Source organism: Cupressus sempervirens, chromosome 9 (assembly GCF_028749045.1).
Source record: "Cupressus sempervirens isolate cs-2001-9-10 chromosome 9, ASM2874904v1, whole genome shotgun sequence".
NCBI classification, from domain to species: domain Eukaryota; kingdom Viridiplantae; phylum Streptophyta; class Pinopsida; order Cupressales; family Cupressaceae; genus Cupressus; species Cupressus sempervirens.
In genome coordinates, this window is record NC_143126.1 from 273,841,239 (window position 1) to 274,129,596 (window position 288,358).

Consider the following 288,358-nt stretch of genomic DNA (forward strand, 5'->3'; position numbering starts at 1 on the left):
TTGGCATTAGTGATGGATGTGACAATGAGAGACACAATGATGGTGACAGAAACAAACTCGACGATGGACATTAACTTGATGTCAGTGATAGGCACGATGGTGAAAGACGCAATAATGGTGACAGACATGATGACAGGCATGGTGATGGTGATGAAAACATACACAACTATGGTGATAGAGATGGTAACAGACACAAACTCAACGATGGACATGGACTCGACGTCAGTGATGGACATGACAGTGACAAACACAATGATGATAAAGGACATGACAACGAGCACCGTGATGGTGATGAAAACATACACAACTATGGTGACAAACACAACGATGGTGATGACAATAAACACGACTATGGTGATAGATACAACTATAGTGACAAATAAAACTATAGTGACAAACATACAACATCAACAACAAACCAAACCATGATGATGGACATAGCTTCGGCAATAGACACACAACCTCAACAACTGATAGAACTTCCTCGACAGATAGTGCCTTTGTGACCACCACAACCTTAGGCACAACTTCAGTGATAGGCACAACTTGATCTGTCTATGTCTTCACAAGATCCATGCAAGAAACATCTTTTTTTTTGGTGTTCTCCCCATGGTGTAGTCGAAAGATTCAGAAAATCCTCCTGAAGCAGCTCGGTAATCATGTCTGCATTCTCCTCACGTAAAGCATCACCCTTAGCATTGTCATCCATTTTCTTCCACTTGTGCAAATGAGATATTAGTTTTTCTTCACAATGCTTGAAAACATTGCTGACCAATCTATATGCTGCTATAGAGGGGATACATTCTAGATTACAAACAACCCATAACCTATATGTGATGGGTTAGGATATTTCATCCATCACTTCAATGCACGAGAACCATAAGGCTCTCTATAGCAACTTAAATATTATTATCATGATCTTCCTTAATAGTGACCAAGAAGTGATGAAACATATCATAGACCAAATTTTGCAATTCAAGATCTATGAGGAGGTTACTTACTTTGACATTTGCACAATTCCCCAATATTGTAGATCTCCTATAAAAAGGCTCACTATTGAAGTCATCAAGACTCTGGAAGTTGTCAACTATCAAATGCAATATCTCTATCATGGTGTTATTATCATATAGTGCTTTAGGAGCCGAAATTCTCAACACCTCACTAAGACATGTTGTAACTACCAATCTTTTATCCTTGTCATGGTGTTTCAAAAACTCGGGTTGACTTAAGACATTCTTAATCAGCGAGAGGATTCTCTATATAAATCTTGAAATTAATTGGTTCACCTGACACAAACTAACCTCCAATATATCTAATGGAAGATCAACACCCTTGTTGAGCTCTTTACCAATCCTTTGTAGTGTCTTCAACCACCACTCTTCATCATTGTTTGAAGCCATAGTGTAATCCAAATACCAAAGTCTCTCAATCATCCTAGCAGGTTGGCAAGATCACCAGCTCTAATACCACTGTAATGTTCCCGATGACACACCTGAGAGTAAGTACTTGATGGAAACCACCCAAGGGAAAACCACCCAAGGGACAAGTGCTTGAGGGAAACCACTTTAGGGACAAGTGCTTGAGGAAAAAAAGTCGTGTGGGAGGGAGCCTGAGGTTGTGCCAAAGAGAGCTCAAGGTTGCATCGGAGGGAGCCAAGGTCGTGCTGGAGGGAGCTTGAGGCTGTGTCGGAGGGAGTTGAGGCCATGCTAGAGGGAGCCTGAGGCCCTACCAGAGGGAGTCAAGGCTACACCGGAGGGAGCTCGAGGCTACATTAGAGGGAATTGAGGCCGCGCAGGAGGGAGCTCAAGGCCGTGCTAGAGGGAGCCCAAGGTCGCATCAGAGGGAGTCGAGGCCATGCCAGAGGGAGCCCAAAGCTGCACCAGAGGGAGCTCGAGGCCACATCAGAGGGAGCTGAAGACGAAGGAAAGGGAGGTGAAGGCTACGGGTAAAGTAGCTACTTAATGCCATATATTCACCAAATACCAAAAGTAAGCCACATACACAGATGTAATAAATTGTAGACAACTCTCAATATTGTATTGCAGATAAAGATGACACTCAGACTTGCTAGATCCAAACAAGTAGTATAGAGAATAGAATAGGGTGGGGTTGAATACCACTAAAACTGTAAAAGCCAAAAAAGGAAGATCTTTCACTTTTGAAATGGCGAACAATAGAGAATCCCAATAAGAATTCACAATACAAAAGAAATAATCCAAATCACATACCAACTACTACCTACATGCTGTGCTTAAATACCCTTTGGAGGAACTTCTCGAGGGTTTACAAAGATAGCAGATGGCTACATCTATGGAATAATTAAATAAAAATGGGTCCGAGATATACTAAATCAATTGAAACCACAAATACAAATATTATTAACTTGGGCCCCATATTAATTAATTAAAGTAACTAATTAAATGTCCTTTTAATATATTATTTAAATTATGAGACCAATTATTTAATTAATTTAATTAAATTATTCCATTAAAGTTTGAGGACATGACAAATCCTCGCTGCCCAAAGATTGCTTGTCCTCAAGCAATCCATCATCAGACGAAACACCAACAGCTCTAGGGTCCCAAATCAAATACATAGGCAAGACAAGTGAAATGACATCAATCCTCTGTAACACCATATTGTCATCAAGCTTTTGCTGTGCCACTTTGATATAAATATTGTTGTATCCTGAATCACCAGGATCCCAAACTAAATATGCAGGTGAAATGAGTGAATTGTCATCAAACCTCCCTTGCACCACATTGTCGTTAAGCATCCACTACGCCACTCTGATATAAACATTATTGTAATCTTCATTAGGATCTCAATGACACAAATTGATGAAATCTTTCACATCATTATGTTAAAAAATCTCTTTGAGTATAGTCATGCACACAGGCTATAAATATAATATGTATCAATATTTTTAAATTTTCAATATTAATAAATAATGAAGTAAAAATAATATTTTAAAGAAATATTAAAAGTTTAATCAATTATTTATTGTTTACATATTTGCTTATTATTATTATTTTCAAATCAAATTATAAGACATTTTGAAATCTTGACTTTCAAAAAGATTATAAAAAATATTAGAAATCTACAAACATTTTTTTAATTTTTGGAGGTGAAAACATAAGCAACTAATAATTAGAATTTGAGATAAAACTAAATAGAGAGGACTAATAATTAAAATAACTAAATTTAAATTTTCATTCACTATGAGAAATCAAAGATTTTGAGATTTCATTTAAAAAATAAAAAATAAAATTCAACAAGTTTTCTAATGTTTTTCAATATAAAAAAAAAGTTTTTATGAAAACAGATCTAGAAACTTTTTATTATATTCTACTTCTGCATAATTTAATCGAGAAAACGAGGAAACTGGTCGATACTTATTGCAAGGATACCACGCAGATGGGACCGCCTTACAATTTCATCACATTGGATTTCATGAGACCAAGAACAATCCAATAATCTGCCACTCAAATGTCAATTATTTTGCTCGTTTATTCTCACTGAACATTAAGCGATCAAGGTTTTCATAATCACGAAGCAACTCCAATTCTGCACTGCCCACAGATCTCACAAGCTGCTACCTAGGAGAAGAACAGAATAATTGCAAAAACATTGGTTAGTGACTTTGGTTATCGAGCATATTTTCCGGTTGAGTTTTTTTTTTTGAATGAATTTTTTCTTTTCTCCTCATTCAAAATCATTTTAATCGTTCATATCTTCATCATCTCCCCCCAATTTTCCTGATTTAGATTCAATTATGCTTTAATATATTTGGCGGTGAGTTATCTGAGCTTGAATTTTAATTCTCTGGACTCTTTATCGACACTCAGTATTTAAACACGACCCAATTCGAGTTCTTACCTGCGTCTCACGCACAAAAAATAAGTTAGGGGTGTGTAATTTAAGGCAGCGATTGTTCTGAGACCTTTTTTTCGCTGTCGTTATTTAGACAGACATCAAAATGTAAGCAATTTCGAAACCTTGATTAGGCCGTATGGAAACAATTTTTGCACTTCTATGCGAGGCTTGCATATAAAATAGAAACATATTTTGCTCTCGTTTTTGTACCCCGAAGTCCTTTTCTAAATTATTGTCAATGTGGGGTAAATTCACACACTCATTGAAAGATTGAAAACCAACACTCTTTAGGTTTAAAAAGTGCTGGTAATGGTTATCTTAGTAGGATGCCTAGTTGTTCTTATGTTTTTGATGTGCTAAGCTGGGTAGGGGGTGTTTCTGTTGGTTTGATAATCTGCTAGCTGTCGGCCAGCTTGACTTTTTGTAAGGGCCAGCCCCCATGTTTTGGCTGCTTAATATTTCAAAAACCTCTAAGATGTTGTCCCTAATTAATTAAGTAATTATTTTGATAAACAAAATAATTCCTTAATACAAAATACTCAATTACATATCTTTTTCCCTATTCTGTCTGCTCAATATTGCCACTGTAAAACCGAAATATCTGTCTGTATTGTGCGTACAGAGCTGCCCTCTTGCACACATCATCCTTACATGTACTACTTCCATGTAAGTGCGCACGTGCTGATCTGCTCTCAGTGAAGTTCGCCAACCAAAATTATTCTTTTGCTGACAGGAAAACTGAATGATACTTGGACAATTTTCTAAGTTAACATCCCAAAACTTTATCCTTAAGATCTGCTCACTTCATATTGAATACATGTTGCCATAAATGACAACATCATACTGAGTAACCTAGCCAAATTGCCAACATAGCCTCCAAGGAAAAACTATGAAAAAGCTATTTTATTCTTTTTGTTGACAAAACTTGACTCCCAAGTCTTGATAGAAAGTTGTCAAATAAGTTTTTTAATCTTTTGATTTCAGCCTCTTAAAAGTAGGATAAAGCAATGGCACCAAATAATTAATAAAAATAATTATTAAGGTGATGACTCAAAGGTTGAGATACCTTAATCCCAACATTCTCCCACTTGTTGAAGTCTTGTTAAAGTTCACTTGAAGCGTCAAGATTTGCATTGCTAAGCGCCACTTGATAAAAAAAACACATCATCACTTCCATCCATGAAATCACAGAGATCCCAAAATATGCTCTTGTGTTCCATCAAGACACTTGAAACAACATCCAAGATGTCCAGCATCTCATGCAACAATCCCTATCATCCTCCAACATGCCACCTGTGGAAGAAAGGAAATAAGCGAAGGTGTTATGTGCCACTCCATAGAACACAGGCATAAGATCCGAGTGACATAAAAGCTACATGATACTACCACCACTCCCCTATGCTCATGAGCTATACAAAAGCTTCAACAACATCATCTTCAAAGCTTGTACCAAAACACAAGTGTGAAGTAATCCTCTAGAAACAAAATAAAACACCAGTTGGAACAACAATCAAAACTGACTGCTCCCATCCAACTGATAGACCCACATGAGTGAAAATTACATCCATAACAAATATTAATGTATCCAATCACTCATACTTTGAAGGTATACAACATCAACAAACTCACACCACCAATATAACCAACCCATAAAGTCTAACCTTTAGCTCCATGTGCAAACCGATTGATGAAGCACAAACACATATAGGAACTCTCACTGCATGGGTAATGTCGAATCTGAGAGAAAAGTCATACCAAGTTTACCAATCACAACAAATTGAAAATTTAGCCATGTAATACCAAGGACTGTGCACAAAGATGCACAAATCCTACAACAGACTGCTGCAAGAAACTTCTCTCTCAACTAATCTCCACATCTCTCCCATGTTCTCCACATTTGACAAAAGAATATGGGAACATCCATGCAGCACCACACAGAACCTTACATTCAATGTCAAGTGAATCCAAACATATAAAAAGATCACTCCAACTAAAGAGAGAAACCACAAACCATAAACATGAAGCACATCCTTTTACAAATACTTCTAAATGTTAGCTGTGCCAAGAATGATCCCCTTAACAATTCCAAGAGAAAATCCACAACAAAATCCAAATTTGTTCAACCCTAAGAGATCAAACTTAACATAATATGTATCTACATGGATGTAAGTCTTTAAAAGAAGATTGAACTACTCCATTTTCCATTTCAATAAATCAGCTCAATACCATCTCCTATGATCATCATAAATGAAAATACTCTTGAAGCAGATGACCATGCTATCCATCTCTCACAATGAATCCCTCTAGAACCATCTGACTATAGCTCAAGATCCTTGAATATGAAAGAAACACATAAAGCAATTGTAAATGATGGGCAATATCTCTCAAGTGATAAACTGCCGAGTAGACCAAGAGTGGGAATGAGAATGCTCCTCCAAGATATGCAATTCATTATGACTCATCGAAGAGCAATCTCCTTGGAGGTCTTGGTTGAACTCATGTACTACCAAGGTGTAGGCTCCTCGAACTTCCCTCTGAAATCTCATCAAGAGTAACCATCTTAACAACATGTATCTCATCTCAAGAGAATTCCACCCTCACGTAAGTCTTTATGTATCCATTCATGCCAAACTCCAAATGCATCACTACACTCCCACGAAGCTTCTTAGCCATATGACCAAAGAACTCAATACAAGGAGAACTCACTTGACCAAAGCTCCAATGAATTGAATTAGGAATCTGTTGTGACATCATTTTTCATCCATCCCTTACTAGGAGATCACATGCTCCAAGTGAAGATACCATGGTCTCAAGAGCAATGTAGCATGCCAAAACTCTAATGCACAATCAAGAGCATGCCATGACATAACACCAACATGCCTTGAACCAATATCACTTGTCAAGTACCACCAACAACTCAGCTGAGGAATCTGAGAGTCCTTTATGGCTCTACGATGTTACCTATGCTCCACGGAGTTTCCAGGATGGGGACGTTTTAGGGGACGGGGACATGTTTCCAATATGGGTACGGGTCGAAGCCAAAATTTAGGGGACGGAACCTCACGAGACGACAATTAAAAACATAGGGGATTTTTTTATATATAGAGACAAAATTCAAATATGCATACCATAACATTGATAAACCATAAAAAAAAAATTATCAAATGACAAATACTAAGTACTTAAATTATCAAATGACAAACCATAAACCATAAACCATTCACCATAGATATTTTAGAAGATCAAAACATGGAAAATTATCAAATGACAAATACTAAGTACTTAAATTATAACAATATCACATACATATAGAACAAAAATCAAAATGCCTAAAGGTTCCAAGTATTATGCAAAAATCATAATAAAATAAAGAGAAGTCCAACTAAAATAGTAAGTAGTAAATACTAAATACAATCTTTCTTCATTGTTGTTGCTGCTTTATGCTTTTTTCCTTCCTCTTAGCAAGTATGTCAAATCTAAAAAGGAGTAGAAGATTAACTTGAACAAATTTCCACAATCATTCGTAGTAGGATGCATATTCTAGATTCGATTGTGTGCCATGTTTTTGCATCAACGTTTCGGATCACACTCAGTGATCCGAAATCAAGATGAGAAGAGTTAGAGGAGAGAAATGATCAGCTGTAGACCAATAAGAACAAAAAACAAAAATTGAGAAAACTGGGGTGTGGGCAGAAAAGGGGGCACAAGGATCAAGGCATCAAGGTCAACTAAGATAAAGAAAGTGACAGGTATCAAGTTTTTTAATATTAAAAGAAGTATAAACATATTAGTATGAGTATGCATCCAAAATATGCATCCTACTATGAATAGAAGAGTTAGTGTTTTAGTGGACTAAATATGGTTTGCATATTTTGTTGTCTTTAAGACAACTAGGGGTCCGCAGGGGTAGCAAATTCTTTTTAAAATTGATTTTTTGAGGGTGTTTTGCCTTTACTTGATTGGCTGGAAAAAGGGGACGAACAGCAGTTTTGGGGATGTTTCCGAATTTGGCAAAAAAGGGACGGCTCTAGGGATGGCAAAAAAAGTTGTTCCCGCGTCCTCGTTTCATCCTCGGGACGAGTACAACCCTAAAATCATAGGGGACACGTCCCCGTGGAACACAGGATGTTACACATTCTCAAATAGTGTACATGCAAAGGTGAAGGAACCCTTTTGCAACAATAGGATCTAACGATGCTTCCAACCATCAGATGATGAAAATCATCCATCACTACGTGATGAATATGTAATCATCACTAAAGCTCCCACTAAATTGTGATATCAAGCTCTTAGAGCACATTACACACCATCTCCCTATTGGATTAACTGCCAGTGTTCCCCTTCGGGATTCGTGACATAGCTTAACTGCCTCCTATGTTCTATAAGACTAGTGGTTGTATTAGGCATTGACAAGTCGATCTTTTGGTGCAACGAAAACCTTAGCTTGCAACAAGTGGTATCAGAGTTTGGTCACAGGTTTGAATCTCCCTGGGTAATGTTGAGGAGGGGATTGTTGGACTAACCACCAATGTTCCCCTTTGCGATTCGTGAAATGGCTTAACCGCGTTCTGTGTTCTATAAGCTAGTGGTTTAATTGGACATTGATAGGTCAACCTTTTGGTGCAAAAACAATCCTAGCTTGTAACACTCCTAAACTTGAAAATCATCTAGGTCCATGCACATATAAGATTATTGCTAATTACACCAAGTGAAACCAAGATTCCAAACCAAGGAAATGCACCATGCCATAGTACCACATAACCATACAAGTACTCACTCATCATCCATCCTCTCATCTCAAAGCAACCACACCAATGCACAAGTGACCACAAACAAGACCAGCTAACAAGTCTGCGCCAACATTGAATCAAATCTTGTGGATATGGCAATCCACATTTGAGTCATCGCACTGCAACTGAATAGGTGATCAATCCACACAATTGCATACCTTGTAGATCCAAACATTGCAACATGCAAACCCACTACGACATCAGTGACCAGCAAAGTGAGATCTTAAAGTGAACAGTTATGCAGACAAGATGACTTGAGCACCAGATAAGATAAGATAATAGTATTAATGTTCAACAAAAGGCCACAAAAGGTTTATGACACTGAGAGCTTACTACAAAAACAAGATCAAGCATAGATCTAATTTACCAATCAAGTCCACATTGAGCACCATAGTACAAGAATTCATCAAGCATTGCCGCAGAAATATTGAGTGACTGATCATGTACCAACATCCCCATTCAAAGAAAGCATCACACCTCCTCTCACCAAGCACAAAACATGTATACAGAATTACAACTATCTCCTATTGTGATGCAGGAGCATCTAGTGGTGTAAGGGCAATCCTGTATCACCCAAAAATATGCTTAGTGTTAGTTTCTGTATAAAGTGTTTTCATTTCTGGATACCCATTGGGGTCAAATAAAGATTCCAACTCTCATAGTTCCACTATTGGTTTTCTGGGTTAGAGTTTTTGAGCACCTTGGGATACGTGTCAATGTAGAAAATGGGTTATTTTGTAATTGAGCCATAATTATGATGAGTTAGAGGGTGTAAGTTGGAGGGATGATTATATTTATAATTTAAAACACTCCAAAAAAAGAATCAGGTCAAAAGGCTTTACTGTTTGAAAGTTATTGCAGTTTTAAGTTGCTTGGAGACCTCTTAAGAGTGCTTCCAAGTCAGATTTGAGGCATTAAACAACCTCGTACGGGCCTGATAAAATGGGGGACGAGCAAAGCTGGTCCATAGGGCTATAGAGCGCTTTAAGAGCTTTTCGAAAATGTAAACGGTTTGTCAATCGGAGTCCTGGATCAAAAGTTATGCCTCTCGAAAGTTGGACTATCATTTTTGGATTCTTCTAATTTTACACTGGCTTCTAATGTGATTTTTAGAACCTTCTCTTTTGGCAATGGATTCCAAATGGCATATTCTAGAATGTATTCCTAACCCAAAACCTAATTGGGGTTTATTTAAGAGCATTTTTGGCATTGTAAAGGCAGTTCTTGGTGGAGTTTGAGAGAAGGTACTGTGAGGAGGATTTTTCTCCAGGATCTGACCATTGTAATCCCATAGGGCATGTATTTGGGTCTGTTTACATGTACTAAATGTAGTAGCATATTTTACTGATAATAGTATTCCCCTTTTCCCCTGTTGCATTCATTCTGGTTGTGGTTTGTGTCTTAATCAAGTGGTATCAAAGCAGGTTTTCCTGAGTGTGTAGACAGAGTGCCGACTGTGAGGTAGTTTGCACTAGGACTGTGTGGTTGTGGGTTTGAGACAAGAAGATGCCTCCATGAAGGGAGCGTGGTGGAAGGGCCGGAGTTATTACTCCTGAGGTTAGAGCCCTCCAAAGACAAGTCCAAGCATTGCAGGAGGAGATTCGTAGAGGGATGAATGTTGCCGCAGGCGATGAAAGTGAGGAAGAAAATGAAGAAGGAAATATTAGGCCAGAAGGGGAAGGAGACGGAGAAGTCCTAAACCAGACAGAGGAGAGGCTTTTTAGGGCCATTGCTAAGCTTGGAAAAAGACCTAAAATTGATGTGGGTATGTTTCTGGAAAGTCCAAACCTGGATGAGATGATCGACTGGATCAATGAACTAGAGGAATATTTTGAGTATGAGGATATCGGGGACCCAGATAGGGTTTAGTTTGCGAAGGCCAGAATGAAAGCCCATGCCAAAATCTGGTGGCAAGGGGTTAAGCTAGAAAGAAATAGAAGAGGAAAGGAGAAAATCACAAGATGGGATCGCATGGTGGACAAACTAAAGAAGCAGTGCATTCTTGTTGATTATGAGCTTGATTTGTTCAAGAAAATGCAAGGGTCAAAGCAAGTAGGAAAATTTGTCCAGGAATATACAGAGGAATTTTATCGAGTTCTTATTAGGGCAGGGCATGCAGAAGCAAACAAGGAGAAGGTTGCCCATTACCTTAGTGGGTTAAGACCTAGCATTCAGGAGGAGTTAAGTTTGGTTAGAATGACTAACATTGAAGAGGCATACCAGTTTGCCCTGCGAGTTGAGGAGAAGCTAAACAAAAGGTTTGATGGAAGGCAAAGAGGGCACGGTCAAGGCGGAAGGGGTAGTGGCAGGTCATTCGGAGGTCGAAATGAGAACCAGAGGAAAAATGAAGATGTGGGTACTAGCTGAAACCAGAGGAACGAGGGTTTCAACTGCTCTTGTGATCAGAACTTTGGAGATCAGAGAGGAAGAGGTAGAGGACGTGGACAAGGTTCCAGAAGAGGAGGCTTCCGTGGTACCTGTTTTCATTGCAACAAAGAAGGTCATCGTGCCTTTGAATACCCTCAACGCCAAGGAAGGACAGATAGGAGAGCTGATGGACAAGCAAGAGTTGCTAATGTGGATGAGGATGCATAGTCTTTAGATTTAGAGGATGCAAAAAGAGGAGAGGTTCTAGTAAATGAAAGAGTCTTACTAAGCGGTGAGACTAAACTTGGACAAAGGAGGAGTTTGTTTTGTACCAGGTGCAAGTGTGAGGGTAAATGTTGTGATGTGATTGTTGATGGTGGAGCACTGACAACTTGGTGTCAGAAGAAATGGTTTCAAAGCTAAAGCTCAAGAGGGAGAAACACCTCCAACCCTATCGGATTGCTTGGTTGAGGAATGATCATAAGGTTCTGGTTAGTAAACAATGTCTGGTGAAGTTCAAGATTGGGAGTTACCATGATGAGGTTCTCTATGACATCATTCCAATGGATGTCTGCCATTTATTGTTGGGAAGGCTGTGGCAGTTTGATAGGCATGCTATACATAATGGTCATGCAAATACATACTCTCTGACAAAGGATGGAGTTCACCACAAACTGAAGCCCTTGATAAAGGAAGGTGAAAAGGTATGCAGTAGTGCTAGGGTATGTCTTGTTGATGGAAGAATTTTTTTGGATGGCATGAAACATCAACGTATGTGTTATGCTTTGATTCCTAAAAAAGATAAGGAAGGAAGTAGTGAAATTCCACTTGAAGTTTTAGGCCTATTGAGTATGGAGATGTCATCTCTGATAATGTTCTAGAAGGGTTGCCACCAGTAAGGCAAATCAGTCATCAAATAGATTTAATTCTTGGAGTTAGTTTGCCTAACAAGGCTGCTCATAGGATGACTCCTACTGAAACTGAGGAGCTAAATAGACAAGTTCAAGAGCTGTTGAGGAAAGATTTGATTCGGGAGAGCCTGAGTCCATGTGCAGTACTTGCAGTGCTGGCACCAAAGAAGGATGGAGAGTGGAGAATGTGTACAGACTCTCGGGCTATAAATAGAATAACCATCAAGTATCAGTTCCCTTTGCCAAGAATGGATGATCTTATGGATTGTTTGAGTGGAGTTCAGTACTTCACAAAGATAGATCTCAAGAGTGGCTATCGCCAGATACGGATACGAGAGGGAGATGAGTGGAAGACTGCATTCAAGACCAAGGAGGGTCTATATGAGTGGTTAGTCATGCCCTTTGGACTGACCAACGTGCCAAGCACCTTCATGCGGCTTATGAATGAGGTACTAAAGAAATTCTTGGGAAATTTTTTTATTGTCTATCTAGATGATATTTTAATTTTCAGCAAGTCTTTGGATGAACATTTATTGCACATTCGTAGTGTCCTTGAAAGGTTGAAGGAAGAGAAATTGTTGATTAATTTGAAGAAGTGTAGCTTCATCAAAAAGGAGTTAGTCTATTTGGAGTTTGTTGTATCAGCTGAGGGTCTCAAAATGGATCTAGAGAAGGTAAAGGCCATCCTGGAATGGCCTACTCCAAGTTCTGCTACTGAGGTGAGGTCATTCCATGGTCTGGTTAGTTTTTACAGGAGGTTCATTAGAAATTTCAGCGGCATATGTGCACCCTTGATTGAAACAATGAGGGGGGATAGAAGAGAGTTCAAGTGGACTACAGGAGCTGCAAGGAGTTTTGAATTGTTGAAGAAGAAGGTAACAGAGCAACCTATGTTGGCACTTCCTGATTTCAATAAAGTGTTCCAAGTGGATTGCGATGCTAGTGGCAGTGTTATTAGGGCTGTATTGAGCCAAGAAGGTAAGCCTATTGCCTATTTTAGTGAAAAACTGAATGATGCAAAGAAGTATTTTGTTTATGATTAGAAGTTCTATGCAATAGTTCAAGCCTTAAAGAAATGGAGGCATTATTTATTCCCAAAAGAATTTGTCTTGTATACTGATCATCAGGCATTGCAGTACCTAAATAGCCAGGGTAAATTGAATCAGAGACATTTGAAATGCGTAGAGTTCATGCAAAGCTATAAATTTGTGTTGAAACATAGAAGTGGAAGGTCTAATAGGGTAGCAGATGCATTGAGTAGGAGACATTTGTTCTTGACAGTAATGCAGGTTGAAGTGGTTGGGTTTGATGAACTCAAGAATTTGTACCCTGAGGATCTTGATTTTGCTGAAGCATGGAAGGTTTGTAAAGAACCTGTTACTCTAGACAGGACCAGGTGGCTAGATTATTTGATTTAGGATGGTATGTTGTTCAAGGGCATTCAATTATGTATTTCAAGGAGTTCAATGAGGGAGAACTTGATCAAGGAGAAACACAGTGGAGGAATGGCAAGACACTTTGGTCAGGATAAGACTTGCCATTATTAGAGAACATTATTTTTGGCCTCAATTGTCACAGGATGTGAAGAAGTTTGTGCAGAGTTGTCAAGTATGTCAAGCAGCCAAAGTATTTAGTCACAATACTGGACTTTATCAGCCATTGCCTGTTCTATCGAAGCCTTGGGAGGACATAAGTATGGATTTTGTTGGATTGCCGAGGACACAAAGGGGTAATGACTCAGTATTTGTGGTGGTTGATAGGTTCTCCAAGATGGCGCATTTCATTCCATGCCACAAGACTCATGATGCAGTACATATTGCAGATTTGTTTTCCAGAGAAGTGGTGAGACTACATGGTCTCCCAAAGAGTATTGTTTCTGATAGAGATACTAAATTTGTGGGGTATTTCTGGAGGAGTTTGTGGAAGAAATTGAGGACGAAATTGAAGTTTAGTTCTACGCATCATCCCCAGACTGACGGACAAACAGATGTGGTGAATAGAAGTCTGGGCAATTTGCTGAGGTGTTTAGTGGGAGATAAGCCCAAGGGATGGGATTTAATTCTACCACAAGCAGAATTTGCTTACAATAATTCTGTAAACAGGAGTACTGGTAGATCACCATTCCAAATTGTGTATGGGAATAGTCCAAGGACTGCACCTGAGCTGAGAAAGATGGAGCAAGGGTAGAGGACAAGTGTTGAGGCAGAAGAATTTGCTGAACATGTCAAGAATCTACATGAGGAGGTACATGCACATATTACCAAGATGAACCAATAGTATAAGGCTAGGGCAGATCAAAAGAGGAGACATAAAGAGTTCTAAGTAGGGGATCTGGTTATGGTATACTTGAGGAAGGAATGCTTTCAAGTGGGTACCTACAACAAGCTCAAGATGAAGAAATTTGGTCTCTGCAAAATTTTGAAGAAACATGACTCAGGAAATGCATATGAGGTGGAGTTGCCAAATGGGATTCATATTTCTCCTATCTTCAATATTGCATACTTAACAGAATATCATGATGATGGTACAGATGACGGGTTGATGTTGGAGCCATATCTAATTCCTACTTCGATGAAGGAAGAGATTGAAGACATTGTGGATAGTTGTGTGGGTCGGAGTACTAGAAACAGGCAGTATGAAGAATACCTAGTGAAGTGGAAAGGACGACCAATAGAAGACTCAACTTGGATATCCGCAACGGAGGTTGCCCATTTGGGTTTTCCTCTACCAGCTATAAAGTGACAGGGTCACTTTTCAACCTACCTTGGGTGTCTGATGCAAGAGCATCCAGTGGTGTAAGGGCAATCCTGTATCACCCAAAAATATGCTTAGTGTTAGTTTCTGCTTAAAGTGTTCTCATTTCTGGATACCCATTTGGGTTAAATAAAGATTCCAACTCTCATAGTTCCACTATTGGTTTTCTGGGTTAGAGTTTCTAACCACCTTGGGATATGTGTCAATGCAGAAAATGGGTTATTTTGTAATTGAGCCATAATTATGATGAGTTAGAGGGTGTAAGTTGGAGGGATGATTATATTTGTAATTTAAAACACTCCAGAAATAGAATCAGGTTAAAAGGCTTTACAGTTTGAAAGTTATTGTAGTTTTAAGTTGCTTGGAGACCTCCTAAGAGTGCTTCCGAGTCAGATTTGAGGCATTAAACGACCTCGTACGGGCCCGAAAAATGGAAGACGAGCGAAGCTGGTGCATAGGGCTATAGAACGCTTCGAGAGCTTTCCAAAAATGTAAACGGTTCGTCAATCGGAGTCCAGGATCAAAAGTTATGCCTCCCGGAAGTTGGACTATCATTTCTGGATTCTTCTATTTTACACCGGCTTCTAACGTGATTTCTAGAACCTTCTATTTTGGCGGTGGATTCCAAATGGCATATTCTAGAATGTATTCCTAACCCTAAACCTAATTGTGGTTTATTTAAGAACATTTCTGGCATTGTAAACGCAGTTCTTGGTGGAGTTTGAGAGAAGGTACTGTGAGGAGGATTTTTCTCTAGGATCTGACCATTGTAATCCCATAGGGCATGTATTTGGGTCTATTTACGTGTACCGAATGTAGTAGCATATTTTATTGATAATAATATTTCCCTTTTCCTCTGTTGCATTCATTCTGGTTGTGGTTTGTGTCTTCATCATATTGATACCCTAAAAGAACTAGGATCTAGAAAATAGCTTTTCAGCAAATCCACAAAACTGCAAGCTGATTTTTGTCAACCATGCAAATTTGGCAAAATAACTTTGTTGAAGAATGCTCATGCACATCCATGCCCACTTCTCATCCAGAAGACTCGAAAGGTCAACCATGCAAATTTGGCAAAATCACTTTGTTGAAGAATGCCCATGCACAGCCATGCCCACTTCTCATCCAGAAGACTCAAAAGTTTGAAAAAAAACACCAAACAACTTAACCCAAAACAATGGATTGTCATAATGAGCATTACGATAGATTTTTAAGGAAAATCTATAAACCCCTCAGATATAACGAACATGAATCCAATCCATGCAAGTACATTCTTCCATAAGGAAAAGGAAGTTGAGGAAGTCTAGGCCCACTTGTAGAGAAACTTCACAACCACCATTTTATAGATGTATCTGAGGGAGACAAACTAGTCCAGAAGCTTCCAAATCATCTAATGATCAACTCAATAGCCTGCATGCATTTAGGATAACAAAAGCAACGCCTTCCAATGCATAAAAAAATCTAGCACCCAACATGGGCACATCATTTCATAATTGAAAGGAAACACAGACTTCTCCTTATTACTAGGGATCCTTTCAGAGACACTCCATATGAAAACTTTGTTGCATGCAACCACAAAGCATAAAAAGTACACCCCGTGCACCAGGATTTATTCAATTGTCAAAGAGGAGCTTTCAGATCAACATCATTTCAACATAATCAACTCCATTTTCGTTATCTTCACTACCCATCAAACTGTGTGCTGTCCTGAAACTTGAACAACTGCCAAAATTCCACTTGTTAAAAGGATCAGTCTTCTTCAACTGATTCCTTTAGATTCCCTAAAGATTGCCAAGCTAAGAAATCTCCACCAAAGGAATATCCAGAATTTGAAACACCAAGAAATCTTACATGCATTGACATGCAAGCAACCTGCAAATTTCGGAATAGAGCTCTGATACCAAATGAAGGAAATTTGGACATCACAAGAAAAAATCCAAGATCAGTATGTGCATAAGTACCTATTGTTTCTTCACTAACAAATGACAATATGCTGATATAAATACATACTACTATGCCATAAAGTGGAATCATGCACAATTTGTTTCCCACAATTAAAACCTTAGAAGAAAGTGCTTGCAAAAACAATTTCAATAGCATGCAAAAATTAAGATTCAACAATAAAGAATCATTAAACAAGAAGAACGAGACAAAATATAGAGGAACCCTAAATGTACGTGGGGAAAACCCTTTCAGATAGAAAACCCACACTCCAAAGACAGGGAGCCATTGTATTATTCAGTAACAGAATACAGTTGCCATGAATCTTTAGGCTCTAAGCCTTTACATGGAAATTTCCATCCTGCTCCATTCTGGAGAAAATCTGGCAGTACAACCCCTGTAAAAAGAACTCTCTCTCATATAGAGCTTTTCTAGCAATACTTGTATTTATAGAGCTTACAATGCACTATTTCAAACTTTACAATCTAAGATATCAAAGAAAGCAGTCTCCATTTTTAACAATGCAATACACCTGGAGAAAGCAGTTCATTAATGATTCCAACTTTATCTCCATAAAAAATAAATTCTTTCATGTGCATAAATCTCTAAAGAAAACAAATCCTTCCCTAGCCTAGCCTCCAAATAAAGACAGCCAAAAGACTGGTTTATTCTTTTTGTTCACAAAACTTGACTCCCAAGTGTTACAAAAAGTTGTCAAATCAGTTTTTTAAATATTCTGATTTTAACCTTCTAAAAGTAGGGCAAGTCAGTATGCACCGAATAAATAATTAATGTGAGTACTTAAAGGTTGAGACACCTTAATCCCAAAATATATGGGCTTCAATGTCATTGTTACTCAATTTTCACACTCGTCAAAATTCAGTTCTATACAATGTTCATGAGAAGATAAGTTGCATATTTAATGACATTCAGCACATGACTAAGTGATAGATCAATATTTCATTTTGAATAAGAAAGCATGATATGATTGTCCTTTGTATTATACATCATGACATAGGATCGATATTTACAAACTGAATGATAATGAAATGCTGAAAGTAAAATATCTCTCACACAAGTTGACCGTGAGAGTAGTCCCTATCTACTGATATATATTCCTACTCTACCAAGAGAAATAACATGAAACAAGTATAAAGAGAGGAATGGTCATGGGCACTAGTCATTGCATGACTGATTGAGTTGCATCCAAGCGCTTCCATCCATTCGCTGTCCCAAACTGTGTCCCTTCCATGCATCCAACCCCTGCATTCACGGAAAAATGTTGTTAGATCCAATGGATCTAAGCAATGCCAGCACCTCACTTCGCCTCATATTCACTTTCCTAACATGCTACTTGTTTACTGTATGGGGTAAATAGTTTAATGCATGTAGACAACAGACAAGAATATATGGGGTAAATAGTTTAATGCATGCAGACAACAGACAAGAATATGTAACACAACAGTACTCCTTTTATTATTTGCATAAATGCCGAAGAGATTACATAGTGCTTCCAATGATGATTACAATGATGATCAAAGTCCATTTCGGACAGTGTACATATACCTCCCTGAAGGGCTCGTCGGCTACATGCCAGTCACACAATAATTACCGACTACATGCTAATCTACCGGTCGACTACACAATATTTACCAACGACATTAACCCGTCGGCTACACAATATTTACCGACGACATCATCCCCCCCAAAAGAAAAAAAGTCATCTCCGGACAACAATTACAAAATATCCGAGACAGATTAACAAAACAGAATACATTAATTGACTAATTACAACAAGATAGATCTGTTTCCGTCACACCACTTTCACATACGTCCCGTGCCTGCACCAAACTGGTCTCCAAACCACGTTGCATCTGTAGCCTTTGCCAACACAATACTGTCTCCTTAGTCAAGTTGACCTTGATAGCCACCCGTGTCGCTTTCTCTGCTTCCAACTCCTTGGTATACTGAGCCAAGTGTTGCTCTACTGCCTTCAACTGGATGATCAGCTCCTTCCGAGCTCTCTATGCGTCCACTAAGACAGCCTCATGTCCAACACCTACTCCAAGTGCCTCAAAGTGTATCACCCCTCTCAAAAGGCTTGCTCTTTTGATCTCTCCACCTCTGGCACACTATGCCTATAGAAGCTCCAGGTCTCATCAATTGGTCAAGTGCCTCAAAGTGTATCACCCCTCTCGAAAGGCTTGCTCTGTTGATCTCTCCACCTCTGGCACACTATGCTTGCAGCAGTTCCAAGTCTCATCAATTGGTCACACTTCCCAGGTCTTCCTCTATTTCTTTCTGTGTACTCGAATTTAGTCTCAGTTGCCTATTATTTAATCATACTATCCGAAAACAAAGCCGCAACGATAAATTCCTCTTACGAAAAATTGGTCTCAACTATATCTATCTATCCTTGATATTCATCCAAACGCTACGTTAGCCTGAACTACCCCTTATGTTAGCTGAAAGAATAAGCAACACACAATGACAAACTCCTCCTTTGTTAACCCTGTTCCTTTTCCTGAGGTTTCGGCGGCAGTGATTGGATTCGAACATGGATCATGATCATTTCCGATCCGCGTCACGACATCTCTTCCTCCTCCTGCCACTTGCACACCCCAAAGCCTTGGTTTACACACAAAATGTTTGACAAAATGCTTGAACGAAATGCAATACTTCGCCGCAGAAGAGTAACACCACCCGCGGAGGAATCTACTTGCCGCTTGTGAAAAACACCTGCTTGTTTGCGGAAAGAAATGGGATGCCTGTGGAAACAACTTGCATGTCCGCAGAAGAATGCATGCCCGCCGAAGTAAGATGGTCGCTTGTGGAAGCAAGTAGAATGCTCGTGAAGATAGAACCAAGGTTACACATCCACAGGAGAAATTATGTATCCACTGGAGGGAATAGGGAGTTTGCGGAGGAATAGAAGTTCCCTGCGCAAGGAAGATCATGCGTAAGGTGAGGGAAACCATGTTTGCGGAACACCTGCCCGCGGGGTATGTGTCCGTGGGAATCTTTGCGTCCGTGGAAAGTCTCTTTTTCCTTTTTTTTTCTTTTTTTTTTTAAATTTAAAATTTATATATATATATATTTTATCTCTCCCTCCAAGCTTTGTCATTCTTCATTGACGAGGGAGTCGTTCTCGCATGGTATATCATTAACTTTGAAACATTGACTGCTTTTGGTATTTCTTTCCTGTGCAATGTCCCTAGCTTGATTGCTCCGTTATTGCCTACTTCCTGTATTTGGTACGGTCCGACCCATTTGACTTTAAACTTCCTTAGTTTGATTTCATTTCGTTCGCTATACTTCAACACCAGCTGTCCCAGTTGGAACTTGTTTAGTTTGAGGTGTTTATCATGCCATGCTTTGCGCCTGTTCTGTGTCACCTCCGTGGCCCATTGTGCCAATAGTCGCTTCTCCTCGAGTTTGTTCAGATTATGCAACCTTTCCCTCAGGCTTTCCATATCTCCAAGCTTGTTTTTGAGACTCAATACCATGAATTTCGTCGGCTACCACTCCTTGCCGTCAATAGTTGTATTTTTGATTTTAGAACCTTCACTTTGTACTGCTGAAGTTTTTATTAAGCCCTTCCTCTTTGTTTCCTATGCAGACTGTACGATGTGTTTTCCTTGCTGTTGGCACCTTTCTACTAATTTCATGGTGTTGTGTAACCTTTTCTTTCCGCGCAGCCCGTTCACCATGTACCGGATGGTGGAATCTTTTCTTTTGTTGCCTTTAGCTTCAGCCGTAATTGCCTTTGTTTTTTCCACTTCTCTGTATACCTTCGAACATTCATTTTCCTCTCCCTTTTCATCAACCCTTAACATATTACAGCTCGGAAAGAGTTCGTAATCCTCCATTTGCCAATGGAAAAGGCCGTTCATCGAGTCTAGGTTGTCCTCATTTGATCCTCCTTCTAATCTCAATATTCCTTGGTTCGGTTCCATTCTCTTCTTTCCTTCATCGTCACTCTTGCCCTTACCTTCTGAGTTTGACGACCCTGCCTCCTCACCTAGCATTTGTGTGTGCAGGTCAATTATGAATCTTCTGCCTCCATGCTCCATTGATAGGGTATTTCGTTTCCAATCATGTTTTATTTTTGCTTGCACTAACCAATTCTATCTCAAAATAACATTATATCCTTTTCTTTTCAATGGGATGATCACGAAGTCCAATAAAAATGGCTACGTTCTAATAGTTAGCGGTTGTGCCATCAAAGTTCCCAATAGTTTGATCTCGTGCTGGTCTGCCGTGAGCAACTGGAATGTTGGTGGCCACAACGTTGGTTGTCCTAACTTTTTCCATACATCTTCTGGTAACACATTCACGCCTGACCCTCCGTCCACAATTGTGTCTGTCAGAATAGTTCCCAGAATGCCCATCTCGACTACTGCCGGATGTCTTTCCGTTGTGAGTGCCAGAAGCATTGGGTTTGTTGCTGTCGTTCCACTACCGTCCCTTCTTGTTTCCTTCGTCCCTTTCGAAAACGGTGTCATATTCAGAATGGCCGTCCGTAACTGGGGCATTGTGAGGTCACTTAATTTGATCGAGACTTCCATTTGCATCACCTGCCTTATTATATTTTGCTTAGCACAGTTCCTCGTTGAGGTACCATTAGTGTCCTTCAATTGTGATTTCTCTGCCTGCATTGCTTTCTCAATTTTTGCCCGCGCTTCTTCCAATCTCTTCTTTTTTTCCGTCGAGTCGGGGTACAGTTTTGCTTGTTTATGGGTGATTGCCAAGACTTCTTCGTCGGTGCTGATGTTGATCAGATTCACTCCTGATTTCGGGCACTTGGCATCTTGGCATCTTCATGATCTCCAGTCGGCATAATAACTTTGGTGTATTCACTGATGTACAGTTTTGTGCAAAGTGGCCCCACAAATTGCATGCTCGGCATTGAACCATTGGGCAGCGATTCGCATTGTACTGAATTCGGCTGCGGCCCCCATTATTATTGTTGGTATTATTGCTGGTATTGTTGTTTTGCCCTCTTCTATTATTTCTGTACCCACCCGAAGTGGCACCATCATTGTTGGTGTTTCCACTCCCTCATGAGGCGGAAGCCTCTTGTGTTAAGAGCACTTGTTGATGTCCTCTTGTTTTCATATTGAAGGGGCATTCTTTTGTGGAATGTTCCATAATTTGGCAGATCTCACAAAACTGGTTCTTCGGACAGTATCCCTTCGTGTGACCTGTCTTGCATTCTGTGCACCATAGCTCATTTCCCTTTGTCTCTTTCTGCATATTCTTAAATTCCTTCATCATTCTGATCATACTTGTTGTGAGGTTTTCACACCATTGCCCCAAAATTTTTGGGGACCCCCTTTTTTTTAGTCGCCTTGGCGAATTTTTTGATTGTCCAACAATTTTCGATTTTTTTGAGATTTTTGAGCCTTGGACACTTTCAGGCCAGTGGAGAGACTTAGCTTATTTTCACCTTGTTTTGCTTGATTTTCCAAAGCAACCAATTTCATCCTTAGGCCGGACAAAATTTCAACATGCAACGCTTGGTAAGATAAAATTGTAGATTTGTACTTAGATGTTTTCTTTTGAAAATCTGGATATAATTGTGTAAATTTGAATAATCTTTCAAAAGAAGAAATTTTGTTACACTTGAGTTTTGGAAAATCTTAAATTTTTCTTTGGTGAAAATTTTAATTTTGTAGAAATGAGGCTAAATTGCAAAAATCGATTTTTGACCCTAGAGGCAATTTTATTTTGTTTTGGTAAAAAAAAAATTCTAAATAGCCTAGCAAAATCGATTTGGAGGAAAATTGCAAAAAATTGGCTTTAATAAATTAAAATTGCCTTGAAAACTTTTGCCTTTAATGAAATTGGTAATTTAATATTGAAAAATGACTTTTGGTTAGCCAAAATCCAATTTTAATGATGTATTAATTACTAAATCCTCATTAAATAGAAATATTTAAACATCCCAAGGCACCATTTAATTTCTTTTTGCAATTTAGAACTAATTGGCAATTTTGAAAGACAATTTTACTTTGGGCAAAATTAAATTTTAGCTAAGTATTTAATTGTGGGCCATAATTTTGCATTAATTATTGTTTTTCTTGCTCCCAGGGTCCAATTCGGTCAGCTTGGAGGGAGTAAGAAAGTTGGGTATAAGAGGAGGCCTCTCTCCCATTTCCTCCTCACTTCTCACTTCTCCTTCTCAAGGTGTTGGCGATTTTGCAAGAGTAGATCTGCACTCTTCTTGATTGGCAAATTTTGTGGGAGCCGAAATTTGTGGAAGATAAAATTTTGATTTTCAAGACGGGCTGCAATTTTTGGCCTAGGTTGGGTAATTTTATTTGGAGGTGAATTACATGATAAATTTCTGATTTGCAAGTGGATTTGAGGTTCTTGAGGTCTAGCCCTAATTCCGAAAAGTCGTATGATTATTGGTTAAGGTGAATTTTAATCATTTAGAGTTGAAAGGGGTCCTTAAGCTAACATCCTTCTTTCGTTCTAGTCTAAGGATTGCTTCTTTTGGTTCTACTTGCTTTCTGGTCCACCACTCTACCATCCCGTAATAGGGCAACGAGTATGGAGGATGTTAGTGCAAGTAAGAATCTCAAGTGGACAAACACTAAGAAAGACAAAGAGGATATGATGCCCAAAGCACCCTTCTTCTCGAAAATGAAGCGAATAACCGACACCAATATTAGTGCAGTGGACATGATATGGATGAAGGACAGACTAAAGGAAGGACAATCCCCCTTGGCAAAGAGGATATCAATGAGACAGATTTTGGATCGAGGTTGGATGAGTTAGGAAAGGTGACTATCAAGGAAGCATCTAAACACCCTTTCCTCCCTAAATGCTTTTATTGGATTTGTGAAAAAATATGAGAAGGATCATGAAAAGATGCTACAAGCAGCAAGCAACGTGGTGAAGTCAGCGGAACTCAGGGCGAAGCACACACCTTGTCCTTTTATGGAAGAAGTTAATGAAAGGCTAGCTAAGTTCATTGCCTTAGCTAAAAAAATGAAAGAAAAGTGAAGATTTATATTAGAAGATCATTTGATGTAAGCCCAAGTGGCAATTTCTCTTTTTTCTAGAATAAGACAAGTATCTATTTCTAATTGGCCACCATTTTGGTGCCTTCTCATTGGTTGTCACTTTTTGCACTTTTTTCATTGGTCCATTGACGAGGTGGTAGCTTCTCATTGGCTGATGGGGTGGCAACCCCAATTAGGGTTTTGAGGATCCAATCTGGATCATTGATCTTGTTTTGATCTTCACTGTCCGTTGTATTTTTCTCCCCTATATAAGGCCATTTGCTCTCATTTGTAAAGTGTTGGAGAAATTGTTGCTAAAATAATACCAAAATCGCTCTCTTTTTCATTGTTGTGACTTGCATGGTGATTAAAAACATTGGGTGTTATTGCATGTTTTCTACTTCCACATAGTTAGATTTCTTTCCAAGTTGTTTAAGTGAAGTTAAAGTAGATGGATTGTTGCATGGTAGCATTAGTAGATGTTTCATAGGGATCAATACTAGACCACTAGCATCCTAGCGGCTGGTTGGGAAGCCTTGCATGGTAAACTAGTTCATTTTCCTTTGAATCATTGCATCTATGGAGGTGGGGCCATTGGTTAGCCTTCATTAGATTCGATCCCCATCCATTTGCTAACTTTCCATTCATAGTAGTAGGAGTAGAATAGTGAGTAGCTGAGTAGTCGAAGTTTAGAGAAGGAAGTTAGAGAAGTAAGTCAAGTATCAGAGCACACCCATTCACCCTCCACTACCATCGCTTTCCCATCAACATCATCATTGGCAGACACATCCTCCATCATCACCACCATCAACATTATCTGCCGCTTGCATATTTCACAAACCCATCATTATCTCCATCATTCCACCAAAGTCCAAGTCACCCTTGAATGAACAACGTAAGGCCGCCTACGTGATTACTAGCAGATCACATCGATAAACTGAGCGAGTATCCAACGGTGTAAGGAACATTGGAGTTATACTCATGTTTCATGAGCATTAACTTTTCAAGAGAGGAGTTGCATGTTTGATATCGCATATCAGATATCCAATTACTAATATGTTATGTAAGTGATACAAAACTCGCATCAACAATATCCTTTTGGAGAGCTTGGACCTTGTTGCCCTTTTTGTCATCTGCTATCTTCTTCCGAAGATGCGTCATCTGAGTTGGATGAGCTACTTTTCTTTTTCTTTTTCGTTTTTTGTTCACTCTCTAAGTCCATCGCTCGATTGTATGCTTGGTGTATGATAATGGCGGCACAATCTTCATTTTCTTCCTTAACTCCTGGCGTAGTCCTTCAATGAACCATCGCTTTTTCAGCCCATCTGCTGGCTTACTTTCCATTTTATTTATTAATTCTTTTAGTTTTCTGGCATATACATGGACTGTTTCATTTTTCTCTTGCTTTGTGGTGTAGATTTCTGCTACGATCTCATTGTTGTCTCGCAGCAATTGAAATTCGGTGATAAACTTCTTTTTAACTCCCGCCCATGTAGTTAATTTTTGGGGATCGGCGTCGACAAACCAATCAACTGCTACACCCCTTAGGGTTGCTGGCAATTGTCGGACCCATTTATCTCTGTCGGTTATGCCATTTGCTATTCAAATTGTTTCGCATGTCTTCTAGTGTCTGATTGGATCGGCCGTTCCATCACCATCAAACTTTGGCAACTTCTCCTTTGGTCCTTCCATTATTACTTGATTTTGTGTACGGGTGCTATTCAGTACTACGACATCGGCGTTGTTCAGCACTGAAACACTGGTGCTATTTTGCACTTCGACACCAGCGCTCTGCACTTCAACACCTGCGCTCTGTACTCCAACATTGGCACTATTTTGAACAGTTTCTTATTTCCAAAAGCTGCGTTCTTTGGTGAAAAAGGGTCTTCGTTAAGCAAAGTTGTCCATTCCGGAAGTGTATTGCAGACGAAGAGCTCACTCCACGCTCGTGCTCCCTCAACACTCCGAGCCGTGCAAGTTAATTCCCTTTCGTCTGGATTCTCTTCCCTCGGCGTATACAAGTTGAGAAATTCCTCCCTTGCTTCTTCCACCAAATCCAACCGCTGTCAAGTTTCTTCCAACAATTCTTCAGTGCTTCGGTGTTCGTCGGCAATCTGCTGAAACCTCCGTCTGCACTCGGCCTATTGTGCCAAAATTAAATTCTCTTGTGCTATGCGTATTTCATCTTTTTCCTTTAGCTTATTCTTATTTTTGTTCAGCTGATTCGGCATTAGTCTTCATTCCATTGCCTTCGTTTCAAGTCCATGGGGCAACGACGCCAAATGTTTACCGTATGGGGTAAATAGTTTAATGCATGCAGACAACAGACAAGAATATGTTACACAACAGTACTCCTTTTATTATTCACATAAATGCCAAAGAGATTACATAGTGCTTCCAATGATGATTACAATGATAATCAAAGTCCATTTCGGACGGTGTACATATACCTCCCCGAAGGGCTTGTCGGCTACATGCTAGCCACACAATAATTACTGACTACATGCTAATCTACCCGTCGGCTACACAATATTTACCGACGACATCAATCCGTCGGCTACACAATATTTACTGACGACACTACTCATCTCAGCAAAATAAAAACGTAAATTAGCAGAAAAAGAAAAACAATCACGACAAATACTTTATTACTAACATGTTTGTTTCCTGTGCAACACAATCACTACAAAAAGAAGTATCAAAGGGATGTATTAATTTATGAAACCTTTTGCTTCTATGACAGAGAAATTATCTATTTCAGCTTGTGTTCAAAGTCAGAATAAGAAAAGTAAAATATTAAAGGGACAATTCTTTTTTTGAAACCTTTTGTTTTAGGAAAACACATGTTTCAGCTGGAGGTATTCAACAAATACAAGTATGCTAAATGAGAAATTGAAGATCAATAGGGTGAGAGAGTGCAACAATGATAGATTCCCACAAGGGTGACATGGAAATCAAAGTGTATGAAATTAAACAATGTTTAAGCAAACAAGCATCAGGACCATCAGAAGGTATTCCAATTATTTCATGGTGCATCTTTCAAAAGATAAACATAGAGTGAACACGGTGATGTAAGGTGAAAACAATAGCTATCTAATTCATAGATAAGAACTCAAAAGAAATTGGATTACTTTTCACATAAATCTACCAGAGTCTGAAAGCTCTATAAAAGCATGGTTCATGTTGCAAAACAAGAGAGCATCAACTACAACAAACCCAAATTTTTTCAGACTCACGACATTTGATCTTAAAAGTAATGGTGAATCAAATGTGGCAAGACAAAGCCATGTCTTAAGCTTATTTAAATATTCCAATGAAAAATAACTTAAAGCTCTATGGAGGATTGGCCACAACACCATAGATTGCTCATGGCTACAGCTGGAACCCAAAGCCATAAGCAAACACCCAGAAGGAGATAATCAACAAAATCCAGTATCAGCTTCAGCATCTTCAGAAAATCATAGAAAAGAGCCACGGTGTCTCCAGGAGTCATGCCATAATAGCAGCAAAGACAAAGAGCCGTAACTAGGCATGACATCAACCAGAAGAGAACACCCAAGATGCTAAGGAGCAAAAAACCACAATAGCTGATGAGACGTCAAACAATAGCAGACTGATAGATAGAATAGCCATCACACATAGCATATAGAGGAGCAAAAAATGTGCAAAGAACCCAGACCAGTAACAAAATCATGGCTTACCCAATCCAGAATGGTGGCTGCAATGTTAATCTAAAACAACCAGAGGTAAGCCAAAAAAGCCGCAATAACAGAGACGAAAAAAATCATGTTGCGATGAGTAAGAGACACTAGGGCTGAGAAGACCTCTATAACCATGATTCATCATTACAAGCAGCCATGAACAAAAAATGACATTACAAACAACAAGAAGATCCTAGTCGCGACTACCAACTCCTACAAGGGCGTTAGAAAATCACCAAAACTCAAAGAGCAGGTTTCATAACAGAGGAAGACATTAATGGCATAAGGAAAGCCATATTCAAGCCTGAAAAAAACTTCTATATTTCTTCCTGCAACTAGGGTTTCAACCCTTCTCATTTTTAGACAAAGCTATTGGATGAGCTAGATGTTTTAATTTTGCCTTTATCTTTCCCTTAAGCCGATTGAAATAAGCTTTCGGGTTCACACTTGTTCGGTCTAGGAAAGGGGTGTATTATTAATTAAAATAATGATATAGGAAATGTTTGAAGTCCATATTATTATTTTAATTAATAATTTATCATTATTATTATTATTGCATTTTTGTTTAAATGTAAATGTTATTGTTTTTATTTGATCAATTATAAATCAACTACTTAATAATAATTATTTTTAAATGCAATAAATAATGGTCAAGGGTAAGTTTAAATTCAAAAAAGAAAGAAAGGAGTTAGTCTTTTATTAGACTAAGTGTCAAAAAGAGAGAGTTAGCATTCTTAAATGCCTAAATTTGAGGAGGTCTCAGTTACTATTTTTAGACTCTCAGATCTGACTTAGGACTTTGGAGTTATTTATGGAGCGATTTTCTATCAATAAAAAGAAAGGTGATTAATTAACCATGGCATGTTCACTACGAAAAAATACTTTTGTATCTAATGATTTGTTAAGTAAAATCGATAATCTAAACATGATTAAAGAGAAGAAGATAATAGTAACCTGGGCTTGTAGATTTGCCATTGTACCTGCAATGATTGGTCATACCATTGCTATTCATAATGGAAAGGTACATTTACCCATTTTTATAACAAATGGTATGATAAACCACAAATTAGGAGAATTTGCACCTACTTCCATTTTCCAGAGACATGCGAAAAAGGATAAAAAAGCGAAAAATGAAAAAAAAGAAGAGGAAAAAAGAAAAAGAAAAATAAACATGCACAAAAAAGAGAGAGAAATGATAAATAAAAAAGTCTCATTGTAAATAGTATACATTAATTCATTATAGAGGATGAAGATGAAATTGATATTTCAAAATAGGGATTTAGATTTAAATTCAACTATAAGAATACGAGCTGTAGCTAAACATGTACGTATGTCTTCTAATAAAGCACGTAGAGTAGCCCATTTTTTTTGTAATTCTACCTATATACAGGCACTTGCGATATTGACTTTAATGTATTATAGACCATGTGAGCCTATATTCAAAGTACTTGTTTCTGCAGCCAAAAATGCATGTTCATTTATGGGTATACATAAGTGCTATTTAGCTGTCCTTGCGGCTGAAGTGAACGAAGGTCCTACTTTGAAAAGATTTCAACCTAGAGCTCAGGGTTGTGGTTATCCAATACAAAAATCCACTTGTCATATAAGTAATACATTATTTTACGATACATCATTGGATTTCTGTAATTCAACTCACGATTATATAACAGTACGATGAAACATTAAGTAGAATCAAAATATCCAAATAGATGGAAGCATAATCCATTTATGTTGCAAATATACTACTACTTAAAGTACTAAAAAAATATGTATGGGAAACAAAATAAATCCACTTGGTTTTAGACTTGGCTTTACTCAAAACCATTATTCCCTTTGGTTTGAAGAAAGGGATTATTCCGAAGATCTATGAGAAGATGAGAGAATATATAATTGCATTGAAAATTATGTAAAACATATCAAAAGTTCTATCAATTCTAGTTATGGAGGAATTACATGTATAGACGTTCTAAAACAGAATGAATTGATTTGTAAATATATATAAATATATATATTGCATTTGTCGATTTGTTTATTGAAAAAAAGCGCCAAGAAAAAAAGAAAAAATGAAGGAATTAAGAAAGGAAGTACAAAAAATGCTTGTACAAAGTATGCCTAATTTTGTAAACAAAGAACATGTGTACTCTTTGACTTGTCAACATGTGTATTTGATCAAGGCACAGTTTGAAGTGCATGTGGCATGTTTTTGGAGCTTTTAGACTATTTTTGTAAGCGGTTTTCTCTAATTTTCGACCCTCACTTCCTTATTTTGTGGGAAGGTGGTGTTGATTCATTGTTGTTATATACCCCTCTTCTTGATGGAGAAGGGGTTCAGATTTTGAGAAGAGAGAGGTGCCCATGTGATTTTTTTTGTCTTTGGCATTTTTTTCTTGAATTTTCTAAGCTATTATGCAAATGTAGTGTTCTTTGGGCCTTTGATCGTAATACAGTTTTCATGGATTCAGCTTTTCAGAGTAATAGATTTGGCTGTATGCTTTTTTATTATCGATGTTATCTAGTTGTGTTTTATTCATAAATCTTTTGGGTAATGTCTTGTTTTGCATCTTGCATTTCTGATATCTGTTATTCATAGGTTTTGAGTTGTGTTTATTTGGTGATATATTTGATTGTGATTTATTTCCTTTTGTATATTCATCTTTTAACCTTCTCTTAAAATATTTATGTGGATTAATAGTTCCTTCAAGGTGTGTTTGTGGTTATCTGTTGAAAGCATTCATTGTGCTACGTAATATAATAGTAATTTGTATTATTATTTCTGGTGTATCACCTTAGTTTTCGTCATTTAGGTTTTCCATTTTCAAGTTTACCTCTTTACCCTTTTCCATACAAACTTCACGTCTTTTATTACTATAGGTGAGATATCAGATATATCAGATAGGAACTGGCCTAGAATCCGGAGGTTCAATTAGGTCATAGGTTACCCACAACCTCTAATTGATCCAATGTTTCTCTAAAATTGCTGAGAGTTTTAGGACTTAAGCATTAGGGTGCAAATAAATCATATAGTACAAAGAGCGAACAATAATCATTGAAATATAATTGATCGACAATAGCAAGTAGCGCCAAAGGTTCAAAGACATCACTCTTGTGTATAAGGAGAAGAGCCTAGTTACGCTACAGGCAAATCACAGGAAGACCCGATTCCATTAACAGGAAAAACCAAAACTTAAACACCTGGTGATAGGGTTAATAACACAGAGATAGTAACGAACAAAGTTAGAGGATAATAAAATAGAATAGGAACCACAAGTCAATTAGTCATTATAGTCCACGTGGAAAGATAAGCAATTTGAATCAATAACGCAAGCCATCAGAGGAGACAAGGTAGACAATAATATAAGGAAGCATAGACATTATTCAGACGTACTAAGTGCAAGCGGTCCATAACAAGAGGACATTGAGTGCCAACATTTGGGAGCAATCCTAAACTATATAAGAGTGATAGCAATAATATATATCCATCACAGCCAATACTTCCTAAGTCGCTAGTGATAAACTTGGATAACCAACTGAATTCAAATATTACTAATATTACTAACTATAATATCCCTTTGACCCAGCGTTACAATGTTTGAACCAACGAACTCATACTAACCAAGGGAGATAAACCAGTTGTGGGGATAGCCACATATATAGGCATACCAAATAGCTACACATGCACTTAGAATAGAAATACTTGACTCAACAGAAGATCACAAAGATGCGACAATAGAAAGAATATACGACTTAAGATTCATCATCACTGATTGCTTTTATTTGATGGTTAAAACAGGGAAGTTATCTTATAGTTCGACCAGTTTTATGTTGCATACCATAGATTGATGTAATCCCTAATATCTTCAATTAGCTTTGGACCTTTCTCAAATGTTAATAACATATTGGAGCAAAGAGAAACAACATAATATTCTAAAATATATTAACTCAATTGTCATCACCCGAAGAGCAAGGGGAAGATAAGGAGAAGAGTGAGTAACAAATTAGACCAATTATTATAATAACTAATATATGGTAGAGATATAAACCTTATAAACTAAGGACCGTCCATTTAATGATCAAAGTAATAAGAAACAACAACTGAGACAATATTGTCATATATAATTAAGTGAGAACTCATAGTGTTAGAGACCAAGAAGATCTTGGTAGAGGGCATTCGTTATGAATGTCGAGATCTCTATAAGGGAACTCAGACTGGAGGGCATTCGTTGGGATTCCAAATTGGATTCTAGAGAGAGATTTGTAGAGAATCTCTTAGGGACATTTATATTGTAGTGGTCAAACATATGCATATGTTAGAGATAGAGACTTAGTTAGAGGTGGGATCTCTACCTAGTAGTGTTATGAAGTGCATAATTAGAGATCCCAAGAGGCCTGAGGAAGACGCTCTTCATATGATGATTGCCTAATCGAGATATAATTCTTACAAGAGGGTTAGGTGATTTGAGAAGAGTCCCTTCGGAGGGATAAGGAGGGCTTTAGCAAGGGTACTATTTAGACTAATGTCTAATTAATTCAATATTTCTAACATGTTTAATATACATTTTTTCTATGTTGTACTAACAAATTGTTGTAGGTTACAGCATTCGACCTTAAATCGGAAGAGGGGACATTACAAATTCCGAATTCCACTCTTATGCTGCGAAGCCTTACCATGCACCACTTGTGAATAACTCTTTTGCTGCTTCCTCTTCTTCTCCACCACATAGTGATGGTTTGCAACATCTTTCCACCAAGAAGCTGTCTTAGCCTGTTGCTGTTTGGAATATTGGGCTGCCCTGTGCCCAATTTGAAAGCACCTCCTACATTTAAAAGGAACCCCTTCGTAATCCAAAGGCTGTGTCCAACACCCATTCACGATTTTAAGCGAAATCTCTGCCGGAAGACCTTTAGAGATATCCATCTCCACCAAATTGCGGGCATAGGTAGAGTGGAGAAGATTTGAAGAGCCCTCATCAATCATTAAATTTTTTTCCAATTAATGTCCTATAACTTCAAGACAAGAACCAAACCAGTAATATAAAGGTAGATTCAGAACTCTCACCCATAGTGGAACCATGTCGAAAGTTTCTGTAGCTGGACATAAAATAGGGTGCCAAGGTTTCAACATCCACGGGTATTTTTGCTCCCAACTCCAAATGTTGTCTCACAGAACCTTTGTTTTGTCCTGTACATTTTGAAAAACCACAATAAAGAAACCTCTGACACAAGGGTAAATTTGAACATATCCCTCCAAAATGGGCTCCCAATTTTCTGAAATCTGTTTGTGAAGTTCACCGAGACTTGGCCAAAAACTTTTGAAACACCCCATCAACCCTAGTCCAGCAAAAACTTCAACACTTTGATTCACCTCTTCCTCCACATCATCTATTATGTCCAAGGTTACGGACTTATCCGTCTGGGGTTTGATTAAATCCCCCAAATTCTCCTGCTGCAAGCATTGCTGCTTTGATGCCCTAGGATCATCATGAGCATCCACCACACCACTCTGCCCTGTGTTGACAACCCCCACCGAAACCATCATTGCACACCTCTGTGGCTGAGACCCCACCTTGTACCAAGCATTTTCCATTTGATGCCCCTTTATGTGGACTGTCTGCATGAGCGATCCGCCAGATAACAGCGACACCCCCAGCTCGAAACCTCCACTAGTGGCTCCATTTCCCACACCCAAAATCTGCTCACCCGCGTTGCTCCGAAGCACCATCTGCACAGCCCCATCGCGGGTTCACAGTGATGGAGAAACCCTCAGTTCCAGCTTCTAACCTCTGCATGACTCGTTTGAAACTCCTTGTCCTGTGCTGTGCCCAGTGACCCATTCTCCTGCAATTTATTTTGACCCTCCTGCAAACTAACCTGCTTCCCAAAACCCTGCCGAACGGTTCGGCTATCACCATGAGCCTGCTGAAAAGATGAAACCCTAAATGCAGTTTTGGGAGCAGTCGGGAGTTTTTCCATTGCACGTTTAAGTCAAGGCAAATTTTTGTATGGCTGAATAGAATTACTTTTTAGCATGCAAATAGAATTAAATAATTGGTAAGGATTTTTAAAGCTTATATCCAAAGAGTTTCTATCGATGTATCTGTTTTAACAGTTCATGTTTATTATGGACCTCCATTTTCATCTTCCATTTTACGTTGTGCTGTGAAATTCGCTCATTGGAGATTTTCTTTCCATCTCTGTCATTGCATTTGTATTGGTTGGCACTGTGTGCGGGATGTTCTACTGTTTATGGATGCAAGAAAATTTAGTTTCTGCTTATTGCTAATACCACTATTTGTAGCAGGGTATATGAGGCAGAGACACGTCATGACAACATCCAGAGCACCAGAGCGTGGTGGAGGGATCATTGTTCCACTGTTTCTTTATTAGTATGAGCATCAGAGCTGCTTTTGCTGTGCCATTTTGCAGTTCTAGGAAATGAAAGGCCAGGATTTAATAAACTCCGTAATTCCAGATGAGATCATGATCATAGTGTTTAAGCATTTGGATGGACAAAAATTGGATAGGGATTCATGTGCTCTGGTCTGCCAGAGATGGTATCAACTGGAACGAGCAAGCCGACACACAATTCGAATAGGAGCTTCTGATGGTTCTGATGAGTGCATAAGTTTGCTTGTACAGTGCTTTACGGATCTGCGTTGTGTGTACATGGATGAAAGGCTACCAGTGTCTGCTCAACTACCTTCCAGTTTTCATCTTGGTTTTAGACTAGTGGGTAATCTCTAATGTAATTTTAAGAGAGTGACTCTAATCAACATCCTTTCTGCATTTCCTTTTGTATAGCCTTGGTCAATGCATTCACATGACAGCTTAATCCATGTTTATATTTGTGAATGCTTGTTGATTTATTATTTATCTCCATCTTAATCTGTCTAAAGTACATTTTGCATTTTACTATATACAAAACCTGTTTGCATTCAAATTATTAATTCATATTATTGCCATGCTAAATGATTTTTATCTTGCAGCTTTGGAATGCAAGAAGATCACATTCATATTATTGTTTTCTCTTTTGTCTGCACTTGTCTTTATACTTACAAAGCTCTGGCTAATACTAATTTAATTGAAACAGAAGTCAAACAGAGCTACTGCCACTGGAAGTTCGTCAACAAGGGGAGGTGTGAAGCGAAATTACTCAGTGGGGAGATATAGATTTGAAGAAGATGAACTGGACATGAGGACTCTTTCTGATCTTGGCTTGAATGTTCTCGGTAAAGGATGTCCAAGATTGGAAAAACTGAGTTTAGTATGGTGCTCTGCAGTAACCAATCTGGGCTTAGTGTCCATAGCCAAGTGTTGTATGTCCTTGAAGGCCTTAGATTTACAGGTTGGATTTGCTTATCCCTACTGTTGTGCTAGTTGTTAATTTATAAACAATAAAAGATGTACTTTTTTTTTGGGGCATTTTTTAATGGTCTTTTAATATTTTTTGTGGCACCATTATTATTTTAATGAAATTATGACTTTGCTAGAATGGCTTGGATATTTCCAAGCACATTTCTAAATGAGGATGGGATAAAGCAAGTTTTCCAATACACACACACACACACACATATATATATATATGTTTTTACATGTATAAACATATATATGTATAGACCAAGTCACAAGGTTCGAATTCGAATTCGAGTTCGTTGATCATAAAATTCGAATGAAATCCAGCAAGGGTAAAAGTTCGGAAAAAAAATTCAACATTAAAATTTAATTATATATATTTATATATTTTTCAATATTACTAATATATCCACAGAGTTGTTAAAATAGTTGAACATTGTTAAATAGTTTAACTAAATAACTTAATATCAGTTTAAAATTAAATAATATTATATTAAATTACAGTGTTATGTTAAAATTCATAAAATTTGGATGACATTCGGAAAGAGTTGAAATTCGCTGAAATTCGAATCAAAAGGATGAAATTTGGCAAATCCTGTGACTTAGTGTATAGACATCTATATATAATACACACACACACACGCATATAAAATATATACACATACATGCATATATATCAAATATATATACATACATACACACATATATGTATATATGTATAAACACACACCCACATATATGATTTTGGATAGACACTCTAGTGTAATGGTATGAAAGTTCGAGTTCTTATTTTCCATATATATATGTGTATGTCTACATATAAACTACAAGTATCCATCAATTCATTAATGTTATTGATTGCGTCGCTGTTGAAATGTTATATACATTAATATGTACTTTTTAATATTTCTCTATATTTACACAAAAAAATGATAATTTTTATATACTTTTGTAATTTTATTTATTTGTTAATGTCTTTGCTACCAGGTTTGATTGTTTTCATTTATGAACTTGTTGGGTCTTGTTCCAGTCTGGATATGGGGCCAGGATGGCCCTAGCCTCTAGGAATCAGACCTTAGGTTTGCTCAGGGTTTGTTGGCTCAAAGAAGTACACCATCGTATGGTTTACAACAGAAAACACTAGAATTTGCTGGAACTGTTGGGAGTATTCCAGGAGGTTGTGGCATCAAGTGTTTTCATGGTTGGAGGATGCAGCAGGGGTGGCATCTGTACATCATTTGAAAATCTTTGCACCTCTAAATGAAAAACGCTGGCATTTGAATATAGTCAGAAAACCCAGACGTGCATAATGAGTATAGAGGTGTCTGCAGATCTGGTTGCTCATTTTCTTTTGATTTTGGATAGGCATAGGCATAGGAGATATTCCAGCTCTTCTTGGTGAAATTGAGTATTTACTCATGCATAATTGAATTTCCTAAACATTCGACACATTTAACAATTGCTCCAAATCTAGTGAACCTTGAACTGAAAACTCCTTTATATTCTGTTTCAACTGCACCAAGAGCACATAAAAATATTATATATACAATATGCTGTTTGTCAGTTTTTTCATGTTTTTATTTGTATAATATATTTATTCAATATTTAATATTAATTAAAAACAAATTATTTATTAACTAATTAATCATATATTTATTCAATATAAAATATTAATTAAAAACAAAATTATTTAATAAGTAATTAATTATAGTTTATTGTTTAAAAATATAAATTATTTATTTATTTTTAATGTGTGTGCATGTGTGTTTATATATACTTTTGATATACAAGATGCTATCTTAGGGGATAACTCCCTTTACACAACCAAAGAAAAATACAAATATGTATTAATCATCCCTTTTCTGAACCAATTTTTAGGATATTTTTCACCAGTTCAATTAGTAAGACATTCTGTCCAACTGTTTGCATGCTATTAATTTGAGTGGTTTCTGTCTAGAAAATGATGGGTGTTATATGATGATTGATTGTATAAACAGATATATACATATATGCAAATAAGAGAAATCATAACAGAAATACAATAACACTTGTCAAGAGGGCTACCTTCCTTTTCCATTTAATCTCAGTTCCTAAAAAATTCAGAATAAATGACTCCTGACCTTTATATTTGTGGTATTTGACATTGATGAGAAGAATATATGTGATTGATCCACTCTATCCTTATTATAATGATGGTCAGGTTTGATATTGGAAATTCAAATCACCTAACATAATAGATGCTAAGATATATCTTCAGCAACCAAAACGAATATTGCTATAGATTCTCTGATATTTTATTCTACTTGCTTAGTGGAAGTAAAGGTCCATCATAAATGATTCTCTGCAGAGTTTGACCCAATAATTGATTGGTTGATAACAGAACATAATATCTGCAATAGTTGAACCTCACGGACCAAACACAGTCTACCCTAATTCAACACTAGTAATCACCTGCGCCTTCCTATGACTGGAAATGATTTGATATCATTTACAACAGTCTCAACCATAAAATCTGTTAAATATGGTAGCATCGGTCAGTATGGAAGGATGTAAAACTGATGACTGGATATGCATACACACAAAATTATATATATAAACTCAACATCTATTCCCTTCTATCAGCGATCTGACTGTAGATATTTTGCCAGGTATGAATCCCTCCATTATCTCTTGAAATCGGTCAAGCGTTGTTATTAACATACATTGCCTTATATATAGATTGATCTCCATTAATTATTCAAACTAACACTAAATGTGGTTGGTGTTAATTAGTTTTTTTTGCCAAGCTCCCGATTAGGATCGGGGCTGATAACTAATCAGATTGAAACGTCATGCCTCCTCTTTCTCAATAGACATGACCGGCCTTTCAAAGTGCTATATGTGTCGATATACTTGCAAGAGACAGAACCACTGAAAACAATAAACAGTTCTATATCCGCATTCGAATTTCAGAAGCAATAAAAGCATTAACTCCAGAATTAACTCCTCAAGTCTGAATATTAACTTTGGCATTGTGATTGCTTATACCTGCAAGAGAACAATAAGATCAATATTCTGAAAGTGAACAAATTACAGTCTGTGAATAAGTTTACCAGTGCATTTACATGGTATCAGAGCCAAGTTAGGAAGATCAAAGGTAAACTTGAGAAATCAGACTACCTACGTTGATAAAGTTCTGTCACACTTCCATCATTCAGAATGACAAATCCAATCAGATTTGAGGATTGCCTTGAGGGAGCCAACAACTTGGAAATTAAGAATCATGATGATACTAGATGAGCACAAAGTAGATTCATATGTAAAGGATAAACGGACAGAACCTGAGGATGAGCCAGAAAAATCCCAAATGGATTGAAAATAACAAGAAATCTAGGAAATTGGTAGTGGATTCTGTGAGAGACCACATAGTACCTATACTGGCAAAACAGACAATTGCATACCTCATGTTAAAATCTCTAGAGTCTCGAGAGCACCTTCAAGATAAATAATACAGGCAGAACCCTTGCACTCAAAACACAGCTGAATCATATAATAAGTATGAATAAAGGAGAATCTGTGACTGCCTACTTCATGAGAATAATAGAATTAAGGGATCAACTATCAAACATTGGGCATGAGATAGAAAGCAAGGAATTATCCTTAACTCTCTACCCAACTCATGGGAATCATTCAAACAAGGCATAAGTGCAAGTTCAAAACTCCCAAAGTTAGATCGCCTAAGGTCCGACTGTTGACAAGAAGAAGCTAGGCAATTACCTAGAGAAATCAAACAAAAATCCATTAATGAAGGCCTAGATGTTTCAAATGCCAAACATCAAATGAAAGGGAAGAAGAACTTCAAAAGGAAGAGAAATTTTCATGGAAAGGGCAAGGAAAGGAGAGATGCTTCACAAGTCCAATGGTTTAGACGTGATGAATATGGACATTATGCTGCCAAATGCCCTGACATACTTAAGAAAAAAACATCCTATGCTAAAGTCGGGAAAACAAATACGGAAGGGGATCTTGAGAAGTTCCTATTCTATTCAGCACTATCAAATCATGTATCAAATAAAGTCAATACCTAGGTACTTGATAGTGGGTCATCTAGACATATCACTGGATTCCGAGAACATGTTGTATATATAATTATTAAGGAAGATGCCATATTTTCTAAGCAAGCGGTTTTTAATGGAGTTAAAATTATTAGTGGTCGAGAGTGCCATGTCTTTATTCCAAACTTCAGCGTATTCTTTACTGCCCTTCTTCAACATATTCTTGATTTCCAAAAGATTGTTCCATACAAGGGATCCTCTAGGGAGGCTTGGATCGTAAATGAGCTGTCTTGACGGCTGGTTACTGAGGTATTTGGTCCTTATAATCTTGACCCAGTCCATAATACCTTCAATGATTTGCCAACCAATTTTAACAAGAGCCTATTAAACAATTTGATTCTTATTAAGCCCCCATGTTTCTTTGGCCTTCAGATCTTGTTCCGACTTACAAGAGCGATTTTTGATTTTTCTTCTATGCTTGTCCAAAGAATTTTCTTTGGTTTTTTTTTCAATTTTATCAGCAATGGCAGCCAGGAGTTTTAAGAGAGAGATAATTGTAATGTTCCTGAGCCCTATGTCACCTCTGGAGATGATCTTCTTTCGTCCATTGGGGAAAAGTTACACGGGATGGTGTTATTTCAGAGTACGGATGGGGTACTATACGATCACCAAGGAGAATGGAAGCCGTACGATGTGCAAGTAGCAGTACGGATGGGGTAATGTACAGTCATCAAGGAGGATGGAAGCCGTACGTTTGTAGAGTATGGTGAAGTAGGAGAGGATGTCGTACGGTATTGTGAATTGGCCGTGTGGTATCTAGGAAGGACTGTACGATGTCTAGGGAGGGCCATATTGTGGTCAAAGTTGGCCGTATGATGGAGATGGAGGGGTGGTGTATGGTGTATGGGCCAAGTAGGCCGTACAATAAGCCGTGCGATGGGTAGATGGAGGATGCAAGGGAAGTACGGGGGTGTGGGTGGATGGTGTGTGGAAGACAGAATGAAGGCCATACGGACAATGAGGTAGCAGTACGGGAATGTTCGGAAGCCGCACAGTTAGGTGTTTGAGCCGGGAATGGTAAACCACAACTGTGAAATGCAATCTTGTTCATACATAAACACAACAACTTCAGATGGAATCCAGACACTATAATAGAGACTTGAACACGAAAAATCCTTCAATTAATATATGCCGAAAGATGATGCTCCTATTTGCCATATCCGAGCGAAGTGTTACAGGCGATGGAATAGGGTGAGGATTAAATCCCATCAAAACTGGATAACCACATAGGGAAGGTCTTTCACTTCCGAAATGGCGAACAAAAGAGAACTACAACAAGAATTCGCAGTACAGAGAAAATAATCCAAATTGCATACCTAATGACTACCTATAAGCCGTGCTTAAATACCCGTTGAGGAAAACTTTCCAAGGGTGTACAAAGATAGCCGATGGCAACACAAACTACGGAAACAAAACAAAAATGGGTCCGAGATATATTGAATCAATCGGCCCATTAACACTAGTTCGATTAATGATTTATTTTATAATAGCAACATTACAGTCCTCCCGTCCCAAATTTTGCTTATCCTCAAACAAATGCAATGCTAGATGTTGAAGAATGTGCTCACCCTCCTACATCGCGTCATCCAATGGTAAGTGTTTCCAACGTACCAAATATTCCTTCACCGTGCGGTTCTGTAGGGTCTTCTCACGTACTTCGGTGATCTCAACTGGTTCCAATATGAGCTTTCCTTCTTCATTGAGCGGTGGAAGGTCTGTGGTTACGGTGACATTCTGTTCCATGGCTTTCTTCAAGAATGAAACATGAAAAATGTTATGAATACGACTCCCCTCCGAAAGTTCTAGCTCGTAAGCGACTTCACCGATGCGACGAACAACACGATAGGGGCCATAAAATCGTGGCTTCAGTTTTTCTTTTCCCTTTTTCTTCAATGGGGATTGTTGATATGGCTAGAGCTTGAGATAGACCAAGTCGCCTACTTCGAAACTCCTCTCTATTTGGTGTCTGTCAGCGTACATCTTTTGTTGATTTTGTGCCCGTTTTAAGTTTTCCTTTAGGCATCTTAGGATGTCCTCTCCCTCCTGAAGCCAATCCCTTGCCCTCGGTTCATGACTATCACCCAGAACTGTGTCGATGAAGGAAAGGGGTTCGTACTCATGTAGAGCTTTGAATGGTGCCATCTCGATGGACATGTGGTATGTGGTATTGTAACAATCTTCCCTTAGGTGTATCCATTTGACCGACGCCCCTTGCTGTGCCGAAACATAGTTCTGAAGGTAACCTTCGAGTCACTTATTCACAATCTCTGTTTGTCCATCTGTCTGAGGGTGGTAACTAGTACTTGGTGACAATTCTGTTCCTGCTAGTCGAAACAGTTCTGTCAAGAAGATATTGATAAAGCATCCATCCCGATCACTGACAATGTTTCGAGGTAACCTATGTAGATGAAAAACTTCTCTGAAAAATAGATCGGCTACCTGTGCGGCCTAAAAGTCTGAGGGGATGGCGAAGAAATGTGCATACTTCATCAGTCTATCAACCACCACGAAAATACAATCCTTTCCATTCACCTTGGGGAGTCCAGTAATGAAATCCATTGAGATACTTTCCCGCTTCTATTTTGGAATTGGTAGTGGTTGCAGTAACTTGGCAGGTAGAGTATGTTAAGATTTGTTCTGTTGGCAGACCGTACACTCTCTTACATACTACAATACGTCTCCGTTAAGACCTTTCCATGAAAACCTCTCCCTTAGACGTTTGTAAGTTTTGAGGAAGCCCGGGTGTCCTGCAAAGGGTGAGTCGTGTACCTCCTTCAAGATTTTTTGCTTCAATTTGGATTCCGCAACTAAAAATATCCGATTTTTATAGTAAATGATGTCATCTGCCACTTTGTACCGATCATCCTGGGTGTTGCCATCCATTAGCTCACAGACAAATGTGTTTTTGGAATATTCTACCAACAAATGCGCTTTCTAGTAAGCTGAAATCTGGGTTAGTAAGCAAATGGCGGGTTTCCTGGACAAAGCATCTGCAACCACATTGTTCTTTCTTTTCACATACTCAATGTCAATCAAAAGCCTGAACCTTGCTTACCCATTTTTGTTGCCTCTTGTTCAAGTCCCGTTGCTCTAGAAAATATCTCAAATTATTGTGATCCGTACGAACGACAAACTTGGCACCCACCAAATATTGCCAGAACTTGGTTAGTGCATGTACGATGGCCATCATATCTTTGTCATAGATGAAATATAAGTGTTCTGTTTGCGTAAGCTTCCTGCTCTCATAGGCTATGGGGTGTCTATCTTGCATCAGTACTGCGCCAATGCCTTCTCTAGATGCGTCGCACTCCATAATGAACGATCGAGTGAAATAAGGTAAAGCAAGCACGGGACAAATGCTCATTGCTTCCTTTAGCTTATCAAAAGTGAGTTGTGCATTTTCATTCCATTGGAAGGATCCCTTTCTTGTCAGATTTGTTAGTGGTGCACTGAGTTGAGAGAACCCTTTTACAAACCTTCGATAATTAACTACATAGTCCAAAAAATTCTCGCAACTCTATGAGTGATTTTGGGGGAGGCCAATCAAGGATAGCTTGAATCTTCTTCTGACAAACTTGAACGCTATATTTATTGACAACATGTCCCAAGTACAATATTTCTGTCATACTGAATTCACACTTGGATTGTGTTGTGAGGTTTTCACACCATCACCCCAAAATTTTTGGGGACCCCCTTTTTTCGATCGCCTTAGCAAATTTTTGAGTTGTCCAAAAAATTTTGATTCGATTTTTGAGAATTTTAAGTGATAGGAAACCTTCAGGGCCAGAGGGGAGAGGGTTAGATCTATTTTCACCCGGGTTTTAGTTTGATTTTCCAGAGTGGTCAATTTCATCCCTAGGCCGAATAAATTTCAAAGAGTAACACTTGGCAGGATAAAGTTGTAAAATTTGTACTTAGACGATTTCTTTTGAAAATTTGGATATAACTGTGTAAACTTGAATAATTTTCAAAAGGAAAATTTTGTTAGATTTGAGTTTTGGAAAATTTTAAATTTTTCTTTGGTGAAAAAAATTAATTTTGCGGAGATGAAGTCAAATTGCAAAATTGATTTTAGACTCTAGAAATGATTTTATTTTTGTCAAATTTTTTTAAATGGCATCGCAAAATCGATTTGGATAAAAATTGCAAAATTGGCTTTAACGGATTAAAATTGCCTTGACATTTTTTTTAAGCCTTTAATGAAATTGGCAATTTAATATTGAAAAATGGCTTTTGGTTAGCCAAAATCTGGTTTTAATGACATATTAATTACTAAATCCTCATTAAATGGGAATATTTAACATCTCCAAGGCATTATTTAATTTCTTTTTGCAATTTGGAACTAATTGACAATTTAAAAAAGGCAATTTTCATTTTGGCAAAGTTAATTTCGTGCTTAGCATTTAATTGGGGGCCATATCTTGTACACTAATTAATTTATTTTTGCTCCCAGGGTCCCAGTCGGCCAGCTTGGGAGGATGAACAAATTGGGTATAAGAGGAAACTTTTTTCTCCTCTCCTCATTTTTCATCTTCTCCTCTTTGGTGTTTGGCAATTTTTGGCAAGGGCAGTCTTCTCTTGTTTTGGGCGAATTTTGTCTTGAAGCAACTCTCCATTGTTAGGCGATTTTTCTTGCAAGTGCAGATTTCTCCTCCATAAGCGATTTTCCTAGGGCAGATTGGCTCTTTCTTTTGGGCGATTTTTGTTGGAAGGCAGATTTTCATGGTGTTAGGCGATTTTTTTTTGCAAATTCTGATTTTTGTTAAAGGAGCTGCGATTTCTGCCCTAAATTGGGCGACCTTATTTGAAAAATTATTGAGATCAAAGGTCTGAATTTTTGTGGACAAATGGTGGATAGTTTCAAGTGTTTAAATTTTTGATTTGCAAGAGGGTTTGAAATTCTAAAGGTCTGATCCTAAATTATAAAAGAGTCAAGATCTGGCTATTGGTAGAGGTGACTTTTAATCATTTAGAGTTGAAAGGGGTCCTTAAGTTGACTTTCTTCTTTCGTTCTAGTTTAAAGATTGCCTCCCTTGGTTTTGCTTGTCTAATTGTCCGCCACTTTACCATCCTGTAATAAGGTGACGAGATGGAGGATGTTAGTACAAGCAATAATCCTAAGGGGACAAACACTAAGAAAGACAGAGGATATGATGCCCAAAACACCTTTCTTCTTGAAAATGAGGCGAATAACCGATACCAATGTCGGTATTGTAAATATGCTACAGATAAAGGACAAACTAAAGGAAGGACAATCCCCCTTGGCAAAGAAGATACAGAAGGTGGTTGCACATCACAGCCCAAGCGTGGACACTTCCATTTCAACCATGATGAGCGACGTTGGGAGGACACTTAATTTTGAAGAAATCAAAGAAGACATTGGTGAGACGAGACTCGGATCAAGATTGGATGAGCTAGGAAGGGTTGCCATCAAGAAGAAATAGTTGAACACCCTTTCCTCCCTAAATGCTTTCATTGGATTCGCAAAGGAATATGAGATAGATCATGAGAAGACACTACAAACAGCAAACAACGTGATGAAATCGACAGAGCTCAAGATAAAACACACACCTTGTCCTCCTATAGAAGAAGTCAACGAAAGGCTAGCTAGGTTCATTGCCTTAGCTAAAAGAACGAAAGAAAAGGGGAGTCATATTAGAAGATAATTTAATGTAAGCCCAAGTGGCAATTTCTCTTTTTTCTAGAATAGGACAAGACTCTAATTCTGATTGGCCACCATTTTGGTGCCTTCTCATTAGTTGCCACTTTTTCACTTTTTTCATTGGTCCATTGACGAGGTGGCGTCTTCTCATTGGCCGATGGGGTGGTAACCCTATTTAGGGTTTCTAGGATTCAATCTAGATCATCAGTTTTTCCTTTGATCTCTATCGTCGGTTGTAATTTTGGCATCTATAAAAAGACCATTTGCTCTCATTTGTAAGGGCGGAGAAAATTGTTGCATAAGATAATACCAAAATTCGCTATTTCTTTCTCATTGTTGTGACTTGCATGGTGATTAAGGGCCTTTGGTATTATTGCATAGTTTCTACTTCCAGAAAGTTAGAGTAGATTTCTTTTCAAGTTGTTGAAGCAAATTTCATTTCAAGTTGCTAAGTTGGAGTAAAGTAGATGGATAGTTGTATGGTAGCATTAGTAGGTGTTTGATAGGGATCAATACTAGACCACTAGCATCCTAACGGCTTGTTGGGAAGCCTTGTGTGGCAAACTAGTTCATTTTTCCTTTGAATCATTGCACCTGTGGAAGTGAGGCCGCTGGTTAACTTTCATTATGTTCGATCCGCATCCATTTGCTAATCTTTCCATTCATAGGAGGAGGAGTAGGATAGTGAGTAGTTGAAGTAGTAGGAGTAGAATAGTGAGTAGTTGGGTAGTTGAATTTCACTCTAAGAAAGTTAGGAAGGTAGGAGTCATTAGAACCATTTTGCCTCCTCGCGCAATCAACATTATCCGGCGTTACATCCTCCACCATCAATATCACCTGGCACTGACACAAAATCATCACCATTTCACCAAAAACTTAAGTCATCTTTGAATGAATAGGGTAAGGCTGCCTACGTGATTACCAACAAATCACATCGATAAAACTGAGTATCCACAAGTGTAAGGAACATTGGAGTTATTCTCATATCCCATAAGCAATAACTTTTCAAGAGAGGAATTGTATGCCTGATACTCCGTATCGGATGTTCAATTACTAATATGTTATGTAGTGATACAAAAATCGCATCAATAGATTGCTTGGCGAACAAAGACTGATCCTTCATGATCCTTAGGACTTCATCCAGATGCTTCAAGTGCTCTACACACGTCCTGCTATAAATAAGAATGTCATAAAAAAAAACTAGTAACTACTTACGCAATTGCTTGTTGAAGATGTGATTCATGCATGATTGGAATGTAGCAGGTGCATTCGTTAATCCGAATGACATGACTAGGAACTCATAATGCCCGTAGAGACAACAAAAAGCCGTCTTTTCCACATCTTCCTCCCTCATGCGGATCTGATGGTATCCAGAATGGAGATCTATTTTCGAAAAATAGACTACACCATGTAATTCATCCAGCAACTCATCTATCCTTGGAATGGGATATCTATTTTTTATTGTTTTTTTATTCAACGCACGATAGTCCACACGTGCACATTGCACTACTGGGATGGATCCATCTTTTCTCTAGTAGTTCCTGAATCGTCCTTCCTATCTCATCTTTGAATTTCTTGGGATGGCAGTAGGGTGTCGTTATGACCGACTTGGCTCCTGCTTCCAACTCGATAGTGTGTTCAAACTCTCGATGAGGCGGTATGCTAGGAGGAATGTCTATAAAAACTCTCATGATCACTCAAAATAGTTTAGAGATCATCATCTTGAGAAGGTGTTCATTGCCCTTTTATAGGTTCTGCCGAGATAAAACAATGTGCAACCCAAGCAATGTCATCACGCTAAAAAATTGCCTCCATCCGATGTGCAAAAACTTCCTTCGAACCCCCATTTGCCATTCCGTGGAGAGCAACTTTCTTTCCATCGACAATAAAAGTGAAGTCCATCTGTTTGAAGCTTTGGGTGTACTCATCAAGTGTCTCCATCCACTATATGCCCAGAATAACCTCCATATCATCAAGGTCCACTATGAAGAAATCCTCGGTCACTATGTGATTTGCCATTGTGATACTTAGCTGAGAAACAAGGTGTGTGCAGGGCAGAAGAGTCCCTTCGGTAACGTTGACCAGAAATCCTGCGTGCATCTTCGTAGGTAGACCTCTTCGCTTCACTAGAGACGATTTTATGAAGTTTAGAGTGGCTCTGCTATCGAGCATCACCATAACCCGTTGTCCTTGAAGGGTTCCTTGCACACGAAATACCGTTTACCTCGGGCTACCGGCTAGGGCAATAGTTCCTCTGTGTCATACCAATGCTGCAATTCTTTCCATACGGTTCAAACTAACCATGTTGGTGTCGTCGTGATGTTGGTTGTCTTCAGAGGGTATTTCTTCTTGTTCGTCCTCATCATCGGACATGACCTCAATGTAGTGGATCTTTCCTTTTCTGACGTATCTGTGGTTAGGTTCCCAAGGTCCCTTGCAGTTGAAACATAGTTTCTTCCTTCGGGGCTCTTGTCTGGTAGTTTTGTCCAATGACGACTTCTTGGGCGGAGGTTTATTATGTTTGTCCCTCGAAAACACTGGCGGTTTGGAATGTGAGTAACTTCGTGAGGATGATGCCGATGATGATGCCATACTCCGTGCCTTCTTAATGGCTTCCGATAGGGTGGCAGGATTGAACTCCTTTACCGAACCTTTCAGTGGTTTTGTCAGTCCGTCTATGAAGAGCACTATCCGTCTTCTTTCAGAAATGTCCATGACCAAAACAAAGAGGTTTTGGAATTCCGCAATGTACTGGTTGACTGATTCAGTTTGCCTCAGCTGTGCCAAATCTTTGAAATTGAGTTTCGGATCTTTACCATCAAATTGATCTATCAATCTCCCAGTGAATTCTGCATAAGTATTTATTTGATCATCCCCCAGTGTGATGGTGCCGTGATGCCACCATTCATGCGCTACTCCCTTCAAGTGCAATGTTGCAAATTTAATTTCTTCTTCTTCTGGCAAGGGATTAAGTTGAAAGTATTTATTGGCCTTCATTACCCACGCTTGCTTAGATATGGATCCCGATTCGTCAAATGGAGATAAATTTACTTTACTCAACTTCCTCCTGAGATCATTGTTAAAATATCCCCTGTTTCCACCTCTCGAATATCTCATTCTCAAATCTGCATAATCTTTGTTGGATATATCTTCCTCAAAATTCACATTCTTCCAATCTTCTCTCAGCTGTTCTTGCATTTCTTCAAAGGTCGGCTACTTCCCTTCGGGTGGTGTCTCCGTTCATGGGGGAAAAGATGACATGGAAGGTCGAGAGTGTGCTGGATGAGGGTTTGCTTTACTTGACGCCGAGTCTACATTGTGACCATTTTGTTCTCCGGATATTTTATTGTCTGCCAACTTCTTGAGTCTCTTCCATGAGTCGCTGAGTATCATTGATCTGTGCCTAATTCCTCGCAAGTTCTCTCAGTAGTGCCACGAGTTCGGTAGCTGTGGGTTCTAGTTCGGCAGCCATTATATCAACGGAATGGGTTCTTCTTCTCTTCTAGCTATAAACTCTCATTCACTATCCATAGGCTGGTAGGATTGAAGCTCCGATACCACTGTAATGTTCCTGAGCCCTACGTCACCTTTGGAGATGATCTTCTTTCATCCGTTGGGGAAAGGCTACACAGGATGGTGTTATTTCAAAGGCTGTACGGTGTGCAAGTAGCAGTACGGATGGGGTACTATACGGTCACCAAGGAGGATGGACGCTGTACGGTTGCAGAGTACGGTGAAGCATGAGAGGATGTCGTACGGTATTGTGAATTGGCCATACGGTGTCTAGGAAGGGTATGGTGGTCAAAGCTGGTCGTATGATGGAGATGGAGGGGTGGTGTACGGTATGAGGGCCAAGTAGGCCGTACAGTAAGCCATACGGTGGGTAGATGGAGGATGCAAGGGAAGTATGGGGGTGTGGGTGGATGGTTTGTGGAAGACAAAATGAAGGCTGTACAGACAATGAGGTACTAGTACGGGAATGTTCGGAAGCCACACAGTTAGGTGTTTGAGCTGGGAATGGTAAACCACAACTGTGAAATGCAATCTTGTTCATACATAAACACAACAGATTCAGATGAAATCCAGTCACTATCATAGAGACTTGAACACGAAAAATCCTTCAATTAATATATGCCGGAAGATGATGCTTTGATTTGCCAGATCCGAGCGAAGTGTTATAGGTGATAGAATAGGGCGAGAGTTAAATCCCATTGAAATCGGATAACCAAATAGGGAAGGTCTTTCACTTCCGAAATGGCGAACAGAAGAAAACTCCAACAGGAATTCATAGTACAGAGAAAATAATCCAAATTGCATACCTAATGACTACCTACAAGCCTTCCTTAAATACCCGTCGAGGAAAACTTTTCAAGGGTGTACAAAGATAGCTGACGGCAACACAAAATACGGAAACAAAACAGAAATGGGTTCGAGATATATTAAATCAATTGGCCCATTAACACTAGTTCAATTAATGATTTATTTTATAACGGGAACATTACAATAATGCATAGGGATATTCTGTAAACATGATTTCAAGAGCTGCAGTTTTCCAGTTTGAGTCAACCACTTGCCCTTCGTAAGCAGATTTTTCTTGAAAATCTCTCAATAAGATCATTCTAGAAATTATTAGTAGGGAACTTGGTAGTTAGTGGAAAGCCCTAAGAAGGAATCAGGGAAAACAGCAGCACAATGCCCAAGTATATTTGTAACTTTGGCTTGAATCAATGTCTGAAGATTTTGCCAAACCCTAATAAAATGGCCAAATTTTCTCTCCAAAATGTAGTTATATGCGAAAATAGGGGTTTTGGTCTTCTACGCATAATAGTGAGGTGTATTTTGCCTCAAAGTGCATCCAACAAAAGTTCCCAGTTGATCATCTATCAAATTTACTAATGGACTCAAGCTCCCAAGATCACCTACAAAACCAAAAGTTGCCTTCCACATGAGAGTAGCAAGAGAAAAATATTGCTTGATTATGGTGCATTCAAGATGTAAAAAGTACATATGGTGCCTTGCTTTTAAAGGCAAGGTTGAGAGATATGACTAGACAAGATTGTAATAAACATCTTAATCCTATGGAATAAGACAAGTAGTGATAAGATTGGACAAGATCACATATCACAAGATATGACTAGATAAGATTGTTATAAACATCTTAATCCTATGCAACAAGACAACTCGTGATAAGATTGGATAAGATCACATAACAACCAGATACTTCTTGTAATGTCCTTGTTGCAATTTTTGATGTTATTCAATGGTGTCATTAGAGGCCCCTAGTTACTAGGTGGAGCTACAGTACCCTAGTTTGTAGTTATTATGTGATCTTCATTAGATTTGTGTTCATTGGCATAGTAAAGAAAGATGAAAGTATATGTGCATGTAAATGAGCCAAAATGAAGATACAAAGCTGTATAGAGAGGTACAACAGCATATGAGCAACCTTACCATGTATTTAATAGTAATAAGCAAATGAAATGCATCACAGGCTCACACAGGCTGTGAGCATAGCCAACAGTAATAAATGATTTAACAATGAGTACATATGTGAGCAATAGTAAAAGAAAGACATGGTACTAGACATTGCCTGAGGGAAATTTGTAGATGTTGATTTGCTGTTGTTGACTCCAACACGCTTCCCAACTCGCACCAGATCCTGCAAGGGTTGTCAGAAGGAAAGAAAACAAAGGGTGTTAGATCTAGAAGACCTATGCAATGTCTAATTCCCTATACATGCTCTTACCATTGTGCACATATGTATTCATCCCTAAAACATTAAACAGTGGAGCCTAGCTGGCTATGCTCAAGACGTGTGCAAGAAAACCAAAAGAAGGATGCAATGGAGTGAAGCACCATTTGTTTTATCTAACTTGCTTATTCCATGTGTCGACACAGGTAAGCTGAAGCTGGTGAAATAATTCTCAAATCCCATCTCAGTGCTAGCCATCAATCTTGTGAGGCAGGCTGGAAGCTCCATCATTAGGAGTTACCAGACCCACTCCAAGATTAAGAGGTATCACTGCTGAATCTAGAAGATCATATTGCTGGTCAAGGAACAAATACAAGGCAGAAAACGGGATGAGCAGATTTTGCAAAGGAATACATTAAATGTGAAAGCCCAGCGAAAGAGACAGTATGATGATCATAATCACATAAGGTGCAAAGATCAATGATGCAGATACATTCTTGTGTTCCCAGCAGCATCAATATTAAGGTATGCATGCAAGTATAAAACATGGAGATCAACACAACTGCCTTGTACATATAGACAAGCAAATCATGTGGACAGTTGCTGCTATTATGCTGTAGCAGAATACAGAGAATGGAACACAATCCAATGAAGCATGCAATAAAATGGAAGAACAGAGCATGGGGAAACCTAAAGCAACACGCGTTGTGTGCATTACAAAACATGAAAACAACCTCATCCAAGCCATAAAGAGCCCAATGGAGTATGGATAATTCTGTACATGCATACACATATGCATGCGTACATACGATGGGGAACAATACATATTCACATGTGCAGAGAATATCAAGCAACAATAAGAGGAAATCTGATTCAGCCGCCAATGGAGATGGCCTTCCAGAATTGACAACGTGCATCATGAATAAAGCTATGCAAGCGAATAGGGATAAAGACAACAAATGCATAAAGTAAATGTCCAGCCCCAGTATTGTCGGCCATTAAAGCTACAGCTTGCATGAAACCAAGCATGAAAGCATCAACTCGAAGCCACAATAGAAAAAGAAATGATTCCATCTGCAGTATCCCAGATTCATACTCCAAATTAGGCTAGCATAATCAAGCTAGAAACAAATAATGGCCACAAGGTTATGGAACTCTCTCTCCTTCTACTGCGTTCAGGAAAAAGGGCAATCAAGGGCACAAATAAATGCAAATGCAAACACAAACTGGAGATGTGATAGGGCTGTTCCTCTTCAACAAAGGGCAATTCCAAAAAATAAAGCATGCATAAATCTCATGGAAGCAAATAATGGCCATAGCCCTAATTCCAGTTTTCTTTCCAACAAAGTGCAAAGTGATCGAATGAAGTGCAAAAACTTACCTTATACATTCAAGGATGCTATTTCCAGTTTAAACTCAAGAAAAGCTGTCAGTTTCCATGCGCAACATGGAGGCCTTCCAAAAATACAGCCAGTTCAAACCCTCGTTGTTTTTCCAAAGCTGAGTGGGCATTCTTTCTATTTGAAATGCCTCAAATAATGTTGCGGCCCCTTTTGTTTCATACGATGGCAATTTTTACCTTTTAAAAATCATTATCAAAAGAAAGAGTGCAGGCTAGATGTCTTAATTATTTTCTACAATAATATGGCATATTCCCTATGTAGAAATGGGATTGCATCATAGGCTAGACACTTTTTAATGCAAGGGGGGTATTGTGTCTCTTTGTAAGGGGTGGTTATGTTCAATTATGAGTCTAGGGTATTGTTAAGTGATTAACAAGTTAGTTTTTGCATCCTATTGTAAATATTTAATAAAATGATATTTCTGTAAGTCATTTTATTTAAATATTATTTTGGAAAGAAATGCAAAAATTAAGGGATTATGAATGTAATAAAGGGAAGTTTTAGGGGGAAGGTATGATACTTTCTCTTTTCAGATAGGAGTCATCAGCTGATTATGTGGGCTACCTAGCACTCATTTTTGACAAGCACAATTCATGGAGTAAGGTATAGTTTCCTTACCCATTCCCGGATTTGATGGGAATGACAGTTATGATTCCAGATTACGGGCAGGGTGTGGTTGGAATTGGGAAGCTATATTTTCCTTTCTCCTTGGCATTAAAAAGTTAGTTCTTTCATCCTATCTCCAAGGAGAGATAGTGTTGCTTGTAGCTCACATAATATTGTGATGCAGATTTGAGTTTTGCTCCTCTAGAATAACATGCAACAGTGTTTTTTATGGCCTTGATTATTTTTGCTTGTCTCTCTTAGTTTTAATTTCCAAGTTATTGTGATCTCTAGGGGTCCTTTGCTTAATTATTAGATACTTTCAGGACATGTGAAAAGGAATTTCTTTGATAAAGTATTGCAACTTGTGTGTGTGATCAAGTTTCGGGGTTGTGAAAATCAATTTCTTCCTTTCAAACTTTCGCACCTCTTTGCATTACAAAGTCTCAAGGTTATCTCATGATAAAGAGTTGTGCGGTTTTCCAGCTGTGAGTTTTCCCTTCTTTCAATTCCGTGTCACCCTAGTCATATTGGTGGATCACCTTAGTTTTTTCAAGTTTAGTTTTGTGTTCGGTTCTTCTTCTATCTCTTTTCCTAGCAAGTCAGTCAGGATTCACTAAGTGATTCGAGGGAAGTCGACCCTTTGTACTGGAGACTGATCCTAATAATGGCATACCCATAGGTCTAGGATCATTCCATGTTTCACTAGATTGCTGGAAGTTACTTTTCAGCCTAAGGGTGCAATCTAGGTGATAACAGTCCCCTTCCTAGTTATGGTACACAAACAAGAGCTATTTAGCCTTTTCCACGCCTTGAGGCTAGAAAGTCAATTAAATAGTAAGGGAATAAGGGAATGATTAAATATTAGCCCAAAAAGCTAAAAGTTATTTGTAACATATTTAATTATTTTCTATGTTTAATGTTGGGGCCACAGTTAAGTTATAACTTGATGTTATAACATTATTATACGTAAAGGTGCCATGGGGGAGATTTTATTGATATAATTTGAGTATTAATTTGTAATATCCCCAAATGGGATGCTAAAAAGGAAACAATAATTTATGCAAACTGTTGGGTGGATATTTTGCAACTGATAGTTTTGGGTAAAAATCCAGTCGCAAAATAGGATGACCAGCCACAGTTTGAGAGAAAGAGTCTCTCCTACCTTTAAGGGAAGGTTCCCCCTTCTCAACATTCCTTGGATCAACTTAAAGTAAGCAAGAAGTCGAGAGATTTTATAAAATGGGTGTTACCAATATTCTTTCTTCTTATCTTTCAAGAAAGAATCCACTTACTCGTGGAGTGAGTAATGGGCAGGGTGAATCTATAACTACACTTCTATCAAGAGCTGGAAACAGTGATACCGATAAACCTTTACTAACTCAAAGGCTAGCTGAAAATGTACTGATTTGGCTCTAAGTCCAATCATACTTCTATATGGAAAAACTTTATAATTAGGGCACAAAGACTCTTAAAAGTAAGAATAACTCAACTATTTTGCGAATTAAGAGAGAAGTATAAGCTACAGACAAAGCTTCTAGCTATATATTTCAACAATTGCTCTTAGTCAAACCTGTGGCTCCAATTGCTTCTTAACTCTTTTATATTCAATTTACGAGATACAATTACCAAGAACACAAGATAACATGAATCAAAGCTAACTTAGATGAATTATAGAAAAAGCTTACAACTCATATAAGTAACAATCTCACTTAATCAAAGTTAAGTCTCAAATGCTCCTTTGTTTTCACTTTTCTCTCAAAATAGTGCTACACAAACAAAGTTTTGCTGACACAATTTCTCCAGAGCTCTCTTGCATAAAGATAAAGATGATTTTACAATGAAGGGACACTCCTTTATATAGACACATGAGTTGAGAAAAAGGTGGAGGAAAAAGTGGGAGCAACTCAACCAACTTTGACCTAGTCTAACTAAAAGAGAAATTATAGGGTTACATGCAACTACACATGCAACTTGCATTACATCTTTTTACATACATGTAACTCACATTACATGTAATTACACCTTTTCATGTAATGCATCCTTTTAAACCTACAAACATGTAATAAAAGAAAAACAACAATCTTAAAGATTGTTTCTCAGTGCCTTGAATTTGACGATAATATCATGCACTATGGGAAGATCAACTATTTCCATTGTCTTTGATATGGCTTCAATCCTCACTGCATCTACATACGCTGATTGCACAACTTTGGAATTTGCTACCATAGAATCTGATGGCGACACAACCCAAGAACAGAATAGACACAACAGAAAAGGGAAATTGTATTAACTGAAAAATAAGCTAGTACATTCAGTACAGAGAAAATAAACTTCAAAACATGCCCTAAGGGCTTACAATAGCATAAATGTGGAGATAATTTCTCCTTTCAATACCTCCTCTCAAACTCCACTCCCCACTGCCTTTTACAATGCCAGGAATCTCCTTAAATAGACCCCGGAGGGTTAACGACTAGGAGTACATTCTAGAAAGTGCTAGTAGGCATCCACCGACCAAATAGAAGGTTCCAAAAGCTGCGTTAGAAGTCGGTGCAAATCTAGAAGAATCCAAAAACGTTAACCAAACTTCCGGGAGGCATAACTTTTGAACCGTAGCTCTGATTGACGAACTGTTTACATTTTCGGAAAGCTTTCGAAGCGCTCTATAGCCCTATGGACGAGCTTCGCTCGTCTCCCATTTTTCGGCCCTTTTCGAGGTCATTTAATGCCCCTAACCTGACTTTGAAGCATTCTTAGGAGGTCTCCAAAACCCGAAAAACTGCAATAACTTTCAAACCGTGGGGCCTTTTGATCTGATTCTTTTTCTGGAATGCTCTAAATCACAATTACTTTCATCTGGCCAATTTACACCTCCTAGTTCACCAAAATGATGGCCCAATTACATGCTCTTATTTTTTTGGGATTTTCTAGCACACTAATAGTGGAACTGTGAGAGTTGGAACTTTTATTTGACCCAAATGGGCGTCCAAAAATGAAAACACATGAAACAGAAACTAAGTCTAAGTACATTTTTTTGGGTGACACAGGATTGCCCTTATACCTCTGGATGCTCCTGCATCAAACACCCAGGGTAGATTGAAAAGTGATCCTGTCACTTTATGAATGGTAGAGAAAATCCCAAATGGGAAACCTCAGCTGTTGAAATCCAAGTTGAGTCCTCGATCGGTCGTCCCTTCCATTTGACCAAATACTCTTCATACTGCCTATTTCTGGTACTCCTACCCACATGATGATCTAGAATGTCTTCTATCTCCTCCTTCTTAGAAGCAGGAATCAGACATGGCTCTAACACCAGCTCCTCATCTGCACCATCATCATGATACTCTGTTAAATCTGCAATGTTGAAAATGTGAGAAATGTGAATACCATCTGGCAACTCCACTTCATATGCATTTCCTGAGTCATGTTTCTTCAAAATTTTGCAGGGGCCAAATTTCTTCATTTTTAGCTTGTTGTAAGTACCGGCTGGAAATCCTTCTTTTCGTAAGTGTACCATGACTAGATCCCCTACTTGGAATTCCTTATGTCTTCTCCTTTGATCAGCCCTAGCTTTATACTCTTGATTCATCTTGGTAATGTGTGCTTGAACCTCCTCATGTAGACGCTTGATATGTTCAGCAAATTCTTCCGCTTCAACACTTGTCCTCTCCCCTTGCTCTATCTTCCTCAATTCTGGTGCAGTCCTTGGGCTATTCTCATATACAATTTGGAATGGTGATTTTCCAGTACTCCTATTTATAGAGTTATTGTAAGCAAACTCTGCTTGTGGTACAATCAAATCCCATCCCTTGGGCTTATCTCCAACTAAACATCTCAGCAAATTGCCCAGACTTTTGTTTACCACTTCTGTTTGGCCATCAGTTTGCGGGTGATGCATGGAATTGAATTTCAAGTCTGTTCTCAACTTTTTCCACAATGTCCTCCAGAAATACCCCACAAATTTAATATCTCTGTCAGAAACTATGCTCCTTGGAAGACCATGTAGTCTCACCACCTCTTTGAAAAACAAGTCTGCAATATGGATAGCATCATGAGTTTTGTGGCATGGAATGAAATGTGCCATTTTGGAGAACCTATCAACCACCACGAACACTGAGTCATTACCCTTTTGTGTCCTTGGCAATCCAAGAACAAAATCCATACTTATGTCCTCCCATGGCCTTGATGGAACAGGCAATGACTGATATAGGCCAGTATTGTGACTAAACCCCTTGGCAACTTGACAAACCTGACAACTCTGTACAAACTTCTTCACATCCTATGAAATTTGAGGCAAAAAATAATGTTCTCTAAGAATGGAAATGGTCTCATCTCAACCAAAATGTCTTGCCATCCCTCCACTATGTTTCTCCTTAATCAGATTTTCCCTCATGGAACTCCTTGGAATGCACAATTGATTACCCTTGAACAACATGCCATCCTGAATCAAATAGTCTAACCACTTGGTTCTATCTACAGCAACAGGTTCTTTACAAGCTTTCCATGCTTCAGCAAAATCAGGATCCTCGGGGTACAAATTCTTGAGTTCATCAAACCCAACTACTTCAACCTGCATTACTGTAAGCAACAACTGTCTCCTACTTAGTGCATCTGCAACCCTGTTAGATTTTTCACTTCTATGCTTCAACACAAATGTATAGCTTTGCAAGAACTCTACCCACTTCATATGCCTTTGATTCAATTTACCTTGGCTATTTAGGTACTGTAATGTCTGATGATCAGTATACAAAACAAATTCCTTTGGCAATAAATAATGCCTCCATTTCTTTAAGGCCTGAACTATTGCATAGAACTCTTGATCATAAACAGAATACTTCTTCTTTGCATCATTCAATTTTTCACTAAAATATGCAATAGACTTACCTTCTTGGCTTAATACAGCCCCAATAGCGCTGCCACTAGCATCACAATCCACCTGGAAAACCTTTCTAAAATCTGGAAGTGCCAACACGGGCTGTTCTGTCACCTTCTTCTTCAGCAATTCAAAACTTCTCGCAGCTGCTGCAGTCCATTTGAACTCTTTTCTATCCCCTCTTATTGTATCAGTTAGGGGTGCAAATATGCCACTGAAATTCTTAATAAACTTCCTGTAAAAACTAACCAGACCACGAAATGATCTTACCTCTGTAGCAGACCTTGGAGTAGGCTATTCCAAGATGGCTTTTACCTTCTCTGGATCCATTTTGAGACCTTCAGGTGATATAACAAACTCCAAATAGACTAACTCCCTTTTTGCAAAGATACACTTCTTCAGATTAATTAACAGTTTCTCTTCCCTTAGCCTTTCAAGGACACTACGAATATGCAGTAAATGTTCTTCCAAAACCTTGCTGAAAATTAAAATATCATCCAAATAGACAATAACAAATTTTCCCAAGAACTTCTTAAGTACCTCATTCATGAGCCGCATGAAGGTGCTTGGGGCGTTCGTCAATCCATAGGGCATGACTAACCACTCATAAAGACCCTCCTTGGTCTTGAAGGCTGTTTTCCACTCATCTCCTTCTCGAATCCGTATATGGTGATAACCACTCTTCAGATCTATCTTTGTGAAGTACTGAGCTCCACTCAAGCAGTCCATAAGATCATCCATCCTTGGCAAAGGAAACCGGTACTTGATGGTGATCCTATTTATAGCTCGAGAATCTGTACACATCCTCCACTCTCCATCCTTCTTTGGTGCGAGTACTGCAGGTACTGCACATGGACTCAGGCTTTCTCGAATCAAGCCCTTCCTCAACAGCTCCTGAACCTGTCTATTTAGCTGCTCTGTTTCAGTAGGAGTCATCCTGTGAGCAGCCTTGTTAGGTAAACTAGCTCCTGGAATAAGATCTATCTAATGACTGATTTGCCTTATTGGTGGCAATCCATCTGGAACATTATCAGAGATAATATCTCCAAACTCACCTAGTAAATCTGAAACTTCAAGTGGTATTTCACTACTACCTTCTTTATCTTTCCTAGGAATCAAAGCATAGCACATATGCTGATGTTTCATGCCATCTAAAAACTTCCTTTCATCAACAAGACAAATCCTAGCATTGCTACATACCTTTTCACCTTCCTTTTTCATGGGCTTCAATTTGTGGCGAACTCCATTCTTTGTCAGAGAGTATGTGTTTGCATGTCCATCATGTACTGCATGTCTATCAAACTGCCATGGTCTACCCAACAATAGATGGCAAACATCCATTGAAATAACATCACAGAGAACTTCATCATGGTAACTCCCAATTTTGAATTTCACTAAACATTGTTCACTTACCAGGAGCTTATGATCATCTTTTACCCAAGCAATCCGATAGGGCTGGGGATGTTTCTCCCTCTTGAGCTTCAGCTTAGAGACCATCTCTTTTGATACCAAGTTATCAATGCTACCACCATCAATGATCACGCCACAACATTTATCTTCACACTTGCATCTAGTACGGAACAAACTCCTCCGTTGTCCTGGTTCAATCTCGCCACTTAGTAGGACTCTTTCATTTACCAAGGTCTCTCCTCTTTCTGCATCCTCTGAATGTGATGATTGTGCATCTTCATCCACATGAGCAACCCTAGCTTGGCCCTCAGCTCTCCTATCTGTCCTTCCTTGTCGTTGAGGGCATTCAAAGGCACGATAACCTTCTTCATTGCAATGGAAACAGGTACCACGAAAGCCTCCTCTTCCTTGTCCACGTCCTCTACCTCTTCCTCTCTGATTTCCAAAGTCTTGATCATGGGAGCGGTTGAAACCCATATTCCTCTAGTTCCTACTAGTACCCACATCTTCATTTTTCTTTTGGGTTTCATTGCGGCCTCCAGATGATCTACCGCTTCCCCTTCCTCCTTGACCATGCCCTCTTTGTCTTCCTTCAAACCTTCTATTCAGCTTCTCTTCAACTCGTAGGGCAAACTGGTATGCCTCTTCAACGCTAGTCATTCTTACCAGACTTAATTCCTCCTGGATGCTAGGTCGCAACCCACTGATATAACGAGCAACCTTCTCCTTATTTGCTTCTGCATGCCCCCCTCTAATCAAGAGTCGGTAAAATTCCTCTGTATATTCTTGGACTGATCTTCCTGCTTGCTTTAACCCATGCATCTTCTTAAACAAATCAAGCTCGTAGTCCATAGGAATGAACTGCTTCTTCAATTTGTCCACCATGCGATCCCACCTTGTGATCTTCTCTTTTCCTCTTCTGTTTCTTTCCAATTGGACCTCTTGCCACCAGATTTTGGCATGGCCTTTCAGTTTGGCCTTTGCAAACTTAACCCTATCTGGGTCCCTGATATCCTCATACTCAAAGTATTCTTCCAGTTCATTGATCCAATCGATCAACTCATCTGGTTTCGGATTTCCTGAAAATACACCCACTTCAATTGTAGGTCTTTTCCCAAACTTAGTAATGGCCCTAAAAAGCCTTTCCTCTGCATGATTCAGAACTTCCCCGTCAAATTCCCCTTCTGGTCCAATTTCGTCTTCTTCGTTGTCATCTTCACTTTCATCACCTACGGCCACAATTGTTCCTCTATGGAGCTCCTCTTGCAATGCTTGTACCTGCCTTTGGAGGGTTCTAACCTCCTCAGGATTAATAGCTCTAGCCCTTCCGCCACGCTCTCTTCGTGGAGGCATCTTCTTAACTCAAACCCACAACCACATAGTCCTGGTGCAAACTGCCTCACAGTCGGCGCTCTGTCTACACACTCAGGAAAACCAGCTTTGATACCACTTGATGGGGACACAACCCAAGAATAGAATGGACACAACAGAAAAGGGAAATTGTATTAACTGAAAAATAAGCTAGTACATTTAGTACAGAGAAAATAAACTTCAAAACATGTCCTAAGGGCTTACAATAGCATAAATGTGGAGATAATTTCTCATTTCAGTACCTCCTCTCAAACTCCACTCCCCACTGCCTTTTACAATGCCAGGAATCTCCTTAAATAGACCCCGGAGGGTTAAGGACTAGGAGTACATTTTAGAAAGTGCTAGTAGGCATCCACCGACCAAATAGAAGGTTCCAGAAGCTGCGTTAGAAGTCGGTGCAAATCTAGAAGAAGCCAAAAACGTTAACCAAACTTCCGGGAGGCATAACTTTTGAACCGTAGCTCTGATTGACGAACCGTTTACATTTTCGGAAAGCTCTCGAAGCGCTCTATAGCCCTATGGACAAGCTTCACTCGTCCCCCATTTTTCGGCCCTTTTCGAGGTCATTTAATGCCCCTAACCTGACTTTGAAGCATTCTTAGGAGGTCTCCAAAACTCGAAAAACTGCAATAACTTTCAAACCGTGAGGCCTTTTGACCTGATTCTTTTTCTGGAATGCTCTAAATCACAATTACATTCATCTGGCCAATTCACACCTCCTAGTTCACCAAAATGATGGCCCAATTACATGCTCCTATTTTTTCGGGATTTTCTAGCACACTGATAGTGGAACTGTGAGAGTTGGAACCTTTATTTGACCCGAATGGGCGTCCAAAAATGAAAACACATGAAACAGAAACTAAGTCTAAGTACATTTTTTTGGGTGACACAAGATTGCCCTTATACCTCTGGATGCTCCTGCATCAGAATCTAACAAGTGTTTTGTTGAGGATTTATACAAGACAAACTTGTTCATTGTGTGCGAACCAAAGCCTTCAGACTCTATATCAGCATTGATCCTGATTGTATATTCCGAGCTTACCCTTTCAACTGCAATGAGATTACCAGATTCATCAATAACATGGTATCTCATATGTTCCAAATCACAAGTAACCCCTATTTCAACTGCTTGACAATCTTCTAGTGCTCCTTGCAACTTTGTGATCAACTTCCTCATCATTTCTTCTTTATAACCAATAAGTCCTTGAAATCTCAAGAACATTTCATATGGCGAAAGAATGTCACATGAGAGCAAGCCATCTAGGTTAAATCTTACCATTTCATCCCAATCATTGAGATCAAGTTTTGCTCTATTCCATTTATTTCTTTGACACGCCTAAGAATTGCAAATGTCTCTACGATGGCTCAGACTCCTTCAGAGTTGATTTCTCCGTTGATTTCTCCTATCCAAGACTTGGTGGCTTCAATCAGTTTTCTGTCCTTGGATGTCTAAGACATAGCAACAACACTTTGAGAAGATTGTTGGCAAATGACCTCATTCAGGCAAGAAACCTCCTGTTTCAATTGATTTTTCTTCTCCCATAGCTCATGATTGCTTTTTGATACATTAGCCAATGCATCTTGAGCATCCTGTAAACAACTCGGACGCGATTGCTTCCCGATTTCAACCTTAGTAAACTTGTAACCAGAACAGGTAACCTCTTCCGCAGGTTTGTCCACCAAGGCCTCAACAACTTCAGCAAATTTAGTTTTATTTGAATCAATCAAAATCATTGAAACAATCTTATCTTTCAAAAATTTGGATTTGGTCTTTTACATAGGGAGATTATCCAGAGGTACAACCACTTTTCTTCTCTTTGTTGTGATCCTACTCAACCATGTAGGCAAACTGGAACCTTCATATATAGAAGCAAATACAGTGGAGACCATTGGGATTGATCCAGATTGTATTTCCGTGGAAATGGAGCAAGATTTAGTCTACACAGTTGAAAGCATAGGAACATGCTGAAAGGACTTTGTCATGAAAAGCTCAAAACTCGTCAAAGATGTATCAAGTTGGAAAACTTGACCACTCGTAAGAGTTGGAAAATCTTCAAATACATTTGCCAAATGCTCATATTGTTCATTTGCAGGAACGAGAGGAGTAACACAAGAAATAGGAAGGGCCATTGTATTGACTTCTGAGACTGGAATAGGAGTGAAAACCGTAGAGAATGAATTCACATCGTCATCTACCTCATCTAGAAAAGGTGCTTCATGTATAGATGGTGCAAGAGTTTGTGCAAGTTTTGGGGGAGATATGATCATGATATTCCCCTTCTTCATCTGTATCTTCTTTATCTGATTTTGTCTCCAGTTCCTCTTCTGATTCTTCCTCTGATTCCTGAACTGGTTCAAACATCTGAGGTGACTTAGAGCCTTTTCCACCCTTTAATTTGAACTTGAGAGAACCCTTAGCATCAGAAGATGAGGCACCATCTTTCCCAGTAATCTCTAGCTGTGACTTCCTACTAGGAGGGCTAAAGCTTCCACAATCCAAGCCCATCTTAGGATTTACTCTTTTTAGGCCTTTATTTTTCAGCCATTTGTTAGTGTTTACCAAGATAAATTGAAATCTATCCATGATAGACATACCTTCCTTCTGTTGCCACTGAATAGGAAAAGGGCAATTCTTATCAAAGCTGGCTTTATGAAACTCTAGATCAAGAATGTTGTCGTCATCTTCAGATTTTCAACATGTTAAGATCGATTATCTGCTGCATGGTTAATCTGCAGTAGTCCATCTTCATGATGTCAAGCTCTGTTCTCACGTCAATTCAGATGACCTCGATGTGATGAACATGTGTGTAAGCTCTTTTCATTTGAGAATTCATCTCTCGGTAATCAAAGTCGAATCTAGCCTTGAACTTCTTCAAGGTGATCAACTGCAACTCTGCTTCCATATTCTTTGCTTTGGGCACATAATTGATTGAATAGTTGCCAATTGCCAAGGGTTTGGCTGAAGTAATGTTGAAACCAGGCCTATGTATAGCATGCTGATCACTTTGCACATCCATGAGCTATCTAGCTAGCTCCATCAAGATGATTCAATCTGTAGCATACCTAGGTAAGGTATGCGGCTCACCTTTGAAATACTCAACTCTTAAGTATGTAAAGTTGGAAACTGAATGAAAATACAACCATATTGATTCACCTTTTCCCATGCTGCATCAAATACCCTCTTGACGGATAATTGTTTATTAAATAAGCACCGGAGATGCCGAAAGAAGGCATCTTGGACTCATCTGTAATAAAATTTACTGTTTGCTAGAGTGATTTGGTCGTAGTAATCCCAAGCAGGAAGTTGAAGACGACCTCCGTTGGTTGAGAGACCAGAGAAAGATCCCATGGTAGTAGCAATGTAGACAAGATAGTAGGTCATGTAGAAGGGCGTTGAAGTTTTCACATTAAGTATCTGCTGGCAAACTGTAGTGCTGATCAGTTCTCCCCAAAAGATGTACTCTTTATTTTTGATGATTTGAAAGATAAACTTGTACATCTATGGCTTGAAATCGGTGGAATCTTTGAGGCTGCAAACTTTGCTGAGAAGGATGATGAGATCCTTGTACTCTTGTTTGAAGTTAGACGGATGAGCGGTCTTTGGCCATCTTGAGAAGTTGTTCCTTTTATTGTCTAACCAATATTGGTTGACATACTTCTGATAATCACCTTTCTTTTCATTCCAACATGCCAAAGATGATTCTTTGGTTAGATCTGCACACTTTGCTTTATGTGGTACTTTAAAGATCTGCTCAATGACCTCTAGTTCAAGGCTAATGACAACCTTGTTGTTAGCGTCCTTGATAGTCTTTGATTTTGGAGTAAAACGCCGTGCACATCCAAGAACAAAATTAGGTTCCATGGCTGCCATATGAAATGTAGACACCAAGTGAATGTTACTTCTTTTGATGCGCTTCATCTCATAATCGATAGGATTTTCAACTCTTCACAGAAAATCAGCCATGTCCACATGACCAATCATTGTGTCCATTACATTATCAAGAACAGATGCAACTGATGATGAAGTTGTATGAGCCAACTCTTTATCATATTTGTATTTCATTTTTCCTTTGGATTTTGATGATGAGGGCATCTCTTGTGTTTGTGCTGCAACACAAAAATTCCAACACATAAACACATCATGAAAAGGAATCGCCATACAAGTTGGTTTGCGATCAGCAACAAAGATTTGGAAACGGATTGGAGACTTTGTGGATTTGATGAAATGATCTCAAAAAGAAATCATATGCATATGTAGTGAATGAAGATGGAATGAATGGAATGTGGAATGAAGTGTTATGAAGGTGGAAAATGGAAGATGGAATGAAATCAAAATGTGTGAAGGTGAAACGAATGGGAATGTGTGCGAATGAAGATTGCTGATTTTCAAACGTGACTTAGGGTTTTCAAGACATTATTGCATGAAAAATGAGTACATGTAAGTGCAACATGTAACGGGAGATGAAAAGTGGGATGAGATGCGAATGTGGATGGAGGATAAGGTGCAAAGCATGGAAAGATGTGGAAACATGTATTTGCTCATGAAGACGCAAATGCATAGGGAGAGATGGAATGGAAAATGGAAGAGGGATAATGAGCTTTATAGTCATCTTGGGTGAAAAGGTAAACTCAAAATACATAGATGATGAAAATGACATCTTTTTGACTTTTCAAAAAGTGATTTTGAGTCAAAATTGGGGTTTTGAGATGCCATTACATATAAGGCTTTTCGTGTAATCGTGTCGTGTGAGTGAATACGGAAAGTGACATGAGTGAAAATGGAAGCGAAAAATGAGATTACATGCATGTGTGGATGGTGAATGAGATGGAAAACATGTAATCACATTTGTCGGATTAGATGCGAAGTGTTGTGACATGGAAGATGGAAGTGAAACGTGATGATGCTTTCGCATGAAATGAAAGAATAACAAGTTCTTGGGAAAGAACTTGTAACTTCTCTAAAGTGGAGAAAACCGGCAAGCAAGCACAAAACACAAAAACTCAAAGAAAAGCATACCTTTGCAAAGTGATTCAAACATGTCAAGATGCAATCCACTTCAATACACAAATTCGAATTTGGAAATTGGGGAAAAACCAAAAACAAGAAAATGAACAATTTCTTCATTTTTAAAAGAAAAATGCACTTTCCATGGCATTGATTTCAACAAGTGGCAATCATCAAGCAATAATGTGCATAAAATCAGCAAGATAAGCACAAATTAAATAACAAGAAAGAATAAGTCCACTTACATGAAGATTAAGTGCCAAAAATGAAGGAAAAAGATGCTCCAATGTTGAAAATGTCTTCAAAAACGTTTTGAATCTTTCAAACTCTTGCAAATTTGAATGGGAGAAGGCAGCAAACAAGGAGTATTTGGTGGAAGATGCCAAAACGTGCCCTATCAACGCTCCAAAATCCAACATTTTGCATGCACATGCTTATGGGATGTTTTTAGTGAAAAACATGTTTCACCGAAGAGCATGATCAACTCGATTTGGTGTTTAAACACCAAAACATGCATCAAGATGCAATGCAATGACCAAAACATGCAAAATTGATTCCGCCTTGTGTAAAAACATGGGCCAAAAATGGATCTATTTGGAGTTTTTTCCAAAAATGTACCCTAGGATAGAGCTTGAGAAAACGATTTTCAGCAAGATGAATCCATTTTTTGTGCTAGAAAATCCATTGCCAAGCAAAAATGACCCTATTGGAGAAGATCTCATGAAAAAACATCAAGTAAATCTCTCACAATGAGCAAAATCGGGTTCTTGGAGAGCAAATGCATTTGTTCTTCCAAAATTGGACCTTTTGGGAGGCACATGTTTTAAAATATGCTTCTAGTTAAAATCAGACCTTTTGGGATAACATGCATATTTAAAAAGTCTCAACAAGGTAAATTGGACCTTTTAGGGTGTATAACACATTTTAAAACATGCATTTGGTCAAAATTGCACCTTTTGGGGTGACATGCATATTTTAAGTTGTATCTCACATTTTTGGTGCAATGACATATAAAACTCACCTTTTGATGTAATGACACCAAAAAGGTCCACTTTTAATAATCTTATGCTTATAAGTTGAACTTCAAATGTAGTGACATGTAAAATGCCCACTTTTGATGGATTTTACATGTAATTGCATATAAAATGTCCACTTTTGATAACTTAAAGTCATTTAATAAACATATATCAATTTAATTTCCTTAAAATGTTACTTTAATGAGACATAAACCATATTTATATATCATATTAAAAATATACCACATAAATATCATTTAAAAAGTAACATTAAATGAGCATCTGATTTAAATATCAAAAATTAAACTGAAACTATATAGTTTATATAGTGAGTTTAAGTAAAAATCAAAAAGTAACTCAACTTAAAATTATAACATAAAGTGCACTATAGTTAATTTAAGTGAAAATTTAAATCATAAAGTAACTTAAAAACATAACATAAAGTGAATTTAAGTTATATTTTTCAAAAAGCTAATGTCAAATTAAAAATATAACATGATATTTATAATTTGTGGTGTTGCATAAAAAAGGTCCACTTTTGAGGCACTAAAACGACCATAACACTTGACTGACAACTCCGATTACGCTCTAGGTTAGACCAAATCGAAAGGAAAATCAAAAGCCATGACATGAGCAGAACCAAAGGACTAAAAATCAACTAACGCAAACTCAAAAGCAAAGAAAAGGATGATGAAGGCCTCAAAAATTAAGCAAAGGCTCGATAGAAAGCAAAACGAAAAAGACTTGACGAAAGCTTTCAGTAAAACAATTTGATATATGAATTGAAGTTGATTGATCGATCAACATTAAACAATTGAATATCAAATTCAACTTAGAGAAATGCGAAATTAGCTTGAAAGAGTTTCGTGCTGTTACCAACATTTTGTGGTGACAAAATGCAGAACAAGACAAACTAGGGCAAATCTGAGAAACAAAACTTTTACAAAGCAGCGCATAAATTTAGAAATTTATTTGCATATTAATATCTTGGTATCAAACCTAGAATTCTGGTCAATATTTCAAATCTGATTTTTGTAGCTAAACAAAATATAAATTTTAGATAATTTTTGAACTTAAGAGAACTCAATGAAAACCCTTACTGCTGCCCAGAATTTTCAGTACCATGAATTAGATATTTACATCAAACAATGTGTAGATAACAAGCCAAAGTAATCCAGATTTGGGCCATAATATTTTCTAACCCTAGCTGACCTTTCAAAAGTGGTAATAGGTTTCCAAATTGACCAACATTAAGTCTGAAATTGATGCTCTTTAACAGCCGTTCACAAAAATCTCAGAAATAGATGATTTGTAGTGGTACGTATTCCCAGATCCAAGTCTTCAACAGTAACACTAATATTGTCCTTAATTTGGCCTCTAAACCTGACGAATACTTGTAACCCAAAATTAGCAATGTGCTAGGGTTTCACAAAATGCAGTTGTTCCACAGAAACACACCCTTCTGACTAGGGAGATTCCATGTCTCACCAAAATCAAGGATACCAAAGGGTTTGAATCAGTGTTCCAGGACTCTACGAGTCCGAGGCAGAGGCGGCCTTTCCGAGGCAAATGGCCTCTGGACTCGGACTCGGCCGAGTCCACGTGGACTCGCCAAGTCTCGAGCCTAGGACTTGATTTTTATTTTAAATTAAAAAAAAAAAAAAAAAACAGATAGAGATTTTTAGAAGGTGTTTTTTTTTTTCTTTCAATGTATATTAATTCTGAAAATGATGTTGTGGGGCTCATTGCCAATATTGGTGACTATTTGGGTTTCATTATGAAGAAGTCGCTTTCAGCGTTGTAGAGTTCAGTAATGTTGTATAGATATTTTCAGATTTACATATATTTGTGTTAGAATTCTATAATGATGTATATGAGTTTTTTTTTTTTTTTAAGACTTACGTGTTCATGAATGTTAGAACTCTCTAGTGTTGTACATAAAGTTATGAACTTTCAAACTTACGTGTATATGTGTTTTTGGCTATGTCCTTGATCATTTTCTTGGCAAAAATTTATAAGCCAACTATAATTGTTATTAAAAGATTTTACCGTTAAAGGCTGTATTTCACCAAGCAAATTGATACACATACTTGAGAGCCCTGTTATCTACAATGCGCACATAAGTTGTAACAAACATATTTCTCAATATCTGAGTCTTCCATGACTTATCTTAGGCGTATTTGTAGGAGGGATAGGCTACTATGAACCTTAGTCTTCTACAATCCAGCTGATATTTTGATATATGTTTTCAACTTTTGATTTCATGGATTTCATATGTTGTAGACATTTGACAGTGACACTATGTTTAACTTTATATTATGTTATTCAGTTTTTTTCCTTCAGAAATTCATTCTTATACTTATGTAATCTATGCAAAATTGTGTATGTGTTAAGTAGCTTCTATTTATCTCAATTATTGTGTATTTGATGTTATTTGAATAAATGATGCATGAAAAAATCTTTAAATCCTTAGAAATCTTTGAATTTCATGGGTTTTTCAATTTTCCGAGTCCTTGCCAAGTCCTGGCCGAGTTTGAATCAGATCTTGACTTTCTGAGTTAGAGGTGAGTCCGAGTCCCGTAACTATGGTTTGAATCCTCAAGCTAAGTTGCAACAGTAATGAGCAGAAATCCTCATCACATAATGAGCTCTAAATGAGCCTTCTTAGGCTGTTTTAGAGCGATTTCCAAAAATATGAATCATTCTCCACCCTTGATATTCCACCTCTTAATCCAACACTCTAAAATAAAAACCCAAAGTGTGCACCAATGAATTTTTTTGAAGCTGGGGGTCCACCTTGCCTTTTTGTCATATCTTTTTATTAAGTCAATCAAGTACATAAAAGAGGGGACAACTTAAGTCCCTTGACTAGGCATCACTTAAAGACGTGCCCAACTTAAAAAATACATAAGTTCACTTAGAAATAACTTAGGTTCACTTAAGTTGCATCAAAAGATGTGTGCTCAACTTAAAATTAGAATTTAGAACAAGCCAAGGACTTTGTTTCTTACCCAATGGTGCTCTAAGTCCTCGTCTTCTCGGGTAATCCAAGGAAAGGACAATAAATTGCTATTGATTGTCTTGCTTTGAGCTGGGGACATTATAGTCCTTCCCACCCAAAGAATGATTTTCCTCAAGCATTTTATGACTGGGATGTTTGAGTATCTCCTCTCCCTCGCATGTTGCATCCTCCAAAGGCAATTTTTTTCCATTTGATAAGATATTCAGAAATTACCTTGTTCCTCAACCTTTTCTCCCTTGTGGAATTGTTTTTGGTATAAGTATCAATTTGCCCTCTTCATCCATGGGGGGTAACTCATTTGAAGGTGTCACATTCTGTCCAAGTGCCTTTTTGAGGCATGACACATGGAATACATTGTGAATCTTGCTAGTAGATGACAACTCTAGCTCAGATGCTATCTCACCAATCCTCTGTGTCACCTTGAAAAATTCATAAAATCTTGGTTTAAGCTTTTCAGCCCTACTCATCTTCAATGAGGACTGTCTATAAGGTTAAACACACACAAAAACCATGTCTCCTACCTCAAAATACCTCTATTTTGGAAAAATAGAGTGCTACATGTAGCTCATCCAACAACTCATCAATATGTGGAATAGGATACCTGTTCTTGATGTTCTTTTTATTATGTGCACAATAATCAATGCACATCCTCACAGGTCCATACTTCTTCTTTGCCAAGACAATAGAAGCAATAGATGAGCTACAACTGGTCCATATATGTCGTGCATCCAACAACATTTGAATTGTCCTTCAATCTCATCCTTGAATCATTTGAGATGACAATAAGGATCTGTGATAACTGGCTTGCTGTCCACAAGTTCATTGACATGCTCAAAATCACGATCTAGAGGTAAACCTGGGGTAAATCTCAAAACACCAAGCTATGCTTGTCAAATAAGACCTGTATGTCAACATTATATCCTTATTGTCCTGTATAGATGTGGATTTAATTTTACTAAAACATGACATTGCCCGCTCATCCTTTGAATGGGGAAAATTTCCCCTCATTCTTCTAGTTGAAACAACTCTAGTTGCATCTAAGGATAAATCCTATAATACTGCCCCTTTACCTTGCACTATAAAACTCAATTGCATAGTCTTAAAGTCCATTAGATATGGGCTTATAGTATGCAACCACTGAACACCCAAAACAACATTGGTCTCCTCAATGTTTATCACATAAAAGTCGTTCACATGGGTGTAATTATCCAATGCCATCCTCAATTGTGGAACAAGAGTTACACAATGCAATGTGTCATTTGCAGTCCTCACATGGAAACCCCCATGCTCCCTTACTTTCAAACCACACTTCTTTACATAAGATGCGTCAATGAAGTTATGGTTAGCCCCACTATCAATCGATATAACAACTTACGGTCGCTGCACAACATCCTTAACTCTAGAAGTACTATAATGAGGAGTGGTAGAGAGTTGCTATCACCTACTCCATGTCAAATTATCCCAATGCTCATCTGTGTTTGAATCTCCATCTGTTTGCTCTTGCTGCATCTTGAAAATTGTGTCTCCTCCAACTCATTATCATTAGGCGATTTTGTTCTGATCTTGCGATTTTGTTATATGGTCATATGTTGATTACTTTGCTTTGATTATTTGAGATCTTATGAGATGTTGTATCTTATCATGATGTATATTCTTTTAGCATTTCATACCCTGTGACTTGTACAGAGGATGATTATGCATGTTGGATTATGCCATGTGGCATTTGATGTACTTGTATATTATTTCATTTGCTTTCGTACTTATGGTTATCCTATGATGTGGATTTTGTTATGTATCAGATTTAATCTTTACAAAACTTATGTATGTGATTCAACGTCATGAAACCCTTAAGAGATGTAACTGTTAATGTATTGCTTATGTATGTATGTGAGTTATTGCTTTCGCTATGTTATCTCTTGTTGTTTTAATCTTGCAAAAACAAAATGTTTAGCAAACTAAGTGACTTAATAGGTTAATTTCTTTTGGGTTCCTTGGCGGGGTGTTACATGATCAAACATTTGATGCTAAGTAGTATGTTGTTGGTATTGGTGGAGCCAAAGTGTATTGGGAGTACCATGGTTGAAGTCCATTGGAAGACATATTTAGGATTTCAACAACATGGAACTTGAGTTTTCTCATGGAAGTAAAAAAATTGTTTGAAGGCAACCAAAAATGATAACTTAAAGGTTGTGGCAGCTAGGTGTATGCAAGCTCATCATGATGATGAAAATACCATTGGGAGGCATGGGGATAAATTAGATTACCCAAGTTTGACAACAATAATGTATCTCCTTATAGTCACGATATCATTGATATGGTAGCTTTGGCACATGATGTAATGTCATGCTTAACAATGGGATTTAATAGAGGTATACATTCTGACAATTCATTGGCAGCCAAAGAATTGCACCTTAATTTGATATCTGATTTTTGGAATACTCACGTGGGATCATGTATGGTTGTTGTTCTCAATGGAGAAGGGTCAGTAAATGCTAATATTGACCTGCAACTAGGTAATGATACTTGGGATGATGGTTTGCTTCTATGGACAAAGGATGTTTGGCCAAATTTAAGTGACTGGACAAGCTACTACTTCTTCACCCTATACGATGGGTTTCATATTGTGATGTGGGATTTGGGTGTTGAATTGTTGGATTCATTGTCACGCTTGCACCCTATTAAGTTGCTTCATGATTTGTAGTGTTTAGACAAGTATATTAGAGTGGAGCAGCAGATAGTTATGCGATTGCTAGAGGACTAACAATCCCAGGAAGGGGGGACTGTAATGTACCCTTCCGAATGATGTTTCACAGAGAAGAAATATGTAATAACCCTCAACAGGTGATAGCTTAATTACATCAATTTTTTCTTCACAAGATTAATGTTTTGACATTTTGTCGAACACTTTACATGAAATCTCTATCTCACTGTCTTTTATCTTCAGATTACTTCCGCTTGCTTGTAATGGTTCAAATTTAGTGTGGATGCATGCAAATGGTCATTAGATGTCCAAGCAAAGAAGTTGAAGTACAAATGCAATCTTTTTTCACCATTCAAATATATACATATGATTTCAGCATGTAAAATGTGCATCTACAGCCAGTAGACATTTCTACAAACACTTGGCATGCAATCTAATGATTGAAAGTGAAACACATAACTGCAATTTGACATTTTAACAAACAATTGTTGTGCAACCTTATAACTCCTTTTTTCAAGACCAAACTGTTTACAATGGACCACGGATAATAATGCCAATATGAAACTATTAATTTGCAATTATAGACTTGACAACTATTCCTACAACTCTAATTTTGCAATTAAATGAAGAACCTGTAGGTGACTGCTGTAGATGTCAATTTGCAACAAATTTGTAGGAGGAACCATGTACACCAGTATGCTCCCTCCAGCTTAAGTTAGATTGCAGCTAGCATGTAACAGACACTGCCCCAATAAAGAAAACATCAAACTCCTGCAACATTCACCAATTTCTAACCCCTGGATAGCAAAATAATAAATGCCTACAACAACAAATTTAAAGGGCATTCAAATCAGTAACCCAAATTGCTGAATTTCTTGAGCACCACAATATCTTCCTAGCCACAATTGAACAATAATAGAAGATGCAAATAAATTCTCTTCTCAGCCACAGTAGATACAATGGAGAAGTAATGGTAATTTTGCTATACTTCAGTAGCAAACTTGCAAAGACACCACTTAGAAATTAGACCCTTATACCTCAGCAAGGGCATGAAAAAATCAGATCTTTAAGAATGTCACAAAGACAATAAGCAAATAATCGGATGCCTTTCCCATCAAATGGCCTCATATTTATAATCTTCAAAATGACACAAGTTTTCCAAATGAACTTCACTTAAGAAGCTTCCTCCACACAACATTTAAATATAATAAAGTGTCGTAATATAACTTATCAATTGCTTTTGGCTTCAAAAATGATCTTTTCCACCATAACATAATATTTAGACACACAAGGCCACTATTTCATGTTCTTACGATTTATAATTTTTCATCCCGGTTTCAATGATCTATGATACTGAGGTGAGTAACATACAACACCAACAAAAATAGCAACCTCAACGTATTTAGATGAATAATAATAATAATTCACCCATTTTGTGAAAACAACTGAAGAAGCATTGAAAACTGACAAAACCAAAGTGATCCTGATGATGAAAGACAATGGATGAACCTGATAGGGTGACTTACTATAAATAGACGCTCCCTCCAAGATTTTTGGAGCCCAAACTAGAAGCCCGAAATAAAAACTGAGGGCATTACTCAACTCCTCTAACTCAAATGAGCTTATCAGAACCAACAGTTTGACTTACTATAAATAATAAGTCCCTTAAACAGAGCCAAAACATACTATAGGTTGCTACAGAGCCAAAACATACTATAGGTTGCTAGAAAGCCTATAACCCCACAACTGAGACCCTCAAATCCTATTGTCAACTCACGAGGGTAGTGATGGTGAACTGACCAAGTCAACTGCTGGAACCTGCTAGAAATGGGGACATTACAAAATATCCACCCTTTTCATTGCTTGAAGCTAGAAAATTAATTTAATAAAAAAGGAATGAGGGAATAATTAAATATAAGCCCAAAAAGCTAAAGTTATTTGCAATGTATTTTATCATTCATCTTTTTTTTAATGTTGGGGCCACACTTAAGGTATAACATTATAATGCTTAGTAAGTGCCACGGTGGAGATTTAATTAATATAAAGTGAGTGGTAATTAATGCCTAAGTCTAAAGGCTAGAAATAAAGAAGGGATTCAACTGATTTTTGTGGCTTATGATTTATTTATAAAATCATCAATGGAGAGGAAATGGATTCATTCATCCAGTTTATGGTTTTGGTTTCTCTGCTATCAAACTTCTGAGCTTTTTTCAGGATGTAGCCCATGGTAGCTGTAACCTGAATGAAACCCCAAGTTTCTCTTGGACACACAGCATTAATTCTGATCACAGATAAAGGATCTCATTATTCAGTCAATCAACCCAGGAGGAAGAGGTGGCTCCATTAAATTCTGAGGCAGCTAATTTTGATTTAAAATGTTAAGGTTTGATGCTAGGACTCCATTTTATAAACCCAGCTTCCAATAAGAATCGCAGCTCCTAAAGTTTACATTGGAAATCTCATGCATGGACAGCAACCAATTAGCTTTTTGGATGCAGCATCTCAGATTGTTGATGATGGTACTCATTCAAAATTATAATGTCCTACTATATGCTTATAGTCATCTCTTCAAAATCTAAGACACCAATAAAGGTCAGATATTCCCAGTTCTTAGTTAGACAAAATTTCTTGTATATATCGATAGTACATCTATATTGTGTTTCTATTGTAATAATCCAGCTCATATTTTTGTATGCACTCATTACTCATGTTCAAAATCAAATATTTGCAATCAATTAAACCAAATACAAAATCAAATTACTTTTAAGCTCTGGCAAGGATGATTTCACTTCTAGGATGATTCCTATGTCCCTCGTAATCTTAACATGTGAACATGTGTGAAAAGGGTATAACTAGCAACTAGTTAGATGATGTGCATTGTTCACACTACAAGGTGTGAAAGCAAATAGGTAAAACCCTTTTCACACCAATAGGATGGCGAGCCTAAGCCAAAGAATAGGCTGATGCACAAGTTAACATGGAAGTTAGAACGAATGGTGAATTCAACCAATGTTGTAGATTAAAATAGCACTCTCAAGGAAAGAGAAGGTAGAAGTTTCTTGTTAACTGCCCATTCAAAAGAAACTACCAACCTTGTTGGCTAAGTTGGGTTGTAGGGCATTATTTGAGCAATCTACTATGTGTGCTGCCATAGTTTGTAGTAGGTCTCTATTTCGATAGAGAATGTGTTTTTATGGAAGAAAATTGAATAACTTAAGAGAGCAATATTAGAGGTATCAAATTTGTTTAATTAGAGGAAACCAAACCAATGACATCAGGACAAAGAAATGGACCAGCTGGTATAAGTAACAAATAAAGGCAGCTTTAAGTCAATGAAGACAATATGTAATTGTGCATTGTCTAGACTCTAGGCCACATGAAATGTTGAGAATTTGGATGTATCCAATAATATTCAGAAGTAAGAGGGACATCTTAGACAATTCTCCTTGAGAAAGAGGATCCTACCAGTCAGCTGTGTCAAACCATCAACCAAAAATGGCAACTCTACAACCTAATCTGAATTCTAAGAAGAAAAATATGATAAACTATGAGTGACAGGTTGAAAGATCAAAATGTCGGAGCATATTTGCATAGGCTTAAAGGACTGTTTGGTAATTTGGAAAAGGAACCTACTAATGGTTTGAGAAAGCAATGACAAGTTTTGGAAACTCTACATACTTAGTAATGCATAATCTACAAATGCTAACTACACATAATTTGAGTATGTTGCTCAATTAATGTTTGTATAAATTCAATTACGGCATCCACATCCAGAAATTTTATTTATTGTGTGCTTGAAGTCTTTTTTAACTTATGAGATTTCAATATAGTTTACATTCTATGACATCCTCTGCAGATATGTTAATGGTGGGTTTAATCATGTGGTGCAGGCTTGCTATATAGGTGATCAAGGTCTTGTGGCTGTAGGAGAATATTGCAAGCAGCTTGAAGATCTTAATTTGAGGTTTTGTGAGGGAATGACTGACAGAGGTGTGATATCAGTAGCTATCGGCTGTGGGAGAACATTGAAATCCCTGGGTGTTGCAGCATGTGCAAGGATAACTGATGATACTCTCCAAGCTGTTGGGGCTCATTGCCATTCTCTAGAAAAATTAATCCTGGATTCCGAGTCTGTTAATGATGTGGGATTGTTGGCAGTAGCTCAAGGATGCTCTGTTTTAAAGTATTTACAATTACAGTGTGTAAATGTGACAGATGATGCATTACAAGCCGTGGGTGAAATGTGCCTGCCATTGAAGACACTGACGTTATGCAGCTTCCAAAAATTCACTGATAGGTGCACTTTCATGCACTTCTGCATTTAGTCTGTTTACAAATTAGTAAATTGTAAGAAGTTGTAAACTGTTGTGCACAGTGAAAATTGATTCATTGAGGTATGGTGACATACAGAGTGTGGAACATAAAACATAAAACACAGTATTTTTCTTAGAATGAAAGTCTCTCAATTTGAATATTGTAATATAACATTTTATTTTCGACACGTATTTTGATTTTCTTTACATGATTAAATGAGAGTTTTGATAAAGCTTGTGACATATTTCTGTGAAAGTGATTTCTTTCCTTACAGAGATATTGTTATGCACAGTACTAAATTTTGATTTCTTCATCATGTTGTAGGAGCCTCATGGCAATAGGGAATGGGTGCAAGGCACTACATGCTCTTTCTTTGAGTGATTGCTATTATTTAAACGACCAAAGTTTAGTTGCAATTGCAAGTGGTTGCAGTGATCTTACGCAACTTGAAGTTAATGGCTGTCACAATATTCACACTGCAGGCATTGAGGCTATTGGTCAATCGTGCCGGTACTCTTCTATGTTTCTCTTTCTATTCCCATCTTTTTGTAGCATAGGCATTTGAAATTTATAGATTTTAGTTTCTGCAATGTTTTGTTTGTTATAAGAACTAATGTTCTCCTCTAGAACATTTCAACCAAGAAGATTGACATGGTATTGAATCCATGCCTGCTCTTTGTTAAGAGAGGTGAGACTGGCAAAGGCAGGGGGAATTTTATTCAAAACTTATTGTTGGAGGTCCACTGTCAAGATGGAAATTTAGTGTCACAAGTTTGATTTTGCTTCCCTTGATATACTTTTTGTGTGCTTTGATTTTGCATTGGGTTGCAGTATGGATTTTAATGAAGAAGTGGCATTTTATATGTTTATTTTCTTCTTAATGTAGTTTTGGTTTGTCATAAAAATTATTAAGAAAATGAATATTTTTTTTTGATTTTTTTGATATGATTTGGTTCACTATAAAATTTCTTACAGCAATGGCATTAATTATAGTGTTTTTTGCAGTGGTTGTAATGGCACCACATTTTACATTGACAAACAGTGGTGTTGATTTCAGTCTTATGAGCTATATGTGTCATTTGACTTGCCCATAATTTTTTTTAATCCTCTCTCGGCAATGGTCTGTTACCTATCTTGCTGTTGTTTTGTCTAGCAATTTTTCTTTAATCATTTTGGAAAAGTATGCAAACCATCTTGAAGTATTACCTTTTCATTGCCAAGACCTTCTCTGGAAAGCAGAATTGTACTGATGCCTTTATATAAATGTGAGGTTTCATGTTATATTGGGATATAGTCAACATGGGTTCTAATAAGATCACTTGCACCCAGGGATCTTCTTATATCATCTTACAAATCTTTATCAGTACACATATGCTCTATAAGTGTGACAGGGTCATCAACAGATATATCAAACAACAAAATTAGATTGTAAAGTGCTTCTTATTAGTGAATAGAATAATGCATAATGTGCATAATTAGCCCTATTTAAATCTTACCTTTCATTGAAAAAAGTTTGTATAGATGTGAGATTTTATGTAATAGTGGACAATAGTCAACATGGATTCTAATTAACCCATCTGCACCCAGGGATCTTACTACCTGAATCTTGTCTAAATCTGTCAGGCTCATTAACAAATATAGCAAAACACAAGTAGTGTATTAAGCTACTTCTTAATAATCAACATGAATTCTAATAAACTCACATACATCCAGGGATCTTTCTTTGTCACCTTATAAGTCTCTCTTACAACCTGCATTTTGTAAGAATGTGTTAGGGTCATTAACCAGTGTAAAACACAAAAAAAAGTATTTTTCTGCTTCTATTCAGCGAATAGAATGATGCATAAGGTGAGCTTGAGACGGGCTCCCATACAACTGTCCTTTCAATGTCTATGTCACAGCACTCACATCTTATAGTCTAGCTCATAGTTGGAAAACTCGCAACTTGGCAGGGGCAAAATTCACCGATTAATTAGTGAGTTAACTCGGCAAGTAATCAGCAAGTTTTTAGCAAAAACTTGGTGAGTTTTGGGAAACCACTTTCCCATGCAGCAGTTCATTTTTGATACTAGTTTGCATTTGCAGTACTGTGTAGTCATTTTTGCAGCTCAAGGGCAGGAGGATTTATACAAATATAACATTAAAGCGTAAGTTGCTTTAAGTTATATTTGTATAAATACTGTTAGAATGTTTGAGATAGGTTTGAGCTTCATAGGAGTTAAAATGCAGATTCTAGATTTTGGGTGTTTTCAAAAAATTCCAAGCTTAACCAAATTTCAGGATCCAATAGGCCTTCAATAGTGTTATCTCCTACAACCTGTCCTGGCTATTTGAGGAAAAAATTAAAATTGAAGTTGGAACAATGACTTTCTAATGATTATAACTCATTTTCTCACAAATCACTTGGTTTCAATTCTATATTCCTGAGTCCTAACAGACTTGACTCAACCACTTGCTCACACCCAAGACAAGCATTACTTTCCAGTAGGCCAAAATTACTCAAACTCATGCTCACACTATTTTGTTATGATGTATTTACTTCTATTTTTAAAGAAACTATTTGCTTTGATGTATTTACTTCTAGTTTTATAGAAACTAACTACAATGATTTATTTACTTCTAGTTTTATAGAAACTATTTACTACGTTGCTTCTCGATGTCAGCATTCGACATGAGAATCCGATTCTGTGCTCACTTTGCATATATATATATATCTAAACTCTGCTTGTTTCTTTTGTGTTTTCATAAGTTAACTCATTGGATGCATCTTCTCATTGAATTTTGTAAAAAAAATGGTACTTCTAAAAAAAATTTAAGCTTTTTTTCCAAGTTTTTAAAAAAAAGCTGGCCGAATTTTTCCCGATTTTTTTTTGGGGCTTGGAGAGTTTTTGTCGAGTGAGAGTTTTCCATCTATGGACTAGCTACATGATCATGATAATTTTAAATTTTAATTACTTGGTAACCATTAATTTATCATTAACTGCCAATTCATTTATTTGGTCACATGTTAAATTTTTTTATCTTTGATTAATTAGTGTGAGATCTATAAGGGTCCTCTCCCATGCACAAGAAAAAGGATTGCAAAAGAAATTTACCAAAGGTCACAAAACAAAGAGCCAACCAGAAAATAAGTTACCAAAAGAGTGTAATGACCCTCTTTAAATCTGCTCTAAAAAATGCTAATGAAAGCTCAAGGAATTTCATCAAACAATTCACATGCAAGGGACGTATGACTGATATAGTATTTTAGCTAGTTTTAAATGACTCTTTCTTCAATTTGCATCAATGAGAATCTTGTGCTAGAAGACTCCAAATGGACTACACAATGACCTAACATGAGTGTGTTGTTAATTTTGACAATATTCAGTGCATATATATGTTCTAAGCATGAGAAATGAATACCTACAGCCAACTGACATTTTTACAAATAGTTGGTATGCAAACTAACTAGCTGATAAATAATGATATTGAATTGCTTAAATGACACCAGTAACTATTATCTTTTTAATTGCAATGAAATTTCAAATACAATGCTCATGAAATATGGCCAAGACTTTTGGCATTTACATGGATTACAAAATGATAATGCTGGTATAATGCACACTTACAGCTGAAACTTATAATATCCTAAAAACAATACTAACAAGGGAACCTGGTTGTAGATGGCTGTAATAATTTCTTTCAATGCTGCCCCTTTTGCTTTGCTTTTCCAATTTTCTTTTTCGAACTGTTTTTTCGGATCTGCTTTTTGAACTGTTTTTACGGACTGCTTTTCAGCCTGCTTTTCTGGTTCCGCTTTTTCGGACTGCTTTTACAGACTGCTTTTTTGGTTCCGCTTTTCCGGTTCCTCTTTTTCGGATTGTTTTTTCGTATCTGCTTTTTCAGACTGCTACCATGTTGAATCTCAAGACCATATCTTTCAATGGCGTCAAGATTTCCAGCTTGAAGGGATTTCGTCCTTCAAACTATTGAGACATAATCTCTAGAAAATTTTTCAATTTCTTTGATATTTCCAACCATACTAAAAAGCTCTTCCCTTTCTTTTATAGTGTTCTCACAAGAGCTCAATCTTTCGTTTTCTCAATGTGGAATAAAACATCACTCCCTTTATGTAACTTATGTTTCCAATGTATTATAAAATAAAGGGGACTCTTTTAATTTAAATATTTCTCACAAACTATAGTCTATGCATTAATAAAGTTAAATATTTAATTTTAACTTTGTAAAATAACTTTATCAACGCATAACAAATCTTATCAATGATAAACAAGTCTTCTTGTCGATTTTAAACAATTACCATCGACATACCGCTGCCACTAGATGTCCAACCATATTCAAGATGACTTACTATAAATAGTAAGTATGCCCAAGGTTGTCTCAAAACCCCTCAGAAAGACCTGCAACTGAAACTATCTAGGCCAAATGGCCTCTAAGTCCCTTTAATGTCCTAGTTAGCCTACGGGACCGTGGGGAAATAGGCTAACGAAAACATCATGCTATGAATGCTAAAAAAGGGGACATTACAAAGAGAAACACAACAAAACCCAACAATCCTATCAACCATTAGTAATAATTGATATGGTCCCCAACTACCCACAATAAAATTTGAGCATCCCATTTGGACACATCTTGTTCTAAGCTTCCACAACATGGTCAGCACCATTATCCATCCCATGTACATCCAGGGCTAGAAATTTGATTCCATGAAACACTGCTGCTTTCTTTATGTTCCTCACTAGTGAAACAGAGCCAAATGTGAGCATGTTGTAGGTACTTGAAACTTGCAAAATCCCCTACCACGAGTTTATGACCATTAGGTTGTGTACCACTCTACCCAGGTTAGAGCAGTAATTCTTCACCTCTGCAGTTCCCTATATACTGTGAAAGATTCCTTATGCTAGCCAGATCAACATGCATCATTGTTTCTGCAGAGGAAGGATCCCAATCTTATATTCATTTGCTTCAACTCCTCCAAAGCTAACTCAAATATCTGACAAGTTTTAAGGAAGAAGCAACTGCAATGATTACAATCTCAGTTTCGTTGAAGGCGCTATAGGTGCAGATTTTTAATAAAGGCCTCCTTAATGGAATCTTTTGAGCATGTAGGACTTGCATCATGCATCCAATCTTCACCTAAACTAGATTGTGTTATTTTTCAACTTTTAGGTGACTCTACAACACCCTGAGAATCAAATGAAAGACCAAGATATCTTTCAATTGCATTAAGATGCAATAATGATATCCTTGGCAACCCAAAGTGTGGTCTTGTTCTTGCAAAAGTTTGGTCCTTGTCATATTCTTGCAAAAGTCTGCCCGAATTCTGTCAAATGAACCTGACACAAACTTTGTCGTTTTTATGGCAAATTTGCAAATCTACAAATCTGCAGCAAGATAGGCCAAATTTGGCCAATTATATTTTTCTGGTCTATTTTAGTCAATCCAACCCTCAAAACATAGAAACCACCACTAGAAAGGCCAAAAAGGTGAACAATATTTCATTTGGACTAATAGATTAATTTATATGGTGGTGTATTTTTCTATGTTGCTTTACTATTAGTGTAAGAATTTGGTATAGCTCTGATACCATGTAAGAATTTTCCAAAGGCAATAATTCAATGCCAAGATCAAGAAGCTCAGTAGATAGCACAAGAGAGACAAATAGTGATCAAATAAGAATCTCAATAATGATAAAGATGATAATGGATATCAGATGATTGGATATCAGATAATTGGATATGAGATGAATACACACTAGAAGTGCCTTGTATATAAAGGCAACTAAAATGACTAGGAGTTAGCAAAGTGATAAGGATTACAACTTAGCACATGTCCACCAAAGGTGGATTATCCTCCATTGAGCATAGGAGTTTGTGCGATGATGAGAGGATAAGTTTACATAGGTGTATCTCATAAAGAGATGTTGTAGACACCATGTGCTCAAATAAGTTGCTAACTCCTGTGTTGTCAACAAGACAACTCATATGTCTATGCATATTCCTAAGTGTCTACATGACAACTAATATAAAAATGCATTAATCTAAGTAAACTTAAGTGTAATAATAACTAATTATTTACACTAGCGCCCCCGCCCCCCCGCCGCCCCCGCCCCCCCTTAAGTGCAATTTAGGGGAATGCATAAAAGCTCACAAAGCTAAATGCAAGATGCAATGTGGGTCCCGGCTATTGGGCCATGTTAGGTACCCATGTACAAATACAATGTTCTACATACAATGCAATGCAATTCCTTTGGAAATGGAGAAAGAGGGAAAACCTCCTCCAAAAAGAGAGATGAAAAAAGACAAGATGCATGCAAGGATGGAGTAATCAAGACCCCCCTAGTATGACATACATCATGCATGTACAAGCATATATCCCCCATAAGAAAAAATACATGATGCTACCCGCCCATATTGAATAATCTCCTGCAAGGATGTCATGAAGACAAAAAAGTATCCAATGCCTACAAACGACATTTCTCCCTTTAGGAAGAAGATACACCAAGTATAGGTGCAAGTATACTTCCCATTGTGGATAGGAAGATGAATGAGGAATCCATATGTAGTATGCTATGGATGTTGCCTCTGAAGTCTTCTCATATGTTGACAAGTCCTTGATGAATGTAGATGCCACAAGCCAGTTTGGTGGATGCCCAAATGGTGGCAAATAAGGTAACATGTCCATGCATGAAAGTGAATCAAACTCCAAAGACAAGGAATCATCCTTATAGGAAGATATGAGAAGAGAAGCAATGTAGCCTCCCCTCAATGATGAATGCACACCCATGAAAGAAGCTAATTCATGACTGAAGAAGCTGCACTATGGAAACTGAATGATGTTCCTCCTTGTAGGAAGAAGTGGTGTCGTAGGTGTAGTAGAGAATGCTCCCCAACTAGTAGGAAGAATCCTCAAAAGATATGATGTCTGAGAAAACTAGAATACAATCTCCAAAGACTGATATGTCTCCTTTGAAGTAAAAGAGTCCTCCTCCAACTGCTGAAAAGAAGTGTCCACAATCACGTCAGTCTGAAAAGAAAGATCAAGTGGTTGAGGGTCAGAGTGTTCCCTCACAACAAGTGAAGAAGAATTCTCCTCAACAAAGAGAAGATGGATGTCATCAATAATGTCTCCCACATCTTCAATGTAAAACTCCACAAACAACACTGCAATGTCTGGAAGGAAGTCATCCCATGAAGCTGAAATAGGAAGACATGGTGTTTCCTACTGCACTAAATCAAGAGCATCTGTGGTTGGAGTTGGATCAGTAGAAGCAACAAGAGCATTAGGAGGTATGATCTCAACTGGAGTTGTAGGTACCACAACTCGAGTGACTGGAGGTAGAATGTCCTTTGGTAATGGAGGGACTTGTGGATCTCCATATGCTTCCCAAAGACACATCCAAACGTAATTAGGACTACTTGCCTTACTAAGAGGAGCAAAAGATTCCTTACTCATACTGTTATACATAAAGCGAAGAAGAAGAGAAAGATGTCCCCAATTAGTATTAGGTGGAAATATCTTTGAATATAGATAAGGAAACACTTCCTTATGTTCTCTTAGATGATCAATCATCAAAGCACTCCATTTCTAATAGTTCCTTTTTGTCAACTTGAATCTTAAAACAAAGTGACACTTTTGACATGACTCCATGAGATCAAAGAATGTATGCACCCCCAAAATGCAAAAAAAAAAATCAAAGAAACCCCCCCTAATGCATGATTTGGCACTTTATATTTAGTGCGATTACAATGGCCACTTGCCAATTTAGGACCGAAGTGGACTTCTGATTTTGATGGTTACAACAAGCATATGAAGCTATATTAGACTCAACAAGATAAGACACAAGATCTCTCAAGGTTCTAATTAATTACAAGTACCAATAGGCCAAAATGAAACCAAAATTTGAAAGTACAATGTCTACTTAGAATTACTCCAAACTGATACCAGATTTGGAAAGTAGACAAAAAATTATGCTCTAAAAAAAAATAGCACTTGAATGTGTCTAGATGAGCCCGAACTAAGCCTCTGCAGTTGCAAAAATCGGGATTTGTGATTTGTAGAAAAATTCAGGAACAAAGATCTCAAACATCCTGCACCAATGTGTAGATCACAAAATTCTACCCCAAAACAAAAAAAATTGCTCAAAAAAGAAGTCCGTATGAGGGAGATATCGCTATTTGAAAATCACCTCTGTAATTATTTTTTTTGAATCGTTGCCGTCGCACTTCCAAAAATCAAATGACTCTAGATTTCACTTCAGATGTCCGATTTTGATGGAACACAAGTTGATTTGGGGGTTTTTTGACCTTCTAAATATGATGCCAACATCTAATTTGCACCACCAAGCTCCAATCTTGACTTGCAAAAAAAATCTCTCCAATGACTATGTGATGGAACTCTTATGACTCTGATACCAAGTAAGAATTTGATATAGCTCTGATACTATGTAAGAATTTGCCTAAGGCAATAATTCAACGCCAAGATCAAGAAGCTCAGTAGATAGCACAAGAGAGACAAATAGTGATCAAATGAGAATCTCAATAATGATCAAGATGATAATGGATATCAGATGATTGGATATCAAACAATTGGATATGAGATGAATACACACTAGAAGTGCCTTGAATATAAAGGCAACTAGAATGACTAGGAGTCAGCAAAGAGATAAGGATTACAACTCATCACATGTCTACCAAAGGTGGATTATCCTTCAATGAGCACAGGAGTTTGTGCGATGATGAGAGGATAAGTTTACATAGGTGTATCTCATAAAGAGATGGTGTAGACACCATGTGCTCAAATAAGTTGCTAACTCTTGTGTTGTCAACAAGACAACTCATATGTCTATGCATATTCCTAAGTGTCTACATGACAACTAATATAAAAATGCATTAATCTAAGTAAACTTAAGTAAAGTGTAATAATAATTAAAAATTTACACTAACAATTAGCATAGTGGTGTATGAACTTATTTGCTGCTGCATATACATGTACATATATCTATACCTATACCTATACAAACATGCACACATATTTTAAAGAAACATGTTTTTGTACAGATGAACCGAAAACGAATTCAAACCCCGCCCCCTCCTCCAAAAAAATTTGAAGTAATTTTGAACCCGAATCTTGAACCTGAGTTTGAACTTGAATCCAAATTGACGAATTAGGACAATTTAAATATATAAAATAGGTTTTCTTATATAGGCAACAATAAGAGACAATGATAAGGAGGAGATAAATTACCACTTACACAAGGTGGAATCACATCTCTACGAAAGGTGGATCATCCTTCATTATGCAATGAAGTATGTGGCATATGATAAGGATGATAATATGATATGTGCGCTAAGGGTGGATCTCACACATAAAGTGGAATGTGATAACAACTATCACCACCTAAAGTGATATTCTTTTATACCACATGCCTAATATAGGTGCAAACTCTTATGCATGTCATATGCAAACTACTATGCAATGCATTATCCTAAGTAAGCTTAAGTAATGCGTAGTTAGGAATATTTAATTACATCAATACTTCGCAAATCCAAGCATGATTGAATTATATAAATGAAAACTAGTTTTTAGAAGGTGTTTTGAAACCTTTCCATGTGAATGTAGGTTACAAGAATATGGCAGTGCACTATGTTATGCTATCGTACCCACCCTTGATTGGAGCCAATCACCAAAGCCCAAGTTTGTCACAACTTGTCTTAACTATTATTAGGCCTAATAGAAAAGCACTACGAATGTCACATACATTATCATTAAATGTTGAAGATTATAGCTGTGATAGAGATCTTTACCTCTAATACTTCTACATGTTGAAATTAAAAGAAATGCCTCTATATTGCGTCGGCAGCTAAAGAAGAGATTTATGATTATATTTCCAAGTGAGCACGACATGGCATCCAAGGTGTGCTAGGTATCTTACTCTATATATCTGACATTTTATTGAATAAAGAGATTTGTGTCATGTGAAGAGACATGCGTTTGAAAATATGAAGAGACTCGCATTTGGAAATTGAAGAGACTTTCAGTTATGATATGAAGTGGCTCTCAATTATATATATTTATGTATATGATTGCTTTGAATGATATATATTGTATTCAGTTAAAAAGTATTGTACTTGGACATTTATTATTTAATAAAAGACATTTTTCTAGTGTGGGTGGGTTTTCCTCTTCAAGTTGGAGGGTTTTCCTAGGATAAATTGTGTTAGTTGAAATATTTGTAAGTCACTAAAGACTATAATTAACAAAATTGTGAATTTAGCAACGGTGTAATGAGGTAAATCTCCCCTCTTAGCAATAGGGGAGTCTCCCTTCTTACTGTAGGTGGCTTTAATAGACACTTAATTGAATTTGACAAAGTAAGTTCTCTAAATTAACTCCTTTTTTATCAGGTGTTATATATGAAAAACAACTACTTGAAACTGTTACTTAATTTTAACACTTGTTAAAATTCAGTTTTAAATAATGATCAAACGAAAGTAAAGTACGCATTTTTATTGCATTCAACTCATGTTCTAATGGCTAAATCATATTTCATTCCGAGCAAAAAAAGGAAAAGAAAATGTCTTTTGTATTATTCATCATGATAGATACAATTGATATTTACAAAACTAAAATTAAATGAATGTTGAAAGTAAATACCTCTCACACAATTGACCATGAAAGTGGCCTCGAGAACTATTGATATATATTCTTACTCTATGAAAGTACACAGTGTAAAAAGAAAGAGCATAGAGTAAAGAGGGTCATAGAGCACCAATCATTGCTTGTAATGACTGGTTGCTTTGCATTTGTCCAATCCTGCCTTTTCGCTGCCTCGAAACATATTTCCTCCAAGTCTACGAGTCTTACATACATCAGAGAAAGTGTTAGATCTAGTGGATCTAAGCAATGTTGGAGCATCTCACCTCATGCAAAAAACATCTATGCCACTGTCATGCTGTGCACCTCCATAAAATACGAACATCTACCAACAGTAGAGGCAAACAATCATGCCAAAGAATTTATTACTAACATGTTTGTTTCTTGTGTAGTGTCCTGTATCTAATAAGTATGCGGATATAAGTGTAGGCTCCCACGAGGGTTATTGAGCCCGACATACCCATTGGAGACAGGACCTATGAAGCTGATTAGAACATGTACAAAAGTATTAAAGGGACAAGTCTTTTAGGCTTGAAACCTTTTATTTTAGATAGAACAGTAGAGCTGAAAGTGTTAAGTTACAAGAAGAACAGAAGAATCTGCAATTCAGCTACAGGGTCAAAGATGTATAACAAAACATAACAGAGCTGCTGATGAAACAAGTACAGTTACAAAATCATCAGTCAAAGTGATAGGAAGGTGTGATAAGTCCAAGCTACAGAGCTATTAAAATGAACAAGTTGTATTTCAGCATTCTAAAAGGGAAATGACTGTTTGTGTAAGAGAATTAAAGAACATATTTGTGTAAAATAATAGTTTTCAGACGTACAGAAATAGAGACAAATAGTTATGAGTATTTCAACAAAGCAAGATAGGAGTGATATTAATTGCTACAACTCCAAGAGGAAATGTTCTTATCTAAAAACTACATTATCTAATAGAGAAAAGTTGTAGCTAATGGAGAGATGATCACAAAGTTCTATGTCAAGAAAATGAACCAAGAAGAATAGCAACCAGGGATTGAACCAAGGAAAAGAACAAAGTTCTATGTCAAGAAGAATAGCAACCAGGGATTGAACCAAGGAAAAGAACTATAAGAAGCTTAAATGTTATTCAGTTTCTGGAAAAAAATTCATAGCAGCAGGCGAAGTTCTAAAGGAGTGTAGTGCTGCCCTGCAGGCAAACAAATAGAATAAACATCATCAAGGTAAAAACATAGAAAGCAATAAGGAAGAAGCCGTTTATTTCCAGAACATCTGACAACGGCAAAAAAGATGTATTTTTTAAAATGCTTATCAAAGTAACATAATGATGCAATATAGAAAAGAAATGGTGAGGGTTTTATTTGTATTTTTTAGTAAATACAAGTAAATCATGTCCTATGTACAGAAAGAATGGTGTGGAAAGAGCCATAAATCTGGCACGAGAGGCTATAAAATTAAAAGCCACATTTCTATTGGTTAAATGGTTTCATTCCATTTACTACAGTAAAGAGAACTCAAAGACTAGAAATAAGCTTCAAGTTTATTAGATTCAACTCATAGCTATAAGGAAAAAACCTTCACAAAGGCATTACAAAATTTCTTGTATGTATTTCATAAACCTAGAAGGAGATAAAGGAGATGATAAAATCCAAAAGCAAAAAATGTGAGATGCTTAAATCAAAATAATGGTAGTAGATTTTGAAGCAAAGAATAAGAAGCCGGATCCATATATTTTAAAAGCCAAGAAAGAAAAAATCAAAACAATGCATATATCTTCTGCCACTGTTTCAAATTTGCATGAAATTTGTTACTCTTGGCACAACATCAGGAAAACACATTTTTGTGCCAAATGTCAATAGAAGAAATGCATTTTTTTCCTCAAATGAGCAAAGTCAAAAGTGCATAATGGAAGCAACTTATAGGTGCAAAGAAAACCCCAGTCACAACATCAACTCAGTTTATTCTTGTCATCACGTCACATACAACAACAAAGAATGGCGCTAAAAAAAACCAGAAGGTAAGGCCACGTTTTGGTTACACATAACCCTGTAGCAGCTTCAAGATAGCATTTAAAATGCTAAGAACAAAGCTCACGTTTGCTCAAGGAAAAGGTCCTAGAATGGTGTGAAAATAATGCTTGAAATCAGACCCATGAATTGCAGTTGGCTTATTCCACATAGGGCCAATGCAATAGCAAATAGAAGGGGTCGTAAAAGACTCCATCCATGATAGAGGTGGACATGCAGAAAAACCTCTAGAACTTGTGAAAGGGTCAAAGCAAATCCCAGAAAAGTGTCTTAATCAAAGCACCAAATAGCGAATACAACAACATTATATAAAACTTCATAAGGCCATCACATAGAAAAGAAAAGAAAAATTCCAGACAAAGCACCATATCATTACTGCAAATAGCAAGAAGTACATAAATAGTCTTTAAAATGGCAAATTTGTTTACTCGAACACATACAAAAGATATGACAACAATGGAAGACTTGTAGTACAATAGTAAATACCGAAAACCAGGCACAAAATCGCAGCAAACTCCAGATCTTTCTTACAATGCGGCTAGTGTTTTCAAAACCTTTTAATTCCTTTTTTCTACGAAATTTCATCTTATTCGAATGACTAAAATGACATGTTTTCCTTTTATTTGTTTTCTCAATTGAATTGCAAAGTCATTTTGGGTCTGCACCTTGTTTTTGAAGGAAATGTTTTGTTTGTTTTTAAAAATAAGAATGTACAACTTGATCTTTTGAGTCTATGTTATTATTTTAATTATTTATTATTATTATTTTGTTGTATTCATGTTAAGTTGTAATTATTATTATTATTTTAGTTGATATTTTTATAAATCAACTAATTAATAGTAAATATTTAGATGCAACAAAATAAATAGTTAAGAGGGAGTTTGAATTTCATAAGGCTTGATGAGTCATTTGTTGACTGAGTGTTTCATGAAGTAGTGTCATTCTGATTGCCTACATTTGAGGTTTTGGAGTTCAATTCAAATTTGAAAAGTTGAAGTCTCCTTGTGTGAAGGGGTAGTGGTGGTGCTTTGTAATAGACATGTGTTATAAGAGCTGTATTAGATTTCAATTGGGTGATTTTGGAGTCATCTTGGAGTTGTCATCATGGATACTTGGTGGTGGAGGAGTTTGAGATTATGAGGACACCTTTTTGGAGTTCCCAGAGCCTTTTTAGGAGTAGTTTTCTTTGATATCCGACCTGCAACTCTCTTTTGGAGGGAAGTTTGTTGAGGAGTTTGATATATACTTCTCTTTCTGAGAGAGAGAGAGAGTTCAATGTTTGGCAAGGAAGAGCCTTTGTCATTGTTTAGGCATTATGTTTATCATCCTACTGTATCAGATTTGTAGCATGTGTTTTCAGAGACTGTAACAATTTTTATAGCATATTTGGATCTATTTCTGGAGTTGTATGTTTTAATGGTGATTGATGTCATTTTCTTGTTAGAAGCCTTAAAATCATGTCTCCTTCTGCATCTTTTATGATTTGAAGTACTATGCATAGGCCAGGGGTTATATCAAGTGTTTGAAGATATTAGTTGTGATTATTTCCTTTTAATATTTTTAGGATTCTGAATTTCCTGAAATACTTATGTGCAAAGTATATAAAGAGGAGTTGTATCTGTGTTTGGAATGCTGCAAGCTGCCAGATTGTGTTTGGAAAGATATTGGTTACGATCCAATTAATTGGTGTATCACCGTTTTTCTTTATTTTGGTAATATTTCAAGTCATTAGTACTTCTCTACCTCTTTCCCTCACAAGTTTTCCTTAGTTTTGGTAGTTAGGTGATTCATCATACAAAATCTGATAGGAGCCGGCCTAGAACCCAGAGGTTCAGTTAGGTCATAGGATATTGACAACCTTTGATTGATCCCATGTTGCTCCAAAATTGTTGAAGTTATAGGACATTAGCAATAGGGTGCGAAATTTTGGAGTTAATAGTTTTGGCATGCTTGCTGGGACACTTACCTTAATTTTTAAGGAGTAATTCTGCTTTTTTTAATATGCAAACAACAGGGTTTTAATTTTTTTGCTCAAGATATATTTAATCTGCAGATGTGGCGATTGTGTAGATTATAAAAGTGCAGATCAATGCTATTCATGAGAAAAGTATAGACTAGAAGCTCCAATGCTTTTGAATATCTATAGTTGGAAACACCAAAAAGGCGTGGAAGAACTCTTGCTAGGACAAAGCCAACTAAGAGGACTCAGTGGTCAGCACCTGATACTTGAGTTTATTAAAGAAGAAATCGTGATAGTGAGAGGAATATCAAACATACAAGAAGTCCAATCTGCAGAACCAAGCCTTTTGAACTTGAGATTTTTGTTGTTTTCATTGATATAATAGCAAGTTCAAGTTCTACAACAAATTTATTCAGTACTTGCTTTAGTTCCGGTACCACATTTTGCAATTTCACTACAATAAAAAAAAATTAGTTTTCAACCATCATTAATGGCAGCGCCAAGAGCATTCACATTTGTGCCCTTTAATCAAAGGAGTCCATTGAATGTGGCCCAGCATAATGACATTCCTTTGGCAGCCCTCAAAGGATTACCTAATTTCACTGGAGAAGGTCAAACTACAACCTCTTAGCATATCAGAGACATAGTATCTCTCTGTAATGTTCATCATATCACACGAGAATGTAGTAGTTAGATTATTAATAGCTTCATACAAAGGAAAAGCACTAGAGTGTTTTAGGAGTTTGCGAGAAGCTTCAATCAGTACATGGGATGAATTGGGTGATGCTTTCACCAATTTTTTTGAAGACAAATCTGACCATTTGTCGCTTATAGAGCAGCTGACAACTATCAAGAGGGCTCCACACGAACAAATGACTGATTTCAACTCACGTTTTCAAAAAATGCTTAATAGGATACCTGTTGTTGTAAGGCCAAGTGTTGATCATGCCTTTTTGTACTATTTGAAGAGTTTGAATAGCGACATAACTATCATGATTCAGTCTATGGGAGGTACCTCATTACCTCAAGCATTTTTTGTAGTTGTAAGGGCAGAAAATAGTCTTATTCTGGCGGTAAGATTGCTCCTAGGCCTCCTATGCTGGTTTTTCCCATTATAGAACCTAATATGCCTATGCAAATTCCATCGTTCAATCCATTGCCAGTTGTTTCCAGTCAAGAAATGACAACCTTGACAATTGCAGGACCTTCTTAGGAGCTGCAGGAGATAAAGAGCAACCAACAAAAGATTGAAAGTTTGATTCAAACTTTCGGAAATGAGCTTGTTAACCTCATAAAGAAAAAGTTCCAGCCTAGAGAGCCATTTCAAGCTCAAAATATCGCTGCAAATTAAGGATATCAACAACAAAATCAAGGATATCAGCAACAAAATCAAGGATATCAACAACAAATCAAGGCCAGTTTCAAAATAGACAAAGCTATGAAGGATTTAGTGCTGGAAATAAGCAGAATATAAATCAAAGGCCATATAGACCTTATAATCCAACACCTCTCAATGTTGCTAATCCCATTAAGGATATTTTACCCACTCAAAATAAACTAGCAGTAGATTATGAGTGGTGTTACCCATGTAATCAGCCCTACAATCAAGCTACTTGTTCTAATGGGGTTATAAATCAACCTTTGATGATTCAAAATGCTACGAGAACCTGAGGCTGAATATGAACAACAACAAGATGCATCTCCTATGGATGCTACCTTTTTGAATTGGCAAGGAGAAGATTTTTTGTGGTGTGAATGGTGTAATGATCCTCCAATTGTTGTTTATACTAGAAGTAAGAAAAGAGTACTTGACAATGAAAATGTCAACAAAGATGGTAATGCAAGTAATGCAACAATTGTTGGATCATCCATGCCTATTGATCAACAAGTTCCACAAAAGAATCTTCCAAATACCAGCAGGCAATAGAAGAATCAACAAGTATAGCTTGTTGTTGCTAAGGTTCAGCCTAAGGTACATGCAACTATACCATTCAACATTGTTGAGAATATGAAAAAAATGAATATTACAATGTCAATGTGGGATTTCTTGGCAATATCGGGTCAAACTGATATGTTGAAAGAAGCTTTATATGATGAAGCTATTCCAAAACAAGTTGCTCATGATCCTTGTAAGGTTGTATTAATAAATCAGGTTGCTGTTCCTAATAATAGTGATAAAAAGGAGATAAGATAAGATAGGATTATTAATATCCAACAAAAGACCACGAAGGGTCTATGGGACTGAGAGTTACAACCATGAAGCTGACAACAACAAGAACACTAAATGGTGTCTGAGAAAAGCTAAACAGAAGCAAGATAAGAGAGAGAGGCCAAGGCAAAGACTAGGAGTCCTTCCTTGGTAAAAAGAAGTCAGTCACAGAAGGATAAGACTGTGAATAGATAGGAGCCCTGGACCGTTGCAGTGAACTCATGGAAGAATGTTGCTGACGTAAATAATCGCTGTGGGGCTTGACAGATCTAGAATGGCCAATAGAACTGGTAGAACTAGACGACCTTTTCACACCTGCTAGAGGAGATAAGGGTGTGAAAAAGGTAGTAATTAACTGATCAGAGGTATGCCTGTGAGGAAGTAGTGACTGTAAAGTAGTAGCATGGAACAAAGTGGCCTCCTAAAGATAAAGAGCAAGACATTGCTGGTCACAATAAAGGAAGAAGGTTGAGAGAGAACAATAGTCACGAAACAAACAATAAAATCTCCCTCTGATCTCATAAAAGATAGGACACTGGAAGATAAAGTGAGTCTCTGTCTCAATCTCATTAAGAGTACACACCTTACAAATACGTTCCCCTCTGTCAATATAATGATCGGTCTAAGCACAAAGAAGGTGAGAATCAACTCTGAATGTCCCCAAAGAGATATGCAGGGCATGGCTCTACCATCAAGAAAGATAATTAGGACGAACAATAATCCCATCACTAATCTCTAGAAAATGCTCTGCATAGAAGGCCATCCTTGAACGTAAACCACCATGAGTGTTAGTCCAAGTAGTGGTAATATATTGTCTATAAATATCAAGTCTGACATGCTCGTTAAACTCCAGCCAAGATGGGAGGAGATGAGTAGGAGAATTCAATGAGAACTGATAAGGAGGAAGGCGATCAATATCAATTCCAATCGAGCTCAGTAGAGAAGATACCTGAGCATACCAGCAATGAGCCCGAGAGCTAGTATTAGAACTCGTAGTAGCAATAGAGGAGCAATATGCCAGGTAGGAGTATCTATCACGTTCACCAACTAAATCCACAAAACTATGTAGGCGATGAAGGAACCAAATCAGATCAAATATGGCTGCAAGATTGAAAGGATGTGCACCAAACTTAGCAAAAATAATATTATGAGTGAACCTGTGACATCTGATGATGCGCCGAAGAAGCAAAGTCTGAACCCGCTTGATCGAGGCCCAATCGGAACCAATGAGAGAAGGTCCCCAAACCACAAAACCATAAAGAATAGTTGGTCGAACAAGGGAGTCCAAGAGGGATAACTTGGACGAGGTGTCCTGGAAATGGTGTTTGAAACACTGTTTCTCAAGCATAGCAAGAGAACCCATACCCTTACTAACTCTGAATTGAATCCCTGGCCTCAAATTGAAGCGGGGCTCGAAAAACTTCACTCCAAAATACATATAAGATGAAGTGATCTCAATCTCTGGTCCCTGAAAAAAGAGTGAAGAGAGAAGTCTTCAAGCAATTAAAGACCATAACCCGAGTCTTACCTAGGTTAACTGCAAGCTGTCTCTGAACACAAAAAGAAGCCAAACCATCCAAAAGTCTCTGTGAACTCTTTGGAGAAGAAGCAAGAAGAATTACATCATCTGCAAAAAGAAGAATGGAGATCAAGACCTGGTGTAAGTAGCAACCGTCACCAGGGAGTGAAGATTTCAAAAGGAAATCCTCAAGTTCATCAATGTACAAACCGAACAAAGTTGGGGAGAGAGGACATCCTTGCTTAACTCCAATGGTGCTATGGATCGGAACTGAGAAACCCTCAAGAGTCTTGAATCTACCTACCACAGTTTTGTATAATCCCAATGATAACAGTTAGTAACATCTCAGAAATCCCAATCTCCCAAAGCCTCTAAAACAGAGCCATCCTAGAACAGAGTCAAAGGCCTTGCGAAAATCAACAAAGCAATAGTAAACTTTCTCCGATTTGTGTCTAGCCTCCTCAATAATAGCCCGTAAAGTGAAAATATGATCTATGGTCTGGTAATTAGCTTGGAAACCAGCCTGACTTCTAGCTCTGCAACCTTTCCTGTCAAGCTCTCTAGATAACATAGCATTGAGGGCTGTGGCATACAGTTTGGCAAATGTGTGTCCGATCATAATGGTCCTATAATTACTAGGGTCAAAAATAGAACCCGTCTTATGGATTGGGTAGATAAGATGTTTGGACCAGGAAACCGGAAACCCAGTACAAATCACCTTATTAAAGAGAATAGAGAGATAGGGGCCCGTAATGGAAGCACCAAACTTGAAGAGTTTAGCTTGGAAACCCTCCTCATCTGCCACTCTACTGCATCTCATAGATCTGATGACCTCATAAATGTGAGAAGGGGTGAACAAGTGAGAGAAAGGAGGCGGGATGGGATGAATAGAAGGCTGCCCAGGAATGTCATAAAGAGCCGTGGTGTGAGAGGTTAGGGAGCGAAAGTCAAGAATGGAAGATGGAGTACAGTGAGGGAAAAGGGTGCGCCAGAAAAGATGGGGATTGCAGATCGACATGGAGCAAAGGGATTTACACTGGGAAGCAGTAAAGGAACGTTTCTTGTAGCGAAGATGACGAAGATAAGACAACTGAAGGTGAGCAAAGTCAGGGGAGTGAGACTTAAAAGTGGCACGCAAAGAGCGACGAAAAGCTTTATAATCATCATCAAACCATTGGTTCATAGGAAAAGTGTTACGACGCTTGCAACGGAGGGAGAATGAAGGAGGACAAGGTATGGAAAGGATGGTGGATTTCCAAATGGCCAAAGCAAGCATATCAAATATGGAGGAGGCCTCACAGGAATTAGTAAAACACTCAGGAATGAGGAGTCTGGAAAGATGAAAGGAAAAAAGGTCACTATCGCCATCAAGGAAGTAGAAGCGAGTAGGGGGACAGGCAGTGGAGAAGAGATGAGGTGACTGAGGAGAAGGTGAAGAAAGCGAAGAAACACGAACATGAATACTAAGGAGAGCATGGTCGGCAAGAGGGAGGTGCAAGATGGTGAAGCTGTGAATGAAGGAGATGAAGGAGGGAGAGGTGAGGGCATAGTCAACAACACTAGCACCCCCACAATGAGGCCAGCAAGTAAAGAGCTCCGAACTAGGAAAACAAGAAAGACTGTTCAATATCGCAAGCCCAGAGGACTCACAAAGATGCAAAAGATGGCAACCATAACAGGAAACTGGTCCAAGAACATCCTCAGCAATACGCTAAAGACCCATAGCAGTCAAATCAATCTCAGTAGAATAGATGGAATCAGAGCCACGGTCATATATCGGAGTTTGGAGTTCTTTGGTCCTTGCATTGAAATCCCTGAGAATGATGATGTCACCTAAAGCAGTAAACTAAGAGATACTCTCACTGAGGTCAACAAAAGGGTCTCCATCCTCGGTACCATGGATAGCATAATGGGAGGAAGCTGGCAAGAAATAATAGACAACAATAAAGAAATCTCTTTGTCGATGACACTTATGATCAATATGGACCCACATGAACCTGGCAAACGTATCTGAGTGGACAATAGAAGTACAACTGAAAATAGAATCTCTGACCAAACATGCAACGCCACTAGACCCATGGACTCCACCAGAAGCACGTACTTCCTCTCTACAAGTAGATAACCACTGATACCTTGTAAACCCTAGAAGAGGACGCACAAGACTCTCATGGGTCTCAGTGATGACAAGTATATCAGTGGACCCCATCGCATCATGTAAAAGACCAGGTAATGACCATAAAGAACCATTACCATTCTAGCAGTTAACAAGAAGGGAGCAAGTGGGAGTCTCCCTCTTGTTTGGCTGCTGGCAAGACCATCATTTGGTCTTAGCTTGTCTCGCTTCGCAACCACTGGGGGGAGAATCCCAAACAATTTCCTTGAGATTCCTAATAATTGCCCATTTCCCAGCATGTCTAGCCTCCACAACAATACCACGAGCATATTTTAGCTCTGCCACTTGAGCTTTCGTGAGATCTTCATCTAGAAAGATCTTCAAAGGGAGAGAGAATAACTTCCTCTTTGCTTTGAGAGCACAAAGCCTATCCAAAGAATTGAGAAACCAAATGAAAAGGGTGTCACTGTAACCAATTCAGCATTTGTCCAAAGCAATGTCGGAGAGACCAAGCTGATCGGTAAGGAAAGAGCATCCAATAGAGAGAGGATCAGAAGTGAGACGTCAGACTCGTAGATTGAGCTCACAAGCACGTCTCACACGTTCATCCTCAATCTTCCCTTGAACAATCTTATTTAGATTCGGAGAAGGTGTAGTAATTACTGAGGCATTAGAGATAGAAGCCCAAGATTTAACTTTCTGTCCAGTTTCCGAAATGAGAGGAGTGTTTTGCTACCATTTCTAATTGCTGTATTTTGATTGTATCTAGCCCCTCAAATTGTTCTATAATGGATTCTAGATTCAATTTTAAACCTGCTATTTCAGAAGTGAAGGTATTAGAGAAATGCTTAATCTAAGAGGTATTTGATCCTATAACATGTTTGAGTTCAGTGATGGTCTCATTCACAGATAGAATTTGGTCTCTAAGCACCTGATTATCAGATTCCATCTTAGAAACCCAATTACAGAGCCTCTACTAGGTTAGAGGTTGTGGCTGTGACGTATCACTAGTTGTAGTCATCATCAGCAGTAGCAAAATGAGTGGAACTCGGAAAGAGCACAAAAGTGTGGAATCCGAATGCAGAAGACACTAGTCACATGAAATGATGTCTAACCACAAACTAGAAGCGCTCAAAGAAAATCCAAACACCTTAGTCATAGCAGAGAAGATTACCTGCAGACTGGAGACTGGTCGTAGTGGGATGCTTAATCTTTGGTTGCAACAAACTCTGGTCGTAGCAAACTCTGGTTGCAACAAACCCTGGAACAAAGAGAACCTAGCACTATCTTGAAAAGCACAGACAAAAACCTCAATAGATAGTAAACCCTAGGCCATCGATCGCAATAGTCATAAGCAATAGACAAAAAACCTGAGGACGTCACCCTCGTTAATACTTGGCACCCAAGGTAAGAGGTAAGGCAACCAAAAATCATGCAAAAGGAAACCTACGGCTGGAGAAAACCTGAGTGGAATACAATCATGATCACAACCACCCATGGAAGAAGAGGGCACACGGTCGCCAACAAGAGACACTTAGACACCAGCATAAGCGTAGCAGAGAAACTAGCGACGGTCATGGAAGCAGTCATCATGGGAAAGAGAGCACGAGAAAAATCGCGTGGGGAGAAAAGGTCACGGGTCGCGGGGGAGACATTGAGGAGAAGACAATATATGAACCTCCTCCTTTTTATGTTTCATTGATCATAGGGGATAAGATAAGATAAGATAAATAAGTTTGTTCATAATTGCATGGTAGATAGTGGGGCCACTAGTTTTGTCATGCCCAAAAATATTGTTGATCAGTTAGGACTGAAATATGAACCCCTGGAAAAGGGAGTAGTCTAGTTAGATGGTACAATAGTCAATACCATAGTTTTTGTCAAAAATGCTAACTTGACTCTACATGCTTGCCCAAATTTTTCCATTCCCCAAGACATTTATGTCATAGATTTACCTCTATACTTTGCTCTTTGTTTGTCACGAGATTTTATAGGTAAGATAGGTGGGTATCTGTTTAGTGATTGGTCACATATGTTGTTCCGAACTAGATATGGAACTAAGGGAACCATCAGATCGGAGCTTTTGGCTGAAAATTACATAGAACCTTGTGTTTCTAGTCCACTTAACACATAGTGTTATTTTTGATCAAGAAGAGCATGGTGATAATGCTGTTCAAAAACTCATGTTGAAGAGATTCTATACATCCTTTTGGATGAATAGGCTGCAAAAAATTTGTATGTTTGCCAGAACAATAGTATGCAAAATCCTGGTTTTGGTACTTATAATATGATTTTTGAACATGATGCTATTATGCCTAATTTGGTTAAAGATGTTATTCAGGATTTTGGACAACAGGATCAAGTTTGGGAATTGTTTTTTAATGGTTCAAAAAGAAAGAATGGAGCTGATGGAGGAGCTATGTTAGTTTCACCCCAAGGAGAGAAGTATTATGTTGCATTTCGTTTCTCATTTGCTTGTTCTAATAATATAGTAGAATATGAAGGTCTGATCCAAGGCCTTGAATGGGCACGTAAAAGGGGGATTGAATGTATCAAAGTGTTTGGTGATAGTGAGCTGGTTGTTAACCAGGCAAGAGGGCTGAGTGCAGTAAAAAATGATACTTTAAAGCTATATAAACATAGAGTATGGGATATTATAGAAGAATTTGATGCTTTTTACATGATATCCATACCTAGGAGCAATAATCGACATGCTGATAGGCTTGTGGTGGTTGGTGCACAGTTTAGTATTGTTGAAAATATGGCAAAGGAAAACATAAAACATCATATAAAAGTAGTTGTTAGACCCTCAGTCCTTGATAACAACATTAACTAGCAAGTTTTTGATTCTGATGGGTAAATTTTGAGATTTTTGTTAGAAGATGTATTTTCAGTTTCTAATCAGGATAAACTGAATCACTAATATGAAGGTTAGATTATTCAATTGAAGACTAACAAATTGCCTAAAGGTTTGGTTACTTTGGTGACCAGTTTTAGTCTTGATGATCAAGTAAAAAGAGATAAAACCAACATATTGGTCAAGGAGGAACACTATGAAGAGCTAGAAATCTTTGAAGGTAAACAACTTAAGGTTGGTAAGATTAATTCCCAGCAAGAAAGATGAGCTTTTGTTGAGTTGTTTCAAGAATTTAATGATGTTTTTGCGTGGGATTATTGTGATCTAAAAGGTTTTGACCCTAAGTTGACCCAACATACAATAGAGCTTGAGCTTAATGCAAAACCTATATGACATAAACAAAGACCTATAAATCCTAAGCTAGAACCTATGATGCTGAAAGAGTTGACTAAGCTTGTACTAGGTGGGATTGTTTTCCCTATCAAACACACTTATTGGGTTTCTAATCTAGTTTCTGTCAGGAAAAGGAATGGGGAAATATGACTATGTGTTGACATTAGGGACTTGAATAGAGCTTCATTGAAGAACAGACATCCCTTACCCTCCATGGAACAAATTCGGCAATATGTTTCAGGGTCTAAAAGGTTTTCTTTGTTAGATGGGTATTCCGGGTATAATAAGATTTTAGTGAAGGTTGAAGACCAATTCAAGACAGTTTTCACTACAACATAGGGTACCATGGCTTATAGGAGAATGCCTTTTGGATTATCAAATGCTAGGGCTACATTCTAGAAAATTATGGATAAGGCTTTTGGAAATTTGATGTATAAGATTATGCTGGTGTATTTAGATGACATAATTGTTTTCAGCAAAGAAGCTACTGATCATATTTTTCATTAGGTAGGTTTTGGAGAGATGCAGAGAATTTGGTATTTCTCTAAATCCTAAGAAATCCATCTTTGTTGTTCATGAAGGAAGACTTCTTGGTTATATAGTTTCAAATTGTGGTACTACCATAGATCCAAAGAGAGTGCAGTCTATTTTGGAGTTGCCATTGCCTAGTCATAAGAAAGGATTGCAAAATTTTCTTGGTAGAATTAACTTTGTAAGACGTTTTATCCCAGATATTGCAATTCTGTTGAAACCATCAACAACAATGCTAAAAAAAAATTTTGTTTTCAGTTAGACCAAGGAAGGGAAGCGCGGTTTTGAAGCAATTAAAGAGGCCTTATTATCTGCCCCTGCTTTGGTAAATCCTAACTTTTCTAAAGATTTCATTCTGTATGCATATGGAGGCCTAGATGTAATTTCTGTAGTACTGGTTCAGCAAAATTATCAAGGTTTGGAACAACTTATTGCATTCTTCAGTAAAGGTTTGGAGGGATATGAACAAAGGTACAATTTTGTAGAGAAACATGTACTTGCTGTTATAAAAAGTCTTAAGAAATTCAAACATTTGGTTTCTAATAGCAAGATACATCTGATAGTTGCTCATCCTAGTGTAAAGGAATTTCTACTAAGCAAAGATATGACTAAAAAGCGTGAAGGTTGGATTACTCATGTTATGGAATATGATGTAGATATACATTTTTCTAAACTTGTTCGGGGTAAAGGTTTATGTGAGCAGGTGGCTGATGAGACCATTCAAGAAGCAAAAAACAGTCAAGAAACATTGCTGGTTATTGATGAAGAAGCTGAAGATGAACAGTCAGCTAGCTGATTAACTGAAATGATTCATTATTTGTAAGCAAGCAAGTTCTTTTCAAGGTTGGATAAAGCCAAATGCAGGTATTTCGGTCTACAATCCATACCTTATGTTTTGATTGACAATATTTTATTCAGAAAGGACCATAGTCGTATGTTGTTGAGATGTATTGCCGCTGATTAGACCAGCAAGCTTCTAGAGCAATTTCATGATGCAAGGGGTCATTTTTAATTTTTTCCCAAAAGACAACAACTTACAAAATTATGAAATCAGGCTTCTATTGGCCTAATTTGTTTAAAGATGGCCATGCATGGGCAAGAAAATGTGAGAAATGTGCCTTATTTGTAGGAAAGCAAAAGCTGGCAGCCTTACTTTTGCAACCAATTTTGGTTGATCAACCATTTTTGAAATGGAGTATTGATTTTGTGGGCTTTATTAATCCAAGTTCCAGTGCTAGTCATAAGTAGATTTTGACAGCAGCTGATTATTTCACACGTTGGAGTGAAGTTGCAGCACTACGGGAGGCCAACAAATCTCCTTTATTAAGCTTTTATGATGATCTGATAACCAGGTTTGGTATCATTGATTCAATAATTTCTGATAATGCCTTAGCATTTGTAGGAGTAAGGTTAGTGAATGGGCTCTAAAGAATGACATCTATCTTAATACATCTTCTGATTATTATCCTCAAGTAAATGGCTTAGTTGAAAGTACTAACAAGAATTCGCTTTGGATAATTAAGAGGATATTTTTAAGAGAACAATTGGGAATGTCATTCAAAGCTGAAATCTGCCCTATGGGTGGATAGGATAACTCCTAAATAGATTATTGGTACATTCCCCTTAGATTTTGGTGTATGGCAAAGAGAATTTCTACTGAGTTTCCTTCCCTACAACTTGCAGATCAGTTGATGTTATTTGAAGAAAATGATCTCCCCTAAAGCTAAGTTTTTGGAATTAGAGGAAGAAAGGGGTAAAGCATTGCAAAAAATGGAATACTAGCATCTTCTAACCAAGAGAGCATTTGATAAAAAGGCCACTAATCGTATTTCAAGGAAGGAGACATGGTATTGAAATGGGATGTTTTGAGAACTTGGCCAGGTCAGCATGCAAAGTTCAATCATTTCTGGATAGGCCCGTTTTAGATAGTTGAATGCAAGGAGCACAACGCATTTCAGCTTGCAACTTTCAGAGGAGATATTTTACCTATTTCTGTGAATAGGATACACCTCAAGCAATGCTTTGGTGTATGATCTATGAGTTTCAATTTGTACAAATTAGGATAGGTTGCTTTGGGCTGTTGTTTAAGTTTAGAGGTTTTTGTTTTTCCCTAAGTGCTGATGCACAGTTAGTTGTTAGTTTGTTATTGACAGCCGTATATTCATTCATCCTAGAGTCAATCCATATCAAGGTTCTACACCACATATACAAGAGAATAGGTCATCCTACCATGTACTCCATTGACCTGCATACCTAATATTTAACCTTTACACATGCATTCACCCTAGCATACTTAAATAGGCGGTTGTCAATATTTTCGGTTTTCAAGTTTTGTTTTCCCTAAGTGTTTTGAACACATTCTATGCTTTTAAGGCTGCTAGTCAGGTTTAAATGTTGTGAAAAATCTGAAATTTGGAAAAGTCATGAATCAAAGCTTAAGTTATCACCATATGGATCAACCATAAAAATACAAACTAGTCTAGAGGTCATCACATCCAACAGACTCATTCTTAAGTTTATAACTGATCCACATAGTATAAAACAAAGATAAAGTTTGCATGTACTTGCTGATTGGATCACATATCTACATATCAACAAGCCCAATAACTGTCAAATCAATTAATCCCATTGAACCTGCTCATACACACCTACCTGATCCAATCAGCCAACACACAAATCATTTAGCTTGTTTTGCAGGTCCTAAAATGCATGTTTTCAAGGCTTTGTTGTGCAATGAATGTTAAAGGCTACTGGTTACATGTCTAGAAGGAAGACAATCACAAAGGTTGCCAAAAATGTTAATTTTTACACTTGTTATAATTCAGTTCCAAACAATGACCAAATAAAAGTAAAGTACACATTTTGATTGCATTCGACTCATGTTCTAACTGCTAAGTCATATTTCATTGAGAGCGAAAAAAATAGAAAAAAATGTCCTTTGTATTATTCATTGATAGATACAATTGATATTTACAAAACTGAAATGAAATGAATGCTGAAAGTAAATACCTCTCACACAATTGACCGTGAGAGTGGCCCCTAGAACTATTGATATATATTCCTACTCTATGAAAGTACATAGCATAAAAAGAAAGATTATAGAGTAAAGAGGGTCATAGGGCACCAGTCATTGCCGGTAATGACTGGTCGCTTTGCATTTGTCCAATCCTGCCTCTTCACTGCCTCGAACCATATTTCCTCCAAGTCTCCAAGTCCTGCATACATTAGAGAAAGTATTAGATCCAGCAGATCTAAGCATTGCATACATTAGAGAAAGTGTTAAATCCAACGGATCTAAGCAATGATGGAGCTTCTCACCTCATGCAAAAAACATCTATGCTACTGTCATGCTGTGCACTTCCATAATATACAAACATCTACCAATAGTAGAGGCAAACAATCATGCCAAAGAATGTTTTATTACTAACATGTTTGTTTCCTGTGCAACATATTGTATCTAATAAGTATGCAGATATAATTGTAGGCTCCCACGAGGGTTGTTGAGCCCAATGTACCCATTAGAGACAGGACCTATGAAGCTGATCAGAACAAGTACATAAGTATTAAAGGGACAAGTCTTTTAGGCTTGAAGCCTTTTGTTTCAGATGGAACAATAGAGCTGAAACTATTAAGTTACAGGGGGAACATAAGAATCTGCAATTCAGCTACAGGGTCAAAGATGTATAACAAAAAAGAACAGAGCTGCTGATGAAACAAGTACAATTACATAACCGTCAGTCAAAGTGATAGGAAGGTGTGATAAGTCCAAGCTACAAAGCTATCAAAATGAACAAGTTGTATTTCAGCATTCTAAAAGGAGAATGACTATTTGTGTAAGAGAATTAAATAACATTTTTGTGTAAAACAACAGTTTTCAGACGTATAGAAATAGAGACGCAAACAATTATGAGTATTTCAACAAAGCAAGATAGAAGTAACATTAACTGCTACAACTCCAAGAAGAAATGTTCTTATCTAAAAACTACATTATTTGACAGAGAAAAGTTGTAGCTAATGGGGAGATAATCACAACGTTCTATGTCAAGAAAATGATTCAACATTTCTGAGAAGAATAGCAACCAAGGATTGAACCAAGGGAAAGAGCTATAAGAAGCTAAAATGTTATTCAATTTTTGGAAAAAAATTCATAGCAGTAGACGAAGTTCTAAAGGAGTGTAGCACTACCCTGCTAGCAAATAAATAGAATAAACATCATCATGGTAAAAACTTAGAAAGCAATAAGGAAGAAGCCATTTTTTTTATAGAACATCTTACAATAGCAAAAAAGATGTATTTGCTAAAATGCTTATCAAAGTAACAAAATGTTGCAATATAGAAAAGAAATGGTGAGGGTTTGTTTTGTATTTGTAGTAAATACAAGAAGTAAATCACATCCTGTATCCAGAAAGAATTGTGTGGAAAACAGCCATAAATCTGGTACGAGAGGCTATAAAATTAAAAGCTACATTTCTATCAGTTAAATGGTTTCATTCCATTTATTACAGTAAAGAGAACTTAGAGAGCAGAAATAAGCTTCAAGTTTATCAGATTCAACTCATAGCTGTAAGGAAAAAACCTCCATAAAGGCATTAGAAAATTTCTTGTATGTATTTCAAAAACCCATAAGGAGATAAAGAAGAGGATCAAATTTAGAAGAAAAAAATGTGAGATTCTTTGTAATAACCCTAACTGGTTATAACTTCAAAATACATCAATTATTCAAATGTTTGACAATTCGTCAAACACTTGGCAAGTTAACTCGAAACTCAAGCAAATGAACTAGAGATGGATAGATGCACATAACTATATATAATACCAATATGAGAATTGATTCTCCACTCTTTCAATAATTTGATACATTCACAAATTGATTGGAAATTGATATCAGAATATTGGCAAACAATTAATGAAGAACTCCCCACTTTATTAAATGCCTTAGCACAATTTCATTTATTGGACACGACATAATAGTGTTGCAGGTAGACACAATAAATCTGGAAATGAAATATACAATAACTAACCAGCTTCCTCATCAAACGCAGCTTGGAATGTCATGCCAGGATGGATGCCAATCTCTTCAAATTCTAATCTTAGCACAGCCAAATGAATTGCAGCCTCCCAATTCTGCAAATCTGAAACTCATCTAACCAAACGCTGCCTGTAGACTTCAATAATCAGCCAATCCCTTTGAACAAAAAATGTAGGCTCAAATTTAATAATTTTTCCCAATGCCAGTGAAATTCTTCAACACAAGACTCTCCTTAGTTGTAGTAAAATAGTAGGAGAAATGGCCAATTGTATACCTCAACACAATTGCCAATGCCAACTCAGAACAAAATCTCAGATTTGAATCTACAATACTTCAGCTGTAGATCCAATGGAACAACTCAGAATTCAAACCCTTATACTTCAGCAAGGGCACAAAAATTAGAACTCAGAAAAGCCACAAAGACAACAAAAGTAAATAAATATTCAAACATGCTTTTCTCAACAAATGGGCTTGAATTTATAACCTCCAAATTCCCTTTTGTTGCCAAAATGTAACTTCACTCAAGAAGCTTCACCACACAACATTAATTAGAAGCTTCCTTTAGATTCTCTCACTTGACTTGGCTTAACTAATTATTAACTAATTAATAAATGACACTTTCCAATGATAACTCAACTCTTAAGTGAAATTATAACTTTATAATAAGCCATTGAATAATTAATAATAATTTGGCCACTAAAAATATAATAACTCTCAAAATACTCATCATTTAAATATGTCGTCTGAAATAGGAGTCATACCTATTATTTCTCCATGTGATCAAATGCACTTACCAAAAATAGAAATGGTCCATCTCAATCAACACCCGACTTACCACAAATAGTAAGACACAAAACTAAGCCCAAACGGAGTCCAATTTGAGCCAAACGAAGACCAACCGGTAGCTTACTGAATTGTAGAGAAGACAAGACCCTCCCAGCCAAGCCATTGCCACAGAAGACTCTATAATCACAATAATTAGCCTGCAAGGATCTCAATAATAGGGTAATCTCTCAAATTCCAATGCCAACAAAAATGGGGAAATTACATTCTAAATTCGAAATAACAGTAGCAGATTCTGAAGCAAAGAATAAGCAACTAAGTCCATATATTTTGAAAGCTCAGAAAGAAAAAATGAAAACAATGCATATATCTTTTGCCACTGTTTCAAATTTGCAAGAAATTTGTTACTCTTGGCACAAAAGACACATTTTTGTGCTAAAGATCAATAGAAGAAATGCGTTTTTTTCCTTAAACGAGCAAAGTCAGAAGTGCATAATGGAAACAACTTACAAGTGCAAAGGAAACCCCAGTCACGACATTAAGTTAGTAGATTCTAGTCATCACATCACATACAACAGCAACAAAGAATGACACTAAAAATAACCAGAAGGTAAGGCCACTATTTGGTTACACATAACCCTATAGTGGCTTCAAGATATCATTTAAAATGCTAAGAGCAAAGGTCACGTCTGCTCAAGGAAAATGTCCTAGAATGGCATGAAATAATGCTTGAAATCAGACCCATGAATTGCAATCGGCCAACCCCACATAGGGTTGATGCAGTAGTAGATAGAAGGGGCTGTGAAAGATTTCGGCTACAACAGAGGTGGAAATCCAGAAAAACCTGTAGAACTCACGACAGGACCAAAGAAAATCCCAGAAAAGTGTCATAATCAAAGCACCAAATAGTGGCTACAACAACATGATGTAAAACTCCATAAAACCATCACATACAAAAAAAATTTTGTTGACAAAGCACTAGATCATTACTCCAAATAGCAGAAAGTGCATAAATACTCTTCAAAATGGCAAATTCGTTCATCAGAAGACATCCAGAATACACGGCAACAATGGAAGACTCATGGTTCAACAATAAATACTGAAAACCAGGCACAAAATCGCAACAAGCTTCACATCTTTCTTAAAATGTGTGGATAGGGTTTTCAAAACCTTTTCAATTCCTTTTCTCTACCAGATTTCATCTTATTTGAATGACTAAAACGACTTGTCTTTTGCTTTTATTTGGTTCCTCAATTGAATTGCAAAGTCATTTCGGGTCTGCACCTTGTTTTTGAAGGAAATGTTTTGTTTGTTTATTAAAATAATAATGTATGACTTGATCTTTTGAGTCTATGTTATTATTTTAATGATTTTTAATTATTATTTTGTTGTATTCGTTTCAGGTTGTAATTGCTATTATTTTAGTTGATATTTTTATAAATCAACTAATTAATAGTAAATATTAAGATGCAACAAAATAAATAGTTAAGAGGGAGTTTGAATTTCATAGAGCTTGATGAGCCATTTGTTGATTGAGTGTTTCATGAAGTAGTGTCATTCTGATTGCCTACGTTTGAGGTTTTGGAGTTCAATTCAAATTTGAAAATTGAAGTCTCCTTGTGTGATGGGATAGTAGTGGTGCTTTGTAATTGACATGTGTCATAAGAGTTGTATTAGATTTTAACTCTTAAGTGATGACTTTTGAGTCATTCTAGGAGTGATTTCTTGTGATTTTGGAGTCATCTTGGGGTTGTCATCATGGATACTTGGTGAAGGAGTTTGAGATAATGAGGACACCTTTTTGGAGTTCCTAGAGCCTTTTTAGGAGTAGTTTTCTTTGATATCCGACTTCCAACTCTCTTTTGGGGGGGAAGTTTGTTGAGTTAGAGTTTGATATATACTTCTCTTTTTGAGAGAGAGAGTTTAGGTTTTGGTGAGATAGAGCCTTTTTCATTTTTAAGGCATTGTGTTTATCATCCTACTGTATCAGATTTGTAGCATGTATTTTTAGAGACTGTGATAATTTTTACAGCATATTTAGGATCTATTTTTGGAGTTGTATGCTTTAATAGTGATTGATGTCATTTTCTTGTGTTTCTTGTTAGAAGCCTTGAAATCATGTCTCATTCTGCATCTTTTATGATTTGAAGTACTATGCATAGGTCAGGGGTTATATCAAGTGTTTGAAGATATTAATTGTGATTATTTCCTTTTAATATTTTTAGGATTCTGAATTTTCCTTTGAAATACTTATGTTCAAAGTATATAACCAAGAGTTGTATCTGCGTTTGGAATGCTGCAAGCTGTCAGATTGTGCTTGCAAAGATATTGGTTATGGTCAAATTAATTGGTGTATCACCCTTTTTCTTCATTCTGGTAATATTTCAAGTCATTAGTACTTTTCTACCTCTTTCTCTCACAAGTCTTGCTTAGTTTTTTGTAGTTAGTCGATTCATCATACAAAATCTGATAGGAGCCGACTTAGAACCCATAGGTTCAATCAGGTCATAGGATAGCCATAACCTCTGATTGATCCCATGTTGCTCCAAAAGTACTGAAGTTATAGGACATTTGCAATAGGATGCGAAGTTTTGGAGATAACATAAACTTAACAAAAAGTATCTACTGCTATGGTAATATTGGTGGTTCGATGGTTGACCAAAGAACAACTCCTTAAACAAAAATTATGATCATATTTGGTAGATTAATAATAAGAGCCCAAAGTCCCTCACAATAAATCTGTTTTGATGAAAATCCAGAATAGTAGCAAAGTGCTTTTGGAATAAGCCCACAAAGCAATGAAAATCAACAATATTGAAAGCCAAAAAGATACAAGGGACACACAGAAATATTGTTGGAAAACCCTTCTAGAATGAAGAGAAAAACCCAGCGACACAACCAAAGATCACTTTATTTAAAAAAAAAAATGAAGTGTACAATGCCTTTTGCTTGAAGCGCTATATATATATATATATATATATATAGAGAGAGAGAGAGAGAGAGAGAGAGAGAGAGAGAGAGAGAGAGAGAGAGAGAGAGAGAGAGAGAGAGAGAGAGAGAGAGAGAGTATTTCCATTGAATATCACAATTTATCATAACTGTCCTTTTCAGCTGAAGGTGACCTTAACAACATTAACACCTTGAGATAAAGATCTCTACCTCGGCTACAATCTCCAACACTCCATCTTAGCGAGACAAAGATCTTTAGCTAAACAGTCACACAAGGCTGCAACCAAAATGTCAAATGATAAAATCTAATCATATAGATGTTGGAAAACCTTTCTAGAATGAAGAGAAAAATCCAGTGACACAACCAAATATCACTTTATTTATTAAAAAAAATGAAGTGTACAATGCCTTTTGCTTGAAGCGATATATATATATATATATATATATATATAGAGAGAGAGAGAGAGAGAGAGAGAGAGAGAGAGAGAGAGAGAGAGAGAGAGAGAGAGAGAGAGATAGATATAGATATAGATATATATATAGAGAGAGAGAGAGAGAGAGAGAGAGAGAGAGAGAGAGAGAGAGACAGAGAGAGAGAGAGAGAGAGAGAGAGAGAGAGAGAAATTGTATTTCCATTGAATATCACAATTTATCATAACTGTCCTTTTTAGCTGAAGGTGACCTTAACAACATTAACACCTTGAGATAAAGATCTCTACCTCGGCTACAATCTCCAACACTCCATCTTAGCGACACAAAGATCTTTAGCTAAATAGTCACACAAGGCTGCAACCAAAATGTCAAATGATAAAATCTAATCATATAGATGTCCACAAGACAAGGAATATGTGTGAAGTGCCTTCTTATCTTATCATTCAAGCCCCACTAGTCAAAGCAAGTTCTTGGCATGAACTTCGTCAAGATGATCCTTTGGAGTTTAAACTCCATATTCTTTGCTTTGGGCACCGTGTCCAATCAAAGGATTTCTTGAGGAAATCCCCTCCCCCGTTCTATGCAAAGTAGATTGATATGACTACACTGGCATGAGCTACCTTGCCAACTCCATTAGTATGATCTTATTGGTGGAGTACTTGGAGACTGTGTATGACTCACCTTTGAAGTATCCAACTTGCATGTAAGTGAAGTTGGGAAATTGAAGGAACAAGCAAACATACTCATTTACCCTGGTCCATGCCTCATCTTACACATGCTTCTTTGGGAATTTTTGCCAAATAGGCACATGTAATGCCCATAGATGGCATCTCACACCCTCCTATAGTGCATCTAGTTGGCCCTTAAGGGCAGCTAGTCATAGTTCTTCCAAACCGGAATAGACATCTGATCTGCTTTTGTAGATAAGCTTGAGAATGAGCCTAGGTCGGCAACAATGTATACGAGCTAGGAGTTCATGTGGAAAGTCCCAATAGTAGTAACCTAGGACAATTGCTCAGACAACACATCATTGATGATTCACCCCAAAAGATCTTTTGTTTGGATTGGCTGATGAGAGAAATGTATTGGTACATCTATGGCTCAAAGGTGCTGGATCCTTTGAGTCCACTTATGCAATTCCATAATGTAATGAGATCATTGATGTCCTCCTTAAAATTAGTGTGGTGCACTCTCTTGGGCCATCTGACAAGATTGGGCCTCTTGTTGATTAATCAATTGTCATTCACATACTTGATGCAATATGTGGTGTCATCTTTCCATTTGTTCAATGCCCTCTATTTTGAAATGTTGGTAACCACAAGAGTAGGGGGAACCTGGAAAATGCTATCAAGAGTCTTTAGGCCTAGAGTGATGATGGTGTTTCCATCTTGGCCTTTGATGGTCCTTGATGGGAGATCAAAATTCTTTGCACATGCATGCACAAACTCTAGTTCATGGGCAACTAATGGGAAAGTGGAGACAAGATGAGTATTGTTTTGTTTGACGTAGAACATGTCATCCTTGACAACATTGTCCACTCTTCTCAAGAAGTCTTCGATATCCATGCATGAGATATTGGTATCTTTGATGTCTTCATGGTATGAAGTAACCTGAAATGGTGGTACAAAGTTATGGGTATTGGTCGTACTGATACGTCATCATCTTCTTCTCTTTACCTTTACCTGGTAACTACATCTTGGGCCTAGGGTAGAGGATTGATTGGAAATGGATTCCTTACTAGGTACACCCCCTGATATGGATGGAAAGAGCCACATGATGGCCAAGAGGGATGACATCCACTCTTGGGCCTTGGTAAAATGATTTTTGAAGGCATTGTCATATACCCCTTATCCTAGCTCTACTTTGGTTTGGACTCCATCAATAAGTTAAATATTTCTTATTATTAAAATAAATGTTCCTAAGCCTTGTTAGAAAGATTTATATTTTTAATAAGTAAGATCTATTTTGTGGATTATAAATGATTTTCTAAGATGTAGGATCTCAGGAATGTACATGATTCTATCATATTTGTTCTACTTGGAATTTGTGATTTAGGGAAAAACCAAGGGCAATTACAAAAGATGATATTACACAGCATGATTAAATGAAACAAGATTCTCAATACAATGGTGACCACCCATATTTCTGAACACCCCTTGTAATATGTTGTGAAAAACCACAAGGATTGTGGCTTATGACCTAATAAGACCACTATCACTAAGACCATGTTGCTCAAAACGACTTTAACCAAATTAAGGACTTGGACAGAAGGGCTATAAAATATTTTCTTTACTTTATGGTCTGAGACATGTTGGTGTCAAAGTGCATCCCTAGAAACAAGAATACCATGGCCAATCATAAAAAAGACAGCTGTACCATGCTGCAAAAAGGCTAATCAATGCTCGACAAAAGGCTGCCAACCCAATACAATCATTAAAGGCCGTGACACTACCAGAAGTAACTCCTCATGATGGCAAGCATACACTTACATACATGAAATGAAAGCATGTCCCTTCAAAATAATGCTGGAAAGTTGGTAGCTTCAAATAACATTAATGAGTGCCAATGTCTCTGCCCCAAAGAATGGCAGGAAAATCATATAAAAAAGAAGAAGATAATCTTGCCTCATTCTTTTGATCATAAGAAAATGGTTTAGTCCATCTCAATCATGGACATCCTTGTTCTTGATTAGCTTTATATATGAATATCTCTATGGAGTAGGAAGTTAGCTGCAAAATTTTGTAGCCTAAAATGGTGACAAAACTTGACCTTTTTGAACCTTTTTTGTAATAACCCCAACCAATAACTTCAAAAAACACCAAATTCTTTTATAATTTAGTTTGACATTCTTTGCAAGCAAGCTCTGATACCACTTTAATAACCCAACTGACTCTCAAACAATCTGTGCTAAAGAATTGATTTCTTTTTTTTTTGGTTCTTGAGGTTTTGCAATTTTGATACAACATTATAGCAGCAAACTAGAAAATTTTGCAATAATAATTTCAACTCAAATATTTAGATATTACATAGGGAATATACAGCTGAAAAATATCAGATTTCAATATCAACTTAGATACTGAGTATTTTCACAAAATACCAACAACCCAGTTGATAAAATATCCCCTATTATCTAAATCAACAATACCCATAAAAATTAGAAGTTACAATCCATGAACTTACAGGTAAGACATGCCTTGAAACCCTCTAAAATGAAGACTAGCAGCAACAAAGAATTCTTTGACAAACAAATGCAACTGCAGATTTGGAAAATGCTGCTCCCAAAGTGCAGATAGAAAATAACACCCAACAATAGATATAAGTTGGCCTTCAACCAACTCCAAATTAACTAACACACAATTTGATATAACAATTCCAGTGAATCCCTTCACAAATTCCAGAAAAAACCTCCAGCAGCAAGAAAAATTAAACTTCTCCTTAGCAATAGTTAATACAGTAGGAGAAATAACAAATTGTATACCTTAGCACAATTTGCCAAGCAATCTCATAATTGAATCTACAATACTTAAGCTGTAGATCCCAAACCCTTATACTTCAGCAAGGGCACAAAATTTCAGAACTTCAGAAGTGTCACAAAGACAACAAAGAAAGATAAGATAATCAAATAATTGGATTCTTTTCTCATCAAATTTCCTCATATTTATAATCTCCAAATGACCCCAGTTACCCAAAAGAACTTCACTTAAGAAGCTTTCTCTACACAACATTAAAATATAATAAAGTGCCACTAATATAATTTATTAATTGCTTTTGGCTCGAAAAATGACCTTCTCCACCATAACTTAATATTCTGACATGCAAGGCTACTGTTTCTTGCTCCCATGATTTAAAACTTTTTCTCCTATTTCCAACGAGCTATGATATTGAGGTAACCGACCAACAATACCAACAAAAATAACAACCTCAGCGTATTTAGATGAATAATAATAATAATTCACCCATCTTGCAAAAACAATTGAAGAAGCATCAAAATCGAAATTTGACAACACCAAAGTGATCTTGATAATGAAAGATGATGAATGAACTTGATGGGGTGACTTACTATAAATTGACACTCCCTCCAAGATTCTTGGAGCTCAAACCGGAAACCTGAAATAAAAACTAAGGGCATCACCCAACTCTTCTAACTCAACTGAGCTCATTGGAACCAATAGATTGACTTACTATAAATAGTAAGTCCCTCAAACAGAGCCAAAACACATCATAGGCTGCTGGAAAGCCTATAACCACACAATTGAGACCCTCAAATCCTACTGTCAGCGCATGAGGGTTGCGATGGTGAATTGACCTGGCCAACTGCAGGCACTTGCTAAAAATGGGGACATTACCTTTTTATCCATAATTTTGTTTTATCAAGGTACAAATTCATCCTTCCATTTGGACTACATGCTTTTGTTAGAGCAGTGACAACAAATTGCGAGTCATATTCCACTTCCAACTGTTCGAAACCTTCATTATAGGCCAATATAAGACTAGATATTAGCAATTCCTATTCTTCATTATTGGATTTCAACACTAGCAGTGTAGAATCACCCATCATAAAATTACTGATGCCATCCCTTATTAAATATTGTGCACCTACAATGCCTAGCTTCCACCCATATTCAGTTTCACACCTTTCTTTGAAAACATTGCAGTACCACCCATTATAAAATCACCAATGCCATTCCTTATTAAATATCATGCACCTACAATGCTTGGATGCTCCTAGAAGCACCATCCATATTCAGTTTCACACCTTTCTTTGAAAACAGCCAATTTATAATTGTTTATCTTTCCTACTATCTCTTAAACCTTGAATGGGTTGACTGAAAGATATTTGGTCACAATTTTGAAGGAGATTCCAGAGGTTGAAAATGATATTGCATCTTGACATTTGCTTTGAATCCTAGTTGCCCTTAAAAGTTGATGTTATATGACTAGGCAGTTTTCTTTAAGGCCAAAACCGACTGGAATTCCAACTATACTGCTGCTGAAAACTTCTGTATTAAGCACATGAATATCAATTGATTGTCACTTCCATTGTTATATGGGAGTGTACAAAAAGAAACTCGAAACATGCCAAGGGAAACTTGAAGACATGCTATTTATGCCTTAGAAACCTTGCTGTTTTATCAAAATTTCTGCTCTTATTAGGAGGTGAAAGCTGCTGTTATGACTCACCAAAAATCCCTTTTGCCATGTATCTGTTTTGGGACAAACAACTCCTGTTTGGTGATGGAATTTTAGCAATTAGTAACTGCACCTATAAATTGAAGCCTAGAACCCCTAAATACTGTTTTTTAATTGTTTTAACTTTTAAAGATTAAAACCTTTTGTTTCCGGACTGTTATAAGAAAACTCAGCCAAAAGCAATGAAAATCCATTGTCGAAAGATATGCAGACCTTGAAACCTTCTTGTTAGGACCATCCTATTTCTCAAAATCTTTTGTATGAAGGTTTTATTTGTTCATGCTTGTAATTCATGAAAACTTTGCTAGCAAGCACAGGAAAAGTACCTGCAAGGATAATTGAGGAAGACAAGAGAAAAGTTGTTCCTTGACAATAGTGTAGAAACGTTGAAGTACCTAGCTGTCTTGAACTCCAAATTGCTTTGAACTGTGCTTCAGTGACATCCTCCCTTTGAGAGTACTTTGTGAAGCTGACAATATCAGGGAAGAAAAACTATAGATTCTGGGTGTTCTTTTCTATTTTAATTTTGCACTTTCTTCTTTTATCTGGGGCACCCCTCATTGTCTTCTATCAATGAGTAGAAGTTTCTTTTTGGCATTTCACTCTTCTTATTAAGTTAGCAGCTTGACACTTTATTGTCTAGGCATCTGGTATAAGTTTGGGATGCATTTGTTGTTATGTTTTTTCATTAGCATTTGATATCAACACCTTCTTGGGTGTCTTGTACAACCTTAGACATGTTTCTGGTCTAATTTTTCGTGACACTGATACAAGGTCTTATACACAATGCTTGGAAACACAATAGTACTGTCTGGTCTAGTTTCAGTTGGAGACACTATTATCATTTTCCCATAGACATTTTGACTCTTAAGTGCCTAAGCTTGTACCCAATGGGTGTAATGTCACTTGTTGCTTCTAATTTTCATTTGATATTTGACAATAACCGATTTTGGGCTCCTTTTGTCACTTTTTCATATTCACTTTGTGAAATTCGGTCTTTTAGTGAAAACTGCTTTTTGGGCCAAAGTGGTTCAGTTGACATTGAAAAGGGCTTTCTCTTTATCATTATAATCATTTCTTTCTTCAAACATGACATTTCCTTTCCTTGGAACCAGTTTTGGACCATTTGTGCCTCCATCTATGTCATTCCCTTCTCTCTTTGGCAAGCTTTGGACTACTTGTGTGCCCTTTCTGAACATACTAAGGGTACATCTTTTGCATCAAATGTGTCTCAAAAAACGTAACGACCATGTCTCTCCTATGACACTTCATTGCCTTTTTGTAAGCCCTGTAGCATTATTATCTTGAATTGACAATGACAACATTGACAATTGTAGAGAAGAAGCACCTAACATCAACTGATAAATGTGAAATGACTAAAATATAGCTTATAATTTGAGAATATGAATGTTTTTGTATGGTTTCAATAGACACTCATTGCTTAGATTTTGCAAAACTTTCAATTCAAAGGTTAATCAAATAGTGGTTTTCTGGGGTGTTTTTGAACTACTTTGGATGTGAAACTTGGGCTTGTGAATGTCGAATGTCTTGTACATTCCTCAGTAACTTCTTAGGATGCAGTCTTCAGGGTTTCTATGTTGTATTTTAAATGCATGGTTGATGTCACTTTTGGTGGGTGCCCATTTGTTTGTGTTCATCTAACAATCATGGCCCTCCTTTGAGGCATCATGATAAACCACATAATCATCAGATTTGACTTGTTCAATGCATTTGATAGTTTGTTAACACAACATTAACCATGCAAATGGAAAGTCAGACCATTCTTCCTGCGAACCCTCTAGTGATTGTTGGCACAACAAAGTTCCTTCTATTGAGAATCTGCACGCATCTAGGACTCTAATTTTTGCGCCATAAGTCATCGGGCTTAGTTGTTGATGCCTGCTCTACTCTCACTTAAACTGATATATGTCTTTTGAGATCATTTCTTGTGTGCTTATTTTGACAGGTTTCATATTTAACCGAGTTCTCCTACTAGGCCTATAAAGGGTTTCCATCTTTTCTCCTTCTTTCTAGCTCTTCTTTCTATCAGTTCACATTGGTACATTGCTTTGCATACCACTCGTATATTTTTGTTTGCTATGTGTCACACCGTGTTCCCATGATCTATGGGAAGCATCACAGAAATATGGTTTATTTTTTCAGCTGAAAGCACTTCTAGTAAAGAATTTTACCAACAAAAAAAGACGTGGCAGCACTCACTCTAGCTGCATGCATTTCTCACCATGCAACATCTACTTCACTTTTACCATTGTTATCACCATCATAGTTACGGATATAAAAAACATCACAGAGAATAAATAACATGAATAACAAATTATATTAAAAATAAAACATTAAGTTTTCGTTACAAATTCATTAAAGAACAGTACTGCATGCAAGAGGTGACAGAAGAAAAGAAATTTTAATAATAAATTATGTCATTTCTATTTATGGTACCCAATATTTATTCCAGTAATCATCTGGCAGCATAACTTTGTCAAGTAAACTTCTAGTAAACCACAATCTTGCTAGTATTTTTGCATTTTGTGGCCTTAAAGGCAGCAGCAATTACATTCTTAAATAGAAGGGATTGAATTCTTCATCAAAGGAAGGTTTCTGTCAATTTTGTTCGTACCTTTCTTTTCAAGCCAATCATGATGGTGGTCTGGAATATTTTTAAGCTTCTTGTTTAATTCAAGGTCAAAACAATCAACATAATCTTACTTCCTCATTCTTTGGGAAAGAATATTCTTTTATTTGTTTTGTTTCCTATTTTAGTCAAACTAATTCATTATTTTCATATGTTTTTAGTATATTATGCTGTTTGGTAGAGGAGCCCCAAACTGTTTTTGATCTTTTTGGAGATCAATTGTCGTTATTGACTTCATAGTTGTGATTTGCAGGAGACTCACTGAACTTGTCCTTAAGTATTGTCAAAATATTGGGGACAATGCCCTGTTTGAGGTTGGGAAAGGTTGTCAACATTTACAAGCTCTTCACTTGGTTGATTGCTCAAGCATTAGTGATGATGGCATCTACAACATAGCATCAGGTTGCAGGGACTTGAAAAAACTGCATGTGCGGAGGTGTTATAAGGTATTCTTACTTTCAGAATATCTACTAAATATGTGTTGATATACTAGAAAAAGAGCGTCTAGCATGTCTGTCGGTCATTGTTGTTGATAGGAAATACAAAAAGTTGTTGCTAGGAAATGCAGAAATATAAAATTCTATCATACTACTATAGGATTATGTACATTATTCGTACACATCTATCATTTCATCATCCTTGTTCTTCCAAACATGGTATGTGTTATTGCTGTTGCTTGATGATAATGTATTGCAAATTAATCCGTGATGTGTGCCAAGAGTTGTAAAAGATAGAAAACAGTCTTTCTATGTTCATGTTTCATAGAAAGTGATCATTGGTGTTGCCAAAATAACATAGTTCTTGCCTTGGTAGCCTGTGTTGGCCAAGCCTTACTTTAGATATACGTTCTAACCTCAATGCATTATAAGGGTAGAAGCCTTTAACCATTATTTTTTTTCCTCTTCTTCCGATCCTTGATGTTGTAAGGCAAAATTTATTCTCTAGGTTTCATCATGGACGTATTCTCCAGCTACTATTATTACAAGAATTGGAAGTTCTCAACAAACAATTTTTCTCTTGGATAATGTCCTTGTGATTATTATGATAATAGATAGTTTCTATTATCTTTGTTTAGTATCTAATGGTTATCTACTGTAATCTCCTGTAAATATTTGAATGTTTCTAATATTTAGTTTTTAGTTTCTAGAATAGAATGTTTCTATTCTTTACAATTGTTTACTAAGGAAACATCATTTAGTCTCTTGTATAAATTGATCTCTTGATCTCTATTAATATCAAGCAAGTATTTTACTAATTACTTCGTAATATGGTATTAGAGCCAATACTCTAAATTTTTTCAAAAATAATTATAATTTCTTGGTTGAAATTATTTGCCTTTTATTTTTGAAATTATTTTCATGCATATTTGCTTCCAAAACCTCTTGTTTGACTAGGGTTTTTTGCCAAAAAAAAAATTACGCCATTTTGTCTGTAACTCCCACGATTTTTTCTGGTCTGCATACTTGCCCCCTTCTATCTGCAACTAGCGCAATTGAATCTTCTAAAAATCAAGAGTTATTCTTTGTTGTTCACGTGGAGGTTTGTTGGGCGCCATTTCTCTGCAATTCATGCCCAGATTTTTCCGCCACTCACATCCAAATTTCTTTGAAAATCACGCATCTATTTTGTGGCCTTTTTTCCAGTTTTTAAATTAAAAAAGTGGTCACTTTTTGTCTATTTCGAGGTATCTAGATATTTTTACAAACCTTTGTTGTTTATTCGTTCCCAAATTTTGCAATTTTCTTTGCAAATCCGCCGTTTTTCTAAGCTTTTTTGTAACCAGGGCTGTTTTTGTTCGAAATCTTAAATTTTTGTACCCGATCGAAAGAACTTTTCATGGATTCTTGGTGGGTTTTTCAAGAGCTCAATTGGGTTATCATTCGTTTTTCTGGTTGCATTAATTTTTGAGCTAGCAAATCCAAAATCCGATAATATCTTCCTTTTGGGCTTTGTTGAGCTCTCTTCTGGATAGCTCTTCATTTTTTTTGGGTCTTATGTTTTTTCCTCGAAGTATGTGCCTTCATAGTTTTTCATACTTTTTCACTGAAAAATGTGCTATGACATCTTTGACTAATATTTTGCTCGAGGGAAATTAGAAAGTTCAACAGTCATAATTATGGCACGTGGAAATAGAAGATGCTGACCATCTTCAAATATTGCGACAGTGATAAGGTGGTTTTGGTTCACAACAGTCTTCTCAAAAGAGGTCCTCTGCTCCAACTTCAGAAGGCTCGAGGAAAACGAACATTCAATGCAACTATTGCCACAAGTATGTGCACATGAAGGTTGAATGTTGGAAGCGCTTAGCTACCCTATCTAAGCAATCTGGTTTGCATCCCACAGCTAACAGTGCTGAGCACTCTGAGCAGAGATAATTTGCCTTTTACGCTTTTTGACAACTTTGTTCTCTAGATGGATTAAGAATTAAGGGAGGGTATTACGATAATAGACAGTTTCTATTATCTCTGTTTAGTATCTATTGGTTATCTATTGTAATCTCCTGTAGACTGTAAATATTAGAATGTTTCTAATATTTAGTTTTATGTTTTTAGAATAGAATGTTTCTATTCTTTACGATTGTTTCCTATGGAAACATCGTTCAGTCTCTATAATTATCCTGCTCAATTCCGACATTAAAATGCTGATTGAAGGCTCGAAGAATTTTGTCAAACACTTTGCATACAAGGGGTCATATGACTGATATAACTTTTCAGATTGCTGCAATGACTTGTTTCGATTTGCATCCAAGAGAATGCTTACAAAAAAAACTCCAGATTGTCTAAACAATGACCTAACATGAATGTGCAACTAATTTTGACAATATTCAATACAAATATGAGACTTAACTACTTGCAATATGCAGCTACAGCAACTAGTGATATTGACAAATACTTTGGATGCAACCTAAGATGGCATTAATGCTCTTACAACCAAGTGTCATTAATATAAACACTTAGTATGCAAAATTATTATTTATGCCAAAAAGAGAACTTACAGCCAATTGACATTTTGTCAAACAATTGGCATGCAAACTAATAAGCTGATTATCAAACTCTAGGTTTGCAATATAGATAGTTTAAAAATTGCAATGCTCTTTCAATTGCAAAATCCTAGCCTTCCTTTGATACCAATAATGCCAAATGGCAAACAAAGACAAGTACAATGTGAAATAGTGAAGTGCTGAAGCCATATTTTGTACTCAGCTGAAAACCTACATTTCTCAAAAAATATGCCAAATGAGAAGTGAAGAACCTGATTGTAGATGCTGCAATAATTTTCTTCAATGCTGCCCCTTCTGCTTTGTTTTTTTTTCTGATCTGCTTTTTCCACTTGCTTTTTCCGGATTTTCTTTTTTCGTTTTGCTTTTTCGAATTGCTTTTTTTTTCAGAGCTGCTTTTAAAATGGCTTCCTATAATTTCAGACCTACTATAAATGACTTTCAATAATTTTGGCCCTGCTAAAAATGCCTCCTGAAATGCTGAAATGCTGAAAAATGGCTTTAGGCCCAATGATGCCTTAGCTGAAGTGACTGAAGTATCACCTCCAAATGTGCAACCCTTCAGAAGATATTTCACTTCCTCAGTTATGCAAATCCAAGGGAGTTTTCGTTCCCAAAGATCAACTGACTATCTGAAACCACTTGGCTCCACAATAGACTATGTGACTGAATCACAATTTGATATAAAGAGAGAAATAAACAACTGGATGATCAAAATGAAGCCCGGGGTGCCTATTTTTTTTTTTTTCTCCACTTTCTCCAAAAACTTCTAGAACATTATTTTATTTTATCTATTAAGTGACTTTATAAAATATTTTATAATTCAAGTCACTTTATTAAATTAATTAAATATAAAGTTACCTTTTAATATTTATTTATTTGATAAATTTATAAATAATTAACTTAATACCACTTATTTATTTAATTAAAATAATTAATTAGTCATCCTCATAAAATATTCATTATTTTGGACAACCTAATTAATTAAATTAATTAAATCAAATTGCCTCCAAAATGGGGACATGACAGTCTCTTGTATAAATTGATCTCTTTATCTTTGTTAATATCAAGCAAGTATTTTACCAATTAGTTTGTAATAGTGATGGCTAAATTTTGTTTGCATCAAAGCCTATTGAATTGATGCTTAATATTCCATCTTTTCTGAATTTGTTAGTATTTACTATTAAGTAATTTCCGTTAAGTGATCAAAGTTTATATATATGCTAGCACTAACTCGTGTTATCAGATATAGCATGAGTCCAATTGACTTGCTTGGTCTTAATGACCAACACCAGGATAATTGCCATTGTCTATTGACATTAATGGTCTTTTGACCTTCAAGGGATGGTGACCCTAGCAAGCAACCGCTACTAAGTAGTTAACTATCTTAACAATCAAAATGACCTTCTAGGGATAAAGCCCTTCCCAATAGACAACTTCTGTTCTTAATTAAAATTAGAATTGATTAAATTCTTTCTTTTCAATGAGAATAATTGACCTTTCTTGCATTTGCATGGTTACGGATTAATTTTCTTTCTTTCTATTTGTTGATGTGAGTTTTCTGATCAGTCCAACATGGAGAATAAAATACTAAGTATTCCATCCTCTTTTGAACAAGGAAATCTCATATGTTAAACAATATGGCATTTGCTTGATCAAATAAGGCAACACCAAGCTTTACATTGCAAACTGTTAAATTTGAACCAGAATATAGAAGCAAATAACAATAAATAAATCAACACAGAATATAGCAGCAAATAAGAATAAATAAATCAACACAGAATACACAAAAGGAAAACCCTCCTCCCGAGGGTGAAAAACCCAGCCCATGGACATATTGATCTTTATTTCTCTTTCAAGTTTACTACAAAGTTCACACTTATTCTTTCACAGATTAAGTAGTCGAATATCTAGAGTCAATACATATAACATAAATGTTCTGCTCCATACAAACTAAAATGATCTCAAATGATATAGAGTACTTGCAATGATAAATCACTTTGATATGCAAACAATCATTTTGATATGCTTGGCTCTGAGGAATCGAGCTTCAAGCTCAATCTCTGCGAAATACATATATATTGAAATATCCAGCATGATATGCATATGTGGTAAGATGAAGCGCAAGAAAAATGGAAATACTTCTTCAATCACAATGCTGAAGGCATCATACAATATGTTCTGCTGTGTATCAATATGTTCGAACATGAAAGTGTGAAATGATAATAAAGTTCAATGATTAAGAGAGGCAACAATAAAGTTTGTAACTGTAGTAATGTGAAGTGTCACCATGTGATGCTTCACATTACTTGGCATCACCTCCAAGTACCGTGAAGTGCCACACGGTCTTGGTGTTTCACAATGTCATTCTTAGGATGCTGCTGAGAACAAAAAAGGCTGTTCACAACAAATTTATGCTCGGTAATATGCCAGCCAAGGAGAGTTGCGGTGTCATCGGTGACTAAGCAACTGCTTAGTCATCGACGATGACTCACTTTATCCTTGATACAAAATAATTCCAGTTGCTTATTCTTATTACAAAATAGTTTCGTGTACAAGCCAAAATTAGTAGTGCCAATTATAGAGCACTAACCACACCAAAAAAAATATAATGTGATCTCTATCGCAGCTGCAATTCTCTTCACAACAAGTGCAAATAGCTACAAAATAGTCACAATTAGTTAATAAACTAAATATATCTCATATTACTGAAATTTTACGCAGAATATATTTTCACCCTAGCTGCATCTAGAAGGTGAAATATAACAACATAAAACAGTAGTATCTACAATGAGCATTTCATTCATCATAATTACTTCTAGTGAGTGAAATTAAGACTTATAGAAGAAGTCTCCAAGAGTTATTCATTATAGCTACCCCTAGATGAAAAACACAATCACAAAAATAAGCCATGCAATCACACACATCACTACCAGCATGGCTGCTCCCAGAGGGTGGATCAACACAAGTGACATCAAAACTTTTCCTTGAGAAGAATGTCAGATCACCTTGCCTACTCTCATAGGGTGATATACCTAATCGCAGAGGGCAGATTTGAGGATTTTCACCTCATACTTCTCCTAGAGAAGAATTTACTATCACCATGCCTGCTTGTAGAGGGTGATTTCACCATGCCTACTCAAAGAGGGTGCTTCCACCGTGCCTAATTGTAGAGGGTGGATCGAGAGCTTTCACCTCATTCCTCCTCGCAGAGAAGAACACCTTATATCAGAGATACTGGGACTATCTCAGCAAGAGCATTATTCTCCACAAGTCCCAATTTCTCTTTGAAGTAACAAAACTTCACTCGAGGAAGAGGCTTCGTGAGAATGTTTGCAATTTTCTCTTTTGTAGGAGTGGGCTTTAGTTCAACAACATTCTTTTGTACCATGTCCCTTAAGTAGTGAAACTTGATTTCCATGTGTTCAGACCTATCATGGAACACTGGATTAGGTGAAAGGTGAAAGTTTCACACAATTTTGATTATCACACATAATCGGAGTAGGCTCCAAAATTTATCCAAATAGCCTTGTAAGTAATTTACGAAGCCTTGCAGCTTCTCTTGCAGCCATACATTCTGCAATATACTTTGCCTCAGTTGTACTCTGAGATACTCAAGATTGTTTGCTGCTTTACCATGAAATCATGCCTGAGCCAATACTTAAGCAGCAACCATAAGTACTTTTCCTATTAGACACACATCTTGACCAATTAGAATCAGAGAACCCTTGTAATTTCAATTCGATAGAAGAAGAGTATTTCAATCCATATCCAACTATGCCATGAACATATCTTAGAATATGTTTGGCTGCAACAAAATAAAGCTATCTAGGCTCACACATAAATTGATCCAAGGTGTTAACTGCATAGCATATATCTGGTCTTGTGTTTACTAAATACATCAAGGACCCGATAAGCTGCCTACATGAAGTAGGATCAACTAAATCTGAATTAACTGCCTCATCATGTAATTTCTTCAAGTTAACTTCCATTGGAGTCATCATGGATTTGCAATTCAACATACCAAATCTTTTGAGAGCATCTATGGCATACTTGTCCTGGCTTAGAATATTTCCATCTGAATTTTTCCATACTTCAAGACCAAGGGAATAATGTAATAATCCAAGATCCTTCATGTCAAATTCTGAAGTTAAATCCTTTTTACAAGTAAGGATAAGATCATCATTTCCTGTAAGAAAGAGAACATCCACATATAATACTAATATCAGAAATTTATCATCAAATACCTTGCAGTAGAGGTTTGTATCTGCATCATTCTTGTTGAAACCTAGATCAATGAGATAGTGATCAATCCTCTCATACCAAGCATGAGGTGCTTGTTTTAATCCATATAATGCTTGCTTGAGTTTACATACATGAGAATCTTTGTCATGAATGATGAAACCCTTTGATTGTTCTATATAAACTTCCTCTTCAACTACACCATTAAGGAAAGCTGTTTTAACATTCATTTGATGTAATTTCCATTCCTTTATTGTAGCAATAACAATTGTTGTTCTGCATTTTGTCACCACAAAATGTTGGTAACAACACAAAACTTTTTCAAGCTAGTTTCGCATATCTCTAAGTTTGAATTTGATATCCAATTGTTTAATGTTGATTGATCAGTCGACTTCAATTCGTATATCAAATTGTTTTACTAAAGGCTTTCGTCAAGTCTTTTTCTTTTTTCTTTTTGTCGAGCCTTTGCCTGATTTTTAAGGCCTTCATCTTCATTTTCTTTACTTTTGAGTTTGCGTTTGTTGGTATTTAGTCCTGTGATTTTGCTCATGTCATGGCTTGCGGTTTTCCCTTTGTTTTGGTCTAACCTAGAGCGTAATTGGAGTTGTCAGTCAAGAGATATGGCCATTTTAGTGCCTCAAAAGTGGACCTTTTTGATGCAATTACACAAATTAAAAATACTAATGTTATTTTTTCAATGTGACATTCACTTTTTGAAAAATATAACTTAAATTCACTTTTTGTTATAAATTTAAGTTGAGTTACTCTTTGATTTTTCACTTAAAGTCACTATATAAACTATATAGCTTCAGTGTAATTTTTTATTTTAAAATCAAATGCTCATTTAAATGTTACTTGTTAAATGATATTTATGTGTTATATTTTTAATATGATATATAAATATTGTTTATGTCCCATTAAAGTAACATTTTAATGAAATTAAGTTGATATATGTTTATTAAATGACTTTAAGTCATCAAAAGTGGATATTTTATATGCAATTACATGTAAAATCCATCAAAAGTGGACATTTTACATGTCACTGCATATAAAGTTCAACTTAAAGCACAAGACTATCAAAAGTGGACCTTTTGGGTGTCATTACATCAAAAAGGTAAGTTTATATGTCATTGCATTAAAAAGGTGAGATACAACTTAAAATATATATTGCACTCCAAAAGTTGTGATTTTGACCATATGCATGTTTTAAAATGTGTTATGCACTCTAAAAGGTCTGATTTGCCTTGTTGCAAGTTTTTAAAATATGTATGTCACCCCAAAAGTTGTGATTTCAACTAAAGGCATATACTAAAACATGTGCCGTCTAAAAAGTCTGATTTTGCCAAGAACACATGCATTTGCTCACCAAGAACCCAATTTTGCTCATTGTGAGAGATTTGCTTGAGGTTTTTGCATGAGATCTTCTCCATCAAGGTTGGTTTTGCTTCACAATGGTTTTTCTAACATCAAGAATGAAATTTATCATGCTTAAAATCGTTTTTGGAAGCTCTATCTTAGGGCACATTTTTGGACATAACTCCAAATAGATCCATTTTTGACCCCACGTTTTTGCACATTGATGAATCAATTTGGTGTTTTATGGTGATTGCATTGTATATTGATGTGCGTTTTGACCTTTAATGATCAAAACGTTTTGATCATGCTTCTTGGTGAAACACGTTTTTCACCAAAAACATCCCACGAGCATGAGCATCCAAAAATGTTGGATCATGGAGCATAAATAGGGCACATTTTGGCATCTTTCAACAAGAACTCCTTGTTTTCTGCCCTCTCCCTTTTGAATTTGCAAAGTTGGAAAAAGTCTAAGTGTTCTTGAAGACATTTTCAGCATTGGAGCATCTTTTTCCTTCATTTTTGGCACTTAATCTTCATGTAAGTTAATTTATTCTTTCTTGCTATTTAATTTGTGCTTATCTTGCTGATTTTATGCACATTATTGCTTGATGATTGCTACCTGTTGAAATCAATGCCATGGAAAGTGCATTTTTCCTTAAAAAATGAAGAAATTGTTCATTTTCTTGTTTTTGGTTTTTTCCCAATTTCCAAATTCGAATTTGTGTGTTGAAGTGTATTGCATCTTGACATGTTTGAGTCACTTTCCAAAGATACGTTTTTCTTTTGAGTTTTTGTTTGCCGGTTTTCTTCACTTTGGAGAAGTCACAAGTACTTTTCCAAGAACTTGTTTCATTTCATGCGAAAGCATCATCACGTTTCACTTCCATCTTCCATGTCAAAACACTTCACATCTCATCCAACAAATGCGATTACATGTTTTCCATCTCATTCATCATCGCACATGCATGTAATCCCATTTCTTGTTTCCATTTCCACTCATCTCACTTTTTGCATCCATTTGCATGACACGATTACACGAAAAACTGTGTAATAGCATCTCAGAGGTTCAATTTTTACTAAAAGTCACTTTTTGAAAAGTCAAAAAGATGTCATTTTCATCTTCTATGTACTTTGACTTCACCTTTTCACCAAATGTGACTATAAAGCTCATTATCCCTCTTCTATTTTTCATTTCCATCTCTCCATATGCATTTGTGCCTTCATGAGAAAATACATGTTTCTACATCTTTCCATGCTTTCCATCTCATCCTCCATTTGCACTTGCATGTAAAGTGCATCTTCCATCCGCATTCATATCTCATCTCACCTTTCGTCTCCCATTACATGTTGCACTTACATGCACTCATTTTTCATGTAATAATGTCTTGAAAACCCTAAGTCACATTCAAAAATCAACAATCTTCATTCACACAGATTCTCATGCGTTCCACTTTCACACATTTTTATTTCATTTCATTTCATTCCATCTTTCATTTTCCACTTTTATAACACTTCATTCTTCATTCTGTTCATTTCATCTTCATTCACTGCATAGGCATGATGATTTCTTTTTGAGATTATTTCATCGGATTTACAAAGTCTCCAATCCATTTCCAAATCTTTGTTGCTGATCGCAAATCAACTTGTATGGCAATTCTTTCTGATGAGGTGTTTATGTGTTGGAATTTTTGTGTTGCAACGTGAACGCAAGAGATTTCCTCATCATCAAAATCCAAAGGAAAGATGAAATACCAATAGGATAAAGAGTTGGCTCATGCAACTCCATCATCAGTTGCATCTATTCTTGATAATGTAATAGAGACATTGATTGGTCATGTGGACATGGTTGATTTCTGTGGAGAGTTGAAAATCATGTTGGTCACGAGATGAAGCGTATCAAAAGAAGTAACATTCTCTTGGTGTTTGCATTTCGTATGGCAGCCATGGAACTTGATTTTGTTCTTGGATGTGCACAATGTTTTACTCCAAAATCAAAGACTATCAAGGACACTGACGGCAAGGTTGTCATTAGCCTTGATCCAGAGGTCATTGAGCAGATCTTTAAAGTACCACATAAAGCAGAGTGTGCAGATCTAACCAAAGAATCATCTTTGGCATGCTAGAATGGGTAGAAATAATAAAAGAAACAACTTCTTTAGATGGCCAGAGATCGTTCATCAGTCTAATTTCAAACAAGAGTACAAGGATCTCATCATCCTTCTCAGTAGAGTTTGTGGTCTTAAAGATTCTATTGATTTCAAGCCATGGATGTACAAGTTCATCTTTCAAATCATGAAAAACAAAAAACACATCTTTTGGGGAGAGCTGATCAGCATTGCACTTTGCCTGGAGATACTCAATGTGGGAACTTCAGTGCCCTTCTACATGAACTCTTACCTTGTCTACATTGTTGTTGTCATCGGATCTTCCTCTGTTCTCTCAACCAAAGGAGATCATCTTCAGGTTCTTGTTTGGGATTACTATGACCAAATCACTCTGACAAACAGTAAATTTCATTATATAAGAGTTCAAGATGCTTTCTTTGGGCATTTTCGGTGCTTGTTCAATAAGCAATTATCTGTCAAGAGAGTGTCTTATGCAGCATGAGAAAAGGTGAATCAATACGGCTGTATTTTCATACAATTTCCAACTTTTACATACTTAAGAGTTGGGTATTTCAAAGGAGAGTTGTGTACTTTACCTAGGTATGTTACAGAACGAATCATCTTGATGGAGCTAGCTAGACAACTCATGGACATGCAAAGTGATCAACATGCTATGCATAGGCCTTCTTTCGGCTTTACATCAGCCAAACCCTTAATGATTGGCAACTATTCAATCAATTCTATGCCCAAAGCAAAGAACATGGAAGCAGAGTTGCAGTTGATCACCTTGAAGAAGTTCAAGGTCAAATTTGACTTTGATTACCAAGAGATGAATTCTCAAATGAAAAGAGCTTACGAACATGTTCATTGCATCAAGAACATCTGGATTGATAGAAGAACAAAGCTTGACATCATGAAGATGGATTACTGTAGATTAACGTTGTAGTAGATAATCGATCTCAACATGTTGGAGATTCTTTTAGATTTCCAAGTTGAAGATGACGACAACATTCTTGATCTAGATTTTCATCAAGCCGACTTTGATAAGAAGTGCCCTTTTCCTATTTAGTGGCAATAGAAGGAAGGTACGTCCATCATGGATAGATTTCAATCCATCTTGGTAAACACTAACAAATGGCTGAAAAATAAAGGCCTAAAAAGGGTAAATCCTAACATGGGCTTGGATTGTGGAAGTTTTGGCCCTCCTAGCAGGAAGTCACAGCTAGAGATTACAGGGAAAGATGGTGTCTCATCTTCTGATGCTAAAGGTTCTCTCAAATTCAAATTGAAGGGTGGAAAAGGCTCTAAATCTTCTCAGATCTCTAAACTAGTTGAAGAGTTAGAGGAAGAATCAGAACAGGAACTGGAGATAGAATCAGATAAAGAAGATACAAATGAAGAAGGGGATGTCATGATCAAATCACCCCCAAAGCCTGCACAAACTCTATATATGAAGCACCTTTTTTGGATGAGGTAGATGACAATGTGGATTCATTCTGCACGGTTTTCACTCCTATTCCAGTCTCGAAAGTTAATACTATGGTCCTTCCTATTTCTTCTGTTGCTCCTCTCATTTCTGTAAATGAACAATATGAGCATTTGCCAAATGTTTTTGAGGATTTTCCAACTCTCACAAGTGGTCAAGTTTCCCAACTTGATGCCTCTTTGACAGGTTTTGAGCTTTTCATGATAGAATCTTCTCAACATGTTCCTATGCCTTCAACTGTGCAAACTGAATCTTACTCTGTTACAATGGAAATACAATTTGGATCAATGCCAATGGTCTCCACTGTATCTGCTTCTACAGATGAAGGCTTCAACTTGCTTGCATGGTTGAGCAAAATTAACAACAAAGAGAAGAAAAGTGGTTGTACCTTCGGATAATCTCCTTGTCAAGAAGACCAAATCCAAATCTTTGAAAGATAAGATTGTTTCAAGGATTTTGGTTTATTCAGATAAGACTAAATTTGTTGTAGTTGATGAGCCGTTGGTGGACAAACCTGTGGAAGAACTTACTTGTTCTGATTCCAAGTTTGCTAAGGTTGAAATTGGAAAGCAATCGCGTCTGAGTTGTTTACAAGATGCTCAAGATGCATTGGCTAATGTATCAAAAAGAAATCATGAGCTATGGGAGAAGAAAAATCAACTGAAATAGGAGGTTTCTCACCTAAACGAGGTCATTCGGCAACAATTTTCTCAAAGTGTTGTTGCTATGTCTCAGATATCCAAGGAAAAGAAAGCTGGTTGAAGCTGCGAAGTCTTGAATAGGAGAAATCATCTCTGAAAGAGTTCGTGCCATCACAGAGACATTTGCAGTTCTTAGGCATGTCAAAGAGATAAATGGAATAGAGCAAAACTTGATCTCTTCTTTGACTCGAGAAGCGAATGACTTAAAGGAAATCCTCAATGATTGGGATGAAATGACAAGATTTGATCTAGATGCTTTGGTTTCATGTGACATTCTTCCGTCATGTGAAATGTTCTTCAGATTCCAAGGACTTATTGGTTACAAAGAAGAAACATTGAGGAAGTTGATCACAAAGTTGGAGGCAACACTTGGAGATTGTCAAGCAGTTGAAACAAGTGTTACTTGTGATTTGGAACAAATGGAATGCCATGTTACTGATGAATCCAATAATCTCATTGCAGTTGAATGGGTAAGCTCGAAATATACAATCAGGATCAATGCTGATGTAGATTCTGAATACTTTGGTTCGCACACAATGAACAAGTTTTTTGTGTATAAATCTTTGACAAAACACTTGTTAACTTCTATGGCAGAAAATTCCAAAGTTGTTCAATCAGCGTATCCAGATGCAGTTAAGGATCGAAGCCATATCAAAGACTATGGAAATTGCTGATCTTCCCGCAGTGAGTGATATCATCATCAAATTCAAGGCACTAAGAAATAATCTTTAAGATTGTTGTTTTTGTTTTTATTTCATGTTTTTAGGTCTAAGAGAATGCATTACATCAAAAGATGTAATTACATGTAATGCGAGTTGTATGTGCAGTTGCATGTAACCCTATAATTTCTCTTCTTGTTAGACTAGGTGAAAGTTGGTTGAGTTGCTCCCACTTTTTCCTTCACTTTTTTCTTAACTCCTGTGCCTATATAAAGGAGTGCCCCCTCATTGTAAAAATCATCTTTATCTTTATGCAAGAGAGCTTTAGAGAAATTGTCCCAGCAGAACTTTATTTGTATAAGCACTATTTTGAGAGAAAGTGAATACAAAGGAGCATTTGAGACTTAACTTTGATTAAGTGAGATTGTTACTTGTATGAGTTATAAGCTTTGTCTTTAATTCATCTAAATTATCTTTGATTGATATTATCTTGTGAATTGAATATAAAAGGAGTTAAGAAGCAATTGGAGCTAGAGCTTTGACCAGGAGCAATTGTGGAAGTGTATAGCTAGAAGCTTTTTTTGTAGCTTATACTTCTTTCTTAATTCACAAAATAGTTAAGTTATTCTTACTTTTAGGAGTCTTTGTGCCCGAATTGTAAAGCTTTTCATATTGAAGTATGACCGGACTTAGAGCCAAACCAGTACATTTTCAGCTAGCCTTTGAGTTAGTGAAGGATTATTGGTATCACTGTTTCCAACTCTTGATAGAAGTGTAGTTAGAGATTCACCTTGCCCATTACTCGCTCCATGAGTAAATGGATTCTTTCTTGAAAGATAAGAAAAAAGGATATTGGTAACACCCATTTTATAAAATCTCTCGACTTCTTGCTTACCTTGAGTTGATCCAAGGAACGGTGAGAAGGGGGGGCCTTCCCTTTAAGGTAGGAGAGACTCTGTCTTACACGCTGTGGCTGGTCATCATATTTTGTGACTGGATTTTTACCCAAAAATGTCGGTTGCAAAATATCCACTCAATAGCAATGATAGACGTAAGGTATAATGAGCCATAGGAGCAAATGTTTCACCATGATCTATCCCTTCTTTCTTGTTGGGTTTTAACCCATAAATTAGATAAATAACAATAATGAATAACTAGAAAGGATGCAAGAGACACAAAAATATCGTGGGAAAACCCTTTGAGAATGAAGGGAAAATCCCAACCACACACAACAAAGATCATTTTATTGATAATGAAATTCAAGTGTAGAATGCCTTTGTTTGAAGCGATATATATATATAACATAAAGAGAGAGACTTCACATTCTAATATAAAGCCTCTTTAATTCCCCAAAACATAATTCTTTCCAAATACAACTCTTCGTATTTCCATGCCTCAAGACATGTTGAATGACACATGTCTTTATATTTAATATTACAATTTAATCATAATTGTCATTTTCAATTGAAGGTGACCATAACGGAATTGACGCCCAGAGATAAAGATTTCTATTGCAGCTATAAACTCTAACACTCCCTCGTAGTGAGAGAGAAATCTTTAGTTGAACAGTCACACACGATTGCAACCAAAATGTCAATGATAAAATCTAATCACATAGATCCTATAAAATTCATGAAATCACTCAACATGAAAACCCTACTAGAAACACAATCAACTTTCATTATAGACTTTGTCATGGAATCTCTCAAGATGACACTAAGAGATTCAATTTACTCATTGTTAATAATCATGGAATCACTCAACATGATAGACCTGTAACAATTACTCATAATCATGAAATCACTTAACATGATAGACTTATAACAATCAAAGCTAATCCTTTAATCACATACTCTCTCAACGTGAACTATCACGGAATCTCTCAATATGACATCCAACTCCCATCACGGAATCTCTCGACGTGATGTCATCATGGACTCTCTCAACATGATGTTCACTTCCCAGAGTGAAAGAGTTATCAATGTCGATTCTTACAATCTCATTTATTCACATAAGAGTAGGAATAGGCATAACAAATAAACAAGACTTAGTTCCAGTCAAGTCTCAAATTTTACTAATACCACAAGTATTACAAGCATAAATGAGAATGTTGGGGATTCCACAAGCACTCCCTTTGAAGCTAAAACACCTCCCTCTTAATCATTGCTTTTTTTGTTGCATCCTGCAACAAAGAGAGATTTAGTAAACCAATCTATCATATAAGGAGATGAATACCGAAAAGAAAACATTATTTCTAACTCTATAATTCATGCAAATTCACTCATGTTTTTCTTAGTAGGATCTACTTGTCCAAACAACTCTGTTTCACATGATCATAACCGGAAAATGAACAATTATGAATGATAGGCTCCTAAATAAAGCAGCTCCAATGTCAAAATCTGTCAAAATGCCTTCATTGAGAATTCACTAATTCAACATCTCCAAATCCTAAGTTAACTCCATGCCTTGCTAAGGAATGCACTGTATGAGCTGCATCACCACTAGAACAACACGATTTGATGCATAGCTGTGTGAATGCATTAAGGATAGTGTAAATGACATTTGCTCTAATGGCAGGTCAATTACTCTTGGAGGGACCCATAGGGAGAAGCGCAAGACGACTAGTGGGTAAAAATCTCTACCATGCAATTTGGTTTTTAGTAAGTGATGTAACTTTTAATATTAATCATGCTTATAACCTGTTCAGGTCCTTAACAATGTCTGCACCAAAATATTGGAATTCTGAGCGAAGATCTTGAACATTGACTTTTCATTTCCCATGACCCCATTGATACATCCAATCTGCAGGATCCACATTTGGAAGGTTGAACAAAAGTGTGGTACTTACTGCCATCTGCAGCAAAAGGCACGGACACAACTTAAATCGAATCTTGCAATCTTTAAATTTATATTTATAATGATCTAATCCCAAGTTGAAATTGTTTTTGTAGGACTATAGTGAGGTGCATCGACCAAATCACAAGAAGAAAATGTTGAATTGCTTGAGGACAAGCAATTTGAGGAAGGGTAGACTGTCATGTCCCCTATTTTTGCCCTTAGAATTTAATAATAAAGAACAAAATAAAGAGTTGATTTAATAATAAATTATTAAATGCAGTGTTAATATAATAAAATAAGAGAACATAAGAGGAATAAATAATATAATAATATGATATATTATTATATTATATTATATTATAATGTTAATAAAAGATTAAAAAAATAAATATCAAACTAAGAGGTATTATTAAGATTAGCCATATTATTAACAATACAATATCTTCTACATCCTTAAAGATATTTGAATGGAAGAATGACACATTAATCAATCAAAGTATTAATCAAATGATTAACAAACCATACTATCAAGAGACAACCATTGATGATACTTATCATGTATTAAAGGAAAGTAACATACTGGAAGGGGGTGAAGAGTATGGCATAGGAACTACCAAATGAACGAGGCATCAAAGAAAGAAATATATCTGTATTGTCTAGAAAATAAACAAGACACTTGCGAATAAGTCACGGGAGTAAGAGTCAAATTGAGGCCAGATTAAACGAAGTTCACAGAGCACTGACAAGTCTTATGCATACTAACCCAATACAATAGCGGAACCCATAGCGACGGGAGTGTGGAGCTGGCAATCGATGAAGACAAACTAAGACCGACGGTATAGAACATTGGAAATAGAATAAGACAAGGCATCTCCTCCAGCTTGGACAATCAAACTCCAGAGCAACCACCGTGTCATATTCTCTCCATTAGCAACATGAAAGGTCAGAAGAACATAAGACAAAGAAATAATAGTCACTTGAGGGGCAAGAGATCAACCGTAGGAGTATTCGAAGGAAGAACTGACATAACCAGAAGACATGCACATACAGAGATAATATTAGTTCATTAAATTATATCATTAAGAGAGGATTGGTTGATGTGGACGGAACCAATTCCCAACATTAAAAAGAGACAATGACTATAACATTGGAATAATAAAAATTCCTAGTGCACATTTAAGAACTGGATAGAAGTTCTAGCTGTCATTCCCTATACTAGAAGAGGGGATATTACATAACAACACCCAAGGCAAATTGGGTTTAGAAGATTCAAATGCATGCCAATTGAAGACCAAAATTGGGGTTATCTAGTTGGATTGCATGTTTAAAATATGCATTGGCAATGCATAAGTCCCAACTTTTCCCCCAAGAGCATAATCATGGATATCTAGTTAGATTGTTTATTTAAAATATGTATTGACAATGCATAAGTAGCAATGTTTTTCCTCCAAGAGAAAAATCAAGGTCTCCAAGGCCTTTTACATGTTATGTTGTTGCTCTTAGACCAAAATCGAGTTCTCTACATGCCATTACATGGAACGTTTATTTCATGCAAGTCTCAAATCGGGTTTAGCAAGAGCTTTTACATGTAATGAAATGCACATGTTTGACCAAAATTTCACCTCTTTGCAAAATTGGGGTTGGAGGAAGTGATCGCATGTTTTAAATATGCAATGCACTCACATGCATTTGGATGCCCAAGCGAAAATCGGGCTTAGAAAGGGTCATTGCATATTTTAGTGACTTGTATTTGCATGTATTTGAAATTCTTTGGCAAATCTTGGTTACAAGATGCCATTCCATGTAATGCATTTACATGCAAAGAGAAAAATCGGGTTGTAGTGGATGTAATACATGTATTTCATTTAAAAAATAACATTTAATGGAGTTGCATCAGTTAAGTGTTCTATTTAGCACATGTCTATTTGATTATATCACTTAAAGGGATCACATACATATTTACACTATATTTTACACGTGTAAATATGTTCAAAAAGTGATATTTCACTTAAACGTTTTAAAATCAAACATTAAAGTAAATCTCAACATCAAATTATAACATAAAGTGCATAAAGTCCAAATCGGGTTTAGAAGAGTAGTACATGCAACGATTTTGATGCAAATGCATTCGTCAGACTTTTTCTTAACAACACCCAAGGCAAATCGGGTTTAGAAGATGCAAATACATGCCAGTTGAAGACCAAAATTGGGGTTATCTAGCTGGATTGTATATTTAAAATATGCATTGGCAATGCATAAGTCCCATCTTTTTCCCCCAAGAGCATAATTAGGGTTATCTAGTTGGATTGCATATTTAAAATTTGCATTGGCAATGCATAAGTCCCAACATTTTTCCTCCAAGAGAAAAATCGGGGTCCCCATGGCCTTCCTACTTTTTATGTTGTTGCTCTTAGACCAAAATCAGGTTCTCTACATGCCATTACATGGAACATTTTTTCATGCAATGCTTAAATCGGGTTTAGCAAGATCTTTTACATGTAATGGAATGCACTTGTTTGACCAAAACTTCACCTCTTTGCAAAATCGGGGTTCGAAGAAGTGATTGCATGTTTTAAATATGTAATGCGCTCACATGCATTTGGACGCCCAAGCGAAAATCGGGCTTAGAAAGGGTCATTGCTTATTTTAATGACTTGCATTTGCATGTATTTGAAATTCTTTGGGAAATCTTGGTTACAAGATGCCATCACATGCTATAAGTTGCACAGGTACCTCTACCCCCCTTGAAAGAGGAAAAGTTTGAACCAGTTCATAGTTCTGGTCTAGTTCGAACTTGGTTCGATTCGGGTACTATTTTGCCTTGCGAGTTCGATCAGGTTTGAATTGGGATCGAACCTGGGTGAACCAACACCATAAAGTTCGAACTCAGGTCAAACCCGCAGCGAATTGGGCCCCGTGGATGGTTGGAAAGTGTTTTTTTAGGCAAAAATTAAATGTCTTTTGGCGTCCACAATCCTAAAAGTTGTTATGAATTGCTTTTGGTGGCCTCTCATTGTCATTTTATTTTTCCAAACAGGTTATTATGTCTTAAGGAAGAGCACATAAGTTTTTGAGCAAGCATCCGGTTGTGCAAGGAGTTTGAAGATTGATTTGTTGGTGTTCTTCAAGTGTTTGTGAATCATTCATATACATTTGCAAGCTTGTAATGGCTGGAAAAGATAAGATCTTATTCCATTTGCTATTGTTTTTGTTATAGTTTTTTTATTTTTCCATTTCTCTTTCAATCTTCATATTTTCTTTTCGATTTTTTCAGAATTTGTCATTTTCTTTGTCATGTCCCCTCCTTAGTTGGACTATCAGGGTCATGAGAATTAGCCTATCATGGGAGTCTTGTAGGCTAGCAGTGTTGGACAGAGACTCACATAGGATTTTCAGTGGTTGGACATGGCATTTCAGGCAGTTTTGGGCTAGTTTGGAGTAGTTTCTTGATTTTAGGAGGTTTCCCTAAAATTTAGGAGGATGTGGCAGCTTCCAGATATGTGGCTCCTTGGGACCAGTCCATGGTTTTAGTTTCAAGACAATTGGGTGAGTTCCCTAGTTTTTAGGAGCATCCCTAGATTTTAGGAACCGGACTGCCAGTTGACCAATCTTGTTCGATGTCAGTTACAGACAATTGACATGGTTAGTTTATGATTATCTGGTTGATTTGGGCTTTTGGAGGCATTGAGGGAAATCGGGGTCTCCAAGGCCTTTTACATGTTATGTTGTTGCTCTTAGACCAAAATTGGGTTCTCTACATGCCATTACATGGAATGTTTTTTTCATGCAAGGCCCAAATTGGGTTTAGCAAGAGCTTTTACATGTAATGAAATGCACGTGTTTCACAAAAAATTCACTTCTTTGCAAAATTGGGGTTGGAGGAAGTGATTGCATGTTTTAAATAAGCAATGCACTCACATGCATTTGGATGCCCAAGCAAAAATCGGGCTTAGAAAGGGTCATTGCATATTTTAATTACTTGCATTTGCATTTATTTGAAATTCTTTGGCAAATCTTGGTTGCAAGATGCCATTACATTTAATGCATTTATATGCAAAGAGGAAGATCTAGTACTAGTGGATGTATTACATGTATTTCATTTAAAAAATAACATGTAATGGAGTTGCATCAATTAAGTGTTCTATTTAGCACGTCTATTTGATTATATCACTTAAAGGGATCACATATATATTTACACTATATATTTTATACATGTGTAATATGTTTAAAAAGTGATATTTCACTTAAATGTTTTGAAATAAAACATTAAAGTAAATCTCAACATCAAATTATGACATAAAGTGCATAAAGTCGCTTAAGTGATAAATTAAAAAGCAACTTATAATGACTTTAATCACTTAAGTGATAAAGTAACTTAAAAATATAACATAAAGTCATTAGAATATAAGGCGAATATTTTAAATATGCAATCGAACTCAGAGAACCTAGTTTTTAGGCACTTAATCTTTAATATCTTTTGACTGACAACTCCGATTAAGTCCCAAGATATCTTGAATCGAAGGGAAAAACGAAAGCAAGAGATTCAAGGAAACAAAAAAACTAAAACAATCTAAACAAACAGTCAGAAATGCAAAAGGGAATTTGAAGGCCTCAAAAATCAAGTATAGGCTAACAAACTGAAAAAACGGAAAAGACTTGACAAGAGCCTTTAGTAAAAGGATTAATTATATGAATTGGGAATGATCGTTTGAGCAATTTTTGCCAATCAAATAATGAGTTATCTTAGAGAAATCTGAAACTCAATTGGAAAAGTTTTGTATTGTTACCTTTCACAAAATGGAGGACAACACAAGATAGAGCCCCAAACTACCTTTCTAGAATTGAGCCCGGAACACACCTTCATCCATGTATGTGTAGCATCAATAATTGTCCTAGAACATTCTAGTAAGTGAAACTTCCCCATTTTGGTGCTTAACAGTTCAATTTCCCACCTAAGTGATTTTTTTCTCTCTTCCCTTTTGTATTTTTACTTGAGTCTCAATGGTACAACTTCCAAAAGCCATAACTTGTGAACTATGCACCCAATTTTCTATTATAACCACTTTTTGGAAACCTCTCAAACCTTGTCATAGCAAGGAAGGCGTAACTTCATCTTGGACAAGTTTTGAACCCTTTTGGAGCCCCTCTAAGGCCTTGAAAATTAAGTTCAAAGTTTTCATATCACCCCGTTAAAAAAAAAAATTCAATATCTTCAAAGCTGGGCTTGATCTTGCCATAAAACTTTGTTGGCAGACTTATATATCCAAAATGAACCCATAGGGAAATAATTTTAACAATCTATGATCAAACAAAAAAAAAGCTATTAAAAAAAGTAAATTTGCCAAAAATAGAATCTTTTAAATTTGTTCTTGTTGAAAAATTGGACAATATTTTTTGGGTGATGCAAGATTGCTCTTACACCTTTGATGCTCCTGTATTAGGATGCAACAATTACATGGAAGGTTCATGGAGGCATATAACAATGGGTTGATAGGATTAGATTGACACGATTTGTTTGAGTGTTTTTTTATCCCTTCTTTAAAGCATTCAGGTTAGGTGTTCAAATTGAACTCAACTGATCTCCTAGTTCACAGTTGTTTGATGTTATTTGCCATCACTTGCATTGATCATTGTTGTTCATGTCATCCAAGTGCAATACTATTTCGGGTGCATTTTTATAAGGTGTTAAGATGGTTGGGAAAATTTGAAAGTGCTAATTTCATGCCCAAAGTGGAACTTAATTTATGTTTAAAGTTGCATTTGATTGGGTTTAGTTTGCTTCCTTGGCTACCATTTGAATCACCATTTCCAACCAGCTCAACTACCCAGAAAACATGATTGACTTATTTCACTGTCTTTTTAGAAGTCGATCCTATTTTTTGAGTTTGGTTCCATGGTGCTGAACAGGAATGATTATTTGACTTAAAAATAGTGGAACTCACATGTTTTCATTGAAATGCTTGGTTACAACTTGCTTAATTTTCTGCCATAGTTGCATTTTTCTTTACAATTTCCACATTTTCCACTATCACATGTTTATAGCACCATCACCAGATCTTAGAATTGGTAGTATCCATGAGAAAGTGTGATTGAGGTTTAACATACTCTAATGTTCATTGAATGACTCACTATGGTATGGAAGCAAGAGTTAAAAGCAAGGCAAAGGCTCCAAAAAGTCAAAACACCTGGTGTGTAAATGACACTCCCTCAAGGGAGCCCATTTTGCATGCAATATGCTACCTTGTTTGTCTGTTTTTTTCAAAGTTCGAAGAGAGAAGATAGAACATAATAGAATAGATTTATGTTGCAAAATAAGAATGGAGATAATATGCTGAAAACTTTAACTTATTCTGACAAAATCCGATACAAATGTAAAATGGAAGTAATATTGAAAACTGCGAATATGCAGATGATTAAATCAGATTGCAATCGCAAATTCAAACATACCCATTTGTAGAAATGACTATGAATGTCTGCAACAAATATGATCATTAAATGACAAATACAAAGGGTTTCAAACCCTAGCTTGCATTAATTCATTGAGAAAATGCTAGAGTTGGATCTGTTATGCAGCAAGATCAATACATATTGCAATGAGCACACTTGCCCAACTCCCAAACTTCCCACAATAACCACTATATATCAAATCTGCAATATTTTCCATTGAAGATTGAAGTGATAACTCCCAAGAAGCTCCTATGTGAATCCTGTAATGAAGCCTCTCTCAATCCTCCAGATTGTATCTCTCAACAACATGGAGAATGTCACTTGCAAGGGTCACCATCCTCACAAACCAGCAAGAGGAAGCACTATCTCATTCCAGAACCAAAGCATAAGCAATAAAAATATTCAACCAAGCATGAGAAATGAGCACCACAAAATTGCTTTTTATATTACTGCCAAGAAGTTTGATCCTCTTCACCAATGCATTTGGGACTAGATAAAACCATTTTTTACTCATCAACATTGTTTCTTTCTTTTGAAAAAGCACCCTTTCTCGCCTTTCCCCATTTTTGGGTGATTTTGCCTATTTCCCTATTTTTTCAGTAATGCTTTTCCTTTTCTTTAGGAACACCTTTTCCCTACTTTTTTTGCGAATACTTTTCTGCTATTTTTTCACAAATATATTTAGAGAGAGAGAGAGAGAGATGCATTTTTTATATTTATATGGTGCACCATGCAAATATTAAGATATATTTATGTACTTACAGAAATGTTTTCTTAAATTATACGAGACATCAACTTGGATTGGAACTAATTTGGGCATACACACTCCCCACCACATTTATTCATGTATACACGAACCTATATGTTGTATGTTTGTGTTTCTGAGTTCTGATTGTCCAACTTGCATGAGGTTGTTTAGTCAATTATATATGGATTGGATTACTCTTTTTTACCTTTTTATGCTTATTTGCGTAGGTTGGAGATAAAGGCATCATTGCTGTTGGAAGCAACTGTAGGAATCTCCATGACTTAAGTCTTCGGTTTTGTGACAGGTAGCTTTGATAACTGTTGCTTTCTTTAAGTTCAGCATGCATATTTTGTATTTAAATTTGTAATGAGTCACATATAATGTGAACACAAAAGAGGCTCCATGATTTTAATTTTCTGAACTCTTGAAGTAAATTGGAGAACTTGATCTTTTAGGTAGGCTATGGCTTATAAAAAGTGTATAGGAAGTTCTAGAAGGTTAGATTACTTTTGAATAACCTGTAAAATAGGAGTTAACAGGTTACTACTCCTGTAAAGTAGGAGTCAATAGGTTCTGCAGTTTTTTTGGTTGGCTTTTCAATTGTAGTTGTGTCAACTTTGTTAAGACATTTTAGGTGCTTTCTGTTTTTGCAAATATTTATGTTGCAAATTTTTTGAATGCTTTATAAATTTTCGATTGAATTGCCAACAACATGTAATATCCCTGTCAAAATAAGATCTATATAATTAAAACATAAATGAATAGATAAATAATAAATAAATAAAATAGTGATAATATAATATTAATAATGGCATAGTTATAATTTATTATAATAATATTATAATATTGCACAATATATGTTAAGTATGAAAATTAAATATTATTATATAAAACGAAAAAGATAATATTATATAATGATTAGATTAATAATCATAAAATATAAAATGAAGTGTATATATTAAAATTTATATTAATAATAAATAATTGAATTAATTGAATTAAAAGACACCTTTTCTCATATCAATGTATATAAAGAGATTTTAAACCCCAAAAAATATATAGAAAAGAAAATTAGATATATAGAATTGGGTCTGCAAAAGCTTAATGGAGAAATATGAAATTAATTATTTAAGATCCTAGAATGGGACATTACAAATAGTATCAGAGCTTGATCCTGCAGGGTAAAATAACATGATCAGAACATGATTCTGCAATCGAATTACTTGTATCTCAGAATTGCCAATTTGAGTGATCAAAGATATATCGAACTGGCCAAACTGGACTTCAACAGAATGCAGGCTTTACATCAAATGGAAAATCTAAGAAATTATCAGTAAAGATGATACAGGGGCTGCAGTTTTCTGAGCTTACATTTACTCGACATAGACAAGTGGAAATATACTCCAGCGCTGCAGTGGTGATGTTTTAACCAGAATACTCGGCTTGCAGAATTGCCTACACAAAAGCTGCCTCCCTCCTCATTATTCTGGATGACCTCCTTGATACTCACATTTCATTTGACCAAGTAAACCTATTTACTAAAACTGTGAAAAGATGGGAAAAGCACAGAGTAATTGTGGAGGAGATCAGAGAAAATTATAAGCAATAGGAAATGAATATACAAGCATCGAATAAGGAGGATAAAAGATACATTAAGAACAGTTTAAATTCAGTGACCAAAAACTTTATTTCTGGTGCTATGCAAACAAGGAAAATATGCCAGTCAAGAGAATCTTTCTGCAGACGTCTTGGGAAAGTATAATCATTAATAATAAAGTACACAAATCACAATGCTGGAGGAATACAATTGGTATCAGAAAAATATATAAAATAGGGCAGCCAATCAAAACAGTGATTAAGTGTGATAACCCCTCACTGCTAAGCCAGGAAGCTTTACATAAAAAACTATATTTCATTATTAATATAGTAAATCCAATTCTTTTAAAAATTATTCCAAGATGAAAGTATGTCTTTTATAAAATTAATTATTTCAATAATATATATATATATATATATATATATATATATATATATATATATATATATATATCAATATCAATATCATTATTGACGTAGTTAATCATTGTTAAAATCTCAAGGCCAAGATTATCCATAACCTAGGATAATCTCAATAACCAAATAATAAATAAATGATAAATATCTATATTTATATTTATAATTGCAATTACATTTAATTGTTAAATTATAAAGCACTCAACAATATAATTGTTACATAATGAAATCAAAGTATAACACAATTAAACAAATAATACATAACATAGGCGATTAAGGGAGGATGCGAAAAATTAAATCAATTAACCTAAAATCTGTCAAAGGTCACGATTGCTTGATGCGCTCAGGAAACATATAAGACTTCAATCGCATCAAATGAGGAAGGGAGAAAAAGATCAGGGCATTCAGAGAAAGTGAAGGTGGAAGTATTCAACGAGAAAAGGAAGTCTTCAGGCAGCGTAGGAAATTGCACCCTAGTGGAGGAATACGTGATAGAGGAATTATTCACTGCCAATCAAGATACTCCAGGATAGTCATCACAAGCATCTGACGCAGCAAATAGGAAGCAGATCATACCATGGTTCAATAGGAAGCGGATCATACCATGGTTCAATCAGAAATAAATAGAGATAACTAATGCGATCAGACAGTGTGGTGGATAAAAGAATAAATAATAATAAAATCCTCATCACCGCAAAACAACAGTGAGAGTTTTGATACGTAACACTAAACTCCAAGTGTGAATAACCAGGCCAACCATATAAGTTGAAAACGAACATATATCAGGAATTTCGAATTGCCATACCGAAAGGACAAACCTTGATCATTTAATATACTACACAAGGATAATCATTAACAGGTAGACAAGGAATAATCAGATGATTCATAACCTGATAGTCCTTATCTGAAATTAAGGCAGAGACCCACAGGTTCTCTGAAGGGCTTTAATAACTCTATCTCTATGAAGAGGAGAGATTGAAGCAAGGCAGAGATTTAAAAGCTCTGAAGGTCAGTATACTGAAAGGATTAATTCATATGCATATGAGAGGATGGATACACCATCGAGGTTATCCATTAGGCCTAGATGGCGTAAGCTTCTAGGAAGGATGGATGTCTCGGTAACGAACATCCATAAGGCTTAAAGAGGGGTCTTGTGTGAATAATACTTAGTGGAGAATTAGTTACAAATAGCTAAAATTCCCCATGAACAAAGTATCAGATCACAGCCCAGCTTTAAGAAAGGAAAATAATTAGATTAGACTATTAAGTTATTTATTTTAATAGGACTATATATATTTTTTCTAACTCATGAAGATACTAACCATCATGCAGGTGTAGAATCAGGAAATTAAAAAGAAGAATACAAATCAATCCATAAACTAGGGGACATTACATTAAGGAGTAGGAGTCGTACAACATCAAACAGGAATTTTATTCCATTCCCATTAAAGGGGTTCAAATCTATACCGAGCAATTAACATTTCAGGAGATTTATGCATCAACATTCCAGTCAGAAATTTGACTATTCCATAATCGCAGTCAGCAGACTTTATTAGGAAGAATATAAGTTTTAATAATCAAACTGAGCGATCACACCAGAGAGCATAAAGACAAGAAATGCATATAAACTGTACAACCAGCAAATATCATAAATAAAAGGCACAACTAATCATAGTTGGCATAATCGCCGAATAATCGGCGAGTTTTTACTAATCGCCGAGTTTTTGGGACTGGCGAGTTTTTCTCAGATTTAATCGCCAGAAAAAATCGCCGAGTTTTTGTGAAAAATCGCCGACTAATCACCGAGTTTTTGCAAAAAATCGGCGAGTTTTTCAGAAAATTTTTTTTTTTTTTTTTTTTTTTTTTCAAATTTTTTTTTTTTTTTTTTGGTTAAAAAAAAAGGCAAAAAGCCTATATATATTATGTAAGATAGAGAGTTACAATATGCTAGTAGAGCTAGGAAGAGGAAAATGTGATTGTAATGATGTTTTTACTTCTAGTTTGACACAAATTATTTACTATTATGCTTCCCACCATCAGCATTCAGCATGAGAATGTGATTTTGAACTCATTAGATGCATCTTCTCATTGAAATTTGCAAAAAAATGTATTTTGAATTAAATTTTAGCGGTTTTTTTAGGTTCCCGAGTTTTCCCGAGTTTTTTTTTAAAATGGCCGAGTTTTTCCCGATTAAACTTTTGGGGGGCTCGGCGAGTTTTTGGATTTGGCGAGTTTTCCAACTATGCAACTAATATTAGAGTAGTGCATAACAATAGTAAACAAAGACTTCAGTATAATAATCAGTAAGGGTATCTTAATCACAACTCTTGGCATATTGATGCTATGGGTATAGGGACCTGATTATAACTAATTTTCTCCTTATCTATTTTTGATCTGCATGGAGTGAGTACAGGCCAGATTGGTATAATCAGGTCACTAACAATGAAGTAAACACATTGATCAAATGCAGAAAATATATTATCAGTTCCAAAATAATGATCTAAGCTATCTATTCAAGGTAATTGGTCAAACAAGGTAATGTTCCCAAATTTGAAACTATTATAAAAAAGAGACATTACCATTATGATCAGTACAGAGGAGGAGATAAATGAAACTAATGTATACATATTTAAATGATGAGCATGCTAAATTGAACAGTAAATTTTGAAAGGAAACATCAAATGTATTTATGAAAATTATTCAATTATGGCCTGTGTGGAAGCCCATCATTGGTTTAGGAGTCTCCATGGTTCTTATATGTCACAATGGATATGTGTTTGCTTGTTGGGACCCTATCTACTATGCAATTAAGATTTTTGACTTTTTTTAATCTGGAAGGTTTTATACCTACTACCCCTTGTCATTCAGTTAAATGGAAGCAGTTATAACTGGGTTTGATTTAAAACAGACAAATCATATTAAACATTCCAATTGAATTCAAAGTTAGTGTGTGGATATAATTTGTTAATAAAAAAAAAATTCAAATTCGGGAATTACATGGTGACAAGAAAATAAAAAATAAGACAATTGAAAAAGAAACGGAAGCAGTTTCCTGAAAAGTGTCATATAGAATGAAAAGCTGAGAATTTGATAAGACTATCTTCTGCAGATTATACTGAGACAGGGGACATTACAATTGAATGTAATACTGTTGGTACCAATAGGAATCAGTGTTTAATTGAAAACTCAATCCTATCATCATCAAAACAACAATCAAAATTTTAGTGATAAATATATACACAGAAAAATATAGAAAGGTAGTAAAAGGAGGACATCGTCCAATCAGCAGTAAAAGTTGTTGAAAACATCAAAAATAAGATTTACAGTTAGCACCATATATCCACATCAAAATGGGAAGGGGAAAACCAAAGGTGACAATAAAAGACAAGTCACCTACTTGCAAGTTAGGTGAGTAGGCACAAGGAAAAATATTACAAAGAAGGTGCAAGACAAATAAACCAAAGTAAGGAATGCATTTGTTAGTCTTACTTTACTAGATAACCATTAATAGATTTAAATGGAAAGTATGCTTATTTATAAATTCATTTGATAATTACTCACATTAATGTAAGGATTATTCTATAAAAGAATAAGAGGTATGTAAGAGAACTTAGAATTCCTTTATGCTTATAATATTTATTCAAATATTTATAATTGAATAATTATTGAGAATAGAATTAATTCCCAATATTATTATTATGAATAATATTAAAAATAGAACTAATTTTCATTATTTGATTCATAAGGAATATATACAACACATGTATAAAGGATACATACATAGATATATGATAGCAAATCTTGACCGAAGACATTCAGATCATAAGACGAAGCTTATGTATGTATGGTACTAAACATACATGCTCAAGACTAGTTATTATTTCTAAGTTGGGAAGAAGAGCATATATGCAATAAGGGAGAGGCCTACGTAAATCCAACTACTTGGTCATTCCCAAGACAGCGTAAAGATCAGAAAACTTGAGTCCCTTGTAGACGTCCAATAAAGGCTTAAGGGCTTGGATCTATAAAACCTTGAGGGAAGCCATTGAGTTTGGTGTCTAAGTAACTTGTTGCATCTCAACATTCTCATTGACTGGAATAATAACTAGGATAACATGGTCTTCTTAATTCACATATAATTAATTACTAATTTACCTATAGGGGTAGTCTGAAAAGAGAGAACAAAGGTGTATTGAGGGAGAGGCTAGTGTAAATCCAGCCAATCGGTTATTCCGAGATAGGTTAGGGATCATTGACCCCAAGTTCCTTGCAGGTATGTCCCAAGAAAGGCTTAAGGGCTTGGATCTATAAACTTTAAGGAAAACCGTTAGAGTTTGGTGCCTAAGCAATCTATTTACATCTTAAGCATTCTTCTCAACTAGACTAATAATAAGAGCAAAACAAAGCAAGCATCTTGCAAAGTAGGACACGTGTGTGGATTCTTAAACACCTACCATCGAGGCCAAGGGGGCTAAATTTTTGCTCTTGGACTTAGTATGGGATAGGGTTGGAGTAATATATCATGACTCAACATACACATATGTACTAATGATCACTTGTATGTGCAGTATTTTATTGAAGAAGTAAATTTTGTAAATCATTTTCTTGACTCTAGCTCATTACCAATTGTAAATTGTAAGGCATTAATCAAGAATGCATGTATTATGTGTCTACATCGTGTCTACTTCGTGTTTTCATGCATTTATGTGTCTGCTTAGTGTTTTCATGTATTCATGTGTCTACTTCATGTTTTTATGCATTCATGTGTCTACTTCATGTTTTCATGCGTTCATGTGTCTACTTCGTGTTATCATGCATTCATGTCTACTTTGTGTTTTCATACATTAATTTGTGTTTACTTCGTTTATGCTTTGTGTTTTTCATGCATTATACTCCATGAATCCCTTATGTCTTCTTGCATTCAATTATATGCTTTGTATGTTGGCTCTACAAGAATAGTTATAAATGATTTTTGCTTGAGGACAAGCAAATTTGAGAGGGAGGATTGTAATATCCTCGTCAAAATAAGATCTATATAATTGGAAAATAAATGAATAGATAAATAATAAATAAATAAAGTAATAATAATAATAATGACATAGTTATAGTTTTTTATAATCATATTATAATATTGCATAATATATGTTAAGTATGAGAATTAAATATTATAATATAAAACGATAAAATATAATATTATATAATGATTAGATTAATAATAATATATAAAATGAAGTACATATATTGTTATCAATTTTTATAATAATAGTATTAATATTAATAACAAAAAATAATATTAATATTAATAAAAATGGCTTTACTCTCAAAATTGGCAAATTCGCATGCGATTGTTGATCAAGCATCGTTCTACAATATAATGAAATACTATCGCAGGATTCAACCCTTACCCATTGTAAACAAATTCAATATTCTAAGTGACCTTTCCCCGAAAAATTTGCTTCCTAGATCATCTCATCCCAAAATTACAGGGAAATGCAAAGATTAGAAAGCAAAATTGACTACTACCATTAAAAAAAAAGAGCTCTTTTCAATAGGACCAAGTATGCAAAGGGTAATTTCATGACCAATCAGCATGAAGAATCTGTGATTTTGGCAGTGCAATCAGATCCATCAATCTCACAATCAGTGAAAGCTTGTTTTTGCTCATCACGGAAAGAAAAATAGGAATCAAATCCAAAACCCTAAAATTTCAACAATTTGGTCCAACTATTTAGAAAGCAAATGGAAAACTGTAACAAATAGGAAGCATCGAACAAGGCAAATACCCATTGCTACATCTAATAAACTGCCCCCTTTCAATCAGCCAAATAGGGTTTCAGAAGCCAACAACATTCCATTAGGCAAGAAAGCTAGTAGTAATAAGAAAAATAAAACCCTAATTGTCTCATGGATAGGGGTTTTTAACATCTAAGACTCTCAAGCACCAAAGAATGCAAAATCTAGTAAGGATGTTAAAGCTGCGACACAACATGGTGGATACCAACTAGAAATATTAATATAAAGGGCAAAGAAGATTAGTGGGCAAATAATAATCATAAATTTGATGAAGACATTTTCATCATTAGTAATGCTAACAGTGAAGAATGTTGGTTTGAATGTGAAGTGCTCGGCCTATTTGCCTTCTGGAATGACCCTAGAGAAAAGTTATCAAACATGGCAGATTGGCTAAAAATGGCTTGCGAATTGTAGGTAAGTATCTCCAAGCTATCAAATTCTTTGTTATTTCTTGAATGTAAAAGTAGAGCAATTAGAGATGAATTAGTTGATGGACCTTTATGTTTTTATGAAGGATATAGCGTTAATTTTGTTAAATGGATCGCTAATTTCTGTGAACATAATGTCAAGCAATTATGCCCCCAACATGGATAGCAATTAAGCCCTTTCCAGATGAATTAGCACATACTCAAATATTGAAACACATAGGCAACTCAGTAGGGAAATTCTTAGGGTTTGAGTCTTGCTCTAAGAAGTTCAATGAAGTCAAGATCTTTGTAAACATTAGGTCAGATACTCAGGTATTCAAACCAGTTAAAGTCATCACTAACAGATCAATTTATAATCTACATATCACAAGATTTAATTGTCATATCTATTGTTCTGCATTTTGTTACCACAAAATGTTGATAACGGGACAACTTTTTCAAGCTAGTTTTGTGTCTCTCTAAGTTTAATTTAATATTCAATTGTTTAATGTTGATCGATCGATCAATTTCAATTCGTATATCAAATCGTTTTACTGAAGGCTTTCGTCAAGTCTTTTTCGTTTTGCTTTCTATCGAGCCTATGCTTGATTTTTGAGGCCTTCATCGTCCTTTTCTTTTCTTTTGAGTTTGTGTTTGTTGGTTTTTAGTCCTTTGGTTTTTCTCATGTCATGCCTTTCACTTTTCCCTTCGATTCAGTCTAACCTAGAGCTCAATCGGACTTGTAAGTCAAGAGTTATGGTCGTTTTAGTGTTTCAAAGGTGGACTTTTTTGGTGCAACAACACGAATTAAAAATATCATGTTATATTTTTAATTTGACTTTCACTTTTTGAAAAATATAACTTAAATTCACTTTTTGTTATGTTTTTAAGTTACTTTATCTATAAAATTTTCACTTAAATAACTATAGTGCACTTTATGTTATAATTTTAAGTTGGATTACTTTTTGATTTTTCACTTGAAGTGACCATATAAACTTTATAGTTCCAGTTTAATTTTTTATTTTTAAATCAAATGCTCATTTAAATATTACTTTTTAAACGATATTTATGTGTTGTATTTTTAAATATGATATATTAATATTGTTTATGTCCCATTTAGTAATATTTTTATGAAATTAAGTTGATTAAATGACTTTAAGTTATCAAAAGTGGACACTTTTGAAGTCATCGCTCCCAGAGAGTTTACAGAGGCTTCTTGATGGTTTGGCTTCCTTTTGTGATCAACGATAGGTTGCGGTTAGCCTGGGTAAGACTTGGGTTATGATCTTTAATTGCCTGAAGACTTGTCACCTACACTTATTTTTTTAGGGTCAGGAGATTGAGATCACTTCTTCATATATGTATTTGGGGGTGAAGGTTTCTGGGCCTCACTTCAATTTGAGACTAGCGATTCAGTCGAGAGTTAGCAGGGGTATGGGTTCTCTTGCTATGCTTGAGAAACAGTGTTTTAGACACCACTTTCAGGATATTAAAATAACCTTCATGTTTCTTTTTAATGCTCACTATTGTATCTTATTATATCTCTGTAAATATTAGAATGTTTCTAATATTTAGGTGTAGTCTAGAATAGAATGTTTCTATTCTATTCGACTCTCCTCTTTGTATATATAGATCAGTTTGATCTCTGATTAATTCATTCAAGTATTCCGCCATTTACATTTGTAACATGGTATTAGAGCTAGGGTTTAAACCCTCTGTGCAAATCGATTGAAAATTTGTCTTCAACTACTGGCATTCTTGGAAAATCGTGGATTTGTTTTCTGCCAATTTTTTTTCTTGGAAACCCGTGGCTTGGTTTGTAAATCACAAATTTGAAGGTCGTTTTTTTCAAATCTGGAGGTCGTTTTTTCCAATCTGTTCACACCCAGATCTCAAAAAGTGGGATTTTTTGGTTTTTTTTTCAAAAACGGGTCTGTCTATCCCTGTTGGATATTCTCCTCGCGTTTGTGCTGCTGGGTTTTGTTGTTTTTTTACTTGCAAACATCATTTTTCTGCCTTTTTGACCTCTTTGGCCGTCGACTGTTATTCTGCTCGAAACCCTAGTTTTTTGACTTCGAAAAAATTTTCTGATCACATATTCTTGGTGGGTTTTTTTAAAATCTCAAATGGGTCTTCATCAGATTTTTGCAGGTGCCTCGTTTTTTGTGCCTCGATTTTCGAGCCAACGGATCCAGATTCCGACATTATTTTATTTCTGGGTTTTTCGAGCTCTTTTCAAGGTACTCCAATTTTTTTGGGTCTTTCATTTTCTCACCTCGAAGTTTGTGCCATTTTAAATATTCACATATTATAAGCATCTGTATCAATAGCATCAGAAGTCAAACTCAATTAAACAGCAAGCCAATGCTGCCCAACACTCAAGAGCAGAAAGAATCTATCTACCATGCCTTTATGGCCAGCATTCCTGCAAATCATGTGAAATCTTCTGCGTGGTGCGTCGATTTTGGTGCCTCCTGACATTTCACTCATAATCGTGATTGGTTTGTTGAATTCACTCCCTATTCTGACTCAGTAATCTTTGGAGGCGGTGAAGAATACAATATTGTCGGCAAGGGCAATGTTCAGATTCAGTCCGGAGGAAGAAAACTCATGTTTCTCAATGTATGTTATGTTCCTGGCATGAAACACCATCTTCTGTCTGTTAGTTAGATTATGAAGCACTCTCCTTAGTTGGATGTCATTTTCAGTGGAAATAAGTGTTTGATTATTGATCGTGCTTCTCGCACGACCCTTGCTTTCGGTCTTGAGGATCATGGTATTTATAGGCTTGTAGATTCAGGTGATTCCCTTGAGCATGCCTTCATCGTCGAATCATCCGCTCTTAGCAGTCTCTGGCATCAGCGATACGGTCATCTGAACATTCAATATCTAGCACAACTTGCTCGGGATAATTTAGTCCATGGCCTACCTAATACTCAGACCTAGAACCATTGTGTTTGCGGAGCTTGCCAAGCAGGGAAGCAACATAGGACACCATTTAAGAATGGTGAATCATGGCGGGCATCCAGAGTACTCCAGCTAGTCCATGCTGATGTATGTGGTCCTATGAATACTCCTTCTATTACTGGGAACAAGTATTTTTTACTCTTTGTGGATGATTTCAGTCGCAAAATGTGGGTATATTTTCTTAAGAAAAAATCAAATGCCTTTCTTGTATTTCAGTAGTTTAAAGCTCTAGTAGAAAAAGAGTCTGGTTCCTCCATCTGTACTCTTAGGACCGATAATGGGGGGGAATTCTATTCTTCTGCTTTCTCTGCCTTCTGTACTGCTCATGGCATTAGACGTTAGTTCACCACACCTCACACCCCTCAGCAAAATGGTGTTGTAGAGCGTCGAAACCGTACCATCACAAAAATGGCTAGGGCTATGCTAGAACATAGAAATGTTCCCAGAAAATATTGGGCAGAAGCAGTATCCACAGCTGTCTACCTTCTTAACCGATCACCCACCCTTGCAGTTAATCATAAGACTCCCGAGGAAGCCTGGTCTGGTTGCAAACCTAGGATCAACCATTTGAAAGTTTTTGGCTCTGTAGCATATGTATGGATTCCTGATGCCAAACGCACTAAGTTGGATTCCAAAAGCCAGAAACTTATGTTTACAGGATACAGTCACACACATAAGGCCTACAAACTGATTGATGTAAATACCGATCGTTTAATCTTCAGTCGTGATGTTGTGTTTGATGAGGAACTTGGACCATTTCCGCTTTCTGACTCCCCACCACATTCCGAGATTCAGTCTTCAACAATCTCTGACTTGGGTTCTTCTATTTTATATGAGTCATCTGATGCTATTGATACACCACCTCAGTCACTTATTGATACACCACCTCAGTCACTTCTAGATAATACAACCCCTACTCCTGCTTCTCATCCAGCTATTCTGACAACATCTGATATTGGCTCCTCGACTCTTCAGCCAAAATGGTGGGCTCAAACGATTAGTGATCTTCATCCTGATGAACTCATTGAGGGTAGAATCTCTAGGAAATAAGATCCTTCAGCACAACACAGTCAATATAGCTCTTATGGCCAACATCCACAGTATCCCTGAGCCCCAGATATATGCAGAGGCCAAAGGAATTCTAGAATAGGAACAAGCAATGGATGTTGAGCTTCAGAGTCTTCAAAAGAACCACACCTGGGTTCTTTCAGATCTCCCTCCTGGGAAGAAACCCATTAGCTGTAAATGGGTCTATAAGGTCAAGTACCATGCAGATGGTACCTTGGACAAATACAAAGCTAGACTTGTTGCTCGAGGATTCACCCAGCGCGAAGGCATTGATTATGAGGAGACATTTGCTCCGACAGCCAAGATGAGCACTATTCGCATTCTTCTTGCAATTGCAGCTCAGTATGGTTGGAAAGTTCATCAAATGGATGTGAAGAGCGCCTTTCTCAATGGTGAATTACAAGAAGAAGTCTACATGACGCAGCCCCCAGGTTTTAAGATTGCCAGTTCAGAACACAAAGTATGTAAACTCCAGAAGGCCCTCTATGGTCTTTAACAGGCCCCTAGGGCTTGGTACATAAAGATTGATCATTACTTGGTTGCTCAAGGATTTCAGCGTAGTCCATCAGACAGTAATCTGTATAGTAAACACTCTGGTAATGATATTCTTTTTCTTGTTCTCTATGTGGATGATTTGATCATTACTGGAAATTCAGAACATTTGATTTTAGAAATCAAATAGGATCTATGCAGAAATTTTGATATGACAGATCTCGGATTGCTTCATTATTGTTTAGGTATTGAGGTTTGGTAGACTGACAACAATATTTTTTTGTCTCAGTCCAAGTATGCCAGAAGTTTGCTTGATAGGTTTCAAATGCAAGATTGCAAATCTGCCTCCACTCCTATGGAGACTGGTCTGAAATTGTCCGCACAATCTGTTTCTCCTCCTGTAGATGAAACACTCTTCAGGCAGCTAGTAGGTAGTCTCATCTACCTTACTACTACTAGACTTGATCTCAGTTTTGCAGTCAGCTACATCTCACGGTTCGTGACAAACCCCAAGACTGATCATTGGATTGCAGCGAAACGTCTGTTACGCTATGTACATGGTACTTCAGATTATGGTATTCTTTACACAAGGAGTACTACTCCTCAGATCAGTAGATTCACCGATTTCGATTGGGCCGACTCAGTTGACAATAGGAAATCTACTTCTGTCTATGTGTTTAGTATCGGATCTGCAGCAATAACTTGGACCAGTAAAAAGCAACAGGCACATGCACTCTCCTCTACAGAAGCAGAATATAGAGGAGCTGTCAAGGCAACTTGTGAAGCAGTTTGGCTCCGGCAGATGCTTGCAGATATGCATATTCCTCAAGCAGGTCCGACTTCTTTGTTTTCAGACAATCAGGGCGTACTCAAACTTGCCAAGAACCTAGTGTTTCATGAACGAACCAAGCACATAGAGCTTCATCGCCATTACATCCGACAATTAGTAGAAGATGGATCTATTCAGTTACGCTATGTCTCTACCTCAGAGCAATTAGCAGATATTTTCACAAAACCCCTTGGTCTTGACAAGTTTGTTAAATTCAGGGGATCTATTGGTGTAGTAAATAGATTGAGCATTAAGGGGGGGTATTAAAATAACCTTCATGTTTCTTTTTAATGCTCACTATTGTATCTTATTATATCTCTGTAAATATTAGAATGTTTCTAATATTTAGATGTAGTCTAGAATAGAATGTTTCTATTCTATTCGACTCTCCTCTTTCTATATATAGATCAGTTTGATCTCTGATTAATTCATTCAAGTATTCCACCATTTACATTTGTAACAGATACCTTGTCCAAGTTATCCCTTTTGGACTCTCTTGTTCGGCCGACGGTTCTTTATGGCTCTGTGGTTTGGGGTCGGTCTCTTCTTAGCTCAAACTGGGCTTCGATTGAGCAGGTTCAGACTCTTCTTTTGTGGCCCATGATTAGATGCCCCATATTCACCCCTCAGTATCGTTCTTGCTAAGTTCGGCGCTCATCCTTTCAGTCTTGCTGCCATTTTTTATCCGATTTGGTTCCTTCATTGTTTGTGTTGTTTTGTGGATTCAGCTTCTAATTGCGATAGATACTCCTACTTGGCTTATTGTTCTTTCGTCGCTATTGCGAGTTTTGATAAGTGTTCTCGTGCTCGTTGCTGGTATGCACAAGCATCCTCCCTGCTGACTTCGATTAGGATAGAGATTGATCGTCTCCCTCCCTATCAATTCTCGTTGAATGCTCCTGCTCATCTTCTCCCCTTCTGACAGGAGTTAAATGAGCATGTCAAACTTGATATTTACAGATAGTACATTATTACTACTTGGACTAATCCGCCGGGCGGGCTGCGACCAAGGATGTCCTTCTATGCGGAACACTTTTTGGAGATTAGTGATGGGATTATTGTCTATCCTAGTTACCTATCTTGACGGTGGTATCATGCTCTATGTTTTTCCCTGGGGTCCTTTAGAGTTGGTTCTCACTGTCTTCGTGCTTAGATAGACCATCATATTGATAGTGGTGAGCGGATTTGTAAGCTATGGACTTCAGTTGAGGTCGAGACGGAGACTCACTTTTTATTCCATTGCCCTATCTACTATGATATCAGAGGGAGATTTCACTGCTTGTTTCGAGATTGCTTTTCTCTTTCTGACTTCTTCAGTTACTGGGACCAACGATGTCTAGCTCTCTATCTTCAGGAGGCCACTCTGCTCTATGATAGCACTCTACAGGCACTTCTTCCTCACTGGCATTTTTCGACTCAACTCATTACTGCTTTTTTCACACCCTTATCTCCTTTGAATGGTGTGAAAAGACAGTCTAGTTTTTCTAGTTCTTTTGATCATTCCAAGTCTGTTAGACCCAGTACCGGTTTCTTACATTAGCGGCACTCCTGTACGAGCTCACAGTGACATACCAAAGCTTCTTTGCACTCACGGTCATATCCTTCCGTGACTGATTTCTTCTCGCCAACAAAGGAGTACTAGTCTTTGTCTTTTTCTTGGCATCTCTCTCTGCGTCTCGTTCTGTCTCTCTTCTTCTTCTGTTTTTTAGTTGTTTTCTTTTTATGGACACTGTTTGGTGCTCTTGTTGTTTTCAACTTCCTAATTGTAACCTTCCAGTCCCATAGACCTTTGATGGTCTTTCATTGGACATTAATACTATTATCTTATCTTATCTTATGCAATTACTTGTAAAATCTATCAAAAGTGGACATTTTACATGTCACTGCATATAAAGTTCAACTTGTAAACATAGGTGGACCTTTTTGATGTCATTACATCAAAAGGCTATCAAAAGTGGACCTTTTTTGATGTCATTACATCAAAAGGTAATTTTTTATGTCTTTGCATCCAGAATGTGAGATATGACTTAAAATGTGCATTGCCCTCCAAAAGGTGTGATTTTGATCACTTGTACATTTTAAAACATGTCATTGCCTTCAAAAGGTCCAATTTGCCTTGTTGAAAGTTTTTAAAACATGATATGCACCCAAAAAGGTCCAATTTTAACTAAAAGCATGTTCTAAAATGTGTTGTGCCCTCCAAAAGGTCCGATTTTGAAGAAATGCATGCATTTGCCTTCCAAGAACCGGATTTTGATCATTGAGAGAGATTTTTTTGGTGGATTTTCATGAAATCTTCTCCATTGAAGGCGTTTTTTCTTGGCAATGCGTTTTCTTGCATCAAGAATGGATTTATCATGCTGAAAATTATTTTTGGAAGCTCTATTCTAGGGCACGTTTTTGAAGAAAACTCCAAATACATCCATTTTTTATCAACATTTTTGCATGTAAATGAATTGATTTGGTGTTTTATGATGATTGCATTGCATTGTGATACAAATCTCCACCTTTAAACTCCAAATTGATTTGATCTTTCTCCTTGGTGAAAAATGTTTTTCGCTAAAAACATCCCATATCATGTGCATTCAAAAACGATGGATCTTAGAGCATTTTTAGGACACGTTTTGGCATCTAACACACAAAACGCCTTGTTTTCTGCCCTTTCCCATTCGAATTTGCAAAGTTGGAAAAAGTCAGCATTTTTGGAGAATTTTTCAACATTGGAGCATCTTTTTGCTTCATTTTTGGCACTTAATCTTCATGTGAGTGGACTTCTTCTTTCTTGCTATTTAATTTGTGCTTATCTTGCTGATTTTATGCACATAATTGCATGATGATTGCCACTTGTTGAAATCAATGCATGGAAAGTGTATTTTTCCTTTAAAAATAAAAAATTTGTCCATTTTCATGTTTTTGGTTCTTTCCCAAGTTCCAATTTCAAATTTGTGTGTTGAAGTGCTTTGCATCTTGGCATGTTTGAGTCACCTTTTTCTTTTGTGTTTTTGTGTTTTGTGCTTTCTTACCGGTTTTTCCCACTTTGGAGAAGTCACAAGTTCTTTCCCAAGAACTTGTTCTTGCTTCACTTCATGCGAAATCATCATCACGTTCCACATTCCATTTCCATGTGATAGCATCTCACATCTCATTCAACGAATGTGATTACATGTTTTTCATTTCATTCATCATCTGCATATGCATGTATTCTCATTTTCCACTTCCATTTTCACTCATCTCATTTTTTGCACTCATTTGCACGGTACAGTTACACGAAAAACTTTACATGTAATAGCATCCAAAAGGTCTGATTTTGATTAAAAGTCACTTTTTGAAAAGTCAAAAAGATGTTATTTTCATCTTCCATGTACTTTGACTTCTCCTTTTCACCAAAGATGACTGTAAAGTTCATTATCCATTTTCCATTTTCCATTTCCATCCCTCCATATGCATTCGCGCTTTTATGAGCAATTATATGTTTCTGCCATCCGTCATTCGCACTTACATGTAAAAGCTCATCTTGCATCCTCATTCGCATCTCATCTCATCTTTCATTCCGTGTTACATGTTGCACTTACATGTAATCCATTTTCCATGCAATAATGTCTTGAAAATCTAAGTCACACTTTTTAGAATCAGCAATCTTCATTCACACGCATTCCCATGCATTCCACTTTCATGTTTCAAAGCATTTCCATCCTTCCAAGCACTTTGCTTTAGAAAAAAAAAGTTAAAGGTGCTGATGGAAAGTTGTTTCAAGTTTACATCCGAACATCGTCAAGAAGGTTTTTGAAGTTTCAGAGAATCCAGAATGTGCCAATCTACAAAGGAGGATTCACGACAACTTGAGCGAAAAAAGCTGGATCACACCAAGCTTCTACATGACAATAGACAATTCATCAAAGTTAGAGGTTATCAAAAGATGCAACACCATAGTTATTAAGGTGAATGTAGCAGTACAAAGTACAGGAACTTCCGATCCTGTGATCATCCGTGATTGCATCGTCAAGTACAAGGCCCTTCAAAACAATCCCTACGATTATTTCCTTCTCTTCCATCTTCTTTCTTCTTCTTCCTTAATGCACATGCAGTTGCATGTAACCCTATAATTTCTCTTTTAGTTAGACTAGGTCAAAGTTGGTTGAGTTGCTTCCACTTTTTCCGCCACCAATTCCTGTGCCTATATAAAGGAGTATCCCCTCATTGTAAAATCATCTTTATCTTTATGCAAGAGAGCTCTAGAGAAATTGTGCTAGCAAAACTTTGTTTGTGTAGCACTATTTTGAGAGAAAAGTGAATACAAAGGAGCATTTGAGACTTAACTTTGATTAAGTGAGATTGTTATTTGTATGAGTTATAAGCTTTGTCTATAATTGATCTAAGTTATCTTTGATCTATGTTATCTTGTGTCCTTGGTAATTGTATCTCGTGAATTGAATATAAAAGAGTTAAGAAACAATTGGAGCTAGAGCTTTGACTAGGAGCAATTGTGGAAATATATAGCTAGAAGCTTTGTATGTAGTTTATACTTATTTCTTAATTAGCAAAATAGTTAAGTTGTTCTTACTTTTAGGAGTCTTTGTGCCCTAATTGTAAAGCTTTTTCATATAGAAGTACGACCGGACTTAGAGCCAAATTGGTACATTTTCTGCTAGCCTTTGAGTTAGTGAAGGTTTATCGGTATCACTGTTTCCAGCTCTTGATAGAAGTGTAGTTAGAGATTCACCCTGGCCACTACTCGCTCCATGAGTAAGTGGATTCTTTCTTGAAAGATAAGAAGAAAGGATATTGGTAACACCCATTTTATAAAATCTCTCGACTTCTTCTTTGTCTTGAGTTGATTGAAGGAACGGTGAGAAGGGGGAGCCTTCCTTTTAAGGTAGGAGAGACTCTGTTTCACGCACTGTGGCTGTTCATCCTATTTTGTGATTGGATTTTTACCCAAAATTGTCGGTTGCAAAATATCCACCCAAAGATATCCACAACATAGACCTTTTTGATTCTAAATCTAGGGATGATTATAATCTGGATTGTATTACATACGCTCAAGAGAACTTCAAACCTTTCTAAGCTATTTCCCCTAGCAACTAAGCACTATGTAGATAGAGAAGATCAATCAGGGAAGCAACCGACTCCACAGAATATCAAATCTATGGAAATCTTGGAAATAGCTAAGAAAAGTGGACTAAAACCCAGAATGGCTAGTATTATTTGCATTCCAAATAAGGAAATAGAAGAAGGGGAGATTGTGGAGGAAGAATTAGAGCTTAATCCTAGAGCAAGCTCTCCATATTTAAGTATAGAGAAAGAAGAAGAAGAGACGGAACAAATAACATTCATAGCTGAGGAGGTTATTAATATAATTAATTCTGCTAAAGATTCAGGCTATGAGAAAGATGGTAATAATTCGGAAGAGACTGTCAATAAAATAGATCAACTTGAGTTATGCAAACAACAGAACCTGTTCATCTAAGAGATAAAAGGAAATATTAGAATTTACAGTAATCTGATTAAGGATATCATTTTAATACATAATGATATAAGTGATCAATTAATGATTTGGTGGAATGCTCGCAATGATCACTTACAATCAGAAAATCAGCCTAACACCACATAATCAAGTTTGGATCACATAATGATGGATCCTTTCATTATTAATTCAGAAACAAAAAAGATGAGAGGCATTACATCACTGATCTAAAAAACAATGACACTAGGGAAATCAATTTAAACATAAGAATAACAAAAACACAAGGGAATGAAACAAATGATAGAGGTATGATAAATCCAAGAGATACAAAGATGGATAAGGTTATGAGGAACTCATTTCGACCCAACCAATACTTCATACAGTATGATAAGGAAGAAGGGAATTTTCAGATTTAGATAAGGAAGAAAATTACACTCTAAATTTCATCAACAACAGGGAAAAAAACTTCGAGGACAAACAAGGAAACTGAGGCAAACACAGATTATGGATCAAGCAAAGCCACATCTAAAAGGCCATTTGAAAAGTGGTCTAAAATCATTGAACTTGGAAAGGTTAAAGGGGCAAAATGATCAAAAAAGAAAAACAGGGAGTCAATTTTTAAGGCTCGACAAAACTCATCTCAGAACTACCAATTCTTAGTAGAAGACATTGAGCTAAATAAGGATACCTCCTTTCTAGATGAAGAAGAACAAATAGAAAAGGATCCAAATATGGATTCAAGGAAGGAAGATGCAAGTTTAGAGCAGCTTGAACAAATCTTTGTAGAGCAGCTACAAGGGCATTCAATTATGTATAACTGGAAGCTACAAGGGGGGATAAAAGATAATGGGGGATGGATCAGGAATTCAAACAGAAAATGACCATGACTACACAGGGTTAGAAGATAACAATACCAACCGCCAAGACATAAATCAGATTACTCACGAGGAGGTGAGGAACGAAGAAGACTCAGACAATGATATAAAAGACATAGAAACCTTCAATAGAGTAATGGAAAAAGCTTTGAGGGAGGGAGTGGAAGCTGAGGAGATATTGGAGGAAGACGTTCTTATTTCTACATAGAAGGCTAGTCTAGCGTGTATACTTGCTTTGGCTGCAACAAAAGATAGTTTAGCAAATGCAAGGGTGATAAAAAAATCAGAAGAAAAGGGGCAGAAAATCACTTGTGGAACTTAGATGCAAGGGTGGATATAATGAAAATCAAGCTGACTGATTTGTTTCGTGTAGAGAAGAGGACTTTCCTGTAATAACCCTTAGCTGGTTATAGTTCAACAATTAGCTTTAACACATTTATTTCCTTATCAAATCAGAAGTTTGGCATTTTGTCAAACAGTTGGCCAAGAACTCTCCAGCAGTGTTATTGAAAAAAAAAATATTTTTAATGTTCTTTGAAATTTTGTTATGAAAATAATGGAGAATTACAACAGTAGTATAACTGTAACAACTTTATCATTCTAATTTCAAATTGATTAAGATAATAACAATGACTGTTCAGCTACTGTTTTTCAGATTAATTAGAACAACAATTCACTGAAATATATATGAAATGCTACTGATTTTGTCAAATACCAAATTGGAACCTGATATAATTTGTTGCATCCAATATTGGTGCTGTAAGACACTTCTTGATAGTATTGCTGCAAGAAATAATGTCCGAATACATGTAATGATTGTACGTGACCCTTGGATAATGCTAGTTGGCTGCCTTATTGCTGAACGCAGCCCAGTACACCCAAATCACAGACCCTTAATGGAATACAATGAAACCGTAGGCCCAAATATAAATCGCAGATCAGAAATGAATAGATGCAGGCCTCTTCCAATACTCACACAACCCGTAATTTGTTACCAATTATTAGAATTGTAAATTGCAGGTCCAGTAATTATGCTGCCCAGTCTCCTAATGCAAATTGGAATCGAAGTTTACCACCAGGCATCTGTAATAATGGTGTTGCTGCCTCAAACATTGAATCAACAGCCTGTAGCATAGAAATCGTGGCCTGTAGCAATTAAATTCACAATCTTGAGCACTTAATAACTTCTCAATGATTACCTTAAGAAATTTGACCTCCAAGGCACAATATATACAGTAGGAGAACTAGACAATTGTATACTTCAGCACAATTGCCTGTGGCAACCTCAAATCTGAATCTCAGAGCTTCTAACAAATTTGGAAACCCTGATACTTCAGCAAGGGCACAAATTGAGAAACTGAAGAAAGCCACAATGGCAGCCAAAACAAGAGATAAACAATAAACAGATGCTTTACTCATCAAATGGGCTCATATTTATAATCTCCAAATGGCACAAAGTTTCCCAAATGAACTTCACTTGAGAAGCTTCCCACACTGTAATGTCCCCTTTTTGGGATATTAGAAATATTGAAGTCTTATTATATATAATGTTAAAATTGACTAGGAGAGCGTAGACTCAAATTATTAAAAGGTCAATTTAATGTTATAAAGAGGGCAAAAGGTCAAGGAGGAATAAGATGAAATGCCAAAGGGAAGTTGAAGAGTCACAAGGGAGTAGGATGAAAGCTAGAGGGGAGTCGAAGAGTCTTAGCTTGTGTATTAAAAAGGGAAAGAGACTCATTCCTAGGCATGTTTGATTTATTATTTCAGATTTTAGTTCTCTCTTGCAAGAGTATTTGGAAAGTTTCAGCTTTCCACTAGTATGAGGACGTAGCCCCTTGTGTCGGCAGACAGTGGACGCAAACCCATTGTCCGAGGAGACATCAGTTCAGGTGTTTCATATGCACTTACAGGTTCTTATTCTAGTATTGCAATCTAAATTTAAGATTGGATTTGTTAGTGCTGGTTATTGTATTGCTGTTGTATAATGCAATAACGTATTTTAAGGACTTATAAGAGTTTGCTGGTTTTTTATCTTACTAGTTTGTAACGCATTGTTATATGCTCGAATCTTGAATGTTATTTTGGAAATAACGAGTTATAATCTTGTGGAGAATCTTTTGGTTTATTTGTTGTATCGTATTACATTTGCCTATATTTGAGTTTGAATATTATATTCAAGAAGAAGTTGGTTAAATATCTGTTGGGATTTCTACTGGTTTCGATTGTGTTTGTAATACATCTGCATTGTTCAGTCCTGAATATACTGATAAAAGGGAAATCGAGTAAATATCCGGTTAGGGATATTTCAGTGGTATCAAAGCTTATCATCTTGCCAGCCTGTGAGGTTACTGGATTCTGAAGTTCATGCATCGAGAGCATTGAGTGACCTTTACTAGTATTATTGTGTGAAGTGATTGCAGAGATATGTTATCTACAAGTCATAGTCATTTTATTTGAGGATTTGGTACAAAGGATTGGAAATTTATTTATATATTTCCCTGAATTTTGAGATGATCATATATTTTGGTTTTGATGCTCCAAATCTTATATCTTTGCTAGAATAGGAGGCGACTTCTATGCATGGGTAGCCCTTACTTAGCAACAAACTGCACGAAATAAACTCTCTGCATTTCTAGAAACCAACGATGTTTCATTCCTTGTGCACGGTTTTTTGTTTGAAACTTTGGAGATCTTGATTTAGCGGCACATATACTTCTAAATAATCATGAAACAAAACCGACATGCTTACGTGTTGTGGGCAAAGGTTTGATTATGAGCAAAGACTAAAGTTTGAAAAAAAAAGAATTGGTGCAATAAATTTATTGAAGCGTGAATTATTATTGAATGCTTTTTTTGGCATCAAATATCACTATGGGAAATGTTCCAATTAAATTAATTAAAGAAGTCTGTAAGGAGAAGGGAGAAATAGCAACTCAGAGGACAGTGTGGGATTTCATTCCTGGAATTTTGCAATGGCACTACAAATATTCTAATTGCTACAGATGTGGCTTCACGAGCATAACGCCTCCTTGTCGATTTGTGGGGAGTTAAGACCCATTTGAAATTCAAAACTCCCGCCTAAACGTATTTCCTTTACCCGAGGGAATTTATTCTGGAGTCTCCACTGACAGGAATTTTTAGGAATGACAGGGCTGGAATAAGCTGCCAGAATTTCGTGGCGACACCTTCTTATCAGTGTAATGTCAATTTCTTTTCTTTTAATTTAGAGATGGCGGGTGTAGCTCAGAAGTAACAGGAGATGCTGTGAATATGAGACGAATGTTACATAATCACATAAAACAAAAAAAAAGAAAAAAAAAAAAAGAAAAAAAAAAAAAAAATATATATATATATATATATATATATATTTGTCATTTGCTATTTTGGCAAATATTCTAGGACTGTTGTGATTGTGGCTAGTAGAGTATCAGGGATAAGAATTCACCGAAATTAATTCGCACCTTGTTAAGAACCCAAACATGTATGCTCGTGAGGTAAAATGGTTCCTTGCCATTACTGTATCCACACAACTTCATGGTGATGAATTAGTTTTCACCGTTTATATTCAACAAACATCATAAATAACTTGCGAGCTGTAGTGCTTGACGGGAAGAGGGTGTTTTCCTTTTAAAAGGTGGTAGATTCATTTCATTTGCTGCATTTGGAACTGGTAGAGGTTTTTGAAGGACTTTTTTCTCATACTTTGCAATCGGAGGAAGTGACAGTGGTCTCCAGAAGTCTCCATGATGGTTTTGGTTCAAAACTCATGACCAACCATATCTCACCGTTTGAGGGAGATTAGAAAGTTAAACGACAACTGGAGTTCGGAATACCAACAACCGTTACTAAAATGAAAGTCCCTGACAACTTTATCAATCGTTTGAGTATTAGGCCGGAGAAGAGGAAAGTTGGAATAAAATTCTTATTGGGAGTTGGTTGCCAATTCATACAAATGTTAATTCAATCTGACGTGTTCTTTCTAGTTTGGGATTTCGACTATGAGGTGGGACCGTCAAATGTTTTTGGGAATACAGATTATGTTTTTGATAGCCAATGTTGTTTCGTGGGGTGCAAATCTTGAGGTGTCAGGATAATTATTGAGGAAATTTATTGCTCATATTGGGACTGCATCAAACAGGGATATTGGGAATTCAGGAGCCAGGGAAGGTGCTTGAAATTGATACTAAGTGACTCACAGGCAGATTGTGGGTGGTGGCATTTGTAGTACAGGATTTTTAACGACAGAACTAGACGAATAGAGGTGAAAGGACTGAAACACACTAGGTCTGTAACAATTGTGCCGAATAGATAACAAGCACCGTATAGCATAGAATAGGAGTTGTTGGAATATTAGATTGGAGATGGTGTTACCCTCCTTATGTATTTGTCCTTGTTGACAAGATGATACTCTAGCATCACTTCAGTTGATGTTTATCATTGGTGACAGGAGCAGATTTACATTCAGCTTGATATTCATAGGTGATTCATGTTATTCCTATAAAGCTCACAGGTATTGATTCGAGATTATAGCTCTCATATGCAAGAGGTTATGTATTTGGTTCTTGGACTATTGTGAGCAATGAGCAGTGAATCTTGCAGGGCAGTGTAATTGAATTGAGGATCAAACACCAAAATTTAGCCACTAGAGGATACTCCATGGTATCAAACTCAAATCTTGAGAACTATTTGCCCAGACTGCAGCTAAAGATAGCCAATAGAGAATCTAAAGATTTGTTAGACTAGTAGTAATTAGCCAAGGGGGGGAAATACGAGATTGGAAAATTATGAAAGGTACTATGAAGCTACAAAAGCAGTTAGCCCAGGATTTTGAATCCGATATAAGAATAGAAATACTCGACACTTATGGAGAGTATAAAGAACTTGCTACTTGAATTTAGAATGATCCATCATTCAATGATTACTTGGATTTTCATCTAGAGCAGCAAAATAAGACTGAGATGGCAAAGAGGAAGTATTCAGAATTGGTTTAGGATCTTCTTGCAAGGGTCCAGGGCAAAAATGTGTACGAGGAATTTCCAGAAAATCATGATCAACAAATAGAGGTTCTTGAAAAAAAAGATTAGTCAACTACCATTAGTTTATAGCCTTCCAATGACCATGTAGAAGATGTTATCCAGGGTGCAAGTTTTTATGTTGGTGAATTGGAGGTTAGTGTTGACAAATAGGTTGATGAGGACAGTTGCACATAAGGTAATAGCAGATTGGAATTTTTGTGTGATGAACCATATATTTTTTATGCCCATGACAGGAATTCAGAGGAACAAGCCAAGATGACACTACAAGACGATGAGCTGTATTAATATGATAATGAAATGCATGCATTTAGAAACCAGCTGAAGTTTAATGAAGAAATGGTTGTGGCATCTTTGGTACATTATGATAGCACTCACAAGATGATTGAGAATCTCTACAAGAAGGTTCATAAGGGAGTGGAAGAAGAATGACTTGTTTCTGATTTGCAAGTGATCAAAACAGCTCTTGAAGCTATGAAATCAGAATATTTGTATTTGCTTTCCGATAGGGATAACATTCTTAAGGTTGCTGAAACACATGTTGATCAGGTGAATAAAAAAGGAATGAGATTAAGGAGCTTAATAGAGAGCTCAAGGAAACATAGGAGGCATTAAATGATGCTCGGATTTCCCTTCAGGAAGCAGAAAATCAGATTAGGATATCGAATCACTCACAAGAACAAGAGGATAAAGAGAGGCAAATTTTTTTTCTAGAGGTAATTGATGAACTTGATGGCATTCAGTAGACGTATGCTTTGAATAGTTGCCCCAAGTGATCAAGTTCCAAAACTTCAGAACACATTCAGCTTATAGACAACCCTCTGTTTGAGGTAGATGCTGTTTGGATTTCCGATAACCCACTTTTTAAGGTAGAGGAAAGAGTTCCTCTTGGATTCCAGGAAGAGGATGATCTTGACTTAAGAGATTCGAATCAAGCTACAGTTCTTAACAGTGAAACCTGGTCATAGGATGGGAGTGGCGATTTGACTAAGGTTGTGCATCATTCGATTAGTCCACATAGGGTTCCTAATTTCACACCATACAGGAGTTGGTTGGATTTTTTACATCAACCTTTGGATAGTTTTTGGTGTAGTATTGAGGAGAGTTATGTGTTGATCATAGGGAATGCTCTTTCAGGCTCATTCTTATTCATAGTACCTATGTACTTGGAGGTTCTCTAGATTGATGATGATAGTATGGTATTTGTTGCACCCAGGGTGCTACCCTCAATATTTGAGCGGCTTGTTTATTACGTCATCTATTTAGGCTGGATTGTCACCATCTACTGGGTTATGCATAGTTCATGTATACATTTTTACCTTATCATATTGGCTGGTTATGACAACAGGGTTTGGGATCCAGGTGTTGATAGCATATATCTATGGCTTCTTGAGGATTTGGTTACAACTCTACTCAGTTTGAGATTGGATGCGAGGATAAGTAGAGTTGTATAGTTTACAGGTGCAATGATATTTCTTAGTTTTATATGGGACCTAGGAATTGGGTTGATGGATGGGTTGTAGAGTGAAACCTTGCTTCGAAGTGTGTCTGGATTTGCTTTCAGTTTGGGCTAAAGGTCTACTTGCCGATACATATGGGATCCTGGTACTAATTGCTTGAGGACAAGCAATTTTAAGGAGGGGAGATTTCTAATGTCCTCTTTTTGGGACATTAGAAATATTGAAGTCTTATTATATATAATGTTAAAATTGACTAGGAGAGCATAGACTCAAATTATTAAAAGGTCAATTTAATGTTATAAAGAGGGCAAAAGGTCAAGGAGGAATAAGATGAAATTCCAAAGGGAAGTTGAAGAGTTACAAGGGAATATGATGAAAGCTAGAGGGGAATTGAAGAGTCTTAGTTTGTGTATTAAAAAGGGAAAGAGGCTCAACATGCTTGATTTATTATTTCAGATTTCAATTCTCTCTTGCGAGAGTATTTGGAAAACTTCAGCTTTCAGCTAGTATGAGGACGTAGCCCCTTGTGCTGGTAGACAATGGATGCAAATCCATTGTCCGGGGAGACATCAGTTTAGGTGTTTCATATTCGCTTACAGGTTCTTATTCTAGTATTCCAATCTGATTGTTAATCTGTATTTAAGATTGGATTTGTTAGTGCTGGTTATTGTATTATTGTTGTATAATGCAATAACATATTTTAAGGACATGTAAGGGTTTGTTGGTCCTTTATCTTACTGGTTTGTAACGCATTGTTAAATGCTCGAATCTTGAATGTTATTTTGTAAATAAAGGGTTATAATCTTGTGGAGAATCTTTTGGTTTATTTGTTGTATCATATTACATTTGCCAATAGCTGAGTTTGAATATTATATTCAAGAAGTTGGTTAAATATCTGTTGGGATTTCTACTGGTTTCGATTGTGTTCATAATGCATCTGCAATATTCACTCTTGAGTATACTGATAAAAGGGAAATTGAGTAAATATCCGGTTAGGGATATTTCACACACACAACACTAAAACATAATAAAGTGCCATTATAAACTAATTAATTAATTGCTTTTGGCTCTGAAAATGACATTTTCCACCATAACTTGAAATTCTGACATGTAAGGCCACTGTTTCTTGTTCCCATTATTTAAAACTTTTTGTTCCAATTCCAACGAGCTATGATATTGAGGTGACCAACCAACAACACCAACAAAAATAGCAACCTTAGTGTATTTAGATGACTAATAATAATAATTCATCCATCTTGTGAAAACAACTGAAGAAGCATCAAAATTGAAATCTGACAAAACCAAAGTGATCTTGATGATGAAAGACGATGAATGAACCTGATTGGGTGACTTATTAGAAATAGACGCTCCCTCCAAGATTCTTGGAGCCCAAACTAGAAGCCCGAAATAAAAACTGAGAGCATCCTCCAACTCCTTTGACTCAACTGAGCTCATTGGAACCAATAGATTGACTTATGGAGCCAAAACACTCCATAGGCTACTGGAAAGCCTATAACCACACAACTGAGACCCTTAAATCCTACTGTCAGCTCACGAGGGTCGTGATGGTGAAGTGACCTAGCCAACTGCAAGAACCTGCTAAAAATGGGAACATTACATTTCCTTCCCAAGGCCCAACGAAACTCACAACTTGGAATGTTACGGGCATTGATGCCCCTAACAAACAAAGATTAATTAAAAGATATCTAATTTTTTTTAACTCATATAATTTTAGTTCAAGAATCTAAACTAAGTACAAAAGAAGCAACCAAATTTGGGAAAAAACTAGGCGCATGTTAGGCAGTATGGGTAGAGTCTTTAGGAGTGTCATGAGGCTTAGCGATAATTTGGAATCCTAGGAAATTACCCTCTAAACCTCTTGCCAAACATAATAATTGTGTATTAGGGAGACTTAAAACTATTAATTCCAATCTAACTTTTATATTGACTAATGTTTATGGACCAACTCAAAAATAGTCAAAAGATAGCATTATGGATAGATTTAAGCAACCATTTGTATTCGAACCTTCTAGAAAATCATATACTAGGAGGCAACTTTAATGCAATACTTAATATCAACGAAAATTCGGGGGTTCCTCTTTCAACCACAAGCTCAAAAAGATTTTACCCAATGGGTAAACAATAATAATCTGCTAGATATTAAGAACATCAATGGTAATTTCACATATAACAATAGAAGAGTAGGCTTCAACCGAATAGCTGAAAAATTCGATAGATTATTTTTTATAGGATATTTGGGAATCTTCAACCACTCTCTCAAATACGAAACATTAAATTTATTTGGTTTGGACCATTTCCTAGTTAGACAAGAAATTATGGAACCTAATGGAGCCACTCGAAGCCTTGTCATAATTGAAAACATGTGGTTTCATAATAAATATTTTATGGATTTAATTAGAAAGTGGTGGAATGAAGGCAAGTTTGATGGTTCCAAAATGTTTTTCTTTGTCTCAAAGCTAAAATTTATGAAGAACAAAATTATAAAGTGAAATAAAGAAACATTTGGTAACATTTTTGAAGAGAAGCTAAGTATAGAACAAGAACTTGTAGACCTAAACAATGTAGTAATCAATAAAGGTATGGATGCTGACAATTATTATAAAGAAAAACAGTTACTAGCCAAACGTCAGGATATCCTTGAGACCAAGGGTGTTATCATTAAAGAGGATAGTGGAAAGATGGTGAATAAGGAGGTCTTGCATGATAAGAATGATAGGAAGGAGAATAGTAATAATGACAAAGATGGGCTAATAAACCTGATTACCCATACATTGGATACAGAGTGTGCTGAGAACTCCCTTGTTAATGCTACCCTTTCCCTTGATCCAATGTCAACTAATGCTTCTTTGGCCAAATACGATCATGAAGATATTAATCTTGTTACAGACAAATACCCAAAACTAAGACTTTAAGGAAAAGCTGGAAAAAAAAAAATTCTAGAGAATGATGATTTTGAGGGTGATGATAATGTTCTGGAATTTTTGAATAAAGCCAAAGATAGAGCTAATATTGGGATGGCGATGGACAACTGGATGTATAATGAAATTAAAAAGCTTCACTTATCTGTTTCTTCCTTTTAGGAGAAGTCCCTAGTTTTACAGGTAAAGCTAGATGAAGAAAGTAAGAAGCGGAGGGAGTTGGAATCTCTAGTTGGGAACATCCCAACTAAACTTCAGGATTATGAAGCTTCCCTTAAAAAACTAATTAAGGACAGTGAGATGGGTATGCAGGGTGTTATCTTGTCCATTCTGCTTGCTGTTGCTTCTATTGGAAAACTTTCTCCGGATGAAGCTAACTCGACTGGTCATGCACCGGTGTTGGTTGGTGATTCAAGTAGAAGAACTAGACAAAGCACTAAAAAAGCAGACCTCTAGCTTCCTGCGAAGAATATTCAAGACTCTCTCAAAGAGGTTGTTGTTTTAGGCACATCTATTACTGGTGCTATTAAAGATTTGATCTAAGTTTTTATTTAGGTGTTTTTTGAAATTTTGGTCTCTGTTGTTTTGTTGATATATGTTGGTTGTTGGTCCTTGTAAAACCAACCTTTGAATTCTACTGTGATATTCTGGGTTGTTGGTCCCTGAAAAACCAACTTCTGACTTTGGTTCTTTTTTGTTTGGGGTTTCAGGTCCCCTTCAAACCTACTTTTACCTAATCAAAATGTCAGGATATCCTATCAAAAGAATAAATATTTTGGAAACAAAACTCTCATGAAACTAGGTAGGCGGAAGGTGATAGAAACACAAAATTCTTTCATAACAGTATGAAACAAAGGAGAAATATCAATAGAAACACCTAAATTAGAGGAACAAATAATAATTGGTTACAAGAACCAAAAGATATAGCCACAAAATTTGTTAATAATTTTGAAAATATATACAATGACACTAATGGATCCAATCTACATGATCAATAGGATATGTTATCAAGTATGCCCAAGCTAATATTAGATAAGGATAACAAATGGCTAAATAGTAAATTCACTTTCAAAGAAATAGAGGAGGCATTCTTTCAAATGCATCCGGATAAAGTGCCAGGCCCAAATGGGTTCAACACAATTTTTTTCTAGAAATGTTGGCAAATAATAGGTTAGGAGTTATATGAGGCCCTAGAAGCCACTCACAATTTAGGAACCTTGCTAACAGAAATTAATAACACATTTATCACACATATACCAAAAAAATCAAATTATTTTGAATTAGAGGTCTTTGGACCAATAGCCCTTTGTAATTTAATTTGCAAAATTCTATCTAAATCATTAGCCAATCGCCTAAAGTTATTGAAAATTATATAGATTGATATTGGTGTAGAATAACTAAATTGCATTTTCTGAATAATGTGACGATTAGAATAATGCCTAACTCAATTTCTGATATATTCCTTTATATATATCTTGTGCTAAAGACCAATAACCTTGTTCTGACGTATGCAAATTTCTTGTGTATTAACTGAAGGTATAAGGTAGATCAAAGGTTATAGCAGATATATATTTATGTTCAGATCATATGTTCTTGATTGAGATTCCTATTACCATTGTGATTGATCTTTATCTGTAGTCTTGAACTCGGCGTATATATGCCCATGTAGGGGCATGACCCTACGTGGTCATGTCTCTAGACATATTGCTTAAAGACATAGCCGGTCAATATCCTCAATTGGCTTTTGATTTAACACAACCAATAGTATATTAAGACTAAATCGGTAATAGCATTTAATGATAATATACAAAACAAAAGTTTATATATATATATAGTAACGTAACTCGGACCTAGCTCGGACTCGGTAGTGACTCGGCAAAGTGAAAAAACCTTGAAATTTTGAATTTTTTAAAGATTTAAAGAACATTCTATGCACTCATTATTGAATAAAGCTTAAAGACACAATAACATCATGAAATAGAAGGTAATTTGATCACATACGTCAACATACATTGATTTCATTATTTGAGGAGTCAACTTGACAACAAACTTTTTGTGAGTACATACTACAAATGACACTTATTTCTTCAAATCTACCTACATCTAATGTTGATGTTAACAATGAAGATCATTATCAAGAGTCAAGACCCATATGAAGTTCAATGTTGCTATTCTTAATTCAACATTGAGCTATGAATATCTATCATGACATTCAAGTTTGAAAAATTTACAATAAAGTACAATTTTGACTTCTAAGTTCATTTAGTTTTTTATATACATCCTAGGTGGTTGTTTGAACCTAATTCTTGTTTTCAGGCTACAAATATGTATGTGTTTAAGATTTTTATATATTTTTCTATGGATGTTTATTTGGTCTCATCTAGAGTTGCGACTTAAAAGTTAAATCTGATGGAAATAACTATTCAAAAATAGTCAATGGTTGAGGAAAGGATTAAAAACTTCCTAGGAACTAGTTAAATAAGAATCAAAACCAAATACACATGATTCAGGCCTTTAAATTCAACACTCTTCACATATTGGATTTAAATTAATCTGGTCAATGAAAGAAAACTGAAAACATTATTACAAAAATTGCAGGAACTTCTAAAATCTGGACTAATCTTGATTCTCGTCATTCCAGGCAATTGAATAAGTAATGGATAAGAATCCAAATCCCAAACTTTGAAGAGACCATTTCCGTGTTATCAACATTTAAAATATTATTTTTACCTTAGTAATAGGCTAAATTGAAAAATTGAGTCAATTCTTATAAGTAATTCATTCTCAATCAATACGAAATTACAAATAGACACAATAAAAGAGCAAACTTTTGTAATCTTGAGACTATTCATACCAACCTCTAGAAACTTATAAAATATATATATATATATATATATTTAAAAAAATTAATTTTTTTGGCTGGGTCAAGTCAGTCTTGACCCGTGAGTCACACCTTAACTCGTGAGTTAGGCGAGTCACCTCACCTGACCCGTCAAGCCCGGGTCATGGGTCATTTTGACCCAGCAAGCCAAGTGAGACTCGCCGACTTGGGAGACTCGCCCGACTCGCGGCGAGTCTCGTTACTCATATATATATATATATATATATATATATATGAATATTCTCATTAAAATTTACATGTATTATATGCTTATGAAAGTTAATCAATATTAGCTTCAATTTGCTATAATGCTAACATTCTCAACACTCCATTTTTAGCAAGGAGGGAATTGAAGCAGATGTAATACAAGATTAACCACCACCTTAAGTGTGGTCTATTAAGTTATGGTGGCCGGCAAGATCCGGCCGAAAGAACCATAACAAATTGATTTTCATGGTGTCCGGAAAAATCTGGCCCGAAGAACCATGATAACACTTTGCTCTAACACATTTTGTTGTTAGGAGATAAATCAACTATTGATAAGGTTGTAACCTTACAATAGTGATCTTACACATATGAAAGATCGTCACCTTTCATAACACAAGTTTGCAAACAATCTAATTTCAATTATTCATGAATATATTAACTTACAAATGTATTTACAAATTTGTCATACCAATTTTATCTTTGATGTACTCTATTTTCAACCTTGCAAGAGGCTTGGTGAAAATGTTAGCGTTCTGCTCATTAGTGCTGATATAAATCAGCTTGATAACATTTCTATCAACCATGTCTTTTATGTAATGGTAAGGAGTCTCGATGTGCTTCGATCGATTGTGGAAAACAAGATTAGCAAAAAATTTGATGCAGTTTTGATCATCACAATGAATCAATGTAGGACTTAGTTGCTTTTCAAAGAGTGCAAATAATATCTTTCTTAGCCATACTGCTTTGCGTGCTCCCATGGAGGCTGCCATATACTTGGCTTCGGTGGAACTCAAGGCAACTGTTGGGTGTTTTCTATTGAACCAGAATATCATTGCTGATCCTAGACTGAGGCAACACCTTGTAGTATTCCTGCGGTTTATGGAACAACCAGCCCAATCAGAATCAATATATCCTTCAAGTTTAATCTCAACATTTTTGTACTTCAAACCTAGACCAATAGTGCCATGTAGATATCTCAAGATATGTTTAAAAGCGATCAGATGAATCTTCTTTGGTTTACACATGAAGTGACTTAAGACATTGGTGGCATAGTAGATATCAGGCCTAGTATTTACTAGATACATAAGTGATCCAATGATTTGTCTACAGAGAGTGGGGTCAATAGACTTTGAATTCACAATTTCTTCTTTTAGCTTGTGTAGATTTGTTTCCATTGGAGTTGCTATAGGTTTTCTGTCCAGCATCCCAAATCTAGTCAAGATGACATGGGTGTACTTCCCTTGATTTAGAAGAATGTGATCTTTCTTTTGACATACTTCTAGACCCAAAAAATAGTGTAGTAGGCCTAGATCCTTCATTTCAAATTCAGCCATAAGATCTTGTTTGCATCTTTCAATTAATTGATCTTCACCTGTTATCAATAGGTCATCAACATATAAAACAAGTATTAACATGTCACCATTAGATATTTTGAAATATATGTTAGGATCAGCTTCATTTTTGGAGTATCCTAGTTTGGAGACGTAGCTATCTATCCTTTCATACCAAGCTCATGGTGCTTGTTTGAGGCCATAAAGAGCTTTCTTTAGTTTACATACATATAGATTCTTATTTTTTATAACAAAATCCTTAGGTTGTTCGACATATACTTCTTCATTAATGACTCCATTTAGAAATGTGGTCTTGACATCCATTTGATGAATTTTCCATCCTTTGGATGCTACAATAGCAATAATTGTCCTTAATGAAGTGTATCGAGCAATTGGAGCAAAGGTTTCCTCATAGTCAATACCTGCCTTTTGGGAAAAAACTCAAGCAACAAACTGTGCTTTATGTTTTTCAATACTGCCATTTGAAGCATATTTGATTTTGTATAACCACTTTGATGAAACAATTGATTTGTCTTTTGGCCTAGTTACAATATCCTAGACATCATTTTATAATATGGATTGGTATTCTTTGACCATAGCATCTTTCCATCCTTGACAAGACAAGGCTTCTTCAATAGTTGATGGTTCAAATTTTGTAAGCTTAGTTACTAGTGCAGTGTAACAAGATTTATTTATGGTTTTCTTGTTCTCTCTAGAGATTTCATCTGGTTAAACATTATTTTCTTCAATCATTTTCCTTGCCCATATAGGCCTTTTCTTGATATTAGAGACGTCTCTATATTCAGTGTCCGGTAGTAGTTCATTCTCTTCTGATATGTTCTCCCTCTGATTTTTCAGTTTGCAGATTTTCATCTAATTTTGTGATGGGCTCATCTTCTGTACTAGTGGATAGTTTAAAAGCAGTGTTTTCTTCAAATTTGACATCTCTGCTAATTTCAACTAATGTCTGCCCAGGTATATAGACTCTATACCCTTTGGAGTTTTCATTGTACCCAACAAATATTCCTTTCTTTTCGGATGGTTCTAACTTGGTTCTCTTTTCTTTAGGTATGTGAATGTAAAGGGGCAGCCAAATATTCTGAGATGACTTAGGTCAGGTTTAGTCCTGTAAAGACTTCTTCAGGAGTTATTTTTTCTAGGATTGAGTGTGGGCATCTATTTTGAATATATGCAACAGTATTAGTAGCCTCCACCTAGAATGAGAAGTGTAAATTTTGATCATGTAGCATGGCTTTTGCTACTTCAATAGTGGTTTTGTTTTTTCTTTCTGCCACCCCATTCTATTGAGGATTATAAGGTACAATATACTCCTTAATCCCAATAGAGGTGTAGAAATCTTTGAAATTTTCAGAGGTATATTCGCCCCCATTGTCTGAACTTGAGTGTTTATTCTTTTTGATGTTTGGTTTTCCACAATTGCTTTGAACTCTTTAAATTTTAATAGGACCTCATTTGACTATTGACTTTTAGAAAATAGATCTAGGTTTTCCTAAAAAAATCATCAATAAAGATTATGTAGTATGAGAATCCTCCTAGAGGAAGTGTTGGCATAGGTCCACATAAATCAGTGTGGACTAGTTCCAAAACTGATTTAGACTTGTTTTCGCTAGGAGGAAAAGGTCTTTTTACATACTTTCCAAGAGCACATCCTTTATAAATGCCTATATGGTTTGAATTTAGGTTAGGTGTTCTAGTGTTGTTTTTTTCTACTTTTGGTAGTGTATTGAATCCAATATGTCTGAACCTTCTATGCCATATTTCATTAGGATTTGTCACTTTGTGATTTAGGGCTTGCTTTTGAATGTTACACAATTTATATAGCATTCCATTTCTCGTCCCTATGGCGATAACATTCTTAAGGTTAATATTTTTAGGCTAGTACAAAACTTTGTCTTCATTAAAGGTGACTTGATACCCTTCATTAGCAAGTTCGAAGATGATACTAGATTCCTTTTTATGCCAAGTACAAAAAGAACATCTTTCAAGTTTAGATTAACCCCAGTTTTTAGTTTTTATACAACTAGTCCTAATTCCTTTTACTGGATAGGTGGAGTTATCTCCAATAGTGACTCCTTCATTGGTATAACTTTCAAAAGTTTCAAACTTTTCTCTGAATCCTGTTATGTGACGAGATGCACCACTGCCTATTATCCACACATTTTCATTGGATTTCAACTCACTTGATAGAGCTAAGTAGAATAACAAATCTTCCTTTTTTGTTTTGGCCAAGGAAGCTAGAATCTAGAATCTTTGTTTTGGCCAAGGAAGCTAGAATCTTCTCCCTTTCTCAACAATTTCTGAAGGTATGTTCAAATTTCTCACACTTATAACATTGAACTTTGGAGAAATCATTTCTTTTGTAATTATTGTTTCCTTTTCGTTTATCATTTTTCTTTCCTTTGAATTTTCTCTTCTTCCCTTTGTTATTAGAGACTGAGAAGAGAGCTTGATTTTCTGCCTCTTGATTTGAAATGATCCCTCTAGAAATTAGTCTTGATTCTTCTGAGGTGCAATCATTTTTAAGTTGATCAAAAGTTGGCATTGACAGTCCGTTGATGACTTGGATGAATGCTTCCCAGGATATAGATAATCCTCTAAGTGCTATTATTGATAATTCTTGATCTTCTACTTTGTTTCTAATAGAAGATAGTTGATTCTTTATTTCAGAAATTCTTCCAAAGTAGGATGAGATTCACTCTATTCATTTTTATATTCACAAGTTGATTTTTTAATGTAAGCAATCTATTTGAGTTGTTGATCTCAAATGTATCCTTAATTGTTTCGAATACCTCGAATGCTTTCTTGAGATTTGATATGGAGGGAAGAATATGATCTTTTACCGAATCAACAATGATTTTCCTGGCTTTATTATTTTGTCTTTTCCAAGTGGCTTTTTCTGCCTCATCTTCAGGTATTGAAATATCTGATTCAATGAATGATTCTAATTGCAATTCTTCGAGGATTGTTGTAATTCAAATTTTCCATGAGAAGAAGTTTGTTGCTCCAAGTGTATCCTCGACTCTAACATTGTTTACTATGATCTCACTTTTATTAGTTTAGCAATCTCTCTACCAATTTGGCTCTGATACCATCTAAATTATATTGATCGATATTGGTGTAGAATAACTAAACTGTATTTTATGAATAATGTCTAACTCAATTTCTGATATATTCCTCTCTCTCTCTCTCTCTCTCTCTCTCTCTCTCTCTCTCTCTCTCTCTCTATATATATATATATATACTAGGTTGCCGGTTCGTGGTTCGGTTCTGGGTTCGGGTTCGAGAATCGGTTCGCTGGTTCGACGAAATTTTGGAAAGGGGTTTGGGTTCGTTTGGGTTCATTAGTACAAAAACATGTAAAAATTAAAAATATATATATATATATATATATATATATATATATATATATATATATATATATATATATATATATATATATATACATTTTTATGAAGCATGAGTTAAAATTAGAATGTAACATAGTACCATAAACACATTTAAAACTTTAAAACAGCATAAACAATAACATATCAATGTATCATGGTGAGCATACCATCATATAGTAACATAGTTCAATCAACTTCAACATCAAAGATGAAAGATTCAAAACATTTAAAATGGTGTCATTGTTTCACGTTCAAGTGTCATTGTTTCACGTTCAATGTTTAACAGTAACTAATAGAATGAAAATCTATTAAAATTCTGAATTTCTAGTTCTAAGTTCATTCTTCATCTTCATCTTCTTCATATTCATCTTCTTCTTCTTCATCTTCTTCTTCATCTCCTCCTTCGCCTATGCTATTACTTGCACCAAGGCCAATGGGATCAGCAGCAGAATCAACAATGGTATTGACATCAAAGTCATCAAAATCATCAATTGTAAGCGCAGCAGTGGAAGCATCCAAGTCCGCAATCTCTGCATCTACATCCCACTTCTTTGTCTCCCCTTCTTTGTATTCTTGACTCTTGTGCGAAAGAAGGCGCAAGTTGTTATGCACAAATACCAGGTTCTCGGCTCTTTTTGATTGCAACCTATTGTGCTTCACCGAGTGGATGAAAGAATAGGTGCTCCAATTTCTTTCTGATGCAGAAGAACTAGCAACCTATAAAGACAACATAAGGTAGGCAATTAAAAAGGAATTAATTCAATCTTATTAAAAAATTCTTTTGAAGATAAAGTGAGCTAATTAAAAAATAAAATAAAACTTACTTGTGATATAACTTTGATTGCAAGGGGCTGCAATGTTTGGAATTTTTGGCCATGGAGGTACCACCAACCATGAGCATGCTTCTTGAACCGATGACGAAGAGCATCATTACTTAGACCTGTAGCATTGACAAATGCTATGAACTCATCCATGATTAGATCTCTTATATCATCATCAGGAAATATTCTTCTAAATGCTGCCTGGTACCCCTCAGACACTTCCATATCTCTATATGGTGGCAATCTTCCTGGTAGATCACAATATTGTGAGCTATAGTATTTGGGGGTCAAGGCATAGGCAAGCAAATGTAATGGAGTGGTCATTTTGTTCCATCTTTCATTAATAATTTTTTGCACTTGTTTGAAAAAGGTCTCTTGCGAATCTTGCTCCTGCTCATTTATAACTTGCCTGATCTTCTCAATCATTGAGTCTATGCCATCATAGATCTCTCCAAGGCAAGGCCTATCCATGTCAGTGTACCTAAGCATGCTCATAATGGGCTCGGTGATCTTAAGGAGATATTCCACACGTTCCCACCATGAGTTAGCCAATAGCCTATCCTTTATTTTGTTTGCCCTTTCAGTGTTCTTTTGCTTCCATACACCCCAATTGTTGCTGATTACCATACCTTGAAGTGCATCTTTCACTTGCACAAGTCGTCTTAAGACGATTATATGTGATGCAAAACGGGTCTCAGCAACCTGTGACATAAATTAGAGCAAAAAACAACTATTAGATACATATTTTAGAAAACTAAGAAAAGTATACACATTGGCAATTGCACAAGTAAAATATGAAAAATCATAAATTGTCAAATATTAAAAATTAAATTACTAATTTGAGTTCAAGTTCATTTACCTTCAATAGCTCCAATTTTGAGTAGTTCCTGAAAAGAGATTGAGTCATGTGGTGGTTTGTGACAAACATTTGTATGTCCTCAGCCTCTTCATACATTGTTTTGATCCACTCAATTTGGTTCCCAATCTTTTTTAGCATAAGATTGAGTGAATGGACTGCACAAGGTGTCCAAAAGATATGTGGATATCGTGATTCAACCAACAAACCTGCTGCTCTACAATTCTTTGCGTTGTCCGTTATGACTTGGACAACGTTTCTTGCTCCCACTTGTTCAATGGCCTCAATTAAGATATCAGCAATAAATGGCCCATCTTTTACTTTGCCCTCACAATCCACCGCTTTCAGAAACATTGCCCCTTTAGGGGACACCGCAAGGACATTGATCAAGGGACGGTTCCTAGAATCCTTCCAGCCATCTGAAACAATTGTCACCCCTGTCTCAACCCATGAGTCCCTTATGGGCTTCAATTGATTTTCAACCCGTTGGACCTCATCATCCAACAAGGTGGTGCGAACTTTCTCATACCCAGGGCCACAATACCCTTTTGGAGCTTCATTGGCACCCCTCAACATGTCCTTCCAAAACGGAGAGCGGACAACATTAAAAAACAACCCATTTGTATAGAGGCATCTTCCCACCTTAATGTCAGCAATTTCCCGGGCCTTGTTTTGAAAAGAAGTTTCTATTGGCCCCTTTCTTTTGTGTACAATGGGGATAGATTCAGTGTCAGTGTCCATTGTAGTATTGAAGAAGGGGTGGTCTTGTACAATAACATCTGAGGGGGCCTGCATTCCCTTAGCTTTTTTACTTTTATTGCTACTACTACCGAGTTCTATTGCCTTGCGTCCTTCTCTCTCTTCTGCTGCCTCATGCTCTTCAATATATTTTAACACGGTGTGATTTGGTATAGGAACACCATTTTTGCCAGGGCATTTCTTGACTCCTCTTCTAGCATAACCACATAGATGGCCTACCACACGATAATAAGAACTATTTCTTTCTACATCACATCCTCGACATCTCCAACGGAATGCACCACCTCTTGGAATGGGTTTTATAATGTCCACATACTTCCATAGAGGAGAATCGGAGTTGGTTTCCATTCTTTGTTCGGTGTTGCCTATTGATGAAGAGGTAGATGACATTAATTTCGAACCTTTCCCTATGGCAAGAAATTACTAATTAGATATATGTTCATAATCTATATGCAAGAAAATGACAAATTTTGAAATAATGGAAAAGATTCAAGAACTTAGAACATATGAAGATTGAAAGAGAAATGAAATTTTTTTGGAAAATCTAGAACAAAACAATAGTAAATAGAATAAGATCTTACCTCTTGGTCCTTTTCCAGCCATTGCAAGTTTGCAATTGTGTATAAATGATGCACAAACACTTCAAGAACACCAACAAGTATTGCTTCAAACTCCTCCTTGCACAACCGGATGCTTGCTCAAAAACTTATGTGCTCTCCTTCAAGGCAAAACAACCTATTTAGAAACATCAAATGACTATGAGAGCAAAAAACCAATTCATAACACCTTTTTAGGGTACGTGGACTCCAAAAATTATAAAAAAATGCAAATAAGTCACTTTATTTCCGCGTCCGTGGTCGGGTTCTTGGTTGGGTTCGAACCTGGTTCGATTTTCCCAGCCTGGTCCGCCCGGGTTCGAACCATGGTTCGAACCAGGATTCAAAAATCGAACCCTGGTCGAACCGGACCAGAATCTCGAACTGGTTCGAACCAGTTCGAGGTCCGGAGGGGGGGAGGGGTACCCGTGTAACTTAGTATATATATATATATATATATATATATATATATATATATATATATATATATATATATATATATATATATATATTGTGCTAAAGGCGAATAATCCTGTTCTGACGTATGCAGATTTCTTGTGTATTTGCTGAAGGTATAAAGAAGATCGAAGGTTATAGCAGATATATATTTATGTCCAGATCGTATGTTCTTGACTGAGACTCTTATTGCTGTTGTGATTGATCTTCTTCTGCATTCTTGAACTCGGCATATATAAATACTTAGAGGCATGCTCATGTAGGAGCATGAGAGCCACATAGAGTCATGACCCTACGTGGTCATGTCTCTAGATATATTGTTTAAAGACATAGTTGATCAATATCCTTAATCGACATTTGATTTAACACAACTGATAGTATATTAAGACTAAATTGGTAATAGCATTTAATGATAATATAGAAAACAGATGTTTAATATATATATATATATATTCATCAACATTTACATGTATTATATGCTTATGAAAGTTAACCAATATTAGCTTCAAGTTACTATAATGCTAACATTCTCAACAGTTATTGCCAAAAATCATTTCCGAAGAGCAAACCTGATTTGTACTGAACATATCCCTTTTAGAAGGCATCATTATTGCTCAAGAAAATAATCCATACAACTCAAACTAATAAAGAACCTAGCATGCCAATCAAGTTAGATATGCAAAAGTCATATGATAAAGTGAACTAGAGATTCCTTTGCAAATTCATGGAAACTTTTGGGTTCTCTAAACAATGTATCTATTTAATATTTAATTGTATTTGTACTCCTAAATTATCCATTATGATTAATGGTAACCCAGAAGGTTTCTTTCAAATTTCGAGGCTTATCAGACAAGGTGACCTGATTCTCCCGTTTTGGTTGTGATTATGACAGAAGCACTAGGTAGATCTATTCATAGATCCCATCAAGAAGGAAAGATTTAAGGAATCAGAATTCCAGAAAATACAGAGTATCACACATCAACAATTTGCTGATGACACCATTCTCCCAGGTGCCAGCTCTAGTAGAGAGGCATATCAATTCAAAGATACTCTTCAAAAATACATTTCTGCATCTGTTCAAACGGTTAAATGCCAATAAATCAAAAACACTAAATCAAAAGTAGAAACAGAACTAAGTAGAATATTGGGGTTCAGAAAAGGTAATTTTACATGTAAATACTTACGCATTCAAATTAATAAAGGGAAAAAGCAATAATTGATTGACAATAGTGATAAACAAAATTCACAACAAAATGGATAATGGGAAAGGTAAATGGCTTACTAATGCAGGGAGAACTACAATGATTAAATCAGTGCTATCCTCAATACCCATATATCAAATGTTCATACTTCCCTTGCCTACAAGTACATGCAAGAAAATTGGATCTGAAATAAGAAACTTCTTTTGGCAAGTGACATCAGAAAAAAGAAAATACCACTGATTAAATGGGATGATATCTGCAAACCCAAAGAAAAAGGGGGTCATGGTATCCAAAATTTGGCTTCTCAAAACATAGCGTTAGGAGCCAAACATTGTTGTAATATGCTGATTGATCCACATAAGAAATGGGTGAATATTCTTCTAGACAAGTACATATTAAATGCAGATCCCATCAACTTTTTTTGATGTAAAAATCATCCCAATGGGTCAAGGATATGGAATTTCATATTAACTTACAAAGAAATCATCAATAATAAGCTAACTTGGGGCATTGGAGACAAAAAAACAACTCTCTTTTGGGAGGATTCATGGGGAGGATATGCCCCTCTTCATTTTGACCAAGTTGATCCATGTATTTAGAACACTTTAAAACAAAGCCTTAAGGATTTCGAGGATATGACCTCACGGAGCTATTACATCAATGGCCTTCTAAAATTACAATTTGTCTATACAAGGATATCTAGGTTATTGTCCCATCAATAGTATCATGGGAATTATGGAAAGAAAGAAATAGAAGGCTATTCCAAGACAAAACAATGTCAATTGAATCCTTGGGAAATAAGATGGAAGCAAGTATTGTTAAACTTTTAAATAGTAGAATGAGGAAATTAAAGCATTTCGAAGGATCCTTCTCAATTTGGGATGGTTTAATCCTCAATGATTGGATTGGTTTGATTATACCACCCTAGTATGGGAAAGGGGGGCAGTCTCGTAAAGAAAACAAACTAAACTGTAAATGGGAACCTCCTAGACTAGGACGACACCAATTGAATTTCAATGGAGCCTCAAGAGGCAACCCAAGATCAGCTGGTATAGGCTGCATTGTTCATGATAGTAAGGGTTGGATCATAGGTAAGCTAACCATATCATTAGATAGTACCACCAATAATATGGCAGAGATAATAACACTATCGGAAGGACTTCTGTTGAGTTAATAAATATCTTTTTCTGCAAATGTACTAACATGACAATTGTAATTGATATCTTCCAAATGCAGATTTGAATCTCGTACAAATATGAGAGGAGGAGACATGTCTCTAAAGTTTAATCATCATTTAATAAATATATTAAAAATAGTAATTTGTATACTATATATATATTAAATGTAAATATATATGTATTATATATAATATGTATATATATTATACACTATAATATATATATATATATATAACATGAATAAGTACATATAGGAATTGATGATTTGCCAATAACAACAATGTATCTCAGATCGAATTAATCTGAATAAAGCTACAACTTTAACAACTTCTTCTTAGCAAGATCCTTAGTATAAAACATTTAATAGTGGAAGGAGATTCTCAAATAATTATCAATGCAGCCAGGATGTGTCAAACACCGAATTGGAAACTAAACTCAATGCTAGAAAGAACCCTCTAGTTATTTCGCATTTTACGAAAGTTGAATTTAAGCACATCTAGAGAGAAGGTGATAAATCAGCCGATGAATTAGCTAATTTGGGAGCGGTTGGAATAACAGTTACAGAATGCTAGCAATAAGACAACTTCTATAAGGCTACAAGAAAAACTAGATTGGTCTAAAGAAGTTAGTACCCTTACAATATGAATATCTTATTACCAATTACGCAATTAGGCACTCAAAATATAAAATTAAGTAATCGATACCCCAATTAAGTATAAAGTTAGCAGCATCTTAACCTTAAGATCATTAATCTCGATGACTGGGAGGACGTTAGGAACTTAACTATAGACTCATTCTGTCAAGTATATCACATAAAGTTTGATTAAAATCTTGTACTATCCTTTTATCGAACTTTCAATTCAATTTATATAAATACTATTTAAAACTATGGGTTAGAGATACATGTGGTTACTATTTAATCCCATTTCCAAATTAACCATTTTACAGTGCAACTTTCTAGGACGCTCATCATGAATTTCGGTGGAGGCTGTCAACAAGGATAGCGTAATCTCATTTTAAAATACAAGCTCATTAATAAAACTTTACACTTCAAGTTTAGAAGGCCAAATAGTATGATTAATTGGCTTGGTTGTCAGAAATTTGAGGTCATTTTAATGATGAACCAACATGTCACCTGTTGGCTTCTGAATTAACAACTTTTGAATAACCCAATGATAGGAACACATTCATCTAAAGGCAGCTAATTCCGATGTTCAACATACCAATTCAGACATCAAGGCCAACTATAAGGCTATACTCCTTCAAGCTCTGCAAGACCTAGGCGGGTGAACATTAGATTCTTTCATATGGTATTAGTTTCAAAGCATACAACTAAATCTGGATAAAACATATTGAAACCCCAATTTTTCTATTACTCATGCAAACAACAGACATGAAATAGCTAGTAACATGACCTATGAACTTGACAAGTTAAGTGAGGGTAAATCCTTTCAGCTCTTCAACATAAAAGGGAAAAGACTTTGATTAATGTGTTGATTATCAGCAAAATCGAAATATGCAACAGCAAGAACATGTTGATCCTGTAGCTGATCAATGCCTTATCTATTGAGTGATTCCACAGAGCACAAACATACATCCATGATACCAATGACATATCCCAAACATCAAGATATTAGATCCATCCTATCACTTTGTGAATTAGACATCAGTGTTCATAAAAACCCTCATACTCATGATATCCTTCTCATGAAACTTGCAATCCTGTCAAATATATTAAGCATTTACTTGGTTCTTTGTTCCAATAGAAAAGTATATTGAGACATACAACTCTGAGGAGTTGCAAACAGGTTTAAGCCCTTTGTTCCTACACCACAAAACATTGCAAATAACAAAGATAGGAGACGAGAATCAGAATGAAACTATGAAGTTTGTTGTTCCTTGTATTCATTTCTTTGAAACAATACACTTAAGATGCATGTAAATAACTGAGAAATAACTCCATAGATCAGAACTATCTATATTAGCTTTATTACTGCTGTTCATACAAGAGAGAATGCTGAAGAATGGTGGAAACCCAGCTGAGAGCTTGCTCGGAAAACTTGGGAACCAACCCTAGGTGGTATCACAACAGTGGAAAACTTTCCAATAAACTGGGGTCAACCTCACAATGAGAGAGAAAGAGAAAGATATAGAGAAGGAAGAAGAATCCAGATTTGATCTGGAAGTGACACATGTCCACTTGAATCTCCATCCCTTGCTGCTATAAATCCTCTCTCCTCTCTCTACATCCGAAATCCAAATGGAATCTCATCATTGAGCTTCAACAAGCCCAAAATATCTCCTCCAATTGATGAGAAACCTCTACTTTGGAAAAATCATCAGATATGCATCCAAAATGCTGATAAATCCTTCACTAAACTGATTTGGAGGTAAAAAGACATCACCAGCTGCATCTCTACTAAATTTGGTGCAGACCCAACTCATCATTTCACCAAAAACCAAGTCTGAATTGCCATACCAGAATACAATTGAAAAACAAGCACCTAGGACAAAACCCTGAAAAGCTCAAATATACTGGTTACTATGCAAAAATAAATTGCAAATCTAGAAAGTTTGTTCCGAGAGCTTTTCGTCGGTATATGATAGTCCTTTATCCGCTTATCAGAAATGCCTAGGAGATACCCTTTTGAAAATCAAGTTCCTGAACTAACTCTTAGGTTTGCATTTTTGAAAACTTATCTTTGGCCTAAAGTCAAAACTTTATATTATAACCCTCTTTGATTTAAAAAACCTTCTGCATGTACTTTCATAGGAAAATATTAAAAAGAGCAATTTTGAAGAGCTTGAAATTTCCCTCTTTTTCCTCTATCCAAGTCAAACTTGTTGGACCAGGCTATACACATGTCGCCATAGGATTTGTCAATCTTCACTTTGTTACTACCACTTGGGCGCCACGTGGCACCCTCTGATTGGATCTCCTTATGCACGGTCGCAAATGGTCACCACTATGCCATCACCTTACTGGGCGCCTTGCCACATCACTACCACATGGCATCGCCTGATTCGTCAGAACTGCAATACTGTCATCTGGGCCCACTGCCACGTATCAACATGTTTTCCTACTTTGGTTAACTTCCTTGCATCTTGATATTGTGGGAAAGCGACATCCGTCGATCTCACCACGTGTCGCAATCTAGTGAATTGCATCTTGCACATCGCCACATGACACCTCGAAATTTGTGCCAGGCTTTGAAGATATTTGCCACATGTCACCCTACAATTGGTCCACCCGAGCACCACGTGTCTACTTCTAGTTGTCCTATTTGCCACCTCATTGCTGACGTCATCTCTTTGGACGGCGTGCTTGGTGAAAAATCCTCATTCGTCCACTAAGTTAGGGCTCACAAGCAAATTGTCCTTCAAGACGTTTGAAGCTTTTGCTTAGACATTGATAAAGAGTGCAACTCTTAATAAATTCATTAAAAGGGTCTTCCCTCAGTGAATGTGGGACTATTACCTATGGTGTTTGCATGCATAATCACTCAAGACTGCGACCGAGAAGGACATTGTTTAGATCTACAATGAAAGTATATGGTATGACTAAGTGGACATCTCAGCTAAGAAACCTCCCAACAATGCATACGATGTGTCTAAAGGATATTCATCTGCGCTTGCTTTGCACCATGCTCCTCCAATGCTCCTTTGTAATTTAAAATGCTAATGCTAGTGCTTGTAATCTCCGCATCCTTCCTGGCATGAAGCCATTGAAGCTGATTTGCCAATTACAATTATGACATGGTGAGGGACATCATTCTTAGATTTCATATTGTGTCTTGTCCCCACCCAATATTCTATAGTGGGAAGACTTGACTGTGTCAAGATCCTCAGATTTACTACAGTCAAATCCTTTTCTCTCTTCTTCCTTGCAAGGATCACTAAATCTGACATATTTCCTGAAAATTTCATGAGTCATCTCAGGCTCATCTTTCTGAACAATTTTTTTGCCTCGGACCATCGTAAAGATTGTTGAATCCTTGACAAGGAAAGAGATGAATCTGCCCTTATCCCTGTTTCTTGAAATACATATCTGGCATCTCTATTTCTCCCCATTTATAATCATAGGGGTTGCATTTGTTGTCACAATAATGCTCCGAGACAACTTCATACTCGAAAGAACCCCTTTGGCAATGTTGCCTTTTGTAGGTGGATTCAATCTACATAGTACAGGGATTTTTGCAGCTTTGTTCAAGAAAACTACACTTTAATTGGCCGCTTTGACTAGGCCTCTGAGATCATATCTTAGTGCGGGTATGTTTTTTCTCTTTGTAATCGTGAGCTCCTTCATGCCCTGCCAGATCCTTGCATGACATTAAGACGGTCTACATCTGGAGCCACAATAAGTGCAACTTTCTGTACACTTACGACTCCCCATGCAAGAACGTTGATCACCACCATGGCCCTTCTCCATCACACACCTCTAGAAGCAATCGAAACATTTGCATCCACAAACTGATAAGCCTGGCTTTATTTCCTCAAGAGCTGAATTGGCCTCTCGCTTCAAACTTTGCACTTCATCACTATTACAATCCATTGTATTCGAACTTATCCACAATTGAACTCTCTAGCAGGCTGGATCACTTTGCCTTGCCTTTGCATCTCTCATGTAGTTTCAAACGATTTAAAAAAAAAACTTTCCTCTACCAGGGATTTAATGGACTGGATCTCCACACACATTTTCCTCAATCCGTTCTGCTCCATACTCGCACTCCCTACAGTTGTTATGGCAATTTCCAATTCAATGGAGTATTCAGGCCAGCGGTTTATAATTGTCGTGTACTCATTCAAAATATCTTTGATGCGCTCATACAATTCCTCAACAAAAGGTGATGTTGAGTGCTGTGTCATTGATTCTTTTGAATGAACTTTTTCAAGCTTGCGAAAATCAAGCAGATAAAGTCGCTTATCCTGGATCTGTAAAACAATATACGAATAAAACAATTTTTTTGAATCCACACCTCCTTTTCTTTATTTCAGTCACACATCAAACCCTTTGCACCAATGTCGACCATGTGAGATATTTGAAATCTTTGAGGCTATAGTCGCCAAATCTTTGCCCCTCTCAAAAAGTGTGATGACTGTGGCACATAACTTTTTTCTTGAGGTCAAGTTCCATCTCATTAATAAAACATTATGGCCTTTTTGATATGCTCAAATTCCTCCTTCACTTTTTTTTTTTTTTTTTTCAACTTTGAAAGATGTGTGCCCATATTAAAATTTATAATGATCACAATCAGTACAACATCCTTGGAAACAGTTTCATTTCTCATAATGTTTTATTGTTCAGGTGAAACCAGTTGGGCTCCAAAGTGGGTCTGGCTAAAAAAAATTTCGAATTGAAACCCCTGACCCTTTAAAACTGATTCATTAATCACCTGGCACCCATTAAATTCAAATTTGATCATTGCTTGAAAACTTAAAACTCACTTTTAACACTTTATGCAAACTGTGATTTCTTGCCTAGAAGCCTTTGAGCCGGCTTTAAAAATTGACCAAAACACCTGAATGAGCCCTAAAAATAAACACACTGATTCTTTATTCCACATTCTTGTACCCTGTTAGATTTCGTGTCATTATGACACCTGGGTCAAAAGATATTGACTGTCAAAGTTGCCTTCTTTGAACTGCCTGCAAACAAACATGTTAGAAAACAATAAAATGCGTTTGGTTTTGGCTTTGAAAACAGTTCAAACAGACACTTGGGGGCACAAAAAATGAGGCATTAGTTCACTGTCATGAGGAGAGTATAAATTTGTGATTTGGGCTCATGACGAATAACTGGGCGAATTTGGCAAGTGTACGAAGTTAAGTATTTGGATTTGTAGAACTGGGAACACTAGGAGAACTGTGATTTTCACAAACAGAATGGATTCGAGAAAGTGTGCAGATGGATTGGTCAAGACTCAAAAAATGACACACTTTAAGTATTTTCGGAGTAGAACACAGTGGAACAAACCATTTGGTCTCATCTATCACAGATTCAAAGTTATGACATCCCAAACAGGGTTACCGATCAATCTGCACTTTTAGACACCCGTAAATCTTTATAAATTGCATTTGGAATCGCATTTGCAAACTAGTCAAACAAATTCGTCATAGGCTCAAATCTGAAACATAATAAGTGTTTGACCTCTAGAATGCAATGCAAAAGGAATTTTCTCATTATAATCAATTGGGTCAAAGTTATAACTGGTCAAACAGGGCTTCCCGAAATTCTGAGAAATATGCATCAGACTCATAATAGTAAACAACCAACTTTGAGGGATTCAAAACCTAGTCAAAACATATCGAAACGACTTGAGAACTAAAACATAGATTTTTTGATATGCATACTAAATATTCCCAAAGTGGTGAGTCATGACACTTAAACAAGTGCAAGATAATCAATTGCAAACTAGGCTTCTTGCCGTTGTTTGAAACTTAGGCAAAAATGCAGATTTGAACAATGCTCAAAATGAAACTTCACAAGATGACTCGGAATGACAATTTATCGTCAAAGGACGAATGCACATACTGAATGCAAAGTGTTAGAAACATAAAACATTTCAAAGGCCTCAAAATGACGTTTGGGTACACATGCATTAAAAGCGCTTATTGGGGCTCAATTTTACTTGATTTTAGAATGGTACTCAAAATCAGGGCTTCAATTTTGAATGCCAACATCACCACTATTGTTTTTGTAAATCTCTCCTTATTTATGGGTTAAAGAATTGCCGTTTTGATAGAGACAAGTAGATAGTTGCAGAGCTTTATTCCCATGGATATCCTGTTGCGCTTTAGAGATCAGAAAAGGCAATCTGAAGTCAAGGATGTTGTTACTATGAAGCGACTAAGAGGCATAATTTCCTTCCCTCATTCCCTAGTTTTAGATGCCGTCAAGAAATTTCTAGGGTTAGAATATCTGGAGAATGTAGATCAAGCCAGGGTTGATTCAAACATGACGACCATGTTTTTGGCCCTTGCCATGTCCTTTGAAAAAGAAAAGGAGAGAGTTAGGAATTTGTGTAGGAATGTTATTCATAAGAAGTATTTAGTTAACCTTGACACTATGATTAGAAACATTGACAACAATCTCATTGCCCCAAAGGCTAGGAATTATGATAAGGATCACATCAATGAGAAGCCAGTCCCAAAATACTTGATTCTTTGGGTAGAAGGTTGGGATGGCTTTAGGGACAATGCTGAATTAAGAATTAGAAACTTTAACTTCCTTATGGGTCTCTTCCATGTTAGACGATTGACAGAGCGTAATTGGTTTGCCAAGTAATCGATGGAGGAGGGAATTTAAGGGTGTGTGGAAATCATGTCCTATGCCAATATTGTTTTCTTGGATTCAGATGGAGAAACAAAGTCCGAAGACGGAGATGTGAAGCCAAAAATGAAACAGAAGAAGAAGCATGTGGATGTGGGGTCGAGCTCAAAGGTAAACGACCAGAAAGGAAAGGGGCTGGATGTGTAAAGCTAAAAGTTGTTTTGTGTTGTTAAAATAATGGGTTTTTCATCATCTCTGTATAAATTGAATAGCCATATTATACATCCTTTATAGTAAGCATAGCCCTTTTTCTCTTACTCAGGGCTTGTTAAGTAGGTTCCTGGTAGGGCTGGTTTAGTTTCGTCTCATTTTGGGTTCCAAGTATTAGCATTATGTAGACCCTTTGTCGTGTATAGTGGCTACTGTTTAGAAGTATGAGGCTAAAGGCCCAAGGAAGTATCAGACTCTCTTTTTGTATGTTAATTTCGAACTCTATATTAATATAATCATGTTATCTAGTACTTTTAAATGTATTTAAAGGTTTAAAAGCTTATGACAGGACATTGTTTGCTAAAATGACTGTTAAAGCTTACATCGGTAGAACAAGTAAACACTGCTGTTATAATCCTATTTGACTCAGATTCAGTAATAACTAAAACCAAAACAGAGTTAATAGATTAACCCCAAATATTTAATGGACAGTTTTCAATTTTTTTCATGAAAAACAAATTTTCTCAACAATGGAATTTGGATAAGATATTTGGTAGTATTCAAAAATGTCTAAGGCTTTGTTTAAATGACAACAATGGTTTTTAGGGAATCTGAAAGGAAATAACAATTTTTTGAAACCATCCGTGTAAAATGCCTTCCGTTTAGAAGTATGAATGGATCCTTAAATTTAACTTTCAGGCTGGAATTATGCTCCACTAGACGGATTAACAAAGGCATTAATGGTAACCCATCTGCATTTTCACACCTTGTTTAGGAATAGCTTAACCAGTCGACACCTGTTCAATTGATCAGTCTCTCCACATTCTTGGGGAAGTTGAATTGACACCCCTTGGTCTAACATTCGAAGGAATTCTATACAACTTACATTTTCAGGCTCAAACAGGGCTTTAAATAGTTGAATTAACTTGTATTAAGATGGGCTCTCATCATGAATACGATCATTAAGCTCAGGAGACCAGCATCCTAGGTAGCTTTTGACGAGCCCATCTCTAGTAAGCATCTAACAGCGATCCTCCTCAATACTCATTTTTTGATAGTAAGATCAGTCCTGTGTATATTGGGAAAAATTTTATTACCAATACAGAATGGTATTGAGTAAGCAGTGGCATCACCTCAATTTTTGTAGCAATGGGCGGTTTGGAGCCAGATAATATAAGCATTATTTCTTTGTGCAGGAGTTTGTTCAAATCTGAATACTTTGGTCATTTGGAAAATGTTATGGCTAACATCTGCGACGACCTCTTAATATGCAGACCATGTCATTATGATCTCCCCCAGCATTGGAGACAATTAGTTCCTCTGTTTCCCATAGTATACACCTTTGATCTAGCTGATTGAGCCCCAATTTCCAAAATTATGGCATCCATTTCAAAGAGTAGTGAAAGGCAATCAGAAGTGTTAAAATATATTAAGCCTCTTCTATAGCTATGTCCAGGACAGCACAAAATGGTGTTATTCAAGAAGCAGACACCATCCTTACTCATCATCAAAAATCAGTATTGCTGGGTTCAGTGGTTGTAGGCAGTTGAAGAAAGGTTACAACTTTCCTTGAAGGACTTGATCATTGTGATGGATGTCATAATATTCCAGAGCACCATTCATTATTTTTTATTTTGGTGGACCAAGAGAGCTTGCAGCATATTATATGCTGACATATTTTGAGAAGTGCTAGAGAGAAGGGAATGTGATATGCATGAGATAATATTTGCAAAATATCACAGTTATTAACTTATCATCAACAACCAGAAGTTCCTGTGGATTAGAAAAACCAAACTCAAACTCAATGTTTTCATCTACAGAAGTTTGGTGAATGCCCATAACATGTTTGTTAACATAAAAGAACAATATGTCTTCCCAGGAAAAACGGTTACTGGGATGTATAGAAGATTCGGTTCTCTTTACAAGGCATTCACATGTCTTTAAGCCTATTAGTATGCATTTTTTCATACTTCGGATTGTGCCAAAGTGAGAGCTTTTGGAACTGGGTAAAGACATTCACCGCACACTTCCTGTGCTATAGTGGGAGTCGTGAATCAGGTTATGGGTTTGTACCAGAGAATGACGATTAGAAGATTTTTGTCTAATATTACAATAAGAACAATCTTATACAATTATATGTGAAATATGGAACTATAAATGATACATAGAACTGTTTGCCAAAATGTTTCAAAGATATGTGGTTGCCATATGATACAAAGGTTCAAGATTTGCAGCAAATGGAATGGTTGGAAAGGCTTACATGAATAATAAATGTGGAATAAAAAACAAAGCATGAGGATTGTCTGATGAAATAGACCAATTGTAGAGTATACACAAACTGGCTATAAGTAAGCTCTCGAAATCCTTGAGGTAATGGAACACATGAACTGTTTAATAAACCAACTTACAGAGATGTCATCTCATGGAATGCTCAATTATGAATTCTCAAAAAATGGAATTGGAAGGCAGAAATCCAAATTCTACGACCATATACTAGCATCCTTGCAGATGTGTGAGCAAAATGTGTAATCATTAACAGAAAGGCACTTGAACTGTTGACAGAATGCATCAAAAGAAGACATCTACATGAATAACTCCAATACCTGACTCCTGATATCATGTCAAAAATCATCGTTTATGCAAAATCATCAAAATGGTTAAGTCCAGATATATGCTGCATAAGATGAATTTGAAAAATTTGGGAGTATATGAATGCGAGAATGACACCAAGGCGGCTATGAACATATAATAAAGAGGATTTCCAAACTATGGATATGTGCTGGAGGGAAATGATCTGGCATCAAGATATCATTGTAAATTTATCTGGCTCTCATACAAATGTGTATGCAGATGGATATGTTGAAGAGGTGAGGAGGACAAATTAAAGTCGAATGAAGGAGGAGAGGCACATCAATAAAGAAGAAGCGCAAAATTATATACGTGTCCAAGTTATAGATAAAAGAAAGGATGTGTGTTTACAAAATTATCGACTTTTAACACATTGTGATTAAATAGTAACAAAAGCAACTCTTACATGTTATAAAAGTTATGAGCCATAATTTTCATAACTAAAGGCACACTTTTCAAATGAAAAGTCATGACCGAAATGGAATGAAGGCATAAATAGAAGTTGATTTGAAGAAGAAGAAGACACATTCAAAAAGGAAGACATATCTGATATTTGGAGAGCAGTAGAAGAGATGTATTAAAGAAAATAATATAGAGGAATGAAGTACTTTTATGTAGTAATGGAACATTGGATATTGTAAATAAGTAAAGATCATTTGTACTCATTTTATAAATTTAATGCAAGAGCCCTGTTTTGCTTATTTGTCTTGAAAATTGAAGTTCAGATTTGTCCTCTGCGATTATTGATTTTAAATCAATTGTTGGTAAGAATGAAGAAGTTTGATTTTAATACATATCCTTGATTATCAAAATTTGCATACGAAATGTTGTCTATGAGAATTTTGTCTAATTGATTTTCGGAAGAAATTAAATTCAATTAGACTAGGATTTGTGTTGCCAATTAAAGTTTTAGCCTATAAAGCAGCGGATGGTATAATACTGTCTCTTAGGGTTGTAGATAAGGATCTGAAGAAGTTTGACTTTATTTGCCCAAGGTGAAATAAGGGACTGGTTTGCATTTTTATGTTGAGAAAATGGGTTAATGTCTGAAGTCTTGAAGTTCAATATTCTATCATATCCATAATTCATAAACAGTATTCCTTCCATTCAAATAACATTCACTTTACAAAAAAACATTAAAAGCGTTCATATAATTTCATCTTAAACTAGTTTTAAAGATTTTGCATACCTAAAGAATTCTCAAAGATTTAAATTTCACTATAGAAAAACCTTTGAACCAAGCAATAAGGTTAGAGGCAAATGTATACCCACCTAGGTGTAGCGAAGCCTAAAGTGCAAGTGAACCAAAGTTATTCCCATTTGTTGGCCAAAACTGATTGGGCAAATCTATTGGAGAATTGGCAAAGCTCTTGGATTTCCAATCTGTGGTTTTGAGAACCAACACCAGCTAGGCTTTTAGAGTGGCTCCCTACAGTGCAAAGAAATCTAAATTTTCTACTATGTTATATGCATGTTTGCACTCCAAGAAACCGAGACAAGATTGATCGGTTTTTAGCAGATGACAAAGCTAGGGCATGGGAAAGTAATTCAGAGGTTGGTTTGGATCTTCTAGAAATCTCGGGTAGGGACAATGAGGATGTTATGGAAGAAGAAGACCACCAATCCCCGTCCGTCATGCCTTTGGACTACCTTCCATATCTTGATCATTTTCAGGTGCCTAATATTTTTAGATTTTCACGTTGGTTATTGTACTCCAAAAATAATAATCTACTTGTAACTATTACAGCCTCTTGATCTGCAACTTTACTAGTATCAAAACTATTAAGTTGTAATTTGATACTTGGATGTTTCAATAAAGATTTGAAAAACCGTTAATTTGGAATTTTTTTTATTCAAGTTCATGTTCAGAATCTTTAAGTAGTCGATCTGCTATTATATTGCACACTTTGACTGGAAAGTAAGATGTCTTACTCGAAGAATTGTGTGGGTGGTGAGATGTTTGTCGGAAAGTTTTGAATTCTTGAATCATCAAAACAGTCAAAGTGCGAGGTATAAATGTTTGAGTCTGAGAGCAAATGTTGTGGTGATTGCCCTAGGTCGGCAGTTCAAACCCTGTGGCTGCAATGCCAAAGCAGTCCAAGGTTGCTATAGACGAAAAATGTGTGGCCAACAGAGTTGGTTTCAAACAATGGTCCACCATAGTTGCCATGATCGTCGTCTCTGTTTCAAAGAGGGATTATAACATCTACAGTATGTTGTGGCGAAGAATGTGTTGGTGTTTTATTATGATGTTAAAACAGTGCTAAAACTACTAAGCGACAAAAGGCTTAATACCTAGATATCAGTACATACACAACCTAAAGAATAGCCAATTCTCATTATCACTTGCATATGCAAAGTACTAGGACCCAACTCCAACAAAACCTTAGACGGTTTTCTACTCTTTTGGCTCTGTAAAAACCAGGGCGGGTTTACCCGGGGATGGTTCAAAGATGGAACAATTGTATGAGAATTATTCTTAGTTTCATTCTGATTCTCATCTCTAAATCCTCAAAAATATACGTAAATCTTACCGAATTGATAAACACATCCCTTGAATAGATATGGCCAAGAAATCTTCTATAGCTCTGCAGATGTTTCCAACAGCAATGGCTAAATGAAGCTAAAACAATCCATGCAGACAAGTGCTGGCCAACTTTGAATATCTTACAGGAAATATAAGTAAAAATTGATTTTATGATGTACTTTTGAAAAAACCAGTCATAATATACTTCTCTTTTGGCTGAAATACTTTCGATCAGTGCCTAATCCATTGGGGATTCAGAGTCAAGTAAATTCTTAGATCTAATTTGTTGCTTTGCAACAAATTCTTATCAGCAATTCTTACCAGAATTTATCATTCAAAAATCCTTTTTAACACCTAAGCAACCTCATCACATTCATCAGAGCCTTTATTTAATCCATTGAATTAACAGCAATAACAAATGGATGTACAACTTTACTATATTGCAATCAATTGCATAAGCTTTTACTCACACAACATCAAGGTAGCTAAGTATTTAAAAGGAGACAAAATTCAGAAAGAACAGATATGGGGACAGTTCATAATTTGTATTCATTTCCTTTGAAAATGATATATCCTTTACAATAGACCCATAAAGACCTTCAGAAAAGAAGCACAGTTCTTTCTACATTCATCTATATCTCAGAAATTTTGACAGAAAAGTATACTACAAACTTCCTTTCCAAAATGTTTGGACCAAAAACAAAACTAAGCACAATACTTAGTAAAAACAGAATTCGGACCATTCTTTAGCCTTGGGATCTCACTTAAATAGTGTGAGATGCAACAAGCTTCAGGCTAAAGAAGGTGACAGGTGTCCTTCTTTAGAAAGACAAAAACAAAAATAACAGAAAGGTTAATTACAACAACATTTCTTGGCGGGTCCCTTTCTGTTATGCTTCTTGGTTGTTGTGATCTGATCTTACAATCATTCTTCATCTTCAGAGTACATACCCATGAGGTCTGTAAGTGATGTATCATCTTCTGTTACCTGCAAACTCACTTTAACCTGGGGATTTTCCATGTCATCATTGCCGATTACAAAAGTAACTATTACTCTTACATCTTCTTCATTGTCTCCTGACATCTGCTCACTAAACTGATTTTTCCATCTATTAAAAGTATCATCATCTGGCCAATCAAAACTTAGGGTTTCTCTTTGTATCTTTATTAAAGAATTTGCATTTTCCTCTAAATCATCGAATTCTTTTCTCATAGCAGCATAATATAATTGTACTTTTACCAGCTCCTCATTTGTCTTTGCCCAGAACCAATGGCCAGTCTCACTGATGATGTTTATTATTCTGTTATCGAATAATTCATCCAATTCCTTTTTCCATTTTTCTTTTTCCTTTACTGTATCAATAGATTCTAAAGCACAAGGAAATAGGGTGAACTTTTCAGCAAGATATTTTGAAAAATAGAGTATCAATTTTCTCTGTAAAGAATCTCTTTTATTCTCAAAATTATCTAATTGATTCAATAAATCAAAAATCCTTTCAACCTGATGAAAAGGCATTTGGACTGTAGATATACATATAATTGTAACATCATTATTTCTCTGTCTCCATTTCTGTGCAAGAGAATCTAGTCCATCCTTTTCTTTATTCAACTCATCCATGAGGGTTACAATCCTTGTCAACTATTCATAAAAAGTTGACCATTGTATTTTATCCCTCAAATATGTCACACCCTGCCTCCATTTCTCTTCCTGCTGATTTCTAAATTCTATCTGCCACTCATGTAATTTGGTTTTTTCTGCTTCAAATTCCTCTACAGTATAGAATTGGGGTCTTTCAGGGGTGTCAGGTATCTCAATAATAGGGGTTAATCCCACAGATGACTGTGGAGGATATGCAATTCTCAGTGTATTGGATTCTCCCACTTTCCTCTTTCCAAGTACCTTCTCTAATTGAGATACCCTGTTTTCCAGTTCAATTCTCCTTTTTACCTCTTGATTATAAGCATCTACCACTATTTCATATTTATTGTGCATATCAATCATTTCCTTCTCTTCTCTTTCTGCTGTAGCCAAGGCAAATTTAGAATAATCCACATTCATGTGGGCTGCCTGTACATTTGAAGTATCAACAACTCTCCTTACAATGATACTCTCTGTTAGTCCTGAATCATCAGGCTGTGGTGAAGTAGTCCTGGATCCTCTTCTCAAGGACCACATAACAAGGGCAGCTTGATCATTGCCGAATGCTGTACCCAAGAATTCCTCTTTATTTGGATCCTGGAGTCCTAAATTATTTGAAACAGAATTAAAAATTAATGCGTCAGCAATATCCCAATTGGGCAATAATAAAACATTAGCATTTTTTACCATCTGTCTTCCCTCATCAGGGGTTATATTTTGGAACTCTTGCACCATTTGTTCCTTTATTTGATTTTGAATGGAGGTCTCATCCATTTCTGGATGTTCTGTTTTCATATTCTTACACCTTTGCTCAAAAATGTGCATGTTTACCCTCCACGCAAACTGATGGAAAGCCCTAGATCTTACAAAATTGTTATCAGACAAAAAATGCTGACTGGCTTGTTCCAAAACAGGGTCCAATTCCCTTCCTCTGAAATCTGCTATAGTTAATTCAAAACTTGGCACAGGAGGTTCCTGGGGGTTCCCTTCATCAATTTCTGCTTGTGTAACAAAAATTTCTCCTTGTGACCCCATTTGTTCGAATTGCTCATTGGTGAGTTGTTCTTCCTCAATTCTTATTGGGGTTTGAGAAGGTGAGTAACTTTCATCAGGGGATTCTTCCTCCCTTATTATTCTTCTTCTTTTGGGAGAAGGTTCAGGGGGTCTTTCTTCCAGGACAGTACTGGTGGATTCAACTATCTGTTTTTCTTTGTGTACAATGGGCACCTGCTGTCGAACAATAGTATATCCTGTCTTCTTTCGTACCACCAGTGGACCCATTCCAATGTTGGGGGTGAAACCCAATTTTCTCATAACTTCTCTGGCTTTATTTGGAAAAGAATTAATAAAATGCTGTTTCTTCTCATTCATTACTTCCATTATCTCAGAGAAAGTACTCATGAGCTTATTTATCTTATCTACATTGGTTGTAGCATTACTAAGAGGACTGTAATCTTTGTCAAAACAATTAATGAATTCCAAAACTTTTGAATAGACTCTCCATTTTTCTTTCTTTATTTCTTGCTCATGGAGAGAATATTCATTTCTTATTATATCTTCAGGAAAATAGAATTCATGCTGAACTGGACGAAGCTTGATTCTAAATCTAAGAGCAGAGTTAAAGAAACCTTCTGAATCACAAAAACGAGAATGAGACACTGCCATCTTATATTGATCCAAAATTTTGTGGAGAAAGACCCACCCTTCTTTAGTTATCACAAACTGGTGGGCTATAGTACAAGTAGGAAAAATTGATCCTGTCCCCCTTTTGTGCAAAAAGGCCTCCTCCACTCCTCCCAACTGCCACAAAAATTCAGCTATCCCTACCTTTAAAGGTACCTGATAGGGTAGCACATGGGGTGTTCCTTTGAATCCATAGACCCTGATGACAGTTGAGACTGAATATGGGATAATATCTCCCCAATTATGTGAAACTTTTAGATTATGGGGTTTGTCCATAGGCCTAACAAGGTGCATTAACGCCTTAGGGATTCTGGGATTATCACTCAATATGAGGCATCTTAGTTTGGAGGCAAAGTGCCTATCAAATCTAACAAAGCTAGCATTTTCTGCTTCCCAGGTCATGTCTGCACTCCATAATTGGACTGGCAGTGTCTCCCCCTCTTGTTCTCTATTTAAAACCATTTCTTTACCAAAATAAGTGGCCCCTTTAAAAAGAAACATATGCATCAATAAGGAATACTGACCCCAAACCTTTTCCACCTTGCCCTTTGCAATCCCCACCAATCCCTGGTGAATCTCATTTGCCAAGTAAGATGCAAAATCAAAAATTATTTCCACACCAAAAGAGGAGATTTGGGTGATCATATACATGAAGCTCACCGGAATAAAATCTTCTTCGCCCTCTCCGAAGACTCTGCACAGGGTCCTATATATCTCTACTGCCCTGGCATTAAAGCATGATTTCTTGAATGGTTCTTTGGAAGATGATGTTATGGTTGGGAGGCCTCCAATCCGGCCTATGTGGGCTTTCAGTGCACCCTGTCTAACTACATCCCTTTTGGATATATATTCCTTTTCTAACTCTATCAAGTTAATGGGCACATGATACATGGTGAGAGGTCCCAGACTGAAAACCTTCCTAATCTCCTCGGGACTAATGGTAACTAAAGCCTCACCATCCATTCTTCTCACTACCTTAGTGGCTTGGTCATAGTTTTTTGCTATAGCTTCAAGCAGGTCAAAATCCATAAACACGCTGGGGACAACAAGCTTTCCAAGATCAAAATTCCATATTTTGGCATGAGGGGCATATAACTTCCTTTCCGCAAACCATTTTTTGAATAAACTCAAACCAGTTTGAGAAGTTTGAGCATCCCGGACCCAATTACCCTTATCATACAATCCATCAGCTATCCTTAGCCTAGGGTTCAGTGAGGTTAACCTCTTAACTTGCATCGTTTCTACAGTAGACTCAGGAAGTAACTCAAGCAAATCATCATGCACATTTCTATCCAAGTAGTTTATTGCACCTATAAATCCCTTCTTCGGAGGCATCTTGGGCTATCTTTTTAGAACTTAAAAGCTCACGAAGATGATGGTAGTTTTACTTACTTGAATTCTGTCTCAATTCTCCTCTGTATTCCTGCAAATTTTCCGCGAACAGACAACTTGACAATTTTTTATCAAACCTTGGTACGCTTTTCTTTCAATAATGGCTTCTGCACAAGAATGGCTCCAGATCTTTTCTCGCGTGAAATGAAACTGATGAAATCTCTCTGTATTATACTCTGTTTTTCCTCACGGACGAAGCTTTCTTGTCTAATTAATACAGAGAGTGGCACTACATTTTTCATTTAAAACTGCACCGTCGATCTTCAAAGATCCTACGATCATGCGGTACAGAGAGAACAACTAGGAGTTATATTTGCCATGTCAGTTATTTTACCCAATGAGAACTTGCCACGTACAGAATTCTTTCTTTTGATGGCGCTTATATTTGGACCTACTGACGACGGAGAACACGTGTCAGCATGTCGCTACTTCGTTATGCATAAAGAACAAGCACCTTGCCATGGCGAAGCGGCGACAATCGTTGATCAGATCAAGAAATGATCGAAAGATACGCCACAGGGCTTCTTAAGAAAGAAGGCGGCGGGCCCAACTCGCTATGTCGCTATAATTATCTCCCTTGCAACTCTTCATAGCGAGGAGACGACAGCCGTTGATCACTTACCAAATCAAAGGTGAAGAAGAAACACAAGATCTCCTGATTTATATTTGCTATGTCGCATGGCTTAACAAGCATGCAACTTGTCATAGCGAGGTAGCGAGCTCCGTTGATCCACTTCAAGCTGACGTTCAAGATTTTTTTTACATTCAGTCAGATAGGTATTAATGAGAATCGGATCTCTGCATAGTTGGCACATGTCAAAATTTATCATAGTCATCTGTCATTCCACGTCATCAAAGATCTTGCCGATCTTTTACCACTTTACGGAGCCTCGCTAACTCACTAACGGTGAAGCACCTGAATTTTCCGATAGCGAGGTAGCGAGCTCCGGCACTTAAAAGGATTCCGTGCCGAAAAATGCAAGGGTTACCCAGTAATTACTTCTGTTAATTAAAACTGATTCTGACAACGGTATTTATGACTGGTCATGCCACCTGGTGTAATTATGATACAAGCAAGATGCAATGTCATCATTTTCAGATTTTCACGTGGCCTCGCTACTTCGCTAACGGTGAAGTGTCTGAATTTTCCGATAGCGAGGTGGCGGAACGTCCGGAAAAACCAACATTCCGGCTCTGATGTCAGATATTCTAGTGGGTCCCTATCCTTTTTTGGATGGTGACTTGCAAAGTGTACCTGCACAATAAATCATTTAATAAGCAAATCTCCGATCGCCGCATCTTCAATTTACGGTCCCACCGCTTAAAATACTCAATACTCGTTACCTCGCTATACTTAATAAGCATGCAACTCGTCATAGCGAGGTAACGCCAACGGTAGATCTAATCGGATCTGACGGTTGGGACAAATAGGAAGAAAGGTAACTCGGGAGAAAGGAAAAGGAATATGACATCATATTCGTCTCTTTTGAAAATTCAAAATTTCGCGCCCGACAATTTATGAATAGAGATGATATAGGGTTTATATGACGATTATTTCTTATGGATGATTTATCCAAAACCCTATGCTTCACTTAGGCATAGAACATTTGACTTTTCTATGATTTTAACTGAAAACTTTTACTACACAAAAAGTCAGACCAACAGAATGACTGTAATCTTTTATTTGATCGCGAGACATTGATATGTAGAAAAGAGATTGTGTGAATGCAATAAATGTTTGGATTTCCACGAAACTATACTGTATCGTAATAAGAAGAAACGAGAGAACAAATTGAATTCCATATCTATATCTTGCACTTCTCTTGATTTCAATGAGAGCCACAATGATGATCGATGGTCTTGGGAACAAAGAAGACAACTGAAAAGGAGAAAGCAAACATATCACAAAGATTCATCCTAAGTCAAACCAAGAGTAGATAGAAGTTATAAAGGAAGAATTTCCCCCTCTTCTTCAAATCTCACACATAAAATGACATTATGATAGTGGACACATTGTCCACAATTTACCAAATAAAAAATAATAATAATCATGGAAGAAAAGAAAACAACAAAAACAAAATGGATGCACCTTTGGCCAAGTGTTAACAGGCAAGATCAATTGAACATTAATTTAGAGCTCAAATGGAATCCATCCTCAAACGACATCAATCTCTTTATTTGTTGTGCAATCAAATTAACATCTAGGAATGATTAAAACTTTATTGTAAATTCAAATTATATCTTCATGGGCTTAAACAAAGCTACTCTAGTGATTAATTATACTAATGTCTAAACTTATTGTTAAATTTCATAACATAATGGCCCTTCAAATAGCGGCCATCATCAAGGAGCTCCGAAATTAAAGGTGTCAAATATTTATAGTACTTTAGTTTATCATTCTCATATGCCATGAAATAAGTGTATCATATTAAATCATGTAAACAAAAGTGATAGAGGGAAACGCATCCATAAATACAATCTAACAATGAAAAGTGCACATCATGATTCAATAAGTGAAAATTCATAGAGGTTTAAACTGTAGAGAAGATAATAGTAGATGCAAAATGATAACGAAAATCGCAAAAATGGATAAGCAAATATATGCTGTCATAAACAAAAAATAAATAAAATGTGGAGGATTAAAAAACTAACACCTTAAGTGAGGCATAGTGTACTAATCTATATCTGATCATCTTTGATAATAAAGTTTTCTTTAATGTTTCTCAAAATACAAAGAGCTTTATTATTTGCTTGCATAATTCATATAGGTAAGTCAAATCTTTTGGGTCTAATATGATTGCTTATTGTAGGCTAAATCAGTGTGGCTGTTATGATTGGAAAGTGAGATGTCTCATCAATAAAATAAGTGATTGTATAATCTAAGTATCCAATATTTATAAATAATTGTGAAATTATACTTAAAAATTTAAAATTAATGTTTTTTGAATTTATTTTTGAAAAATTGAATTTATATTATAATAGTTTAAGAATATTAGTAGAGATAAATATATAAAAATCTTAGTATTTAATATTCATATAATATATGTAGAAAGGTGGGTACTCCTACTTGAAATTTGTTTTTTTATAAATTATTTTAAATTTTTTATGATATATAAAATACACCATAAATAAAAATTTATTATATTTTAGAATTATATATAACTTACAATATTATTTTAGTACTTTTAATCAAAATATATTCAATAATTTCTATTATAATTTATACATCTAATATTTATATTGAGAATTTAAAAAAATTAATAAAATATGATTCAAATAATATTCTTCTAATCAAATTTAATTTTATAACATCAAATTATCTCACTTATACAAAAGTAAAACACGATATGATAAATAGAGATTCAATAAATTATATTCCAGGTTGAATAATATAAGCTGAGGTGAAATTTAGAAATAAATATTGATATATGGCCATGTTACCCATAACTGCACATCATAAGGTAAAGTTGATTTGACATTAATAAGTGTTGACAGTGACTATGTGATGAGGGATGCCATCGACATAAGAAATAGTAGGGGCTATCTAGCCACAAAAATCATTTTATTCATATAATTTTTTATAACTTTTCTAAAATGAACTAAGTGTTTCCCATTGGTGTGGTAAATGGTTTTCGTGGCTGCATAACTGTCGCCCATAAGAGATGGGGGAGGGGGTAGGGGAAATTTTTCGGCTGAATAGCCTGCCCCTGTTTGTTGGGGCATGATGTGAAAGAAGTAGAAATGAAATGTATGTATCCACCAACACTCACTACAAATGTCATAGACTAGAATTTACACTCTTCCCAAGTCATACGCACAAATCTTTCGGTACTTTGTATTAATTTGCAGAGACTTTCAGTGTGAATGAAGTGGGGGCTGCAAAATCATTCATTGTGAACGAAGTGGAGGTTGCAAAATCAAAGCAGTTGTTTCTTCCATTTACCTCTTAGTATGCATTAAGACTTGAAAAAAAATAACTACGCATCTGTTTTCTATACCTATTGTAATATTTTGTGAATATGCAAGATGATGTCATTTGTATATATTTCTATCGGTGTATATTGCACCTCCTTTTGGTGCAAATGCTAGTATAATACTAACCGGTCTTTGTGTAAGAAAATGTATTTGTGGAAGATGGTGTTTTTTGCACTACAGGTTTCAGACATGAATCACAGCAAAAGAGTTCTTAAGAAAATTAGACAGTATTTGGTGTATCATGGCAATCGATCTCAAAACAGTTGATACAATTTACTGTGTAACTTTTTATGTGGCAAGAGTGAAGGATCCTTACCTAACTCTGTCCTCTCAGCGACCCTTCAAGCTGGGTTGTAAATTTTTTTCAATCTCAATAATATCTTTGGCTCCAGCCTCTTGCTTATCAAAAAAAATAAAAATTAATAAATAATATAATTAATTGAATGAAAAGACACCTTTTCTCAATGTACATAAAGAAATTTTAAACACCGAAAAATATATAGAAGAGAAAATTAGGTAGATAGAATTGGGTCCGCAAAAGCTTAATCTAGAAATATAAAATAAATTATTAAGGTCCTAGCAGGGGACACTAGACAGCATGATTACTCAGCAGGTTTTGGCATGTCTTTGCATTATGTCATTGCTTACAAATTGAGTTAGTACCCATCTCACTGACTTTGTTCTACATAAGGTATAGGTTGATTCTTAGGTCACACCTACAAAGATGCTAGTTTGGCTTATGAAGCTTCCCTTGTGCGAGCTTATAAGGAGTTTCATTCCATTTATGTTTGGTCATGACCTCATGATCAAGTTTCAGGGTAAATCAAACCGTGGCACTCCACACTAACCTGGGCTAACGATTGGCTGAAAATCTGTATGACCTTATGTATTTGAAGTAGGGCACTAGCATCATTTTGAAGGTTTAGTTTATCAAAACACTTAAGATGTATATGAACAAATTGAAGAATCTATGAGAAAATATAAAAGTTCAAATGCCGTGAAATCTTTGTTTAAAATCAAGGCATACATATGAATCACTGAGCTGTTACAGTTTCTACATGTAATGATGGTTTTATATTTCAGGATGTTTAAGTCCAAAGTTACAGATATTCAAGCGCTCTGCAGGATTTATAGCCTGCTTAATGTTATTCTTGTTTATTAAATGGTCTTCTCTCTTGCTATGCATTGGATTAAGAAAAAAATCGTGTTTCCATATATTTGGTGAATAGGAGATAAACTACTGTGCAAATTGAACTACTCCTGTGCAATATCTATATGTTTTATGACAAGATACAGGACAAAAAATGAAATTTATGTACGAAAAGCTGGATTTAATAATGCTAATATAATATAGTCAAATATAACCCTAGACACAATCTTTCTAATGATGTCAATCCTTTTGCAAGGAGGGAACACTGATTTTGGTGGATGCTGGTATATATTTAAGAATAGTTGGACATGGAAATTCATGTGTTTTTAGAACCATGTTGACTTGTATTGTGTGTAAAACTCCAAAATACTTGTATTTCACAATTATGTCCTATCTATGGAGACATTGGGCTCTCTTTCTGGATTTCAGGTTTCTAGAGTTGAGGTTTGCAAGTGCTTGCTTTTCAGAATGATGTCATGTTTGGTAACTATTGGTAATTATAAATGGTTCATGATGAGATCATTGGCCTCTTCAAAGAGTGAAGGAAAACTACTAATCTAACCTACATTAGTGTCATTGTATCTCTGTATGGTTTGAAATTAACATTGCAAAACCCCATGCCTTCATGGGAATGATAAAATCATGAGAGTGAATAGTCATTAATGGGGTTCATGATTTTATCTACCAAGAAAGCTTGGATTAGCTTTTAAATATTTATATATAACCATAGGCACAATCTTTTGGATGATGCTGATCCTTTTACAATGAGGAAAATCTATTTTGGTGGATGTTAATATATATTTAAGAATAGCTGGATGTTCTGAAAATTTATGTGTATTTTAGAATCATATTGATTTGTATTGCTTGTGAGACTTCAAATTACTTTTATTTCTTAATTAAGTCCTATCTATGGAGACATTCAGCCCTATTTCTAGATATTAGGTTTCTAAAGTTGTGGCTTGCAAGTGCTTGTGTTGTGTTGTGAACAAACACGCCCCATTGCAAATGAAGACTCCCCCCTTTTCATTTTTCAGCTTAGTGTCCTTAGGTTTATTGCATTTTCGTTAGGTTTCTTAGTCTCCTAGCAGTTAGGGAATAGTTGTGTGAAATCAAGAGATCCTAGGTCGACAGTTGGAGTACAGAAATATTGTAAGAATTGAATATTGAATTTTATAATATGGGTTTGAGGAGAATTTCCTTTAGGAAATGCGCTTCTAGATCAAATGAGGTGATGATCAAAAGTTGAAAATGATGCAGAGACGGGCATTTACTATAATTTCAACATACAAAAACAATGAACAAAGGTGTCATGCTTCTAGTCTAGGTCCCACTGGATGCATTACTTAGGCTTCTAGGCTTGGGCAATCAGTCATAGCTTTGACCATCATCACACAAGCATGGACTCACTCTGCAAGGTAGCGAGAACCATCTTAGCAACTGATCTTGGTTTGTGAAGATAGGTTTCATGCCAAAGTGTTGGTACTCTACAAATCCCGACACCCAAACTTGTCAATCTCAAGGCTTTTTTTATGGAAACAACCCTTAGAGGTGATTACAATTCCAAACTAAGGTATCTACAACTCAACCCTCTTAGTTTCGACTAGGAGGACTCTACACAAAGCCTTACAACAAAGAGAAACTTCCATTACAACTGTCTGCACCAGTCATACCACAGTCATGAGGCTAAGCAGTCTTATTAAGATATTGAATAGGAAAGGCTTTTACTTTTACACACATTGAACCCACCATGAGTCTTTGATTTGGGTAGGATCCCCACACATCTCAACTCCCCTTATATGATATTTAATTCTTCTATAATTCTAGCATGCAATTTTAACTCTCTAACAGGCTTCCTTAGCCTAATACATAGGGATATTAGACTGTTAATGGCTTCTCCTGTAATTTCTCCATTTTTGGCCAGTCTTTGCAGTTGGCCAGGTCATCTCATCATTGTGACCCTTGTGAGCTTGCAGTGAGATTTGAGGTTCTTAGTTGCGGATTTACTATTTTTAGTAAGTCCAATTTGGGCAGTTGCCATATTATGATATTTGGCAGTGCAGTTGGTGTCACTGGCAGTTGGTCATTGCCTGCATTGGATGGGGCTATTTATGGCATGGGCTCATATTTATTAATTAATTATTAAGTTTATATTAATATAATGACACTTTATTATTATTATATGTTATAAAGTGATGTTGTGTTGGTCAAGTTTCTTAAGTGGAGTTATGTTTGGGGATTATAAATATGAGTTCATTGTGAGGAAAAAGGCATCCAATTGTCTAATTTGCTTTTGTTGTCTTGGTGAGAATTTCTGATTTGTGATTTCATTACCCTTGCTGAAGTATAAGGGATTGATCTAAGAGTTCCTAGAAAGTGAGTTGTTTTCCAATCTACTGCTGAGATATAGTAGAGTTGGATTATGGAGTTATGAAAATTAATTGATAGTCTTCTAGTACCGTTATTACTGTCTCTTGGAAGGCAACTATTCTGAGAATTTGCTAGAGGCTTTTCCCACTGTTTATTCTGTAATTGAGAAGTTGAATTTATGCCAGCAGAATTGAGATTGTTAAGCATTCAATACAATCTCTGTTGAGGGTTCGGTTTGTGCACGAAAGGTTGCAGATTGCATTTGAGATACCTGCGTTCTCCTCAAGGGAGTTTGAACCTGTGTTTTGGAACTGTCTTTATTGGAAATGGTCAATGTTTGAGGGCATTGGAAATCTGCATTCGGTCTTACAGATGTATGGTTAATTCTTGAACCTGTCTGTGCAATTAAGGACTCGCGCTGAGAAATAATGGATCATGATAGTGAATTCTGGGCAGGTGAATCAGAACTGGCGGCCATTTATGCTTTTCCTGGGCTGTGGGTTTTTCTTTGCAGGGGTTACAATCAACATAGAGGCCTGCATTTTCATTTTTAATGCTCATGTGGGAATTTAAGGGGCCTACGATCTGATTTAGAGGGCCTGCGAACTGATTTAAGGGCTTTGCGTTTGGGTTCATGAGGGCTGCAATCAGAGTTTTTGAAGCCTACTTTTAGAACTGGAGTTGCCACATACAACTGGTTATGTATTAGGAGCTGCGAACATGGTCAGATATTTAAAGACATTGTATTTGAATTCACATATCGTCAAAAGTCAAACAGTTCCCTTTATATTTAATTTGGATCTTGAGCAAATTTGTTACAGCTGCTATCTTTATTTATTGAAGACTCAGTGTTTATAATAATTGCAATTTACTTTAGATGTATTTCCTGGCAATACTTGTAAATTCTTTCATATTTATATCTGCTCAAAAGCATATATGTTAAAAATCCCAAATTTGCAAAGGAAGAAACAACATATGTGAACTGCCAAAGGATGATTGCCAAGGGTTTGACAAAATGCCAAACTTCTGAATTTGTCAAGAAATTGGAGTTGTTGAAGTTATAATCTAGTCTGGGTTATTACATCACCACATATGCAAACCTCCACACCTGTTTCTGCAACTTTGGAATATTAAAGTACATATTGGACCATGCCATTCCATCAAGTTTCAGAATTTTTTTAATGGTGGAAAGCACAAATAAACATTTTTCTTTTTGGCTGGTTACCATAACTAGGTTTACACCTGTTTTCATGGAAATTGCAATATCTATCTACAAACTCAACAGAAGTCAATGAGACCAAGTGCATTAGAAACTAGATTCACATGTGTTTCAATCCCAATTGGTCTGAGATCAAGATAGAAATCTACAAATCATACCACATGCTGCAACAGTACTGTTACAGAAAAATATGGAAGTGGCAATCACTAATTTGATGATTACTTTCATAAACCACCATGTATATATACCAAATCAAGTGCATATGAAAGGTAAGACATTCCTCTATCAATTACAATCAGTATCAAACCAGCACAATTCCGTACAATTTAAAAGAACAGAAAAAGCAGTAGGAAATTGTAGAAGTAGATGTGTTTTTATTGCTCCAACTTACAAAATGCAATCCACCAAACCTTGGGTTGTACAATGTAGGCTTATTTATGTCTATACAGTCAGTTTGCATCATCTTACCGACCCCAACTACCATTTGATCAACAATTTAAAAACTTGACAAGAAATGCAAAAAGTTGTCAAGACAACATTGACAACTTTTAGAATTTTGAACCAATTGATCCCAAACTTTCCCAAAATTGGCTCAAAATTGCCTTATTAACATGAAATGTAATGCCCCGCCAAGGGATCCAAAGAATTAACCTAGAATTTCACTAAGTTTAGTGGCATTTTTTTTTAATCATGAAAATAAATACCACAAATAACTTATGCATCATAACGGAAGCAATAGCAAAATCCATCTGAAAGCGAACATAACATACATAACAGATTACATTCTTAAAGATCCCTTAACGTTGAATTACATCTAAAACATCTAACATACATGAATCCATCTAGTACAACATCCATATGAAATAATAATGATAAGTCCAATGTTTATACATTACATTTCCAAATGCTCAATCATCCACTGTACATATCACAGGGTATGACAAGCTCAAAAGAATATACATATGTAGAATAAGGTACATCATCCTATTCTAATCCATGATACATCAAAGTAACGATAATCACATGATAAACATGATACATCATCAAAGAAAACATTTACATCTATCATAAAGATCAAACATAATAAACCAAGTGCACGGTTCCTCCCAACCGTTAATAGTATCATTAGACCATCGTGGATCTTAGCCATCCCTCCGTGCGTAACATTCCAAATCACCGAAGAGATTATCGGTATTAACATAATAGGAATGTCACTCCTAACATATACAACATCATATGTAGAAAGTGATCTAACATGCAAATAAAAGCATAAGATAACATCATCTAACATATGCTAATCATCAATAAAAGGATACATATCCACTATCATGAAGGACGCATCAACCACGATGTCTCAATGAATCTCAAATGATAAGAGTGGAAAATACACTACCACCCGACTGCGTGGTACCTAAGTGGTCCACTCCCACCGTGCTGAGGAGATAATCTCAAGTCCCAAACAGGCTATCCAAAACACATAGCATAAATCTCTACAAGTCCACGAATCCTAAAAGTATACTAACTCAAAGGTTCCAGACACAAAATCCGACATCTAATCCCAGAGGCACACAATGACATGTAAGAACCTACTATGCAAGCGGGAAAGTGTCATCGCATTTATCACGTATAAGTTACCCTGGCAGTTAGCTAAACTCCACGGGTCCATACTGATTTCATGTGGCCACTAGTATCCTCTCATACTGACGAGGCATACTACGGAATGCAAGGTCGCAACCATGCGTTCTCACTACTCCCATCCTAGCCTGTACAAGCACTCAAGGCATGGGCGAGAACCAAAACACTTATCTTTTTAGGTTCATTCAGTTAGTATTAGGTGTGAATGTTATCACTTATTAATCCAACTTACAATGAGTTACCCTGGCAGCCTCTTAGGGCCCTGGCCCCCATTGCAAGCCACTTCTCGACACTACATGCAGATATCCTACCCTAAGCTTATGGAATCATAAATCTCAAAATCACAAAGATAATCCATAATAAAATCATCAAATACGCATAAAAGCATCAAATCTCCATGAGCAAACATCCATAGAAAATCATGAACACTACAACTCTCTATTGGCAACTAAAGTATCTCTGATAATCAAAGTATCCAATGGTTCTCAATAACCAAAATATATCTCAATCATACTGATCGAAGACTTCAAAAATGGTTGAGTCAAACATGTCACATCAAGACATCATCAAGAATAAATCCACATTACAGTCCCATCATGGCGACTAGAAAAAACCAAGGATAACTGATCGATGACCAAAAATGGTTAAGTCAAGTTTCTCATACATAAGAATCTCAACTATAACAATCAGTAATTACAAACAATACATAGAGCATTCCATCACATAACCATGGTTGGGTTTATAAAGATCGAGATTAAAACATCATCATGACATCACAATCACATAACTCCCAAGCCTCTGGTAGACGTCCTATAACTGGTCAACACTAGTCAACCCAAAACCCAAAACAATAGCATAAAGAATACACAATGCAAACACATGTTTTGGTTTTGCTAAGTTTGCAAACTTGAATTTAAATGCAAAAGTCTCGGTTTACGTTTTCCAATTTAAATATCAAGTGGAGAATTGTCACGTTTAACCTAACCCATGTTTTTGTATTGGTAGATAAAAGTTTCTCCCCAAAAATCATTAGACTCAATTTTCTAAATGTTCTAAATGTCTTTTATATACATGTTTTGATAATATTTTAAATTCTTTTCATATTCATCTTTCCAAATTAAAAGATTATATTGAACCTATATTGCTCAACATAATAAAATAACTTGTTATTACAAAATTACTCTTTAAATTCCAAACATCTATTAATATATCAATTATTTATTATTAATAATGTATATACATACATATACTTATATATATATATATATATTTATACATATATATATATATAAAATTATTAACTTATAAACGAATTATATAAAAATAGAATTAATAAACATTTGACAACACACGGCGAGTTTATAAAAGCCGACACACACACACACACACACACACACACACACACATACATATATATATATGACCCACAGATCGTAAGGTACTTTGCGGTACCGCAATCTGCTTTAGCAATACCGCCGGCGGAAGTGGGAAGACACGTCCCCCCGCCCATTCAAATTTATAATTATATTTCGTTTTATTAAAACGCATCTCTCCAATCGCTATGCGTCATTCGCTCACTGCGAATTATGTGTCATTCGACTTTTTAATGAAATATATATATATATATATATATATATATATATATATATATATATATATATATATATGTAAGTATATGTATATATATATGTGTGTGTGTGTGTGTGTGTGTGTGTGTGTGTGTGTATAGAGTTAAATCAAATATCACAGCATATAGACATATATATATATATATATATATATATATATATATATATATATATAATTGTATATATATATATATATATATATATATATATATATATATATATATATGCATATATGTATTCAAATTTGGAAATACAAATATATATAAATTTCAGTTCTCAGAATTTTTCCTATAAGTCTTGATCTCAAACTTCTTCCAATAATTAATCTAATGGGTTTGACTATGAATCTAAACCCTAGCCCCGTGTTCTTTTCAGATCTATGCATATAAAATTATCAAATGAATTAAACTACCCATATTGCCATATTGAGAATGCATACAATAAAAATAGGAAATTCCTCAGAAGACAAATGGAAGACACGAAGAAGACAGGGAATGCAAGATGCGGAAATAGCATAAGTAAAATCACAAAAATCTACCCGGATTCTGATGCTAATTCGCTCTTCCTTAGAAAACCCGCAGAGCAAGCTCCCTTCTTCAAAGTTCTCGAATCCTCCAATGCTCCAATTGCACTCCAAACGCTATGTCTAAGCTTTTAGGAATGCCTGAATATAAAGAGCTCTCAGGAAACATCTAGAATGCCTCTAGAAACAGCTAGAAGGTGTCACCAACTAAGCATGGGTCTTTTCCAACCTTCTAAATGAGCCATAAGGTTGTAGACACCATGTGCTCAATTGATGCACTAACCTCCGTGTTGTTGACATAAGAGAAATAGAAAAGTGCGTTAACTCTCATGCAAGCTTATAACTCCAATTGCCTTTTTATATAACTTCTATTTAAATATTTATAACTTTCATTTTAATTTTTATAACTTTTATTATTATTATTTATTTATTACTTTATTATTATTTATAATTATTATTAATTTTAATTTCTAATTTTCTTTCATTTAATCCTTTTTCCTCAATTAATTCTCATTTAATTAATTATAATCAAAATATCAAAGATCATGATATTTTATATTAATTTTCTCAAATAATTAATTTATTAATTAAATCTATTTATTAGGACTTAATTAATAGAAAATTCACCATAGACCTCCAAAATAAAACATGAAAACCCATCATAGAGCAAATTCACACAAAATCAGTCTAAAGGGTTAAAAATCACGAATTATGTCATCCGACACATTCGGTGGGTAAAATATCCAAATACTTGTCCTACCTCACTAGGACAATTGGCTTAAGGGTTTGGGATTTGGACTTGAGAATTTATCTCCCTTCTCTTATCATTGAGATAGGATAATAGGGTACGCTCATCCTGGCAATTCAGGGAAGTCGATACCCGGTACCTGCAACCTGTAGGAAAATCATGCATGTACATACAATATATATAATGCTAAGCTAAATAGACAATGGCAAGAAGCGGTGCATCGTGTAGATCTCGACTAAGCAGGTGACTACGACTCCCTTCCTTAACCATATCAGAAACACCATACAATAAGAAAACACACACACCATACACATGCAAGTATGGGGTAAGTATCCATAATAAAACACATGAGATAATAAACCATCTAACTAATCATCAACAATAACTGAAAGCAATGTAATGATCATCATGTATGCATGAAATGTAAAGTCTGAATGATCTCATCATATACCAATTGAATCCATAACATAATGTCTGATAGTGTCAAAACAATACCACTAATCCATCAACCATAAAACTAGTCTATCATAGTCTGATAATAACAACAACAATGTCCAGAAAAGATGTGAACGAGGGCAGGCACTACATCCAACACAAAATGAAACAAAAACCAATGTTCAACCATATTTGACCATTAGGTGGTCCAACTCCTGCACCATAAAATCTGTAACACCAAAAGAAATAAGGAATCAAGAGTTGTCCTTACTAGGATAGGGAATCTCAAAGTGAGATTTAAGAAATCCTTAAATGGAGAAGGGAACTCCAAAGTTTAAATGATGGTCGAAGGTAAACACAATCTCTAGAATTCTCCTTATCCATATGAGACACTCTATGCTAAACAAGACGTATAGGACCAGCAAGAAGTCAACCATATAAATTTTTATTTTTATTTCAGCTTTTATACATCTTCACAACACTGTGAGGACAATGTTGATCTGAGTGAGACTAGTTTTGACACTTCGTGTAATGGTGATCATTTTGGTGGAGGTGTAGATTTGATTGATAACACTTGCAATGAATTAGAAATAGAGTTGTACTCAATGTGCAATGAAGACTTCTACAGCCCATTGAGAGACTTGCCTTTAAACTTTTTATGACTTTACAACTATTAATTTGTTGAGTGGTGATTTTATCTTTACGCCTGCTTCAGTTATTAGTGGCTGTCCTACTTGGTCTACCATTATATTTTCAGAGTTGGCAGGGTCTGCAAGGAGTATTGAGTTGGATGTAGGAAGTCATCTTAACTTGAGGGATATTCCATATGAGATATTAACGTTTCCAATTCAGTGGCACAAGGACAACATTGTTGACATTCTTGTTGCTGAGCCGGGTTATGGAAGAGATATTGGAAACTTGATGAGTTGTTTCTTATGCATGTGGGAGGTATTATTGGCATGAGCAGAGTGTTGTGTAGTTGGATGATACAAGAGGATAGTGGATGGATGGACCACTATTCCTACTCCTAGGATTGTGTTGACAGGTTGATTTGGGATCCATGAGTTAATAGGATGGCCATTTTGTGTTAGGAACCTGTGTGTTCCTTCTGTTTATTTTGTTAGAGTAGTGTTGTTGGACGCATATGCTTTGTAAGTCGTCCCGTGAGTATATTTTATTATCCCACATGCATAGGTAGTATTACTTTTCTAGATCGTACTCAGTATATAAGAATAGGTTGAGGCCCTTGATGGACACGGACGAATTTATTGTATTGAGCTTGCTCAAAGGAGGTTACCCCCTCGAAGTGGCCTGCGATCAGTAGATTCATTCTGAGCTCTGCTATCACTTTGTATTCTGTTATTTCGAGCATTCTCACGATATTGCTATAAGGAGGTTCTTCACATCTGGTATCAGAGCACTCTCTTGGGCTCGCTGGGTGGAAATTACATCAAATTTTTTTTTCTGTCGTGGCCTTCAGGTTCCTCTCAGTTCTAATATCTCTTGTTATTGCAATAACTCTTTTCAGTTGTTCTGTCTGTGAGTGAATTTTTCTAAGTCGACTGTTCAAAAAAAAAAAAAAAAGAAAAAAAAAAGAGTAAAAATTTTTCTGTTTTTTAGTCGCAGCTTCCTTGTTTGCTTTCTGTTTCTGCTCATACTTCTGCAGAACGTCTGCAATATCATTTCGCATACTTCCTTCCTTGGCGACCCAACCCCAAATTTTACATATCAAAGCCCTAAATCCCTCATTTATCTAATTTTAGGGTTTGCCCTATCTTTTTCACCTCTCATCCAATCGCCACCAAACTGAGCCACAAGATTCAATTCCTCATTTTGCTCCCTTATCCCTCTTGGACTGTTCGCCTCATTTCGCCTCCCTACCCTTGAAACCCTCATTTTTCTTTTTCCCTTGTCCCTAGATAGTCTCCCACCACCCGTCGAACACCCATTTCCTATATGAGTTTTACCCAAATCCAAGTTTGCCGTAACTAAAAAAGTTTTTGTTTCTCATCTTCTACCCATTCCAAAAAATATAAAAAAAAAAAAAAAAAAAAAAAAAAAAAACCTTGCTTTATGGTTGTTACGCGTACAGGAGAAAAAATCATGGAAGAGGAAATTGCATCCCTCAAAACCAAACTTCAAGATCTGGATGACAAAATTCTGGGTCTTAACTTTCAGCAGTCAGCCATGAGCCGAAACCATTCAGGAGATACTGGGTCCTCTTCTGGCAATTTCCGTGGACCAAAGCTTGATTTTCCACGCTTCGATGGTTCTGATCCGACTGGATGGATCTATAGGGCAGAGCAGTATTTCAGCTTGCATAATACTTTGGATAACCACAAAGTCCCCCTTGCATCTTTTCATTTGGAACATGAAGCTCTTCAATGGTTCCGTTGGTACATCAAGGCTAATGTAGGCCCAACGTGGAGAGAATTGTGCACCCTCATTTTGGAGCGCTTTGGCCCTAGTTCCTTTGATGATTTCACAGGAGCACTCACTAAACTGCGTCAAACAGGCACTGTAAGAGAATACCAGACAGAGTTTGAAAAATTAGCTAATCACACAGAGGGCTTGTCTGATGAATTCTTCCGTAGTTGTTTTGTCAGTGGTCTGAAGGATGCACTTCGCTCAGAAGTCAAAATGTTTCGACCTACTACAATGATGGAAGCCCTTGGGTTGGCTAAGTTAGCGGAAGACAAGATTAGTGCTCTACAACGCTCCAGATCTAATTTTGTTCCATTCAGAAATACAGGTTCTCACAACCCTCCAGTCATACCAGCTCCCAGAACTACTCCGATCAAGCACTTGTCTGAAACAGAGATGCGAGTCAGGCGAGACAAAGGGCTTTGTTATAATTGTGATGAGAAATGGTCTCGGGGCCATAGATGTGTTCAGCAAAAGCTCTATCTCTTGGATGTGGATTCTCCACCGGAACTAGAAGAATATGTAGATGCTCAGGAAACAGTGGATGATGAGGTTGAGCCTCACCAGCCTGAACCCCCTTCACCAGAAGCTCCACCAGAGATATCTGTCCATGCTTTGGCAGGAGTCACTACTCCACAAACCATGCGGGTCCAGGGTTTCTTCAAGAAGATCCCTCTTACTATACTCATTGATTCTGGTAGCACTCATAACTTCATTGATCCACGAATAGCCAAACAGGCTGATTGCTTTATCCATCCCTGCTCTAGCTTTGAAGTCATGATTGCCAATGGGGGCACTTTACCTTGTAAAGGGAAATGTCGCAATGTGCGTCTCTCTATTGGAGATTATAACATGCGCTCTGACATGTTTGCCTTACCCTTAGGTGGTTGCGATGTGGTTTTGGGTGCCCAATGGTTACGCACTCTTGGCCCCATTCTCTGGGATTTTGCTGAACTTTGGATGCAGTTTTCAGCCGAGGGGCACCAACACACTTTGAAAGGCTTACAACCAGGGTCTCTCAGCATCATCAGTTCACACCGTATGGAAAAACTTCTTAAGAAGAATTCACATGGTGTCATCGCTCAGCTCCATTCCATTCAGATGCAGCCATCAGCAGTCTCTAGCACTCCTGCCGATCTCCAACACATTTTGGACAAGTATTCTGGTGTATTTGCTGAACCTGTGGGATTACCTCCTTCTCGTCCAGAGGACCACCGTATTCAGCTCCTTCCTGGCAGTGTTCCGCCCAACCGCTACCCATTTCATCAGAAGACCGAAATCGAGATACTTGTCCGTGACTTACTGAAGCAAGGTATTATTCGCCCTAGTACCAGTTCCTTTTCTTCTCCAGTTCTGCTTGTTCGCAAAAAAGATGGGTCATGGCGACTCTGCATTGATTTCCGAGCACTTAATCATCTCACTATAAAGGACAAGTTTCCCATTCCCGTTGTTGATGAACTTCTTGATGAACTTCATGGGGCTCATTTTTTCTCCAAGTTAGATCTTCGTTCTGGGTATCATCAAATTCGGGTTCATGAGGAGGATATACCTAAAACTGCCTTCCGCACACATGATGGTCACTATGAATTTTTAGTCATGCCCTTTGGCCTCACGAATGCTCCTTCAACATTTCAGGCAGTGATGAATAACATATTTCGACCATACCTCCGGAAATTCATTCTGGTCTTCTTTGATGATATCCTCATATATAGCAAAACTTGGGCTGAGCATCTCCATCATCTGGAGCTTGTCTTGCAACTTCTCTCTGATCATCAACTCTGTGCAAAACTATCTAAATGTGTGTTTGGCCAGGAGGAAGTGGAGTATCTCGGGCATATTGTTGCACACCATGGAGTGCGGGTGGATCCTACAAAAATAGATGCCATGAAAACTTGGCCGCATCCTAAAACTCTCAAGAGCCTTCGGGGTTTTTTGGGGTTGACTGGCTACTACCGCAAGTTTGTCAAAGATTACGGGAAAATTGCAGCACCATTGACAGCTCTGTTAAAAAAGGATGCCTTCTCCTGGACCCCTGTTGCTGAGACTGCATTTGAACAACTGAAACAGGCTATGTGCAGTACACCTGTTCTCGCGATGCCAGATTTTTCCAAACCCTTCACTATTGAGAGTGATGCTTGCGGCAATGGATTGGGTGCTGTTCTCCTGCAAGATGACCATCCTATTGCGTTCACTAGCAAAGCCCTCTCTGGTAAGAATCTAGCCCTCTCTACTTATGAAAAAGAAATGATGGCTATTTTGCATGCTGTACAGAAGTGGCGGCCATACCTCTTAGGGAGTCATTTTTGCATCAGAACCGATCACCAAAGTCTGAAATACTTCCTGGAACAACGGGTATCCTCTCCTACACAACAGAAATGGGTCAGCAAACTCATGGGGTATGATTATGAGATCACCTACAAGAAGGGTAAGGAGAATATTGTGGCAGATGCTCTTTCTCGCACATTTGATAATCAAGCTTCCCTTTCCGCTATTTCTATGCCCATTCCCAATTGGTTAGCGTCTGTTCAGCAGGGCTATGACAGTGACTCTTCTTTATCTCAAATCATTCACCAGCTAGCCAATAATCCTTCTGCTATACCACATTACTCTTGGGATGGTGCTTCTCTTCGATACAAGGGTCGGCTAGTGCTTCCTCAGAACCCAGCTCTACATCAGGCTATTTTTTATGAACTCCATGCTTCTCCTTCAGCAGGGCACTCAGGCTTCCTCAAAACTTATGAGCGAGCAAGGAGAAACTTCTTTTGGAAAGGGATGAAACAGACGATTCAACAGATGGTGGCTGAATGTGATACTTGCCAACGCCACAAGGGTGAAACGACCCTCCTTCCTGGCTTGCTCGAACCATTGCCCATCCCTACACGGATTTGGACTGATATTTCTATGGATTTCATTGAAGGGCTTCCTAAATCCGGTGGCAAGACAGTGATCTTGGTTGTGGTTGATCGTCTCTCGAAATATAGTCATTTTTGTGCCCTCAGCCACCCCTATACTGCCTCCTCTGTTGCACAAATCTTCATGGACCAGATATTTCGTCTTCATGGACTCCCTTCTTCCATTGTCTCTGATCGTGATGCAACTTTTACCAGTCATTTTTGGACTGAACTGTTTCAGAAAACTGGCACCAAACTGAAGATGAGTTCGGGCTATCACCCACAAACTGATGGTCAAACTGAAATTGTCAATAAATGCTTGGAAACTTATCTTCGTTGCTTCACTTCCGAACAGCAACATCAGTGGGCCAAGTGGCTCCCTTTAGCTGAATGGTGGTACAATACCTCTTACCACACTGCCTCTAAAATGACTCCATATGAAGCAGTCTATGGTCAGGCACCTCCAGTGCTCCTTCCCTACACTCCCAATAGCTCACTAGTCCAGGCAGTTGACATAGTTCTCCGCAGCAGGGATCAGATTCTTCGTACCTTACAGGATAATCTTCACATGGCCCATAATCGGATGAAACAGCAAGCAGATCAACACCGTTCTGAGCGCTCATTTCAAGTTGGGGATATGGTTTTTCTTCGTCTACAGCCATACAAACAATCCTCCCTAAAGCTGAAAGGGCGTCATAAGCTGGCCCCAAAATTTTATGGGCCTTATAAGGTTCTGCAGAAGATTGGTTCAGTTGCTTATAAACTGGAACTTCCTCCTTCTTCCCGCATTCATCCAGTCTTTCATGTTTCTTGTCTAAAGAAAGTTCTGGGTACCACTGTCAGAGCACAAACTACTCTCCCTGAAATGGATACGGAAGGATCCATTATCCTGGAGCCGGTGGCAATCATTGACCAGCGCACTCGCCAGCTTCGCTCTCGCTCCATCTCTGAGGTCTTGATTCAGTGGCATGGCATGCAACCAGAGGATGCTACCTGGGAACCCCTTCTTCAGATTCAACAACAATTTCCACACCTTAAGCTTTGAGGACAAAGCTTTTTTCTAAGGGAGAGGGGATGTTAGGAACCTGTGTGTTCCTTCTGTTTATTTTGTTAGAGTAGTGTTGTTGGACGCATATGCTTTGTAAGTCGTCCCGTGAGTATATTTTATTATCCCACATGCATAGGTAGTATTACTTTTCTAGATCGTACTCAGTATATAAGAATAGGTTGAGGCCCTTGATGGACACGGACGAATTTATTGTATTGAGCTTGCTCAAAGGAGGTTACCCCCTCGAAGTGGCCTGCGATCAGTAGATTCATTCTGAGTTCTGCTATCACTTTGTATTCTGTTATTTCGAGCATTCTCACGATATTGCTATAAGGAGGTTCTTCACATTTTGCAATATGTGGACTAGGATAAGTTGCTTCACCATCTAACACTTGACACATTTGTGTTCAGAGTAACACAACAGGCTGGTGCAACATTAGTTCTCAAGTTGACTTGGGCTCTAGGAATTTTATGGATAAAAGTGTTGCAGTTGGACACCTCGCTTCAGAGTATTGGGCTATACTTCTACTTGCCAATTTATATGGGATCCTAGTATTGATTGCTTGAGGAAAAACAATCTCAAGGAGGGAGGATTGTAATGTTCCCCCTTTTTGGGACATCAGAAATTACAAGTCCAGCTTAGAAAATAATAAAAGAGTGACTTTTGGAGCTAAATGAACTTTGCTTAAAGTCTTTGTATTAGAAAAATGGGGAAAATGTGAGGGAAATAAGGCGGAAAGACAGAAAGGGGAGTGAACAGTCACAAGATGGATCATCAAAAGAAGAATGAGGAGTTCATTTTGGTCATGCTTGGTTTTGGATATCGTTTTTAGATTTATCTTTAAGAGAGTGGAAGCTTGTTGCTTTCAATTTTCAGAACCTGAAGACAAAACCCTTCAGGCCTCTTGGGTAGATTGGACGCATCCCCAATTCATTAGGTGTGGTGGATTCACAACAAAGTTCATATTGGGAGTTACAAGTTCATTTCGAGGTGTTTCCCAATCTAACTGTCGTCGCTGTTTATAAGATTGGATTTCTATATAATATTTGTATTGGCAGTTTGTAATGCTATAACAAATTCTGAAGTATTTTATATGAGTATTTTGCTGGTATTTTCATTCCATAGTATTATCTATTGTATTCCAAAATTTACATTGTGTGAAATTGGGGAAAAATATCCAGTGGGATATTACAGAAAGAGACCTCATATGGTACTTTTAAGGACTAACCCAACTCCAAGAAAACTGGAATCATGGGAGAATTTGCCTGCAAATTCCATATTTATCTGTTATGGTCCCAAATCTTTCCTGCAGAGGCTCACTTATATGTTTATAGAAGAATTTAAAAATTCCACCAAAAAATTTGTATAACCATTTGAACCTCAAAATTTGGAAGAAGCCATCAGAAAAGAAATGAAGCTTGAATCAAATCCTTCAAAAGAAAGATCTAAGAATTTTGAACCAAGATAGAACATAAGCACACAAACTCGAGAATGGAATACAGAGAAAAAGAGTGTTATTTTGGCAGAGGACTATGGAGCAGGAGACATCAATGTCAAAGCAAGGAATCGCTACAATAAAAGGACATATTGAAGAAAAGTATATGTTTCAAATATAGAGGCCTTCAGAACCAGGACATAAGTGTGACAAGGAGATTCAACTCCATAGAATAGAAGCAATACCTAAAACAAAAGAGGAAGAAACTCCACATAAATTGTTTTATGATCTATGGAGTCTTAACAACATCTAATAAAAGAATGAGGGAATAGGAGGCTATTGGAGCTTCAAGGTGCTTCAATTGTAACCGTACTCTAAATGTGATGTTTATCTTCAATCAATAATATAACAAATATTTAAAAATGTATTTTTGTGAATAACTATTGTGATTATTAATAGTCATTTGGGATACAATTTAAATAAAGAGAAAGAGTGGTTGTTAAGGGAGAACTGCCAAGGGCATCCTACAAATCTACATTCTAACTACTACCTTTAGCAACTTGACAAATTCTTCAACTTTGAACAAATTTCCTGACATCCTTGTAAATTTGTGGTCAATAATACCTCTCACTTACCAAACTTACTATCTTGTCAATTCCAAAGTGTCCTACAAGTCATCTACTATTTTTCTCCATAATTAGATTATTCCTCATTGATCCTCTAAATATGCATAATTGAATTCCTATAAGAAAAATGTCATCTTGAATGAACCACTTGCTTTGGTCAACTATAACAAGTTACAAGTCTTCCATGCTTCTGCATTCAGGATCTATTTCATACAAGGTCTTCAATTGATCAAACCCCAGTACTTCTATTCTCATTTGTGCCAGCAAATTCCTTCTTCTACTCAAGGCATCAATGACTCTTTGACTATCGACTCCTATGCTTCAATACAAAACTCAACAACTCAACGCATCTCATGTGTCTCTAATTTAATTTTCCTTTGACCACTCAAATACTTGAATGCTTTATGATCGGTATAACACAAACTCCTTGGGCAACAAGTATTGTCGCCACTTCTTCAAATCTTGAACTATGAGATAGAACTCTTGATCATAGACCAAATATTTCCTCTTGGCATCATTCAACTTTTCACTATAAAAAGCAACAAGTCTACCTTCTTGACTTAACACAACTTCCCACTTGCATTACAATCCACTTGAAATACCTTGTTGAAATCTGCTAAAGCCAATATTGGTTGTTTGGAAACTTTTTGCTTCAATAACTCCAAAGTTCAGTCTGCTCCATGTGTCCATCTGAAATTCTTTTGATCACCTCTCACAGTCTCTATCATAGGGTTACAAATCGAACTGAATTTCCTAATAAACTTCTGATAAAAATTAGCCAATCCATGAAATGATCTAACTTCTCTAACTCTCTCCAGTGTAGGCCATTCCATAATTGCTTTAACCTTCCAAAGGTCCATCTTCAAACCTTTAGTTGAAATCACATATCCAAGATTCACTATTTCTTCCTTGAAATCATAGTATTTCTTGATATTGATCAACAATTTTTTTTCTTTCAATCTCTGTAATACTTGTCTTAGATGCAACAAATGTTTCTCCATACTCTAACTAAAAATCAGAATCCAATCCAAGTACACAATCTAAAATCCACCCAAAATTTTCTTTTTTACCTCATTCTTCAACCTCGTGAAAGTACTAGATGCAATAGTTAAACCAAAAGGCATAACCAACCACTCATACAAATTTGAAATAATGTAACCAATATTAAGTATAGGTTTTATATGCAAAAGCATGATAGGAAATGATAAGTAACAGTTCAACTTCAAGGTATATGAGTGATATCCTATATTACAACTGCATAAAGGAGCTACCTGTAGGAAAGTCAACGATATTTTTGCCATGAACATCACATACACACTCCAAGGTGGGTATCTAGAGGGGCCACGACATTGATTGAAAAGTATGGATAGGTATATCCAATTTCCTACTTTTACTTACATTAGATCCAAGGATTTTCTTCATAACATCCAAGGATTTTCTTTAGAACCTTATTAACTTCCTAAGTATCCCACATATAATATGGTCTTGGTAGAGGTGGTTAGGTAGTTGTCGGATTTTTATTATATTTAGAAGGATAAGCATATATAGGGAATGTGTTCCTCTATCACGTTGGGGAAGATGCTTGAAATATGTCCTTCACTATAGGTTGTCGAGACTGTTAATGCAAAGTTACAATTCTATCAACTCAAGGCATACAAGGCAAGGAAGTGGTTTGATCCATTCTAGATAATCCACACTTATAAGGGAAGGAGATAGAAACATAAGACAGACGTTGAGGACTATTAGGAAAATGTAGTAGATGAATATGCTACAAGGAGAAAGATTTGATCCACAATGTATTGGACTTCATGAGGAAGTATGAAATTTTCTCTATTCTTGAGTAGATAAGAGATGATGGAAATTACATTGAACCCCACTATGATTGTGAGAAAGACAAGTCACATCCACCAATTGGTCAAAGACTCATGAGTTTATAGATTTGGGCATCTTGATGAGGGAGGTGTTGTACTAATGGTCAACGTTTCCCTTCGGCATTCGTGACACGACATAACCACCTCCTTTGTTCTATAAGTCTAGTGGTCGTATCAAGCATTGACAAGTCGATCTTTTGGCGCAACAACAAACCTAGCTTGTAACAAGTGGTATGAGTTTGGTCACAGGTTCAAATCTCTTTGGGTGACGCTGAGGGGGGATTGGACTAATTGCCAACATTCCCTTTTGAGACTCGTGACATGGCTTAACTGCCCCTTGTGTTCTATAATTCTAGTAGTTGTATCGGGCATTGATAGGTCGATCTTTTGTTGCAATGACAACCCTAGCTTGTAACAAGATGTGGTAGATAGATCAAGAACATGGGTTGACAAATAGATATATAGGTTAAGGAAACAAGGTGTTACCCCACATATGGAAGGATGTAGATTGAGGAGTCTTCTTCAAAAGAAAATGAGAGAACCATCAATACTTCAAGATTACACAATTAGGATGAAGGACAAATATTAAAGCAATTGGATAATGTGGTAGAGGCATCTCAAGCAAAAAGTGAAAGAACTATTTGTAATGAATTTGGGAGTAAAAAGCATAGCCTAACAACATCTATTCCCACTACCAGTTTGTAATAACCCCAATAGGTTATAACTTCTTCAAACACCAAAAATCTTTATACTTCAGTTGTTTGACATTTCGTCAAACACTTTGCAAGCAAGCTCTAATACCTCTGTAATAACCCTCCTTAAATCTGCCCTCAAAAAATGCTGATGAAAGCTCAAGGAATTTCATCAAACAATTCACATGCAAGGGACGTATGACTAATATAGTTTTTCAGCTGGCTTTAAATGACTCTTTTTCAATTTGCATCAATGAAAATCAGACTCTAAATGGACTACACAATGGCCTAACATGAGTGTGCTACTAATTTTTGACAATATTCAGTGCATATATATGATCTAAGCATGAAAAATGAACACCTACAGCCAACTGGCATTTTAACAAACAGTTGGTGTGCAAACTAACTAGCTGATAAATAATGATATTGAATTGCTCAAATGACACCAGCAACTATTATCTTCTTAATTTGCAATGAAATTTCTAATACAATGCTCATGAAATATGGCCAAGACTTTTGGCATTTACATGGATTACAAAATGATAATGCTGGTATAATGCACACTTACAGCTGAAACTTATAACACCCTAAAAAAAACAATACTAATAAAGAAACCTAGTTGTAGATGGCTGTAATAATTTTCTTCAATGCTGCCCCTTCTGTTTTGCCTTTCCAATTTGCTTTTTCGAACTGCTTTTTCAGACTGCTTTTTCGGCATGCTTTTTCGGACTGCTTTTTCGGTTCCGCTTTTTCGGGCTGCTTTTTTGTATCTTCTTTTTTCAGACTGCTACCCTGTTGAATCTCAAGACCATATCTTTCAATGGCGTCAAAATTTTCAGCTTGAAGGGATTTCATCCTTCAAACTATTGAGACATGATCTCCAGAAAATTTTCCAATTTCTTTGATTTTCCCAAGCATGCATAAAAGAAGCTCTTCCATTTCTTTTATAGTGTTCTCACAAGAGCTCCATCCTTCATTTTCTCAATGTGGGATAAAACATAACTCCCTTTATGTAACTTATGTCTCCAATGTGTTATAAAATAAAGGGGACTCTTTTAATTTAAATATTTCCCACAAACTATAGTCTATGCATTAATAAAGTTAAATATTTAAATTTAACTTTATAAAATAGCTTTATCAATGCATAACAAATCTTATTAATGATAAACAAGTCTTCTTGTCGATTTTAAACAATTACCATCGACATACCGCTGCCACTGGATGTCTGACCATGTCCAAGATGACTTACTATAAATAGTAAGTATGCCCAAAGTTGCCTCAGAACCAATCAGAAAGACCTGCAACTGAAACTATCTAGGCCAAATGGCCTCTAAGTCCCTTTAATGTCCTGGTTAGCCTACGGGACCGTGGGGAAATAGGCTAACGACAACATCATGCTATGAATGCTAAAAAGGGGACATTACACTGTTCTTCATTGACAAGGGAAGTGAAAATGCAGAATAAGGAAAAGAGTTCTAACCAATTGAAGACAAGATGATTTCTTGTCTCATCTTAAGGCATTAGAGAGTATCCCTGCATTAGTTCTAATTTGAGAGGGAGTAGTTGATAGATGAGGTGCTTATGACTTTGGTCATAGATATCTTTCACTGGTTATCAAAGGAAGTCTACACTTGAGCATGCACAAACTAATTGCCTTATTGTTGAGGGTCCTTTACTAGAGACACATCAAAAAATACTTGTTGTAATTAAGGAATTACTTGATCTTCAGATTGATGCTTCACTAAGTTGGTTTAGGAGAAATTGAAAGAAAAGTTGGATTCAATCTACTTCAGAGACATGGAGTCTATTGAGAAGGGTCAGTTGAATGGGTTTCTCGCCCTTATGATTTTCTTAAGTGATTTGTAGAGGCATACTTTAGATTGGGACAATATATTGGAAACTTGCATGGAGAAATTATAGGTCATTGAATTACATCATGAGAACTTTCCTAGTATTTCCATGGAGGAGCTTAGTGCAATTATGGTTAAGTTCATTGAATTTCCTATAAGGCAAAAGGAAAAGGGGATGCATCTCTTGGATGATGAGTTTTATGATGACTAGGTGTCTTCCCTTTTTCTTATTGATCCTCAAACCACAAAATTTACTCATTGGCTCATTTGTGGTGCTTCACTCTCATTGGCTATTTGTAGTTGTGCTAATTAGGGTTTGTAATAGATTAATCTAGGTGATTGATTTTTTTATCTTGGTCGTTCATTGTAATTGGGGCTCCTATATAAATCCTAGTCCTATCATTTGTAAAAGAGAGATTGTTGGAGAATTTCTGCTAATATACTACCTAATGTGATCTACTATTAATTGTTGTTTCTTACATGGTGAACAGTTGTGATTTTTTTGGAGTATTGCATGGTGATCTACATTCCTCACTTAGATTAGATTTGATTTCACGTATTTGGTTAGAATTTTCTTTGATTAATTCAGTGGGATAAGAGTAATTGTGAGTGCATGCTTGCTTGACTAGATCATAGACCAAGCCTCTAGCTGCTTATTTATTGTGAGTCTTGCCTTGCGTAGTCAATGGCACTTTTATGAATTAAACTCTAATTCTTACTTGCTCTTTTATTTGCATCTGTCGATAGGATTAATGAAATGGTATTGATTTGAACATCATTTGAACACACCTTAGAAGATTGCACTAGGTGAGTGGAGTCAATGACAATACTGCATCTAGTAGAGTCCAAGGATGTTCACTCTTTCTTGCATCCGTAAGAAGTAGCTTAGATTCGTAAGTTTAAGTTTAATTTCATTTTGTAAGTTGGAAGTAAGAATATATTTTCATTGCACGTTGTGAAGCCATATGATTTGAAGTCAAGTTGATAAACCTTAGCCAACAATGTAAGTCTCCTCGTGATACCAGCGTATCACATTATTATCACTGAGTGATTATCCACCATTAAGAAGGAAACTTTGAGTCACCTTTATGATCTTTCACTACAATCTCTAGCATTAGTGGTGTCTTTTTTCAAGAGAAGATTCAATATATGATGTTTCATCCTGAAACATTGAGTATTCTATCTTGTATGTTGTAAGGGTATAAAACTCACATCAACAGTTATAAAAGCAAATCACAACTTAAAGTGGATTGAGATTTGTACGAAATGAAACACTATGTTTTGTATAGATTTTTTTGACCATTTATGTGTATGGCTATTTGTATGTATTCTTACTTAAAGTAACATGTATTACCCCTGTACAGTTGTATGCACTTGTACTCCCTGTGAGATGGGATGATAAATATTTAAAAATATTATTTTGCCAGGCTAGTAGTTTCCCTTAATTTATTTGGACAGTAGTAGCTTACCCAATAATCCATGAAACTTTTCTTTTCCAAAGAAGCAAATTATAATGGCTGTATGTTTCCTCAGAATTACTGAACACCATTCTTTTATAAAGATGCAAGTACTATATATAGATAGATAGATAGATAGACATACACACACACATATTATACTAACTTCACCGGTGATGCTAAATACTGTTCTTTTCTGGAGCAATGGAAACATTGGTTGTATTTAATTTGCTTATGTTTGAAAGAAGCTAATCAATGTGTTAGTTGTTTGCATGGAGAGGTGATGTTTCTGAAATCTAAGAAGAAAATATAATCAGTTTCAAGATACTTAAAGGAATGGAAAGCAACTATAATTAATAGGAGATGGAAGCCATTGAGTTGTACAAATCATGGTCAAGCTCGGATGCATGATTATGCACAAGATAATGGGTTGATTTTCTTCACTGAGAACAAAGCTGAAGTCTCTTCTTGAGCTAGCTATGGAATCCCCAGGCTTGGCATGTGGACTGTGGGATTATTCCTTTTCTTCTTGTATACACTATTTCCCCTAGATTCCCAGTTCTTCGGACTATATGCATAATGTTATATAAATACCGGGTTTTCCTTTAAGAATGTACTGTGTGTAGTCATAGCATAAGAAATCAGAAAAAGATAAATTGGAGCAATGATTTGGCCGGCATCACATGCTATGAAGATAAAAGATCTATGCTTTTGAAGATAGTCTAACAGTTTTCTTGTGGCCTAGAAAAATGTAAAAGTAACTGACACTGATGCATACCTCTAAATGAGATGATTTTTTCATCCATGGATCTTCCTTATGAAGTATTACTAGAGAATGTATGTTTAAATTCTTGAAAATTATTTTATGTAAAGAAATGACATGTTTTTTCTTGCTTTACTATTTCATGTATTCATCAAGAATAATAACTATTTCAAAATAATTTGGTTGTATGGTGCGCTTTTGCTAGAATTGGAGATGATGCACTCATCTCTATTGGGCAAGGTTGTCCTTCTCTATGGCGATTGAATGTTAGTGGTTGCCATCGGGTGGGTGATATTGGAGTTACTGCTATATCAAAGGGTTGCCCTCTTCTAACTCATCTCGACATCAGTGTGTGCCAGGTTAGTTACCATAAAATGAATGATCTGCCTTTTGTTGACCTCTCTTCAGTTTCTAACTGAAGTAATAGATAATATGTTCACAGGTTACTGAGGATACTCGTAAACTCCTTATCAAGATTTAGTTAGAATCTTCAATGAGTAATACTATTCCACATGTTTCTTTAACATTGGAGAATAATTATTCAATCATAGCGAGAGAACGGAGAGAGGGAAACATAGTTGTTAGTGTGATTGCATAACTAGTAAAAAGTTTGCCTTTTCTACATGTAGAAAGGTGTGTCTACAGCTGTAATGCATGGCATCCATAGTTTCCCATCGATGGACTCCAAATGCTCAATGGTAAAGTGTCATATTAAATCATCTTTGAGCTAATCCAGTGTAATGCCTATTATCTCTTAAAATTCAATCAAGTGCTCAACAAAATGGTTAGTGCTAAGTACACCCAAACCACAATTTTAAATCTTTTAGTTTGTGTATAGGCTCTAATGTTCTTGCAATATTTATTATTGTAATGTGTGGTTATTGTAATAATCTGTTATTCACATGTGTATAACAAACAAAGATGGGGTACCAAATTATGAACTTTGTTCTATGCCAAATTGTAGACTACTATTTTCTCTCTCATCTTAAAAGTACTGTTGAAGCCTATGCTTTGGAGATTTTTAATGTTTATTCAAATGCATTAAGAACAAAATTCCCAAGGAAATCAAGAGACTTGCATACACAGTTATTCCTGAAGAACTACAAGTTGTCATTTGCGTTCAAAATACATTTAGGAAATTTTGTTGGAATTGAGGATAAGTGGTTGTATTACATAACTCACAAACTCAGCATGATTGATTTGGTAAAAGTTAATTCCATGGAAGTTAATTTATGTTTGATTTGTTGACTTAATTTATTGATTGATATATTTTGTATCTATGAGCACAAAACAGATATATTGCTATGCATGTTTTGGGCTTTACAGCTTGAGCAAGTGGCATCAGAGCTATATAAAGCTTATCGGATGCAGACAAGCAGACAAGAAACATGTATTTAAAACGTAATACAAAAAGGAGAGCTAACACCTTAAGGAAGAATGGCGTTATATGGAAACAAAAGCGGACAAAGGTGACAAGGCACGGCAGCCAAAGTGATGCCAATACCCTTAGTTAGACCTATCCATGAATTACCTGCAGTTAGTAGTTAGCCGTGTCATTGCAATGAATGAATCCTTTTAAGGCTCTTGGTTATGGTCCAAAATGCCAAGCCTACAGATGCATCATAACAGACTTTGAATGTGAGAAATTAAAAATATATTGGGAAAAGACAAAAAGCAAGGATGATGAAATGGAGGCCAAAGGATAGCAATGGGCCTCTGTATTAATGGTTGTTGAAGATGTGGTTGGAAATGGGAACTAGTTTGAAATATATATACACCTTTTCAAAGAATTATTACTTGAACAAGCAGGTTTTGATCCTGAAGAAGATGTAATGCCACCTCCTTACCAATGACATGAAAATAAGCAACTAAGCGATTTGAAGGTTAATGTGTCTTCAATAATAGGATTTTAAACTACAGTAGAAATTAAAAATTACTTGCGGTTTATTTGCTCAATTATTTATACCTTTTAAACTTGTTCGTGGGGTGCAATCAAGATTGTGGGGTCTTATGATGCTAACCAATCTTGCAGCCTTTACATATCATCCCACCAAATAAACATATTTGAAAGAAAGATTGAAACATATCATGATTACAGAATCTTTCAAGAACAATTATGTACATGGACGATTACAACAAAAAATAAATTAGGAAGTGTACAATGTTCACACTCACAGGCATGTCAAGTCTTCATGCCTTCACTCCTCATTTGAAGTCCTGATATTTTTCTTCATTCTACAAGGATGCCTCAAACAGAACAAACACCTACAAATTTCCCTTTCTCTTCTTCTATTTTTCTCCTTTGGCAAGCTAATTGCATACACACTTCCCTATGCAATTTTCTAGAGCAACCTGCAAATGTTTGTCCAACCTTGCTGCTGTTGATTACTACCCTATAATATCATTAAAGGATTCATTTTATAGAGTTCATGACCTTTTGAAGCACCAAAAAGCAGCATCCAAATCTGTTCTATTTCCCTCCAACTTTATTTTTAAATTTGTATATATGCTTGAAATTCTCCTTTTATAGAGTTGGAGGGAAATTTGGGCTATTAAAAATACAAATTATTAATTTTCCCCAAAAGAAGATTTCAAATGTGAAATGATTTCCACTTAAGGGAAATAATGACTTTATAAATTATATAACATTAAACATCATAACTCAAATGAAGTTTTAACTAGCATATTAATATTTTTAAAAAATGTCATGTAATAGACATTGAGAGATATGAAATTAAATTTTAAATTTTAGACTAAATTAAATTTGCGATCTAAATTACAACTAGTATATTATTATTAGTTGCAAGCAAAAAGAAAATGAAAGGAATGAGGATTATACTCATTAAATTCCATGTATCATTTTTCAATTTAAGATTTATAATAAGTTATTATTGAACTTAATTCAAGATATCCATGCAGATTAATGCATGAGCAAATCAAAATTTTAAGAAAAAAATAGAAGTTAATGTAATGAATAAAAATATAAAAAATGATAATAAAAATGATTTTAATTAAACTTTAAAAATCTCAATTTAGGCATTAGAAAATAACTGATAACTAGAAGAACACGAGTGCATAATCATTGTGATTGTAAGTCTCACCAATTATTAATCAGGATCACTCCATCACGATTATATTTTTTTATAGTAAAGCTATAATGACTCCAAGAAATTAAATCCTTGTCTCTCATTGTCTTTTTGTTTGCAACTATATCATTATGTGTTTATAATTTTTTAGCTGTTTGCAACTATATCATTATGTGTTTATAATTTTTTAGCTGGAGGTTTATAACAAGTTAGTATTAAATTTAATTCAAGATACAAATACAAATAAATGTATGATTGAAAAAAATGGAAGTTAATGTAATGAATAAAAAATAAAAATTGATTATCTTGCTGGAAGGACCCCCATGAGTGGCCGATGGGTGGCTCTGATGAGGATTGGTCCCTTCTTGCTAGAGTTCTAGAGGATGGGTTGTGTAGCTCTCTCAATGGGAGGGACAGCTTGGCATGGAGTCCTAGTCCAAAAGGTAAATATACAGTGGCTCAAGGCTATGCTATTCTTTACAGGAACTTACACGGTCTGGTTGAAGTGAACTGGTGGAAGAAGGTTTGGAACAGTTTTTCGTGGCCCAAGTGTAACTTCTTCTTATGGTTGTTGGCTCAGAAGAAATGCCTCACTTGGGAGAATCTTCGCAAACGAGGTTTTCAAGGACCTTCAGTTTGCATTTTGTGTATGCACAATGAAGAGTGTGTCTCCTACTTGTTTTTTTTTTGCCCTTTTTCGAGGGAGATATGGCATAGATGGTGGGAGGCTTGGTGTCATGGGTGAATTCATGCTTCTTCCATTATTGAGTTTTGGGAAAGCTTGGACAAACCTCCTGCAAAGACCTCCTTCTTACAAACTGCCTGGTTGGTGGGTCCGATCTTCATTCTTTGGAATCTCTGGCTAGAAAGGAATCGCAGAATCTTTTGTGGTTCCAAATTAGGAAGTTCCCAATTATGGAAGTTGATTCTTAATAGGCTCCAGGAGACAATCTATGCAAAGTGCGATGTGTCTGGCAATATTGATCCTGGGGATCAGGTTATTGTTAAGAATTTGAACCTGAGTGATAACTAGCAAGGATGTACTCCTAGTAAAAGACCAAGTCATGGTAAGCAGCGGGTGCATCGGGATGGGAGGTGGTCTCCTCCCCCAACTGGTTTCTTGAAGATCAATACTGATGGGTCCTCTCGTGGGAACCCAGGTCATGCTGGTATTGGGGCTATTGGTAGGAATAATGATGGTGGTGCGATTTTTCTCCTCTCTGTTTATAAGGGTCAACAATCTAATAATTTGATGGAGGCCCTAGCTATTAAAGTTGCTATTGAGCATGGATGTTCGTTAGGGTGGCAGAAGATCATCTGTGAGTCTGACTCTCAGATTGTGGTGGATATGCTGAATAACCAAAGGTTGGAAGATGTAAGCTGGCAACTTGCCTCCCTGGCTAGACAAATTCTTGGTATATGTAGTTCCTTGGAATTGGTCTCCTTTCGTCATATCCCTCGCGAATGGAACAAAGTAGCGGATTGTCTTGCAAAGTGGGCTTCAGAGAATGGGGAAGGATGAGTTATTAATGGTAGGGATGAGTTACCTTCTGAGTATTGTGAGATCATTGATCAGATGTTACTAGAGGACGGGAATATGTAATACCTATTTGGGCTTTGGCCTTTGCCCTGTAACTTTGCTTTGAGTGAATAAATTTTTACCCCTCTTTTTCCAAAACAAAAAAAAAAAAAAAAAATTGATTATAATTAAACTTAAATTTAATAATTCTATTTAAAATTTATACATCTCAAATTAAATATTAAAAAAATTGAAACAAATAAAATAACTAGAGTCTACAATAATTGTAATTATATATCTCAACAATTAGTAATCATGATCACACCATCTTAATATTTATTTATTAAAATAACTTCAAACATTAGTAAAAACTGGAAATAAATGTTTGTGTGCTATTGTTACTATAAAGTTTGTTCAATACATGGAAATGTTGTGGATTTTGGGAATGAAATAGATAAATGGAGTTAAAAAATATAATTGATGGCTCACCTATTTTCATGATTTTCACCCTGTCTACCCACTTGACTTGTTTTTTCTTCTCCTTCATCTATAAGTGTTTCACATATCTGTTTGTAAAGAAGCCAAAGACCTGGTGATTCAATTGCACTACTAAAAATAGTAATTGCGCACAATCGACTTAATATAAATAGCAACTCAATCAACAAAGACCCTCAAATCACACTGTCAATTCATGAGGGTCTCAATGATGAACTAACTAAGCCCAACCACAGGAGTGTGCTAAAATGGGGACATTCCATTCCCATCTGATTTTCCTTTTTCATCAGTAATCAGTGGATGTTCCTCATCTGCAGGTAGAGAGGTAGAAAGTTTCAAAGAAAACTTGCCTCATGGTGTAGATGACTAGGTGGATCCAAGGACTTAACCCATCCTCTAAGTGGCTCAACTAATCCCTAAAAAAAGCATAACTCTCCTCCGCTCAGAAATATCATAGACCATCACGGATAGCCGCTGAAACTCTCTGATAAAGACCTTAAGGCCACATGTCTATCTCAATTGAGCTAACTCCCTGAAGTATGTCTTGGGATCCTTCTTATTGAATTGCTCTATCAATCTGACCACAAACTCCTGATAGGAAACTATCTAATCATGGTGCAAAGACACTAGCCCATGGGACCACCAGTCATGGGCTACTCCATCAAAGTACAACACAAGAAATCTATTGTTGTCCTCCTCAGTTTTGGGATGCAATGCTAAATATGTATCGAGCTTATAGACCCAAGCTCAAGTTGTCACCTTGCCACTACCATCAAAGTCGGCCAAGGTCATCTTGCTGGCTGCCTCACGTGCGTCTGACTGTCTAGGCCTCTGTCTTAGGTGCAATCTTTCCTCTAGTATGCTCTCACTTCTGTGTAAGGCATCTGTCAAAAGTTAAGATTCTGCTTGGTGGCTTGCGGAAGAGCATCCAACGCTGCAAAGTGTGCCACAACATCATCCACAAAAGGTGTGACCTCAGTTTCAGTAATGATTGTGTGAGCCTCCGATCTCAGAGAAGTAGGCCATTGCAACCTACCATATGCACCAATATATCCTGTCCTGTCAATCCTCTCATCAATCTTGACCCGATCCTCATCTCTAACCCTGTCATCAATCTTGACCCGGTCCTCATCCCTAATCTTGTCTCCAACTCTAGACCTATCATCCACCTAGGACTTGTCTGAACTGACAAAATCATCTTTGGTACCTCTCTCCCTACTCCAACCTCTAGGGAGCGCAATGCGATGCAATGTGTCAGACAGTTGCTACAACACACCGACAACATGATGTTGACTGACTGCAAGATCTCTAAAAGTTTCTCTGTCCTCTCTGTCAATGTTAGATCCTATGCCAGCATCTTTGTAACTTGTACCAACAGACCCTTCTGATCCACCAACACCATTGTCACTGATATTACCAAACTGAATCTCAGGTTCTCCATCACTAGGTGGAGAAGTGCAATCTCTGTGGGTGTAATATCTGCTCAGAATAAATTCCTCAACCATGCTAAAACCCAATTTCCTGCAGGCTGGCAGGAAACCACTCTGATATCACTGTAAGAGCCCTGCTGGGTCACACTAGCAATGCTGAAGAATATGTATGTCTTTTTGATGTTTTTGGCTTTTGCAATTTTTTTTTCCAAGATATATGATGTTTGGTATTTGCAGAATATAAGTAACAGTGAAATGAAATGCAAACTAATAACCATGCCCAAAATCACAATTGACTTCTAAATTTGTAATTCAATTAACTTGCAAATTCCATGCTGCAATTTATTGTTACTCAAGATAGTTACAATGAAATTAAGAACCTGTATCACTGAGGTTGAAAATTGATTTGCAGCAGTCAGTTGGAATCCTGTGTACAACTCCCAACATCAAGAATGATGTGCCAAGCATGAACAATGCTGCCCAGCCTTGGAGTGCCAATTACCAGACAAGTGTGCCTCCCAGAATGTGATAAATAGCATGTAGCACCAGAATGCAGATATATGTGACTCCAATATGCAAAGTGTGTTTTGACGTAAAAAATGCAGCATAACCACCCAACATTTCCCAATTATGTTGAACGCGGACTGTAGGAAATTAATCGCGGGTCCTCAAATTATAAGCACAGCCCTTCAAACTGATTACAAACTCACAGGAAAGAGATCGCTGCTCTCATATTGTAATCACAGCATGCCAAGAATTGATCACAGCCAATAACCAGAATATTCAGAATGATTAGAATGAACACCGAGGCAGTAGGAATGCAGTGCCAACCAGTTGGAATGATTGCCAACGCCAAACTCAATAAACCCTCAGATTAGATATCAAAATCAGAATGAAACCAATACTCAATTCACTATACAACAACAGTAAATTGAGTGCATACTCAATTCACTATACAACAACAGCAAATTGAGTGCATAATCCACTTTCAGAATGCCAAATCAATTTGCTATACAACAACAGAAAATTGATGCACAAATCAAGAGGAATCAGTCCTCAAGAATTCACAAACTTCAAACCCTCGAAAAACTTCATAAGTAATTAAAAAACAGTAGACAAGAATGAATCTATTTCCGTCATGAAGCCACTTTTATAGTGCAACTTGGCTTCTCCTATAAACTTTTCATTAAAGATGCTTCATCAATACACCTTTTAATTAGAAGCTTCCAAGTAATTATTTTAAATAAATAACTCTCAAGCTCATAGCTGCATGAAGACACTTTCAACTTAAAAGGCTTCTTCAACACACCATCAAATTATAGCACTTAAATCATGAAGTCATTTATTAAAATAGTCTTAGTAAACGAGTTATAATATAGAGCTCCATTAATTTACCCAATTGATCACTGAAGAAAGCAAACATCTGGTGCCTCAACTACACTGCTAAAAATAGTAATTATCCACAATTGACTTACTATAAATAGAAGTCAATCAACATAGACTCAAATCACATTGTCAGTTCACAAGGGTTGCAATGCTGAACTGAGTAATCCTAGCTACAAGGGCCTGCTAAAATGGGGACATTACAACACTGCCCACCAATACAACTGGATTGTTTAGGAAATTTATAGAAACAATATTTACTGTTTAATAATGATGAAGAGGAATAGCATAGGAATCTCACAAGGGCTCTCAAGTAAAGATAACAATGTAGTCATTTGTGCATAAATGAGTAGTTTGTATATCAAGATGTTCAGGTTCAATGAATTGGTAAATCTTCAATATGCAACTTTTCCTTTTTGAGTTAGTAATTCTTATGATCACTTCATCACCAAACACCCCACACCCACATTAACATCTCTGGAAGGCAAATACGTAAGATTGCACAGGGATGAGAGTACCTGGGTACTTAGGGTATAGGTATGGGTATGGGAACAACTATTTCTCAAAATTTGGGATGGGGGTACTTGGGTACGTCAATTTTTTTTAATATAATTTAATATTTATAGAAAATTTAAAAATGAGTCATGACAATTGGTTTTCAAAACAAGAGCAGTCATAAGGTTTGCAGATGTAATGTGTTGTTTTCAGTTTCAGATTTGCAATATGTTTTTAATAATAATATATGCTAAATGTTTAGACACATAACAAAGAAGGCAGGCTTTAAACATGGACAAAAAGATCATAAATCTTATAACAATTGCATACTGCAAATCATAAACTTCTGACTTGAACAGTTATAAAGTTTACTGTTAAACAGTATTAAATCAAAGTTTCAAACTGATTTCGTATTGAATTAAGCTTGATAAACAAGCTGATACACAAACAAAAAAACGAAACAAAAATCGGAAATCTTAATCAAGGTCCTTATCTTTGATGCTATCCACTGAGTATCCGGTACTTGGGTATGCGGGCAATAGGTATGCATCCCAGCAATGTGGGTATGCGTACCCATGCAACATAGAAAATTTGTTTCTAGAAGTCTTTCTTGTCTAATATAGCATATCCAACTGCCTAGGTGAGGTAGCATTAAATGCTATTGCATATACCAACATGTTTGCTCTTGCCAATTACTGAGCTGAATTTTGGAAATCAGCTACAAAAGTAGAGCTTTGTGAATATAGAGGTAGTGCTGAAATGGAAAGAAAATTTTTGGTTCAGGCAAGGGATTTATTGCCTAGGCATTACAAATCTTCTGCTGATTGCCAAGTCAGCATTGTAATGATAAGTCTAAATTATACATATCATTAAATTTAATTATTCAATGTATCTATTGCTAGGTTTAAAATTTTTAATGCCAAAGTCTGAAAAATGCAATGGTGCTATAGCTTTTAAATTTGACAAAAGCACTTAACGGGTCTGCTATATTTGGGTTAAAGTTGATACAGACTCCTCAACCCCTTTGCTTAAAGTAAGCCTCTCGGCTCTAATACTCTTATCCAAGTTGCAGAAAGAAATGGCCATGCATTGTAAACCATATTTGAGCATGTCATGATGTGACTGAAGCTAATGGATGATGATGGGTGCAAACTTTGAACTTTGAAGCACCCACACGAGTATGTCTTTGCTCAGATTGTTTGTGTGAATTCAGATGGGTGGACTTATCAATTGTAGATTTAACTCGTAAAAAGCTTTTTGTTCCTATTTTCTCTGGATGATTGGAATTCCCCTCCTTTTTGTAATATTACTTGCGTGAATTCCTTGATGAAACTCCAGCAGTCCCTGACCGAGGAACTTCCATTCACTCTGCCACATGTATTTGGACTTGAAGGATCATTTTAATGACCCTGTAACTTATTCATACATTCAAGAAAGGAAGACAACGCAATGCCAGATCCTGACATGGCCATTCATAATTGAGTAGGTACACAAGGCCATTAACCATTTCCTCCTGTTAATGTATCATGCATAGAGAACACACCCTTTAACATCCTAAATGTTACAAAAAAAGAGATTTCGTGGGAAGAGTCTAAATCAAGCTTTAGTGGGACATCAAGCCTCAAGTAATGAAAAGTAACATTAGAAAACTGAATTTTGATAATATACAAACAGTTGATCTGTTACTAACGTATCTGTCATAACTCATAAGCATTATTTATGGATCATGGTGTATATATATATAGAATATGTTGCTTTATTTCAGATGGAAGAGTACTGAAGGCATTCACTTCATATTGGGAATATCTGATCCAAATTAAAAAAAGGAAACAGAAGGAATACATGAAATAAAAATTGAGTAATTTCAGTTTGATTATTTAGGTTTCTGTTCTATAGTCCATCCATTGTTTTTGGGAAGTAAAAAACTGTATGAAATGTGCTATTTTATAAGAAGGAATGCATTATTTTGCTGATATACCTAGGAAATTTACATCTCTGCTCATTCTCTTTGTAGTTTGTACAAAATGGTTTTCTGTTTAGTATATAAGCAGATTCTCAATTCCATGTTTTTGTGAGCTGTAATATTAGCAATTTTTCTATATCTTTGTTCATTGTTACCTCCCATCTCTTCCTCATCTTAAATGAGTGTTTCATTGACCATCTTTATTACTTCTTTTTCTACTCAATAGAAATAATTTCTCATATGATTTAATGATTATCTTTTCTGTAGAATGTTGGTGACATGGGATTGGCTGCATTGGGTGAAGGCTGTTCACATCTGAAGGACATTGTTCTGTCCCATTGTCGAAAAATCACTGATATTGGTGTGGGTTACTTGGTAAAATACTGCACAAAACTTGAAGCATGTCATATGGTTTACTGCCAATTTATAACCGCTGCTGGTGTTGCCACCGTAGTTTCCAGTTGTCCAAACATAAAGAAGGTGTTAGTTGAGAAGTGGAAAGTTACCCCAAGAACAAGAAGGCGTGCTGCTTCAGTGTTAACAGAACTTTGTTTGGAAGTATGAGGAGTAATGTCAACCACTACAGTTCGCATATCTTATAGCCACATCTGTTATGGCTGGTTTTTTATATCATAGCAACTCTAAATTGGACTTTTCATCGGTTTATATTTCTTTCTTTGTATTTTAAAATTTATGAATACTGCAATTATACCTGCTCTTTTCAGGGATTAAATAGTGCAAAAATAACACATCTTACACCTTAAGGTAGGATAGAACAATCGGAGGAGGCTCACCTGTTAAATCATGTGAATACACAAGCTTCTTAATAATATCCTTAAGTTTCTTATTGCTGTTGTTTTTCTCTTTTATACTCCCAACTCATATTTTTCCACAAAGTCAACTTTGCTGCACCAATGATACGTGCTATGCAAGCACTCAGGGTGACAACGTTGTGAAAATACATTTCACTGATTTGTTTGGGGCAGTAGAGAGAACTATATCTTCTTGTGTATTTTGCTGTTAGGAATGCTTCTTCCGATACTACTTTTTCTTTTTCTTTTCAAAGCTCCCTGATGCTAAGAGAAGGCATTAGGATTATTATGTTCCTGTGCCCTAAGTGTATAAATAGAATAAATGAAATTCACGCCTAGTGTTCCATTATGATTTGTGAACTTTTGCAAAAACTTATTCGAAAGCCCTATATTCCAGCTTTGAAGTTAGTTTTTTCTAGCACTGCTACTTTTAGGCACAACAAATGTTGAATTCTGGATTTAAAAAATGTCTCAATTCTAAAACTTCATTTCAGTGATATGGTCCATTACTTTTGACTCCATTCTTATGGAAGCAAAGTGTGGCTTTTGTTGTAGCGACAATCATTTCCTATATACGTATAAGGATATACATATATTCTATATTAAATCACTAGTTGCGGTATAGGGTCACATATGGGTGGGTTTTGCACTTAGTATGAATAGCATACTTGGAAAGAAATCCATGTCCAAGACGTCGAGAGATATCATTATGATGGTTACCTAAATTAAATTAACTAACTTAAATGAGAGGATATGGATTTGATTTCCTAATTAAATATTAAATATTATAATTAATAAATTAAAATTTTCATTATTCAATTTAAGATTTATTATAAGTCACTATTAAATTTAACTCAAGATACAATACAAATGAATACATGATTAAACTGAACATCTAGTAAATGGTGTTCCAAAGAGCAATGACACGGGAAGCAGCAAAGGTAAGAGAATTCTTCTTTGGCGTAATAGCTACATGAGTGGAGATAAACTCGTTCCTTGGCCAAAAAAGACATCCGTCCTCACAACAACACTTCTGGAAGAATTGGGCTATGAATCCATCTGGGCGCAGGGCAGAGAAAACAACTTTCTGCACCTGTTTTAAGGAAACTTTTGCTATCAAAACTTTGTTATGCTCCTCAGTAACCAATTTGAGAGAAAAACATAAAAGTTCCTGTAATCAATGAAAATTTTAAAAAATATGTTTGAACTTCAAATTTGGATGATTATAATCCAACTTTATACATCTCTAATTAAACATTAGAAGGAATATGAATTAAATAAAATAAGTCTATAACAATTGATTATAATTCTGACCAATTATTAATAACAAATTGTTTTAAAATAAAACAACTTAACGTTTGGAAACAAGAGACACAATGCGTCATAGTTCCTGCTTAATGCAAATAGTTGTAGAGGTGTAGATGAGTGAGAATAAGGTTAAATAGTTCTAAATTAACATTGTGAATGCATTAATATTTTACTAGAAATACACTTGTGATCTATAGGATGACTCATATTTTGTTGTTAAATTGTTGTCTTAGAAATGCACTTGTGATATGATAGGATGACTCATATTTTGTTATTAAGTTCTCGTGTTATATTATTATATCTTAGGGCATTTAAGCCCAAGAATAAGAGGTCAAAGTCTCCAATATGAAACTAAGTACTTAATATCATACAATGATCAATACATATGCTTTAGACAAATTTGCACCTTCAACATTGATAACTTAAAATATGTGCAATGAGGAAAGATATCCATACCAATATTTGAATTATAGAACTTGAAGAAGTGACGAAGCATTTGGAGTATCACATTATATGTATAAGCATGTTATGCATGCTATTAGAGAACCATAAGTAGTTGGAAAAACTCCTTCAACTATGTATTATTCTCATCTTGATTATCACATGGAAGTCACATTTTTTTTAATCATTAGCACTGGACAAAAACTACGATAGAAATATTAATAGAGATAAATAGCAGTATAGAACAATAACAACATAAATTTATATGCAGAGCAAAAAATGATAGATGATATAGAGGAGAAGAGGAAGAGAGATAAAATAGTAAAATATAGTGATACCAACATGAGTTGTGTGTGTGTGTGTGTGTGTGAGAGAGAGAGAGAGAGAGAGAGTTAAATATAATTATTTTTTTGTAATAAAACAAATAGTCAAAATAAAATCATGGTTATAATAATAAAAATTAAAATATATTATATTTTAATTAATGAAACTAAGAATTTAATTTTTATATCAAAACTCACATTTGTATAAGAAAAAATGAAATGTATTGAAATATAAAAATATTTGTTAAATTTTACACAATTAGATAAGGTTTACTATGTAATGTTTTCTATTTCTAAATTTTTCATAAAATTAAGTAATTTTTAATTATGAAATAATATCTATATAATTTAATATGTACATTTGTAAATAATAAATAGATGTAATTTTTATAAATATGGTGTTGATGAATAAATATGATGTAATAAATAAGAAATAGAATATAACTATTTAATTTTAATACATAGTTTATAAAAACTTAATAATATATTTATATATCTTTTAGAATTGATTTTTTTTTTTTTTTTTGTGGCTATTTCTTTTAGTATATTTTTTTGATATAAAATATAATTATTAATTTAATATTTAAATATATATTTAAATTTTAAAAATATTTAAACTAAATGATAAATTTTTTAAATAAAAAATATTAATAATAATAAATTTTATAATTTATAAATTGTAACACTTATCAATTATACATATTACAAACACTATTATAAAATATAATATTATTTAATTTATTTTTATAAAAGTAAAATAATAGTAATAATTTAACTACTTTTATTTAAAAATCAAAGTTTTAAACAAACTAGAAATTCAAATACAAAGATACAACATATTGAAATTATGTTAAAAAGACGTATGTATGTATGTATGTAAAGATATAGCATATTGAAATTATATACACACACACACACACACACACACATACATACATATGTATATATGTGTGTGTGTGTGTGTGTGTGTGTGTGTGTGTGTGTGTGTGTGTGTGTGTGTGTGTGTGTAGTGAAGTATAATTGAAGTATAATTTAAACTTATGCATTACATGAAGTTTTAGAAACAAGTCATATCAAATAGTAAAAAATAAACATCAATGTAAAACTAATAATAAATATATTTAAAATAAGAAATTAAAAATATTTAACTTTATATTTGAACTTGGTAAGAAAAATAGATTGTGATAATTAATATTGATTAGACATGTTGTGTGAGGTGGAAGATAAAATGATTGAAAAATAAATAAGAAAATCTTTTCAACTTGTCACAAATGTGGAAAAGATAAAGTTGTAATTGATGCATTCATTAATGTAATGAGAAAGTTGTTAGAAAATATTTGTATTTTTGTTGAAGAAAATTAATTTTCTCTCACCAAAAATAGTATGAACCAATATAATGAATGAAAAATGTGATTTATAAAATAATGAAAAATTAAAAAAAGATATAAACATTTAAAGTTTCATATAATTTTTTAAATTCTTTGATTTGATATGTCAATGTTAATGTCATATTAGCAGTGAGATGAATATGGATTTTACATTGGTTGATATAAAATTGACACGGAAATGCAGGGATTCAGTGAACAATATAGACAGGAAGTTGAAAATTATAATTAATGGCCGACCTATTTTCAGGATTTCTAGTGAGAGAGGAATAGAGAAGGTAATTCACAATGGCTTGGAAGGAAGGAGAGATGATGCAAGAAATAGTCATCTGCGTAGAAATTAGCAATTTGCATGTCGAGATATTGAGCTTCAACGGATTGTTAAATCTCTAATACACAAGTTGGCATTTCTAAGCTCGTAATTGTTATGATCACCTCATCAACAAACACCTGCACCCCCGCATTAACATCTATGGAAGGCGAATTCGTTTCACAGCTGATTTTCTTGATTAGCTGACTTTTGTAGCACCAAATTGTGCATTTACCAACAGCTTTGCTCCTGCCATTTACTGAACCGAAATGCATGTCAACTGAAAAATTAGAGCTCTGTGAATATAGAGCGGATGTTGAAATGGAATGATAAAATTCGGTTTAGGCGGTCTTTTGAATTCTAAGTATTATTAGTACCTATGGTAGGTTAAGTTGGGATACTTTTTGCATTTCGTTCGAACTAGTGATTAAAGTTTAAATTTATCATTTTTAAATTTAATTCTAAAATCAATATAATGTGCATATTTATATGCAAGATTTTTGACTTTATAATTTCTATAAAATATTTTTCAATGATTTGATTGGATGAATCATTATAACTATTATAGTTTTTAAGAGATATTTTTGATAATGTGATTTATATCATTTTTAATTCAGATTGTAAAATATGATACTTTTGAACTTCTTAAGATTTTTAATATGATATTTTATAAAAAAATTAAAAATAAATCATTCAATTACAAATATTATACATACTTATATTATACAATCTATTAAAAAATACTATTTTATATATATATATATATATATATATATAGTAATTGAAAACTGAATTTATACTAAAATTGATGACAAGTACTAAGTCATTATATGGCACTTGTTAAGATAACGTATTTATTGCCAAGTGTGAAGCTTGTAAATCAAAGTGAGAACATCTCGCCTTAAAATGGACAATAACACTACATTTGCTATATTTGGGTTAGAGTTTCAATGTGGCTCAGGAGCTCTATGGACTCGATGATTTCACTTGTCATATATAACAGAGACACAAATGTATATACAATGTGTGTGTGTGTGAATGTGGCTCAGGAGGTCTATGGACTCAATGATTTCACTTGTCGTATCTAACTGAGACACAAATGTATGTACAATGTGTGTATGTGTACGTGTGTGCGCTTACATATAGACAAATCTAAATGTTTGTTATATATCTTGCACATATTTTCCTGTCTCCATAACACAATATTTCCTTTCTAAATTTAGTGTAGTTAGGTTTAGTTGTATAACATATATAAATAATAATAATAAATATTGAATTATTTAATGAAAATAATAGATTATACAATAACAATAGAAATGGATATGTGTATACAAATTCTTCTATTTTTGCACTTGTTATATCTCATGGGTTGTTATCTCCATGCTTGGTCACAATTTTTAATGTTGTCCCTTCATACATGTTTTATCTCACGGGTTGTTATCTCTAAGTTTTGTCACTCCTCTAAGCTATGATTCAGTAACAATTTTGAATGTTATTCTTCTGGTGCTTTAGTTAACTAAATTGTTCAATGCAAAGTTTATTTGTGGTAAGACTAAGTTCCATTTTCCTATCTTATCTCTAGCTAAAGCACATAAGAAACTTTCCCATGCTCCTATTCACTACCTCAACCTATCCATTAGTTTGTGGGTGAAATGTCAAACTAAAATTTAAGTTTGTTTACATCTTCTTCCACAATGTCCTCCAAAAGTATTAGGTAAGCTTGTATTATAATTTGAAACAATGCTCTTTTGTACTCCATCTAATTTGACCGCTTCTCAAAAGATTAAATCAACAATGTGGATTGATCATGAGCCTTCTTGTCGGGAATAAAGTGAACCATCTTAAAGTATATATCCATCACCTAAAAAATGGAATTAAGCCCCTCATTGAGTCTTTGTAAACTTCAACACAAAATCCATAACAATATCTTCCCAAGGTCTTTTCAAATTTGGAAGAGGTGTAAACAATCTGATGTTTTGGCCAAGTCCCTTGGACAATTGACATAAACTATATTCTTGAACACACTTTCAGTCATCCTTGTAAATTTGTAGCTAAGAAGAAACCTTCATTAACTAGTGTTACTATATGGTCAATGCTAAAATGCTTAACCAATCATTTGGAATGTTTTTCTTTAATCAAATTAGCTCTCATGCAACTCTTAGGAATGTGCTACTAATCTCCCTTGAATAACATGTCATCTTGAATAAAATAGTCCATTCACATACTCGTGTGTGCCTACTAGCTCATGTTTGTTATCCATGCCATTGCAAATTCTAGAACATTTTATATAAGTGCTTTGTAATTCCCTACTTGGAAATCCTTAGAACACAAGGATAAAATATGCACTAAATAAATGTTTCTTTTAACAAGTTACCTAACATCAACTTTAACCAAATGCATTTCATAGGCATCTAGACATGGTACATAACTAAGGGAATGTGGCATAAATCACCTTTTCATATGCACAAGAATAAGTCTTTCTAACACTTTTGAAGATTCCCAAGCCACTAAACATGTACTTGAAATGAAGAATGAGCATTCCCAAATTACCCATCAACGATCTAGATAGCATCTACATATCACAAAAGGCCAAGGCAACAACCATTTATGACTAACAAGGAGGGAGATGGGATTTTTTTAAAGCCCGAAGAGAAGTTCTTACAATGGTTAACTATACAAATTCATTTACCTTATTATCCAGAAATCAGAGCATGAAATCTACATACAACCATATACATACATTCCACAAGGCAATAAGGGGCCCTTAGGAATCCAACCTCAAAATGTTCACAAAGTACCCATCTTTCAAAACTATTAGCTAATTAGCTATGGGAAAAATATACTGATGATAAGGAAACGTTGTCGATTAGGAAGCAAAGACATAAATTGATGTCGCTGTCAATATGCTAAGCTAAACTAAGATCATAGAAAAACATAGGACAATGCAATAAAGAAGAGGGAGTTCTCAAGATCCAAATACTATAGTTAAAGAATTGTTGTCCCTATGCACCTATCCCCAATAGTATTGTAGTTAGCAATGTCTCCCTACCATGTGATACCCATAGACGCACCTTACCATACTCGTGGAGATAGTAACTTGAGTATAACTAATCACCATAATCGCACACACTCAAGAAGGCTACACACATGCTAATCATGATGCATCACTTGAGGGAAACCCAAATCCTTGAGTATATACATACATTCCACAAGGAAATAAGGGCTCCTTAGGAGTCCAACCTCAAAACGTTCACAAAGTACCCATCTTTCAAAACTACTAGCTAATTAGCTCTAGGAAAAGATATTGATGATAAGGCAAAGTTGTCAATTGGGAAGTGAAGACGTAAATTGACGTCTCTATCAATATGCTAAGCTAAACTAAGATCATAAACAAGCATAAGACAATGCAATAAAGAAGAGGGAGTTCTCAAGATCCAAATCTTGTAGCTAAAGAACGGTTGTCCCTATACACCTATCCCCAATTGTATTGTAGTTAGTAATGTCTCCCTACCACATGGTACCCACAAATGTACCTTACCATACTCGTGGAGATAGTAACTTGACTATAACTAATCATCATAATCACACACACTCAAGAAGGCTACACACATGCTAATCATGATGCATCACTTGATGGCAACCCAACTCCCTGAGTATATCGACAATGCAAGTCTTGGGGGTCACTACTTAGAGCTCTAAAGGATCACATGCAAGGACTCTAATGAAGCATCATTATTTGTCTCATAGTAGCCCAAGTAGCATTGAATCTTCAATCAATGTTCATAGATGACTAGGTCAATGATGAAGGGTACTCCTTTAATAACACAAACACAACAAAAATTGAGAAGGCTTCTTATTATCTCCAAGAGTATGAAATTACAATTTTTTAAAATAAAATATACAAAGGCACATGGATATTCTCCTCAAAATATTCTCTAGACCAAAGCCACCACCAACATCCCAAAAAACTTTGATTTGAATTAAGAATTCAAACTACAATACCTAGGGTGAAACATGTGGTATTGTGATTTATTTGACAATAATTAGAAATTTCAAGCCAACAAGTGATCCATTCTATTTGAAATTGCAATTTATACAAATTTTGATGGATCCCAAGGGCCACCAATATCCCTTGGAGATGAAAATCAAAAGTCTACATATAATCTAATTACAAAATAAATTTTAAATAGTATGAAAACTATGAAATATTATATAAAATTTTAAATCTACTTGTAGAAGTCATAACTTTCTACTTGTAGCTCAAAATTATGAATTGTTAGCTTTGTTGGAAAGATCTCCAAGTGTTCTACATTCAAAGCCAAAAGGATTGAGTGTAGCACTAAAGTGACGAAGCCCAAAAATATTTGGAAGACCTTTAGAAAAATAAGATAATAAAATGTAGAAAATACCAAACAAATCAATCTTTGTATTTTCCCATTTCTGCTTGTATCAATATCCTCTACATCTTTCCCGATTATGTGTTGATCATTTTTCTAGACAACCCTATAGGCCTTCTTTATATAGGAAATTGTTCACTGCCCAAGAATTTTCTAAAAATATTAACTCTAGACCCCAAGGCCAACCAACCCTAGAATATTATTATTATTGCTCATATTTTATTACATTAGAGAACCCCTCAAGGACTTTCAAAACTCCAAATAAATTCATAAGAAATTTCATTTTCTCCTATTTTAGGTGGTGTGAATTCCAAAAACCATAACTCATCACTAGTTTCTCTAATTAACTATTATGATCCCATTTAGAAATGTCACAAACTGCTCTATAGCACTAGACTCATGCAAGCTCCAGTGAACTAGGTTTTCTCACTTTTTGGAGCCTCTAAAGCCTTTGAAACCGAGTTCAAAGTTTTAATACACTGTCACCAATACCAAATGTTTTTAATAACTTCACTAATAGACTTTATATTGCAACAAAACATTACTGGTAGGCTGATATATCTAAAATCAACCTCCAGGGAAGAAATCAAAACATTTTGAGCTCAAACTACCAACTTACCAAAAATAGCAATCCTCATGAAATAGTAACTCTGAATTAAGATAACTTTTGTTGAAATATAAATTAGAAATGTTTTTGGGTGATGCACTATTTCCCTTACACCCAAGATGCTCCTGCATCAAACACCAAGGGTAATTTGAGAAGGAATCATGTTACATCCTAGGTGTTTAGAGGAAAACAAAGACAATTAGCCTCCTCCCTTGTCATCCATGATGAATCTTCAACATGTCGTCCTTTTTATTGCATCAAATATTCTTCACATGTCATGTTTTGTAATTCAAGGAACAAAACTATCCAATATATTCTTAGTTTCTTTTATAGCTAAAGTAGTTGTTGGAATATTCCATGGTGCTTCAATGACCTCATCTTGAATACCTCCTTCATGATAATATGTCAAATCTGAAATCTTAAGCACTGGTGTAATATTTAGTTCATTGGGCAACTCTACTTCATTGACATGTCTTGAATCATGCTTCTTTAGTATCTTGAATGGTCCAAATTTCATCTTTAAATTTTTATATCTTCCCACTAGAAATCTATCATTCCTTAAATGAACCATCGCTTTATCTCCAATTTGAAAAATTGTATGCCTCCTTTTTTCATCTACCTTATCCTTGTACTATTTTTATATTGTAGTTATGTGCTTCCTCACCTCCTCGTGAATGTTCTTCAAGTTTTCTACAAAATATTCAGCTTCAACACTACTTGTCTCCCCTTTGTCTAAGGGGCTTCAACATGGTTTACATTACCCTAGGGCATTTTTGAGTCAATGTGGTGTGTTTAGATTTTTTTTAATGTAGATTTAAGTAGGGGACTTCAACATGGTTTACATTTCCCTAGAGCATTTTTGAGTCAATGTGATGTAATTAGATTTTTTGTTATGTAGATTTAAGATTAATATTGAATTATGGTATAAACCTGTAGTTGATGCATTGGATAATTTTTTAAGGTTTTTTTATGAAGGTTTTTATACATAGATTGTAAATCTAAATACTTGACTAGTGAATAAAAGTGAAGTAAGGAAGTTGGTGGAAAAGTGTATCAGATATGAGTTTTGGGATTATGCAGAATCATAATTAGGAATTATTAGATTTATCTCAGTAGTTCATTACTAATTACTAATCATTTTCGTGACCTTGTAAGGTAGTGATCCTTTCTATATAGAGTTGTAGCCCTTAGTATAATTGAGAAATGAGCTCTAAGCAGTATGCTTGAATGCAAGTACATTCCTATATGATTAAAGTATAGTCTTATGCATTCCATTTACTCTATGTTTTTTACCGTAACAATGTTTCCATGATAAAATACATATGTTATGGTTTTGTGCTTATTATCTTTATGTTTGTGCACTTTACTTTTCAATATGTGTTAAGAGGTTTGTGAATTGAATAGAAAAGTCAAAATTAATAGAGTATTGATTCACTCCCCTCCAAGTGTTCCCTCCTTCCAAAATTTTCTATCAAATATTGAGCTTTGGAGGAAGCCTAACATCTTGAGCAAGATCCACGAAGAGTGCATTCAGATTGCATGAATAACTCTTAATTGCATTGGATGACCTTGATTAATCTATTTCTGATGTACACGAGTTGTAGAGGAGCCCAATAAAAGCTAAAATCTTCATTATTTGAAAGGATAGTTAAAATAAGACAAGACAAAGAGAAGGGAAATTTTGAGGATAGTAAGAACTTGGATGATAAGAATAAAATTAGGATTTGGAAGAAAAGACTAAAGAGTGTGAGAAGCTTAAGCAAGTGAGTAAATAATGTGATGGAATCTATGGTTGTGACATTGACAAAGGAATTTTAGGACAAAAAGAAGAATGAATATAACCTAAATTATTCACTGAAAGAGAGATCTAATGAGTGCAATATTAGACTTGTAGGTATTTAGTAAGAAGTCAATGACATTAAGGAAGAACTTAGATGAACTAGTGATTGCTAATGACTATAGGGAGAAATTTATGATCAATGCTAAAAGACTTGATTCATTACTTGAAATCTAGAGGAACACTAATGAAAAGTGTGTTTTTGGACTTGAGAAAGGTGAAGGTTCCAAATCTAGAACTGGTCAAGAAAACCCTAGATCCAAGAAGAAGAAGAAGAAGAAGAAGATGTCAACAAGAAAACATGATTCTCATATGAATTGTAGTATGTGCTTAATCTGTAATAAAATTGGTCACAAATCCATGCATTGTAGGAATATGATAAATCAGAATAATGCATCCCTTTCTAGTCAATGTTTTAAGTGCAATAATTGTGGCTATAAGGCAAGTGAATGTAGAAATGTTATGGACAATTTTTCAATGACATGAGAAACACTAAGTGTTATGCATGCAATGGAATTTGATATATTGGTAAGAAATACACAATAAAAAATGATAATAAACAGTAATGGTCATAGGGATTTTTTGTTCTACAAATGCAATGGATTTGGTCATATTACAAAATACTACAAGAAAAATATGATAATAATAGAAGTTATATTAATAGGAACAAAAATAAGTAGGTAAATGATAATAGAAAGTCAAAGGTGAATGCAGAAGAGATATGGAAGAAAATAAAGTAGAAATGGTAAACAAGGATGTTGAGAAAACATTAGAAAGGTCTGCATCTAAATTCTGGTGTTAGAAATTCCTCAAGCATTTGAGTTTAGACCTTTGGCCTAAGGGGAGCTTACAAAATGAATCTTATGAGATCGCATATATGTTGATGCATGAATCTAATAGGGATGGAGAAGTTATAACTAGTTGGTACATAGTTTTTGAAGTCTTAACTAAAAGAATTTGATGAGTTTTGGAGGTGTACAATCACTTCTAATGAATCATATAGTGAGTTGGGTGTTTGGAAGCAATTAGGGTATGAGGCATTAATGATAACTATAGGTTAAGTATTTGAGTTACAAAGTGTGGCACAATTTGTGACTTTCATTTGTCACTTTACATCTGAGGAAATGAAGAAGCAGAGCTTTGAAGGCAAAGTTCATCAAGACCAAAGAAACAAAGAGATCCATCCACAAACCCTAGCTTTGTGAAATGTATTTATCTATTTGTAACTTTGTAATTTAAATCTTTCATGATGAATACATATCAAGGAGATGCATCATCCAAAATCCAAGAAGTGCTCATTTAAAGTGGTGTAATTTGATTGAAAATGTGTGTTTTCAAATTATTCATATGGGGTATTTCACGTTGAGGATGCTAGGTGTAATGCTACCCTAATGACATGATTTGGGATATATTTTGAGATACTATATTTTATTCTTATGATTTATGCTTATGGTAAAAGGTTAGATGATACTTTACATGATGTGTTTTGAGATACACTTCATATGATACACTTTATATGCTTTCAAATATGGATTAAGGATTTTAGGTTTCTATAGATTTCTTACCCTACTAACTCATCTAAAACCTATATTACTATTGATATGATTGTGTTGACCTTATGGTCAAATCATTTTTCTATTAGCAACTCAACACTTAGTCAATTGGTTACATTTCTACTGTGCTCTAAAGTTTCTACCAAGCTTATCATACTACTAGTAGTGTAAACCAAGTGTTTTAGTTGCCACCGAGTCAATCAGTCTAATTGTAGTTCATGTCGAGATTCACAGTATCTACCAAGTATTTGAGACAGAGTATAGTGTTAACCGAGCTTTATAGTGTAAGCCAAGCTTGCAGTGTTAATGAAGTGAATGAAGGTAGTGTTGATTGAGCCATGTAGTGTCAACCAAGTCTACCAAGTTCTTTAGTATTTGTCGAGTCATCTAGTGTTGACTAAGTTCTTATTACCCCAAGTGATCAGTATGGGCCGAGCATCTACATCAACCGAGTGTCCGAGTTTGTCAAGTGTTGACAAATGTTGTTGAGTGTTAGACCATCACCTAAGTGGTCTTCAGAACTTGAGTTACAGCAAGTGAGCCGACTTTGTGAAGATCGTTAGAGTTTGTTATTGTAGCTAACTCTAGAAGGTAATTTATTCAATTGGTATATATATGCAATATATCTTTTCATATCCAGTGTGAATCATATCAAAGAGAAGAAGAAAATGAGTGTGAATTAAAGAAGGATAAAAGAAGTATAAGAAAAAGTAGAAACTTATCTATCACAACCAGGTGATCATTTCTATTCAAAGGACTCTCATTCAACAAACCAAGTTGTAGATTAGAGATCAACCACTAATTCATCCTAATAGGTGCATCAATCAAATCTTTTAACAAAGTAGACTTAATAGTCTCATTCCAAATATCCTAATGGAGTGCATACTTCATTGTATGTTGTAAATCCTTTCACAAGGTGGATCTAATAGTCCTTATTGCTCCTAATAGGGTAGATCATCATAAGTGATCAATTGTAATCTTTAACAAGATAACTTTATACAACAGTAATAATGCTTCTGGATATCATCCCAAACCTAGTTTTAATTTCTATTTGGAAGGTTTATGGGTTACCAAATATTATGTCAAGTGTTATGAATGATTTATTGCTTTTAGTTTTTCATGCATGCAATTAGATCAGTGTATGTTTAATTGGTGAATTTAAGTATAAGTTTTATTGGTTCTTGATTCACACCACCACTCGCCCCCCCCCCCCCCCCCCCCCCCCCCCTCTCAGTCATCTAGTATATACTATATTTCCAACAATTGGTATTAGAGCATTGGTTCTCACATTAGAATTTTAGCAGCTTGAGAAAAGATCAGAGGTAATGGAAGTCTTTAGACTATATAAAGCTATAGAAAATGAGAAGTTAGATTTTCCATTGGCCATGGATCAATTCAAGAAAATGAAGGAGCAACTCTTTGGATCCATGAAAAGAAGAAAAGATCTTGCAACACAGATGAATGATAATTTCTACATTGAAGAAAGAATTGAAGACATTTGTCAAGAAGTAAGTTCAAATGAAGTTGATGCAACAATCATAGATCTACTTGAAAAGAATAATACTCTTCAAGAAGAAGTCAACAAATTGAAGATAGAACAAGAAATTCAATTAGTCAGATTGTGTGAAGACATGGAACAAAAGGACAAAGCCAAAGAAGAAATAGAAGAAAAGGACAATAAAATTGATCAACTATCTCTTCAACAAACAGACCTTATTGATCAAATCAATGATGCAAATCAAGAGCTTATCAACTTAAGAATAGAGAATGAAAGATTGTAGAATGACCTTAACATAGAGAAGAAAACTAATGAGAGGATGATGAAGTCTCATTAAAGCATGAATCAAATGAATGAGAAAAATCAATTTAGACGTAAAGGAAAAATTGGATTAGGATATACAGAAGAAAGTGAATCATCTCATGAAGGAGCTGGAAAGAACAAAAGGCCTACATTTAGTCATTGTGGAAATATAGGACATACATCAAAAAAGTGTTGGAGAAATGGTAAATCAAAGTTTAGTGGAAAGTGTTATGATTACAAAAAACCAGGACATAGAGCAAGTGAATGCACAAAGAAATCTAAGTTTGAAGGAAAGTGTTTCAATTGCAATAAACAAGGACAAAAATCTTTACAATGCAAGACCAAGAAATGGAACCCAACAATTTTTTTTGTCAAATCTATATTTGGTTGGGATTAAAATACATGGTGTAGATGTCACTATTGTGGTGAGTTTGGGCACATTGGAGCAAATTGCATAAAGCATCACATGAGGAAGTGAGACGCTACAAAGAGATGTTTTATATTTACAAAACTTGGACATCTTGCCAAGAACTATATGAACCAAGCAAGAGATGAAGATGAAAAGAAGACAAAGGATGACAATATTAGAAGTTAGATGAGGCAGTTATGGGTAAGGAAATCTTTAGAGAATGCAATCTAGAGTAGTAAAAATGTTAACACCCAAAGGATGACAATATCAAAAGTTAGATGAGGTGGTAATGGGTAAGGAAATCTTCAGAGAATGCAATCCAAAGTAATAAAAATGTTGACACCCAAATCAATGAGTTGGGTGACTCAATCATTTCAAACTAGTTCTTTATAAAGATTACTAGCACTGTGATTCTAAGAAGACATCTCACATTAATTCCATTCAACAAGAAGAAGATCTATATCAAAATTCAAGATGCACAAGAATCCCTGAGTAGATATGATGACTGAAGACCCTATTGAGAAAGGTTGGGTTGCATAACCTTACCAAGTTTCAAATATAGATGCCAAGTTGGTGACTCTATTGAGTATCAAATTCAAACCAAGTGATAATAGTTCCTACCAAGTTCAAGGTTCTTGTCATGTTGAATTTCAGATTGAGTGAAGAGTTATTATTGAGTCTAAGGTGTCTCTTGAGCAATCTAGACTTATCCAACTGGAGGATAGCATGTCATTGAGTGAACATTGGTACGAAAATTTTTATGGTGACTTGAAAACATAATTTTTATTAAAAGGAGAAATCAAATGTTATTTCTCACTATGAATTTTCTAGAGTTAAGAGCTAAGAGCATTCTAGAGCCTTGATGATTTGAAGCTATTTTTGTCGAAGTTTACTCTCATGTTTGAAGAATTACCGAGAAAAGTATGGCATCTTCTAACAGAAAAACCAAGAAGGTTTCTAAGATGTTGGTTTGAGGACTCGATTGAAAAGTTCCAGCATTCAAACTAAGTCTAACAATCAGAGAGGAACTTGACCCCATTGGAGCACAGTCATAGATTCATCCAAAGGTACTTTTAATCCATGACATTTGATCATTTTATCACTATTCAATTCAAGAGCTAGGAACCGTAGAGATGAACCAGGCATTCAATGAATTGTGTGTGGATGTGAGCTTGAAACCCAAGCATAAGCATTTGGAATCCAAAGGGTTAACACATATCTTGCATATGCCAAGGAATTTCCAAGGGAAATGGATTAGATTCATCCTAAGTTGAGTCCATGACATGAATTTGTGGTTAGATCACCCTATTCAAATTAAAAAGAAGATGTTACACATGATAACAAGGTTGCCAATGTTGAACAAGGAAAAGATTACAAAAAACTTAGGTTGGGTGGAATTGACTAAGAGAACTCTTGTCAAATGGGATGGCAAAGGCATGAAACTTAATGGATTTATCTCTGACATGGAAATAAAGTTTGGTGTCCATGTGATTTCTCATAAGATATAAAACTTGAGCGAATTAAACAACATTCCTTGTGAAGTTATTGTCCTAGCATTTAAGGTGGTAAAGAACAACCTATCCTTCGACCTTGCTGAGATGTTGTTGAACTAGTTCAAAAAAAAAATGTGGAGAGCATCTAAGTCTTGAAGAACAATCCATGTAAATTTGGTTCCTTATTGACTTTTCTATTCTTTTATGTGCAAAAGTTCTTTCCTTCCAAAGGAATTGTGGTGTGGAAGAAGGATACACCGATGCTATATTAGATTAATTAATTTATAAAAAAGATGGGTGACAATTTCGAAAGTATAATGGATGCATACTTTGATACTTTCAAAGAGAAAATGTAAAGAAGATATATAATTCCTATGAAATTAGTGTAAGACTCTGAACAAGATATTTGTTTTCCAGTTGATTGTGATAAAGTCCATATTCAAGCATTTAGGCTAAGAGTGGCATGGGTTAATCCCCTGGGATATGAAGTAAACATAGATGATACAAGGGATGTCATTGAAGCTCTCTTGAATGAACGTGTTGACCCCAAGGGACCTTATTTTGGCACTTATGAGGAAGCCAAGGCCAGAATTACTCTTGAAATTAAGCTTCCCCAAGCACTAAAAAGAGGAAGAAAGAAGGTGGAAAAGATAATTAAGGCCACCAAATCTTCTAGTTCCCCTCTCTTGTTAACTAAAGGAAACAGAGATGACCTTGATGAAGAAGAGGAAGAGGAAGAAGATTCATTGAAGAAGAGGAACCTCCAAAGAAGAAAGGAAAGGTCAGAATCACTAAACCTACAAAGTCCTCCCCTATTGTGTTCATTAGAAGAACAACAAAATTGTGGAAGAAACTTAAGTTACTTGATGATGATGAAGAAGATGAAGAAGAGAAAATCATATTTTAGAAGACTGCCCCTACCTTTCTAAAAAGATTGAAAAGAATAGAAGGAGGAGGTATAGGATCTTTCAAAACTCTTAAGTATGAACTAGGAGTGCAAAGGAGAAGAAATAAATAGAAGATGCCCTAGTGAAAAAAATGGCAAAGTGGAAATACTCTCTTGATGATTTGGTTAAGGAAGTTCCTAACAATATTTTGAAGGAAGTTACACTTGTATGGGAGAATGCATTAAATGTTACAATAAAATCAGAGAACAGACTTTGAGGAAACTTATGCCTAATTTATTAGACAAGGAAGTAAAGGAATCATTGAAGAAAAATGAGCAAAAAATTACACCAAAATTCAATACATTACTAATCCTGTCAAAGGACATAGAATCTGTTGTGAAATCCAACACTATAGCATGGAAGAATATATATGGGTTGCACAAGGCTAGTGATCAGATTGTGCAAATTGATGATGAAGTAGAAAATGTGGAAAAAGATAATGAAGATATAGATGATGAGGAAGTAGAAAATATGGAAGGAGATGATGTTGAAGATGAAGAGGATCAAGAAGTAGTAGGAGGTGATCTTTTTGAAATCAAGAGTATTGAAGACTCACATCCTAAAAAGATATCAGTAGAGGTAATAACCTCTCTTCCTAACTCTCTAAGAAAAGCCTTAGTGCCATATAGCTCAGATAAGGCTATTGCTGAGTTAGTTGAGGTAAAAACTACTTCACCAAACACTCAACTAACCATTGGAGCAATATTATCAAGTGCATTAATGAGTGAAGTTTCTATCACTTCATCTATCAAGCAATAGACTCAAATCACTCTAGCTGCAAAGAAAATAAAGAGGAAAAAATAGATGGATGCTGAGGGGGTTTTGGGGTCAAGGTCGAATATCTCTGCTATTCCTCTTTCCCCTATTCATTCCTAGGAGTAGGAGAAGGGGAAAATTGGAGGAGAGGGTGGAGAAGTGATTATTAAGGATAGGCGAAATGCATGGATAAATTTTAATTTTAGAACATCCAAGATGGGGATTTTCAGAGAGACAATGAATCCCCAAATTCTAGAAGAAAAATAGGGCTAGCTCCAATTCGAAGAACTCATCAATCCAGCTATGGTGGCAATAATGGATAATGCTAGGGAAATGGGCATGAATCTATTGAATAATGCTTGCAATAGCATGATTGAAAAATTTAGGTCAATCAAATGGTTTTACCACGAATTGGAAGAGGTTGGGGAAAAAATTGGCCAAATGGAAAACAATAGGAAGGAGCTAGGTCTAGGAAATTAGAAGAATAAGGAGGATAGAATCAGTTTAGCTGAGAAGAGAATCCTAAACCTGGAAAAAATATAATCACAATCTCGTGAATCAGATCATCTCCATCCTCAATTCTATCAATGATAACATTCTATCCCTTACTGTAATGTTAAAAGCTAGAGGCCTACTGGACAAGAGTGAGGACAAGGATAGGGAAAGAACCAGGGTGGAAGAGGATGTAGCAATAGAAATTAATTTCAGCAGCTTGGACCAGGAAGCCTAGAAGAGTCAAGAAAAAATTGCTGAGGAGACTCACAAAGTCTATGAAGTAGCTCAGATGATGCAAGAGCTCAAGCGAAAGATAGAGGAGTAATCATGTTTTATTTATTCCTGTCTTTTGCTATTAATTGACTATTGTTTTTTGTCAAGTTGGATTTTTCTTGTTCTAGCTTTTTGGATGTAGGTTGAACTGGCCTTTTCATTGGCCTTTTTGTTTGGTTGGGCTTTCATGCTTATTATCAGCCATGTGACTTGTCTATGTTTGCCTAGGCTTTATATGCTTATTATCAGCCTTGATTTTTGTTTTAACTATTGGGTTTTAGGATCCCTTAAAACCTATTTTTCTTATCAAAAATATACTTAAATCGCTCTAGCATCAAGCCTAATAGAGTCACAACAAGGTATAGCAAACATTCTTGTTGTTAGTGCTATTTCTTGCATATTTATTACTATTCCTACCATTTCTATTGTTCTTACTACCATGGAAAGTGCAATGACATTTCAGGTTAAGCCTCAATCAAGCATTGATGTATTGACTAAAGGAAAGGAAATTGTTCCTTCCATTCAAAAAGAAAAGGGTAAAGAGGTAGAAGCCTCTAATGAACAGATTAATCTAGAAGAGGACACTATGATACTAGATTGGGATCTTTCCAATCTGACTCTTGATCAAATGGATATTCTTGGTGAGCTTTGGAAAAAGAGGGCCAACCAACAAAAACTCAAAGAAGAGAAGAAGAAGAAAAACCAAGTACTTGAAGACAACAAAAGCACATTTGTGGATGCTTTCAATATTGAGGTTGATGAGAAATAATCTATTTTGGATCAATTGGTTGAAGTTGTTCATAGGTACAATGAGGACATCAATGGGCAAGATAAAGTTCTATAGAGGGCAGAAAGAAAATTTGGGATTAAATTTTTTAAGAAGGAAGCATAGAGGATAGCCATTGACCAAGTAGAATTGTCTACTATGTTGGAAATCTGATTGAAAAGCTCATTATTGCAAAGAAAGAATATTGTTGTAAAAGAATGTTTTCAATCATTGTTTTGTCATTGATGTCAAACTTGCTATTTGTAGGGATGACATTTGCTTATAAGATCCAAGTTTTATCACTTAGTTGATTGATGAAGAGGATTTGATCAACAAGATGTAACACGAATACTTAAGCGAAAGGTTAAGTTATGATGTTGTAATGAAGTGCGAGGATCAATTAAGACAATGGTTAAATGATGTATTGATAGCATAATCAAAGATACAAAGGTTGGTCACACTTAGAAACATTAGAGGAAGAAGTTGTAACAAGGTTGACTACAAAGCTTAAACTAAGATCTTTAGTGGGTGCCAAGCAAGTTAGTTGAAGTTGAGAAAATTCTTAGTTGGAGCCAAGTAATAGGAAATTCTAGTGTGTGCCAAGTGATCTTCAAGTGCTGAGTGAAGATCAGGTGTCAAGCATTAGAAAATCTTAGTTGGTGCTAAGTGATCTTTAGGTGTCAAGCATCAAGAAAAATACAGTTGATGTCAAATAACATAGTATGTGCTGAGCACCAGTATTTCAATAGTGTTGAGTTGTTGCATTATTTTAAATGACAAAGATTTCCCAAATCTAAGCCAACAAAGTGGATACTTTGAATTTTTTGAATGAGTTGGAAGATAAGGATGATGAGCTAGTGGCACATAATTCTATGTAAACTATTTTTGAGTGAATTCTAAAGGATTATTCAAGAAGTTTCTAGAGGAAACAAAATATGGGTTAGATGCAATGAATCCTACCTAATCCATACGAATTGAAATTAAAGAATGGAAGAATCTAGCATGAAAAAGAACTCAAAGAATTCTATTTAAGGAGTCATAGACCAATAAGAAAAGTGTTGCTGATACTATTGCTACTGAAGAGCCAAATTGTGAAGTAGTTAGAAGGGTGTCAAGGAGAAGACATCTAGGAGAAGGAAGAGAATAGAGGCTCTACTTCTACGAGTGGTCATGAAGAGATGATTGCACTGGTACATTGAGAATGGAGACTCAAGGAGACTAAGCTTGAAAGGAAGGAAAGCTGTCAAAGTTGTAGAGATTGAAGGCTAGGCAAGGGTATGAGCTGAGAAGTGATCTGAGATCTACAAGATAAGTTGTATGCTGTAGTCAGGTCAAAGATTTTTCAGTACTCTCTAGCAATCGTATTAGATCTGAAAATCCTATGGACTTAGGTTGGTTTAATAGCCATTTGTAAATCCTTTAGCAAGGTGGCATTCCAAGTGAATGTTCTAAAATCCTTTAACTGGGCCCACTTCTAACAGGGTGGTTAAATCCTCTAACAAGGTCACATTTAACAGTGTGTTGTAAGCCTTTAATAGGGTAGGCCTTTCACAGGGCATCACTTAAAAAGAGTGAGAATGGAGTAGCATGTTACTGACGGTTTTTCCCAAATTGGGTTTCCATGTAAATCACTGTGTTATGTGTTGATTTCTTGTGTGTTATGCTTGCATGTTGATTTACAGTAACTTGCTGAATAGAAAAGTTAAAGCTTGGATGAATGAATGGTTTAATGGGCTCACTATACTTAGTGAAAAGTTTGAATAGGATATTTGGACCTTGAATAACTGATTCACCCCCCCTCTTAGTTATTCTAAAGCATTTATAACAATTGATATCAGAGCCATCTGCTGATTTAGTTTCAAGGTACTAGAAGCAGGAAGATCAAGATGTCCGAGAGAGAAGTTTCCAAGCTCAACAAAGAAAACTTTGCTGCATGGCAGAGTCTAACAAAATTGTACCTTGGAACAAGAGGTGAATATGCACAAAACTCAATTGGAACAGAACATGTAAATCTAGCAGGACCTCTCACTGCAGATGATTTGAACAAAAAGGGGCACAATCAAGCAATGTTAGAGATTGCCTCTACACTCAATTATGCAAAATATGATGACATCAAAGATTGTGACACTGCATTCAAGATGTGGAAAACCTTATCAAATATCTATGGAGGAGATCAGAATGTCCATAGAGCAAAGAGAGAAAGCCTAAGAGGAAAGTTTGATGACATGAAAATGGAGGAAGGTGAAAATGTTGCTAAATATGATGCAAGAATGAAAAAAGTGGAAAGTGCAATAAGAAATCTAAGTGGTCAATTGGAAGAAGAAACTATCATCAGAAAATACTTAAGAACTCTGCTCCCTATCTATGCTATTAGAGTTTTAGCCATCCAAGAGCTGAGGAGTGTACAAGGAAATGCACTAACCTTTGAAGGAATAGTGGGAAGACTTACTACATTTGAGCTGTCCAATTTTGACAACTACAGACCTAAGAACCTTGAATCTACTTTCAAGGCTAAGATGACAATAAAAGACACCGAGGAGGAGACATCAAGCAAGAAGAGAAGAAAAGGAAAACATGCATCCAGTGATAGCAACATAGATGAGGAAGATGTGGAATAGTTAGAAGCACTATTAGCTAGGAGATTTCATAGAGGCAAAGGTAAATTCAAAGGCAAGCTCCCTATCATATGTTTTAATTGCAATGAAGTAGGTCATATTGCTATAAGATGTACACAGAAGAAGAACTATAACGAAGGAAACAAGTATAAGAACAAGAGGGAAGATGATAGCAAAGATTACAAGGAGAAAGAAAAGAGATGCTACATTGTTGAAGAAGATTTCGATGAGAATGATGATGAAGTAGTCTATGTGGCCATGAAGGATAAATTAGATAAAGATGAAGATGAAGCAACAACATTGGTTACCTGTGTGAACAAGAATGACAAGTGGATCATAGATAGTGGATGCTCACACCACATGATAGGAGATAAAAGTAAGTTCATTACCTTCACTCAATATGATGGAAACAGTGTTAGATTTGGTAATGATGCTCCATGTCAAATCAAAGGAAAAGGCTCTATTAAATTCGTAGAGAAAATTTCATGTGATAATGCATACTATGTTGAAGGATTGAACTACAACTTGTTGAGTGTATAACATTTAGGCAATGTAGGTTGCAAAGTTGAATTTGGAAGCAAAATTGCCAAGATCTATGACACTAATGGAAAGCTGATAGTAAAAGGTGAACAAATTAGGAGTAATCTATTTTACCTAGATATGGAAGATGCAACATGTCTTGTAGTTAGATTTGATGATGTGTGGTTATGGCATAAAAGGTTGTGTCATGTTAATTTTGATAATCTAATTAGCATTAGCAAGAAGAAGAAGGTCAAAGGGTTGCCAAAGTTGAAGAAACTTGAAAACACAATGTGCAAACAATGTCAACTAGGGAAGATGACTAAGTCTAGTTTCAAAAGCAAAATGTACACTTCCAAAGAAGTACTAGAGTTAGTTCATACAGACTTATGTGGTCCAATATAAGTGCGAAGCTACTTAGGAGATATATACATAATGCTATTTGTAGATGACTATTCCAGGATGATGACTGCTATGTTTTTAAAGAAAAAATTTGATGCATTTCAAATGTTTAAGTGGTATTTGGCCAGAGTTGAGAAGGAAACAAGAAAGAACCTGAAATGCCTAAGGTCAGAAAAAGGAGGTGTGTTCACATCAAAAGAGTTTGAAATATTCTGCAATGACAAAGGCATCAAAAGGCAAACATCAACACCAAGAACTCCATCATAGAATGGTAGTGTAGAAAGAAGGAATAGGTCAGTGATTGATTGTGCTAGAACCTTGATGATGGAGAAAAATGTTGCACTAAAGTACTAGAGAGAAGCTACAAGTATTGTAGTCTATACACTGAATAAAGTTCAAGTCAAGAAAGGTATAAATGCAACACCCTTTGAATTATGGTATGGTCAATCACCCGATGTTAAACATTTCAAAGTATTTGGTTGTGAATGCTATATTCTAAAAGATACTAGAAATGGAAAGTTTGATGCAAAAAGTGATGAAGGCATATTCCTTGGATACTCCACTAGAAGTAAAGCATATAAGTGTTTGAACACTAACACTAGCAAGATTGTGGAGAGTGCAAATGCAAATTTTGATGAGCATCCAAAAGTCTAGGTTGATGAGTCCAAACAATCAGAGGATTATAGATCCTTTGTATACTTCTATGAAGGAATGACTGTTGAAGAAAATGTTGCAAATTAAGTTGGCAATCAACAACAAATTCAAGTATCTGTTGAGTCTCAGCCTATGGATGTCGAGTTGCATTCAGAAGCTGAGCTGCAGAATATAGATAATGTACATTATAGTTTTGAAAATAGTATACATGAGAGGAATGATGAAGTGCCAGATGAAAAAGAAAAAAATGACTCTGAAGTTGAATAATCAAACATGGAAAGAAGGACATAACCCAAATTAGCCAAGTATGTGAGAAGACATCACCCTGTAGATCAAATCATTGGTGACAAGGATGCCATACCAATGACAAGGAATAGATTGAGGAATGAATCATGTATGTTGAGCAAGGTTGAACCTAAAATAGTAAAAGATGCACTACAAGATGATGACTGGTATAAAACCATGGAAGAGGAGATAGATCAAATTGAGAAGAACAAAACATGGTTTCTAGTTCCTAGACCAGCTGATAAGAATGTGATTGGTACCAAATGGGTGTTTAGAAAAAAACTTGATGAGAATGGTGAGATAACAAGAAACAAAGCCAGACTAGTTTGCAAAGGCTATGCATAAGAAGAAGGACTGGATTATGAGGAAACATTTTCCCTTGTTATAATAATGGAAGGAGTAAGAACATTACTTGCATATGCTGCATACAATGGTTTCAAAGTGTACCAAATGGATGTTAAATTTTCTTTTTTGAATGGTATACTGGAAGAGGAAGTCTACATAGAACAACCAGAGGGATTGTTTGATGAGAAGAACAGGGACATGATCTGCAAACTGCACAAAGCACTTTATGGATTGAAGCAAGCACCAAGAGCATGGTATGAGAGGTTGCACAAATATCTTGTGAAGATAGGATTTAAGAGAACATATGATAATAAAAACTTGTATATTAAAGCTGAAAAAGGTACAGACATTTTGATATCATAAATCTTTGTGGATGATATAATATTTGGAGGAAAAGATGTTCTTTGCAAAGATTTTGTTGATCAAATGAAGCATGAATTTGAGATGTCAATGTTTGAAGAGATCAAATTCTTCGTTGGATTACAAGTAAATCAATTGAAGCATGGGATATTTGTGACCCAATCCAAATACATCAAGGAGATACTCAAAACATTTGGGTTAGAAGAGTCAAAACCAGTTAGTACACCAATGGAAACTGGATATAAGTTATCTAAGAATGATGAGTCTGCTAAAGTGAATCTGACAATATATAGATCAATGATTGGAAAGCTACGATATATTGTACATAGTAGGCTAGACATTGCATTAGCTATTGGAATAGTGGCTAGATTTTTTGCAAATCCAAGAGAAAATCACTTAATGGTAGTATAGAGAATATTAAGGTACCTAAAAGTAACTGATGACTTTGGCTTGTACTACAAGAGGAGTGAAAAGTTTGAACTAAGAGCCTACACTAATACAGATTGGGGAGGTAACATTGATGATAGAAAAACCACCAGTGGATGAGCACTTTTCTTGGGAAAAAGGTTGATTACATGGACTAGCAAAAAGCAAAGCTACTCCTCACAATCCATTGCTGAACTTGAATATGTTGCAGCTGCTACAAATTGCACCAATATTGTATGGATCAAAAATTTGTTGCAAGGTATGAAGGAAGAGGTAACTGAGTTTGTGATACTTTATTGTGATAATACAAGTGCTATCAACATATCAAAGAATCCTACAATGCATGCTAAAACCAAGCATATTGCAATCAAGTATCACTATGTAAGAGAGTAGGTGGAAGACAAACAACTGAAGATGAAATATGTTAGCTCAAAGGAACAAATTTTTGACATCTTCACAAAAGCACTACCTAAAGATGCTTTTGAGTATCTTAGAGGTAAGTTAGGGGTGATTCCCCTAGCTAAGGCTACTTGAAGCAAAAGCAAGAATGCCCTGCATCAAATGAGCTAAATGTTGAAGATTTTACACATTGATGGAGAGGATGTTTACTTTAGGATTCATGCCTAAAGTAGTAGAAGTGCTGAAGTTCCAAATCAGTCACAAGCAAGGTGATAGAGGGAGAAATTGAATGAACTTGCAAAGCTACACTTGCATGTTAAGATGCTAATATTTCTTTGGCATTGTTGTCAAAGAGGGAGAAATAGCAAAAAACTGATCAACAACATGTGATGAATATGATCAAAGAAAGAAGAGGGAGAAGTTGATAGGAATAATCAGAAGTTGATCAGAACAACAGAAGATGAAGAATACAGAGGGAGAAAGACAAAAAATAAGGATACAACAGCAAAGAGGGAGAAGTAGAAATGAAGTAATCAGAATAGTAGAGAAAGATGTGAAGTTACAATTTACTTTTTTGCATTTGACTTATTGTTCTAACCTAGTTAGTTTGTGGTTGAATAATTTAGTCTGATAGTTGATCAGTTTGGTTTTCCATCAATGCTAAAGAGGGAGATTGTTGGAAATCTAATTGAAAAGCTCATTGTTGCAAAGAAAGAATATTTTTGTAAAATAATATTTTCAATCATTGTTTTGTCATTGATGTCAAACTTGCTATTTGTAGGGATGAATTTTCTTATAAGATCCAAGTACTGTCACTTAGTTGATTGATGAAGAGGATTTGATCAACAAGATGTAACAAGAATACCTAAGGGAAAGGTTGAGTTATGATGTTGTAATGAAGTGAAAGGATCAGTTAAGACAATGGTTAATGATATATTGATAGCATACTCAAAAATATAGAGGTTGGTCACACTTAGAAACATTGGAGGAAGAAGTTGGAACAAGGTTGACTGCAAAGCTTAAACTAAGATCTTTAGTGGGTGCTAAGCAAGTTAGTTGAAGTCAAGAAAATTCTCAGTTGGAGCTGAGTAACAAGAAATTCTAGTGTGTGCTGAGTGATCTTTAGGTGTCGAGTGAAGATCAGGTGCCAAGCATAAAAAAATCTTAGTTGGTGTCGAGTGATCTTCAGGTGCCGAGCATCAGGAAAAACATAGTTTTTGCCGAGTAACACAGTATGTGCCAAGCACCAGTATTTCAATAGTGCCAAGCTGCTACATTATTTTAAATGATGAAGATTTGCCAAATCTGAGCCAACAAAGTGGATACCTTGCATTTTGTGAATGAGTTGGAAGATAAGGATGATGACTTGGTGGCATTGAATTCTATGTAAATCATTTTTGAGCGAATTTTAAAGGATTATTCAAGAAGTTTTTAGAGGAAAAAAATATGGGTTAGATGCAATGAATCCTACCTAATCCATACGAATTGAAATTAAAGAATGGAAGAATCGAGTAGGAAAAAGAACTCCAAGACTTTTATTTAAAGAGTCATAGACTAAGAAGCAAAGAGTTGCTGATACTGTTATTGCTAAAGAGCCAAATTACAAAGTAGTTAGAAGGGTGTCGAGGAGAAGACAACTAGGAGAAGGAAGAGCACATAGGCTCTGCTTCTACAAGTGGTCATGAAGAGATGATTGCATTGGTACATTGAGCATGGAGACTCAAGGAGACTAAGCTTGAAAGGAGGGCAAGCTATCAGAGTTGCAAAGATTGAAGGCCAGGCAAGGGTATGAGCTGAGAAGTGATCTAAGATCTGCAAGATAAGTTGTATGTTGTAGTCAGGTCAAAGATTTTCTAATACTCTCTAGCAATTGTATTAGATTTGAAAATCCTATGGACTTAGGTTGGTTTAATAGCCATTTGTAAATCCTTTAACAAGATGGCATTCCAAGTGAATGTTCTAAAGTCCTTTAACCAGGCCCACTTCTAACATGGTGGTTAAATTCTCTAACAAGGTCACATTTAACAGTGTGTTGTAAGCCTTTAACATGGCAGGCCTTTCATAGGGCATCACTTCATAAGAGTGAGAACGGAGTAACATGTTACTGGTGATTTTTCCCAAATTGGGTTTCCACGTAAATCACTGTGTTATGTGTTGATTTCTTGTGTGTTATGTTTGCATGTTGATTTACAGTAACTTGTTGATTAGAAAAGTTAAAGCTTGGATGAATGAATGATTTAATGGGCTCACTATACTTAGTGAAAAGTTCAAATAGAACATTTGGACCTTGAATAACTAATTCACCCCCCTCTTAGTTATTCTAAAACATTTCTAACATACTATTCTTTCTACATTTGAAGCATCTGTAAATAAATTTTTTTCTTTGTTTGTAAAGTTAAGTGATATATCTAACTTTACAAAGGAGATAAAGGATAAATTATCAAAGATAGATGCTGATTTGAAGGCAAGTGCACATCAATTGTCACTTAACCCTAGATGTAGTTCTACACATTTTGTAAAGATCATGTATTTGATAGATCTTCAGGCTAAATTGTTAAGGGAAGAAGCTAGGATAAGGGCCACACTTGCAAAAATTCAAGGAATGATCCTTCCCAACATGGATGCAATGCAAAAACATATTGCACATACAAAGACATTGATTCATGATAACAATTTCTCCATAGTTGATCATATGATGGAACTTTTAGTAGAAGTGCAGATAGCCTTACATCATCAAAATTTTTGCAAAATAAGTAGGACAAGACTATGTCCATAATTTTGAAGGTACATAGTGATTTCTTGTCACATTTTGGTGTTGCCTTGTAGTTTTTTTTATAGCATTTGTGTCAAAAAAGGGGGAATTTAAATGCATATAATATGTAAGGGAGAATCGTAAATGCAAAGGGGGAATACATGTACAAATATGAAAGATGTATATACAAAAATAGAAAAAATGTTTATGAAAACAATTTTGAAAAATAAAAAATAGTCAAAGATTACCAAGTAGCATCAACAGTAGTAGATATCAGTCCAAACTGAGTTATTGACCCAAACATGTTGATAGGGGGAGTTTTGACTTGTATTCGGTATTTTGGTATGATAAGTGTTTTTGTCACTAATACCAAAGGGGGAGATTATTGACCTTATGGTTAAATCATTTGTCTATTAGTGACCCAACACTTAGTCAGTTGGCTGCATTGCCACCATGCTCTAAAGTTTCTAATAAGCTTATCATACTGCTAGCAATGTAAACCAAGTGTTTCAATTTCTGTTGAGTCAATCATTCTAATTGCAATTTATGTTGAGCTCACAGTATCTACTAAGCATCTGAGATAGAGTATAGTGTTAACCAAACTCTATAGTGTAAGTCAAGCTTATTAGTGTTTTTCAAGCTTGTAGTGTTAACAAAGTGAATGAAGGTAGTGTTGATTAATTCATGTAGTGTCAACTAAATCTATTGAATTCTTTAGTGTTCGCTAATTCATCCAATGCTAACCAAGTTCCTATCACCCCAAGTGATTAGTATGGACCGAGCATCTACATCAACTGAGTGCCAGAGTTTTTCGAGTGTTGGCAAGTGTTACCAAGTGTTAGAACATCACCCAAATGGTTTCTAGAACCCAACTTACAACAAGTGAGCTGAGTTTGTGAAGATTGTTAGAGTTTGGTATTGTAGCTAACTCCAGAAGGTAATTTATTAGATTGGAATATATATCTATATATATATATATATATATATATATATATATATATATATATATATATATATATAGTAGTGTGAATCATATCAAAGAGAAGAAGAAAATGAGTGTGAATTAAAGAAGGCTACAAGTAGTATAAGGAAAAGTAGAGACTTAACTATCACAGCTAGGTGATCATTGTTATTCAAAGGAATCTCATTCAACAAACCAAGTTGCAAATTAGAGATCAACCATTGATTCATCCTAACATATGCATCATTCAAATCCTTTAACAAGGTGGACTTAACAGTCTCATTCCAAATCTCCTAATAGAGTGCATACTTCATTGTATGTTGTAAATCCTTTAACAAGGTGGACCTAACAATCCTCATTGCTGCTAACAAGGCAGATCATCAAAAGTGATCATTTGTAAGATTTAATAGGCTAACTTTATAAAGAAGTAACAAAGCTTGTGGGTATCATCCCCACCCCATTTTTACTTTCTATTTGGAAGGTTTTTGGATTACCAAATATTGTGTCAAGTATTATGAATAATTCATTGCTTTCAGTCTTTCATGCATGCAATTAGATTAGTGTATGTTTAATTGGTGAATTAAAGTATAAGTTTTATTGGTCCCTGATTCAACCCTCCACCCTCTTAGTCACCTGGTCTATCCTACATTTCCAACATATTCTATATGAGTTCAATGTGATTTGTAGATATCCATGTTGGTTGGTTGGTGATGTAGGTGTGTACAGGAATAGGTACTAAATCCTCTATATTATCTGTTGATTTAGAGATGAAAGTGATTGGTCAATTTATTATTTTAGTTATAAAGGATTGGATATCCTTTTATAATGATTCCGTGGTCAAACAACATCATGTTTCTTACTTAAAATAGTACAATGAATTCATTTGATTTATTGATCCAAGAGCATAAACTTGAAATAGTGACTACAAAGTATATGCTCTAATTCACCTTTAGAGTCATTACAACTAAAGAAAAGACAATGTTGAAGGAAATCTATGCTAGAAGTGGATCGAAAACTTAACTTAAAGCTTAAGATAATGCTGCAAATGGTAAACCTATCTATGCACATATTGTTGGAAATATAAGAAGAGTAACTGAGAGGGGAGGGGTGAAAAAGTTACCACTAAAATAAATTACAAATCCCTTAGATTTCAACACAAAACATAAACTTCACTGAAAATATCCATGCTTAGAAAACACACAGTTACTTGATTAATACTGATAATATGTTGTAACTCGGTAACCACTTGAAATAAAAGTTGTAACTTAGTAAATGTTTAACATGAAAATCTTAAGATATTATATGTAATTAACCTTTCTTAACTTAGTTGCATACACAAAATAAATAGCATGAACACAAGTGACACCAAGATTTAATGTGGAAACCCAACTTGGAAAAAACCACCAATTGCAACTAGTTACCAATTTCTACTCTTCTCAAATGATTCCTGTTAGGAGCTAACCCTGTTAAAGGTTACAAAACACACTATTAGGTGTGACCCTATTAGAGGATTTAATCACCCTGTTAGGAGTGGTCTTGTTAGAGGTCTTTAGACACTTCAATCTAGAAATGCCACCTTGCTAGAGGATTTACAAATGGATGTTAAACCAACTTTGTTAAGAGATTTAGATCAGTACTACAATGGTTAGAGAGTAACAATGAGATGACCTAATTTTTGATGCAACTAAATTGTTGATTATAGATCTATGTATCAGCTTGAAACCCTTCCTATGTTGGAATTCTTTAGAATAACTAAGAGGGGAGGTGAATTAGTTATCCAAGGTCCATATGTATAAATAAAACTTTTCACAATTTAGTGAACCCATATCCATAAACTATTTTTATCATGCATGCATCCATTAGATCATACAATCACTTAAATTTGTAGGTTACTATCAAATCAACTTTGTAGAAATGTAAACATGAAACATAACAAATTCAATAACACATTTGACATAATGATTTATGTGGAAACCCAATTTGGGAAAAATGACCAGTAACATGCTACTAATTCTCACTCTTCTGAAGTGAATCCCTTTGAAACTCCAACCCTATTAAAGGTTATAATGCACACTATTAAATGTGACTTGGTTAAAGGGTTTCAATCACCCTATTAGGAGTGAGCCTTGTTAGAGAACTTTAGACCATTCTCTTGGAATGTCACCAGGTTAAAGCATTTACAAATGACTATTAGGTCAACTTTAATCCAAAGGATATACTCTAGACTGATACAATGATTAGGGAGTAACATTAAGGCTTGATTTGATAACAACTTACAAGATACTTGTAGATTACATATCTCTATTTTAGTCCTCCATTCTACTTGGCATTCACACACTTTATCTCTGACAGCTTGTTCACCCTTCAAGCATCCATACCCTTAAGTCTTCTTACTTTGCTTTCCAATTGCAGACTCTATAGTTTGGCCTCCATATGAAGCAACACCTAAGACCTCTTGTCTTCCTTAGGTTCTTGCACTTTCCAACTTTCCAACTAGCCAATTGTTGTTTCATGCCTCATATTCTCTTATGAAGAGAATTTGGAACTTTTTTCATTTGTCCTCCATCGTCCATTTTAGGGTTTGATGGGATTAGGTAGGATTCGATGAATCTACCCCTTATTTCATTTGTTACTTTCTAGAAACTTCTCCTTCAATCATCTTTGAATTTTCCTCAAAATGGTTCATCTTGAATTTTGTGCCACCAACTCATCAAGATTATCTTCCACATGGTTCACACAATCCAAGAAATCAAAATTATTGGCTCAAATTCATTGATTTCGTGATCTTTTTCATAATGCTCTCCCTCAACATTTACTTTCTTGTGATGCTCAGCACAAACTAAATTATTTGACATCCACTATCAAATTAGTCGGCATGAACTAAAGTTTACTGTTGCTTGGCATCAACTAAACTTTACTCAGCTTACACTGTTTTACTTGACATACATTAAATTTTGACTTTACTCGCCTCCAACTTATTTTATGCTGAGCTTGCGCTAACCTTTCTTGATAGCTACTATCCACTTAGTCAAGCTTAGTAGAATCTATTCTTTTCTCTTTTTTCTTCCAGACTTAATTAGTGTATCCATCCTTTGCAACCTTAAGTAGATAATTAGTGCATTATAATATCACTATCTTAGCTAATCCTTGTACTTCTTTTCCATATCATAACTCAAACTTTCCTCTAGGTGCTATTGTTACCTCATTTGATCAAATCCTCTTCATCAATCAAACAAATGATAGTACTCAAATCATATAAAAAATTGTCTTATCGACAAGTAGTAGGCTTGACAGTAGTGATAAAAAAATGATTAAAAACACATATTCATACTTCATTTTTTTTGACAATCTCCCTTTTTGGAATTGATGGAAAATCAAACTTAATAAGTACAACCAACATTAATACTAAAAAGAGAATAATTCCTTGTATTAAAAGTTCTCCCTTTATCAACAATTTTCATCTTCTAAAGGTTACAAAACTTTGTTATGTTCAACAAATAATCAACCCTTCCTTATGACTACTACATTATTTCCCTCTTACTAGGTAGATGTAATCAATAGTTACATTTTCTCCCTCTAAGAATTTCATATTTGATTTTTCTTTTATAGATTTCTCTACAAATTTCTCCCCTTTTTTTATAGATTTCTCCCTCATACAGATTTCTCCCTCTTTGACAACAATGGCAATGACTTGTCGTCTTAATATGCAGATATGAACAGTTCTAGTTTCTCCCTTTGTCACCTAGTTTGTGACTAATTTGTAGCTCTAGCTTTTTTATTACTTTAGGCAGCTCCTAAAGTAAAATCCAATGAATTAATGTGTAACATATGTCAATCAACTTGTTTGATGCAGGGTGCTCCTCATGTTTCTTACATAGCATTGGATAGGGGCATCAACCCTAGTTTACCTCTTAGATTCTGATGAGCATCTTTAGGTAATGTTTTTACGAAGATATCAACTATTTTCTCTTTTTTGTTTTTGAAATTTAAAGCAACCAAAATAAGGGGGTTTCCCCTTACAAAAAAAGCTAGTAACCAACACTCTACTAGCAAACATCTATAGAACTAACAAGGTGCCACCCAGTGACAAAGACAATTATAGCTCGAAAGCACCAGTAAAAGTAAGAAAAACTAACAAAAGTCTAAAAAAAAACTAAACATAGTAGCCTAAGCCAATAGAGCTTAAACACACAATAAAGTTATGAATAACAATTGTTGGCTTAAACGGGCCAACCCAAGTCTTAGTAATAACAGCTATGTTGCAACACAAAACAAACAAAAACAAGGAACCATAAGTCCCTCAAAAACATTCAAATTTTATCTTTATCTTTTTCTTTTCCTTTCCCAGCTAGAAGGACTTGAGCCCAATCATCAGTAAGAAACTTGTAGAGAAGATTATTATCTTCCTTGTCCATCCTTACATCATCCTTCTCCTGTGCCAGCAATTGGAGGGTGGTAGCTGCTACATGTGTGACCTTTAGTGCAAATTTAGAGAAAGAATGAAATCCCTCCTCCAAGGTTCTGACTCTTTTTTTCTAGAGGTGTAGTCATTTCATTACGTTCCTCCATTTTAACATTCCCTACCTTATCAGCCTCTCTAGGTCCCTCTTTAGACTTTGTCGAATGAAATCCATCCTACAAAACTTGAGGGTTAATAGAAAGATTACACTTTTCTTTCACCTGGGAGGAAATAGTGATGGGGGAAGTGTCCACTTTGTTATTGTCCTCACAAAAAGTTATAGGCTAAAGGGTGAAACTGGCTAAAACATGAGTGCTAGTGATAATGTCATTACCACCTAATGCCAAGGTATTACTTGCAAACACCTGGAAATTATCCACTGAGTTCTCACTTTTCTCTTTTTTCCCTTCCTCATTATCTCTCTTAGAATCAGAGAGATTTTCCTCCTCTAGCTCCCTTTCCTTGCTCACAGAGCTCTCCTCATCCTCCTCTTCCACCCTATAACTTTTGGATTTTTGTTTGTACCTAGACTAGGATTTTGCTAGCCTTCCTAGCCTTCTCCTACCCTTTCCCCCTCCCTCCTCTTCCAACTCCTTAATTTACACTGCAACAGGTTTTTCAACCTTAATTTTTTTACACCCCTTTTTATCTACAGTCGACTTTGGTTTTTTCTTTTTCTTACCATCTCCACTGGGGGAGGGCCATGAGGAGTAGAATTTGGTACCTGTGCTAGTACTCAGGGGAGAATTATGGTATTGGCACTGATTATCAACCACTATAACCTGAGGGGGACAAAGGGCAACGTGGAACTAATAGAGCCTAAGGATTAGACCTTGGTGAATAATGGTCAAATTTAGACCCTTACCCCTTTTTTTCCTAACATCATTTACCATATCCTCCAAGGAATGTAACATAAAAAAACAAAATAGAAACAAAATCCCTTTTCCTAAAATGATTTAGCAGAGGAAAGTGATACTAGTAGTAAACTCCAAACCTGCCTTCAAGCATGAGGTATTTCATAATCACTAGGTAGATGTCGTCCCACAGTGCCAGAAGCTTGTCTCTTCTGAATCTTCCCCTATACCTTACTGGTTCTTCATTCTCCTTGAAAAAGTTGCTCATGCTAACCTCATCTGTAGTTTTCATGACCTTCTACCATTTTTTCCCTTTCATGGACAGCCCAGTTGCCATTGCAATCACTTCCTCATTAACTTGGAAAGTAATACCATTTATTGTGACCTTGTGATCATTCCAACTATTCACAAATTGTATTGTGCAATTTTTGTCATATCTCGCCATCACTTGCATATAGGGAAGAAATCCTCCCTCCTTCAACATAAACCAAGCTGCCATTCTATCTTTAAAATTTTTAATCTTCAGTGGTTCCAATCTATTCAAATCTCCACCCATCTCCTCCTCACTAGTTTCTAACCCTCCCTCCTTAGTAATTCACATTTCAATTTCCTTGTCGTCGGGATTCTTGAAAAAGTTGAACACCAAAAGAAAACTATTCTACTATTAGCTCCAACAGGGGGTTTAATCATCTCCCAAACCAGTTTTTGGGTTTTTTAAACTCCCAATCAAAATTATGATGGGATTCACACATACTTAACATTATTATTTTCACATCCTTAAATGCATTGACAGCCTTGGTACTAAGAACTTTCATACTTTCGAAGAGAAAGTAATTCAAATTTTGCCTTGTGTTACCATTATGGTGAAGTAACTGCCACCTCAAATCACCCCTATTTATTATCCAATCAATATGGTACCATCTTACCAACTTCCCCTTAAACTTACCATCAAATTTAGCACATTTTATCTTCCCATGTATAATGCTGCCAAAATTGTCACTGACCATTATTTGCCAAATCATGCTTAATTATTGTTCCCCTCCTTCTCCTTGCTAATCAAGGCCTTCATTTCCTCCTTCAAATTTTCTAGGTTTCTATAGCATGTCAAATTCCTTAATTCCAAACTTATGGTGAAAAAGCATCTACCACCCTATTTCCTTCTTTATAAATATGCTGTAGTTGGACTTTCTCCATCCCATCAATAATATTTCTTATATCCATAATAATATTTAGAATGTTCCAACTAGGCTTAGAGACTCCCTTCACCAAATCAATGACTAATTTGGAGTCCCCTTCTATGGTTATTTCCTTTATCTGCATTTCCCTTACTAATTGCAAGCTCCATAGAAAAGCCATTGCTTCTGCCAAATTATTACTTCCTCCTCCAACATTCCTAGCATAAACTAGTAGCACATCTCCATTTCTATCTCTCAACACACCACCTACTGCTCCTATACCCCCTTTTGTAACACCATCAAAATTTATCTTTAGTTGAGTAGAGTTTGGTGGTTCCCATTTAGTTTTATGTCTCTTTAAGACTTTAGAGTTATCAAATAAATTGAAGCCCTCCTGGATACCCCATCTCTTAGCTATTTGTTTTTCTTTTCTACTTGGTTCTTCCTTTGGTAGCTTACATTTAGTAGCCATTATATTTTTCTTTAACAATTTCTTCATGATACCTATGACAACCTCCTCTAGTTTTTCCTCCTCCTGAAAGATTTTGTTGTTTCTTTTCTTCCAAACATGCCAACAAACATAAGGAGGAACACATTTCCATAGGAGCATAAGCTTAGGGTGATAGAATGGGCAATCCCAATTTTCCACAAATTGACTTGAGCTATCCTTCAATACCCAACATAATCCCAGTTTCCCCCAAAAAAAACTCCCATATCATTAAAGTGTATGGGTATTTTAGAAACAAATGGGAGATACTCTCCTCTTCTCTGTTGCAAAGATAACATCTATTTGGAACCATAAACCCCCTTTTTAAAGATTTTTTGACATTAAAATTTTACCATGCTGAGCAATCCACCAAAAAAAATTAATATTGGGGAGGATATTGCTTATCCAAACTTTACTCCATATTAGGGGATGCAAATCTTTACTCCATAGATGTTTGTAAGCTGATTTTACTATAAAGTTGCCACTAGGTGTTAAGTGCCATACCGCTTTATCCTCTTAAATCAGAAATGGGATTATTTGTGCTTCCATCAATTCTTCCAATTCTTTAAGGAGTTGAATATCCTCCTGCTAATATGAATTATTTTGTAGTTTCTTCCACTTTCTTCCTTGGTCAATATAATCCACCACATGTTGTCCTACCATCTCCTTCATCTTGTCCATTAGTCTTCTGAATTTGCTGCAAACCAGCGGTTTACCTCCCATCCAGCTATCTTTCTAGAACCTTATTTTGTGCCCATTACCCAAGATCCATCTTACCCCCTCTCTTAGAAGCCCCCTACTTCTAATAATATTCATCCATATTTTGGAACCTCCTAGGAGATCATTGTTGACTAGATTGTGTGAGATTTAAGGAGTTTGAGAGATATTTTGCTTCCATGATACTGCACCAATTAGAGTTACCTTCTCCCAATCTCCAACCAACTTTTGAAAGGAGAACCTTATTGAGGTCTCAAAGTCTTCTAACTCCCAAACCCTCCCTTTTCTTTGGTTTACAAACCTCCTCCCAACTAACCAAGTTTATTTTTTTCTTATTTTCCATTCCTGACCATAGAAAGTTCCTCTATATTTTCTCAATTTTGTCAGCCATATTCTAATTAATCTTGAAAAGGGACAAAAAATAAATTGGAATACCCTAGAGGGCCATAGAGAGTAACTACAATTTACTTGCATTACTTAGAATCTTCCCCTTCCATCTTTCCAACTTCCTTTGTGTTCTTTCAACTATAGTGTTCCAATATTCATTAGTCACCTTCCTAGTGGTTAGTGACAATCCAAGATATATATCCAGGAGGTTGGCTGACTGACAACCTAAAATGTTCCTTATCCTCCTCTGCATATTAGCATTAGTATTGAAGAAGTAAAGCTTACTCTTAGAATAGTTTATTTGTTATCTTGAGCTTTCTTCACAGTTTTTAAGTATACTTTTCCAAGCCTCAGCTTCCATGATAGAGGATTCCCCAAACAGAAATGTGTCATCAACAAATTTCTGTAACACCTCAGTATCAATGATTGTTGTAGGTTTTATTGCTTTCACACATCTTGTGTTAACCAATTTAGAAAATGATCTCCCCAACACCTCTACCACCATAACAAAAAAATAAGGAGAGAGGATATCACCCATTCTTAGTTCTCTTTTTGCAGAAAAATAACCCCAAGGAGATCCATTTAGAAGGACAACATACTGAACTGTCCTTACCATCATCTTAATTAAGTTTATAACTCTATCATTAAACCCCACTCTTCTAAGAACATCATAAAGGAAATCCCACTTTACCTTATCATATGCCTTAGATATATCTAGCTTAAAATCCATACTAGGCTTTTTATTTTTTTCCATAGAATGTATAATTTCATGTGTGGTAATCGTTGCATCAAGGATTTGTCTACCCGACACAAACCCCTTCTATGGTGTTCCTATAATATTGTCTAGGAAAGGCTTAATTCTATTGACCAACACTTTTGCAAATATCTTATACAATATCTTACAGAGGCTTATTGGTCTAAAATCCTGTAGACTCACTAGTGTCAGGATCTTCGGAACCAAGGAAATAAAGGTTTTATTTATCCTTTTTAACATCTTCCCTATTTTAAAGAAATCTCTAATATCCCATATTAATTCACCTTTAATGACTTCTCAAAAATGCTAGAAAAATGCAGGGGGGAAGCCATCAAGACCTGGGGCCTTAAAGGCTTTCATTGAGAACAAACCCTTTTTAGTCCCTCTTCTGTGATGTTACCTAAAATGCAATTATTTTCCACATCTCTGAGCACCTGTGGATTTGTATTTATCAAAATTCTTCTGATAACCTGATTTCCTATATTATTATCCTTCTTATAGGCCTTGCAAAAATATTCCACCGCATGTCTCCCCATCTCCTCTTGTTCTTTATATTCTCTTCCCCCTTCTCCTTCCAACCTATTTATCATGTTTCTTCTTGTATGATCGGAAGTAGACCTATGGAAGAAAGTAGTGTTCTTGTCCCCTTCAATTAGCCATTGAATCATTGATCTCTGCTTCCAATAAATTTCCTCCCTTAAGATGACGTCCTTCCATTTTTTTCTATATTCCTCCTGAGTAATAGCCTCTAGATTATTACCCCTTGCGATCTCTTTTTGTAGCTTTTTAAGTTTTTCCTCCACTTCACTTTTAATTTTAAACAATTCACCAAAGGAGTTCTTAGCCCAACCCTTAACATTTCTCCTAATATTGTCTAACTTTTGCATTAGTCTATACATAGCCGTACCATCAATTTTTATATTCCACCACTGTTGGATATAATATTTAAATTTTGGATGGGACTGCCACATAATTTTATAACTGAAAGGTTTTGGTCCTCCTCTTAAACCATCCTCCCAATTAAACATTAGAGGGAAGTGATCTGAGACAGTTCTTGTGAGATTTTTCAAAAGCAAATTACCTAGTCTATCCCAATTCCTTGACACCATTAATTTGTCCAATATTAATTGGATTAGCTCTCTTCCTTTTCTATTATTAGTCCATGTGAATGGGTTCCCTCTCAAATCAACATCAATAAAATCCATTCAACCCATGAAATCATGAAGATCTTGCAAACTTTTAGGGTTATCTCTGTTTCCCCCTAATTTTTTTGAGTGATAGAGAGGGGTATTAAAATCTCCCATATACATAAACTATTCATCTTTCATGGTATTTATAATCCTTTCTAGTCTTCCATAGGTTTCCTTCCTCTCCACTTTATTGTTAGAAGCATAAATGTTAATAAGCCCCCATTTTTGGTTACTAGTTTGAAACTTCGTAGTTATAATTTTTATTCCTTCCATATATCAGCACTAGTCATAGAACATGGGTTCCACATGGTAGCAATTACCCCTAAGGCTCCCTCAGCATCCATATGTACAAAGGTAGCTCCCAGCCCGACATGACTAACCAGTCTAACAAAATTAGCACTAGACATTTTCGTTTCTTGAATTAACACACAATCCACTTTTTTCTGATATATATATTATTTTAGAGCATATTGCTTCTGGGGATTATTTAACCCCCTTAGATTCCAAGAGAGGAATTTCATTTCTTACCTCTTGTTATAGTCTCCAATGTAAGCTACTTACCACTGGCCATGTCCCTTGCTACTTGTTTTGTCTTGGTTGCTTTGCTAGATGGTCTTCCTACTGTCTCACACATTCCTACATCTAGTTTCTTTCCCTCTTTTCTTTCTTTTCTACACTTCCCATTCTCCATTCTCACTCTCTATTAGTGAGGTGGGGCTTAGTACCTTTTCATCTCTCTCCAAGCTTTCCATCACCTTAGCAACAATCTCCATAGGTGAGGCCTTTATCACTCTTAGAGGAGTACACACTTGTTCCTGGGTATCACAGTCAACCTCAATATGTTCCTATGAGCACTTATCTCCCAAACTTTCTGGCAAACTAGGAAGGGAGTGGTGTGCCACTATTTCTCCCTCTTCCATAAATCCTCCTTCCTTAAGCCCCCCCTAATGGAAAACTAATTAATTCCTCTATCTCATGTCTAAATGGGTATACTTTCATTTCTCTATTTTCTTCTAAAGCTTCCCTTGCTTCAGGAACACTTTGCCCCACAACTGGGGTATCCTGAGTCATGTTCTCCTCAATATTTTGGACATCAATTCCCTCCTCCACTTGTCTTGAGGCATTTGAAGGTTCCCCCATAGTCTCTTTAACTATTCTAGGGGATCCAACTTTTTGTTTCTCTTTCTACATTTGGACATTATAGTTAGCTATAAGATGTCCAAATTGCCCACATTTTTGATAGAAAAGCCCAACATTCTCATACTCTATGGGTTGGTAATTCTCTTCCCACTTAGTTTTAATGGTAACTACAATTGAGAGAGCTTGATTCAATACCACATTCACACAAAATCTAGCATACACCAGCCTAGATTTTTGCATTGTCACCTTGTTCGTAGCCACAAAGTGGCCAAAGGAATTTACTATCCACCTTAGTATCTGTTCATCCCAAAATTCAAGTGGTAATCTAGGTAGCCTTACCCAGATAGGAGCTAGCTTATTGAGTTCCACACTAGCATCAAAGCTCGGGTGCCACTTTGTTAACGCAAGATACTATTTCCCATAATACCAAGTGCCCAAAAGTATAAAATTTAAATCCTCTACAACAGAGAATTTAAAACAAAAGAGGCCACTCATCATAGTAGAAATATCAACACTACCCATAATCTTCTATTTTTGGCTAACCCACTTGCGCACCATCTCTATCATGGGTCTGAAGGCCACAAATCTCCCAACTACACAAGATTTTAAACTAGAGACAATATGCTCCACCCAACCATTTGGGGGGGAGATCACCAATCCATTGGCATCATGGGAAATCTTAGGTTCTTCCTTGGAAACATTAACCTCCTAGGATCCCACAAGAACATTCCTCTAGCCTCCCAGTGTCCCATTTGTCATCTTCTGACCAGCTACCACCGAGTAGCCCACCAAGGTCCCATTCTCCAAAAGTTTTGGGCCAAAAAGAGTCCTTCCCAACTCCTCCATAGACCCACACCCATCAGTCACACCCTCTAAATTTATATGCAATGTCAACACCATCTATAGATTAGGGCAGGGTGGAGGATCTGGAGGCTCACAGCCTGCCATGGATAGACACACTTTCAAAATTCAAACTTCAAAAGAGCTACAACTTGCAGAGTGACAACTTCTTCAGCAATTTGATTTTGTTATATTGAATTGCTCTTTTTTGTTAACACATTCCATCTTCACCTGTTTATCTTGAACTAAATCTCTTAAGTAATGATACTTGATTGCAATGTGCTTAGTCTTTGTATGCATCACATGGCTTTTTGATATATTTATAACACTTGTATTATCACAATAAAGTATTATAGGTTCAGTGATTTCCTCCTTCATACCTTTGAGTAGCTATTTGATCCATACAATGTTTGTACAATTTACTACAGCTATAACATATTCAAATTCAATAGTAGATTGAGAAATGTAGTGTTATTTCTATTAGAAATAGGGATTACTAAGAGGGGAAGTGAATCAGTAATCTACAAGCTTTAGTCACAACTAGATATTACTTCTTACTTTAAACCATGTGTTGGTGTTTTGAAACATCACAGTTTCAAATTACCCTGATGAGAACAAGATACATCTAGGGGTAGCTACTTCCTATTTTCAACACACCCTTTCAGACACCAGACCAACTATAATGCTAGACCCTTTTTCTACTTCAGGCTTTCCAAAACCTAGGTGAGTGAACTTCAGATTCACTTATATGGTACTAGTTCTAAAACATACACTTGAATCTAACAAAGCAGATAAAGCCCTTAATCTTCTAACACTTATGCAGAGATCTCACACATGAGATAGCTAGTAACATGACCTAAGAACTTGATAAGTCAAGTGAGGGCATCCATTTTAGTTCCTTCAACATTAAAGGGAAAGATATTTGATTAATGATATTAATTTCAGAAAATACATGCTATGAACAACATAACACTATGATCTTGTAGTTGATCAATACATTATCTATTGGAAAATCTCACAAACCCCTAACACACATCCCTAAAAGTCATTGACATATCCCATACATCAAGACTTCCTAGTCTATCTTTTCACCTTGTGAATCAGACATTTGCATCCTTCTGAATCTCATACTTGACCTATCCCTTCATGAAATATGCAATCCTATGATGATAAATCAAGCATTTACATGATTCCTTCAGTCATAAGAAAAATAAATCAACATATACAACCAAAAGATTGAAATTGAGTTTCATACTCTTTGTTTACAAAACACAAAAGATCACAAACAACATGAATGGGAGACAAGATATTAGAATGAAGATTAACTTTCTACTATATTTTAATTCATTTCTCTGAAACAAATACAATACGATGCATGAAATTGAAATATAAAATTGCCTAATAGATCAAAACTATTTGTATTCTTAATTCTTGTTGTTCATTACAAGGGAAATTGCTGAAGAATGTGGTGGCATGATAGCTCTGGATCCAATAATATGGTCTCACAAACAAACTGGAACCAAAAAGTAAGAGAGAAGAAAGAAGAGACTAAAATGAAAGGAAGAAATCCTAGATCAGATCAAATGCTGCCATTTGTCCACTTGGAAAACCACCAACTATAGATGTAAAACATCTCTCTACTCTCTCTCTTGTAACGGCACATCAGATATTTTTATTGCTGCTTGAGAATGCCTTGAAATTATCTTCATAATGATTAAAAAGTGTAACCAATTTTAATGCTAGATTCGAGATCAAAGAACAGGCAAAAACACCAGTCAAATGACCTTTAGAGGCAAGATAAAGCTTTCAAAATCATTTTCCCCAAATTTGGGCCTCAACAAACATTCATATCTACCTTCCAATTGATTTTGATGCTCAATGATGAATTCTGCCCATTTTGCTGAGAATGGCCTAGAAAACACAAATCTTCTTATAGATTGTACTACTAAATACCTATGTAAATTCTGATCTCATATTCAAAAAATTCATCTTCTCCTAGTTTCGATGATATACTACATTGTAAATTTTTGACAAAAATTGCCCCTCTAGCATGCATTTGAAAATCGGGCCCCCATTGCAAGTTCAAAGCATTAAAATGATATTTTTAAAAAACCACTATAGTTAAAACTATATAAAATTTGACATTCTTTTAAATTTTTCAAATGAGAGTTCAAGTGTTCAAATTTTTCAATAATAATGAAAAATTTAATTTTTAATTTTCATGTTTTTTCTCCTTTTGTCAATCTAGGCCAACCCCTGGTTGATTGCCACATGTTAGCTTCTAATTGGCTAGCTTTGCCACATGTCATCTTCAAGTGGCTTCGTGGGCTTAACCTCAACTCTAGCTTAACCCTGATGAACTAGAGCTTAACCCCACTTTGGAGCTTTGGAACCCTTGATGACTAACTATGGTTAACTTGGGCGATAATGCAAAATATTGATTTTTGTGACCTTGGGGCCATTTATATTAATTGGGCAATTTATGATGCAAATCCATAGAATGGTGCCATCTATCCATCACTGATGTCATCATTTGACCTCCTTCAACTGAGTGGGTTCCTTCAAAATTTTAGTCTTCACACCAACTGTCTTAGTCATCCATGGTGGGCCTTCATGCGAAACTAGCCTTCCAAAAGACACAAAGTCTTTTAGACAGTAGGTTTGTGTGCACTGGGTGATTTAAACATTTAAAAATCCTCTCACCCATTCAATGTGGGACTAATCATTAAAGGAAAGAATCATTAAAATTTTTATTTCCTATGGAATCAAGATCTTTTTCTTGAAGAATCAATCATGCATATGTATTGCGTCATAGGCAATGGAGGAGCATGGTGCATGGCATGGTGAGTGTAAAAAATGAAACTGCTTCTCCTCCAAATCTATGCTATTCTTGCATCATTGAGTTTTAAAATGGACGAGGCACCAAACAATCTACTAGCGATCCAAACTGATGGAAGGAATAAGAAATTGTTTGCAATAGTAAAGATACCATACTGTATATTATTTCAGACCTACAATGCCTACTACTTGCTTTGGTGTCCTCTAATTCACCTGCTAATTCTTGTGTCATTGGATCTTTCCTTTGGATGACACTATTCCAATGAATATTTGAATCAAGGTTTTCCTAGAACCAAAACTAAATACTAAAGAAACATGGTGATATTGACTAATTTTTCTATTTTTGTAATAGACGAGTTGAAATTGGTGAGGGATTGAGAGAATTTTCTTTTCAAGCTGCAGTTTCTTTGACATGCTAACACACCAACTCCACATACTATCCTTCATTGTCTCCCTTCAAAGCTCAAATGTGGACAAAGACAACCTAATAATTGGTGGGAAAGAGATGAAACTACTATATAAAATCTTTTCCCTTTAGTTATTTGACATGTGGGAAACCCAACTCACATGTGGAATTGAGTAAAGGTTTAAGAATAGAGATGGTGCACACTTTTTGGGAATCAACTTTATAGTTATATCTTGCCAATTGTTTCTTGAAATCTCAACTACAAAAGGCTCTATGTTAAAACTCATGATCAAATTCACAACCATTTCAGTCCATAACCCCATAGCCATAATCATTGTCATTTAAGGTTTAGTCATGTGACCAGATGCATTTGTGAAAATCATTTGGCACTTGTTCCTTATAGCCATCTATGTTTTACTCTGTTTAATTTCAATTTCCCTTCCAACATATGCTTCATTCAGTTTAAGTGCTTCTTTGTGATGTCACAACTCTATTTGACCTTGAATGCAATATGTGACACATTATAATGATTTGAATTATCACATCCTTTAAAACCTTCATACCCTGCCTTATCATCCTAACGAAGTCAGCCGGGCCCCAAAGCGAGTTTGGCTAATTTTTTTTCATTTTCAAACAATTGATATTGCACACTGATCCACTAGTCACCTAACACTGATTGGAAACAAATTCAATTGCTGAAATGTCAATTTTAACTCATTTTTCCACTTTTTTGCAAGCTGAGAGTTTGGTGCCAAGAGGTCCTTTGGCTGGCCTTAAAAATTGACCAAAACACTTGACTGGGCTCTAAAATTAGACCTACTGATTCTTGCATCCTACCAAATCTCATCTCATGACGAATTCTTAGTCAAAAGATATTGACTGCCAAAATTGCCTCTTTAGAACTACCTGCAAGAAAACTAGTTAGAAAACCACAAAATGAGTTCGGATTTGGCTTTGAAAATATGGAAAATTGACACTTGGGGAAATGAAAATTAGGGTGTTGGTTTATTGTCACAAGGAGATTATAAATCTATGATTTGGGCTCATGAGGAATAATTGGGTGCATTTGGTGAGAGATCAAAGTGGGCTGCTTATATTTGTAGACTAGAAACACGAGTAGAAAAGTGGTTTTTGCAAACCAAATGGACCTGGGAAAGTGTGTAGATGAATTTATCAAGACTTGCAAACTAGCACATTTAAAGAGTTTTTAGACTAGAATGTAATGGTACAATCCATTTGATCTCACCTATCTTGATTTCCAAGTTATGACATCTTGAATAGGGGTACCGACCAATCTGCACTTTATGACACCAATAAAACTTTACAAATTGCATTTGGAATCATGTTAAAAAATTGATCAAATGGATTTTTCATAAGCTCAAATTTGAAACATAGCAAGTCTTTGACTTCTAGAATGCAACACAAAAATAATTTTATCATTTAAGTTAATTGGGTCAAAGTTATAAAAAGTCAAACAAGGCCTCCTAAAATTCTGAAAAATTTGTATCAGCATGACAACAATAAACAACCGACATTAAGGGATTCAAAGCCTAGTCAAAACATATTGAAACAACTCAAAATTTGAAAAATAGGTTCTCTGGTATGGATATTAAACACTCTCAAAGTAATGAATCATAAAACGTGAGATATTCAAATGCAAACAAGGCCTCCTGTCATTGTTTGACATAGGAAAAAATGCAGATTTGGACATTGCTCAAAATGGAGCTTCATAGAATGATTCAAAATGGAAATTTATCTTCATAGAATGCATGGATATGATGAATGCAAGGTGTTAGAAACATTAAACACCTCTTAGGCCTCAAAAGGATAGCCATGTAAACATGCATTAAATGTTCTTAAAAGGGCTCAAAAGCTTGGAATGGTACTCAAATCGGGAAGGCAATTTTGAGTCCCATGACTGGCTCTATCTAGGGATGCATGTCCCTTGTGGGCATGGCAAGGATTTAGATCTCTAGAATAAGAAAACTACTTACTTGATAGAAAAAAATTCTCAAACAACTTATTGAAAGCAAAAATAACTACTCCTAAGTTGTACAAAAGATGGCCTCGGACCACCAAACTTATCAAAGCTTCTTACCTTTTTCATAGATCTGATTTTCATTTGGAATTTCATGAGGTAAGCTGAAAACATATTTCTCATTAGTTTCACCAACATAATCAATATTTTCCATTAGCTCATCGAGCAAAAAAAAATAACATCCTTCATTCTCATAATGCATATATAAATCAGCTTTTACTTATACATCATGCTCACTATGAGAAAAAAATCAGCATGCTCATATAAACTATCCTCAAACTGAAAATCATCATGAAATTGCTGACATAAAACATGCTGATCATAATCTTCATCGAACAACTCATTAGAATGAACATTAAACTTATCAAACTTATCATCAACACATAATGAAAAATTAGAATCGGATTTATCACTTTTGGCCTTTTCCTCTTTGTCACATTCAAAACCAATTTTAGTATAATTAGCATTATAAGAATCTAGAAAAAAAAATGAAACTTCTCCCTATTGGTACTCTCCTCATAAGAAAAGTTTTCATTTGTATTGATACTTGATCTATTATTGCATACACCTCTAAAACTTGACAACAGTATTGCAGCATCAAACCTTGGAGAAATGACTTCATCTTGAGGGAATCATAATAAGGGATAGTATGAGAATCTAGAGAAACATTTGCATACCTTTCAAGATCATGAGTTAGTAGTTTTAAAATTTCATCAACGCTCAACAAGACTTCATCACAAGTTTTTTCTCCATGGATCTGATCATAATATGACTATTCTAAAAAAATTATAGTAGTTGTACCATTAGTATGACAATCTAAAAAACTAGAATCAGTACTACAACATATTACCTCTTCTTTGCATAATAAATCTTTACTAGGTGTATCGTTCTCATCTTTATCAAAAGAAGAATTATTTGTATTGCTATTGGAAATTTCCACTCTCATGCATACTATCACATGATTCATTTTCAGTCACATAACCATCTTCATCTTGCTAACTAAAATCATCTAATTTAGCTGATCTAGAATCCATCTCTTCATAATCACAAGAAATGTTGTCATTATCTATTGATTCACTAGAATCACTATTATTTTCAGCATATTCACATTTTCTATTTAAACCATTTTTCAAATTTCTTGAAAAGACTATCAACATGAAAAATCTTTTGTACTCTCAAATGTGATGGCTAGCTAATTGAATTAGGCATAAAGACATAT

At 36.0% G+C, this 288,358-nt stretch overlaps 2 protein-coding genes across 3 annotated transcripts; one reads left to right on the forward strand and one right to left on the reverse strand.

The window, feature by feature from the left end:
• The first annotated feature begins 3,323 nt into the window (after positions 1 to 3,323).
• LOC149538513 (F-box/RNI-like superfamily protein) lies at positions 3,324 to 241,070 on the forward strand. 2 transcript variants are annotated; one of them, XM_089799835.1, is made up of 9 exons: positions 3,324 to 3,633; positions 33,652 to 34,079; positions 34,441 to 34,695; positions 75,446 to 75,852; positions 76,194 to 76,379; positions 117,402 to 117,594; positions 140,956 to 141,032; positions 230,058 to 230,211; positions 240,491 to 241,070. In XM_089799835.1, exons 2-9 carry the CDS (start codon positions 33,786 to 33,788, stop codon positions 240,785 to 240,787), a joined length of 1,863 nt encoding a protein of 620 aa, XP_089655961.1. In that variant the 5' UTR covers positions 3,324 to 3,633; positions 33,652 to 33,785; the 3' UTR covers positions 240,788 to 241,070. The 2 variants fall into 2 exon arrangements, with proteins under 2 accessions (XP_089655961.1, XP_089655962.1); XM_089799836.1 differs by having other exon boundaries at positions 3,346 to 3,633; positions 34,444 to 34,695.
• On the reverse strand, positions 178,072 to 178,953 carry LOC149538514 (uncharacterized). Its single transcript, XM_089802840.1, has 2 exons — positions 178,722 to 178,953; positions 178,072 to 178,614 (listed from the first exon to the last, which is right to left on the reverse strand). The coding sequence occupies exons 1-2, from the start codon at positions 178,941 to 178,943 to the stop codon at positions 178,234 to 178,236; spliced, it is 603 nt and encodes a 200-aa protein (XP_089658966.1). The 5' UTR covers positions 178,944 to 178,953; the 3' UTR covers positions 178,072 to 178,233.
• Positions 241,071 to 288,358: the final 47,288 nt, after the last annotated feature.

What these genes read in the sequence shown, in the direction of transcription:
- LOC149538513 (XM_089799835.1), top strand. Translation starts at nt 33,786, where the DNA reads ATGAAAGGCCAGGATTTAATAAACTCCGTAATTCCAGATGAGATCATG. An exon ending in TGAAGGCCTTAGATTTACAG is followed by an intron (nt 34,696 to 75,445) that starts GTTGGATTTGCT and finishes CATGTGGTGCAG; the next exon opens with GCTTGCTATATAGGTGATCA. An exon ending in TTCCAAAAATTCACTGATAG is followed by an intron (nt 75,853 to 76,193) that starts GTGCACTTTCAT and finishes ATCATGTTGTAG; the next exon opens with GAGCCTCATGGCAATAGGGA.
- LOC149538514 (XM_089802840.1), bottom strand. Translation starts at nt 178,943, where the DNA reads ATGGAAGTGTCTGAGGGGTACCAGGCAGCATTTAGAAGAATATTTCCT. An exon ending in CAATCAAAGTTATATCACAA is followed by an intron (nt 178,615 to 178,721) that starts GTAAGTTTTATT and finishes TTGTCTTTATAG; the next exon opens with GTTGCTAGTTCTTCTGCATC.